We start from the raw sequence: 213,199 nt of genomic DNA on the forward strand, positions 1-213,199 counted from the left end.
CTACAATTCACATCTTCCCCAACCACTGGTCCTGTTAGCTAGGGATCATGGGAGTTGTAGGCCAAAACATCTGGAGGGCCGCAGTTTGGGGATGCCTGACTTAACACTTACAGATTGAACCACATCAGGAGTTGTCAACTTTTTAGGGACAATGGGCGTGTTTGGTATTTTGAGAAAGTGCCACAGGCACCATTCCCAAAATGGCTGCCAGAAGAGCAGAAAAAAGAAACAGGGTCAAATGGTTCCCCCATCCTCCTCCTCCTCCAGCAGGGAAAATGTGCCTATACATATATAGGGTTGCGAAATCGACAAAAATTGGCAGAGAGTGATACTCAAACACACACTTCCTGGTTCCGTTTGCAAAATCCCAGACATCCAAAGTTCCCAGCCGGGTGCTGATTTCACTATTGGAATCCTGGACATGTTTGGGAGGGAAACAGACATATGGCAACCCTTCTAAATTAACCACACTATGCTTGCTCAGAAAGAGAAGCTTTTTATGCCTCTCCTCTTTTCAGAATGGTTGCGTCAGTGTCCAATCTCAGCATCCAGTGAAAAAAGGATGATTGTTCAATGTAGAAGAGGCTGAGCCAGTTGAAACAGGAAGAGCAGACAATTTCTCATTCATGGTGGATATTTGAGAAAGTATCTGCAAAGACCTTTCGCAGGTGCCATACTGGCAGACACCACATTGGCAACCCCTGTACTAGATGGAGAGATGCAACCTCTCTCCAACCCAAAAGTCTCCCATGACAAACGTTTAATATATGTGCCTACTATATTCCTCACCTGAGCTCTAAACAACATACAGTCCCAAGAGGGACAAGATGCACTAAAGTGATGAAAAGAATGAGATTGTGTATAGCTATGAAGAAAAACCATGCTGGAAAAATCTGTTTGATGAAATCACTGTTCTTCATCTGCAGATATAGGCATTTTTGGCTTGGGGTTTGGTTGATAATGCAAAAGAAAACAATCAAATGTTACTAATCCATCAGGGATAAAACTGTCACTTCTAAGGGAGAGAAAACTTAACATTTGGGCAGACTGAGACGGCTCCTAGTGAGGGCCTCTTCATTAATGTGTATTGTGAATTCAGTTCATACCATACCAATGTTTAGAATTAAAGCACAGCTATTTTTAAAACTGATATCCAAGACAAAAAAGGTCTCTCAAATAATTGTCCAGTTCTCTTTATATGCGGCAAATTTGATTGGTGCACATAGTTCACACAACAATGTAATTTTTGAAACTCTGGGAAAGAGGTCTTTATAGGTTTAAAATATGATTGTATAAAAGCCAGAAGTTGATTCTGAATCATATTGTCAGTCTTCTGAGATGCTGCTGGCTTTGCTTCTCAAATGAGCATGACAGCAAGTATATTCTGCACATGGGTACTTTGGGTTTACAGGAGTCTAGTTATTTAATATATTTCTCATAGCGTGTTAGTGTGCCCCAGAACACAGCTTGGAAATTAGGGCTCTGGTTGATAGTCCTCATGCAACCTTCTCCAGTGTATGGCAAGCAGGCTGTTTCTGACTTGGCCATTAGCAAATTGTGCAAACAAAGAAAGCCCTTCTTTGATGGAGTGAGACAACAGCACAAAACAAATTGAATTTCCCTTACAACATATTGTTAGATAATAAGCCCACATGCCATGGGAGCTTTTAGGATGTGATTGATGACTTAATGGTTGTCTGATGTCATAAGGCAAATGGCCCCCCAAAAGACTGCTCTGAAGCTCTCGCCACCATTCAGGGTAGGGCAATACTATGATGGTGAGATCCTAAGCGCTTCCTATTGTAGTAATCTTGTTAGAAACAGGAAAGAAGCTATTCCATAAACCCTCTTTGACCAAGACCTTGATTTCTTCTGCAAAATGTTGCTTCACTTTGCAAACAAATTTGAGCAAACTCATAACATGCCATATGGGTGTGCATGAATATTTATGTGTGGAGATGAGCGCTCTCACTTTTGTTGCTGCCTTATTAGAATTCTGCATAAAGGTTTGACAGCCTAGCTGGCAGCTGAGAGATTAGTCAATCAATTGTATTAATATTAAAGTTTTTATTTGGTGTGGGAGGCAGATTCAGAAACCACATCGTCTCCTCTCCCACATGAAATTCTAGTCACTGGTTTTATTAATGGGAAGATGCCATAGCTTTGACTTGGTTGTTTCTAAAATTTGTTTTCTTCACCTCTCTATTCTAGACTCTCATCTCAAATATCAAGTTCTTTCTCATCTCCATTCTTAAATTTATTTTCTAAGCCCCATGGACGCTATTCCAGAGAAGCATCAGCAGTGGGATGGAAAACTGAGTGAGTCCTACTTAGCCCCACCCCGCCACCCCACCGCACTGCATGCAAAAGTCAACTTCTGTTTCCATTTTTAGCCAGAAGGCACAGAACTAGAATAGGGGTGGCCAATATGCTGCCTTTGATATAATCAACCCTAGCCAACATGTGAGGGATGATGGAAGTTGTAGTCCACAACAACTGGAGAGTATCAAATTAATAGCTATCCCATTGGTAGCCAATGTTATGGCTTCCAGAAGCTATTGGACTGCAACTCCCATCATGCAATGCTAGCTGGAGCTGATGAAAGTTGGAGGGCAACTTGCTGGCTACTCCACAAGTAAGCAATAGACTGGAGAAGCCTGTGGTGTGCATGCATGCACTTCCAAAATGCCTTCATCAGGATTTTGAGGACCATCATGCAAGGCACCCTCAGGGTGGAGCCAACTTCCTGAAACCCATTTCTGCCAGCTACTGTGGTCACTTCTCACCGATGTTGCCCCTTTGCTTGACAGGAAGAGAACTAGAGGGTAGGGGAGTGAGTGTGTGATACCAGCTTCATCTTCTAACTGAATTGCTCATCCTTTTTGAATAAGACAGAAAGAACAGGCGGCGACAGGGATAAACTACAGCAGCAACAGAATAATAGTAACAATAATTTATCACTTACTACTGACTACAACTCTGATAGCCCCAGTCTGGCCAACGGTCAGGGATGGTGGAAGTTGAAGGCCAAAACTAGTAGAGGACACCAGATTGGCAGAGGGTGAACTAAACTAAGGCTTTAAAGACCAACTAAGTTTTTATTTTGGTATGAGCTTTCGTGTGCATGCACACTTCTTCAGATGATGCATGCACACGAAAGCTCATACCAAAATAAAAACTTAGTTGGTCTTTAAGGTGCTACTGAAGGAATTTTTTTATTTTACTTCGACCCAGACCAACACGGCTACCTACCTGTAACCTAAACTAAGGCTGAAATCCTGCACAAAGTTCCCAGAGAGTAGGCATTACTGAACACACTGAGATTTGTTTTTGTGTAAGCATGCATAGGATTGCAAGAATAATGTGCTAATGAAGCATGCTCCAACACATGGTTTGGGAAAGGGGTGTCTGAGGTTGCCATGGTGCCCACGGGCATAATTTTTTCTAAGAATTTACTTTGCTTTATCAAAGTAGGTACAGTACAGCTACAATGTAGTTGGGTCAAATATGCATATTTCCATCTTACACATCATTTAGGGAGTGTTTACAGTTGGTGACTCCCCTACAGATTGGTTTGAGCTAAGGATGTCACCATTCATTCTCTTAGGCTGCCATCCTCAACCCACTTAACCTGGAATTAAGCCCATTGAATTGGATGGGAGACAGACATGTACAGGACTATGCTGTTAATCACTATGCTGTAGACCAGACCTTTAGCTTCCTTAGTTTGTTTTTTGTAAGTTGTAATTTGTCATCAGTGACAAATGTCTCTATCGAAGCGGTCTCGACAGAAGTGCCTTGCCTATGCTAAATGGATCCTATTTAATCACTTGATGATACATATAAATTGACATTACTTGCTACCATTTATCACCAGCTAAAAATATATATGTTTTAATGGTGGCAGCGTCCTTGGGGACAGATGCTTGAAAAGGAACACATCTTGAGATATATAAAAAAGTATTGAAGGCTGTTATACCTCATGGTAAACAGCTGTTCCAGCATATGACAATTCTGGAAGAATGAGCCCACTTCCTGCACCAAACTTCCAACAGTATGTTCCATGCAGCCAGCCCCAGTTAACACTCTGAACTGACTCTAGTTTCCAAGGATGTTTCAAAGGCAATGAGGGCATAACCTGAGGTTTCAGAGTTGGGTGTAAATTACTGGGGCCAAACCATTTCTATCCAGAAAAGCCAAAAACAACAACTGACCATTCAAGAGAATACCATGGTCATACCCAGCCAAGTTTATCCTTGACAAAATCATGGTGCAAATGAATCTCTCAGCCAGTAAGTGTTGCTGTGTGTTTGGCAACTCATTTATAGCAGTTATTTCACTAAAAACCTCTTCCAGTCTGATATGCACTAACCAGAAGAAAGTAAAGGGTGGGGTATTCCATTTGCTACTGCAGAACCAGCAAAATAAATCACTGCTCATTAAAAGTATATTGTCTATTGCATTTTCAACAATGACAAAAATGAGTTTGCTATCTATTGGGTTGGACCAGTGCCAGATTTATGTATAAGCTGAACAAGCTAAAGCTTAGGGCCCCACTCTCTTGGGCCCCCCAATTTTTTAAAAAAGTATTTCACTATTAATATACTACTTCTTAATTGCATTTCAGTTCAACAATTACTTTGATAAAATACATATTTTGTTATGTGCAAATGGCTTTAGATACCAATTAGGTCCATAATTACCATATAGCATACATTCAACACAAAAAACAGCGACAATTTGTTGTTGACAAAGGACAGCTGGACATATAAAGGGTCCCATTACCTTCAGCAGCTTAGGGCCTCATCAAACCTCAATCCGGCCCTGGGTTGGACACAAAGCTTTCCCTCCCCCACAATGCGTCTGGTAGGTGGGTGTGTTTTGAAAGAATCATTGAAACAGCCATCAAAAGATCACATAGTGGATTAGTATGACGCTCAGAACGAAAAAGGCCCTTGCTTATCTGAATGTGCAATTTGTAAAGCTAGTTTCATAATGCCGGTGAACGAATTTCTATGATGGCAGAGCCTTTCATAGCTTTCTTTAGAATATGCTCTCTGGAAATCTGTTTAGCCTTGACAAGTGGCCTCTATGCAGGGCTGTCTTAAACATATCTGGCACCGTGGTTCAAAGATCCCTCAGAGTTGCTCTCCTCCCGTGGAGGCTTGGGAAGGAAGCTGCATGCCCACCAGCCATATGGTTGATGGGGCACAGCTGGCGGGCATGCAGGGAAAGGGGAGGCCACCAGCAAAGCTGTGCAGCTCCCCCACTACTGGGGCGCCCCTGAGAGGCCAGCGCCCTGGCACAATGCACCAAGCCCAATAGGAAATATGGCTCTGCTTCTATGCAAATGTGTTCCTTGATTTACTACACCGGGCACATCTGTTCAATTAAAAAGGGTTCAGGCCATCATGCTGTGGATCTGTATCCAGATATTGCACATCTATGCATCGCCCAACCTCTTTAATAGTTGTGTAGAATATAGAATTTCAGCAGGTGCATGAACCTGTCTTCTTTTTCAACTGGCCACCCTGGGGCCAAGACTAAAAAGGCAGCTGCACCATTCAGAATCAATTCCTGGCTCCATTTAGCTCTCCAGTCCATATATAATTAATTAAATTTATCCCACCTTTTGCATATAACATGCAAAGCAGCTAGCAACAACCCTAAAAATACAACTGAACTTAAAAAATACAGTAAAATAAACTGAAGCAGATTGTTTCATGCACACACACACACACACACACACACACACACCTACCTTGCATGACAGGGTGTGACGAAAGTCCTCTACTTTCCGTCTTTATTGTACAACCTACTTCTCAGATTATGAAAGGATTTAATGGGGATGTCCTGAGGTAAAGTTCACCTCCCACTATCCCAGTTATTCTCCTTATAAACCCCCTTGCAACGCTTGGGGTTTAAAGATAAAGTACTCTTCCAACCCAAAACGTAGCCCGGTATCTTTTTAAGCTCTGAGGTGGATATGAGACTATTCCTAGTGTACACACCAGTAAGGGGTTCTCCTCTCTTGAGCTTTCCCCACTGTAAAGCTTTCCTCCCTCCCGAGGAAACTCTGTGTCACCCTTGAACCAGTCTCCCTCTTCCTCCTCCTCTCGGTGCACTCAAGGGACAACAACCTATCCTTTCTGCCTTAGATAAGGGGTTTTGTCCTTTTAATGAGTATCCCCACCAGATGAGCAATAGATACCTCTGCTGGAAAGATCACACAGACGATAGTACAGATGGAACTTTAATTTAACATTTAATGTCTTAAGATCTTAACAGTTGTATTCAAGGTTCATGTGTACAAGCTTGTGGTTTCAATGGAACTGTTCTTGTTAAACATATAACTTCAAACCTCACCAATTCCTCACCTAACACTACTCTATAAACCTATTCTACCATCACCCAAGCTCACCCTCCCCTGCTTCATCTCCCTCTCTCTCCCAACTGTCAACTGTCACTAACTGCCTTCGTAACCCCGCCCCCACAAGCATGTGATGTAACTCAGGGTAGGAGATGCATTAACCCTTATACATCCAGGCTGTGACCAAACATATCATCCTAGGGTTATTTCGTTACACAGGGCTAGCCCAAGCAACACTGTCTGCAGCTGTGTTGTCTAGTGACAGAAAGTTCTGTCGCATACTGCGACTTAGTAATTTGTGGTCCGGGAGTAGCCATTCTGGGGCTCTCGTTGCACTACAACTCCTATCATTCCTGATCCAAGGGCTACGCTGCCTGGGGTTGATGAGAACTGAAGTCCAACAAAATCTGAAGGGCAGCACACTGCCTACAACTAATCACTCCAAAAAGTAGGATGTTTAAGGTACTGTACAGTTTATTAGCTTTGTGCCTGTTTGGTTAGAAAAATGTGTAAACCCCCCCCCCACCCTTCCAATGTAGTGCTCAGGGGGGCTTGTAATAGTTGAAAGCAATACAATCAAACAGCACTAGTAAGAGCAACATAAACCAACAAAACAAAGTTAGGAAACCCTCCAAGTGTCCCTGTTTTCCAGGGATGTCCCTATTTAGAGAAGCTGTCCTGGTTTCTGATTTGATCCCGGAATGTCCCACTTTTCCTTAGGATGTCCCTATTTTCATTGGAGAAATGTTGGAGGGTTTGGAGTTATCCAACTCCTGAGCTGTCTGAAGGCAATCCTGTATAGGGAAGGTTTTTTTAAATTAAAAAAATGTTTAATGTTTTATTATGTTTTTATATATGTCGGAAGCTTCCCAGAGTGGCTGGGGCAACCCAGTAAGATGTGTGGGGTATAAATAGTAAAATCATCATTATGGAATGGCACGTCCCTATCTTCATCGAAGAAGTGTTGGAGGGTATGAGTCAGGAAAGTTGTAAAATGATCACCGTAAAAGCAGGACAAGTGCCTGCCAGAAAAAGAAAGATTTGTCCATGCAGTGAAAAACAGTAGGAGGGATGGCAAAATGAATCTTTTGAGGTAAAGTATTCCGTAATCTGGGTGGAGTTGAAGAGAGGACCATTCTTCACTTCACCCAGCAGTGCCTCAACTATGGATGGAACTTGGCAAAAGGCATGACCAGGCTAGTTTGAGAAGAGAGAACCCTTAGTTGGAAAGAAGAGCTAAGCATCTATTTAACTCTTATTTATATAAATTAACCTTAAAATTGCTTGACTAAGAATGGACCAGGTCTAAACTTTACTTAAGGTTTAATGTTTGGGGCAGGGAAACAATGGCATTGAGTCAATTCTCATGAAGATGGAATTCTGAAGAACAATTTGCCCAATAACTTAAAATGATTGACTGTGTTGTGTCCTGGTGGGATGAACCAAATTAAAAGCTTCGTACATGATTTGACATTTTGTAGTCTTGTGTGTGGAGAGAGAGAGAGAGAGAGAGAGAGAGGTTTTTCCCTCCCCTTGGTTTTAGACATGGGGAAACCTATTGATTATCTTTTGGCCTTTTTCCTGATAAATGACAGGTTTCTCCCTTAACTAGATTACTAACTAGATTAGTGGCAAAATTTGCAGTGGACAGGGAAAGATCCATAGCCAATTTGTCTTAGCTGATGTTACTGATAGTAAAAAACAAAAACAAAAAAAACATTCCAAATAATTGTACCATAGAAGGCAGTTAGTTAAAAAAAAGTTTAATACAGAACTATGACATTACAGATTTCTTTAAATCAATATAAAATACTTTTTTTAAAAAAAACACCCAACTTTATGTGACAGGTTTTGATAGATATGTGATTGTTGGTTTTGTTTATGTCAGTGATTGCAATTTGATTTTTAGATCTTATTTTCATTATATTTGGGAGTTAACAGCTTGGCCATGTCTAATCATTGGGGATATAATTACACAAATATTACAATGGTCAATTGGCTGGGCAATAAACTTGAACAATGTGAATTACCATTGAAACAAAACGATATGAAATATGTTCATAAAAATAGTGCATCTGGGAACATAAATGTTCTTTGTGAAAAACTAGTAATGAGTCACTCCCCGTTTAACAAGTATCAGATGCTTTTATTAATAGCTGAACTTGCTGTATTAATATGGACCTCACACATCTTACAGTCTGTCTTGAATTTTAGCAAAATACTTCCCTGCCTCGAGATGAAGCTATAGTATGAAATTTGTTGGGCTGAAGACGTTTTCAATTGATTGATTTGCCCCAATGGTTATTTAATCCACAGGACTCTGGAAATTAGTTACAGATGTGTGCAACTCCAGTCCCCCAACTCCACTAGGGTTGTAATGTATACACAAAGCTGAAGTTTTACAACACAATTTCCAATCTGCGTGGGCAAACATGAAGTGACATGGCAAAGAGCAGACACAAGCGAAAGCCTGTGCTCAAGTTTGATAAGGTAGTATCGTAGGAATGCAGGTGCCTTATACAGAGTCAGATCATTGGTCTATTTACCTCACTTTTGTCTACACTGAGTGGCAAGATGTTCTGCAACTGAGCATTAGTAGACTTATTGACAACAGCAGGGCCTTTGCATGTGAAGACCTTAAATAAATTCAGACAAGACTCAAATTTTGGTTTGGTTTTTTGGCAGAATTTAGGCCACAACTCACTTATAGCAAGTGAGTACTTGCATAGGCTCTGGTTCGACTAGTTCCTTGCACCGTTGCAGGGTTCCAGCATAGGGACTCTAATTCTGGGACTGTCCGTGGAAAACCGGGCACTTTGGGGGTATGTGTTTTTTAGCACCTCAGCAAAGGCTTAAAAATAAGTTTTAAAAATGCTTCAGTCAGTTCAATACTCTTGTGTCAAGTTGTATAAATGCTCCAGTCAGGAGCTTTATCAATAATATGCATTCCATTCATATTATAATTCCAGCTTGTGTACAGAAACCTTGACACAGGAGATTTACTTCCATTGTTGTCATGCATATTTCAGAGCCTGCAGATGTTTAGAATACACAAGGTAATTCTCAAAGAGAAATTCCATGACAGGAAGTCAATAGTTACCTGACCGCTTTGCAAAAGGTTATGTGTTCAAGCAGTGCTTTAGGGAATTGTTACAAACTGGGATGACATTATCAATGACTTCTTGCTACAAGGGAGATATTACTTCTGCTTTTCGGTTTGGAAGGAATCTTTCTGGGACTACGCAGTCTCGTAACACTTTCTTGCCCATCACTCATTCATGGATGAAGCAGCAACTTATGGCTTTGCCGCTGATCAAATTCTGTATTTCATATATTTAATAATAATTTTAAAACCTGCAGTTCTAAATACATTATAGTGGTTTATAAAACCAAATAAAGCAATGGAATGGTAATATAAGTAAAACCCAAATATAACCAAATGCACACACACACACAGAGAGAGAGAGACAGAGAGACAGAGAGAGAGAGAGAGAGAGAGAGAGAGAGAGAGAGAGAGAGAGAGAGAGAGAGAGAACGAGAGAGAGAGAGAGAGTCAGCCCAAGACATTTTGCCACCCACCCCAATTCTACATACAGAAATCACCTGGACTTCACCATCCCCCACTGTCCCCGAGGGCATCAGACCAGCTTACGAGGTGCAGATCAAACTTCATGGCACACACAAAATCTCCATTGTCTAACAGAGAAAATTGGGGAGAGCAGGGAAGGAGCATCTGAGGGGAATGTAACTGCTGTCTTCTACACAAACACATCACCAGCTGAGGCAGCCACCTCACTCTGTCTAATGGCAGAGCCACCCTAAGTATTACACAGCAAAATTATTATTATTATTATTATTAGCTGAAGGGCAGGTAAGAACTACTACATATATATGGGGAACACAACTGCCAATGTAGCATATAGTCAGGATCAGAGGAAGCTTTGCTTTCCCCCCCCTCACACTTGCCTGAGATTTTCTCTTCTGAAATCTTCATGGAAAACCAGCGGGACAACTTCGCAGCAAGTCCTCAGTGGCTTTTCAACTCTCCCTTTCAGCAAGGGCGACTGCTGTAGGCACTCTGCCGATGTTCACTATGGTTTCCAACTCTCAAACTTCCCCAGAACTATTTGGAAATGTAAATTAGTTTCTGGACCCAATTCAGAGTGCTGGTTTTGACCTATGAAGCCTTAAATGGCTCAGGACTGCAATCCCTCAAGGGCCGCCTCTCCTCATATGAACCTACCCAGACCCTGAGATCATCCTCTGAGGCCCTTTTCCATGAGAGTCCCAGAGGGCACCAACATGAGAATGGGCCTTTTCTGCAATGGGAATGCTGTCCCCAGGGTGGTTCGCCTGGCACCTTCCCTATAGACATTCTTTAAAACATTCCTCTTCAACCAGGCCTTTGGCTGATTAACGTCCTATATGATTTTCATATATAATTGTAAAGTTGGAAGAGTACCATTGGTCATCTAGTCCAACCCCATGCAATGCAGGAATTTAATTTTTTGTCCTAGGTGGAGCTTGATTGAACCCACAACCCTCTGATTAAGGGTCTCATGCTCTACCAACTGATTTATCCCAGAAACGCAAATGTGCTTGTGTAGAGTGGCAATGGTATTGTATTGTATTGTATTGTATTGTATTGTTTTTATCATATATTTTAATGTTATGAACAGCTCTGAGATCGTATGACAGGCAGTACAGACAACAACTGATTAGCGTGTGTCCGAATGAAGTGCAGTTGCACACAGGTGCGTGACACTGAACCCAGAAGTGACCCGAAAACATCACTAAATGCATCACGAAAAGGGTGGAACGAGGGAGGGGAAATGGGGAGCGGGGCAAAACAAAGCAGGGTGCACTTATACATGCTCTTCCAACACACACAGGACCTGGGAACAGAACCCCCATGAGAAATGGTCATTGAATGTATACAAAATAAATAAATAAATACAAATTAAAAATGAAATAGTGTATTCAGCAAATGTTAGAATTCTTGTGTCTTGGGTGGTTGTCGTCTCATTGCAGAACTCACAAGGGATTCCGAGGTGTACTTACCAGGAGGCAGAGCCAGCATCCAAAGTCAGGTCCAGTCCTAGCGTCAGGCAAACAGCAATCCGTGTGGCGAGATGGTCCAGGGATCAGGAATCCAATCATCTTGGGGTCAAGGGCACAGACAAGCAGGAAGGTTGGGCCAGGAACTACAAGTGTTGTTGCCAGCATCTGACTGCTGCTGGAAGCTCTGCTTAGGAAGGCTGAAGCCAGCTGGTTCTCATCAGTGCCTTCTCCTCTGTGTAATTGTAGGCTGATCAGCTGCAGGTGGAGTCACTCTGCCTTCTCCCCCAAGATTTTGCATTCCCAATGTGATTCTTCCACCCCCTTTAATACCGTTTGCAATGCAGGTAATTGAAAAGGCTGTGGGCATATTCAAGTGTGAGGTAACCTAATTGCACTGCAAAGCAGAACTACTTGTGAAAACACATTTGTGTGAAGTTCCTTGTGAAAACACTCATTGAGCAGTATTTGCATTCCCTTTAAGCTTCTCTTGCATTCCATTTATGTTCATTACTAAGGTGGAGGAGAGGCATTTAGTAATGCTAATAAGTATTACGGTCATTGCTGGTTTTGCATCTGCATTATAAAATGAAACGAGTGGCTGTGTGGTTCATGGATTTAAAAGGCCTTTACTAGGGGGAGGGGGTGACATCATTTAGTACCCTCAGCACCTTTGCCCAATGAGAGCTATCAAATTTTTTTGCTTGTACAACAACAGCCCTAGGTTGGAACAGCAATGCCAGATAAGCCAACCGCTGAGTCTGGCAAAGCGAGAGAGAATCAGAACATCAACTGCAAAAAGAGCCTGAAGAATGATGTGATAATTTTTTTACCGGCCAGGCTCTTTGTTAACTGGCACAGTAACTGCATTTGGCTTGGTGAACAAATAATAATCATTTTGTCCGATGAATGACAGCAACAAAGCAGATAAAGAGCCATGAAAATGCACTGAAAATGCACTACTATGAATGTTTACTCAGGAGTAAGCCTCACTGTATTAAATAGAGGTTACTCCCAGGTTGGTGAACAGGTTGCAACTCTAGATTTTTCTTCCTTGTCTTAACATAAAATGTATAATTCCTAGAACAATTCCAACCATTTATTATCCTTCCTCATTTCCGGAAACCTCAGGGTGGGATTCATGGATGCATCACCCATCCACCCATTTTATCTTCACAAGGTAAGGTAAATTAAGCTGGAAAATGGTGATTGGTCCAGGACCACCTGATAAGGTGGTTTGAAACTGGGTCTGCCCCAGGGTCCCAGACTCCAAACACTACACCACAAATGGAGGACACGTTATGTAGAACATCTACAAGGAATTAATTTTCTCTCCCTTTTAATGCCCCAAAGCTAAAGGTGGGAAGAAATGGGCATAATCCAGTGAAATAGGAAGATTAGATTGGGTTAGCAAATGAATTTGGTTACTTTTTTAAACCTACACATAGCAAAACAAGGCCTCAAAGGAGAACAGAACTAATGATAAATCAGGCATCATAACTCGGTGTAGGTTTCAGTAGGCATCATAAGGTATGAAAAATAGAAAGCAGTGCTATTGGTCAATTCTATGAGAGTGCTTAATGGGGAGTGGAAAAGAGAGAAAAACAAATCACAATGGTCAGTTATTTTAGCGCATAATACATGTTGAGGATTTATTCCACAGAGATAGAGAGGATAAAGGCTTCTTTGGCAAGAGTGAGTTACAGATACATAGAGAAAGGTGTAATGTAAATTGGGCATCATAAGGGGAAATGCAGCTATTATAGTGAGTCAAAAGCAATGGATAAAACCTGGCAATATGACCATTTTCTGGGTTTGCTGGAAGCATTTATCATGCGGAATGGTAGGAAAGCTTCCTTTCGCCTAAGTGAAAATTAAATCTGCCATTCGCCACAATGTAAATGCTGCTTCAGCAGAGCTCATCGGATTGCCATTAATGTGCTATTCAGAATAGCGATATCATTTATGATCACATTTTCTAAATGAGCCTTGCATTCTGCTTTGGGAGACTTTCAGACTCTCATTTTCTTTTTTCAGAGTTTAAACATTTGCAACCCAATTCTAGGCACACCTAATTGGGAAGGAAGGCCTGCTAAGTTCAACAGGACTGGCTCCAAAGCAATGAGTATAGGATGGGAATCCCAGGATATGTATACATGTCACAGTGCATTTTTGTTTAATTTCAACTTTTCTTCCTTGTCCTGGTGCATTAAACTGTGTACACATCACTCCAGCTACAGTGTAATCCTGTAGTTTCTTGGGAAATACTGCTGACTGATGTGCTTTCCATCTAATTTGAAAACATAAGCTGCCACTCCAGCCAGAAAAGCATCTCTAGAGGGTTGAGGCTGTTGTAATACATTGTTACTGACTTACACTTGCATGCAGGAAACAGTTAACCTGATCCCAGAGCTCAGGTTGCAAGTGGGTGTGGCTTAGCAGGCTCTCAGCAGACATTGCTCCCCTCCCCTTCTCAGTCTGCTTTCCCTTCCTGCTGCCTGGAGCAAGTAAGAAGCCATGTTGCCATGGCTCCCTTCAAGTGAACTGGATCTTTCTAAAATGAGATTTTAAAGCCTAAAGGTTGCATTATCCTTATGTAGAGAAACCAAGTAATTTGCCTTTTAAAGCCATTTGGAACTTTTTTCATCTTCATTTTACTGCCAACAAATGGAGATTGTTACAGGTAGGTAGCCGTGTTGGTCTGAGTCGAAGCAAAATAAAAAAATTCCTTCAGTAGCACCTTAAAAACCAACTAAGTTTTTATTTTGGTATGAGCTTTCGTGTGCATGTTTGCTTTTACTTCTGAAACGCTGCAAGTAAAAATCTTCACTTATTACTTTTGCAAAGCTAAGTGTCTGTGATTTACTCTAGCCTAAGTATTTTCATAGGGAATACTTGTTTAACAGTGGATGAGGGCAGATTCAGATCTAACCAAATATTAATATGCAACCATGGTAACTCTGCTACGAGAGAGTAAGAGATCTATTTTCTAACTAACCTCTCTCTCTAAAGGAGCCCTTCCTGGGCAGTGTAGGATGGCACAGGAAGCTTTTTGGGAGAGGGGAGAATTATTCAAAAGTGAACAGACCGCAGCCCAATTTGGGGTGAGTCTCTGTTTCCCTTGCAGCCACCCATGCCCCATCTCACACTGTTCTGGAGAGGCCCTTCCTTCCATGAATTTCCTTCAGTTAACTTATCTTAGATCCAAGGCAATGTCTGATTATTATCATCTGTGGTCTTTGCATGAATGCCAATATTTTATGCTAGAAACAGCTAGTTCTGTTGAACTGCTAGAATATGTAAGAAACATCAACCATTCCCTGTCACACATGCACATCCCCCCCCCTTTCAGGGTTTTCATAAAGTACCGCAAACTCATGTCCGGGAGACATTATTCACACCAGTGTGTCCCACAGAATAATGTCAGGCTGATTTTCATAATGGGTGCATGCAATCTACTGTGCCGCCACCCTCCAAATCGTCTGGAACGCTGTGGGAGTTCTTTTGCCCCCGGCACAGAACTGTGAAATCCAAGTAGAAATAATTGCATTGCCTCCTCATGCCTATAATTTCTAGATGAATTTATGCTTTTAAAAGGGTTTCATTTCACTAAAATAAATGGCAGAATCTGACATCAAGCAAAATTGCTCTTGAAGACATTAAAAAAATATTTTTAGCTTCTCTTGATTTGTGGTTGTGTCTTAGGAAGCACATTACATTTTTCAGATATACGTTTGTCTGCTTAGATCCCTTGATTAGAATAAGGACACCTGAGCAGGGCATGCAGCTCAGCAGGTCAACTGTGTGTTGGTAGGAGAACATCCTTTTTCAGAATGTGTTCTGTTAAATAGCAGTTAAATGTAAAGCTGCTGAAATTTAAGATAGCCAAAAGAATGCATCCTGCTTTTAGCAATATGAAATGCTGGACAGAGTTTCCGAACTGTAGTGATGATGATGATGATGATGACGATGACAATAATAATAGGATCTGCATTTTCTTGTAATGGCAAAATTTCCTGCTTCAGACAATCGCCTGATCCCAATTGACACAGCCAAGGTGAAGAAAAGACTCAAATGTGCAAAGAACTTTCATCAGCCTAGAAATATGAATATCGCTCACGCTGCCATGTATCTGTGGGCTGTTGGTTTTCCCCCAAGGTTTTTTTTAATGCAAATTATAGCTTTAGTGCTTCATGATGAGATAATAAAAGAAAAACACCTTGATAGTATAAAGGAGTCTGGAGATGTTCTGCAACGCAGATGGAGCCTTAAGTTATTAACACCTATCAGTGGGTGGAGAGTTGCCACCTCTGAACCTGAACTCAGCCTTTAAATCTGGGAGCGAGACCTGCTTGAAGCCCCATCAGTATGGACAGAACTGAGTCAGATGAACCAATGGGAGTGACTTGGTATAAAGGCAACTTCCTTGGTTCTTACCTGTTGCCTGAACGTGGGTCAGGGCTACTGGCCCTGGGTGGGAACCATTGTTTGGGGAGTGGTCGTAGCTCAGTGGTAGAGTATCTGCTTTGCATGCAGAAGGTCCCAAGTTTGATCCCTGGCATCTCTAGTTAGAGCTGGGTTTCCTATCTGAAATCCTGGAGAAATCAGCCAGTCAGTGCAGATGTTATTGCAAAAACATTCCTTCAGTAGCACCTTAAAGACCAACTAAGTTTTTATTTTGGTATGAGCTTTTGTGTGCATGCACACTTCTTCAGATACACTTGAAACAGAAATGTCAGACCCTTATATATATATATCTTATATATATATATATATACAGAGGGTGGTGGGGGTGGGTGGGAATGGGTGATGGGCTGATGGGAGTGGTAAACCTGTAGATGGCTGTTAACGACTGCTGATGAATGCAATTAGTCCTGGGGGGAAAAAGCAAGGGCTGAGGCGCTAAAGAAAGCTTGATCATGCATAATGAGATAAGAATCCGATGTCTTTATTCATCCCAGGTGGCTCCATGGTTTTAAGCTTGGTAATGAGTTCCAATTCAGCAACTTCTCTTTCCAGTCTGTTCCTGAAATTTCTCTGTAATAAAACAGCTGCTTTGAGATCTTGTATAGAATGTCCTGGGAGATTGAAGTGTTCTCCTACTGGTTTCTCTGTCTTATGGTTCCTGATGTCAGATTTATGTCCATTTATCCTTTGGCGTAGGGTTTGGCCTGTTTGTCCAATATAGAGAGCTGAAGGGCACTATTGGCATTTGATGGCATACACAATGTTAGAAGATGAGCAATTGAATAGTCCTGAGATGGTATGTTGGATGTTGTTGGGGCCAGTAATGATGTTGTCCGGGTGTATGTGGCAGCAAAGTTGGCATCTGGGTTTATTGCAGGCTCTGGTACCAGTGTCCATGTTAAGTCTGGTGGTTGTATTATTGTGGGTGAGGAGTTGTTTAAGATTGGGTGGCTGTCTGTAGGCAATGAAAGGTATTCCTCCCAGAGCTTGAGAAAGGGAGTTGTCATTGTCCAGGAGAGGCTGTAGATCTCTGATGATGCGTTGTACTGTTTTAACTTGGGAGCTGTATGTGATGACTAGTGGTGTTCTGTTATTTTCTTGGACTAGATAAACCAGGGGACTCTCTCAATATAAGGTGCCTTCCTATTGAAGGGAACAGACAGTAGCCTGTTTTTCTGCTTAAATTGGCTTGCGATACAGTGACCTGTGTCACTGGTCGCAGGTGGCGCTGTGGTCTAAACCACTGAGCCTCTTGGGCTTGCTGATCAGAAGGTCAGCAGTTCAAATCCCCGTGATGGGGTGAGCTCATATTGCTCTGTCCCAGCTCCTGCCAACCTAGCAGTTCGAAAGCACACCAGTGCGAGTAGATAAATAGGTACTGCTGTGGCGGGAAGGTAAACGGCGTTTCCATGTGCTCTGGTTTCCATCACAGTGTTCCATTGTGCCAGAAGCTGTTTAGTCATGCTGGCCACATGACCTGGAAAGCTGTCTGTGGACAAACACCAGCTCCCTCAGCCTGAAAGCGAGATGAGTGCTGCAACCCCATAGTTGCCTTTGACTGGACTTAACCGTCCAGGGGTCCTTTACAATTTACCTTTTATAGTGATATATTCTTACTGCTGTTACTATAATTGTGATTATGTTGCTTATATTTGATGTGGTTTAACATTGTTTTAGTTGTTATGAACCTTGATGGGAGAATATTGTGTTTTGAAGAGAAGGGAATAATGTCAACTATAAGAACAAAGTAACAATGGTTTGAATTCATTAAGTCATTTTCATTTGATTCTAGTACTAACAGATTTATCCAACTTGCATGGTAAGTCAGCTAAAATGCTGTGATAACAGGGTGTTCAAATAAACAGAAGGACTATTTACATAAGATTACACTTTGGGCACTAAGCAACACATTTAAATAATTATTGATATTAGATGAGATTGTCACTCGATCTCAGAAAAGCCCAAATTACTGTGTTGTTAAATGCATGAATGAAGAAATTAAATTTTCCATAAGGCGGTGTGTCAGGATGCTACAGCAAATAACAAGATGAATTAATCATTTTTACTTAATAGCTATTTTCTATCATTTAAAAAAGGAAAGATTTGCTATTTTTGCAACAAAAATATGGTTCTTTGGATGTATTGGTTTTTGTAATTTAAAATATAAAGCTGTAAGATCTGCATAATTACCCATTCAACGTGTGCCTTTTAATTCATGCTATTTAGCTGAATAAATTCTTTGCTGAGACCCAGGAGCAATTATGTGAATCAAAAGAACTTTTAAGCTGTGATCCTAAGCATGTCAAGTGGAAGGAAATTTCCCTGAAAACTATTGGAATTATTTCCTCAGACAGTCTCCCTAAGAAACTGATGAAATTGACATACAGAAGGAGATTTATACACCCATACTGGCTACTCTAGGTATAACCTGCCTGTTTGGAGTCTAATGCATGAAGGGGTTAATGCCATAGAGTAAGCTATCCTGCCAGACTTAGCCTATGCCACTTCCTCTCAGCTTGGGAGGAAATAAGTAACCAAGCCTTTCCTCAATTTACATGTGAACTTTGGTGTGTGAGGAGCTTTGAATTGCTCTCTCCCACCTCAATGAGTTCAACTAGCCTCTTTTGCTATATATGTACAAGAACGAAGTCTGAAACTAATGTTTTCCTATACCAAGTTTAGGAACTTTTACAATTTTGCAACCAAGCTATGTTTTAATGCCTGTGCAACTTTTTCTGACTGCTGTATGGAAAGGCACATGACTCTAACCTTCGGAGAGTTTGTAAGTAAACCATTTTATAACTTATCAAGTATGTGGCCTTTTTCTATGCTAAGAAAAGTGGGAAACTTTCGAAAGAGATGTTAAAGTAGGTTACTTTGGAATTCACTGGAATGGGCATATTATAAACGTTTTACAGTTGTTAGGGGAAGCAGGTCTCTTGTTGTGGGGGGAGAACCCCAGTTAGCTATGTATTTTTATGTATTTTTATTGATTTGGGGGGCAGCTGCCCCTCCTTGGCTACGTCCATGTTCATGAGTGGTTCATGAGTGAGAGTGGTGGCTCTACAACCAGGGAACAGGAGGCAAACAATGGAGAAAGATGGGGCCCACCAACCGTTTCGCTGATAGCTCCTCCTTTGGGCTCCATCTATCCAAACCATAAAGGTAGTCATTGCAATTGCACTGACAGAAAAAGCAACAGCATACCAGGCTTTTAAGATGGGGAGGCAATATTTCAGCAACGATATCGTCTGGAGTTTCCGATCACTGAGTCAATGAATGAATGAATGTCAATTTTGGAAAGAGACAGCTTGTGTGGAATCAGCCAGAGATTTTGCTCCTGCTCCCTCTGACCTTGGTGTTCTGTGCAAAAGTGGCCTTTGGGACTGCAAGGCCCTTTCTTGGACTTGGGATCTTAGCAAATGGCCAACCTCACAACTCATCAGAGCCAGTCCTACTATCTAATAAGTAGATGGGGGAAATGGAAAGTGTTTCGGTGGTGCAGTTGCAGACGTATACCCAAGCGCTGTGGGATAGTTTGAAAAGATGTAGAAACTTCAGCTAAGGGAAAAGTTTTCTTTCCCAGTGTAAGTCAGGCCTGGCCTTCACAGCATAAAACTGATTTGCACACATGGTTATTTGTATATATATATAAAATGCATGTGGGATCACGCCAGTTTTTCCAGCCGGCTGTGTGATTTGCCTGCATCTGAGAGCGCTACCAGTCTGTTGCTATTTTGGGGTGGGACTCAATCACATACTGGCAAATTGTGCAATTGAAGGTTTTTGGGGGGGGGGGCAAAGCAATTTTCACACTTTATTTGCAAGCATGTCCCCATTCTGAAAAGCATTTTTGTCTGTTGCTTTCAACTAATATATTCGCTTTTATGCAGCTTCCCCTAATAAGATTCCCTATTGTTTGGTTGGAGAACCGCGTTGCGAAATTCAGAGAAGGATGGCTGTGTTTTGGTTCTGGTGCTATTTCAGACAGTGCTGACTGAGTAGTTTGCCTTCCAACGAGAACTGAGTCAAATTCCTCCCTCAACCGTAGTGGCAGAGAGATGTGTAGGGCGAGGATAAAATTATGAAGTATCACAGAAAAATATGAAAATGGGCACAGAAAGAGGAAGGGTTGAGCATATTACACCGATCCAGGTCCAACTGGATCCAACTAACTGGCTACCAATTAGTTTCAGGGCCCAATTCAAAGTGCTGGTTTGGACCTATAAAGCCTTAAACAGCCCAGGACCACAATACAGTACGTCAAGAACCGCCTCTTTCCATATGGACCTACCCGGAACTGAGATCATCTTCTGTGGACCTCCTTCGTGTTCCTCTTCCTCGAGAGGCCCGGAGGGTGGCAACATGAAAAACAGGCCTTTGCAGAAGTGGCTCCCCGTCTGTGGAATGCTCTTTCCAGGGAAGTTCTCCTGGTGCCTTCATTATACACCTTTAGGCGCCAGACAATAACGTTCCTTTTTAACCAGGCCTTTGGTTGATCCGGTTTACATCCTATGCCCTTTTAAAATGTGGTTTGGGGGGGGGGCTATTAGGTTGTTGTTTTTATTTTTATTATGTATTTTGTGGTTTTATATGTTGATTTTATTCTGTGAACTGCCCTGAGATTTCCGGGTATAGGGCAGTATATAAATTCTAATAATAATAATAATAATAATAATAATAATAATAATAATAATAATAATAATAAGGAATTGAGAATGAGAATGCAAAGAAACTTGTGAGTAGGGGGAAAGGAATGGTTAACTGAGAGGAAGGTGGAGAGAGAGAGAGAGAGAGAGAGAGAGAGAGAGAGAGAGAGAGAGAGAGAGAGAGAAATGAGGCTTGACTGTTACAAACAAACAAAGGTGGCAGATTTTGATTAACACAAACAGATTTTAAGCAAGTTTGAATTTGCTAAAATGATGTTGTGGTGATGTTTTAAACACCCCACCATGGCTGGCCCAATTCCACCACCACATTATTCTCTAGGTACTGCTACTTGCTCATCCAGCCATTTGCATGATAGCTTGCAAGCATTTTGCTGGCTGAACGAAAGCTTGAGCATGACAGAGTCTCTCATAATGGGATTCTATGAGTTGAAGCCAAATGAATCAAATAATAGCTCTTATAAACAGTGTGCGTGTTGGAACTATCGACCCAAACACTTTTGCTCTTTCCCACCCAGAACTAAGTATCACCACGGTTAGAGGCGGAATTCAAAGTCCGTAAGCACACAGATTCACTTCCAGCAAATGAATGTCAGACTTGCTCAGGGTTACGTGATGTTATTGTGAGGAGGTAGGATGAGTGTTGTAGAGTACTTTAGCTAAAATGCTGGAGATATTTGGGCTTCCCACCCACCCTCTTTTCAGCTACTCAGTCAGTAGATGGATATAAAATTTATACTTGAAAAACTCTACCCATTCATTACCGTGGTCTCAATCTCTTTGCAGGCACTTCAGTGGGCGGAAGGGAACCCTATTTGGGATGCAAAGGTAGTAAAAATGTGTATCTCTTGTTTCAGCTTTGCATTTAAGATGACATTTAAACATTCTCTAAGGACTCATCCACCCTTGTCTTATGCCTAGAAATCACAGGTCCGAGCAATTTTCCATTTGCCCCACCATTTTCCCTGGTAAAGCCCTTTTCTAGTTTAGCACAAACATCAATCTGCTGAAAACCCAGTTGCCATTTGCTCCAATTCAGCAGTAAAGATGAGTTTTCCCCGGGGGGGAAGCAGCAGGACAAACGGAAATCCTAAGAGACATCAATGAGTGTTTCCCAACATACTCCTTGAGATACAACATGAACCGGTCTCATTCCATTCAAAATTTAGGTCCCTGGATGAGAGACCACCAGGGAACCATATCTATATTATATGCTGCTGTGGGCTCCAGTGAGGGTACTCAATGATACGGAGTACTGTACTACCACCTCTTGTTATGCTGCCATTGGTAGCCATTCTGTGCTGGTCCTGCAACACCTTTATCAAGACGGGAGTACCAGCACCTAATTTGTTACCCCTCAGGAAAGCACAGGTTACTGCTTTATATTTGTTAGCTGCTTTCCGAGAAGACATTCCCAAAAGGGAAGTATAAATCCTTAAAACAAAAATAATGAAATCGCCAAAAAATAGATGCCACAGCCAGCAGGTTCAGTGGTTCAGCTGCATCAGAGTGCAGAATGAATAAATGCCTTAAGAGCTATTGACACATCATGGTGCTTTTCTTCCAGATATGCCTCCCTGGTTCATAAAGTACTCTCCTTGTTTGTTTGTTTTTAAATGTTCTTTTGACAGGATTGAGCCTTAATGATTTCCTGCCTCCTCACTTACTAATAATGCCATAAAGTTCTATTGATTTTAATATTTCAACTTCCTTTGTTTTATTGAAAGCCACCCGAATGTTCTAGACTGTTCTAGACAAATGAAATAAAAAGCTTTCCTTGTATCATTTCTGAAAGGAGTGCTACCAACACTTACATCTCCTGACGTTTCAGGCAGCATGGAATCCACATTTGGCTTAGTTGGGTGCCAAGAACTTTGCTGCCACTGAACATGCACACGACGTGCTAGACTTAAGCAGATGGCCCTTATTCCTGACATTCTCTAGAGAGAGCTTGATATTAGCAAAGCCTTTCCTCAACAATCCATTGAACGGATGCAGTTTTGAAAGCCAGAAATTTCAGGATCATTCTCCTCAGTCGTTGCTTTGCAAGCCGCTGCCAATGGGCCCCCACGTCTTTTGGCCACCAGTCATTCTAGTAATCTTCTCTCCCCATTCCCTTCCTGACTTAAAACTCTGCGAAGTTTCCTCAGTGCCACTTTTCTGGTTAGCTGCTTGGGAAGGGCCACACTTTAGTGGCAGAGCCGCTGCGTGGCATGTCAGGTTTAATCCCGAGCATCTCCAGGCAGGGCCGGCCCAAGACATTATGGCTCCTGAGATAAACCGCAAAATGGCGCCCTCCTCCACCAGGGAAGAAGGAGTGAGTGAAGATCTACATTGGGAATGGAGGTGGGGACAAAGCACCTTACCCAACAGGTGAAGTGGGAATCGAAGTCCCTCACAGGGTGCGAAGGGAATGAGTGGGTGCAGAGCCTAGAAGACTCCAGAGGACACCCATTTCCTGGGGTGGGAGAAGACCAGCAGCGCCTCCTATTCCCCGAAAGGCCACTGTGGAGGCGATGGAGATGGAAATACAGCCTCTAAGGAGCAGGCTGCGCCTGCAGCTATCACTGCCACTGTATTCTTTGGAGGCTGCCCCTGTGGATCCTGCCGCCTGAGGTGGTTGCCTCACCTTGCCTCATGAGTGGGCCAGCCCTGTTTCCAGGGAGGGCTGGGAAAGACCTTCCTGGGAGGGTCTGAAACCCTGAAGTTGATGTGTAAGCATTATTGAGACTGACTGAATCCTATATTCCTACACTTGGGTCACCAATGAGACCAACAAACTATGCAAGGATATTTGTACTGGAATAACCGGCGAGGGAGCAGGTGTGTTCCTGTCTGTGGCATTTTGCCTTTTGATTTCTATTTTTTTCTTGAAGTACTGTTTGAGTAGGCAGAAAAGGGGAATGGCTGCACTGTTACAGACCTCATTCTTGCAGCAGGAACCAGCTTGCACGGGACTGTACTGTTGCAATGTAAAGCCATTGGCAGCAGGTGGCAGCCACCATATAAGCTAAGTAACCAACCAGATGGTTTTAATTCCCGTTTAGCAAAAGGGTGTGTGTGTTAGCTGACTTAAAAGAAGAGAGAGGTGTGAATTTCTATTTTGGAGAACAAACCGTTTCGCATATAGGTGACCCATACTGCTTTCTTGGGAGGAAACCACAATGATCTCAAGTAGACTTACTTCTATGGACACATACAGTATGGGATCACACTCTTAGGCTATGAATGGCATATAGTGAGGAAGACAGAGTGAAAAGCGTATCTATAAATAGAGTAGCAGACTTTTGACCAGGCAGCTTATGGATAGTAACAATACAACCAGTCACAATCAGTGTTCAAAACTCCCATTGTTTTAGGCACATTTTGTGACAGGGAATTTCATTAGGGCAATCAGTTTCTGAGTTCTGTGCCTTAGTACTGCACCTCTAAGATTTCGCATTAAAACTGCAGAGTGGAAGGAAAGGAGGACCTTTTTCTACCTCCCCATGTCCAGCTACTCTCTGAAGACTGGAGAAGAGACCCTCTTAAGAATATCAGTGAGGTGGGCAAGGGAAGGACTAGACCAGGGGTTGGCAATGTGCAACACCAGCATATTTTAAGCACTATGATGCTACTTTAAACAGTCATGACTTCCCCCAAAGAATTTTGGGATCTGTAGTTTAAGGGTGCTGAGAGTTGCTCAAAAACCATATTTCTCTCCCAGAGCTCTAATTCCCAGAGTTCCCTGTGAAGAAAGATTGTTAAACCACCCTGGGAATCATAGCTCTGGGGGAGGAATAGGGGTCTCTTAAAAGCAACTCTTAGCATGCTTAACAAACTACAGCTCCTAGGATTCTTTCAGAGAAGCCATAAATGTTTAAAGTAGTACATTAGTGCTTGAGATGTATGGTGTGAATGTGGCCTAAGTTTCATGAAAACTCTGATGGGTGGATCTTAGGTTTAAATGCTCTGATTACTCCACAATACAGAGAAATCGGAGAATTGCATAATATTACGGTGAAGAATGTGAATAAGTTCGATTAAAATTGCAGTTCACCAAGATCTGGAGTGCCAAAGGTCCCCCACACCAGCCATATACTAATTTATTTATTTTTACATTAAAAAGAATGACATCTGTATTTTAAAATCATACAGAAATGTCAGCATATGATGCTAACACCTTTATTTTTAGGGTATTTAACTGACCTGGATGGTGCCAAAATATATTTTTATCAGGTCATCTTGTGTTATGTTACTTCCCAAGGCTGGTTGCCATGGAACGACAATGATTTCTCTGAAACAAAAATAAACCTACAGTAACAGTGTATTATTAAGGAGAGAAATACTGTACCACCAGATCAGTCACAGGCACCGCCCTGTTGCATCCTGCTCTGCTGTGCCAAGCATCTTCAGCCTAGTTGCAGTGCCCACATATTGCACTATCTCTTCCGTTTATTTCACAATAGTAGCCCCAGGAATCTCTCATCCGTGAAGCGGTGGTGGTGAACTCTAATCCAGTTGGGAAGGGTTGGTGGGTTTCAGAGGATTGTTGGGGAGAAGGATGGAGCTGTGTAGATTTCCTACAATAAAAGTTGCTGGCACCAATATTCATGGTGTATTTTGTACGTTTGTGTTAGTAAGGAGGTGTTGTTGTTGTTGTTTAGTCGTTTAGTCATGTCCGACTCTTCGTGACCCCATGAGACCATAGCACGCCAGGCACTCCTGTCTTGCACTGCCTCCCGCAGTTTGGTCAAACTCATGTTCGTAGCTTCGAGAACACTGTCCAACCATCTCGTCCTCTGTTGTCCCCTTCTCCTAGTGCCCTCAATCTTTCCCAACATCAGGGTCTTTTCCAAGGATTCTTCTCTTCTCATGAGGTGGCCAAAGTATTAGAGCCTCAGCTTCAGGATCTGTCCTTCCAGTGAGCACTCAGGGCTGATTTCCTTCAGAATGGATAGGTTTGATCTTCTTGCAGTCCATGGGACTCTCAAGAGTCTCCTCCAGCACCATAATTCCATAAGGAGTTATGGAAATCAGCTAATGCAGCAGCAGTGGAACGAATTATGTGCCTTCACACCTATGTTTCAAGAATTAATCATGGATCTGTTTCAAAATCAGCACTTAACAGACATGGGCAAAGGCTGAGTCATATGATCCTTCAATATTCTTCTGGTAAAATATTGTTGTGAAAGCAACACCCATGTGGTAAAGTTGCAAATGCTGTTGTTCTTTTCCAGGATGTGTCTTGCTCAGGGCTTTTTTTCCCCCATGGGGAACTCACAGGCACTCAGTTCCAGCACCTCTCAGGTGGGGCTCCATTGCCATTGTAAGAGAACAAGGGAGGTGTTCATGGTGAGTTCCGGCACCTCTTTTTCTAGAAAAAATAGCACTGCTTATAGGTAAAGTAGGGGTTCTAGTTTATTTATCTAGCTTATTTAATTACTGTGAGCCTAGAACCCGTGGTTGGTAGTTATTCCAGACTCATTATGCAAAATACAACATGATGATGCTTTATGCTATGTGACAACAGTGAGAACAGGGTGGTCTTCTAATCCATTTTCCAATATTTGTCAGGATGAGAGCACAGGCCTCAGATCAGCACTGCTAAGTTCAAGCAGTTTCGTAGGACTTGAATTTAGCTTACACGCAGGCTACTTTTGGCACCTTAATTTCAGGGACGCAGAAAATAGGCTCAAATGTACAACCTGAAAAACCATCTAGGATACTCATTATTTATATTGCATTGCATCAATCTAAATTTCTGCCCCAGCTCCTTCCAGAAAATTTAGCAATTAATAAATAGTTCCTGGTTTACCGCAGGAGCGTCTCGGGTTCAGCTGCTTTTCCAACAGCAACACTCACCTAATTAACTCACACACCCATTTAAAAATGTTGAGAACATCAAAAGCAGTCCTTGTAGACATATTCAGTTGTGTTTGTGCTTTAAAAACAACTTCCTATCTTTGGAGCTTAAATCGGATTGTCAGCAGTGAACATTGTTTATATTCAGCATGTTCCAGACCCTCCAAGTGTTCCTATTTTCCAAAATCAGTGTACCTAAATCAGGGACACCCCCAATTTAGAGAAGCTGTCTCAGTTTCTGATTTGATCCCAGAATGTCCCGCTTTTCCTTAGGATGTCCCTATTTTCATTGGAGAAATGCAGGAGGGTATGGAGTTATCTGATCCCAAGCCGTCTGAAGGCAATCCTGTATAGATAGGGAAGGTTTTTTTAAAAAAAAGTTTCATGTTTTATCATGTTTTTATAAATGTTGGAAGCCACTCAGAGTCGCTGGGGCAACCCAGTAAGATGTGTGGGGTAAAGGTAAAGGGCCCCCTGACCATCAGGTCCAGTCGTGTCCGACTCTGGGGTTGCGGCGCTCATCTCGCTCTATAGGCCGAGGGAGCCGGTGTTTGTCTGCGGACAGCTTCCAGGTCATGTGGCCAGCATGACAAAGCTGCTTCTGGAGAACCAGAGCAGCGCACGGAAACGCTGTTTACCTTCCCGCTGGAGCGGTCCCTAATTATCTACTTGCACTTTGATGTGCTTTCGAACTGCTAGGTGGGCAGGAACTGGGACCGAGCAATGGGAGCTCACCCCATTGCAGGGATTCGAACTGCCGATCTTCTGATCAGCAAGCCCTAGACTCTGTGGTTTAACCCACAGCGCCACCTGGGTCACCATGTGTGGGCTATAAATACTAAAATTTGAGGGGGTGAGAATTAATTACAGTGAGGGGTGTTGAGGCATAATATGATGTACTGTTTTACTGCAGTTTTGTGCAAATCTGCAAACGTTGTATTTCAAGAATTAAAAAATATATATTAAAAGATGCTTGCCACAGAAACAACTCGCAAGCATGCCTATAATGGTACCCACGATTCCTTGCTGAAGTCTGACTCCAAGACCAACACATGTTATTCTTTCAGAGTTGCTGCCCCAAAATGCCAAAAGGCAAGTGCCTTTATATGCACAGTATGTGATTTACATGCCATCCATATCATCTCTATTCAAAATGCTCCTCTGTCTGGATATGTTCTAAATTTTTAATCACAGAATTGTAATGTGTAAGAATATCCACTCAGAGAAATAATACCCATTGATGTACTCTGAGGCAACGTTCAATGGCATGCCACACAATCTAAGTTTTTGTTTGCTTTTATGAACAGAGTTCAGAAATATAATGCCTCCCCCCGTCCCCCTCTGCCCAATTAATCCCATCTTGATGTTACTTGATCTAGTGACATGCCAGTGAATTAATTTATTTGATATTACAAAGTAAATAGGGGAGAAAGCCTAGAGCACCAGGGAGAATAAGTGTCCATGATTTTGTCTTTGTGCAAAATATGCACAGGGAAGAGAAAAATAAAAATACGCAGAGAGATTCCAGATGGCCTGTTTACGGACGTGAGAGGCGGCCGGCGGGTGCTGCTGCTGCTTGTCTCGCTCTCGCTGCTCCTGCTGGCGGCGCCCGGGGCTTTATCGGCGCGAGGCCGCGGGCCGACAAGCAGAACAGCCTCCGGAGGGCAGCCAGCAGCGTCTACGAGGGAGTGAGCGGCCTCTTCGGCGAGGAGCACGTGCTGGCAGAGAAATCAGCAGCTTGTGAAGCCTTATTACAGGAGATTGCAACCAACACAGCAATTGGCAAGTGTTTCTTACAGTCATAATTCACTGAGATTTAGGACTTACCCCACAAACTAAACTGGGCTCTCTCTCTCTCTCTCTCTCTCTCTCTCTCTCTCTCTCTCTCTCTCTCTCTCTCTCTCTCTCTCTCTCTCTCTCTCTCTTTCTCTCTATGTATATATATATATAGTCAATATAGGCACAGAGTTAAATTTTTTAACTTTTTTAATGGTGGTGTGCCTCGTGATTTTTTTCATGGAACAAGTGTGCCTTGGCCCAAAAAAGGTTGAGAAACACTGGCCTAGGGATATGCAGGCAGAGCAACAGAGCACACCTCATTCCCCAAATAGAAGCGAACACTGAAGAACTCGGCTCTAGTGGAGAATCCCCCTTGTCCCAAGGAAAGGATTGTAAAGGTTTCAGCACTAATGGTTTCTAGTCCTTAAGAAAATATCGCCATTTTCAGTCTCTTTGTGCTTAATGGGACTTACTCCTATGTAAGTGGGTACAGGATTGCAGCCTTGGCAGTGGAGGGTTCTTCTGCCTTTTAACAGCTGTCTGGCAAGATAAAACTTAACAGGTTAAGCCTTTTTCTAGTATGCAGATACAATTATGGGAAAACTTTTACCTTTTTCACATTCTGTCTGTAAGGTGTTCCACTGATCTATTTTTGGGTCCCCTACACCGCCTGCAATACAGGGCAGAAATCTGCACATGTCACAAACAGATGCAAATCTCTTTCCTCTTTTGTGAGCAGGTTGGAAGTCACAGTGCACTGGGCCCAGAAAGTCCTGTTGGCACCCCTGGGAGCAGCAGACCGTGGGAAAGTTGGCAAGTCTATCTCTTGTACAACCAGTTGAACAAGCTGTGGTGCCCTCAAAGAGAAGGGAAAGGGCCTCGCCTCAAGTTTTATCAATGATCTGCAGGAGTGAAGACAGGGGTTTGGTTTAGGAACATCGTAGAGGTAGCATTTGAGGGCTGTCAGTTTCAAATGCCCTTTCTAGAGCTGGAGTTTTAATTCTGGCAGGCACTATACCAAGTGCAGCCTCAGCCAATAGCTAATGTAATTGCTGTGTATTTAAAGATGCCATTGAATTCACTGTTCTCCAGTACAAACACACTTTGGCTCAGTTCTGTCATCCTCATCAGAACTGTCTGTGTATCACTCAGGCAAGGCAAATACTAATAATAATAACGCTATTTAGAAGCTGGGGGAAAGCAGAGCAGAAACATCTGCCTTGGTTATGAAGAGAGTTGCCAAGCCCATGTATTCAGCTTTTAATAGCTGGGTGTTTCGGGCCCTTGAGAACAATATCAAGTGTATCATTAGAGCTACAAAGGCTGGTTTTGTTATGAGGGCTTCATCTGAGTTGCCTAAACGGTTAATGAAAGAACAAGAAAATTCCACGCACGTTAAGAAATCTTGGCAGATTAGCGGAGAAGGAAACTGGGCCAAAGTAGCTGGCTTGCAGTGGACCCGTAATGCAGAGTTGTATCTAACGTTGTGCTACGTGAACGTTCTGTTAGCACAATTGTTTCTGCTTGCGCATTGAAATGTTCTCCCCCTTGCCTTTCCAGGCACGTCCCCTAAATCTGTGCCAGGGGTTCCCCCAATCCTCTGGTGCAGATTTTTTTGGGGGGAGTGCGGTACACACAGGGAGAAGACGGGGTGAAAGTGCCATTCTGCAAGTAGAAATCCTCATGCGGGTCATAGAGTTGTAGAGTTGGGAGGGACCCGAGGGTCATCTAGTCCAACCTCCTGCACTGCAGGAATCTCTTCGCCCAACGTGGGGCTCGAACCCTTGACCCTAAGATTAAGAGTCTCATGCTCTACTGACTGAACAATCAGTCAAGATGGGGTGTGTATGCTGAACACTGCCCATTTCCATGAATCGTGAGGTTCTAGGTACAGGCAATAGCAGCTGTGTTCATTATATGTTTAAACCATCACAAGGCTCCTTGGAGTCAAAACCCATTTATGGATAAGGTTTGGAGCCCTTGCGGCTGTGTCTAAAACCAGAGGCTCCTTGTACCTCTTTGCTGCATTCTTCTGGGCTGGCTGTTTAACCCCACTTGCACTCAGCATTCATTTCTCCTGGAGCTCAGCACTGGGAGATGCTGACCTTGGAAAGGGGTGATGCTGAGAATGCACTTGGTGTTTGCCGGATACTGATGAGCTGGTATATTTTAAATTGCACAGTCTAACTATTTAAACTGTCACCTCCAGTAGTAAAGAACAGCCGGTCGAGCAGGCAGCAATATTAAGGTACACACATAACACACACACACCTCTGACTGGAACAAGACAGGGACTTGCTTCTTATCACATCAGGACCAATTTTACCCCTTTTCATTCCTTATTCTTTGGCAATGACTTGGACTCTAGCTTTGCAGAAGGGAGTGACTCTCGGGGGCAGAGGGAAGAAACATGGGTTTTGCAGTCTCCTACAGTCTCCTGAGAAATCTCTATGTGGGACAAGAAGCTACAGTTAGAACTGGATATGGAACAACTGATTGGTTCAAAATTGGGAAAGGAGTACGACAAGGTTGTATATTGTCTCCCTGCTTATTTAACTTATATGCAGAATTCATCATGCGAAAGGCTGGACTAGATGAATCCCAAGCCGGAATTAAGATTGCCGGAAGAAATATCAACAACCTCAGATATGCAGATGACACAACCTTGATGGCAGAAAGTGAGGTGGAATTAAAGAACCTTTTAATGAGGGTGAAAGAGGAGAGCGCAAAATATGGTCTGAAGCTCAACATCAAAAAAACCAAGATCATGGCCACTGGTCCCATCACCTCCTGGCAAATAGAAGGGGAAGAAATGGAGGCAGTGAGAGATTTTACTTTCTTGGGCTCCTTGATCACTGCAGATGGTGACAGCAGTCACGAAATTAAAAGACGCCTGCTTCTTGGGAGAAAAGCAATGACAAACCTAGACAGCATCTTAAAAAGCAGAGACATCACCTTGCCGACAAAGGTCCGTATAGTTAAAGCTATGGTTTTCCCAGTAGTGATATATGGAAGTGAGAGCTGGACCATAAAGAAGGCTGATCGCCGAAGAATTGATGCTTTTGAATTATGGTGCTGGAGGAGACTCTTGAGAGTCCCATGGACTGCTAGAAGATCAAACCTCTCCATTCTTAAGGAAATCAGCCCTGAGTGCTCCCTGGAAGGACAGATCGTGAAGCTGAGGCTCCAATACTTTGGCCACCTCATGAGAAGAGAAGAATCCTTGGAAAAGACCTTGATGCTGGGAAAGATGGAGGGCACAAGGAGAAGGGGACGACAGAGGACAAGATGGTTGGACAGTGTTCTCGAAGCTACGAACATGAGTTTGACCAAACTGCGGGAGGCAGTGCAAGACAGGAGTGCCTGGCGTGCTATGGTCCATGGGGTCACGAAGAGTCGGACACGACTAAACGACTAAACAACAACAAACAACAACAATGATATTTTTTTTCAATTGTCATATATATATATTCAATGACATCAGAAAAATTCAGACAAAGTTTCAAGGGTAATTCTTCTGAATGGTGTTTATGGCTGTCGAATGCAATGTTAATAACTGAGCTAATAAAGATTGGTAGCCTCCCTGTGTTGTTACAACTAACCTAATTTTCAGCAATATGTGCGTAGACGTGACATTTGTTCTAAAGGTTCTTTTCTGCAACTTGAGGGGCCTCAGATTGTATTACCCAATAAATTGATTATATATTTGAAATCCTCCATCTTTTATGACCCTCATCCAAATACATTCAATTGCCAATAGCTTTTCCACCTCTCCTTTTCTAACCAAACAAGAAACGTTGGTCCTAGCTGGCAGCTGTGTTTTCTAATGCTGTGCATCTTTTGCCACACACAAAAGCTGATCAACTAATCCTATTGCCTCCCCCCTGTTTTAATTTGACAATCGCAAACATCCTTTGGCAGCTGCCTACTGTTCAGGACAGGCAGGGTGTCTTGTCTTTTCTTACACAGACAGTTTTGACACCACGTTGTGTTTGACAGCGCTAAGTAGATCATCCGTTCGGAAGGTGTTTTGTTTTCTGCTGCCGTCACAGAATCAGAAAAGAAAACAAGACAAGTATCTGATCCAATTTATTGGCTTGTCAGGAAGACCACTGATCTCTCACCCAAAACCTTCAGATGAAATAAAAGGAACCTGACTTGCTTGCATTCATGTCACACCAACATGTTCTACCTAAAATTACTTGTTGGGCAGACTGTGGGGGAAACCACTACAAAAATTTGGCACTGGCTACTGAACAAATAATAATAATAAATCCTGTTTGACCAGACCAAGAACCACCAAACCTGGCATCCTCTTACCAGCAGTGACCCGTAAGATGCCTTTGCAGAGTGAGCATGTGAGAAAGCATGACAGTGGCTGATACAGGCGCCTTCCTCTCACTGATCTGATGTAATAGCTGCCACATCTAAAAGAGCAGAAAAAGAGACAAAACCATATTCTGGCTTTGTCTCTTTCTCTGACATATGTGCCAACTCCAAGGGGCCAAGTTCCCTTTGACCCCCACATAAAATATTTGAGCCCCCCCCCAAGTTGATGAGCATTGCCATTCAACTAGTATGCATGTGCTACATCATGTGCTTGATTATGCGGGGTTGGGGTTTACCGTGTTTCTCATATTATAAGACACGTCTTATATTTATTTTTTCCTCAAAAAAACACACTATGGCTTATTTTCAAGGGATGTCTTATTTTTTTTCTCCTCCTGCCGCGGCCGGCATTGCTGCTGCGCCTATCACTATGTCTTATTTTCGGGGTATGGCTTATATTCCTTGAATGCTTAAAAATCCTGCTATGGCTTATTTTATGGGTATGTCTTAAAATATGAGAAACAGGGTACCTGCCCCCCCCCCAATATTTTATTCAAGTTGGCACCCCTGTTCTCTGATATGGCAGCTGTTGTGCCACACCCCCATAGCTGCCAAGTCTCCCGTATTCCCCGGGAAACCCCCGTTTTTCCAGCTGTTCCCAGCCGAAAAAATGGATTTTTTTGTTTTTCCCCGGTTTATTCTGGCACGGCGGCCATTTTGGAACTGGGCGGAACATGCTCAGAAGTGACTTTTGATGCTGCTTTGCCCAGTTCCAAAATGGCTGCAGTGCGACTTCTGGTGCAGAGGGCAGAGCAGCATCAAATGTAGCTTCTGAGCATGCTCCGCCCAGTTCCAAAATGGCGGCAGCGCTACTTCCGGTCTGCTACTTCCGGTCCAGTCCCTTATTTCTCAGGCCGGAACTTGGCAGCTATGCACACCCCCACTGCAGCCATTTTGTGTTTTGCCATGCCCCATGACTGCCATTTTGTGTTTTGCTGCATCTTCATGGCAGCTCACAGATTGACTACTTGAATTCTTCAGTGGCTCTTGAAAAGGTTTTCTTTGAATGAAATCTGCACCATAGCAGTTGCATTTTTTCCTTCTTCCGCAGGTATGCAATAAGAGCAGCCTTTCCCAGACTGGTACCCTACAGGCATTACTGGACCTCAATTCCAATAAGCCTGAGGGTTTCGGGGGACTTACCCAGTTTCAGTTCAGCCAGCTTCAGCTGAGCCAAGATGGAGGATGGACACTGGCATTACCGTATCTTGAGCTGAGCTGAGATGGTGGACTTTCAGCCAACTGAGACCAAGGTCATCTGGAGATCCACCTATTCCAAAGTCCACTCGTTTCAGGAGATCTTTGTTTTGGATTGCTCACTGTCTCCAGATTCACCACCACCACCAATATGCAGAAGCGCCAACATTTGCCTAATTTCAGTAGCCTAGGTCTGAAGTCTGAGAGTATTGGGCAGCAACTAATAGGAGGCCCAAGCAATCCCCAGCTCAGTTCTCACCTATCTCAGTCCAATTATTTCCCCTGAAGACAGGTATCAGAATGAAATTTGGTGTGTATGTTTGTGGCATTGATTTTCCAGCTGAAATTTGAACACCTGCTCTAGCCCTATTCTGATTTCCAGGAGGATGCAAAATAACTTGCATTGTGGTATCCAGTAGGAGGGATTTCCGCCTCAGTGTGTTACTGTTTATTTATTGCGTTTGAATTTGGCTCTCTGCTCAAGTGTTCAAGGACGCGTCCAAGGAGCTGCTCCTTTTCCGCCCCTCCCTTCCTGGTCCTATCATTAGGCAGAGAGACAGGTGACTACCTCAAGCAGCTGCTTAATTTATTGCTCTGTTTTTTACTGCCAGGGCAGGGAAGGGAGAGGTGTTGGATTTTCTGACCCAGGTGCCAAAATAACTGAGTGCGCCTTGGGTACTACTGCGCACCTTGACTTGCGTAGGTGGAGGACATCATTTGAGGATATCCCTTAGGCAGCAAAAACCTCCAAGTTGGCTCTGCCCCCTCCCCATCTTGCAAGGTTTTAGTGGCCAGGGCTGGGCAATGTCTGATTTTCAACACCATCATATATTGCCAGCTAAACATCACAAAATACTGATATATCACAATGTCTGAAATACGTAAGGATGGAGCAACGTAGAGGCATTGGCTGGCTTCATGGTTTCCCCCACATTGTGATTCTTGCATAGCACACACACATATGCATCATGATTCACAATATATGGCAAGGTCAAAAATTATGAAAATTTTCATGATATGGGCTTAAAACCAGTTTTGGACAATAGATCAGCCAGCCCTACACACATCATGATTTGTGATACATTGCCAGGTCAACAACTATGAAACTGATATGGACTTCAAGCTCATTTTGGACAATATATTGCTATATCACCCAGCCCTATTAGTGACTGATTAAAGGTTCCCCAGCAAGCTTGATGACTGAGTGGGGATGTGAACCTAGGTCCTTCCAGTCCAATTCTTAATACATGAGGAAGCTGATATTGTTGCTGTCATCAGACTGGAGGCAGTGTAATAAGAGTATTCCAATAAAACTGTTAGAGCCAGAAACTGGGATAGGAAAGCTGGAGCTAAATGGTACCTTAAACCATGGTTATGGATGCAACAACAGAATGTCTAGATGCACATTTTTATAACAAGAATATAAAGCTGAAAATGAATGAACTGCAGCTAAAATATTACGTTCATTTTCCACATGGTATGGTCCTTCTCCTGCCCACTCCCCTAATATTCTTAAAAGGGTCTCTTCCCCAGTCTTCAGAGGGTAGCTGGAAGTGGGGAGGCAGAAAAAGGTCCTCCTTTCCTTCCACCCTGTAGTTTTAATCTGAAATCTTAGGCGCAGTACTGAGCTCAGAAACTACTCGGGCTAATGAAATTCTGTCACAAAATGCGCCTGGAACAATGGGAGTTTCGAACGCTGGTTAGAGCAGAAGGTAGGAAGAGCAGCAGAAGGTGGAGCTAGAACCCATGACGGGTAGTGTCTCGCTTCTAATTCTAGTTTTCTCCCCATCCTCCTTCCTGCTGAGTTCTATGGGAGCCATACTGAGACAGGGGATGCTGCTGTTGAAAAGCAGTGCCACCTCCGTTGACAAGTTGTTAAGAGAGTAGCCAGGCAGGTTGGGGGCAGACTTTGTGGTGCAGTGCCCCATTAGTCTCCACTGAGTGCTCCCCATGAATACTGAAACTGGAGCTACTTGGCATAAGCTGGTCTTCACAGACCATAGCCTGAAAAGATAACCACTGCTATTTAATAGTAATAATAGGTTTCAGTGAATGAAACGATTATCAGGGTGTGACTATTGAAAATCATTTCCTCCCTCCGTTGATATATTTATCTTGCTCTGAATGACAAGGCACACAGAATGCGCAATGTAGAAATCCAATTATGATTATCTAACATGATTGCTACGGTTCACACCACAGAGCTGGAAGGGGTACCAGCATCACCGGTGGAAAAGATTTAACTACCTGAGGCTGTAGCCGTGCAATGGCTAACACCTCAAGCTTTGCTCACCCCAGAATGATTTGCAGCGGCTTATGCACGCCATGTAGGTCGATGAAAAGAGGGGCATGCTGTTTCTTTTAGAAAGACCATGTAACTAAATTTTCTATTCCCTTTGTCACCAATTGCCAGAAGATAAGGCAAAAGGCCATGTGAATGCAGACTGAGATGGAGAAAGAAGCATTTCAAGGTTTGAATGAGTTTATGTCTGTATTTCTAGCTATCAGTTGCTTCATAATATAGATTCAATAAGTCATTGTAGTTCAAGGGGACAGTCCAGGCAGGCCAAACCACTCAAGGCAGGAACAAGGGAGGACTTCTACTCCTGGGCTTGAGAGTCTCCATCTCTGCTACACAGATAATCAGCTGGTATGGTATCTCCTGTCATTGGCCCTTTCCAAATTTTTTGGCATCCGTCTATCTCAAGAGACATTGGAGTGCGCCTCCAGGGGTGAAGTCAAACTGCTGAGTTAGCAACACCAAAGTGACCTCTCTGGGATGCAAGCCTAGGCAGTGTGTATGGAGGTCCTGGGCTGCCCCAATGACAAGGCCCCCCTCTCGGCCTCACTGATGTGGTGCAAAGGAAAACAGAGCAATACGTTTGGTACCAGCTTGGCTGCAGGAGTTGCTGGAAGGAGGCATTACAACATGTCATCCAACCATCTTAATTCTAATCATCATCATCTTCATCATCATCACCTTAGGGATTCCACTATGGATTTGTGCAGGGTCTACACCTTAGCCTTTTTGTCTCCCAAAAATATTCTACACGGTATCAGAGGTTTAGGATCAGTTTTCCTTCTCCTAGGTGGGCTACCTTCCCAAGGTTGATGAGCCCCTTCTGCCTTTCACTTCCCGCTACAACATGTGCAGGAAATTGTGCCTTCTTGAACACTGGAACAACTGTTGGTCTCAGCCATTCAATCTGCTGGAGCCTGTCATGCAGAGAAAAAGGACTTCTGGTTTTCTGCAATATTTTCCCAGTCTTCAGAACCAAAGAGATTAATTTGTTTTCCTTCATTTTGGTATGCTTTCTGAGTTGGAAACTGTGTTGCAAAATCTGAACAAGTGTGGAAGACAAATGAAAACTGCATTCCAACGCAGGAACTGCAAATCAGGTTCATTTCACATAAAAAATATTGGACCACCCGAAATCCACAAGCATCCTTCCAAGGTTGTATAGTTTGTTCCAATTACACACTGTGGAGTTTTTTTATTGGGGGTGGGGTGGGGTGGCACTCAGGAGAAGAGTGGTTAACTGGATTATTCATTAACTGATAATTAATGAGAGCTATTAAATATTGGTAAAAATTAGCCATTACTTACTTAATCGTTAGTGAACATGCTCAGAACTCCAGGATCCTAGTAGTTAGCAAAAAGGAAATATTAATTATTCTTAATTATCAGAATTTAGGCAAAGCTGAAGAAACAAAAAAGAAAGTTTGGGGACATTTTTACAAGGGGTACAGTGCCATGTAATTAATTAATCCATCTGAAAACATTCTTGCAATTAGATAATATACAAGACAAAACAAGATGAAGCTCAAAAAGAGGCATCAAATATTACTTCTTCAGGGAAAACAATTTGTCTTTTAGTTGCTTTGAGAGTTAGGTTTTGCAGAAGTGCTCTCATTCAAAGGACTTTCAAGATGTACAAAGAATAGTCTTCAGTCTGTGCATTAATTTTTTTAATGAAAAATGTTGACAACATGCTAATTGACCTCTGTTTGCAAGGTTCTAAAATATTTTTTAAATACCTCCTTTGGGTAGCCTCATCAACACTGTGTGTGTTTTTTTGCAGAAGTTACTAAGCACAGGATCCAAAACGCTCTCCCACCAACTGAGTCGCAGCTTCATAAGAGGACAGAGGGGAGGCCATGAGGTCAGCACAGTGCAAATGTGCTGGTGGAGCCAATCTGGCTTTCCTGCTGACATGTTTGCACTGCACCAACCTTGTGTCCTCTTCACCCTTCTTCCTCTGTCCCAGTGCAGTAGTGGCTTAGCTGGTGGGAAGTTGGGCAAGTGGTTGAGCCCCACGATGTTATCCGCTGTTGGATGGACCGCTTGCTTAAAGGAGATAATAAGAAGTGGATGAGGAACCTGGGCTCTCTAGCTCTTGCTGGACTACAGCCCCTCACCATCTCTGACCATGTGAGCTGGAGTTGATGGGAACTGGGGTTCAACGGCATCTAAAGGACCACATGTTCCCCAGTCATTAATCAGACCAAGAACTGATAGTAGCTGATAAATGAACCAGAGGACCTCAGTTAATCAGTGTTGCTGTAAGGCTCTTTAAGATGAGTTGAAAGAAGAATGTCTGGCTGATTTGCCTGGATTAAAATGAAACTTGTTGTTATAACACACCCTGTTTTGGGTGCAGCTGTTAAAAACTCATCAAGCAATAGGACTGGGTTGTCAAAGAGTTTTCTTTGCCTCTTCATGATTTGTGTATGGTTTGTTATGGTCAATCTGAACAGAGAACGAGTTTTTGTCCCAGGTTACATGCAGTCACGGTATCAGATACTGTATTTAGGAAATCTTAATCATATGAATTGGAATTAATCAGTGGATAAATTTGCATGAAATTAAAAGGCGTATTTTAATTTTTTAAAATGTTTTAAAAACATTAAATGTTTTAATTAAAAAATGTTTTTAGGCAATATTTGTTTCCCAGATCCTGTCTTAGAAGAAGCATCTCTCCTGTGTGAGAGAAGGGGGGGGGACTCTTCTAAATCATGTTGCCTGATTATTTGGGGTCGCAATTTTAATATGCTTTCCATGTGAACAGATGCAAATATGCAAATATGCTTTCCATGTGAACAGATATGCTAGAAATGGACTGTGCTTTGGCTTCGGAACAGAGTTTGCAAGTTAAGACTTTGATTTCCCAACTGACACCTTACAAGTGCTCCAACTTGACAAAACAGGTTTCAGGAACATCATTGCTACACAATGTCTTTCTACTTGCGTAACTGGCTAAACAGCACCAGCATAGGCCTGTGTGCCTGTAAAATAACATTAAATATTACTTTTGAGGACGCCTATGTTAAAGCTTCTACGAACAAATCTAGACTTGTGGCTGCTGGTAGCTTCCACGGTTGACCTCAATAACCAGAAGCGTAAAAATCAAAGCAGAGCCCAACCCAATGCACCTCAATTACATTTCCAAGAGCCTTATTTACTCTTCTCCACCCTCCACTCTCCCCCATCCGATTACTATTGGGCAAGGGGAAAAAGTGGGGATGAATCTGCCATCGCATCCCTGTTGCTGTTGCTTCTGCACCCGCCCCCCCCCATCTGCTGGGTGCTGAATGCCTGCAGCAGGGAACCTGCTGGAAGCCGGTAGACAGTCTGCACCATTTAGAACCCTGATTTTCCAGAGTTGTAGATCATGCATGGAAAACACATGCAAGGAGCAAAGGCTTCGTGCTGCAGACGTTCAACCGCCAACAGGTGGAAGTCTTACAAAATGGTGGGGGATAAGGGACCAACTCTCCCACTCGACATTTCAGGGACGGGAGAATGAGTTAATAGCACTTAGGTGGTTCCAGGTACAGTACTGTGATCCACAAGGTTGCAGCATGTCAACTAAGTCCTCACCCTCTCTCTGCAGCCTCAGTCATCAAAATGCACAATGTCAAGGGATAACCTTGGCAAGGCCAGCCCTACCATTAGGCAACTGGTTCAGGCAGCTGAGTTTAGTCATCATGAAAGAGCAGCAAAATCATTCAATTGATTATTATTCTTATTTCCAGAAGGGAGGAGTGCTTGAGGGGATTTTCTGGCCCAGGTGCTGAAATAACTTGAGCGTCTTTGGGTACTTGGGTTTAGAAAAGGCTAACTAAAATTATCTACTTGCATAAGAGGTTACTATCCTGTCACTAGCTTCCGTGTGACTTCTATATGCAAAATGGAGAGAGGGTACCATTTTGCCCGTGGGCCAGCCCTATGCTTGAAAGACCAACACAGCTTGGGTCCAATATTTTCTTTTTAGTTGCAATCTAATTATTTACTTTTGTTTTAGGACTACTTAGGTAGATGGCTTAAAAGGAATGGAAAATCTAATAAAAATCCTAGCATAGAAGCAGAATCCTGAACACAATTGTTTGGATCCAAATCAACACATTATTGCTGGGTGACCTCCACAAGGCAGATGATGTAGGCTAGCACAGTATTCAAGGGATCTTGATAGGGATGAAATGCCATACTGAATACACAAACTAAATGTTAAGGATGTTATTGTTGTGAAAGCATCAATGCAAAAAAACCAAACCAACCACCAGCCCCTCCAAGACACATCCTCCCTAAAACGCAGAACTGTCACATCTTATTTTAGTTTACCTTCTCCTAACTGGAAACAGTCGCCACCCAGGGTTTTGCATTTCCATCTCCAAGATAAAGTGCTTCTCTGACAGTCTCAATGGTAATTTACCTTCAGAGTGGGGCTGTCACCCAATTAGAGAGATAATGAATTAGTTGGTCTTGACTTTTAATCGAACAATTTAAATGTGAACACATTTGCATATGACTAAAACAAGACATTGAATTGAAGAAAGCATACCGTATTTTAGAGAACACACATTTGGCATCACGCTTAGAAGAAATATCTACTGGTACTCCTGAGTGCAAGAAGGTAGAAGCACTCAGTGACGACTGTGCCTGACATTTGAAGTTTTTATTAGAACTGCAAAATCATGAGGGGAGGGAAATAAATGTCTTTAAATTTTTCAGGAGTCTCATTGCTTTTTTCACAGGGTCACCATGCCACATTGCAGAATGCCGCTACCAGGTCATTCCACGTTTGGCAGTAGGAAGTGGCATGTGGCTTTGTCCATAGCTTCCTGCTCCCCACACTTCACGGTGACAACCAGCAAGGTGAGTGGCAACACCCTAAAAAATACAGAAATTTATCCTGTTCGCCAAACAGCAGAAACTTGCCTGCTTTCATAGGAGATATTCAACAAGTAGGAAGGGGAGATTTCAACCCAGCCTTCTGTTTCAGGGCCGGCCCTACATATAGGCTGGGTGGCGCAGGGCACCATGGCGCCGGCCTGCCAGGAGGGCGCCGCAAGCTGTGCCCGCCCGCTGGCCAGCTGGTCCGCCGCACAGCTGCGCGCTGCGCCCACCGCGCTGGGGAACGGGGCGGGAGGGCGCCGGAGAGGTCGTGCTGTGCCTGCCCGCCCGCCGCGCAGCACGCTGCGCCCACCCACCATAGCTGCCAAGTTATCCCTTTTTTTAAGGGAAATTCCCTTATGCTGAATAGGCTTCCTCGTGAGAAAAGGGAAAACTTGGCAGCTATGCCGCCCACCGCGCTGGGAAACGGGGCGGGAGGGCGCCGGAGAGATCCGGCGCACCACGGCGCTTAAGACGGCCCTGTTCTGTTTCATAAGCGTTTAGAAGTTTTGATGACCAGCAGAATATGAATTTAGGGGTATCTGTAAACACACCCCAGCCAACTAAATGCATAAGCCATTGTTTAATTTTTATAATTGTAAAGTTTGCAACACTACAAAAACATAATTAGCAAACAGAGCAAAATTTGGTCCTGATAAGAGAAATAGGTTTTCAGTAACAATGATCACTAAGGAATCTTAAAATCATGGAGTTATAAGGGAACTTAGAAGTCATCCAGCCAACTCCCTGCTCAGTGCAGAATGCAACGTAATTATTTGAATAGGACCATTGTGATGCTCCAAAGCAGCACTCCAACAATTACCATGTGAGTATCGTGATGTAAAATAAGGTAAAGGTAAAGGGACCCCTGACCATTAAGGTCCAGTCATGGACGACTCTGGGGTTGCAGTGCTCATCTCGCTTTACTGACCAAGGGAGCCAGCGTACAGCTTCCGGGTCATGTGGCCAGCATGACTAAGCCGCTTCTGGTGAACCAGAGCAGTGCACGGAAACGCTGTTTACCTTCCCACCGGTATTTATCTAATTGCACTTTGACGTACTTTCGAACTGCTAGGTTGGCAGGAGCAGGGACTGAACAACGGGAGCTCACCCCGTTGCGGGGAATCGAACCGCCGACCTTCTGATTGGCAAGCCCTAGGCTCTGTGGTTTAACCCACAGCGCCACCCACGTCCCTTATGATGTAAAATACCAAACCAATAATTCAGCTTAACACATTGCAACTTACTGATTGTAATTGGAACAACTTTATCAGATAAGAAAGGAAGTCCTATAAGCAAGCAATCCTTTGAGTTCTCTGTAGATGCCTGTGTAATATTTACAGGTGCATCAATTAGAAGGTAACAAATAAGTCATTTGTTGGATTGGTTAATGCACTATGAAGCTTGAAGGGGGGGGTTAAAATTATATTTTCTGGAATACATGGGAAAATATTAAAACCAAATGTCAATAATTCCTTGATTTACAAATCAGTAGAAAATCAAAGTTATAGAGATTTGATTTTGACATTTTTCATTGAAGAAAACAGTTTAACAGTAACATATAGTTTCATTATGCATTGATTGTTATTTTTAATTGCTGTAAACTAACATGTACCGTTTTAAAATTTTGTTGAACAAGCATTCTAAAAGACCAACTTTCTTGGAGACTTTATAAAAATGTTAAACCTCATGGGCAGGGGAAGGATGAGAGGAGACAAGAACTTGTAGTCTGCAGGACCCTATATAGTTACTCTCATTTGCAAAACACACACATATATTGCTAAATGGGTGGAATGCTACCAGAGGCCTCCAAAAGGACTTGGGCCAAAACTGCAGTGGAAATGGGCCTATACTGTAGAATGAATGGGCCAGTTATCAGTAGCAAGACCAGCTGACGGCTGTGTACAATTAGCAGCATTTGTCAATCTCCACAGCCCTAGCCACGGAATACATCCTTCTCACAATGTGTGCCAGCCTCTAGTGTTTGGCACCTGAGCGCCCGCATGGCTTCGAAACAAAAACCACCCAATACTCATTGCTATCTTACACAATGAGGTATTTCATCCATACTGGCATGACTACAATGCAACTGCTAATCAATGTCAGTTGGCTGGAACAATCGTGTTAACATTAGCACTACCACTGTTGAAACTGTGCTACGGTACCAGCTCCAAACTAACTGTATCAATGTGCAGTGCAACAGAAGCTCTCCAAAAGGTAACCATCTAGAAATAGTGGATTTGACGTGCATCGTTTCTTTTTAAATCAAGGCTCGGCTGATGTCAGTATGTGGCCTTTGTGCACTGCTGATATTTTACTTCAACCTTTTGTGCTTTTTGGAAATATGATGCCTTACAAAAGCATTAGCAAAATGATCTACTTTGAATTCCACTCACCAAAAATATAGGGCAAATGTGCTCCTTTCTAGGACAGACGAGAGCTAGCTGCATTCTGATCAAGCAGAGTAGAGTAAAGAATGTCACTCTTTGATTTGTATTTATTTATTTTCGCTAGAAGAGAAGAAAGTGAATGGTGCAAAGAACCCCAACAGACGTTTCATTAAATAAATTTATTTGTTAAAATAATTTAACTCCAAATACAACTGCTGAGTTTGCATTGAGTTCTATGTACAATTTGATTTATTTTGAAACATCATGATTTAAACAACTGACACCTTATAAAACTTGCTGCATTTTTTTTCAGTTATCAGTTGTAACAGAGCTCAACAATCAACTGTTAAATATCTTTATTCAACTCTAGGAAATCCCAAATTGTCAATGGTTAAGCCTAGTTTTCAAAAACACACTGCAATCATTTCTGGAAACCTCGATCAAGAACTGACAGAGGAATAATGCACATTAGAATTCCTGCAGCTGCCAAATTTGCTTTGTCATGGAGTTTTGTAATTACAGTCCAGTTCAACTGCACACTGGTGAAAAATCATGCATCCCTCCACCCTAAGATGACAGTAGGCAGCGTGTGTTACATAGAAAAGTAAATACCAGTACATTTTCCCACAGACATTAATGGCAATTTTAGAATTAGGAGTGTAGGTAAAAGGACTATTCTATTGTTGGTCCTATGAGAAGAAAAAGTCCTGAAAAGCTGCTATGAATATTTGCTGGGGGTGGCGGGGGGGGGGGTACCTTACCTAAAGAAACAAACAAACCACAAAACCTTTAGAACTTATGCTGGTTCGATTTACGTTTGCAAAGGGCAAAAGGGGAATTATTTCCCCCTTCTATTTTCAAAAGAAGTTACAACCATTTATGACAATATAAACTTAAAAATGCCAGCTGCAGAAAAATACAAAGCTCTATAAGAAAAGCTAAAGAATAGCAGGTCTTTGGATTAAATTATAATATTTTAAGGCATGTTATACCCCCCAAAAAAGTTACTACCATTGGAATCTGATTAGGATACAAAAATAAGCAGTCATCCTTAACGAGCTACTCCCAATAAGTATAATGGCACTGATGCATGCCAGTGTGCCCCTAGTGCGCATTTATACATGAGGGAATGCCACCACTGCGATATGTTTCAGGAAGTTACAGGGCCTATACTTGGAAGAGTATGACTAACCCAGTGGCATGGGTCTAGGAATGCCAAGTGGTCTGGGTCAGAGGGGGGTGACAATCACCTGACTTAATTCTAAGCACAACTTCAGTGTCAGCCAGCGGGGTGAGGGGTGGGGAATCTTGATGCAACAGAGACATGTCCAGGAGAAGCCCCTCACTGGAATAGGCTAGAAAGAGGAGAGGGGGAAATCAACACAGGAGCAATGGCACCTCTTGAATTGGCACTAGGTAACTGGTGACACAAGACACCCATTTGACCTGTGACTCACTCTGCTGGCCTAAACACATGACATGGGGGGCGAAATCCCATGTCAATGTAAGTAACTGCAGCTCTCCTGCCAATTTAAAATATTTTAGTCAAATCCATCCTTTAATGTCCCACTATGGCAGATTTCCTCAGCATGGTGTCCTCCAGAAGTTTTGAACAACTTCCATTCTCTCTTACCGTTGGTCATACTGGCGGGGAATCATGGGATCTGTACTCCAAAACATCTGGAGGGCACCAGGTTGGGCATTATAACCATGTAAGCAGAACCCAAGCAGCACACAGTATGCCTCTTTAGAATTACACATCACATAAAACTGTTACAATTTGTGGGAATACACAATGCTTTGTCTCTAAAAAACAGCAATAAGCATTATCAAGGAAGTACTTTTCTGTTCAAATCCACCACATTATGCAATGACTTCCACATTAAAAGCATGCCCATTATTATTATTATTTTTACCAAAAATGCTATTTATGTCTTTCAGTCATCTTACTTATGTCACTGTTATGACTGCATAAACTACTTGGCATGCAAGACAGGAACCATGTTTGGAATAAGCAAAAAATGTAATCAATGTTTAGGTTATATCTGTCCATCTCATTTATTTCAATGGTAAAGCTGGTTATTTTCCTAAGAGACAAAGCAATTCCTTCTGAAACCTTTTAGGGACCATGAACTCATGACAGTTCCCCTCCCCGCATGCAAGCTATCAATGTGATACGCTTTAAGTGCCACAACTCCCATAGGCTGTGCAAGCTGCTTGGGAAGGAGCTACATTTTTTGAGTGGGACCTCATGTTTAGCATTACACTCTTTGCGTTCTTGATTTAAAGAAAAAACCATGCAAGGACTAAGGCAATAGTGGCCTATAATCATCCATCATTTTTCTCAAACTGTTAGAAAGTGAACTAAACTAAACGTGTTCCACAGTGTCAGAAATAAAGTGGCCCAGTGTTGCCAATATTTCTTTTTAAAAAAATGCTTCTCAATTCAGTTTCTTTAGACACACTTTAGATTGCAGGTTGTTTTTCTGCTGATGGAGGCAAACATCTCAGAACTCAAGTTCATTACAGCATTTGTAAAAAGTCACACACTCACCCACCGACACGCACACAAGACACATACAGGCCTCTCCACTCGTCTACACAAGAAACTACACAGCTACTCCACAAGACTGCAAAACCAAACTGTGGGGTGGTATTTGGACCACAGGCTCAGTGATATTGCATTTTAAAGGCCAAAATCATCCGTAAAGGTCCAGCTCAACATGATCACTCCAGCATTTCAAACTTAGACATTCTGATTGGAAACTTCCTTGATTGTAAAACATCAGAATAGATATAACTGGTGCTGTTAAGTCATGCAAATTATAAGTATTCCACTGCTATGAAAATTAAGACCAGAGGCTGAGCACCATTTCAAAACAATGTTTCACTCACTATTTGTCACGGCAATAACCAGGGCAACAGGATCACTGTATGGCAGCACCTGACTAGCATGTTAGGCAACTGAAGACAAGAACCTTTTCCTTGCTCATCTATGGAATTACAACATTGTGTATTCAACTTCTGAGTCTAAGTAACTTGCACAGTTAATTCAATTAACCAGTTGCCAATATTAAAGCTATAAAATAGCAAATTTGAATTCCATAGGTATCACATCAAAGACATAGCCCTTAAAGGCAAGAAATAAACTGGTATCCTTAAACTTAAAAATGCAGGATGCTCAGACAGTCCCCCATGAGGTTTCTGCAAAAGGAACATCTGGATACAACATGGCTTCATTTTCCTTACAAGGTGGTACTTGTTAATGTGCTAAAATTTCCTTGTTAGTAAGGCTAAGCAAATTTTTACCCCCATCACAGTTGCTTCTTTCTGTTTCAGTAAAGAGATGAACACATTTCCCGCTTTGTAAACAGAGGGCTGTTTGGTTTCTTGACTGAACAGCATCCGAAGCAATCCACCATTTCTGAACACCAATGCAGAATATTTAACACATTCCAATGTCCCACTATTCTCTTCACAAGCCGTTGATTTTTCAGAGCTCCTCTCTTCACTTTCAAGTACAGGTGGAGTATTTTCCTTTTCGCATGATGGGATAATAGAAAAGAATCAAATTTAAAGGGGGTGGGGTGGGGGGACCAACTACATCAACTTGCCAATAATCCTACTAACGCTTGTGTCAAGGATGACATTAGCATATTTGACTGAGTAAACTTGGCCACAAGTGACAAGTCCTGATATTCAATATGCAGACACATATACTTTGTTAACCTGTATTCATCAGTGGAGAATATGTAGAGTGCAAAGTGTCTTTGCTGGTGCTCTCCTATTCACCATCAACAACAACTTAAAGCAGCAGCTGTTGTCTGACAAAGCCAACATACACTGTTTGTGCTCACCCTGTAAATCTGTTGGCTGTGTCACAGATCTGCAGGTGCAGGAGATGTGCTGCAGGCAAGTGAACTGAAGAAGCTTATCCCAAATTCTTTCACTAAACTGATCAACTTCAGTGTTCCGCTTGCAGTTAATGCTGCTACTCCACTTTGGATTTATCCCCAGAGACCCAATTTTAAACCACGAAGCGAAGTAGTCAGTTGTATCATCTTACCAAAAATACAGCAAATCAGGTCCAATTCCATCATTTGGAATGCTATTGTATATTACATGCAGAACAGCATGGATCATCTTTATCTGGCTGAGAGGCATAGTTCATCTGTCTGACAATCTCTGCAAAGAGTTCATCCACCATTGTTTTACTTTTGGCAGAAGTCTCCATAAAAGGACAGCCCCATTCTTCAGCCAAGGCTCTGCCTTCATTTGACGAAACTTCCCTCTCACTCTCCAGGTCCACTTTATTTCCAACCAGGATTACAGGCACCTTCTCATACCTGCAATTAGATACAAAAACAAGATTAAAGCCCTTTGCAATCTTAAGGAAAACAATGATGCCTAATATACTAATGCAGAATCTTGGATTTGAAAAATGGTACAATGAAGATTTGGCAATGTGACTCGTTTTGGGGATCTTTAGCCCAGTTTTCTAGCATCTTTCAACGTTGCTTCACATGATGTTTCAAAATGAAGAACAGAATGTTCATCAGTATACAACCATCTACTGAAATCTTAGTACTTTCCCACAACATGTTTGTCTCTAAAAAGCTTCGATAAGGCCGGGGGGGGGGGGGGGGGAGAGAGAGAGAGAGAGAGAGAGAGAGAGAGAGAGAGAGAATAGCTTGGTTCACATGAGGAAAGTGGTTTTGCCATTAATGCCCACACTTTTCTCAATTCCTCCTTGCACCTACTCTCTTGCCTGTTTTCACACATTAATAAGATAAGATAAGATATCTTTATTGTCATTGTCCCCTTGCGGGAACAACGAAATTACTCGGTTGCTACATCCACTCAGATAAAGCATTCCGCATAATCCAAAATTACAAAAGCTAATTAAAAACAGTAAATATACTACAAAATAACAAGTAAAATAAGATGACTTCAAAGTCCAGGCTTTCCATTTAAGGCCAAAATTGCTCTAGAGAAGAAACTGTTCCTGAGACGGCTCGTTCTTGCCTGCATTGTTCTATATCTCCGTCCCGATGGCAGGAGCTGAAAGAAATGGTGACCAGGGTGCGTTGGATCTCTTGATATATCTAGTGCTTTTCTATGGCACCTGGTGGTGTAAATTTGTTCTAAGGTGGTGAGTGAGCAGCCAATAATGCTCTCTGCTGTTTTAATAATTCTACACAGCCCTGCTCTGTCCTGGGAAGTACAGCTTCCGTACCACACACATAAACCGTACGTGAGCATGCTCTGTATGGCACAGTGATAGAAGGCAAGCAGCAGCTTTTGTGGAAGATGGTTTTTCCTTAAAATTCTCAAAAAATACAGTCTCTGCTGCGCATTCTTCACAAGCCCCCTTGTATTAACACTCCAGGACAGATCCTCCTGTAACTCAATGCCTAGAAATCTAAACGTTGTTACCCTCTCCACACAAATTCCGTCAATCAAGAGTGGCTGGACCTCGTTCTTCTGTCTCCTAAAGTCCACCACTAGCAACACATCCTGTGGAATTCTATCTGTTATATTTTAGCTGCCCAATCAGAATTGCAGTAATTTCAGGAACCCCAAAGTTGTATTGAAAAAATGTGACTTTCAAGCCATCTGGCCTCCAAATGGCAACAAATCACCTGTCAGAAATCAGTGAGATCCAGGGTTGGTTCCCACCCCCAATATGTGCACATATTATTTTAAACTGGAAATCTTTGAAGTGAGTAGAGAAAAGAGGCCATTCATGTGTCTTCCAGAATAAAGATACAGTGTGCTGAAATGTACCAAAGTGCATGGTGTTCTTGCAGCATTTCAGAAAGCAGAAGTGTTGGGAGACATTTTACGTCTGTAGTCATCTATGATTCATGCTTCACTAAATATCCTTATTTTAATGTAATGCTGCAATGCAGAAATCAATAGAGCCATGACAAAAGAAGCTGTAACATGAACTTCCTTCTAGCAATACAGTTTTATACAAAGGTTACATGTGTCCACCACAAATGTTGGCATTTTTTTTCTTAATGCACACAAAACAAATGCAATTTGGGGAAATAATAAAACCAGACTTGTTTATGCTCACACTTGTTTGGGATTTGCAGATGTTCAACATGCAGTGGCAAGTGAGTTGCTCATGGAGGGGAGAGGTTTTGTTGTATTTTTAAGAAAGGCTGGTTAACCTCGAAGTACAACCACTTACGGTAAGTGGAACAATGGGTCAGTGTGTCTTGCTGTTAACGAGAAGGTTGGTGGTTCAAGCCCACCCAGGGACAGTTGCAGGTGGGATTCCTGCATTGCAGGGGGTTGGACTAGATAACCCCAGGGGTCCTTTTTGTGCAGATTGTGCAGATAAAATATTACAGATAGAATTCCAAAGGAAGTGTTGTTAGTGCGTGAAAACAGGCAAGATCCAAGGATTCCCAGGCATGCACCTCCAGATGGTGGAGACATTGTCCTGACACCTGGCAATCTTCACTTGGTTGCAAGTGGCCAATATCCAGTTACAAAAAGGCAAATTTTGAACACTGGTTTGTAACATCACCTAAAAACCATCATCTACTGCAATGTGCATAAGGAGGAACAAGCTGCCCTGAACCTTGAGCTTGAGTGCTTCCCACGCAGTCAAATCCAGAAGCTTCCACTTCTTAATTGCAACTTGCTGTGTCATCTAGACTCAGAAATGCAATTCACATTAACAATGGTTACTTTAAATAAGCCCGTTTCAGTAACCATGGTTTAAAAGTTGGCTTGTTCAGACTAATCATAATTAACATTAACCACAATGGCTTGGCCTGCACACAACACTAAACCATGATGTGTTAAACTATGGCTTACTAAACTACGGTTTAGTGTTATGTGTGAACCCAGCACATCAGTTTAATGATAGTTTATCTATGGTTGAAGGTTGCTCATTAATCAAAGTTTATAGTTGGTATATATCTTAGTTAACATTAACCATAGCTTAAGAATTATGGGTGAATCCGGGCCGCCTTCTTAACTATGGTTAAAGAGCAGTCACTGCCCAAAAGCAACAGAGCCACGAGTGAAGAGCATCAAGAATGTCAAGCAGCTCTCAAAGTTTGGCTGCTCCCACTAGTGCTTTTTAACATTTTTTTAATGCAATAAACCAAGGTTTAAGTGATAACTTGCCAGACACCTCAGTGTTAAGCATTATTTGCTACTAAATCTGGTTTAGCACTGTGTGAACCAAGCCCATGCCACTCTGGATGTTAAGATATAAAATATGTTTGACTGTACACTACACAACTCTTTTTTAGAACATCCCCCAAATACGAAGCATTTCTTTCGTGTCACCAGCTTTCTTTGAATCTCTATGTTACATTGGATAGTCACAATATAGTGAATTTCCCATGAATATCTGAGCTTCAATAATCCACTATAAAATCCCTTGATGTGTGTACATGGAGGGTGGGACTACTGGATATTCAACTTCCCTCTTGAATATCTGATCTTAAATCATCTTTGAAGTTCTGGAGTGGGACACCTGCCAGAACTCTTAAGGCAGCTTGAGGATGTTCCTAAATGAGGCTCTGTGCGTGTATATGACCCATGTGTTTGACTGCACAGGTACCAAGAAGAAGAAGCACATTTCCCAAGATGTTTTCGGAGGGGTTTGAAGGCCTGGAGAAGTAATGGAGGTCCTCAGCAATTGTAGACCATGTGCAGGATTTCACATGCAGCACTCTGGATTCTACCCTATAGTGGGGACTCAATAAAGAGTCTGGCACTCCAACTCCAGAAGTGTGAGAAGCACGGAGCTAGAACCTAAACATCCAGAGCAATGGTTCTTTCTAGAAAAGACATTATTTTGCAAAAGAATTACATCATCCTCTGAAAAAAACATCACATACAAAACACCAGCAAACTATCACAAATCAACTGAACAGTGGCTCAAAATGCACTAACATCCGCCTGTGAAAATGTCTCTTATAGAAGATAGGCAGAGGGTTCATTTGATAAAAATCAAATGGCTGAAGGAGAAAAAACAATTCTGAATTGATGCAAGTTTGTTTTTTTATTTTTAAATTTCTATTATAGCAAGACCTCAGTACAAACACCACTGCTGCTGTCTTAAATATTTCTTGGGGAAACAACATCAAGGGGAAGGAAATCCTTTGGATTCCATCCACAGAATACCATAGCCCACAAGGTACATGGGCTGCAATAACAGAAACTCTGGGTCACCCTCCTAGGCGACATAAAAGCTCTGTTCAGTTGTAGGTCAGCTTGCTGTGATGATGCCAATTAGTGTGCACTTTGTTTACAAAATATCCTGAATACATATGGGAAATGTGGTTTAAATTTACCCCCTTCAGGCCTCTGCACACACCCATTCATAGAACAAACCATTTCCCCACCTTTGATCAGGCCGAACAATTTACTCCTTTTCATAATCCTCCTTATCCTTCTCTGATGTATCTCACATCTTAGGCTATGGAACAGGAATGTTTTTCTAGTGTACATCACACATCTTTCTCAATAAATGCCTTGGTTCCCTGAGCAGTTTCTGATATATCAATGACAGAGAGGCCACAAGTGGAAAATATTGCTTGGGCATAATAAAGTTTATAGAGTCTTCTCTACAATCAGCACATGGAAGTCTACTTTTGAACAAACACTGAGATTTCCCAAATAAACACATATTTTATTTCACCTAAGGAAGCCAAGAGGCCCAAAATTTGTATGGCACATACGGTAAATACACGTGTCAGAAGTAAAAAAGCAAAATAGACAGGTAATATTGTTATCCAGAGATGACAAGCATTTTTACAGATTTAATGTCAGGATAATGTATTATGGTGAATTACTTTTTTCAGACTTTAACCAACTGGTGGCATATTATCCCCATTAAATAAGGATGCAGAAATTTAGAATTACAATGTTTTAACGTAACTGGAGCAGAGCTTCTTGGCTGCCAAAGCAAATTTGGCTACCAGACATGTAATTTGTAGATATTCATTGGTTAAGAGTTCAACTATCACTTCCTGGAGGGATTGGCCTTAGAGTGAACTTTTATTTAAAATATAACACTGCCAGGAAAACATTTCAAATTCCTAGGAACTAGAAGCCAATATTTAGGAATCAAGGATTTCCCCATATATCAGGCAGCCATATTATCTGCTCTCCTTCCTCCCTCACCATGCAATTACTGGAAGTGGAATGATCTAGTACATCAACTTGCCCAACTCAAGTTATTTGGTACCTAAAATTCAAGGCTACCAACTATTTTGATTGTGTGTACAATGTACATTATCCACATAGCACCTATGCATACCAAATGAAAGTGTATTTCCATTGGGATGAACTGGAACTAAGTTACATTTCAGATATAATTAAAAGTCTACTGCAGAAATCATTTCGCCCTAAAACCAATGCCTGGATTTCTACTGCAGTAATTATTTTTTCCAGAAGTGCAGCTGTGTTTGGGTTCCATTAATATAGAAAGAAAATTCCAGTTTTAAATGTTCCTATTTGCAATTATTGTACTAATTCTGACTGTGAATAAAATCCATTGATTCACTCCCTGTTCAAACTCTAGAGATGGAGATTTCAGAGTGTGTAGAAGCAAAAACATGGCAGTTGTTGCCCCATAAGTTTCATTTCCAAGAAAACAAAAAACAACCTTTCAAAATCTACATTTTAACTACAATGATTTATGTGTATCAGTTAATGCTCCCAACCCTAACTTTTGCAAGGTGCATGGCTGCCACTTCCGTACGAACAACTTTTAAAGTGATCTTGGGGATGGATACAAGCAGAAGAGTCAGCTGGCTTATCTAGGTATACAAATCTTTTCCAAGGCTAAAACAACAGGTAGGATTCAATGGAAACCTAGGATGCTCTACAACAGGCAAAGCAAACTCGGCCCTCCAGATGTTTTGAGACTGCAATTCCCATCATCCCTGACAACTGGTACTGTTAGCTAGGGATGGTGGGAGCTGTAGCCCCAAAACATCTGGAGGCCAAGTTTTCCCCATGCCTGCTCTATAACCACCATATTATGTGATTAAGCAATGCCACTGCAACCTTCTAATGCAGTAGTTCCTACTGTGGACGCGCTGTTTTTCAAAGCCTTTGAAAATTTTGATATCTCTACCATAGAGATATGGTTTTGGTTATGTGAATGGTGCCACAGACCCTCTAGGAACCATTGTTCTATTACATAAGCTAGCCTTCCCAAACTTGCCTCTATCTAGAATAGATACTTTGGAACGTTCCAGCCCACATAGCACTAAATCAGGCATAAGGAAAGCTGTCATTTACAGTAATACCTCCACGAACGTCCGCCTTGTCTAGCGTCCATTCCGAACGTCTGCGGCAAACCCGGAAGTACCGGGATGGGTTACTTCCAGGTTTGCCACTCGCGCATGCGCAGAAGTGCAAACCGCTCCGTGCACATGCACAGACGCGGCACTTTGTCCTGCGTCCTTTTCGGCTAGCGGCCAAGGCTCCAGAACGGATCCCGGTCACAAAACATGGTACGACTATAGTTGCAACTTCTTACTATAGGTATATATAATTATTCCTGATGTGGAGAAAGTGATTAGAGAGAGATGCTTTTCTACCTCTCAGAAATACTGGAACCTTGGTTTCTCCAACGAATACGAATGGTGGGAAATTCAGGACAGGCAAAAAAGGTGCTAGTTCACACAACACATAATTAAAATTTAAGAAGTCATTGCCAAATTATGGGGTGGTGTCCATCAACTCAGATATCTCTAAAACAGAATTAGGCAGCCCTGTTCAGGGAAGTTTTTTAAAAATAGTTGGATGTTTTATTGTTCTTTTATTTTATTGTTCTTTTATTGTTGGGAGCAGCCCAGTGTGGCTGGGACAACACAAATGGACAGCACATAAATAATAAAATCGTGGTTGTACTATTACTATTATTATTACTGCTATGGTACCTCCAAGACCAGAAGCAGCAGGCTCTAAACAGCATGCCCATGGAACAACTGCAGGAGCAACTTATTGCCCTCATATTATATTTGTGGACTTCCTAGCGATATTTGACTGATCCTTGTGAGAAATGTTAGGTCCTGGGTCTGATCCAGAATACATATAATTACACTGTAGGAGGTCCCCTTTGCCCCACCCTACCCCACATATAAAATGGAATTACAGAGCGCCTGAGAATTCTGATGACGTCTCTGGAACTACAACAATGTATTTACTTATTCCCTAGAAAAATATTTTAGGATATAATGTTTATTTTAGGATATAATGTTTTCCCATACTCAGTCTTTCCCAAACACCTCTCAACGAACCACAAAAATCTTTTCTGGGAAAGTGCAAGCCCGATAACTGTACAAACATTTTAAAACCTAGTTTCACTGCAAATGCTGTTCTAGCATGCAAGTGATGTGTCAAACTCTACCTAGTAATTATAAATGATATCTACCGTATATTCCAGCGTATAAGACGACTGGGCGTATAAGACAACCAACTTTTCCAATTAAAATATAGAGTTTGGGATATACTTGCCGTATAAGAAATACGACCTGGCTTATAAGATGACCCCCAACTTTTGAGAAGATTTTCCTGGGTTAAAAAGTAGTCTTATACGCAGGAATATACAGCTCCCTCTCCTACAAAACATTTCTTAATCTGTGCTTCTGTAAGCAAACTACTTTTAACTTTTGAAAGCTTACAGTGGTATATCCTTTTTAGCCCTTGTTGAAGTAGCCACCTGCTGTTTTATTTTGTTTTTTTAACCCCACAATTTAGAAAGGCTTAACAGTTGAGTCAGGTTCTCTAAAGGTAGAATTATTTAGAAACCTCTCCTCTTAATCTCCTTATGTGCAAGAACTGGCAAAAAACTGTTGACTCATATTTTCATTATGAATTCCATTTATTTCTCAAGACCGTTTCTTGTTGAATGATTGTGTAAAAGTGTCATTATTGTTTCACTGTACCTTTAAGAGTCAGGAAAGATTTAATGACTGGGGCTCTGCAGCTGTGGAGCAGCTCTACAGGTGTTGCTGTGAAGCTGATGATGCAGGGTATATCAGGGGTGTTGTGTGTTGCCTCTGTGCTGGGCGTTTTCCCAGTGTGCTCTTGGTGGGTGGTTTGGTTGTGTGGGTATTTTGTGTAAGCCTAATTTAATTTAATTTTTTGTAATTTTTCCTTTCTCCATTAAACCAAGCATTTGTTTAAGCCTTGGTCTCTAGGTGTAAGTTTCTCAACCAGTTTCTGCTGATTTTGCTTTTAACCCCAACATCTTGGTTATGGGCCCAGTGGTTGAGCGTGGAACTGCACATGTTAGTTTTTGGAGAAAGGTTTAGAAAGGTTTTTTCCTTCTTTTCTGCTGCAACGGTTTTGTGGGCTGGTGGTTGAAAAGTTCCAGCATGGCAGACCGTGTTGCTGAGGCTGAGAAGGCTTTAACATTCCCGCAACTAACGGCCGAGAACTACAGTCTATGGTCCTTTCGCATGGAAGCACTTCTAACTTCCCGTGATGTGTGGAAGTACGTGACCGAGGACCCTCCTGCTCCTGTGACCGATGCCTGGTCGAAAGGTGATGCTAAAGCAAGGGCATTAATTAACTTGTCTGTTAGTGATCAGCAAGTTGTGTATATAAGAAATAAGAAGACTGCCAAAGAAATGTGGGACAGTCTTGCGGCAGTGCACGTTAGAAAGGAGTCAGCGTCTGCCATAGCTAGCCAGATATCTGCTGTACCTCCAGCACAATTAACTGTGGAAGGGGTAACAGCAAGATTGATGGGCGAGCTGGACAGAAGGGAGGCTTGTGGGATTAGCACTCCTATTTCTAAAAATAATGAGGAACGCCGTATGCAAGTCTGTGGTGATTCATCTGCTTTCAAAACTTCCAAGCATTGCTGGTTTTGTAAAAAGCAGGGGCACCTTGCGAGGGACTGCAGATTTAAAAAGCAAAATGCTTCAGGGTCCGTTCCAGTTCGTAAATCACAGACAGCAACCCAGCAGTCGGCAGCACATCGTAAAGATGGACGTGAGCCGCGAGCATTCCATGTTCGTGAATTAGGTCGTAAAGTAATTAAAGATGACACGTGGAAATCGTTTGTAGTAGATTCCGGGGCGTCAATTCATCTTTGTAACGACCGAAGTCTGTTTATTTCTTTCGAAGAGGAAATTGGCACCATTCATCTGGCCAACTCCGACGTTCTACAGTCGCTTGGCAGAGGTACTGTGAAACTTGACTCCTTGAACATCACAATAGCAAATTGCACTTACTGCCCATCAGTGGACAATTTATTATCAGTAAGTTGCTTTGCACGCCAAGGAGTAACTGTGTGCTTCACAAAATCACTATGTGAGTTCTACAAAGGGGGAAAGCGTGTATTGTATGCCAGAGAGTCTGAAGGTTTATATAGACTATATTTTAAAAAGCATTCACAGCCACCTGTGAACTGTAGAGTAACCCAGCCAAGTCAGGGGCTGAGAAATGTAAAGCCTCACTCCGGATGTATTCATGAGGTGCATAGACTTTTGGGACATTTAAATTTCACAGATGTGATAAAGACAAAGAAGATTGTTGATGGACTAAACTTAAAGCCATGTAAATACTATATGCAATGTGCATCTTGTTGTAAGAATAAGATAAAAGTTGCAAGAAAGGGTAAATGCTCAGGCAGGAAAGTAACAGAGCCATTTGAACGTGTGCATTGTGATTTAGTAGGGCCACTCCCTCCTTCTTTAGGAAATTCAAAATATTGGCTTACTCTTATTGATCAGTACAGCAGATATTGTTTTGTTTACACCATTGCTGAAAAGTCACAAGCACTTGAGAAGTACAAGATTTTTTGCAACTGGGTAAAAACCCACTTTAACAAACCTATAAAGCATTTGTTTTCTGACAGGGGGGGAGAATTTGTTTCTGAGGAATTTTCACATTTCCTGGAAGCGCAGGGGACTGTTCACGAGTTGTCCTGCCCTAGAAGTCCTTGGCAGAATGGGATTGTAGAAGTAGTGCAACGTGATTTGCAGGCAGGTGTTAAAACTTACTTGCATGATGCTAATTTGGGGAAAGAATATTGGGCGGAATCTCTTCATGCCTATCTTTTTGTTAAAAACAGATCCTATCATTCTAGTTTAAATGTTACACCCTATGAAATGTTGTTTAAAAAACGCCCTAATTTAAAATACCTGCGAATTTGGGGTTCAGACGTTATTATTCACTACCCTGCTAGACACAAGTTGGATGAGCGTAGTGTTCAAGGAAAGTTTATGGGCTACCAGCAGGGGGCGTACAGAGTTTATGTACCAGCAACTGGCAAATTTCATATTACCAGAAGCATGATTGAAACTGTAAATTGGAATAGAGTTGCTATTTTTCAAGATAGTGCTGGTTTAGATAATGCTGATGAGGAGGAAGTAGAAGTAGAAGAGGAAGAAGCTGGAGCAGGGGATACTAGTGAATTTGAAGACGAAAAGCCTGTTGTGTCTGGTGATTTGTTTGAAAATTTAAAGACACAGACACCTAAAGAAAGGTTAAGTTCTTCTGAGTTTTCTGAGAGTAAGAAAAGCCCACAAGAGTCTCAACAGTCTGATGATAGCAATTTACAGTCTGAAGCTAGAAGTCCAAATAGTTCTACTGATTCTGAAGGGCCTAGCTCTTCTTCAGGACTAAGACGTTCAGACAGAAAGAGACAGGAACCAAGACGGTTTTCAAAAGAGCAGTTATACACTGTGTATGCCAATAAAGTAGTTTTTGAGCCAAAATGCTACAATGATGTTCAAAAATTACCTTTGCATGAAGCTGTAAATTGGTACAAAGCTATGGATGCTGAAATAGCTTCTTTAAAAGAGCATAACACTTGGTCTCTTGTACCACAAACCCCAGACATGAGAGTTATTGATTCAAAATGGGTTTATAAAGTGAAAATGAATGATAAAAACGAAGTTGTAAGGTACAAGGCTAGGTTAGTAGCCAGAGGTTTCCAGCAAATCCCAGGTGAAGACTATGATTTGTGTTACTCACCGAGCGTAAAATATGAATCTGTTAAGCTTTTGTTAAAAGATGCATCCCAGCGTGGACATTCTGTCTATCATGTAGATATAAAAACTGCCTATTTGTTTGCAGATTTAGAAGAACAAATTTTTATGCGTGTCCCTGATGGCGTAATCGCCACTAAAGGAGTAGTGTGCAAACTAAATAAATCTCTTTATGGTTTGCATCAGAGTGGTAAAAACTGGCATCAGACTTTAGTGAAGGAATTGCTGAATTTTGGCTTTACACAAGGCAAGGCAGATAACTGTGTATTTACAAAAGAAAATGGAAATTCTGTGACCAAATTATGTGTGTTTGTAGATGATATATTAATTTCTACAAAAACTAAACATGAATATACACAGATAGTGTCACTGTTACAAGAAAAATTTGATGTGGTAGAATTAGGCAAAGCTAAAAACTATATATCCATGCAAATTGAAGAAGCCAAAAATGGTTCTTATCTGATTCATCAAAATGCAAAAATAGATGATCTTGTTGAAATGTTATGTTTAAAGAATGCAAATGGGAAAGAAACGCCTATGGTATGTGGTTTCACTTTTACAGATGGCAATAACACGTTCTCTGACAAAACTTTGTATCGCTCTGCCATAGGCAAGCTCAATTTTATTCAAAGAGTTTCAAGGCCAGATGTAACTTATGCTTTTCATTTTCTGGCAAAATTTGTAGAAAAACCCACTACCCAATGCTTCAAAGCTCTTAAGAGAGTGGTGATGTACCTCAAACACACAAAACGTTACAGATTGGAATTTACACCATCTATTGACAAAGGTTTTGAAATATATTGTGATGCATCTCATGCTGTAGAGCAAAATAATTACAAAGGTACATCTGGTATGGTTTATTTTTATAATGGGTGTCCTTTTGAATGGAAAGCACAGAATCAAACGATTAATTGTCTTTCTTCAACTGAAAGTGAGTTATATGCCTGTACTCAGGCCATCCGTGATATAGAGTGGTATTTACAAATATTTGAAGACTTAAAGATGCCAGTATCACTCCCAGTAAAAGTTTATCTCGATTCCCAGAGTGGACTTGCTATCCTGTGCTCAGAAACCAACACACAGCGCACTAGAGTGTTGAGATTACGTTTACAATTTGTAAAGAATTTGATTTCTGACAAAACAATTGTTTTTGAATATGTCCCCGGTGACAGACAAGTTGCAGACATCTTTACTAAAGCACTTCCAAAAGTTGCGCATGAAAGACATGTACAAAGTTTGTCTCTGTTTCACAATAATGAACTGCAGGGGATATGTTGAATGATTGTGTAAAAGTGTCATTATTGTTTCACTGTACCTTTAAGAGTCAGGAAAGATTTAATGACTGGGGCTCTGCAGCTGTGGAGCAGCTCTACAGGTGTTGCTGTGAAGCTGATGATGCAGGGTATATCAGGGGTGTTGTGTGTTGCCTCTGTGCTGGGCGTTTTCCCAGTGTGCTCTTGGTGGGTGGTTTGGTTGTGTGGGTATTTTGTGTAAGCCTAATTTAATTTAATTTTTTGTAATTTTTCCTTTCTCCATTAAACCAAGCATTTGTTTAAGCCTTGGTCTCTATGTGTAAGTTTCTCAACCAGTTTCTGCTGATTTTGCTTTTAACCCCAACATTTCTATGGCTTGAACCTGTTAGAATCAACAATATCCCTATTGTTATAACTGAGAAATATTATTTTTGTAAATACAGACATTGAAAATGATTTGAAAATAAAAAAATAGAATTTTGAGGCACTTAGAATGTACATTTCTTTTTAAAATCTGTAGATGGGGAAGAAGAAATTATCCATAATGAGAAAATATTTTGCAAAGAATTCAAGGAAATTTTTAATTAACCAAAATTTGGTTAAAGTTACTAATGACTTAGGACTAAATCAAAGTCTAAGAGTGCACAATAGGACTGACAGAATCTGCTTTCTGTGTCCCTCTCCTTCCCACAGCAGTTGACCCTGCAAAATGCTCTCCTGAAGATGAGGGAACATGCCAAATAGGGTAATCTGTTGTGCAGGAGACAGACAGGTTCCCTGAAAACTGGATGGCTACTGTAGGGAGGAGGGGACAAGAAGTCAGTTTCAAAAAGCTCCTGGATGCACTTTGGATCCAGCCTGGTGTTCCTAGTGAAACCCATCAGAACCAAGTTCAACTTAGTCTGGTCCCAACCCAATATCATTATCTCCAACTTCTGAACCTTTCGGCATTTAAAATAAAGATATGATAGAGGTTTCAGACAATCACTGGGTCAAACATAGGCTGAACATTGAATGTATTCTGAAAGCTACTAGGGCTCTTTCTTTAAAAAAAAATTGTTGAAATGACAGTAGGACCACAAATGAATTAGCACCAGCAAGTCTCCAGCTGCAGGGGGGAAATGAATAGTGAAATCTTCAAAACATCACAATTAGCAGCACTTTCTCCATTCTGTAGAAGGGGAGTACATTAGGTTCCTAAACACTTACTCGATCATGCTGCAACATGAAAATACATCACATGAATATTCTAATATCACTAATTCATAGAACTGTAGAGCTGGAAGGGACTACAAGGGTCATCTAGTGAAATTCCAAGCATTGCAGGAATCTTTTTGCCCAACACGGGGCTCAAATACACAACCCTGAGATTAAGAGTCTCATACTCTGAGCTATCCCTAGTCAGCTCAAAAATAATCTTAAAAATGCCTGCAACCTTGGCATTCTTATGATCTGAGTTATCCAGGCTAAATTTTCTGCCCAAAATTATTTGTTGTGCTTTTTCCTTTAAAAGATTCCAACCCGTGTTACTGTGGCTTGCTATCTTCGGCTTCAGAACTAAGCATGCTCAATTATAGACTACAGGGGTGGATATCTTTCCAAGAAAGGTGGAGGTACAACAATACTACATCTGCAGTTTTAGCAGGACAAGATACAGGTTCAGCAGATGTCTACTTTTTACAACAATTGGTATAGAAGGTGATATTTCAAAGACTGACAATCTTTTTGCAAGTTTCGTGAAAGACAAGGCACAAAGTTATGGAGATTTAGTTGCACAAGAACCAACATTTATGGCTCTTTTCAGGCTGCAGCATGTGGACTGAGTGTACATAACTTGAACTTTCTCCTCTAGGTATACAGTTACGTAATTTTTCACGGTGTGAAAATTACGCAGTGTTTCCAAAACACTAATATCATGGTCACTGGGATGGAAACACATGGTAAAATAGCCTCATGGTCATTTCATAACATGCCTGGAAACAAAAAAGCCAAACACTTCTCAGTCCACATCTTAACATAGAATAATGATTACTTGAATTAGCCTGAAATCAGCACTGAGATTTACAGTAAGGTCTATTCTGTGGTTCATTCTATTATAGTAGTTTGAGCATGATTACTGCTAAAAGATGTGTAGACTGACATGGATGCTGCAGAAGACATTCCACATACGATCTCTGATTCTGCCAAATTGCCAAGTCAGCAAGAGGAACACTTCCCCCAAGGAAGCATGCAAACTGGCAGATCCAGATAGGAACCCCATTATTCTTGTTATGACATCTGTGAGGAAGTAATGGAGGGCAGCTAGAGTTGGTGGCAAACAAAGCACCGTGTAACTAGTAGAACTCACTTTATTGACACACATTATTCTGATGCAACCTGTGTTTCAAAATTTCAAGTAGGGTAACCCCCCCAAAAGCAAGTTCTATACACTTTTCCAAGGACCTGTTTGTAATTGCCTTGCCTAGTGCACGGGCAGAGGGCTTTTTCAGTTATACTAACAAAACCTTTGACTAGTCTCACTGGAGTTCTTAAGTTGATATTGCTTGAAAATGTCCACCCTATTTGGGGAGTGGGGCATATGAGCATACATAGGAGCTGCAATAGCAATCAGTCATCTGGATTCTGACACTGTTCATATACAGTGGTACCTCGGGTTACAGACACTTCAGGTTACAGACTCCACTAACCCAGAAATAGTACCTCAGATTAAGAACTTTGCTTCAGGATGAGAACAGAAATCGCGCAGCGGCGGCAGGCCCCATTAGCTAAAGTGGTACCTCAGGTTAAGAACAGTTTCAGGTTAAGAACGGACCTCCGGAACGAATTAAGTTCTTATCCTGAGGTACCACTGTACAATGATTGGTTAGTTTTAAGGATGATAGATCCTATCAAGTTTTGAGACTTTGTGCTAATTTATATTTTAAAAATAGCATATAATCTAAGTTAAAAAGTAGCCACAGAATTTCCTCAAAAGATTTCAGACAAATTCCACAGATTGATGGCTTTGTGTTCTCTACTGGAACTGTGGAAATGTCAAAAGAAACACAGATCATGTATCTTTAGAACGTTTATCAGATATACGTGGACAAAAATACAGAATGAAAAGGAACCAGGGATCACACACGCAGGAGAGCATAGCATTTTAACCAGAAGCATAGATGGCTTAAGCTTCCTTAGTCTGAAACCACTGTTCATCCCAAGGTCAGTAGCATATTGTAGAAAACACACACAGAAAAATCAGTAACTATATTGGTATTTCACATGTAAATACAGAAAGCCTATGATTAAATTTATTTGTAAGAACAGTGGTACAGATTAGCTCTGTAATTCCCAGGTGGTGGGCCCATTAGTAGACCACACACAGTTTGGGGGGGGGATCCTGGTGCCCAGGAAAATGATGGTGGTGCTTATTCCAGCAGAACCAGGAAGTGAGTTCAGAAGATGGCAAAAGATGTTCTGCATGGTGCACAACCTGGTAAAGTACAGGCTACATTGGTAGGTATTTGGTCATCATTTCTCTGCACACTTCCCTAACAACAGAGGGATAGAGGGATTGTCTTTCCCCCACCATGAACTGCTTGTTCTTCCTTGATACTTGTTTTTATCTGGGTATAAAAAATACGTTTCTAACCATGGGAAAAACAACAACAACAACTAACCCAGTTGTATGTCTTCTACTAGTGAATGTTGAAGACAAAGCTTTAAGGAAAGATATACAGTATTCCATTTCTGGATCTGGGACAGGGGACAGAAGAGTCATTAATAAAATGTCACCAATTGGTCACATTAACAACATAATGCAATAGCATCTTAATAAATTAAGAGAGGCCATCTATTTTGATTGGAACAGTTTGGCGGTTTGAAAAAAACTATGTCCATTGGTACTGCCACCAATGGAATTTCAATAGTAGTAGAAAAATCACAGTAACAACCATTGCTTACAATTCTATTTCCCTCAAGGAATAGATTCCACAACATATCCTGGGAGAGATTAATGAATTCCAGAGATAGCATCACTAGCAGAGTCATAGGACCAAAAAAACACAATTACGTAAAAATAAAATAAATACATTTACAGATGTGGCTTAATAATGGTGTGTTAAGATTAGGAAGGAATTTTATACTGTGATATTTGTGTTTTCCTCTTATGCTGGGCATGTCAATCATATGGTTAAAGGCTATGGGTTAAAGTAGATTAGATGTTGTGCCTAAAACTACTGTTGTTAATATAATAAATGCTATTATTTCTAGGGGAAAGGACCATGCTTTCCCAGTCCCCTGTACTTGTCTGTTCCTGCCACTTTCAAATTATGTAAACAACACTCTTTCTTGTGAGGAGGCTTGGATGGCAGGAAAACTCTTAGGGTTTTGGGGAAATGCTCCTTTAAACTAGATGCAATTCTTTACATGGGGCAGAGAATACAGGTGCCACTGCCTCCCCACTGTATGGCGCACTCTTAACTTCAACAAGACAAGCTATTTCATTCAGTTTCTTTCTTGCCCCAGAGGCATTTTGTCTGCTCAATTGTAACTAGGATCTACTGAGTATGTGGATCATCTGCCTCCCCACTGTGCTCTTCTCCAGAGTTCAGAGTCTATGTGAAATCAGTATTGAGGATGCCCAAAGCAAGACCTTCTCTACAGTTGCACTACAGAATTTGCTCCCCAAGGAGGCCCACCAGGTGCAACTCTTATATACATTCATAAACTTGTCAACATCATTTTTAACGGCTGGGCTTTTGGTAAACTGCAAGGCCTGTTGCCAAGGTATGGTTTGCATTTGGTTACTAAATTTCAAACTTTGCAGTTATTGCAGTATTTTATTGCTTTTTAACAGTTATCTTTCTTGTTCATTTTGAACTGCACTGGGCATAGTACTGTGAAATAGCAGTAGAGAGGCTTAAGAGGGTAATCTTTCAGTATTTAGATATGAGCAGATTCTATCATAATGCAAGAGGTTGGACCTTCAAAACCTTTTCAGCACTTAACGTTTTAGGGCTGATTTTAAAGCAGATTAAGGCATTCATCTAGACGTGTGGACAATGAAATAAGCTGATGCTGACAGGCACATCAATTATGATTTAAAAATTCTGCAGTCTTAACACTAATAATTATCAGGGTTTTTTGAAGAGATGCAGCTTCTGGAAATATATTTTTCATGCTGATTAGGATGTCAAAGATCTTGCCTGAATCACTTCAGTATGAAGAGTCAAAGAGTAAAGCTTTTCTCTAATGCCATCTTATTAAACCTTGCAAGAAAAGTAAATTAACAACCAGAGAATCAAGGAAACACCCCAATTTGACCCAGCCGGATGGAAGACCCCATCAGGACATTGGCTCCAATATTACAAGGAAAGGTAAGTGTTTACTATGGGTAAAATTATTTTGAGTGCTTTTAGGCAGTGTTAAGTTGCTTTCAGAAGTAGAAAGTAAGAAATCCCAAACCACTTGTCTGATGTATAGTTGAAGGGGTGGGCATCTGTTATGCACATAATGTGAATAGGCAACAATACAGGCAGAGAGAATGCTTCTATAAAGTAGAAATCTAGGCAACAAGAACACGTTATGTGAGATGTACTTTATATTCAAGTTGTAGACACATGTACAAAAACATAGGAAAGAGGAAGGTGTATTAAGGAACATGCAAGATAACCAGCATGGTTTATGAATGCTGAAAGCCTAAAGAAAGCTGGAGGTGAATATGCCAATGTTGCGGTCAGGACCTGGAGAAGTTCTGCAGGCTGTTGGGAGATGCAACACAGAGCTCCAGAAGTGGGTGGAATGAAGAACTGAAAGCTCTGTGCATGGGAACAGAATTAAATATAGGCAAGGCAAGGGCACCGAGGACAGATAGATCTGGAAGTAAGACACCATGTGGAGATACATATATATATAGTGGGTGAACAGGAATGACAAGATTTCTCACCAGATTCCCAAGGAAGTATGCAGTGTAGGATACTAACTGGGCATGTAATTACATTCTGGCAGCACACAAAGGGCAGGAAATTGGTTGACATACTGAGCAGGGGATGGAGGTTTGGGTGTTAAGAGGTAGGCAAGTCTCCCTGCAGTTCGGTAGAGAGCGCTACCTGCAGGCAGGGAGGGGGTGAAGCTGAACCAGTCAGGATGTGTGGGATTGGTCTGAGGGATGGTAGGTTTTTTTTGCCAGGGCAGGTAGGTTTTGACACCTTAAGCTAGGGCAGAAGGGCCCATCTGGAGGAATAAGGCACAAGGAAACGGTGCTGGATGAGGGTCCCCGGTCCTGGAAGGCGATCCTCAAGGAGGGTAGAGAGCTCCCTGCAGAGCAGTCAAGAGGAGGAGGGGGAGAACTGCTGGGCAACAGGCAAAGAGGCTAGGTGGGAGCAACGCAGAGGAAACAGGGAAACACAGAGGAGGCAGGAAAACGGGGATTTGGGTGAGGTTTGGGGGGGGGGGGAGAGAGAGAGAAGCGAGGGGTCTCTCCTAGCCAAGGCGGAGGCTCCCACCACCGCCCCCATCCTCACCTCTTGACGCGGATGATCTGATCTCGCATGGGGCGGATGTCCTGGAAGCTCTGCTGGTTGACGAGGCTGTAGACCAGGATGAATCCCTGCCCGTTCTTGATGTACAGGTCCCGCATGGAGGCGAACTGCTCGGTGCCGGCCGTGTCCAGGATCTCCAGCACGGACGGCGAGGCGTCCACCTCGATCTCCTTACGGTAGAAGTCCTCGATGGTGGGGTCGTACTTCTCGATGAAGGTGCCGGTGACGAACTGCACGGTGAGCGCCGACTTCCCCACCCCGCCCGAGCCCAGAACCACCACCTTGTACTCGCGCATCCTCTTCCCGGGCCAGGCTCTCGCCGAATCGCCTCGCCCACCGGCCGCCTCAGACACCGCCGCCGCCTCTTCCTCGGGCGCTCACCCGCCTGCGGCCGCCACCGCCGCCGCGACCTCCGGCGCCGCCATGGCTATGAGGGAGGGCGAAGGGAGGAGGCGCGTGGGCCGCTCCCGCAGCCGTGGCTGCCCCTGGGCGGCGCTACCGGTCGCCGCGGCCGCCGCCTTCACGGGCCGCTGCTAATGCGGCGGCGGCGCTCCCGTTGCTGCTGTCGGCTGCCAGCCGCGGCGGACGCCCCGCCCCCTCATTCCTCGTAACCAGGGGAACCACCAACCGGGCAGCGCCGGGGCGCCGCGTCACGTGCACGGCAGCCGCCCGTCTCCGCCAATCGCCGCTTTCAGGGGAAGTTGAATGACACACGGAGAGAGAGAGAGACACAGACACTCTCTCACACACCCTCCTTTCTTTTTCCTCCCCACCTCGTCCTCCGCCCTCTCCCCACGTGACGAGCTGTCTTCGCCTTCCCTCTGTAGCCTAGGAAACAGGAGGCCCGCCTTGCCCTCGTCGGATTTGGGAGGACACGTGGCTCCGGACCAACCAGAACGCCCCCCAAGTCCCGCGCGCGCCGCGGCGGCGGCCCAATCGGTGGCCGGGGTTCTGTCGCGGCTGGGAGACGCGGTGGGAAAGACGACTCTGACTGGCTGGCGCGCGGGCTCCTTCCCCTCCCCCGCCCAACGGTCACTTTTCCCTTAGGCGGCCTCTGGGCCTGGCGGGATATCGTCGGCCGGCGGAAGGAGAGGGGTTTTCCCTCACGGGGGCTCTCAACCCTTCCCAGCGGTGCTGTTTTCAAAAGTCCAGTCCTCTGTGCTGCGCCGACAAAAAAAGAGAGGGTTTTTTTGTTCGTTTATTTCTTACAAAGTTCCTTATAACTTTAGTTGGTTAGACCTGGTAACAACGAGGTTCAGTCCCTGTGCGTACTCCTGCTTTCACGGGGTTAGGCTGGATGACCCCTGGGGATCCCTTCATACATTATGATTCTGTACCAACTTATTTTAGCATAGGTCTCCAGGAAGGCAGCTCACGATATGAGAATAATAAAGCGCAGTGAGGTAAAACAAATCAGAATTAGCGAAGATGGTAGTTGTCCCTTCAGCTGCGCCCTTACCTGGACAGGGATAACCCAGCTACTGTCTGCTCTGGTCACCTCAAGGTTAGATTACTGCACATAGTGCTGCCTCTGAAGACAGTTCAGAATTCAGCAGCCGGGTTGCTCACCGGAGCAGGACAGTTTGAACATACTGTATTACACTGATCCTGGTCTGACTGCACTGGCTGCAAATTGCCAGACCCAATTCAGAGTGCTGATTTTGACCTATAAAGCCTTGAATGGCACAGGACCGCAATACCTCAAGGACTGCCACTTTCCATATGAACGTACAGACCCTGATATCATCTGAGGCCCTTATTTGTGTTCCTCCCTGAGAGGTCTGGAGGGTGGCAACACAAGAAGAGGCCTCTGCAGTGGCTCCCCATCTGTGGAATGCTCTCCCCAGGGAAGTTGACCTGGCACCTTCATTGATTGACACCCAATGGCCTTTTAAAATGTATTGCGGGGGGGGGGGGTTAATTGGTTATTTTATTTTTATTGTGTATTTTGTGTTATTTTGGTTTAACTTGGAACTGCCCTGAGACCTGCGAGTATAGGGCAGTATACAAATTTAATAAATAGTAATTAGTATTATACAGGGTGATATACAGACTGACACGTATGTATGTTCGTATGCAACCGGCTAAGCAACCTGTTTTACTATTGGAGCTAGAATATTATAGCACAGGCACATCCAACAGGTAGATCGTGATCTACCGGTAGATCACTGGATGCCTGCGGTATATCACTGGCAGATCACTGGCTCCCCCCATAGAAGCTCAACAACTTTGTCTCCCCCCCCCAAAAAAGCTCAACAACATCACCCTGCACCCCTAAAAACAGGGCTTTCCTTCTCCGGAGTTGGCCGCCCCGTTATAGCACATAAGAACAGCAGTGTTTGCTGCATTATTTTTTTCCTTTTCTGCAGGTTTGGTACCTGCTAGAAGACTGAGAATGGAGCACAGAGACAGGATCTAGAGATATCTCCAAGTTTTGGAATTGACCTCTGTTCAACTCCTGCTTAAGCACTGACATAATACAGTATTGCTCTCATTATTGAGAACCATTTCAGGCTGGCTTCAGGCCTGGTTTGGGCAGTGAAATGACACCCTGAATGATGTCTTTTATTGGGAAAGGGACAGTGGAAGTGTGACCTTGTTAATTTTCTTTGGATCTCTCTGCAACATTTGATACAATTGACCATGGTATCCTCCTGAATTGGCTCTGTGGTGTGGGAGCCAAAGGCACAGTGTTTAGGTGGTTCTGGTTCTGCTTAGAGGACTAGTTTCAGAGAGTTGTAGTGGAGGACTTCCTGACCTCATGGTAAGTATGCTGTGGAGGCCCTCAGGGTTTATTCTGTCCCTATACCCTTTATCATGCATATGAAGCTGTTGGAAGCAGTTTGCAGAGAGTTTAGAAGAGTGAGGTGCCATCAGTACCTTGATGATATTCAGCTGCATTTCTCCATATACTGTAATTAGAGTCAGGTGAAGCTGCAGGTTCTTGGTCAGTTCCTGGGGGTGATACTGGTAGGATGAAAGCCAAAAAGCTGATAGGAATATGGCCTTTTCTGGAGATACTCCCCCTGAAGGTTAAGGTATGTAGTCTGGGAATACTTTTCAATTCCACTTTGTTGCTGGAGGCCCAAGGGACCTTGGCACGCAGTGCCCATTTCTAATTATGGTTATCTTGCCAGTTCCGGCTTTCTTGCAGGAGGACAGCCTGGCCAATGTGAGCCAGTAACCTAGTAACCTTCCATTTAAGCTATTGTAATGAATTCTATGTGGGGCTGCCCTTGAAAATAGTTCATAGATTGCAGCTAGTGTGAATGCAGCTACTACAGAGTCCTGATGGTTCTGATGTATTTGAAAGAACCATGTGGTATACTTGTAAGTTCTGTAGTGACTACTTGTTTTTTTTCTGCTGGGCCCAATTCAAGACAATAGTTTTGACATATACAGTAAAGCCTTGATCAATTTAGGACTCAGTTACCTGAAGGAGTTCCTCTTCCTATTCTCTCCTGCCCATTCTTTGAGATTGCCTGGATAGTCCCTCTTAGTAATACTATCAGGTGTGGAGGTCTATGGGTCAGGGACCCAATGGAGAGTTTTCTCAGCAGTAGCACCCCAGTTATGAATCCCCCCCAAGCTTTGGCTGGCTAGCTACCCTATCTGTGTTTCAGTACCAGATAAAAATATTCCTTTTCAGAACAGTACTGTAGAAGTGGCATACGTAGTGCAGCTTTTCCTGAAGTGGATTCTGTTTTATCTTTGATTGCTTTGTGTTTTGTATGTATTATAGTGTTGTAACCTGCTCTGGACTCTTTGATGAAATGTGATATTATTTATTATAAGTTTGTTTATTTATATAATTATTATACTTGTTGTGACCGACTCAAATCATAGGGCACCTTTAAAACTAATTTATCGTGGTATGAGCTTTTAAGTTAGGGACTGGCAGGGTTCCAAAGAGTGTGTGGTGGAGGCAAGGGACCAGAGGTTTATGGGGTGTGATGCCACCCACAAGGCAGGAGCCAGGGGAGGAAGGGAAGTCAGGGTAGTCTGAGGCAGAGGAAAGTACAAAGGAGGGGCGGTTCAGGCGAGGGACCCCACCTTCCACTGCCCTACTGTCTTATAGAACCAGGAATGGCTTGAAAAGGGAAGCCCAGTGAAGTCTCAGGTTGAAGGCACGCAAACCTTCAGAGGAGGGTCATGACATTTCATAGGCAAGAGCCTGTTTGATGCATGAAGTGGACACAATTGGTACATACATGTTACATAGATTTCACGCTGTAATACAGTATTATGTTGCACATTACTGGTATCTACTTATCAAAGATGGAGGCAAGCAAGTAGTCAAGCCAGTGGCTTGGTAGAAGTTAGGCAGTGTTACTAGTGGTTTCTGAGCAGCTCTGACTACGTTAGCTTGATCTTTCTCAAAATGAGGAGCCTGGCCAGAGTTTGCACTTATGTAATAAAAGACCAGATGGGATTCTACTGGTTCCTCGTGTTACCAGTTCCAGGTTGGGCTATTTTGTGCCACAGAACTAAAGCTGGAAAACTAGCCAAGCCCTCTATAGGCTTCCTAGTGGCATGGAGCTCTGTGTCCAGACCTCAGTTTGACATTCCCACACAACTTCTCAAAGTATGAGAAAATTCCAGGGTACTAGTTATCAGGGACAGTTTCTGTTGTGGCAAGAGCACAGTGGAGCGAATTCATTCTGTAATAAAGTGTGTTTACACAAATATACAGGTTGAGAAGATTGCAAGCATGTAGTACTAGCCCCATAGTATCTGTCCCTAAAGTAATGCCACACCATTGCAGTTCCTTATGTATTGAAAAATGTGAATAAAATTGAGTTGTTCCTGGTTGCCTACAAAGTGCTGTTGCCCCTCGAACAGATATTCTCAGGCAGTTGCTTACCTAGACAGTATATATGCTGTCCTTTATTTTTTTAACATAATTTATATACTGTTTAATCACCAAAATATTAAAGAGGCAAATATGACAATATGTCATTTTTGATATATTGTTTCTAGGCCTTTTAAGCAAGACACATTTTACTTTGGTTAACCAGCCTCACTTTTTCTACAACTTCGACCAGTTAACCTTCCAGTTAACTGTATGTATCATTCTCCCATGCCCCATCTATTTTATATAGTAACACAGGCCCTCTGAGAAATGATCATGTCATGCTTGTGTTTTGTGCAGTGCTAATTGCTGGTTGTAAATCAGTGTTAGATGGTAGTAAAGGGAGGAATCCAAACCCAATAACTGAAATAGGCAAATCTCTGGCTGCTGAAGTCTCAGCTCATCCAGAGATACAATGCCGTAAGTCCTCCATTCTAGCTCAGTTGCGGCTCAACAGAAGCCAGAGAGAGTCCTGAAAAGGGGATGAGGCAAGGGGAGACTTACCTCTATTCAAACTCAATTTAGCTGGTTTGCATGACCTAGCAACCCAGTGGAAGCTACACTGGCATAAATGATGGTGGAAGCTGAACTTTATTTTAGAGGCTTGTTTTCTCTCTGCCAAGCCCGAGCTGGTCCTGCCAGCAGTACCCCTGCTTCTGAATGGAGTTTGGAATAGGGGTAAATTACAGAGCATAATTTATCCTAGCCGCTTAAAATGGGCATCTTTGGGACTTCCCTCTAGTTTGAATGCATATGTAATACAAGTAAAGCAGCAGGGAAGCTTGCATTGCCAGTGGGGAATTTTTGTTGTTTCAGACAACCTGTCAGAACAAGTTTTTTGGTTTTTTTAAAGGGTTAGACGTCTCTGCTATCTTCAGATAATTTACTAATAGCTTTCTGCTCCCTTAAGCAAAATGACACATATACTGTATAGGGAAACTTTGAGTCAGTTTGACTCTACTCATGGTAGTCAGTGAGTTGTCTAATTTATAATTAAGGAACTGGTTCATGTCTTTAAGCATACTTTATATTGCACAACTGATCTGAAATTACTTTGGTGGAGATTTTGTATTTATTAGAATTCCATCTGAAAATATATGTGGTTTTAATTAACTGAGGCTGAAGCCACACCCAAAGCATCTGTTTCTTGGCATTTCCTCCAACACCACCCTTAGCTGGTCCCTTTGGTATGTGAAGAATTAGATGGCTTGCCCAAATTATGTAACAAATGACAATACTGCAGCTAGAAAAATACTCAGAAGGAAAAAGGTTTCGCATTCAAAATGTTCAAGGCAATAAGAAGGTATATTGTATAGCACTTGGGATGAAATAAGACGGCATGTTACCATACTCAGTTGAAACAACTACATGCACATTTAATTTCTCTAAAATAACTTATTTCAAAATAGTTTATGGGAAAGACTTTTTTTAATCCAGTTTATTCCCTTTATCAGATTATTCTTACCTAGGTATCATGGGATACTTACTTTAGCTGAGATTGGAAAGAGGAAAAACTAAATTCCACTGAAAACAAATTTGTTTATAACTGAAAGTGTCTAATTTTAAAAGCTTATTACAATACTTGGGGCTGCACCCTTGCTTGCTTTTATTACCCAGTGCCTCTGGGCCACCCCCCACAACCTCCCTGCCATGCTAACCTCTTAGACCAGGTAACCTTTTTGGCCACCGTGCAGGCCAACTTTGACAGTTGGGTGGGACAACCCACCTGTCAGTCATATGATTTACTTATAATTACATTGATGTAATTATACATCTTTCCTCCAAAGAGCTCAAGGTGGCCTGCATAGTTCTCCCTCTCCCCATTTTATCTTCACAACAACCCTGTGAGGTAGATTAGACCAAGACACTGTAACTGCCCAAGGTCCCCTAGTCAGCATCATGGGGGAGGGGGAATTTGAACCCTGGTCTCCCAGCTCAAAGGTCAACATTCTAATTCGCCAACCATTTGGACCTGTGGTGACCACAACCCATTCTGTTGGCTCTGATAGAATGCCTGTTTCAAGCCTTATTTCAGCAGGGGACCCTCTGAGCACAAGAGAAGGCCTGTGTGGGCACATGTGCACCTGAAGCCGCCATATTGGTGACCCATGTTTTAACTACTGAACCACACTGCAGTGAAAGTGCCAGGCCTCTTCATCAAAAGCAGGGGGAGGAAGGTGGTGGCAGCACCTTTTCTCGAGGCTTCAATGTTGCTTTAGGCTTTTAATTCGTTCTCTAGCCCCTTCAATGGCAACTTAATAGATGAGTCGAGAAGCCTTCACCATGAGACAAGGGGGGAAACAGAAGTAAAGAGAAACGATTATTCCTTCAAACAGTATGCCGTTGCTCACCCCAGAGGTCTTCTTGAACCAGAGACATGACACCTCCTTACCCAAATAGCTACTGGTAAATTCTCTCTGGCCTCACAGCCATTCCCAATAATTTCCTCACTCATCAGAGCCAATCTTATCCATATCCAGGGCATTGGGCCAGTAAAAAAAAAAAGGATGCTTATTTTTCCAGTCCAGGGCATCCTCTTTACCCTTTGAACAGCACCGCCAAAAATTGAAATAGGTTGCAGGGTCTTCATCACTGCACTAAACCTGGGACACCTGGGTCCTCCAGGTTTGACAAAAATCTGCCATGAGCAACTTGCAGAAAGTGCGGGAAGGAATTATTAGACCGACTGAGAACATGGCTGTGAAAGGTGTTCATGTTTGACTCAGAAAGAACAGGAGGCAAATAAAAGATTTTGAGGAGTATCACTGAATTGTATGGCTTATGGGAGAAGCAGTGTTAGAAAGTCAGATATATCAGCTAGCTGCCAAATGGCTCTTTAAACCAAGCTTTCAGTCGCCAAAACAGCATGCCTTGGTTCCCTTTTGGGGCCAGAAGGCTCAGAAGTCATATTTTTCAATACAACTCCTTGGTTCCTGAAATTCATTCTGATTGTGCAGATAAAATTTAACAGATAGTATTGTACAGGATGTGCTGCTAGTTTGTGAAAACAGTCAAGATCCATGGATCCCAAGGCAGGCACCACCAGAAGGTGGAGATGCCAGGCACCATCCTGGTGCCAGGGGATCCTCACTTGGTTGATTTGACTGACATCCTATGCCCTTTTAAAATGTTTTGGGTGGGTATTGGGTTGTTGTTTTTATTTTGGTGATGTACTTTGTGGTTTTATATTCTGATTTTATCCTGTGAACCGCCCTGAGACCTGGAGGTTTAGGGTGGTAGATAAATTCAATTATTAATCTATATAAAGATAACCTTGTTACTAATCTATGCTCTCCGAAAGTGCTTGACCGATTGCTTTGAAAATTTGACACAACGTTGCCACCCCGTATACGAGTGTTTTTATATACCTAGATTATATAGATGTATCACCTGTGACCTTCTTTTATAGAAAAACCTTCTTCCAACGTTAGTTGTATTACCATCTGCTGGATGTCAAAGCAGCACAGCTGAGGATGCCTCAGCTGCTGCCATTGGCTACAGAGTATATGTGACATCACAATAACATGGCATTGCCCAGCATTGCCCAGCCAGAGGAACAAGATGCACATGGGGTGTGCGGATGGAAGAGAGAGGGGTCGGGGTGACGAGTGCCATCACACAGGAGGAAGATGACATCACGCAGTGGGGGGGGCGGCAGAGAGAGAGGTGTCATGATGTCTGGGGTGAGGAACGGGGCTGGGGAGAGGAAAGGGGGCGCTGAGTGGAGGAGGGCCGTTCCTTTGGGGAGGATGAATGGGTCGAGGCGGGGTGGGGGGATTTAACAGAATACGTGTTTTTTGGGGGGGAATGATTACCACAGCAACACGTGGCCGGGAGCATCTCACCGCAGGGGGACCATAGAGAGCGGTGTTGTGACGTCTGGAGTAAGGAACGGGGGTGGTGTGAGGAACAGGGGCGGTGTGAGGAACGGGGGCACCGAGTGGGGGAGGGCTGTGCCTTTGGGGAGGATGAATGGGGCGGGGTGGGGGGATTTAACAGAACACACGGTTTGGGGGGGAATGATTGCCACAGCAACGCGTGGCCTGGAACAGCTAGTAATAAGAATAATTCACTTGGTCGCAAGTCATCCAGCAGGGGATTGTGTCACAATGGGGCACATGCCACTGTTACTTAGCAACCTTGCAGAACAATGTGCATTGTTCCCATTAATATTAGGGTTTTGTTTTTGTTTAAAAAATAGCTTTCAATGAATTAAGCTTTTCTTTATTCATATTTATTTGTTAGAATTCTAGACCACCCTTCACCCAGTGGATCCCATTGCAGTGTTCAATCATATATATATATATTATTTAAAAAATGCAATGTAATAATCAAACAAAAAGAAGACTAAGAAGCAACAAAAATACAAAACTATTGAAGCAGAAGAGACGACACACAATCCCAGGGCAAAAAAGCATTTTGTAATCTTATACTGTACACAGATTGTATATCCACCAGAACTGTTAGGTATTCCATATTTGTTTTACTAAATACATGTGTTTCTGCTCCCTGAAGAATTCTGGGAGTTATAGTTTGTCAGAGTGCTGAGGACACTACTGCATGTTTCCATTTTCCCTTCACAGAACTGGATGCTCTGATATGAGGAAATCACTCTTAAATCAGTTAAAATCTGCAGTGATGAGCCCAGGGATCGAAATCTCTGCTCAGATATGTCCTAATAAAAAAGGTGAGAGTAGGCCTACCCCAAATAATTACTTCTTCCCATTCAACATACACATTGTCATTGGGGCCTCCAACCTTCCTTGTTTGTTTTATTTCTTCAAAAGTAGGTTGGCTTTTTATTTTACCAAAAGTAATGTGTGGTGGCTAATATTAGTCATACTCTGAGTGGACTCAGTGTGGGTCTACTCTGAATATGACTACCACTAGGTATCATCTTATTTTCATTTGCTTAGGCCCAGGGGTCAGCAAACTTTTTCAGCAGGGGGCCAATCCACTGTCCCTCAGACCTTGTGGGGGGCCGGACTATATTTTGAAAAAAAATAAGAACTAATTCCTATGCCCCACAAATTAATTCAGAGATGCATTTTAAATGAAAACACACATTCTACTCATGTAAAAACACCAGGCAGGTCCCACAAATAACCCAGAGACGCATTTTAAATAAAAGGACACATTCTACTCATGTAAAAACATGTTGATTCCCGGACTGTCCGCGGGCCGGATTTAGAAGGTGATTGGGCCGCATCCGGACCCCGGGCCTTAGTTTGGGGTCCCCTGGCTTAGGGCAAAGCTCCTAGCTAGGTGATTGTCCTTAGGTATTGCACACTGATAAAAAAGGAAGTCTTATCACCTTGCTTCATTTACTGATTAATGCAAAATATAAAGCAAGCAAGCAGCTATTTTTCCTGTATAAGCTAACTCTCCATTTCACTGCCCTTTCCTAAAATTCTTTTTACCGTGAAAAATGACTGCCAGATTCATGTGTTTTTATACAGGCTGCTGAATGGAAGTCTGTGTTTTGTCAGTGACAGAATCAATATAGATTCTATAGGCATTCAAATCAGCACGAGGCAGACTTTTAAGTGGATTTTTCAGGGTCAGAATCAAAGTCTCAACAATGCTATCACAGCAGCAGAATGTGCTCAAATTGACCACATGACGTTCTTAAGTACTGTAGATTTAAGCACTGCTGCTTACTGTATACTTTCAGTATGCTGAGCGTTTAGTAGTAGCTCCTTAGGATGTCGTGAGTCATCTCCCCTGCTCTTCTTTGGAAACACACATCGAGATTTTGCTGCTTGACAACAGCATAATTTAAAACATTTGGACTGAGAAAATCTATTTTTTTTAAAAAAAGGTCTTTAGAAGCATTGCATAACCATTTTTTGAAAACATTTTAGCTCAAAAGAGCTTATAGCTCAGTTGTTGCTTTTTAAAATAGTTTAATGCAAAGACATTGCTTCATAACAGACCCTCAACCATAACTACATCTGGTGGGGAATCCATTTTCATTCTTCCACACAAAGACAATGCTGTGCAATATTTTAAAACATGCACTGTCACTCATTTCCCATTCTCTATCAGTAGATTGACTGTCACTCGCCGTTCTAGACATAGCTCTGCTTTTTTGGTGTCTCTATCAAAATGGGTTTGGATCATTTGGGAGTTGGGGAATCAATTGATTATGGCCTCAGTTGTTTTTTGTCTTGTATTGGAATGTCTGACAGTGGTACACCGAAATGGATCAAATTACAGTACAATATATAGAAATCTTTGGAATATTTTTACTGCTGCTATTATGAATATATTATACGAAGGACTAAGGCCACCACTTTTTCCTTTGCTTACCAACTCTGCTTACCCTCCCCTTGCAAACCACCACAATCTATTTACACCTCACCAGCCCCTTCCCTTTTGCTCCTTGCATTCAAGGAGGATGGTTGCAGTTTCAGACCCTCCAAGCGGCCCTATTTTCCAGGGACTTCCCTGATTTAGAGAAGCCACCCCAGTTTGATTTGATCCCAAAAGTCCCACTTTTCCTTAGGATGTCCCTATTTTCAATGGAGAAATGTTGGAGGGTAGGGAGTTATCCTACCTCCAAGCCATTTGAAGGCAGTCATGTATAAGAAAGATTTTCTTAATATTAAAGTTTTATTATGTTGTATATACTTTGGAAGCTGCTCAGAGTGGCTGGAGCAACCCAATAAGATGTGTGGGGTATAAATAGTAAAATTATCATTATGGAATGGGATGTCCCTATTTTCATCAGAGAAAAGTTGGAAGGTATGCAGTTTGAGGGAGCTGTAAGAGGGGCGTGAGCTGTAAGAGGGTTTGGCAAGGTTAACGGAAGTCTGGGTTTAGCAGCAGGCTCACCTGGGCCATCCACCATCCGCGCTACTCAGCTGTGCTGCCTGCTCACCAGTCCATATTGACTGCTTGCCTGGACTGCCTGCCTGTTTACCTGGGCCACCTGCTTACCCCTTTCTACATCCCCCCACTCCTCTCCATCCAATGCTGCTTGGGACCTAGGTGGCGCTGTGGTTAAACCACTGAGCCTAGGGCTTGCTGATCAGAAGGTCGGCGGTTCGAATCCCTGTGACGGGGTGAGCTCCCGTTGCTTGGTCCCAGCTCCTGCCAACCTAGCAGTTCGAAAGCACGTCAAAATGCAAGTAGATAAATAGGAACCGCTACAGCGGGAAGGTAAACGGCGTTTCCATGTGCTGCTCTGGTTTGCCAGAAGCAGCTTTGTCATGCTGGCCACATGACCTGGAAGCTATACGCCGGCTCCCTCGGCCAATAATGCGAGATGAGCGCGCAACCCCAGAGTCGGTCACGACTGGACCTAATGGTCAGGGGTCCCTTTACCTTTACCTTTACTATAGTTTGTAGCACCACCTGTTGGCAGCCATGCAAACTGCAGCCTGACAACATCCCTACAGTTTCATTAAATATTGCTTTCTATTTTATATGGATTAGAATGGTTTTTAATGCTGTAAGACACTGTGGGAAGATCATTGTGCTGCGAATAGTGGTTCATACATTTATTAACTAAAGAAAACCATCCATTATACTCTTCATTTGATCCATTAAAAGTGGGTGGGTTTTTATTAAAATTTACAGCCTGCCCTCTCACAAGCTCTCAGTAATAAGTTTGTTTTACTTGGAAGGGTCGAGGGAGCAAAATATGTTAAATGAGAATTCTTGGAAATATATCTAAATCAGTATTTTCAACACTGACTGCCGGCAGCTCTCCAGGGTTTCAAGCATGGGTCCTTTTCACAGTTTGAACGTGGGACAGTTTGCATGTAAAACATGTACTGAACTCAAGCACAGAGCTGCTAAAAACATAGCAGCAGGGAAGTGCTGTTGAGATACTAAGCTTGAATAGGAAATATCCAGCTGTGTAAGAGGCACGGTGCTTTGTGCACTGGTGCTGTCCCCAACACCCCCTTATGTTTCAGCCCTACGTTCTCTGTTCTTAGAATCATAGAATTGTAGAGTTGGAAGGGACCCCAAGAGTCATCTAGTCCAACCCCCTGCAATGTAGGAAATTCAGCTAAAGCTTCCATGACAGATGGCCATCCAACCTCTGCTGAAAAACCTCCAAGGAAGGAGAGTCCACAACCTCCTGAGGGAGACCATTCCACTGTTGAACAGCTCTTACTGTCAGAAAGTTCTTCCTAGTGTTTAGTTGGAATATCCTTTCTTGGAGCTTGAAACCATTGGTTTGAGTCCTAATTTGCAGAGCAGGAGAAAACAAGCTTGCTCCATATTTCATGTGGCAGCCCTTGAGATATATTTGAAGATATCTTTCTTCTTTTCCAGGCTAAACATATCCACCTCCTTCAACCGTTCCTCATAAGGCCTTCTTGTCCTTCCCATGTTGAGTAGGACCCACTGTGCAATTGGAGACCTTGATAAAGTAGCATCTCTAGTTGTGCAGAGGTGTTCAAATGAAAATGGACAGAACCCCCCTTCAGACCTTCCTTGATCAGCAAGGCTAAAGACATGCGGGGGGAGGTATGCTCATGGGCTTGGTGTATGCAGCCATAGCCAGCCTACTTATTCGTAAATCTCTGTCCACACACTATGCTTGAAGAAGACTAGAGCTACCCTGACATTCTAATGCTGGTCTTGCCCCATATTGACTGCAAACAATGCCTTCTGCAATATCTAAGTGAAATTCCAATGGCTTGGCTAAAGGATGAGGGGATACAGATTGGCTTCTCTTCTTAGAAGCTTTGCAATGTATGTCTCCCATCTGTTTTGATATAAAAAAAGCTAGTAAAATAAGTTCCATCTTGATGCTTTCTGATCTCTCAATTGTGCATAAAGTAATTGATTTTAGAACTTTGGCTCCCTTGTTTGGTAAAAAAAAATGAGGCCAATTTTCTAAGACGTCTAGGAGGTGTATGGTATTTAGAAGTAACAGATGAATAGCTCTGCCAGGCTCCTTTATTTAAAGAGCTATAATTATATATGAGCAGAAATTTTGATTTGAAAGCAGCTCAAAATGATGATTAACCTCAAAAAGCATAACATAGTTGCTACCTTGGCCAAACCCTGGAGGCTGGTCAAAATGCTATTACTGTTTTCTTCTGTTATTTGGTCTTCTTCCCAGAACTACGTAGGATAATTTTTATGTTGGCACGTTCTGTTTCCGTGTTGTTCCATCATACTTTCCCTCCTATATTTTCTGTGAATTAGTAACTAAATACTATTGCTGGTGGGTTGTTTGGAGGGGTTTTGCTTTTTGCTCCTGGTGAGTTTGCAAATTATTTTGTGTTCCTTAATCATTATTAATCTCCAGTTAATCAGTAATGGAGAGTATGGATCATGCTAGTATACCCCATGAAATCTAACCCATTTTGAACCATAAAGTTAACAACGTCAGCTTTACCATTGGCATCGGAGTGACAAAGAGCCACAGCCGGGAACTGGGAACCTGGGCTGTATCGCCAACTGCGAGGGATCAGAAGAGACTGGCACAAATACCAACATAAAGTACAATATAAGATGTGTCTTATGGACCATAGGATGCATTTTATATTGTACATTTGTGTGTAGATTAATTGTAAGCTGCATATTGGGAGCCAACCTCAGCTGAAGTGTGGGGGTGGCACCGTGGCATAAATATACTGGTAAGCCACATCATTTTGAGGGGAACAGAATACAGGGGGAGGCAGGAAAAACAGGTGAGCTGAAGGCGGCCTTATCCAGGCTGATCAACCCTTCTGACTGGAAAAGGGGTGCAATCAGGGTGGCTCTCTGTGGAGCTCCTCTGCTCACGCTGGGTGCCTTCGGGATCAAGCTGAGGAGCTGTGGTAGCTGCTCCCAATCAGCTCCCTTGAGTCAGGTTTGGCAATGCCACTGCAAGCTCCTCTTCTCAAGCTGCATGCTTCCCAGCTAAGCGAAGGGGTAGCAGAGGCAATGATTGTTTCCTTGTAGCAACCTCTAAAGAATCTCTAAGGGCCCCTTCTGACTCTGTCCTGCAACATGACATTGATGCAATAATAGTGCCTTAGTGATTGATTTACATTGCTTTATTCCCTTTTTTTTAATTACTGCATTTGTATCACACCCTTTTCTCCAAGGAGCTAGCTCAAGCTGGCATACATGAGTTCCCTCTTCCTCATTTAATTCCCACAAAAACCCTGTGAGCTAGATCATACCCCCTCACCTTGGGAGGAAGCGCTACCAAACCCTTTGTTCTCCCACTTTCCACTATTCTTTTTCACCATGTGACCCCTACCAGTAAGGATATCAAAGCTGGATGCTATCCAAGCTTAGACTGTGTCGCTTTAGCAAGCCACCTTTGTGTTTCTATACATATAATTTAGAAGCATTTACCATTTTGAAACTAAGTTGTACCGCCTGTCTTTTCTTCCTGCTGTATGGAAAAGTACATGAATCTACTCTTTGCAGGTTTGTAAGTAAAACATTTTTAACTTGTCAAACGTGGGGAGCTTTGGAAGCAACATAGAAGGGAATATTTTAAAGGTCCAACAGCCTATGTTTCCACACTTTATTTTGCTATTTTAAATATCTGCTGGGGCTCTCTCACCAAAGAATACTTGCCTCAGATTTGGATCTAGGCACCCAGGACATTCTCCTTTTATTGTATCAAATATTTCCCTTTAACCAAAATATTAAAAAACCAACAATTGCCATCTGGAGGGGGGCACTCTTGTGCTATAGTGCAACAAACGTGAGACAAAAACAAACCCTTAACACTTGCAAAATACGGGATTTCAGCAGGAAATTACACAGGACACAAAACTCATTGGAAACGAAGCAGTAGTATATCTACCATGAAACTTTTGCAGGAGCAAAGTGTTGAAAGTGGGATCATGTGTAACTGCATATGACTGCCCCAATATCATCATGAGCACAAATCATCATGAATACACAATAAACAGAATGTATGGAGGGGCCCAGTGTTGATAGGAGCAAATAGAACGGGTAAAAGGGGGGTCCTCTTTAGTTTGACTTCTTTCTGTGCCACCACAATCCTCCTCCCATAGGACCTCAGTACTATTCAAAATGTAAGCACATTTCTTCAGAAAAGAAAGTGGCTGTGATCAGGATACTGCAAACTTCTGCACTGTTCTGAGACCTTGTGAAAACATTTTAGAAGTGTTTCTCTCCTGCCAGCGGCAAAACATGTTCACTGCCTTACATAACCCTTTGACAAAATAGGGTTTTTTTTGCTTGTGTGAACCGGACCATAGAATTTGTGATGATGAAGTTCAGAAAGCTAATGGCTTAATTTTGATGTGGTTATGTAGGGGCTTGTCATCATCTTATGGCTGAGGGGGGCAGGCAGAATCTCTTAATTCCTCCTATCATGTTTTGCATATAGCAAAAGAGTTGGCTGAGTAGTTTAAATTAATATATGAAAATCAACCCACCTTCACTGCTGCTTCTCACTTCTTGACCTCTTAAGCGTTGCCAGGTAACAGAGCTGCAGTGACTGGAAGCCACAGTTAGCAGGCAAGTACAGCAGCCATGCCATGGTCTGGACAAATTCTGCATCGATCCATCCTAGTTTCATGGTTCATACTGTGCCCCTCCTGATGCTTCATTTGTAGCACTATAGTTCTGTATGTTCCAAGTTGGTCACACTTTCCACACCAGTGGGAGCCAGTGTGGTGTAGTGGTTAAGAGCGGTAGACTCATAATCTAGTGAACCGGGTTTGCGTCTCCGCTCTTCCACATGCAGCTGCTGGGTGACTTTGGGCTAGTCACACTTCTCTGAAGTCTCTCAGCCCCACTCACCTCACTGAGTGTTTGTTGTGGGGGAGGAAGGGAAAGGAGAATGTTAGCCGCTTTGACACTCCTTAGGGTAGTGATAAAGCAGGATATCAAATCCAAACTCCTCCTCCTCCTCTTCTTCTTCTTCAGTGATGGAATGCATTCAGATTGCATTGTCTCCTTCCACCAACCAGTAAATGATCATGTTATGAGCATGCACACAGGACACCGATCACCCTTTTGTGTGTGTATATAACTCCTGGTATTCCAAAATTCTGTTCCTGTGGGAGATTAGGTGGCAGGAACTACTCGAGTTCATTGTGTCTGTGTGAGCTGCCCACACATTTGAGAGACTGCAGTGACAGGCTTCTGTCAAGAGACACACAGAAATGCCATGAAACCGAAGTCACTTAACCTTCCCCACCCCACCCCCGCCACACATAAAAGTGGGAAAGTGTGCAAAACTTGACACACCATGAAAATATTGTGGAACTGTATTTCAGAAATGTTGGGATTTGTGTGTTAGAAGAAAAAGTGATTTGAAGGCAATATTGCAGAATAGCAATGGAATGATAAAAGCTTGTATTGATAGAAGATGTGGATGATTGACAGTGGATTCTCCCACAATAGTACTGGTATATTTCATCTGAGGCATCTAGATATTGCAGGTCACTTGCCTCATACAGAATGATACAGAAGACAAAGAATAGAAGGCAAAGAAATTTAGCAACTCAACCCATTTCAGAGTGTTTTTCTGACACTGCAATAATTTTTAAATAAGTAGCCCTCACCATAATTAAAATGCCTCTTGCTACAGCTTTAGATTTAGCCAAATGGATTAGAGCTGTGACATTTGATTCATTTTAATGAATTTTTCTACATGAGCTGTTAGTTCTGGAGGGCGAAATATTTATTCATTGAGCACCATCCACAGGCAGAGATACACACACACACACACACACACACAGACGGAAGACAGGGAAGTGTGCAGTACTTTCCATTGCTTATACTTAACCTTACAGCATCCTATAATCAAGAGTTATCCCCACGGAGTTAAATGGGGCTTACTGTTCAATAAGTGGCAGCTTTAGACTAGGGCATTGGGGCTGGGATTGTGCAAACAGAATATGGGAAAATATATTTTGAGGAGATATCTGAAATGAGAGGGGTGACTTTAGAGGTATTCTGCAAGACAGCTCCAGCAGCATATGACATTAGGAGAGAAAGGATGGAATTGTTTGAGGGTGCAGAAGTCTCTCTGGGTGGCTGAGTGGTGGAACTAGAAGGTCACAGGCAAGCATGTGCTGGGATAGAAGATAAGGGGCCTACCTGGTCCACTATAAGCAGCTGTCAGTGCCCAATCAGATTCCTACCGGAAGCACACAAGCAGGACATGAGCACTATAGCGCCGCTTCTGTTAATGGAGTATATATTACTGGTGCACTTCCCTCCATCTTTTATGGAACTCCCACAGAACATTTGGTTGTTCTCCCCTTTGGCCACATTTAAGCACATTTAAGGCCTTTGGGATGCAAGCAACTTCTTTTTAAGAGTCTATAATTTTTGCTCTCTACTACTGTTGCCTTGTTCTGTTTTCATGTTCAGGTACGTTTTAGTGTGTGGTGCTGCTTACCTGCAATAAGCCTAGTTCTCGGCTAGGCTGTTCTCAAGGCACAGCAAGCTAGATGCTGTAGGTACATTTGCTGGGTTCTAGAGCTCACCTTTACCAACTGACTACAACAGCAGTTGTTTTTTGTCAGATCATCGAGAGGCCTCAGCACTTGCATGAAGTCAATCTAAGGGGAACTCTGGCTTCCCTTAGTTCAGGCTCCCCGGTACAGAGAAAATCATCGCCTGTAGGATGTTTTGAGATAGCTCATTGTCTGTGCCAAACGGAAAAGGGAAGGAAGTTCTGAATTTGTGAAAGAATGATTGTGCCAGCAGTGTCTGTTCTGACTAAAAAGCATCAGCATAGGTGTAAGGGGGAGGGCTTATAGGGAACAGCCCCCCCTCATCAGGTCGAGTTCCTCTCAGAGCAGCAAGTCCAGTAGCGGATCAGATTACAGGAAGCAGGAAGCAGAGAGGCAGGGAAGAGGCTCAGACAGCATGAGAGAGCCTCAACACATAGTAGAGAAGGAAGCAGCCGGGGAGGAAATGACGGGAGAGCAGTCAGAAGGACGCCCCCCTCGACGCCTGAATCAAGGCGCATGGCACCCCGTAGGGTGAGAGGAAGGCGCTTTGGGGTTCCCAAGCTGTTATGTTGGGCGCGAAACAGAAAGAAGCCATTGCGAGGTTCTGACTTGGACTAAGCAGACATGTTTTCCAGACTCTTTGCACTGTAAATAGGATGCACAGTAAAAACACCTTAAAAGACAAGCAGGTGTGGAGCGTCATTACTCAAGAGTAGCCGCAAGAACCTATGATAATAGGGATTGGTATTGCATGTGGATTGAGAATGCCAGGGGTGCCTGGCATAAATTCCTGTCTGATAAAAGCACCCTAAATTCCAGCATTTCTTCATATATTTATTGCCTATAGCTTTTCTAAACGCAAGGCTCATTGATCCACTTTCCTTTGTTGCAATCATTTTCTCAGTATGTCACAACAATGAAATAACACTGAGGTACCAGAATCATTTTAAAATGCTTCTTTTTATTTCCATGGTTGCACATTGGGTAATTAAATAATATTTCAACAAACTCATAAATGAGTATTTAAATCAGGCTCCTAAATAATTACAGTACATGGAATAAGAGAAGGGCTTTATTTAACTGTTAGCAAAGGATGCAGTGTAAATCTCACCATTGATCATTCTGTATGGGCAAATTAAGGTATTTTGGTGAAGTGCTCTTACAGAAAACACAGAGACATCCCAAGACACTTGAAATTATGTCTCGACTTCAGTACTTGTTGACTATATTGGCCCATTTCATGGTTGCTTCAAATGAGTATTAAAAACAACAACAACAACAAACCAATGTAAGGTCGATTTACCATCGTTAGACATTCTTTCCCAAAATATAAATGAAGTTTTGGCAAATAATATTTATACAGAAAAATAGGTTTCGATCTTTCCAGATTCAATGTACTCTACAAAACTACTCTAAAATAAATAAAAAATTATGTTCTTGTATACTTTTTCTTTTAAATCCTAGTTCTTTCTTTACTATGAGTACAGATTAAAAGCAGGAGGCACTGAGACTAAACAAAGTGCAGTTGAGAATGGGCAGAAGGAAACCAGGCTTGGGTATTATGTCACATTAAATCTCAGCTTAAAACAAGCTGTGGTTTAATGCGAGATAGTGGGTGCTCCTCTGCCACTCCTACCACATTGTGGATCAAACAATGCGTCAGCCTTGTTGTGTTGTCCGAACCTGGGCTCGTTGTCATTGCTCTCCAAACCAGCCAAGATCTGTTTTTAGCTTACCACTAGTGGTTTGTTGGGGGAGAAATGAACCACAAACCTGGGTTTGAATGGCAAGGCAAGGCAGATTCTGCCTATTTTGTCCACAGGGTGGCAGCAGCAGAAAAGCAGCACTGAAAACCTCCTTAGCAGCATGTGCTTGCAAATACACCATAATTTGCTTTAAACTATGGTTTATTGTGATGTACAGACTGGGCCAGTGATTTTGCTGTCCTAGAGACAGGTATCTCTGAATGCATTTGCATGACTTCTGCTCTCCTAAGTAGCCCTTGCTGAAAAGGACAGGGTTAGACTTCCTTTGCAGCTGAAAATTACAAGTTTTGTTCCTAGTTCTGCTGATGGGACACATTCTGGTAGAAATGGAAAACAGTAAAATGAGGCAAGCAACAAACAGTGGGGCAAAGTCATGTGTTTAGATGCCAAATGGCTGAAAGCAAGCATTAAAATGTATATCGCTTTAGGGTTAGAACATCAGGTTGAGGCTGGAATGAACACTATGTGAAAAGCCAGATAAATAAAGGAGGAATCGGTTCTGGAGCGCAGGGCTGACATCAGGGCCAGCACAAGACATTTTGGCAGCTGAGGCCAACCACAAAACGGTGCCCTGCCTGCCCATCAGGGAAGAAGGGGGTGTATGAAGTTGTACATCAGGAGTAAGGAGAGGAATAGCTCGGGAGAGCATGAGACTCTTAATCACGGTCGTGGGTTAAAGCCCCACGTTGGGCAAAAGATTCCTGAATTGCTGGGGGTTGGACTAGATGACCCTTGTGGTCCCTTCCAACTCTACAATTCTACATCAGAAGTAAGGGGTGAGGGAGTGAGTATTTATATTAGGAATGGAGGCGGGGGCGAGCGGTGTCAATTCAAACTTACCTGATGGTTATCATGTGGGGGGGGGGAGAGGGCATGCTTGGAATCACACGGGGTTGGTTCAGAGCCCAAAACACCCCAGAAATGGCAGACCCCGCCATTTCATCCCTAGGGGTGGGAGACTAGCAGAGCCTTCTACTTGATGAGATTACCTCTACAGTGGCATTGGGGTGGGGAGCTGCTCGAGAGGGGTAGATCCTGCCTCCAAAGCATATGTAGCAGCAGAGGCTGGCGATGAATTCCTTGGAGGCTGGATCTTGCCTTGCCTTGCCTCATGGTTGGGCCAGCCCTGGCTGGCACAGTATGCAAGGAGCAGGATTTTTAAAAGTTGCAAGTGAGAACGTGCCAGGGGCGAGTGGATTAATATATGTTGTTACTAATATAATTTTTTTTTATAAATCACTTCAGAGCCAGAGGCTGTTGAAGCAGTGTAGAACGAAGCAAAATGGGGTGATGCAACATACTCGGGAAAACAATGCAGGTTGAAAGCTTAGTCAGGGCTCCTGGAGGGCAGTGTGGACCTCATTCTAGCTGCCGCTGGTTTCTCTGCCTTTGCAACCTCTGTGACTCATGCTCTTAAAACTGTGATTCTCAAACCACTTAGTCCAGCATAGCTCCATTGAGACAACACAGCTATTTTGGAGCCGATGGATTGTGGTTTGACATAAATATTTTTAGAAATGTAGAAACAGAACAAACTTATATGTCAATACAGTGGAACTCTCTTTTTTAAAAATAGGATCTCTCTTTTTCTCTTTGTTCAGGAGGAAATAAAGATAATGATCATTAATGGATAGAAAATAACATTGCAGTGATTCTAAGAAAATAATTGCTTAAACATAATGTTCAATAAAACATTCTTTCTACAGTTTAAATATTTAAACAACATACATAAATTGCCATTTAGTATTGTCCAATAAACTATCAAATGTTTAAATGCATTTTTTTTAAAAGAACCCAAACTACAGATGTAGGTAAACGGCCATATTATCAACCTAGGTTAAACATCTGAGAAAATTTACAAGTAAAGATAAAAGAAATACATATTCCTCACAAATTAAAACTAATCCAAGATTACAAACACTATGTTTACCACCAGATTTTGGGTTCTTTGTCCCCCCCCCCCTTTCTTTTAGGTGATTGAAGCTATTGTTTGAATATAAACAGATATTAGACATTTGAAAAACAAGATTAACACTGAAAAATAATTTCATTAACAAAAAAATCAATTAGTGCTTCTGGTCTTTCTGAGTTGGCAGTGCCGCTAGAGCTAAGTAGCTTAGAATCAATCTGAAAAGTCTAAGTTAAAATACTGCAATCATTTATAATGTTCACATGGAAAAAAACCAGATGTTTCAAACAATTATACATATTTCCATAGAACAGCTGCTTTTTTGTTTTATAAACAATAATTTAAAATCTATGTACTTGTCTGATATATGTGCAACATATAAAATGTGAAATGTGACATATTTGGTACAACAGTGTAGGAAACAAATCTTAAAAACAAACCTCCTACATTAAGAAAATGTATATAATTACCTTGTAAATCAACACAGTTTTTAAAAAAGTAAACATTAAAATCTGTTTTGTCCATATATATGTATGTGTATATATAATATGTATATAGCTGTATTAAAGATATCTTCATAGTTCTGTGACATAAAATAAGCTTTTAAAGAAAAAAAGGTTAAAAGAACTAGTTTCTTTCTCTGTGCTGTAATCCGGTTACAACTTCTTAAACCTGATTTTAAAAATACGGCAACATTAACAATGGATTAAACTGAAGCTCTCTCTACATACATTTTGTTCAGTATTTTCCTAGTCATCTAGATTAAAGTCACTTATTAGTTTTTTTCAATGACTCAGTTTCAATTATTCTGTTTTGAGTTAAATTAGAATATCTTGCTATCTTTTCACCTTTAGACCCATTTCTTTAATTGGGAAGAAGTTATTTCATAACAAGTTCTTGATTTTTGGTAACCTGATTGTAAATCTGAAAGCTTAATCACTTGGTGTAAATTCAATTATGGACATCAGTGTTACATAGTTTCAAGTCTGATGTGGCAAAATTTAGGCACTTTTGCAAAGGCTTTGTTTTAAAAAATATCCTCTCTTTGTAAAATAACATAGTCAAGACTTTGTTTGGGGTATGGAAACCATACTGTGCAAAGGTTTAATTTAGTTCCAGAATGCCACGATTCCAGTACAGCTTCTCCGCACCTGCCCAAAATCAGCTCGTGTGCATCTCCGCAATTTGTGCTTTGCCTTGGAGCTTTTAACGGGTGATGTTCAGGAATACAGGGCTCTGCTTTCACATCACCTCCTTTGCCTTGGCATCAACTGCCTAGTAGAGAAGTGAGCTTTTTAAGAGAGTACAAAGTGGTCAAAGGGTTAAAAGTTAAGTCTGCAGTTGGTGAAGATTGGCCAAGATCCAAAGGGTGACTGGGGTGTGTGGGCACCCAAGGGCTTGCACGTGATTTCCCCCCACTTCCTTTGAGCAGGAGAACCCCCCTTGTCGCTCACCTACAGCTTTGGGAACCCTCCACAATTTCCGAAGCAGTTTGCCCCGCGAAGTGGCCAGGGCCCTCGCCCACATGGAGCTCGTTAGGTGGTTCTCTGGACCTTGGGCTTAGTGGCCAATGTAAATCATTTATTGCTAACATTGAAAGATTCATAAAGTTGTGAACCCTACAATAATATATGAATAGGAACTACTTACATTAGCTATAATCATGGCGGTAAGACGATATTTCTAAGAAGTAAACGGTGCTGTATAAAACCTTTAAAAGTAAAATGTTACCCTTTTTTTTTAAGTCTTGAACCATCACAGCTGGCATCAGATAGTTAACTAGATTAGTTTGGAATATACTAAGCATACCATATTTAATATTCATTTTATGATATAGCAGCACTAGCTCTTTAGTGTTTTTGTGATTTGTCCAGACGAACAAACTCTTTACTCAGCATGCAGTTTGTGGCAATTCTATTGAAGAGACAGGGTAGTATGTACAGTAACAATGCTTTGCTGTCCTCATCGAGGCCTCTTGACATTCCATCCCATTCCTGTTGACTATTTCAGGATTATCTGTTAGAAGAAAAGAAAAAACAGCAACATTGTTGAGTGTGCTATTCAATTCTGATGAAGCAACTATTCCCCACCCCCTTTTGGTTTTATGTTGCCTCAGTATGAAAGCACACAGATGGTGAATTTCCTGTTCTGATGGATTAAACTTGCATAGTATGCGAGCCTTTAAGAATAACGGTGCTCATTTGTTACAATGGTGTGTGTTCCCAATAATTTCCTGGACATGCAATACAGTCACACCTTCAATCCCAAATGCCGCAAACCCGGAAATGAGCGCTCCGGTTTGTGAACGTTCTTTGGAACCCAAATATCTGACGCAACTTCCGATTGGCTGCAGGAGCTTCCTGAAGCCAATCGGAAGCCACGCCTTGGTTTCCGAACGTTTTGGAAGTTGAACGGACTTCCAGAATGGATTCCGTTTGACTTCTGATGTACCACTGTATTAGGAAACTCATCATTGTGCCCTCAGCTGTGCCCTGTGCCTTTGCCCTCGGTCTTGACAGATGTTGCTGAAAGCTGGGAACACTCAGGCTGCCATCTCTCTGAATGGGGCCAGCCCAGCACCACGCTCCCCTGGGGTCCTCCTGTGCCACATCATTATTTATTCCACAGGCATTTCCCCCTATGCTGTTGCCTTTAGAAGCAGAGACTAACCTGGGAAGGGATATGTATCCATGCATATTTGCCCAAAATGTCACCTAGGACGTAGCTATACAGCTGCAAATAAAACATTGTAAGAGTGTTTTAAGTGCAATATACAATTTGACACTAGATGGTGATGGTGAGCCTTATGGAAAACTCAATGTACAGTGGAACCTCGGTTGTCGAACGTAATCCGTTCCGGAAGACCGTTCGACTTCCGAAACGTTCGACAACCGAGGCGCAATGGGCAATCATCAAAGTGCATGGAGAAAATTGAGAAACGCGCCTTGGAAGCCGTTCGACTTCCGAGGTGCATTCAAAAACGGAAGCATTCACTTCCAGGTTTTCAGCGTTCGGGTTCTGAAACATTCGGCTTCTGAGACGCTCAAAAACCGAGGTTCCACTGTATTTTTTTTTAAGCTTAAAAAAACCCCTCATTTTCAGAATTTTTTTTCAATGTGTGTGTAGATTCCACCCTAACCTGCTTAGTAGTAGTAAGAAACAAGAAATCCACAAATACTGAAAAGTAGTCTCCAATTAGGGAATGTACTTCAAGCTTGCAAACATACGCTCTCAGGCTGAATAAAAGGGAAAACTCCTCCAGATAATTGGGCAAGGAAGAATTGGTGGCTTTTTTCTTTCAGGGTCGCAAATTATTAATTTAAGCACTGTAAGGCTAATGAAATGGGCTAGTAATTTTTGTGGACTTATTTACAAGGCTGATTTATTATTAAAACTAAACTGCTTGAAGCAGGAGCTGCTTGCCTGGTGGGGTGGAGCTGCAGCAATAGCCTTCAGGCAACAGTGTTGCTGCCATTCAGCAACCGCTGAATGGGCACCTCAGCAGGATCGCTGCATTGGCTCTGCCAGTGCACCGATGCAGCCACAACCATGCAGCTGCCCTTCTTGAAAAGTAGCAAAGATGCTGCTGCCGCTGCCAGAAGACTCTTGCCGCAGCTCCGACCCACCAAGTGAGCTGCTTGAAAGTAAATTTCTCTTGGTAGATGCTTGAGGCCTCAACTCCCAAATTCTAGCACAGGCTCCCACTTACACAGAGGTTAGTATCAGTGAAATGCACGTTAAGTGGGGAACACCCTGAAGAGTCCTAGCAGCTTGCAAGGAGACACTTCCCGGAGCCTGAAAAGGATGTCCTCTTTGGGCTCTGGGGAGGGTCTCCTTGCAAGCCAGAGGCGGAGCGGGACTTTGTTGAGGTTGCCCAGTCTCCCCGCCTAACAGCTGACATGTGGGGTAGAGCAGCAGCTGCTTCTCCGCACATCAGATGAGCATCTCAGCAAAGCCCCACTGTCCCTCCAGCTCACGAGGAGACCCTCCCAGGAGACCAAAGAGGACATCTTCTCTCTGGGGAGGATTCTCCAGGGTGCTCCCCACGTCCTGGCACCAGATGTGTGCACGGTTGCGTGCAAGCCTGTACACGGTTTTCCAGTTAAAGTAGAAGATGTAAAATTTATATGCATGTGCACACTATAATTTAGCATGACTTGAACAAGTTGCAGCAAGCTTCGGGCTTGTGCACTACTTCTCCCCGCATGGCCAGATATTCAAAAGCTTCTACTTCCGCTTTTGATTAGCAACAGCTTGCCATGTAGTTTGGACCCACAATTATAGGAAGCATTAACTATGGTTTGTTTGAACAAGCCAGCGTCGGTTAACTATGGTTTGAAGGTAAATATGATCATAGTTAATATTAAACCAGTTTGTCAGTCAGAATGACACAATTATGATTAAGAAAAAGTGACAACTTCCAAATTACTTCTCCCTGATTCAGCAGCACCTGGGGACCCAATGTTGAAGAAAACTGCTATGGGAAATGCAACCATTATGAAGATCTAATTGGGGACACTTTAGGATGTTCCTGGTTGATTTTTAAAGTTCACTGTACAGTCGTACCTTGGAAGTCGAACGGAACCTATTCCAGATGTCCACTTGACTTCCAAAACATTCGAAAACCAAAGCGTGGCTTCTGGTTGGCTGCTGGAAGCTCAAAAACCAAGGTACGACTGTATAAGGTTTGAATCCTATATCATCACCTGAGGACCATGAGACACTACACTAGCATGGAGCCTACAGTTCTAAAATATGCAGCTGCTACATTTTTCTACATAACTTTCAGAACATATTTCTGATAAAAGGTGGCAGTCTTCATCAGAATGATGGGTGTATTTCATGTTCTCAGGACAAATGGATATATTCTGTATGATATACATGAACAATTAACTACAGTGAAATATTACCTCTGCCCTACAGTCTAAAATTAAAATTACTAAAAACTAATACAAAAAGCTAAAATACATTAGCCATTAGGACGCTTATTTCAGCCACATAAAGAACCAGCTCCTTTATCAATAAATAGTTCCTGGAGCCAGATATGAGAATATAAAAGACTAGTGAGAGACCAAGCTTAAACCACAGGATGGACGATTCATAAAATAAGCAAGTAATATTTTCAAGCTATTTTATCCAGCTTCCTGCAGATAGCTCTACAGAGTTTCATTTATTTATGGGGTGCTTTTCAGAAACATATTTTTCAATCACAACACTATAATAATAATAATAATAATAATAATAATAATAATAATAATAATAATAATAATATAATAATAGAGAGTACAAGAATCTGAGGCCTTACACTAATCCACAGATGTTCCCTGCCATAGCTTCCTCCTTGCTGTAGCTGCTTCTATCATTTACTTATTCAAAGATTTGTTGTTGTTTTTAATTCTGTTTTTAAGACCAAGAAAAAGGCTCACAAATCACTAAAAACTGACAGTCCCTGTCAGCAGCCTTACAATCTAAACAGACATGACGCAAAAGGGAAATGGATTGGGGGAAGGAATAAATGAACTCGGGTTCAAGTTCATAGTTAAAAGTTGTTCTAATGACTAGCTGGAAATGGAGCAGTGCAGGAGAGGGGACAACCCCCCCCCAAACTCTTCCTTTCCTCTGCTGCAACTACCATAGGGGAGCAATAGGGAAGCCAGATCCAAACCCCACTCAGCAGTGGGGCTGCTGCTGGAAGAGGGAAAACAGGCCTTAAAAATGATGTTCTCTGCTGAGTTGTCCGGTCCTGTGACCAAGCAGAACAGGCATAGGATCTGGCCTAAGTCCCGCCGCCATGCCCCTGGAACTCCCATTTTGTGGGATTTGTAGCAGCCTCGGCTCAGCCCTGACTGAGCCAGGATGACCACATTACACTGGCTGAGCTGGAGTTGGGGACTCTGACTGCGTGGGACATCAACCAGCTAAGCCAGAGATCCCCTGCATCCTGAGCTGCTCACCCCAGCAGATCTTGCCATGGGATTGCTTCCTGCCACTGCTGTCATGTTATGACCCATACCATTATTTAGAACAAATACCTTTGGTGTTTGGCCATGGTAGAGCAAGGGTGAGGTGACGCTGTACTCTTCTGTATACTGCAACACAAGCTAATTCTCACAACTGAATGCAACAAAGATGATGACCTGCTTATCTCATTTAAATCAAAGGGCCGAAATAAAAAGGGGGGTGCATTTGGGGTCATTCCAGGACAGAGATGTTCTTTCCAAAGCTATATCTGGCCCAGTGAGATCTATTTTGAGACTGCACACCATATTTGGGAATGACAATCTAGGCACCTCTTTCACAATCAACAGTTCACCTCTACCTGAGGTTACCTGCCCAAGGATCAAAGTGCATTACCTTAAGGGTTCGTTTGCAAGAGATTATGAAACTTCAATCAATCAGTGTCACAAAGTACTTTTCAGTGCTAGAGAATTTTTGCCTCTGGGAGAAGTACCTGAATGCTATACCACAGTACAGGCATGCAAAACCCTTTTGGCTACACAGGCCAGATCCTTAACAGGCCGAATTTGAGAGGGTTTAAATCCTACTCAGGAAGGGGTCTGCATTGGAACCGCAGCTAAAAGGAAGGGGGAAACCCAAAGTTATAGCAAGGGGTTTCATCTGGCTTAGCACTGGGTTTGGCTGCAGCAGCTGCAGGAGACAACCCCCGTGTCTCCTCCATGGCCTCACAGCCAGCAAGCACAGGCAGGCATCAAAACAAGTCGGTCAGATCACTCAGGCTCTGCTTCTATTTTACTAAAACCCCAAGTCCCACCAGTCAGAATTAGGTGCAAAACAGCGACTTCACACCCTAGTTAACTCCTGGTTTCCCCTACATTTTATTCATTTCAGCAGCGTACTTAAGGAAAGAAATAAAGTGCACTTTTGTTGCTATTGTTAAACCTTCAGAAAACTTTATTGATCTACTGCAAATCTTGCAAAGATCCACCACTAGAGCTCCTGATCTATAAAGGTGTCTGTTCCTCCTGCTGCTACAGTGTGTGGGTTTCCATGATTAAAAAACACACACAACTGAAATATGCTGGCTGGCCGCGACTGGCGCAGTGGCTGCCTCAATCAGCTGAATACAATGAACAAGGCAGCTGCTCTACTAATTTAAATCGACCAGAGGAACAAGATGGTATAACTTAAATCAACTTAAGAAAAGGTATAGTTTGAAATGGTAGCAAATTCTGGTTTGGAAGCATATGCTGACTTATTCATCTGGCTATTATTTTTGATTGAATTAATAGAAACTAGAAGTGACATCTCCCCATTATCATACCGCATAGCCAACTTCAATTTGTGTTTGCAAATGTCGATCTCATGATAAGGAAGCTGGCACTGTTTTTTGTTTTTTTTTATTTTGTTAGGTTGCAAAGCAGAGGAAGAGCAGGCGGTCCATTGCTCTGGCTCTTCCAATGCACTTTAGATTCCACCTCTTGTCCAACTGTTTCCATCTCAAAAAGTTCTTATAAGAACTCTGAGACTTTAAGAGTAGGTTCCTGAGTCTGCTTGGGTCCCCTTTCCCCCTTAATTTATTCTTTCATTTGTGCCATGCCTCTTAGATTAAGGTACGGACTGTCCTCCTTTTATTATTGATCAGTAAGCTACTCTGGGAACATTTCTAGCAGAATAGCAGGGCAAAATATATTGCATTAAAAAGTAATAAATATGTATTTATGCATTTACTGTACTGTAGTTCTCAAGCCCGGCAAACAAATTTCCTTCTCACTTTCATAATTAGCACAAAAGGAGTGGGAATAGAGAACATTTTCGGGAGGAGCCATAACTCACTAACAGAGCATCCTGTTCTCACAGTGGCCAAGCAGGCGCCTATGGGAAGCCTGTAAACGGGACCTGACGCAACAGCGCTCTCATTCCTTATCCCAAGCAACTGATGTTCAGAGCCAATACTGGAGGCAGGCTGTAGTCATAATAGTAGCCATTGATAGCCTTATCTTCTATGAATCTGTCCAATTCCCTTTTAAAGTTGGTGTCCATTACTGCCTCTTGTTAGAACATATCCCATAGTTTCCGGCTATGCGCTGTATGAAGTACTGCCTTTTGTCTGTCCCGAATCCTCCAACATTCAGCTTCAGCGACTGACCCCAGTTCAAGTCCTATGAAAGAGAAACTCCACCCACTTTCTCCACCCCATGAATAATTCCATGCGCCTCTATGATGTTTCCACTAACATGCCTTTTCCCTAAACTGAAAAGCCCCAAATGCTATAAGGCTTTCCTTACAGAGAAGCTGCTCCAGCCCACTGACCCCATTGCTTGCCCCTTTCTGAACTTTCCCCAGCTGAACAGAGTCTTCCAAGTACAAAATATATTTGTATATTGGCAGTTTTACATGCCAAAGGTCCCAGGTTCTATCCTTAGCACAGTCTTTTCCCATGGAGGATGCTGTGCTGGCAAAGGAGAGCTGCTGCTGGTCACAGTGGCCTGAATAAGGCAGGTTCACCTGCTAATATTTCTCCTGCCACCAATCTAAGTGTTTTTAAGAAGTCTTGTGATGACAATCCTGGTACAGTATAGCTCAGAAATCCCTCCATAAATTAGTTTCATTTCCACCATTAGTTTCATTTTCAACATTAACCAGGAGAAAACGTCCAGATTTTTAAAGCAACAAATTGCTCCTCAAACATTTTCTTGATCGTAAAATATGATTTTTATTAAAGGTACTAAAACAGCTTTCTGTTGAACTGATAGGATACTGTATCCCAAAAAGTTAATGGTTTGAGGAAAGCATTATTTTGACTTCCTGATATACCCATCCATCCCCATGTCCAACCTTCCCACCCTACATTTTGGAGCCATCAACTTTCGGCTTCTTTCTGGCGTCGTGCAATAAATGAACAAATATCACCTGCACAGAAGTGGTGTGAATGGAAGGAGCAAAGTGTCACAAGGTGTAGCGGTTGGCAAGAAGCTGTTCAGCTCATTGTTGCTACAGGTGGAATTGGCAAGTGGGACTGAACAGCTGACATGCTCAGATTTCAGGACACTGGCTTGATGACAGCATATGATACAAATAGCACAACTGTGTGTGTGGTTAGGTCTTCTACCTTCCACTTCAGATAATTCTGACTACTTAGGCTCATGGGAAGGTGCCTTAAGGCTATTGGTCCATCGGGTCAGTATGGTCACTGGCAGCAGCTCTCCATTCGAGGATCTTGAGCGGGAGTCTTCCAGCAGAAGCTGGAGATGCGAGGGACTGAACTTGGGACCTTCTGCTAAACATGTGCTACATTGTGGAGTTATTGCTGTTTCCCTAATATTTAACATTTGGCATAGCAACCAAAGAGTTCAGAGCCTTCACCTGCATTACTGCACTGTAACCCTTACCACAACCCTGTAAGGTAGGTAGGTCAGCAGTATTATCCCCCAAACTGCTGATAGGGGACGGGTGGTCCTGATGAAAAGTGCATGGTATTCATTGAGAGGTTCCAATCGTTGCATGATTTTGCATCAACAAACAACAGAAATAAGAACAAATTTTGGCCACTTGTGAAAGGTTTTTTATTAGTCCTGAGATTTACAACTCACTATTTACTAAAGAAGGCTGATCGCCGAAGAATTGATGCTTTTGAATTATGGTGCTGGAGGGGACTCTTGAGAGTCCCATGGACTGCAAGAAGATCAAACCTATCCATTCTGAAGGAAATCAGCCCTGAGTGCTCACTGGAAGGACAGATTGTGAAGCTGAGGCTCCAATACTTTGGCCACCTCATGAGAAGAGAAGAATCCTTGGAAAAGACCCTGATGTTGGGAAAGATTGAGGGCACTAGGAGAAGGGGACGACAGAGGACGAGATGGTTGGACAGTGTTCTCGAAGCTACGAACATGAGTTTGACCAAACTGCGGGAGGCAGTGCAAGACAGGAGTGCCTGGCGTGCTCTGGTCCATCAGGTCATGAAGAGTAAGACATGACTAAACAACAATTTACTAATTTTCTAGACATTTATCATAACTGTGTATGTGTGTGTGTGTGTGTTTCTGTTATGGACTGTTGAGGGGGCAGTCTTTGGGAAACAAGGTGTTTTAAGGAGGATTTATAGTCTTTAGTTTTAATGTACAGCAATTCACATACAGTAGTTGCCCAGAGTGGCATACACTGTGAGCCTATACAGACAACAGTTTTGCCACACGGAGTACCACATTGGCTGCTGTTGTGTGGCAGTGTTGATACAGATTGAAAGATACCCTGGGCTGCTCTACATAAACTCAGTGATGTTTAGATGCACGCATCCTGCTTTGCAGAGGGTGGGAATAGATTACGCTCAGGGTCCCTTCCAACTCTACGATTCTATATATAATTGTGATCTATTAAGTCTCTCTTGAATTTTGGGTTGTTGTTTTTTTTACTTTTTTCTTAAGAGGCTATGAAGATGCCTTTTCAGAGTTCATATATTAAATGCTGAATACGTCGCAGTCTGCAAGTTGCAGAAAACTGAAATGGAAATTACGTTTAGTGGCTGAAAGTGCTGTGAATAGGATGCTAAACACTGATATTTGCAGGCAACAGAGCTTCCTTTTAATGAAATTGCTTTTTAAAGCAATCCTTTGCATGTGAGTGGCATAGCAGGTAAATATGATGATAAAGCACATGCTAGAATCTAGATATCTTACAGAAACTCACAAGATTGCACTTACTGGAAGCAATGTTATTTTTTCCCTACAAGTTACATAAAAAATTGAACTGAACAATTCTTATGTGCATGTGGTGCATTCTGGACAGTTTGCTCATAAAAGCCATCACTGTGTTCTTCAGAAGGCATTTACATGCTCAAAGTTATAATGTTTAACCCTTAACTCTACTACTACTACTTGCTGAATTTATGTTTACATTTGCAAACTAAAAAAAGTATCCAGAGGAAATTCAGGGAGTGAGACACTCCATCCAAAATTAGTGAAATTAAAAATCAGCCATGCTAGCACTCCCTTATTAGGTTACACAAATTTCCTATAACTTAAAACATGACCTGTACCTGAGAAAATTTTAATCAAAATACTGCTTCACTAACTTATTCCCAAACCTGAAACTGAAGAATACAAATTCTGGCATTTCATGAAAGTTCGCTTTCAGATAGGCAATGGTATTTCACACTTCTTAAAGTAGTGCTATCACATATTGGAAGGCAAATATTAACTTTGAAATTGTGGCTGCAGCTGATGCAAAGCACCTCTACCGAAAAACAACCTACTTTTCAAAGCTCTGTCTTGAGACAAGTTTTAAGTGCTGGAAAGCAATGTGGCATGTGGAAAATTAAGAATAAAAAGGGCATGTGAAATACGCATTAATGGGTCTACTGACTGTGTGCTGCAAAACTAACGAACAGCCATGTAAAATGACATCTTTAACAAGAAGGAAATAAGAAGTCCTAAATTGTTCTGGGCAGCCTAGTAGGTGGATGCTTTTTCTATCGCTGACAAAATCAACATCCTACAGAGAACATAGCTTTTTACCTTTGTGGACAATCTGTAGGATGGGTTCTTCAAACAGGGGTTTATGTTGCATCTGATCAGGAGGTGGGGGGCTCAGAGCTAAGACATGGTGCCTGATTTAGTCTGGCCTGCCTGTTGTGCTGCCTGCTTTCTGGCTCTGAATGCTAGAGTCCTCACCCCCGCCTGCAAAAACACTTCACAGCAGAGCACATTAGAGTGGCAGAGTCTTCTGTAGCTTGGACTTGACTTGTGATGCACTGACCACAATGCTTGGCTACTGTTGCGCTGTACGAGATAGTTTTGATTTTAATAATGGTCTGCCAGCTTTTGCGACATGATCCTGTCGGCTGCCGTAGTTCTAAGTGCTTTCCCATTAAGACATTTGTGGCTATGCATGTACTATTTATTTTAAACTGTGTTTAACGCTGCATTTTAAATGACTGAATCCTGGCCTGGGACCTCATGGCGGGTCGTTGTTTGTTGTTGTTATATTGGTAGCACCTTTCCAAGTATTGGATTTGTGCTCATAATGTGCCATACTATAACCTCCATGCCATTACGTTCCCAAGTATAGCCTAGATCATCAAGGCCTGTGGCAGATATATGAACCAACCCCAGGTATGCAGAAGCAAGCATAAGCGATGTTCAAGATAGGAAAGTGTGTCAGAGGCAGCTTAGATATCAGGGCCAGGGCTTAAAGAAAGAGATAAATGGCTGTGCCTTTGAGATTGGTGCTAGTGGACTGGAGTAGTTTCTGAGTAAAAGGGCTAGTAAATAATACTAAATAATACTGTGTGTATGTGTATGTGTATTATCTATCAGCATTTTAGATTGCTTTTACTCTTGTTTTTATATTTGGTTTACTGTTCGCTTTGTAAGTCACTTCAAGTCACTTTTGTAAAAACAAAGCAACTAATGCAATCCAAATCAGGGTGTTCACTGCAGAAAGATGCCTTAAAAACAAAGAGCTCCAGGTGATATGAACAAATAAATTAAGCTCCAAGGAAAAGATGAGAGTGATCCCTTTGAGAGTACCACTATCTGACCTGGGATGGTGAGGGAGGGTGTATTTCTTCATTCTCTCAAATATGGTGATCAATCAGATTCTGAGTGTAAGCAAAAATCCATATCCATGCATGTATGTGAATCCATATCCATGCATGTGTGAAACGGCTATCATAAATCAAACACTGCAATGGAGCTTTCCTGTCAACGCGCATGCTTTTAAAAGAGAACCACTGTTCGTAGTCAGTTGGTCAAGCCAGCTGTGCATGTCTTTGCTTTGCTAAACAAACAAACCATGCTTGCTTGTTTTGCTATAGGGGGTGGTGAAGTCTACTTTTTTCACTAAATGAAGCGTACAGGCCTATTTTTACCCCTCCACACTCCAAACAAAAAAAAGAGAGAAGCACTAAATACAAAGGATTTAGGATAGTACAGAAAAATAGTGGGACGTTTTTAAAAAAAGAGTAAGTTGCCCAATATAGATTGGGAGACTCGTGTGTTTTAGGATTTTTCTTTCCTGTTTCGAAAACATTTAGGGAAGGCAGGGAGGTGAATATACCATATATACGTAGGTGAGCTCCACACCTCTGTGCTGTATGGAGTCAGTCTTAAACTGTTGCTTTCATCTATTCTCTTACTGCTTCCGCTTTCCCCATCTGCTCTATACACTAGGCAGATTTGAAGGACCGTGTACAAAGATAGCAATAATATGGGGCACACTGTACAGAGCTTTCCAAACTCTGTAGCGACACATTAGTGTGTCGGCTGCAGTGTGTAGGTGTGTCACTCCTTCTGGGGGCTGGAAAGGGGTTAGTTTAACCTTCGGTTTGCTAGTAAAACTGAACTACTGTACCGCAAAAGGATGCATGTCTAAAAAGTGTGCCAATAACATGAGAAGTTTGGAAAGCTCTGACATAGTGCCTGAAGGCTTGAGCAGACTCGCTCACTTAATATTTTGGTTGAAATCTGGCCATTTTACCAAAAGCAAAATAATAATAATATAATGAGTCTGTCTAACATCTGCCACATCTGTTTTGGTTTAGACAAATTGTGCTTAGGCAGCTCTGAAGTTCACTATTAGCACTTAACTGATGTGCACATTTTGCCCGTGAATGTGAATATACAAACATGCATACAGATAAATTAGAGAAGCACAATTAGAACAGTACAATGGTACCTCAGTTTAAGATCAGCCCTGTTTACGAACGATTCGGTTTACAAACTCCGCAAAACCGGAAGTAGTGTCCCGATTTGCGAACTTTACCTCGGTCTAAGAACAGAATCCGAATGGTGGAAGGGCACTGGCAGTGGGAGGCCTCATTAGGGAAAGCGCGCCTCGGTTTAAGAACGGTTTCAATTTAAGAATGGACTTCCAGAACGGATTAAGTTCACAAACTGAGGTACCACTGTAGATGTAAAATTCCGGGGGGGGGGGAGTGAGGCAGCACTCCCTGAGTAAGGTGGCAAGCCAGCTGCAGGTGTACATGCAGGAGGCAGATTATATCGTCCTATTTTGATCAGCCTTCAAGCCTGGTCTTAGCACTGAAATAACCTTAGTTGCCCTGACTGATGAGAGAGACTGCAGTGTGACCCTGTTGGCTCTCTTAGTGGCTTTCAACACGATTGACCATGCTGCCCTTCTGGAATGACTCAAGAGTGGAAGTGAAGAGCACTGCATTACCCCTTCTACTTGCAAGGTTGCAATCAGAAAGCAGCACTAAGTGACTGTGGCTTCTGAGCTGGGGGGCGGGCGGGTCCTGCAAAGGTCTATTCTGTCTCCTTTGCTATTTGACATGCAGCTGCTGAAAGTTGTCATCAGGATTCGGAACACGGTGTCACCAATATCCTGATGACACAGAGCACTCTCTCTCTCCATTCCATCCAAATCAGAAAGTTCTATGTTGAACCAGTGCCCAGAAGCAGTGATGGGCTGCATTAAGGGCCAATAACCTGAGGCAGAAACCTGGTAAGATGGAAATGCAGTGCGTGGCTAGGTGTTGTGTCTAGGAACCTGCTGTAGAAGGAGCTGCTCTACCTTTGAAGGAACAGGTTCGTAGCCTAGGGGTACTCCTGGATTCCTGTCAATGGAGCCCCCAGTTGCTAGGAGAGCTTATGGCCAGCTTAGGCTTTTTGGCAGCTGTGGCCGTTCTTGGACTTGGGATAGCCTGGCCTCAGTAGCTATCCCCAGCTTGGGCCACTGCAATGTGCTTTATGGCGGGTTGCCCTTGAAGGCGGCATCGGAGCTTCAGCTAGTGCAGAAAGTGGCTTTCAGGTTGGTGCGAGTACTGCACCGACTCTCTGTGAATTACCGGGGCCAATTCAAGGTGATGTACTGATGCACACAGCTCTAAATGGCTTGGGATCCAAGGGCCTACACGATACCCCCCCCCAACACACACACAAATCAACCATCTTGGGCTTTATGGTGGACAAGAGAGGCCCTGTTACTGATGCTGCTACTGTTGTCTGGCTGCTGCTTTGACACAGGGCTTTCTTGGTAGTTGTTCTCCGATGATGGAATACCCTTTCAGACGTATGTTTCCTCCCTTATTAACATTTAGGCAGAACTTAAAATCATTTCTCTACACCCAGCATTTGATGGATACTTGGTTCTCTTTTTTATGTATTCCTTTTTCTGTTTTGTTGTTTGGTACCCTGGGTGACTTTGGGAGGAAGGGCAGGAAAAGATAGATAGTAGATAGATAGATAGATAGATAGATAGATAGATAGATAGATAGATAGATAGATAGATCATCCAACTGTTATTGCAGCTGACTTTGTCCTTTTGGAGTTTGTTTCAGCCTTAAGAAAAAGACTAGTTATTTATACTTACTGTGTGGAGAAAAGGTAGTTAGCATTTGAATACTGATTTAACACATTACACCCCGCCCCACAATTCCAAAAGTTAATTGGATCATTCCAATAGATCACCACTAAAATGAATGTATATGAGTTGGGTTAATTACACAGTGTTAGAAACAAAAAAACAAACAGTGCAACATTAGACATAGCTATACCATTATTTGCAATAAATGTTAACTCTAAATAAGTGCAACCTGTCCACAAATACTTGCTAAAGGACTACTTCAAAATAAAGTTTGATGGGTAAAAAACATGAAGAAAAAAATTCTCCAGGAGAATTTTTTTTTAATAAGTACCAGCACTCATTTAGAGTTTGGGATTTGTGAAAGAAAGCTTTAAAAGGAGCAAACCTGATTGGCTGTGGCTGTTGCGGCGAAGGGGACACTTGTTGCAGGAGTTGTTGCTGCAGAGACAGTGGCGGACGTAGCGCTGTGCATCATGGGTACTTTCAGGAGGGGAGCCATGGAAGCAATGAACAGGAGTGTGTAGCATTATGGCAATGGCAGTGGAATTTTGGCATGGTGAATATCAGAGCAGCAGCAAGCCATCATGGGTTAAACCAGCAGATGGCATGCAATCACAATGCAAAGCAAGGAAGCGTGGCAGAGAAATAAAACAAAAGGGAAAATAGCTTATTACAGGTACAATTTAAAGGAAGTATGTCACAGTTATCAACGATTCCCAGAAAAGAAAAGAATTATTAATTCGTTACTTTTGGTATTTTTTTATTTAATGATGCGTTCATGAAAATGGCCAGTTCGTTTATGGAAAAGCTGGCATCCCCCCTAAAATAACAAAGGTATCCCAGTGATGTCAGCCCCCAGACTTCCCCTTCCTACCCTCTTCTCTTCAGTGCCTGCCCCCCCTCCAGTGCTCCCCAAATCTGCTCTGGAAGGTTATGGATCCTCAAGAGCAGATAGAGGGCACAGGGGTGTGGCAGGGAGTGGGGCCCAGGAGAAGATGGGAAAGTCCCGTCACATTCATTAGGTATCACCCCAAATACGACAGAACTACTGGTATTTGGAATTCATTAAAAAAACCAAACCCAACCAACCTAGTTTTCTAAAAAATCACAATTGCCTGACTCTGAAGGTGCTCCTGCAGAAGGAAGGTTATTCCCCAGTTTCCCCTTCCTGACTAAGGCTGTTCCAGAAGAGTCCCTAACCCTCCAGAGGGACTTTTCTGGAGTACAGGAGGGATGCATGAAGAACGAGGGTGCGGAAAAGCTCCGTTTCCTCACATTTCTCAAACCCTCTGGCTAGCAAACTTTCCTGTCACTGTCCTAGAAATTTCAATCCCAGAAACTTAATTTTGGGCCGATCTGCTCTCACCTTCTGCCTGCCTGCACACATGTGATAATGTTCTGACACCTGCTTCTTGTCATCTTTACCCAAACCTGCTCTTATATTTGAGCAGCTGGTACTAAAATCCTTAGGCAAGCCTGTGATCATATTACTCTTAAACTACTGGATTCACCTCCGTGTCCATTTTTGTCACCTCTTTCCACTTTGGAAAAAGAGAAATCTTCCAAAATAAGTGCTCCTCCCAGGTGTTATGACCACATCATTACTGTTTTAGGCTAAAAAACCCATACACACTTGAGAGGAAGCCCCACAGAATATAGTGGAACATATTACCCCCCAACTCCATATAGGATTGTGGTCCCTGAAATAACCCTCTGTCATTTTCTATTGCCACCTCTGTCCCCCAATATCTGGCTCAGGAGCAATCCTGGTCATGTGGGTCTTGCTCAACTTCTGTTCCCATCCATTTTGTCCTGCAGCCTTTTCTGCTTGCAGCTCTCAGCTGCAATGTTTCTTTAGGGTACTGCAAAAATGCACGCACAATGTGCAAAGCCTTGCTTTCCGGGGCTTCCAAACACCTATTTCTACTTCGGGTCCTGGCAGGATCCTCTAGCTGCCTTATTCTCTCACTCTTCAAACCTTCTTCCCCTCCCCTCTTTTAAGTCCCTCAAAACACCTTACTTGCACTTAACTACAGCCTTCCATCCATCTATCTACGTATATAAAGTCAGGGTTTGGATGATTTAATCTTATTATAGAGACAGACAATTTAGCTACATGAAAGATGCAGCACTGTAATCCACTAGCACCATATGCATGGACAGCTGCTTATGGAGAAAACTGGCAATCACTGGCCATAGATTGAGACTAATATAAAACTTGAGGTTTAGCAAACGGAATGAGTTTATACCAGGCATCCCCAACCTTTGGCCCTCCAGATGCTTTGGACTACAATTCCCATCTTCCCCGACCACTGGTCCTGTTAGCTAGGGATCATGGGAGTTGTAGGCCAAAACATCTGGAGGGCCGCAGTTTGGGGGTGCCTGGTTTATGCTATCACACCGAAATAGGAGCGCAACGTGCTTTATTTCCATCTGAAATGGGAAAGGTACGATTATGAAAATGAAATAAACTTAATTCTGGTTTCTTATGTTCTTATATCAAGCTTACATGTTTTGTCTTTTGATACTGATTCACTCCTTTGGATGTATCATTTTGCTTTTTATGACTCTTGGACGAAATCTGATTTATTTCACTGTCTTGTAACCATTTTCTTAGGGAGCTATCCTACACGAGAAGCTGGCATAAAGAAAGCGGGTGGGAGTTAAGCTGTTCAGCAGCTGAGCCAACCTTACCTGGGCAGAGGGAAAACAGGCCTTTAAAATGGGGTTTGAGATACATCACCTTTTTTGTTAGCTTAATTTATGTTGGGTTGTCCAGTCCCATGAATGAGCTGAGCAGAGCTTAGGATTCAGTCTAATTTCCCCCTCCCTGGTCCTGCCCCCAGAACCCTTCTTGTTCAAAGCTTTCACCAGCTTCAGATCCAGCTGAGACCTGGATGAGTCAAGGATGAGGGAATTAGGCTGGCACAGCTCAGCTGGAGATCCACTGGATCCCAACCCACTCATCCTGGAAGATCCTGCTATAGGCTTTAGTTAGTATACTATTTGATCCTAATTTTATTTTTTTAAAACCAGAAAGTGAAAACTTTTCAAATGTTTCAACTCTTAAGTCAGATTTATTTTCAATCAAAGGAAAATATTCTTCAGGTCTAAATACTTTTCTATACTTTTTATTGCAAGTATTAAAATTAGGATTTCTGGGAAACATTGATAAAAACTTTCTCACAACACAGCAAAAAGAAGAAACAGGCACACCACTATGAAACTTTAGAACACTAATGAAATTAGACTGCTTTTTCAATATCTTATGGTTTAATAATGCTAGCAATATAAAATATAGAAAAGTTTTTTTTTCTTTTGAAAACAGAAAAGCAGCTTGGAATTCATGGTGTTTGTGCTTTTTGCAGTGGGATTGTTATAGCAAGTGATGTTGCATCTAAGCAGCAGGGTTTTTTGTTTCATTTATTTAAACAATTAAGTTGAAAAATTTAACCGTTGAAGCAGAAGTCCAAATGGGTCATCAGATTTGAGTCAATTGTCTAAATTATGTTTCAGTTCCTCAAAACAAAGGAAACTACAGAATACGATAAAAAGAGATCAATAAAGAAGTTTGAAACCTACCAATACTGGTAGCGGGTGTCATGCACAAAACTGACCCTGGGTGTCATGCAATGATAGGTGGGAAAAGTGAATAAAGGGAAGAAACAGGTTAGCTGTTTAGAGTTAACATTCAAAGTGAGATCCAAGCATCCCCAAGATAAGCCAAAGTTAGTTAAATACAATTTCAAAGAGATAATTCATAGCTTCTTTGCTATTTTAAAACAGTTCTTCTTATAGATACTCAACACATTGTGCACATTAATCAAAATCCATGTGGCAAAGCTTTTCTTTAGCATTTCCTTTCAGCAACGGGAACTAACTCTTTAACAAGCAATCACTTTGAATAGTCTAGGTTATCCAACAATGGTCTGTAACACGATCTACAACTCGCAGCTCTGTTTTAAGCCCCCAAAATGTACTAAGATAAACAAGATTACTTCAGAGCCAATATAGTTAATACTGCAGCCATGACAGACAGGAAATCTGTGCAGACAACACTTGGGAGCAAGTCCCATTGGACTCAAAGGGACTTCCTTCCAAATATTTATAGCACTGAGCTGCCCTCCATCATTTAAACAATTTGGTTAAACAATTTGGTGGGTTTTTTTTCTGCGTTTCATGTTCAAAGATAGTTTTTAGCTTGCAATGCCATGCCAACCATGCCTACTCAGAAGGAAGCCCTATTGAATTTAATGGGACTTACTCCCACTTAAATGGGGTTAGGACTGCAGCATAACAGTGCAACTGTATAAATGTCTTCTCAAAACAAGATTGCACTGAGTTCAGCAGGACTTACTCCCGGCTATAGGATTGCAACCTAAAAGCATTAATACTCTACATTAACAAGGCTACTAAGTCTGCTTCAAATTATACTCCTAAATACACTTACTAGAGAGTAAGTCCCACTGAACACAACGGAATACACTTCCAAGTAAACATGCATAGGGCTGTGCTGTTTAGTATGGGTGGGTTTCATTTCTGACCTGATGCAGTGCCTGGCATACCATTATATTTTTTGTATATTCTTTTGCATCTTTGCAATAATGCATTGTTCCCTGGGGCCCTCATAGTTAGGAGAAAATAGGCAGATAGGAAGAAAAAAAGGATCTGTATATGTAAAATATTTTGAACTCCCAGCACGTCCTGCAGTTCCATATACATTACCTACAGCTAGCTATCTATGAAGGGCCTTGTCTTGAAGCAACAACCTCCAGTGAATAATTCAATATTTCTATTATCATGCTCAATTAAAAAAACCCAAAGAAACTAATATTTGAAGAAAAATGCTGCTGTTCCTTTGGAGATCATAAAGCAAACCAGGCACCGAGTTACCAAATGACTATGCTAAAGGCATAATAACTTTGCCTATAGCCCACAATCCATTTACTTTACTTCTTCTTACTGTGGAAGAATCAATGAGATGACTCTAGCATTTGTGGGAAGTGAATGGCAGCAGTAGTGGATCGTGCAATATATATGAAATATGGAAAAGTGAGCTACTCTGTATTTTTCACATGGCTTGGTTCAAAAAACAACCACAACCACATACCGTGTTTCTCATATTATAAGACATGTCTTATATTCATTTTTTCCTCAAAAAAACACACTATGGCTTATTTTCAAGGGATGTCTTATTTTTTTTCCTCCTCCTGCCGCGGCCGGCATTGCTGCTGCACCTATCACTATGTCTTATTTTCGGGGTATGGCTTATATTCCTTGAATGCTTAAAAATCCTGCTATGGCTTATTTTATGGGTATGTCTTAAAATATGAGAAACAGGGTATGCATTTTCCCATATTCCCCCAATTAGAGGTTTTAGGAATAATAATTCCCATTTTCACATGGGACTGATATACTGTACAAATGTTAACTGGTGTTGTGTTCCTCTAGGTGCCCCTGGAGCCAAGCTCCTTTACATTATCATTTAGATCAGGGCAGTCCATTGTGCAGCCTAAGGGCTGCATGCGGCCCTCCAGGCCTTTTTTGGTGGGTCCTCAGCAATATTTCATGCCTTCCTGCTGTCTTTCCAAAGGCAGGTAAGTGGGGTGCTGGACTTCAGGAAGGATGCGAGAGGGCTCTGGTGGGGTCCTAGAGTCCTCCTGTCTCCTTCCCAAATCCTAGTTAGTGTTTTCCCAGCTTTGGGAAGGAGCTGGAAGGCTCTAGGGCCCGACCAGAGCCTCACACCTCCTTCCCAAAGCTTGATGCCTTGCTCAGCCAGCTTTGAGAAAGCTGAGGACTGTCAAATTTGGGCCTCACTCCCACCTCCCCTGCAACAAGGCAGTGAGCAGCCCGCAGATTCATTGTTGAAGTACCCCATTTGGTATGAAACTTTGGACCACCCAGATTTAGATCACTGTAAAGGAGGCATACTTGGCTCAATAAATGAGAGGTATAGAAAGGTAAACCATAGAATTTAAGGAAGCCCCTGTCAGATTCAACAGAAAAGTGGCTGCCTATCGGGGGGGGGGGGGTATTGTTGAGGTGTGTGAGCCCCAATCACAGCTTGATGGGCGTGAAGTAGGCCAAGCTGAAGCTGTTCATCGCCTCTTCAGAGAAGAAAACCTCAGGCAACCTCTTCTCCCCTCTCGGCATCAGTGCTCACCTGCTACCTACAACCCACTCCTTGCAGGAGCAGCAATGTTCTACTGATCAGAGTCTTGCTGCTTTCCCCAGGGATGAACAACACATGCACAGATAATGCCAGGATTGCATAAAGTTAACATCCACTTAGTGGGAGCATGTGAATGAGCACTGAAGAAAGCTGACAATGGTTTCTGTGTCTTCTTAAATTTTGTTTGCAAATGCAGAAAGCCACTTCTCTGTACTCCCCTCACTGAAAGGCTGCTCAAATGAATCTGTGCAAGGGATACATATATTTTATTACGCTCCCATTTTCCTTGTGTTAGTAGCAGCAGACTTGCAGCCTTCTTACACCATGTGAGTATCAACTCCCTCATGGCACCCAACCCCTCTTTTCCCTCTCTTTAGCACATCACAAGATTGGCTCCAGGTTGTACCAGACACAAGCACTTCTCTCAATTGACACTTACACTGACAGGCAATGACTGGTGATTCCCCTTAGCTGGGAACGAAATACGGGCCACATCTATATCTGAATTTCCAAGTCACTACATATTGGAGTTAAGTTGTGCCAAAAGGGGTAAAGTTCAGCAGAGACATATTAAAAGATATTCCAGTCCAATTGTCTTTACGGACATCATCACTAGTGTTTCAGGTTGCTGTTTTTTGTTAGATGTCACTACATTTTCCTACCTCTTCTCATAATGGAAACAAATGGCAAAATCATTTGTTACTGATCCTTTGTGGAAAGCTGCAGAAAATGGGTGCTTTCAAAGTTCATATAGTTTACTGGGCAAGATACCTCTGCATTGCAAACAAACTCAAATACAAAAAATTGCTGTAATGCAGCTGGATGCTATTCATGCAACTACTCTTTAGATCTGTGCCATTTTGTAAATGCAGCTGTTGGAAACACCAGGTAAAGGAGAACATATTTAGCTCCTTCACAGATTTAATTCTTATTCCTGACTGCCCTCTAAGTAAAATAACATAAGGCAACTAAATAATTTCAAAATGTAGAAAGAAACCTTTTCCAACAAAGAAGAATGAATAATCCTGAAAATGTTTTAGCAATAAATTGGTACTGTAGCTGCCTGGGCTGTAACACTGGGAAGTAACACTGAACCATAGTTTAGTGCTAGATTCAGCAGCAGAAGCAGAAGCAGCAGTAAGCCTCGGGTTCTACACTTTCCCCTTCTCTAGTGAAACTGTGAGGAGAAGACTGGAAGCGTTGCCTTCTCTTTACAGTCAAAACTGGGAGGGAACGCTGATTGGCTTAACCTGTAGTTTGTTCCAACAAGCCAGGATCAAACTGTGGTTTGTGCTCCTATCTTGCTTGAACAAACCATAGTTTGATCTAACCAAAGTCCCCAAAGCTCGGATGCAATCAAAAGCTCTGGTTTAAAACAGAAAGCAAAAGCTTCCAATCTACTCTCCTCTTTGGGCTTGCAGGAAGAACAAAGGGAAGGGAGGACTCCTTTCTAACCCAAGCTGTTCACCCACATAGTCATACTGTTTGGGGCTCTGACGGACCAAAGGTTCCTCATGCCTCGTTTAGCATTATGTCTGAACTAGGCCAAAGCTGGAGATCTCATAAGCATTGTTTTCTTTATAACAGCTTCTTCTAATGTTAAAAGGTATGTTTCGGAGGCATGCACACGCAAATCATAGCAGTAACAAAATTCATGATATTCAAAAGAGTGATAAGCATACCCAACACAGGTATGTTAAGCTGCATCTGGCATGCTCAGCCTCATTTACTTACACTGAATTACAAAAATACATGGAATATATGTCCTCACTTTACAGTTTTCGTTGTGAGAGTCAAATGCAACAATAATGTAGCTTTAAGGAACATAAAAATTAACAGAGCTTGTATGTGCACAACAGCATCGCACCCAAGCTGACACAGATTTTTCACTTTTTGTTTTTAATTATAGTTTGTAAAATATTGGCCCATTTCAGACTTAACACTAAACCATAGTGTCACAGTGGCCGGAGTGGACTACTTCAGAGTAACGACGCTACGCAGCTCTGCATTTTATTCTTTTATTGGTGCTGCGTATTTACAGTGCTCAAGTCATTGCTATTTACACGGAGTGATGTGGTCAGTCGGTTTCAGAACCTCCTAATGGCTTTTGGCGCGTCTTTCTCCAACACAAAAGCTTTGGCAGACCCATCCTCTTTCCCCTCCTCTTTCTGCGTAATTCCGGAGTTGGGGGGATGGGTCTCCCGCCCTTATTCGCCCCTTCCTGTCCCACCTGGGACCCTGGCTCCTCTACCTTGCCTGAGCCTCGGACACGACTTCCTGCTTCCCCACTGGAATCGGAACTCTCTCTGCTTCCCCCTGTGCTCGGGGATTGGCTTGAACTTAGGAGGGGAGGGACTTCGCGATATCCCCTGTCCCTCACATCCACCCCCCTCCCAAGCTCTCCTTCACCCCTCCCCAGGTCCCCCCCAGGTGTCGGTGACGACTGGAAGCCTAAGAACTCAGTGCTTTCCGAGCCCGTTGGTGTGAACACCTCCCCCCAGTCCTGCAAGCCCCCCCCTTCCGCCTGGGAGGACGGGAATCCCAAAAAGTCTGTGGCGTCAGAGCTGGTGGGGGTAAAAATGTTCTGCCAATCTGCTCCTTCCTCTGACTGGGTGGATCTCGGTGACACCCATACCTCATGCTCTGGTTCCTCAAACTCCGCTTCCCAGCGCCATGGTGAACTGCTCTCCCGTGCTTCCTCCCCCTCCCTTTCCATGTGCCAGGGCTTGGGTCTATGGGGAAAGAGGGCGTGAAATTCTTCTACCAGGAATTCCTCCTGTATCTGAGTGGCTGGGACCCATTCATTCTGGGACGGTGGAGCATCCTCCCATGCCATGAGGTACTCCAGGCCCCCCACCCCCCACCTTGAATCCAGGATGGCTGTGGCCTCATTGAGTTGCTCCCTGCCTTCCCTCTCCCCCCCTCCCTCAGGGGTTTGTTCGCTGTCTCGGAGCCTGCTGCTTTCCCTGTACGGCGACAGCAGCGATCTATGAAACACTGGGTGCACCCTCATGTCCTCTGGCAGTGCCAGCCTGTATGCCACCGGGTTGACCTGTTGCGTGACCGTGAAGGGGCCCAACCTTCTGGGCGCCAGCTTTTTGCATCGCCCTCTGATGGGAAGGCCCTCCGAGGACAACCAAACTTTGTCCCCCACCCTAATGACCTCCCCCGGTCGCCTGTGGCGATCTGCCCCCCTCTTGTACGCTTCCTTGGCTCTCTCCAAGTGTTCTCTGAGCTGCTGGTGCACCGTCTCCAGTTCCTCTGCCCAATCCTCAGCCTGTGGGCCCTCCTCCTCCTCCTCCCCCTCCCTCTCTGGGAAAGATCTGAGGTCGCGCCCGTAATTGGCCTTAAAGGGCGACACCCCTGTGGAGACGTGCACCGCATTGTTGTAGGCAAATTCTGCCAGTGGCAGGCGATCCACCCAGTCCGTTTGCCTCTGGCTGACGTAGCATCTCAGGTACTGCTGCAGAATGGCGTTGACCCTCTCCGCCTGTCCATTGGTCTGCGGGTGTCTAGCCGTCGACAAGCTGACCTCCACCTGCAGGAGGTTCATGAGCCGCCGCCAGAACCTGGAAACAAATTGGCGGCCACGATCCGAAATAACCCTTAAGGGTAATCCATGCAGTCTGAATACGTGATCCACAAACAGTTTGGCTGTCTCTTCTGCCGAGACCGCCCTGGCACACGGTATAAAGTGGCACATTTTGGACATGAGGTCCACCACCACCAACACTGCGGTCTTGCCCCTGGAAGAAGGCAGATCTGTGATGAAGTCCATGGACACCACTTCCCACGGCCTGTGTGGCGTGGCTAAGGGCTCCAGCAATCCCGGTGGCGCTGCTCTGACCACCTTTGCCCGCTGGCAGGTGTCACAGCCCCGTACATAGTCTCGAACATCTTCCCGCACCCCTGGCCACCAGAAGTGTCTCATGACTAGGTGAGTGGTTTTGTCCCTCCCAAAATGACCCGCCGTTGGGTTGTCGTGCATCTGCTTGAGGACCGTACGTCTAAGCTGGGTGGTGGGCAGGTACAGTGCACCCTTGTAGAAAAGCAGCCCCCTGCGTTCTGCAAAGTCTTTTGCCTGCTCCCCCCCCTCTCAGTTCTCTGAAGATGCGGTTGGCAAATTCATCCGCTGCCGTCAGTGCTGTGAGTTCTGCCTCGCTCACCACTGCTGCTCCGCAGGACCATGCTGACGGGGGGAAAATGTGCCTGGGTGCCGGTGGCGCCTCCTCCTCCATGTACTCTGGCTTGCGGGAGAGGGCATCCGCCCTGACATTCTGCTCTCCCGGGATGTAGTGTATGGAGAAGTTGAAGTTCGAGAAGAACTCTGCCCACCGTATCTGCCGCTGGTTGAGCACCCTGGCAGTTCTCCAGAACTCCAGGTTCTTGTGGTCTGTGCACACCTGGATGGGGTGCTTGGCGCCCACCAGGAAGTGTCTCCAGTGCTGGAACGCAGCGTGGATCGCCAGAAGTTCCCGATCAAACACTGTGTAGTTTCGCTCTGGCTGAGTCAATTTCCTGGAGAAGAAGGCACAGGGTCTCCACTCTCTGTTGGCGTCCAGTTGCAACAAAATGGCGCCCACAGCTCTATCAGAAGCATCTGTTTCCACGCGTAGGGGCGCGTCCTGAACCACGTGGAACAGGTTCTGGTCTGAGGCGAACACCCTCTTGAGGCTTTCGAACGCTGCTTGCGCCTCTGGTGTCCACCTGAACTTCTGCTTGCCTCTCAGGCAGTCAGTGATGGGAGCCGTAACGCGAGAGAAGTTCTTGATGAACTTCCTGTAGAAGTTGGCGAAGCCTAGTAGGCGTTGGGCATCTTTGCGAGTCCTGGGGCTGTGCCAGTCCAGGATGGCCTGCACCTTGTCCTTGTCCATCGCCAGCCCCTTGTCTGACAGCTTGTAGCCCAGGAAGTCCACCTCCTTGGTGTGAAACTTGCACTTCTCCAGCTTCACATACAGGTGGTTCTCCTTCAGGCGCTGCAACACCTCCCTGACATCTTTCACGTGCTGCACTGGGTCGTTGGAGTAAATAAGGATGTCATCCAGGAAGACCAAGCATTTCCTGAAGAGGAGGGACCCCAGGACGTGGTGCATGAAGGCCTGGAAGCATGCTGAGCCCCCTTGCAACCCGAAGGGCATCACCAGATATTCAAAAGAGCCCAGAGGCGTGAACATCGTGGTTTTCCATTCATCGCCTTCCCGGATCCTGATCAAGTTGTACGCCCCCCTCAGGTCTAGCTTGGTGAAAATCTTGCCCCTGCGTGCCGCTGTCAGGAGATCATCCACTCTGGGCATGGGGAAAGCCACTGGCTCTGTCACTGAATTCAGGCGTCTAAAATCCACCACAAGACGGCGCTGTTGCGTGTCTTTCTTGTCCACCCAGAAGACCGGGCTGCCCCCTGCTGCCTTGCTTTCTCTGATGAACCCCCGCTTGAGGTTCTTGTCGATGAAAGCGCGCAGATCTTCCAGTTCCTGGTCTGACATGGCGTACAGCTTGGCTGGGGGTATAGTTGCCCCTGGCACCAGGTTGATCTGGCAGTCAAAAGGCCTGTGTGGGGGTAGGTGGTCGGACTCCGCTTCGCTGAAGACCTCCTGCAGGTCCCAGTACGGCTTGGGTATCGCTTCACCCCCTTTGACGTGCATGGTGGCCACCGTGGCTATCGGAGGCCCCTCCCCTGGTTGGTGCTGCATGCAATGTTCCAGGCAAAAGTCCGATCCAAAAGTGATGCATCTCTGGTGCCAACTTATGGAGGGGTCATGGCGCGCCAGCCAGCTCATGCCCAAAACGATGGGGGGGTCTGAGATGGTGGTGACGTTGAATGCCAGTGTCTCTGAGTGCCTTCCAACCGTCATTCTCATGGGGGGGGTTTGATGAGTGATGGCCCCTCCCAGCAGCTCTCTGCCGTCAATGGTTGCCACGTGCAGAGGAAAATCCAGCTGCAGAAGCTGGATCTGGTGCTCTTCTGCAAAGTTTCTCGAGAAGAAGTTCGCTGACGCCCCACTGTCAATTAGGGCGAGGACTGTCAGGGGATAGCCATTTGGAAGCGTGAGCGTCACTTCTAGAACCACTCCTGCTCTGGGAGGGGTGGGCTGGCTCTGCTCCTCTCTGTGCGGGTGGGTGGGCTGGGGCTGTTGTCTGCTGACTGTGCCTGGCTGCCGCCCCTTGTCTCCTGCAGCCAGGCTTTCCCGTTTCCCTGCTGTGGTGCTGCGTCAGTGGGGGAGGGCACAACCGTTCCCGCCTTTCCTTGCCACTCCCTGCGATGTGGGCAGTCTCTGACGAGATGCTGGGGGGAGTTGCAGAGAAAGCAATTCCCACCCCTTCCCTCCTTGCGTCTTGGCGCCGCTGGGGTTTGAAAAGCCCGCGCGCGCTATCAATCTGCATGGGTTCCTGGTCCTGACTGGCCCCAGGCGTGGCTTGAAAGGGTTGTTGGGGGAGTGGCTTCTCCTGCGACCGTGGGAACCAAGCCCGCTTTGCGCGCGTTGCTTGCTTGTCGCTCCACCGGGATTCCTGTCTCACCCCCACCGCCAGAGCCGCTTTGCTCAGCTGATCCATATTACTGGGCTTGGGACCTCTCGAGAGCTCATCCTTCACCTCCTCATGCAACCCCAAGTAGAACGCCGCTTGCATTGGGGGGGACTCTAGTTCCCACCCCAATCTGTGCACCAGCATGGTGAATTTCGCCCAATACGCGCGAACTGTCATATTTCCTTGGCGTAAATTATGAAGTTCCTCCTTAGTCTGGTCCATATGACTATCGGACGAATACATCGTTTTCAAACCTTCTAGAAATAGTTTGACATTCTTCATGCAAGGATTCCTTGTTGCAATTAACGGTCTTAGCCACTCCCTGGCTGCCCCGGTAAGGTGCTCCACAATAAACGCTACCCTGTGCTCATCATCAGGGAACTCATCGTGGTGCAGCTCAAGAGCATACACAATCTCAGTCTCAAAGCCCTGAAATTCCCTCGGGTCTCCATTGAACTTGCTTACTAGGGTCCCGGCTCTCCTTCCTGGCAGCACTTGGACTTGGGGTGCCCCTCCCGCCTTGTTTTTCTCTGCATCCAGCTTGTTTTGGAGGTCTACCGCCACCGCCCTTAATTGCTGCTCTTTTTCCTGAAGCGCTCTCACCTGTTCCGCAAGTTGTAGCCGGTCGTCCTGGACCTTCTTAGTCTCCTCTTTAGCTGCCTTCAATTCCCCCTGCGCCTGCAGCGACAGCTGCTGCAGTTCTTGCTGGGCTTGCTCCGCGATCTGCCGCCATTTCTCCGCCTCTGACACGCTCATCCCGGCAACTCCAAAGTAGCCCAAAAAGGATTAGGAGGTTGCTGTCACAGTGGCCGGAGTGGACTACTTCAGAGTAACGACGCTACGCAGCTCTGCATTTTATTCTTTTATTGGTGCTGCGTATTTACAGTGCTCAAGTCATTGCTATTTACACGGAGTGATGTGGTCAGTCGGTTTCAGAACCTCCTAATGGCTTTTGGCGCGTCTTTCTCCAACACAAAAGCTTTGGCAGACCCATCCTCTTTCCCCTCCTCTTTCTGCGTAATTCCGGAGTTGGGGGGATGGGTCTCCCGCCCTTATTCGCCCCTTCCTGTCCCACCTGGGACCCTGGCTCCTCTACCTTGCCTGAGCCTCGGACACGACTTCCTGCTTCCCCACTGGAATCGGAACTCTCTCTGCTTCCCCCTGTGCTCGGGGATTGGCTTGAACTTAGGAGGGGAGGGACTTCGCGATATCCCCTGTCCCTCACACATAGTTTAGCATGCTGTGGTTGAGCAGAGGTGAACTTCACCCTCGCATGCTCCTCCTCCCTTCCTTTGTGAGGAAATGATTGGGAGTTTGCGAGTCCCATTTGAAACTAACTGGAGTTTATCATTACATCAGAACTGGGGTTGTCCAAATTCTGTATCGTTAATAAGGCAGGACCATAAACTTTACTTTTCTATAGTCAAAGCTTGCATTTCTTTTGAACTCTTTAATGTATGTGCATTTATTTAACTGCACAGCAGAAACTTTCCAAAATTATATCCGGTGTCATACTGCTCATGTGAGTAGTCCACTCATGTGAGCAGTTAATTACAGTAATCTACCAGCTGCAATAACATGTGCATTGGCTTCAGTCTTCAAAGTGGCAATGAAACTCTTCTCTTACTAGGATTCCATTACCGATTAACATAGCCCTGTTGAAGCTTTCACACCATACCACTAACTATTGTTTAAGGGCGTAGAGCAGAGCTGCACTCATGGGTCCTGCCTTCCCACGAGCACTCCCTGTCGATGTGCTGAGGAGGGAACACCTTGGGAGGATAGCCTGCTGTACATGCATAGGCTCCCCCTGCAATCTGGAACCCTAATGGGGCACTATTCCAGATTGCAGAGGGAGCCTAGGAACATACAGCAGGTTGCCCTCTCCAACAGGTGTCCACCAAAGCATGGCCAGCAGGGAAAGTAGAAAATTTTCAGGAAGCCCTGTTCTCTGCCACTGCCTGATCCCACCTGTTGCCTTTGGGTAACTGTGCAGAACACATGCTCTCCTTGCCCATGTGAATTAGCTGCAGAAAGGTATTGTCACTTTGGTTCTTTATAGCAATAGCGGAAGGAGTCTGACTATTAGCAAGCAGGTTGATGTTAAGTAGGAATTTCATTCTGCTTGAGAAATGTACAGATAAGCCATGCAAGATATACTTGAAGGACAGAGGAAGTTAATTGCAAGTACTTAACATACTCCTAGTGAAACTGAATGCCTACTTTGTCCCTCAAGGCTCTTCTCATTAGTTCCCAAAACACCTATGCAAAGAGGTGTAATTGCAAAACATGCTTCAAGCTGACAGAAAACAATGGAGACAAGAACAGACTGTGTTCCGTCCCAATGGGTTGTTGTGACACATATGAAGAAAGACCAAAAATAAGCAGTCCTGCAGATTGTTCACATTCAATGTATTGGGTCCAGGCCTAGTCACCCTTAGATCAGACCCACTAAAATCTCCATGGGACTTGCTGATTTCAATGGGTCTATTCTAAGAATGAGTGGGTCTGGATCCAACCCAAAGCCTTTTCACCACACTGACATGTTTCCGAAATCCTAATGTTCTTCAGAAGTAAAATATAATCCCACGTAACATTTTTTTTGGTCACAAAAAAGGTTAGAATATGACGGATTTGTCCAAGCACAATGAATGTGATCACACATAGAGTGATCTCTGCTGTGGAGATTTAAAGAAACAAAACTCTCAAAATGACGTACCTGTTGGAATAAATGCTGCATGTTGTTGCAACTGTGCACTAGCAAGAGCCTGTTGGTAGTGCAAGAAACTGGGATTAAAAACAGCACTGGCCCCATTGCTTTTCTCAAGTGCTTGCCTCTTTGGTAAAGTGTGAAGAACACCAGGAGGAAAGGCCTGTAAATGAAATAATAAGAGTAGCAGTAGTAAGGGCGACAGAAGCTGTAATGGGTTGTTCTACTCTTAAAATATTACATTTGGTTGAAGATGCCTTGCCATGCACATTAGTTCAAAACAGGAACAATGTCAAATGGATGGCATTTTTTTTGTTATTGATAGTAAATGCACAATTAAACTAAAGTTATAGCACCACAACAATTAAACTGAAACAGAAACAACAAAAAAAGCCTTTCAAGACTGAAGGGATTTTTAAAGAAATCCAAAGATCTTTCTTTAAATATGGCTAAAAATAGTAGAAGAAAAACAGCACTTGTCTTTCATAACATTTTTTAAAAGTTAAATATCTTTGTATCGCTAACTATATTAATTAGCATAGAAGAAGCATCTTCAATTACAAAAGCAGGATTTTTAAAAAGCTTTTAAGGGAATATATTTGAAGATGAAACTGTGTTAGGAAAGGCGGAAAGTTGCTTTGCAATCACTACATGTGAAAATGAAATGGCTAAAATACTGAAATTATTTTTGTAAAATTAATAATACAAGAAAATTCAGTTAACATTAAAAATTATTTTGCATCTCGGAAAAGCTACATGCAAAGCAAAAGGTGAAAGGTCAAAGTACCAGGTCTACAGTTGTTTCGAGAGGTCGCTTCATTGCTTTGGCAGTCGACTGAGTCTTTTAATAACAGGCAGCGAGCACATGATGGCAGTGGGCCAATGGGATTCAAGCGAATTAACATACAGGTAAACAGCAAGCAGAGGTGCATCATGGGAACGGCATTGCATTGTGGATAGGTGAGAAGGAAAAAAATATTCTGAATGCAATATACAACATACAAAACACTAGGCATGCACAACAACAAAAATGTTTTGTTTTCTAAAGAAATGAATATTACATCTTGAATTAGTACTGAAGCAAAAAAATGCATCTACTGTACCTTAGTTAAAAGCATATAAGAGAGTAAAATATAGATGTTTGAAATTTAGGAAAGTTGATTAAAACAGCAGCTTGCAGACACCCTTAAGCATTTATAAGCACCAGCTACATAGGAAAGCATTATTTTAGGGGGGGAGGTGTTCCTAAAAGAATTTTTGATAAGTTAGTTATGCCATGTTAAAAAGCACAAGTTAATCTCCAAATGCTAACATTCAAATCTAAACAACTGAAAACGTTTTTTAAAACGATTTAATGGAATGAGCACATAAGAGGTTTACCATGTTATTAGGAACAGATCTATTAGCGAAGTATAAAATTTTAAATCTGTTTTAATTTTAAAATCTATTTCCTTTTTTTGGTGTATTTAGTAAATGTTATTTAGGATAATTAACTTATCAGCAAATTCAGCACGGGCCTTTTTCTTTTTCTATGCTGGGAACAACAGCTTAAAGTTTTTTCCAATGAACTTATCGCACAAAGCAGAGAAAAACTGCACATTATTTTGAATTAGCACTTTCTATGTTTTTTCCACCTTTAGTCAAATAATCTATATACCAAGTTTTAATAAAACGTAGTAATGGAAAACACAGCTCATTGCGAGTCAGAAGTTTTATTTTATGATCAAAGCAGAAATGGCAACACTGCATTGTATAATATTTTAAATGTGCAAGGACAAAAAACATATGAAACTGCCTTCCACAAAGCCATATCATTTATCCATCTACTCTGCTATTTTTTACCCTGTGTAGCAGTGGCTTTCCAGAGTCTCCTTTACCAACCTTACTAATGCTGAACGGGAGGTTTGATCCTGGGACCTCCTGCATGCAAGTTTGGACCGTCAAAATTTCTAACAAACAAAGAGGGGTGGGCTTGACTACACTTCCAAAAAAATGTCTGTGAAGTTTTTCTTCTAAGCTAAAAATTTAATACATTTGAACTCTCATTTACACTCTCAGCACAATAGGTTTCTCCTCTGGAGACAACGGTATCCGGGGGTCATATTTTCATGTCGTGGTGCCATACTTGGAACAGGAAGAAAGCCTGATCTTTGCAGCATTGCCAGCACATAACCCTCTAAAGAGAATGGAGTCACCCAAAGATCATACTTATATACAAACAAAAAAAGGAGGAGGCTCTGTAAGTACCAGATTTGAGTCTGTGGGTGCTTGGAAAGAGTTGTTGCTGCATTTGTACCACTGCGTGTGTTTATTCTTAGTACTTAAGAATGTTTTGAATGACATTTTAAGCAGCAATCAAAAAAGTTGTGTGTGCATGTTTTGGAAAACTTCCGACCTTGCTTCTTAAGACAGCTGTCCCAGCAAGGGAGATCTATGAGCAGAAACAGGCTAAGATGTAATTAGTCAATGCACATGTTGATGTACACCTGAATTTGTATTCTCGTGCTCATCTGAGTCCCACTGAAATGGATGCGTCTCTTCACAGAGGTGAGAATGCATAGTCATACCACTAGCTGTTGTGTACGATTGGTTGCACATGACAAGATGTGGATCAAGGGCAATGATGGCCACAGAAGCTAAGAAACAAGTCTGGGCCAGTGAGTGGGTTCTAATCAAAGATAGAATTATGTTCTTGACCCTAAGAAGTAAAAGATATAACTGCTAGGCCGATGATTCTGCATTCCTATCGTCATCAATGGAACACACCACCCTCTTCAAATGTTCAGTTTGAACACTGGCTTATGTAAATTTAAAAGGAGGTGTAGTTCCTATGTGCTTCAGAGGCATTTTCGCTCTGAGACACATTCACGCCCAAATCCTAAACTGCTTTTTAAATTAAACAAACATTAGAATAACTCTGATGCTTTAAGATGATTCTGGTGTGCTGGGAACATACACTGAAGTGGGAGACATCCTCCTTTCTCCCTCTAAAACAAGCGTATTCTTTGACCTTGAAATATTTCTGTTCCCTTGGTAAGCATATCAAGTCTTTGCAGAAGGTTGGCTTTCATTAAGTAAATTCTGTAGTGTGTTGTGTTTCTTATATTGCATACAGCAGAAGTCTTAACTATTTGCCCAGTGCCAGGAATGAGGACAATGCCTCTTTGACCTGTGTGTGGAGTCAGCTTATCTTCCAGACAGAAAAATTCTGCTTCTACTGATACTAACTTGCTACCAATATAAAAGTTTTCAGGATGACAGGTACCCACATTCCAGAAGTAGTGAGAAAAATCTGAGGGCAAAACCAGCTCTTTCAACACTTCTTTTGAACCAAAAGAAGCCACTTCTGGAAAGATACTTTCTCTAGCCATTAGTATGACATTCCTGGCAGTCTTAAAAACAGCAGCAGAGAGAGTCATGTGGTTAATTCTGTATGCACCTGAGCACTTTCAGTGTACGGCGGGTACTTTCAGCATTCCTTTTTAAAAATTCAGTACAGTGCAATGAGCTTTAGCAGAAGCCTGGGTGTGCCAGCACAAACCCTTCTATGCACTTAAGAGTTGTTCTTGGAACAGTGCAAAAATGTCGTGCAAGTCAGTGTATTAAGGTATTCATCAACCTCGTGAGATAACAGCGTGTTCTTTTAAATTTTTTACTTTTAAGAAAAATGAGGAGTCAGTTCAAACAATCGTGGTGGTAAGTGATGGGATGCCAAGGGCATTGAAGTCTACCATGTCCAAGTTCAATCCCCATTTGGAAATTTTCTGTAGGAGATCTCAACGCAATTCACAAGATGCTACACTAGTTTGTGCATGTTCACCATGTTACCTCCACATCAAACTAGTCAGGTGAATAGACCCTAAATGCACATAAATTTAGGATTCTATTCCCTCCAGTCCTCAACTTAACACCTGCCTATATAAAGCATTTCTCCCTCTTCTTTCTTGCTAGCCTTCATTTATTTAACAGGTTTTATATACTGCTTAATCAAAAAGCAACGCTTCCAGTCACTATGAAAACAGCAATCAACTTATCAGAGACTCCTACATCCAGACTCTGGGTCCCAGAAACCACTATGCAAATGTTAACTGTATGTTGCTGTTAGACCAGCCTATCCAAATTTCTGAACATCCAAATACAGTAGACTCCTCACCCAGCCATTCCTAAAATTGTGGGGGGGGGGGGGGTTGGAGACACCCTGTCCTAAACAATGGCAAATAGGGCATTAAGTACGCTGCTCTCCAAAAAGATGCCTATTGTGCCAAAAGTACAAAGTGAAAAAGGACCTTGGATTATTTTGTTTGATCAGCATTTGTAAATTAACAGAAGACCATATTCTGGTAAAGGATTTAAGCTAAATTACACTCTTAAAAGCAATGCTGGCTTCACAAAAGCAGTAATTAGGGATCCTGCATTCTTGCACTTACCATCACTGTAGCAGCCGCAGCAGCTGCCTGAGCAGCCACCGCAGCCTGGCTGGCTTGGTGCTGAGCAGCTTTGATTTTGGCCTGCAAGTGAGCAGGAGGGTGAAAATATTTGCATTTCTCCCTCATGCAGCGCCCCTTTATGTAATCCATACAAACAGTTACGGTGTTGTCATTTGTATCAATCATTGTGCTGTCTGCAGGATGTGCAAAGCGGCAGTCAGTTTCGCCCCGTGCACAGTTTCCTCGCTGGAACTCCCTGCAAACCTGGTGCGCAAAACAATACTCATTATGCATACTAGATCAAGAGGGGTGGGGGTGGGGTAGTTGCATATACTGAACAAGAGAAGACATTCAAAAAGGTAACTTCCGAAGGCTCAAGACCAAATGACCTCCAGTGCTTTTCAAACCAAACGTCCACCTTAACCTGCAACCGTTCTGCAACTTATGTATCTTCAGGCACAAAGGTCTGGATCATAAGATAACTTAAGGCAAGGAAGTTCACTGAGGGAATGCTTCCTGTCCCCTTCTTCCCCCTTCAGCCACCTGTTTCCCCTGAAAAGCTGTCCTTCTCTAGAAGCTTGTATAAATAATGTGACCTGGCGGCTCCTGGAGAAGAGAGGAATGGGCTAAAACTGGATTGAATGCTAGGGTAAGTTATCAGAAGGAAGTTCATAGAAGGAAAATGTCTCATTCCTTGTTTTCACACCCCCCCCAGCCCCTGCCACAGTAGGCCCCCATGCCCCATCTCACATTATTCAGGAGGAGCACCTGACCTGTCAGAGTAGAAGCCCAGGGGGCTCCAAGAGGGCCAGGTAACTTTCCTTCACTGAACTTTTAAGTTAACTTATCTCAGGATCCAAGCCATGCCCTCTCGCTTCAGATTAGCCCTTTCCCCATTTCCCATCTCTGTTACGTTGCCCTTTCCTCCTCCATTGCAATATAGTTTTCCTGCCATTGGCTCACCCCAACTTAGCGGAACTCACAACCCACAAGATGAAGACCAGCAGCCTAGTTTTTCCTTGTACTTGCCTGCGATCACCTTTGAGGCATTAGGAGAAACAGATATTTTAACCCAGGCATCCCCAAACTCGGCCCTCCAGATGTTTTGGGACTACAACTCCCATCATCCCTAGCTAACAGGACCAATGGTCAGGGATGATGGGAATTGTAGTCCCAAAACATCTGGAGGGCCGAGTTTGGGGGTGCCTGTTTTAACCCTTAATGCTTCCTCACAAATCTATAAAGTCGCCTAAGTGTGGTTCGATAGGTACATGCACCTTCAAAGACACAAGCAAATCTTGCTCTTCTGCCCCTTGTTTATAGTGTCAGCAGAGTTGGTTAGTGGTAGTGGTCACACAGCAGCCATATTGTCTGCCATCAGGAAGAGAGCAAAATGATGGAACCCTCCCTTCCTACTTAGCATAGAGCACTCCTGCCATTCTTCTGGCCCATTTTGTGCTAGTTTTCACATGTTACAAGGTTGGGATAGTAGCTCAGCTTTCCCAAAATACATTGTTTTCTTTCCATTCAAACTGGTAGGTAACTTAGGGAAAGCAAACAATTGTGCATGGTGCTGTGGTCTAAACCACTGAGCCTAGGGCTTGCCAATCAGAAAGTCGGCAGTTAGAATCCCCGTGATGGGGTGAGCTCCCGTTGCTGAGTCCCAGCTCCTGCCAACCTAGCAGTTCAAAAGCACGTCAAAGTGCAAGTAGATAAATAGGTACCGCTCCGGCGGGAAGGTAAACGGCGTTTCCGTGCACTGCTCTGATTTGCCAGAAGCGGCTTAGTCATGCTGGCCACACGACTTGGAAGCTGTCTGCAGACAAACGCCGGCTCCCGCAGCCTATAGAGCGAGATGAGTGCTGTAACCCCAGAGTCGTCCGCGACTGGACCTAACGGTCAGGGGTACCCTTATCTTTACCTTTACTTGGTAACAGACCTATAAATAGCTGGTGCTCAGAGTCTCTCCCTGGGTTTATTTTCTGGATTTTTTAGGTCCTTTCCATGTAAAACTGCTAACAGCCTCAAACCCAAGCCATATAAAAACACAGCAGCAGTAATATAATGATGTAATTACTTCTGTACTCCTGTTACTCTGAGCTGATCTCTGCTCTAGTAGTTACCTTAGCGGTACCTAAGGTTAGGGAACTGCTTCACTGCACTAACTCCCCCCCCCCCATTTTTCCAGAATCCTAACATACCAAGTACGCATCAGCATAATGGTGTTCGCCATACCTCTAGCTTATCAGTCCTGAGGAGTTTCTGTGTCGTGGTTGAACCAGGGACTGAGACAGGGGGGCTTCCAGGAACAATGACAGGCTGTGTGGGGACAATTTCAGTAGGAACTAATCCAACCCCAGGAGTGACGGGTGTTAAATATGGTGCAAAGCTAAGTGCTGTGTTGGATCCTATTGTTGGCCCTACAGGAAATGAGTGCTGAGAAAGCGGGGGGGGGGGGGAGAGAGAGAGAGAGAGAGAGAGAGAGAGAGAGAGAGAGAGAGAGAGAGAGAGAGAGAGAGAGAGAGAGAGGAAAAACAAACATGTAAAACCTATAGGCAAACATGGTTCTGTATTCAAAACAATAAGGGTCAAAATTGGCTGCAATTTCCAGCCAGATGCATCACTTTTTAGGAGAACCACAACTACACTGGCCAGCCTCCAGAACGCTGCTCCAGACTTTGCAGGGAACTTTGAAAAAAAGAATTTCTCGTTAAGATATAAACCGAGTCAACGTTCATATGTCCAGAGCCTACAGTGATGGATAACTCACAGTCCAGAGAAACACTGCAGCAATAAACAGGTTCATATCAGGGAAGCAGCTTGCCTGCAGAGAATTATGACAAAAGTCAATATGGTTCTACCCTGCATGGACTGTTTACAGCCTCCTCAGCACCTGAATCTGGAGTTAGGCAATTTGCAAGGGGTGTGTGAGTGCAGGTGGGTGGATTTTAATTATTTCATTAAAAAGAAATAATAAAATACAAGCAAGCAAGTCCTAGGGGCCAGCTTAGCCTAGCGGTTACTTCGGAACAATCTTTTGCAGATTCTCCAATTGCTTAACGGCAGTTCGATACCCCGTGGGTGCTGTCTGGCTTAAAAAAAAAAACAAAACACCCCAAGCAAGTCCTAAAAGTCAGTGTTCACTACAGAGTCAAACGCTTGCCAGGGTGAAAAGTCTATGCTGTTGAATTTGGTCAAAACATGGGAGAACAAGGAAGTTTCCAGACATTTGAGCAGTTTCTTGAAGCGGGGGAATGATTTAACCATGTGAGATTGAAATATGTAGTTGTAGTTTGAAATTATAGACTTGAGGCTGCTTCAAAGAAAACACAGGATAGTATGTGTAATGTATGAGATCTCACAATGCGAGTAGATGGGTGTTTCCAAACACATATCATTTCATTGTTTTTAAGTGACTCACCAGTCTGAAAAGCATCTGTGATTGTGTCTAGAATATATTATGTGCTGCTGAGGTAGCTTCCGCTACAGGCTTCAGCCTCAAAGGAAAAACATGGCTTAGCCTCCATAAATTAGACCAAAAGGGATAACCAAAACAGACATTAAGAAGCAGAAAAAAATTGAAGTTCACATTTGATAACTGACTCAATATGAGGAGTTCTTAAGTCATTTTTGTGTGGGAGGATATATGAGTACTGCACATAAACACGTAAGATAAAGATGAAAAAAGGCAGCACAATCAACCGGTCAATGGCTGGGTGATTTTACATCAGTAAAATTAACTAAACTATAAACCTGCAAATCCAATTGAAGGCATACATTTGGCATGATCCTTCTGGAAAACAGTGAGGGGTACGCAATACTGTTTCAGGAAAAGGAAACCTGTGGTTGTCCAAATAATGTTAAACTCAAAACCCAAAAAGTCTCAGCCAGCATGACTTGCTCCCAAGCGTGACTGCAGAGCACAACCCTTCTGAAGTCCAAAAAAACAAATCTGAACCACAGTTTGTTATACATTCTGGTATGGCCTACTTCTACTCGGACTAAAGAAGGGTAAGTAGAAACTGTCAGTTACAGATTAGGAAATTCATAGGTATTATCTGATCCTATAAAGGAATAACATGCACCTGAAATTTTGATGACAAAAATGCTAAAGGACAATCATCAAGAATGTTAAACACAAAGCTACAAGTTCGTAATATGATTTCCACATTATAGGTTAAACTTTCAGAACAAAGCCATTCTAGAATAACACCCCCCCCAAATAGCCCAGCCTTTAATGAAGAATGCATACAAAATATGTTACCGGTATATAAAAATAATTTTATAACCTATCCAAAGATAGCTCTACAGCTCAGACTTTCACTTATTGGCCTAATATAGATATAGATACATATGAATTTAATTTACAAAACTGATCTAGGCATTTTATTTCAGAACTTCATAAGGTGGAAATTTTAAAGTGCTTGAAATGCATTTGTCAGTTTATCTGGAAATGGCTTGTAAAGGTAATACAGACAACTCTTTTGTTAAAGGTACTTACCATTGGCTGAAGAGGCGTTCCTGGAAACATAAATTGCATCTGCTGTGCAAGCATTGCTGCGGCAGTTTTCTGTTGGATCAGGTTGTTCCTGCCATTAATTTCTAGCTGAGTTTTCAAATGTGTTGGTGGATGGAGATATTTGCAGTTCTCCCTTGTGCAACGGCTCTGAAAAATGTGAAAATATTACTCAGTTCTGGAAATTTAACTATAGTCTGGTGTTATCACAAAAGCATCTGCAATGGTTGGCCTTTCTCCAAGGCATATTACATCCCTATCCTAATCATATTGAGCATTCCATTGAAATCAATGGGAAGTATTTGTAGCATATTTAGTATTATGGTCTGATCATTAACGGCCTTGCAAAATAATACTTCGGCAGTTAGGTGGAGCCTTGGTGCTGCCCTCTATGGAGGGAATGAAGGGAGAAGTTGAAGGTTTAGGAGAAGCATATCCTACGCAAAGAGGCACATAGGCATGCCCTGCTCTACTTCCAAAAACACCCCATGACATATGCCATGAGACTGGAGGTAGTGCTCACAGAACTGCATTTTTCAGTCACAATCCAAGAGCTTCAATGGGGGAGATTCTAGAGTCTAGCTTAGAGATGTGAAATTTCGAAGCTCGGAAGAAAAACCGTTTTTTTCTGGGGTTGTATTTTTTTAAACGGAAATTTTCTGAAAAATTGAAAAAAATGCTACATTAGCACTTCTTTTTTCTTTTCCAGATTGAAAGTCATCTGTTACTTTAGAAACAAAATATAACTATGGACAATTCTAATGGGTATAAAATTATCACAACTAGCATATTAAAAATATAGTGTATCCTAAAAGGAACTGAATTTTAACTTGTCATTCATCACTGTTTGCTATGCAACATGCTTATTCCACCTCCCATGTTTTGCCCATGAGACCTTATGTATTTCCTCACACTGATGATGTGGGTCTGTTAACCATGCTTATGCTTATGCTTATATGCTTAAATTAGTTTATTTCACTTTTTAAAGACTGTTTTACAGCATTTAATGTTTAAAATATTTTCATTTCTTTTTTTCTTTCATAACACTTCTCTGATTGCCACGACTACACATATACTTTCAGGCCCTTTTTGTTGCTCTATATTTTCTTCCAGTGCTTTGAGGCCTAGTGAAGAGGAACAGAACCAATGCATACCACACGCATGCAAAAACAAAACTGAAACCTTTTTCTTTTCTGGTGACAACAGCACTTCCTAAAGGAAGAAATGTATCTTGTTCTTGCATTGGAAAGTTCAGTTTGTAACCTAGGACTTGCTTGTCCTCACATAAATTAGAATAATCTGATACCATACCAAATTTTTAAAAAATGATTTATAAAATATCTGAACCCCTTATCTTAAAAGATTTTATTCATCATGTTAAAATAAAACATTCCATAATCAATTTTTTCAGTTTTCCCAATTTTTCGGAAAAACCCCCACAAAAAAAGGCTCCAGGGAAAAAACGTGGGGGGAAGGGACGGTTCCCCCCTCCGAACTTTTCCGGTTTTTCCCTGGGCCTTCACATCTCTAGTCTAGCTCCAGGCTCAATCCCACCCCAGGACACATCTCAGGGTGGGCTAATTACATTTTAAATTGCCAAGAGAGAGAAAAAGGCCAATATAGAAAATGGGGACCACTTTTTATATTAGGCAGTAACTTGGCCATACAGAAGTGAGAAGGATGGGTTGTTAAGGCCTCTTAAAGACCCTTGAGTGCCCTGCAATTGAGAAGGGTCAAGAGTCATACTCTCAGGACCAACCTTTGCTTGACACCATTCTCTTTCCAGCAGATGTGATAGAACTACCATTATTACAGTCTTCCATTCACCCACCTGTTTGGATATTCAATAAAGCTCCCGCCTACTTCATGAGATAAACCATAAATGTCCATACTATCTTAATTGACAGAAATTCACAGTTCAAAAAGTAACAACGCACACATGACATAATAGGTTGGATCCAAAGGTACAAAGCAGAACTCTCTCCACTCTTTCAGAAGCCAGTGTGATGTTGTGGTTAGCGAAACGGAGGTTCAAATTCCCACCTAACCCAGAAGCTCCTTAGGTGATCTTGGGCAAATCACTCTCTCTCTTTGTCTATATTATTTTATAGGGTTGTTGTGAGGACGAAACGGAGACTGCCCTGAGCTCATTGGAAGAAAGGTAGGATAGCAATGTAGTAAATAAAATGAGTAGTAAAAATCTGCAGAGACCGCTGCTAAATTACAGCCCCCTCTGAAAACTTTAGAGCTCCTTCAGTTTACAAAAAGGCCACCTGGGATGTAACTCATTATGCCACATTTGAAATGTTTGATCTCAAAAGGAGAATATTTTTGACAGCCCTTTGTTTTGATTTGTTCAGCAATAAGAAACAGGCTTCATTTTAATGGCTGTGTTCAGTGAATCCTATCTCAGCTTAATAAGCTTAATATAAATGAGATATAAATGAGCTTTTTGTCTGTGCATGCAGACCCTTCACAGCTTGGGGAATCAAACCAGGAAGTCTTTAATGAACCATGTTTTCTGTTTTGTGCAAACAGGGAAGCTATGGTTACCAGCTTTGGGCCAAGACAGGATGTTAAACCAAATTCAAACAGTGAATTAACATCCTGGCTGGTTCTGAAGTCAGGTTTCCCAGTTTGGGCAAAATGAGAAACAATGGTTACTTAGAGACTTAGTGGTTTGAATGCCTGCACTTGAAAGAGAGGAGTGAAGGGACTGTGTGCACAACTAAAAAGGACAAGATACTGTTGTTGGAACTGAGCCATTCTATTTGATAAGAGAGTAAAGGATTCAATCTTTTGTATGTAACTTCCATTTGTTTTGTTACATTAGTCTCCTATTTCAATTTAAGTTATTTTACATTTGATCAAGTTAAATAATAATAAATAGCATCCCTTCTTACATCCAAAAAGAAAACCTGTTTGTTTTTTGTTTTGTAAATAGGGAGATTTTATACTACTGAGTAACGGGGTGACATTTCCCCTAGAGATCACAAACATACAAAGTGTCTCAAGTATCCTTTCCCCGATATTCCCCTCCCTGTCTCTAGAACTACCCAGTGCAGTTCTAACCTTACAAAATATTTGCTATTTTTACTTAAATCCATATATAATTGTTTATTACATCCTACAAGCCTTAGCATAGCACATTATTGACGCTAAATAAATGTTTAGAAGCTGGAGCCCAATTTACTTTGTAAACTGCAAAGAAATCCTGTCTTTCAATAGGTACGGTTGTTGAATTCCAAAAGCCCATTCAGCTTCCGAAACGTTTGACAACCGAGGCGCGGCTTACAATTGGTTGCAAGAGCTTCTTGCACTCAAGCGGAAGCTGCGTCGCACGTTCGGGTTCTGAAAAAACGTTCAAATACTGGAACATTTACTTCCGGGTTTTTGGCATTTGGGAGCCGAAACATATAGTAACGGAGGCATTCAGGAACCGAGGTTTGACTGTTTTGTGTAACTTAGCGTGTTTATCTGTACTGTAATGTCTGCTGCATGATTTTTTTATTTTTTAAGAATAAATATTAAAGATTTTCTTGGTTTACAAAAGCACGTGCATTGTCTTTTTTCAGGTTGTTTTTTCTACAGATCAGTTACATTTGTTGTGAGACCTTAGTGTTGAATAAAGTTGGGAAGAAAGGGGGGGGGAGAGACACATACACTAAGTAGAAGAATATAAGCTTTCCCACCCCTGTATAATGTTTGTGATTGAGGAAGTCTTCTATCTGGTCAGGTGAAAGTCAGTTTATAACAGTCACTAAGGAACGCTAACTGACAGCTGGGGAGGGGCTGGAAACAGAACTCTCAGTATGCAAAATAGAAGGTACGCAAATTCTGGTTGGTGGGTGGCAGGTTTAGAATTCTTAGTTGGACAGTGTGATTGGCTGGAGCTGGACATGGGGTGGAGTCAGAAGAAATGCATATATGGCTAGGTGTTAGGAAAAATCAATGTAGGTTAGTGCTTGATCCTTGTGGTGGACAGCCAAAGAAGACGAAAAACAGGTCCTATGCTAAAATACATGACTCAGGGTTCAAACGGGGGCTTTTTTACCAAAGTCCTCAGTTACACTGTTAGTAAGGCTTAACTGGAGTGGAGTCAAATACCAAGGCAACTGGACAGAAGAGTTTTAATACGGTAACAGATTACATCCTCGAAGTTGTATTGGTTAGTATTTCAAGTTTCAGCAACAAGTTAGAAAAGTGTATAAGCATTTAAGGAGACAGAACTATATTAAAATAACCACATAAGCATGCGAACCACATAATCTTGTAAGAAATAAACATTAGTATCATAGCTAAGTATAGTAACTATACCAGATTGAAGCATGCCTACAGGTGAAACTCGGAAAATTAGAATATCATCAAAAAGTGCATTTATTTCAGTAATGCAACTTAAAAGGTGAAACCAATATATGAGATAGATGCATGACATGCAAAGCAAGATATGTCAAGCCTTTATTTGTTGTAATTGTAATTATTTGTCGTTAGGCAGGTCACTTATAAATGGAATGTAATTAATGAAATGTAGCAGTGATGTTTATTTTTGTATTATTGTAACTATTTGTTTTATTACTGTGGAATTTCCAAAAGAAAGCATTTGTAAAAATTGAAAGAAAAATAAAAAAAAATAAGTTGCATTACTGAAATAAATGCACTTTTTGAAGATATTCTAATTTTCCAAGTTTCACCTGTATATCCTACTGGGCTATTAAGGGCACAAGTGGAATTAAATGGTGGCAGAAGTATGGATTTAAGAAAACCATTGGAATAGAAGTTGGGTTTTGTTAATAAAATAAGGAAATATCCCCCCTTTCCTCCACACAACACTATAATAAAGCCATCTGCTTACTATAGCAAACATAAATCATAATTAATAAATTATCTGTTTCTGTTACATATGTTAATCCCATCCTTTTGCACTAATTAGGTAAATGGAAACTCAATTACTAAAGGGTAGGTATAGCAGAGGAAATTAAAAGGATCTAACTTCTATTATTCTGACCATCTAACTTATCCATAAAATCTGCCTGCTTGAGACAATGGCCTCTCCTTTGCTGGAGAACAGGTCGAATTCTTCGGGTCTAGGAACTACCGTATTTCTCCGTCTGTAAGACACCACATATTTGGGGGCCCCCAAAATTTAGAAAATAGGGGGATTGAGTTTTTGGGGAGGATTATTTGGGGGGAATACCAAAAATTGCTCACCCGCCAGAACGCAGCACACAACCCCTCACACCGCTTACAATCTCGGGCTTGGGTGAGTGATTTTCAGGATCCTCCCCCCCCCCCAAAAAAATCAAGCGGCCAATGCTGAAAATCGCTCACCCGCCAGAACGAAGCGTGAGCCTAAGTTTTTAAGTGGTGAATGGCAGCTTGATTGTTGGGGGGGTGCCCCCCCTCAGCACTACTCATGTCTAAGACGAGCCTAAAATTTGAACCCCATTTTTGGGTCAAAAAAGCTCGTCTTATACGCAGAAAAATACGGTAACTAGATGACACTGCTAATTGGAGAAATAGAAATAGGAGATTATTAAGCAACTGGCCTGCAGAACAAGATGTGTTAAAGTATCAAGAAGGTCACCCAGGGCAGGATCCAGCCAAAGTTAAGTATTATTTTAAGCACTGTTGATTTCAACAGGAATTAAATATGCTAAACTCTGGCTGGAAAGTCAATACCAATGGCTTACATATTACATTCTCTCTGAGGCAAGGTCTACATTTTTACTACAGTATATATGCCCCAAGTGCCTGGCACAATGTGAGTCTGATATCACCAACCGTCTCTAAGCTTTACTGTATTATGAACAATATACAGAGGCTTTATTTTATTAGTAGGCTTCATCCTTCATTGTCCAACCAGAAAAGTGGTTTTCCTAGAAAAGGGCAAAAAGCAACAATCTTGCAAGGCATTCAAGTAGATGGATGAAAATTCCACAACTATACAAAGGCACATTCTCTTATCTCTGTGTGAGGCTGGCTGGCTGGGTTTCATTGCTTAATGATGCTGCCAGAACTGCAACTGTGCCATTAACAATGCATGTGTTGGGGGGGGGCAAGATTTCCCAATGAGAGGACAGTATGATAAAAAAAACACTTCCAGTTCCTTGGGAAGGTGACAAAAAATTATGGGGAGCAAATTAAAAAAAAAACCAAAGAATTTCATTTGCCAAGTCATTCATTAATCTTGATAAAGCAGAGCTTGAGGGGATTAAAGAAAACAAAAGACAGTCCAGGTTCCAGTCACATTTATAGCTGAAATGAAGACCTCACATCCCAAGGCAGCATTTGCATGCATCCTGTATTATTCCTGCAAAAAACACATTAAAGCAGGGTCTGTCGGTGTAAACATTGCTTATTGGGAATGACCCTAGAGCAGGAATCCCCAAACTTCGACCCTCCAGATGTTTTGGACTACAATTCCCATCATCCTTGACCACTGGTCCTGTTAGCTAGGGATCATGGGAGTTGTAGGCCAAAACATCTGGAGGGCCGAAGTTTGGGGATGCCTGCCCTAGAGGCTGTGGGGAGGGGGAATTTGTCTTCTTCTGCCAGGATGCGCCTTTTCCTCCTTTGAGGCTGCAAGTACTCAACCTGCCATAGGGTAAGCAACCACAATACTTTCCACCTCTCTCACCTTTACAAGATCTAACCTGCAGTCTAGCATAACAATGGAGGTTGGTCTGTTTGGTGGATCGGGTGCTGCTGCTCCTCCAGCCTCAGTCAGTCCTTCCTTGTGTGCCTTCCAACCTCTCCAAGGGATGGGGCTGCCTGCCAGCTTCCTCCTTCTCAGTCTCATTGTTGCTGTTATAGAAATCATTGCTGAGGAGGATGGGGTGGGGTGGGGGACTGGAATGAGCTGGCTCTGACTCTCATCAAGTAATCTTCTTGGTTACTTGCGTTCTACAACTTTTGTGCATCCTCCCCTTAGGAGAGCCTGCACAACTATAGCCTCATCATCAGATGAGCCGCCCAGAGTGGATGGAGAAACCCAGCCAGATGAGCGGGGTATAAATAAATTAACAACAACAACAACAACAAGGTACTATGCAGATCAAACACCACCACCACCACAACAAGGTGCTATGCAGATCAAACACACCAAGAGTGGTAAGGGAAGCAGGGAAGGTAGTCAAAATATGATTAGCAAAATTAATCTGTCTCTGGCAATATCTGCAAAGCTGCCTAGCAGAAAAGTCAGAGTACGATTAAGGACATAGGTGGCAATTATTCTGAACAGACAACCCAAAGCAAATCCGAGCTTAGTTCAGAAATCTGATTTCACTTGAACGAATTCTGGCAGTCAAGATGGATATTTTTACATTCAAGATGACCACAGCATTGTAATACACATCAAATGCATATTTCTAATTATCTCCATGCCACAGTCCCAACCACTTATAACAAAGATGGCTGAGTTACTTGTTTCAAGCTTCTCTTTCTGACATGTACCTCATACCATGATTAAAATCACCATGGCACTTCAGATCTGATTTGATCTGAAAGATATTAAGGTTAAAAATATAACAGAGCTTAAACTGTGCTCTATCATTAGTCCTTTTCAAGTTTAAGATTTTTCCGTAATGCTTTTCAAATGACATGTATTCTAAAAATAACTGATTTACTTCAGTGAAGTCTTTTTCTTTCTCTGTCTTATATCAGTGTGTGACAGTAAAATTATGATGGATAAATAGCATTTTGTCTGAAGAAAATTCACACAGCCAGATCACTAGGCAACATCTGAGCTGGGGGGCAGAAAGAACCCTACTTTGGCAAGGATTTCAAGTTTACTTTATTAAAAGAAATTAATAATTGTACGTGGATGTTCCTTTAGGAAAGGGGATGAACAGCTCTCATCAACATGTCACTGCAAATGATTGCTACAGATTATTCCTATCAACAGAGATGTCAAAAATTAATTTTATACATACATACAGAGATCTACAAATTAGAACTGGACTTGCAAATCTGGTAGCCAGCTGTGAAGTCAAATACTGTCAGAATTTTAGTGATCCTCACTTCTAAGCCAGGATGTTAAGAATCACATCTTAAATAGCAGCTAGTTTATTTGGGACTTTATTAAGTAATTGCTGCTTTCAAAATTTAGGTTGTAATCCTACCTCCCTATGTTGACAACAACAAGGTAGTAACAATGCAGCAGTCATCTCGCCACTGGCAGAGGTGAGAACTGATATGAAGCTCTCTTCTGCCAACAGTAGTCAGCATCCCACTGGAAATCTCAAGAGATGTGGTATAACAACATATGGAATATACAGTATAGTTCTCAGAACATCTAACTTACCACCATTAAGTTATTCAAGGGGGGACTGAACTTGATTTGTCTGATAAAGAATAGTATCCCTTTTAAAGTGTCTTGAAGAAGGGGGCAGGTTTAGACAGCCTCCAGCAATTATTGACAGGAGAATTTGAAAATTCCATTGATCCCGAAACCAGGTTCGGATGGATTAGATGTGAAAAATTATAGGCCAATATCGTTACTGAATAATGATTACAAGCTTGTTGCAGACATTATGGCGAAGAGACTGAAAGAGATTTTAAAGGAGATAATACATAAAGATCAAGCAGGATTTCTTCCAGGTCGACAATTAAAAGACAATGTCAGACATATGATAAATGTAATAGAATATTTGGAGACCAGGATTGATAAACCTGCGGTGTTAATGTTTATAGATGCAGAAAAAGCTTTTGACAACATCTCTTGGCAGTTTATGAATAAAAATCTGGAAGCGATGAGAGTAGGAGGATCTTTCCTGAATGGAACAGAAGCAATATATTCGGAGCAAAAAGCGAAATTGATAATAAATAATGCGCTGACGGAGTATTTTGAGATTACAAAAGGCACTAGATAAGGGTGTCCATTATCACCATTATTGTTCATCATGGTCCTGGAAGTATTATTGAACTGATTAAGAGAAGTTTCAGCGATTAAATGTGTTAAAGTAGGTGCAAAAGTTTAAATTGAAGGCCTTTGCGGATGATCTAGTTTTAACTTTGGAAAACCCCAGTGACAGTGTTGCAGAAGCTTTAGAGGAAATTGAGAGATTTGGACAGTTGGCAGGCTTTAAATTAAATAGACAGAAAACAAAAATGGTGGTTAAAGATGGAAGATAAGAGGAATTTCAACAGAAACATGGAATCGTAGTGGCAAAAAAGTACAATATCTGGGAATATGGATGACAGCAAAAATATTAATTTATTTAATGACAATTATGAACCAATTTCAACCTAGCAGTTCGAAAGCATGTCAGAATGCAAGAGGATAAATAGGAACCGCTACAGCGGGAAGGTAAACAGCGTTTCCATGTGCTGCTCTGGTTTTCCAGAAGCGGCTTTGTCATGCTGGCCACATGACCTGGAAGCTGTACGCCGGCTCCCTCGGCCAATAATGCGAGATGAGCGCGCAACCCCAGAGTCTGTCACGACTGGACCTAATGGTCAGGGGTCCCTTTACCTTTTCCTTATGAACCAGTGTGGAAGGAGATAAAGAAAGACTTAGAAACATGGAATAGAATGAAGTTGTCGTTCCTTGGAAGAATAGCAGCAGTTCCTAAGATGTTATTCCTATTTCAAACGATACCAATAATTAAAGGGACAGGAGAATTCAGAGATTGGCAGAAAATTTTGTCGAGATTTGTCTGGCAGGGGAAAAAGCCAAGAATAAAATATAAAATTTTGGTTGATAGAAAAGAAGAGGTGGATTCTCCATGCCAGACTTGAGGATATATTATGAAGCATCCTGCCTCTGTTGGCTAAGAGAAGGGATAACACTGGGAAATTCTGATTTACTAGATTTAGAAGGTTACGACAACAGATTTGGTTGGCATGCATATCTTTGGTATGATAAAAGAGTCCATAAAGGATTTACAAATCATGTGATAAGAAGGTCTTTATATGAGGTGTGGGAAATAAATAAATTGCTGTTAGAGACAAAAACCCCATGGTGGATTTCACCAGTGGAGGTGCTGACGGTTAAAAAAAAAATATGGAAGGGGGGAGGGCCACCTACGAGGAGATTTTGACGAAATCAGATAGAGGTTGGAGGTTGAAACCATATGAGGAGATAAAAGAGGTGCTGACTGGATGGCTGCAGTACCACCAAGTTAATGATGTCTTAACAAACGATTAAAAAATAGGTTTTGGAGATAAAAGGTCCAAATTTCAAATAGAATTGTTGGAAGGCAGAGTGAAATTGTTATCCAAAATGTATAATTTGTTGTTAGAATGGTATACGAAGGATGAATTGACAAAAGAGGTAATGATAAAATGGGCAAGAGACTTTGGGCACAATACTGAATATGATGCGTGGTTGAAACCGTGGAATCAAACACTGAAATTCACAGCATGTACCACTTTGAAAGAAAATGTAATGAAGATGATGTATAGATGGTATTTAACACCAGTAAAATTAGCTAAGATGTATAGAATGAGTAATAAGATATGCTTGAAATGTAAAGATAAAGAAGGTGAATTTTATTATATGTGCTGGACATGCAAAAAAGTAAAAAGATTTTGGGAAATGATATATAATGAATTGAAAAAGATTTTTAGATACACCTTTCCCACTGAGGCGTTTCTATTGGGACTAATAGGAGAGGAGATTGCAAAGGGAGATCAAAAATTATTTATGTATGCTACAACCGCGGCTAGGACTTTATTAGCCCAAAAATGGAAAACACAAGAGTTACCAACGATTGAGGAGTGGCAGACGAAAATGATTGACTATGCAGAGTTAGCAAAATTGACCTGCGGGATCCGAAATCAGGGAGAGACAAGGTTCCAAAAGGAATGGAGTAAATTTGTGGACTATATGGAAAAGAACTGTAAAATTTGAAGACACTTGCAGGTTTGAAATAAATCCTACGAACTGACTTTAAGTAGGCGGACTAAATGGAACTGCGAGATAAGAGTGGGAAAGAAAACCGAAGGTTGGGAGGGAGGGAAGTCAAAGCTCGGCAGAACTAAATTAGAATAGTTGATAAGAGGGTAAATCGAGAAATTTTTGTTTGTTGTTATTTGTTGTTGTGTTTGTTGTTTATGTTTTGTTGTTTTTAATTGATGTTTATTTGGAAAATTTAATAAAAATCAGTTTGGGGGGGGAGACAGGAGAATTTGAAAATTCAGCAATGTTGCTTGGGCTCTTAGGCGTATCTGTACAGCAGACTTAACATCTTATGTAATTGTGTTGTACTCCATTGCACCTAAGTTGTTCTTGATTTTTGTGTTTTGTTACTGTTAAAGAGATTCATAATAATAATAATAATCTAAAATAATATTAAAGTTTTTAGCCCACTTGGAAAGTAAGCTATGGAGCAAAATGTGCATATACCTTCTGATTTCTGCAAAATGAGAGTGGTGTGACTACCTCGTATATTTTTCCTGGTACTGATGAACGCTCCCTGTTGTTAATAGACAGCACCAGCATTCATGTTTGTAGGTGTGATCTCCATTATCAGGACCAGCAGGACATAGCAGACTTACCACGGGAAGCATAAAGAAGGGGACGGTTGCCCCTCTCTAATTTTGTATTATGCCCACCACCAACAACACAACACAGCAGCCATTTTGTGACTGGCACCCCATCACTTGCTCAAAATTTGAAATTTCCACACTAGTTCTCGAAAGCTGGCAACTTCTACTATACAGGTTTACTCAAAATACACACTTTCAATGGGGTTTACTGTAAAGGAGGATGCATGGGATGGTTTTTAAATATTTAACCTGCAATGATATGCACTGTCAGCCAAAAACAAAATTTTACTCCTGGGGGTCTTCCCTTTGTAATCATGAATAGATCAGTAGTTCAAAACTAGAAATTCCTGGCTCATAATATTTCTAGCATTCCCAGATAAATCAACAAGTCTCATATCTTATTGTTTATATACGAGGACATCACACATTTTCCCCAGCATTTTTATTCCCCATTTCTACTCTCTCTGTTTCCCACTAGTTCAAGGTGGGGGGGGGCACTAAATCTTGATCCTTTAAAGATATGCTCCTTAACACACTTACTAGAGGGGGAAATCCCCAATAAACACAGTGGTGCTTACTTCCAAGTAAGCATGAACAGGATTGTGCTGTAAATCAATTACTGTCTAATAATTAGGAAACTGCGCTCTATGGATTATATAATTTCTCTTAATGAACATTCAGCTTTTTAAAATGTACAATCCCAAACTTAAAAAGGAGAAGCAAACAAACATATTGTATTCTGTGGTTCTCTTTAAACAACCAAATATATTACAAGTTGTACACACTTAATTGCTCATTTCAATGTTAGATGACAGGCTCTTCTGTTAGTGGAAGGCTACAATTTGAAACAAATCTATAATTACTAAGACAAGCTATTACAAGCCTGTGAATATGTCTTTATATCTTGATGTTTCTACTTCAAGAGATGCTACAGCTGCAAAAAACAAAACAAAACCCCGAAAACCTGAAATACAAAACCCAGTCCTACTAAATATGTTGGTAAATATCATTGGTTGACCTATTCTTCCACTTTTAGGGCTGAGTGGGGTTTTTTGGGGGGGGGCGGAGGCTGATTTAAAAGGAGGTCTGAATACAATACAAACATGCAAAATTCAAACATCTTAAAGCAAAGTCATTTACAACTGACTCCATGACCCTCATTCAAACATAATGAGGAGATCTCTCTATCTATATATAGAAGTAGTGCATTATTATGGAACTAGAGAAAGAACAGGGACTAGAAAATCATCAAAAGTATTGTGATCCAGCCTCTAGGTCCAAGAAGCCAATCTCTATTCATTCAGAGTAATCCATGAACAGAATCCAGTTTTATACCCTCCAGCTACCTCAGCAGTCAGCTCAGATCTAAAAAAATAAAATAAAATACATTATTCTCTGCAAAGAATGTGAACTCTTCTTCTGGGATTGACATGTGTCTAACAATCAACAAGCATAAGTCCGTGCTTTGACATTAAAAATCAAAACAAATCACAGTGCAATCCCATAGAGGCATACTCAAAAGTAATGTCATTAAGTTCAGTGAGGCTTACTCTCAGAGCATGTACCGTGTTTTCCCCAAAATAAGACAGTGTCTTATATTTATTTTTCCTCAAGAAGACACACTATGGCTTATTTTCGGGGGATGTCTTATTCCAGCGGGAAGGGCTCCATGCGGTGCGGCATGGCAGAGGGCAGCGAGCTGTAGAAATCCTGCTACGGCTTATTTTATGGGTATGTCCTATTTTCGGGGAAACACGGTAAGTATAGAGAACTGTGTGAGTTTGTGGAGGCAGTTAGAGGATGGATTAACAGATTGAGATTGAATCTCGACAAGACAGAAGTACTGGGGACAGCAAGTGGGCAGGTGTGGAGGACTCCCTGGAACTATGCCCCTAGGACCAGGTGTGCAGCCTGGAGTCATTTTGGACTCACAGCTGTCCATGGAGGCGCAGGCCAATTATGTGTCCAGGGCGGTTGTCTAGCAGCTCCATCCGGTACACCAGCTGAGACCCTACTTGTCTGCGTCCTGTCTCACCAGAGCGGTATATGCTTTGGTTATCTCCTGCTTAGACTATTGCAATGCGCTCTATGTGGGGCTACCTTTGAAGGTTGCCCTGAAACTACAATTAATCCAGAATGCAGTAGCTAGACTGGTGACTGGGAGTGGCTGCCGAGACCATATAACACTGGTCCTGAAAGACCTACATTGGCTCCCAGTAGGTTTCTGAGCACAATTCAAAGTATTGGTGCTGACCTTTATAGCCCTAAATGGCACTGGTCCTGTATACCTGAAGGAGCATCTCTACCGACCCCCATTGTTCAACCCGGCTGGAAACAGAGGTCCAGTTTTCAGAGCCTTCTGGTGGTTTCTTCATTGTAAGAAATGAAATTACAGGGAACCAGGCAGAGGGTCTTCCTGGTACCGTAGTAGCGCCTGCTCTGTGGAATGCCCTCCCCTCAGATCTCAAAGAGAGACACAATTATGCAACTTTCTGTAGTCATCAGGATGTTTTTAATGCCTGTTTCATTATGTTCTATTAGATTTTGTTGGAAACTGCCCAGAGTGGCTTGGGCAACTCAGTCTGATGGGTGTGGTACAAGTAATAAATGTTGTTGTTGTTCTGATGTACAACCAACTTTAGAAAAGATCTGACTAGTAAAAATGATTTCCTTCCAGTACTGTAGTACCTTAGAGACCAACTAAGTTTGTCATTGGTATGAAATTTTGTGTGCATGCACACTTCTTCAGATACGACCTACCCACCTGTAAGTAAAAATGAAGTTTGATTTAAATAATTAAAAGCAGGATTTTTCTTATTTATATACCCTGTTTCCCCTTTTTTAATACGTAGTCAGAAAGTAAGCCATGGCAGGGTTTTTAAGCATTTGAGAAATATAAGACATACCCCCAAAATAAGACATACTTCCGCTCCGCGGAAACCAACCCCCACAGGCACCTCCACTCACAGAGTCACTCCATGCAGCTGGCACTGCAGGAGCGCGATCAGCTCTGAAGTGGCGCTCCAAGAGCTCCGCTTAACAGCTGATCGCGCTCCCGCCTTGCTGGCTGCATCCCCGCGCTCCGCCTTCTCGTCCATCGCCGCCCTGCCGCTTCTGTGCTTGTCGCCACCGCTGGGCTCACTGCTTCTTCCTTGCCTGGCCTGGCCAAGGAGCTTGGAGCGCCCTGCAGCGGCAGGCGGAGCGCCTGAGCCAGCGGCCTCTGCCTGGCCCGGCCTAGGATGCCTGCTGCCCCGCCACCCGGAACCAGTGGCTGCTGCAGCGCCGAGCACTCAAGAGAACCGAGCAGCGCCCTGAGCCAGCGCCCTGAGCTGTAAAAACTGTACCGGTAATAAAAAAAATAAGACATCCCACCGAAAGTAAGCCACCCTGTGTTTTTTTGAGGAAAAAAAGTTATAAGACGGTGTCTTAAAAAAGGGGAAAGACGGTAGTATGAAAGTCTTAAAAAGAGGGGGTTATTAGATTTTAAGAATCTAAGGGAAGCTGCACTTGCTTAAATCCTTTTTATGTGATTATTAAATTCAAAAAATTCTAACTTTATATATACATTAATGGGGTCTGAACTGGCGATGACTGGCCAGGAAAGAGATACTGGGGTTGCGGTCACTGTGTGTCAGCTCCATATTAGGGAGTATTAGGAAAGGAGTTGGGGTATGTGTGCTAATATGGTAATGCCATTATACGAATGTATGATGTAATTGCACTTGGAGTGCTGGTTCAAATCTTACCCCTGCCATGAATCTACTATGTGTCCTTAGGCATGACATTCTCTTTCAGCAACAGTCCACTCATCTGAAATATGGGGATAATAATGCCTGCACACCTTGCAGAGTCAGAAGGATTACAACCACAGAAAGCACGTGAAGCACTCTGAAGAAGTGAAAATGCTTTACATCAATTAAGTATTGTTATACTATGGCCTGATTTAAACGGTACCTTTTAAAATTACAACCAAGGTTTTTGCCATCTCCCTTAGTAAAAATGAATATTGGGGCGGGGGGGGGGTTGTTTGATGCAACTTTTTCATCATTTACTTAAAGGTATCTGGACAGCCTGCATTAAATTAGCAATCTGTTTCAGCAGCAAAGAGATAATATCAGATCCAGTATCAACTTTAAACATTAACAGGCCATGCACCTCAGATATGCTCTATTAGAGGGCTGGCAACGTGGTGGTGTTCCTTATTGGAACTGAGATATGTATCTGCTAAGTTTAGTATTAGTACCTTGCTCTCAGGCAGAGAATCACTCCACCATAGGACTAGATATTGGTGCCACTTGCGCTTCTAGGTAACAATTATTAAGGAACATGTTGCATTGAAGTCCCAAACTATTAAGTCTCAAACATTCTGGGCCCATTTTACGCGTATGGAATGGAAAAATTAGCATGCATGTTTTCTTCAAATATTTATCTCATTATAATCCATGTGATTACTCCAGTATTGATCTGGATTAAATGGCTGAAGAGTGGAGGGCCACAATTTTAGATCTGGGATTAGTTACTGTTGAACTCCTGTCACCCCTAGGTAAGATATAAACATTATGTATGTATTATTCATATTCTGGCACAGAAAACAGATGTCTTGAAAAAAGACAAGGTGCTTATTTCAGGGATCGGATGCATTCAGATCCTCACAGTTCCCATGTCCCAGGAGCATCAGCCTATAAAATAGGTTGATGACATCTAGTTCTCTTTTTTGCATCTCAGACAAGTGAGGTGCTCAGACTGTTGAATCACTGTCTGGGATGGACAATGGGATGGATGAAAGCTACTAAACAGAAACTCAATCCTGACAAGATGGAAGTTCTACTATTTTAAGGCATTCATGTCCCACTTTTCACCATATGTCCCTTTATTGTTGTTGTTGTTGTTTTATTTGCTCTGCTGCAGCCCCTCTGGGGTTATTTTTCTTGTAAATATGAACTAGAAGTAGAGCAGATCTTGAGCAGCAGGCAAGAAGTTTTCATCCCCTAATCATTTTACAGTTCCCCACCTTGTTCATTCATTCAGCTTGGAGGGTGGTGCCTAATCTTTTATTGAGACTGAGAACAGAGACTGAGAAATTGTGACTTGCCCCAAATCACCAAGTGAGTTAATGACAGAGTGGTTTTGGGCAGCTGCGCTTGCTGTTCCCATATCTGTCCAATCAGACAAAAAGCAACGGATAGGTGGGTCAAATTTTTGACAAAAAAAGAAGGGTGCTGGCGGGGGCTGAACTTTCCACACCATCATTAAGATGTGAGAAGTGACAGGTGTCGTCCTCCCCCCTTCCTTCCTTCCTTCCTTCCTTCCTTCCTTCCTTCCTTCCTTCCTTCCTTCCTTCCTTCACCTTCACTGCTCACACTACCTGTGAATAAGGGCAGATCCATGAAGAAACAAATGTCTTTGCTTCCATTATGCTGAGTTTGTCCCTGTGCTGTGACTTACGAACAAGCCTCCCAGCCTGCAGGGTCACCATGCAAACTTGCTTACATAAAAATTTAAGCAAAGATAACTCTGCATGTATCAAAAAAGCATGGCAATGGTGACCCTCATGCACGTTCAGTCATTTGGACTGCTCTTTCTGCTGCTAAATATTTAATTGCACATAGTGCCAAGTCTTCCTTGGTATTATACAAATTCACAAAAGTGGGAAACAGTTGACAACGGACACACAAGACAGTGAAGGAGGAGAGGTCAGGGATTGACAGTGAATAATGGGGATGAGCAAGTTAACACAGGAGTGGGTTACGGTAGCAAGGCAAGTCGCATTGGACAGAAAATGGTTTATATGCAGCTAATATAGACTAAGAGAGCACAGGGTGTGCATGTAACAATAAAACATGCATGCTTCCACTGTCCTAAATGAGCTAGAACATCTCTTAAGAAGCTATTAAAACACAATATGATAATCCACGGATTAGGGACATTAATAGTGCACAAAGACAATTGTTTGTGTGAAGGACTTGCATGATATAAAGCCAACAGATTTTCCTGAAGGGGCCTTTCTTTTTTCTGCAATTACTTCTCCCCCCGCTCCACCTTTAACATATATATCTCTCCAGACCAGACACACACCAGAAATATCCTAAAGGAAGGTTATCGTGTGAATGTGTTTACTGCCAAGATGTAGATTTGTAGACTAACTTCCAGAGTTTTGCTGGACCTTCATCTTGGTGGTGATGCAAATACTTCCGCTTCTTAAAGAGTATGCATACATCCAAATGTCTTAGATTTAAGATGTGCAAAGTTGAAAAAAAATTATAGAAGGGAGCTCTAAGCCAAAGAGAGAATGGGCATGACAGACAAGTACTTACCATTCCGAGAAATGGAGCATAAAAGTCTACACACTAGCCAAGTACCACAACTAAGCCAAAAATAGTCTTAATCATTTAACCACATCAACGTTTTAAAACTAAACAGGTCTTTTGATTCTCAGAACTAAGCACTTGACTCTAATAAGCCTGTACTGTATAAACAACCAAATCAATTACAATAAAAAATGCAATTATTGTTACTCTCATGCTTTATAAAAACAAAAAGTTTCAAGAACCAGGACAGACTTTCTCAGGCTGATCCCACAGCTTGACTGTGAGGAGGAGGGCTGAAAAGCCATGGGGCTCCCAGAAACCCTCCTGCCCTTGGCCTATGAAGGTAGTGGCTAAAGAAAGAAGACGCTCACCTTGTAGCATCAACTGACTATCAAACAGCTTTGGTGAAGCTCTACAGCTTCTGGGATGCTGAGTATGCTAAATGGAAATGTTGGGGTTTATAAGAGTGAACTTAGGGATGCAGGCAAGAGATATTGGGCTCTGACTCTCATACACCTGGCCAGTTGACTTGGGTAGGACAGAATAAGCAAGGGAAGCAGTGCTCAGTACATCATCTAAAGATGTCATTTACAGGAATCTGTGGCTAAAGGGGCTTGGGATGCTTTCAGACATATGACAATATTAAACACTTTTGAATCTCGATTTTTTTAAAAATCGCACCATCAGTTTTAATTGAGTAAAGTTGAGTGCGCATCCAGCCCATCTAGTTTGTACATTCACATTAGAAGTTTTCAAAACATAGCCATTTAAGACTCAAATGAGAAAGTGGCCTTATAGACAAGTTGTTCACAATGTGTAAGAATTACCTCCACATTCTGGAGGCTGACAGGAGGGAGGTAAGGCCAGAGCAATGAAAGCTGCAGGAACAGTGGGCAGCCTCCTCTTTTGGTAGTACTTTGGGAACACAGGAACTTATAATTATGTAAATCAATTTATTACTCATAGCACACCAGGTGACACCACAGACTTTGAGATTCACAGCTACAAGGAAAATATGCAGTCTCCCCCCCTTCCCCCCAAATAAGATAAAACACAGGCTGAATTCAGCCAACACCTCAAATAAAAGGAATGATGATCTAGTTTGGATGTAATGGAAAACCCATGTTTGGCTTTCATTAATAGTTTCAGGCTCATGCGTTCCCCTTCACCTGCTTCAATTCTCCTATTCCCTCCTTGACTTCCTAGTCCAGGCATAGGCAAACTCGCCCCCCCCATGTTTTGGGACTACAACTCCCATCATCCCTAGCTAACAGGACCAGTGGTCAGGGATGGTGGGAATTGTAATCCCAAAACATCTGGAGGGCCGAGTTTGCCTATGCCTGTCCTAGTCTGTGGAACACCATAATCTGCTGTTCTATCCAGACCAGACTTTTGAAACACAGAGAGCAGTGAATTTAATTAAGCAGGGTATAGAGAGGTTGGGAAACAAAAAGAGGCAAGCAGTTCCAATTCATGGTTTGCCTGCTGTATGTTTGGATGCTCACATTGTAGTCTGTTGTTGATACAAACCATAATTTGTATTTAATTTACACTGCAACTATTAACAGCAGCAGTATTTTTAAAATTACTTAATAAACCATTATTTCTTGCCATAAACAAGACACATAATGTTTAGTTCTTACCTTTAGAGAATCGAAGCAGGCAATAACTCTTCCGTTTTCAACCTGGCAGCTTTTGGGTGGATGTGCAAATTTACATTCCTCATCCGAGCGTGAACAAGTTCCTCTCTGAAACTGCCTGCACACTTCTAATGTCAGCCATTTTGTATCTCTGACAGGAGCAACATTCAAAGCCATGATGTACAATTGATTTAGATTTTGAGAGTTGCTGTTAATGAAATCACCTCGAGTTATGAATTCCAACAACTCAGCGAAACCCTTTCAATGTAGATAGCTCCTAGCAGCAATGATGTAATAAATGCTTCAGAGAGTCCAATGAGCACGAATCTGAATGAGACAACTATTTATCAGCAAGCATGTCAATCATCAATCAATATGTGCCACTTGTAGACTTTTGGCTGGAAAATATTCATGCTCGGTAGCATTTCTGGCTGTAGAAAATGTGAGTCCCTCGATGGTTCTGTTGACACTGTTTTGTTAAAGTTTTATTTTCATGCAATGGCATTCCTCAACAACATTTTAGCCCACTGTGTCCTCTTTGTTGGCATTGATTACACGGAAAGAGCTACACATTCAGCAGTTTTCATGCTCTGTAAATGCAGGAGTCAGTTTTGCATCAAGTGGCTGGCAAACTGCTGCAGATGACACATAAGGTAAGAGCTGGCAGACAAATCGTTTTGAAAAAAAGCAGATGAATTGTTTCTTGTACGAGTGACTTCAGAAAGGCACTTACAATGCATGGACCTGTGAAAATAAAGCAGAAATCTTATTAAAACAACTTTCAAATTACCTGTGTTTCTCCCCCACCCCCAATCTAAGTAGCTTTATGGCATTAGCTGCTTCTTACAATGCGCCACAGATTTTTAAAGCCAGGGATATGTAAAGGAAATAAAGCACAACACAATGAGCTAATCTCTTCACCCTTAAATGACAAACACAGGTTTTGCAGGAAACACTCGTTCTTTTTTATTAACTAGTCATTTTCACTATCAGTATCACTTGTAAGGTTTTTTCACTTCAGACCTGCTAACACAAATGAGCATTTTCCACTGTTACGGTACTTGATATTTATCTGTCTGGGCTGACTTTGAGAGGGAAGGATTAAGTTGGGAGAAGACTAAGTTCTTAATGTTTTAACACATTTGACACCCAGTGTTGGGGGGGTCAAATGTTTTCAAATTAAAAATATAAAACAAATTACTGATCATTCTAGTCCTAGCATAATGCAGACATGCTAGCAACATGCTTACTATTCAGAAGGCTCTATAACTGTTTCCAGTTCATCATTTTGCCACTCACAAGGCAATCCTATGCATGCTCAATGTTTAGGGCTGCAGTCCTAGTTTGCATTATTTAGCAGCTATCTCCAAGCAGTCTGTCCTCATTTCCTCAGGAAGTAAAGGCCTTCTCTGAATGTGCCATCTTCCAGGAAAAAAAAAAGCGTTTCTCATCTCTTAGCAGAGACAAAGTCTGTAACCCTAAATAAATTTCATTGCAAAACATCGTGATTGGCCCCACAGAATTAAATGTAAAAAGGAGCAAAAAAAATGTACTAGAAATCAAATGGATGAAATTATTTTGCAAGGCTGATCAAGCTTTGTTTATCTGTTTTCTTATTTATAATGTTCACCTACAAGTAACAATTTCATTAAAATGAACCACATCTTTCTTGCCAGGATTACTTAATCTGATCCACTGATCCACTAGCCACTATAAGGTAGGCTGGGGTTTTTTTTTAATGTGCCTCATGCTATTTACAGGATAGCAATGAGCTTATTAAGAAAATCTACTGGGTTTACTTCAAAGCTGGCTTTATATTATAATAGCACTGGTGGTGTTTAGGCCATGTGGGAAAGCAGGAGGAAAAATCGACCACCAGCTGCAAAGGAAGCAGGGCCCATGTTGCTAGAATGGCAAAACCTCTCCAGAAAAGAATTCCTTTATGCAAGGCTGGATAATTGTGATATTGGGTCAGCTTAGTTAATGTATTTTGAAATCTGTTGTGACAAGAGCAGGCACCCCTTGTGCCCCAATAATGGCAGTGAGGATTCACCACAGGTGGTTGTTCTCCCAACATCCATCTCCCTTCCCATCATGGTTAAATCCATGAACTGGTCCTTAAGCAACAGGACAGGGCAGCTGTACCTCTCCCTACAACGCTGGGTCTGGTGGGTTATCCTGCTGCAGATCATAGGCTGCAGCAGACCCTTCAAAGGGTCTGAAGGATTCAAGACTCCGCAGACTCTCACATCAGCTGCAATGTTCTACCAGGTGAGCTGGGAAGAGCTAGTCTGAGGGTCTTCGGACTTTGGGGAGTGGCCAGGGCTTAGCAACAGAGCACATCCATTAGTCTGACACAGTATCAGCCAGCTTCCTAAAGCCACTTCCGTGGCTACTCCACCCTCTCAGGGGCAGACAGTACAGCACCATAGTGGTTCTTCTCCCTACCTGGGACAGTCATTTGCAAAACAGTTGTGCTGGGGGCCGGTTGCTCTCCTCTGTGGCAATTATGCCATAGGGATCCTAAAGGCTCCATTTTATCCCCCATGTTTTCAATACAGTACTGTATCCACACAAAACTGCTTGGAGATCCCTGTGGGAGTCCAGCAACAGCTTTTCCTTCTTACCCAATTCTTAGCATCATTACTTAGTCTATTCCTTTTTCTTATGATTTTCTCTGTTTCATTCAAAAATGATCTAAAACTAGTCAACCCCATCAAATGCACATAAAATAAACTTCTGTACGCAGCACTTGTTGGGGCTACACTAGCACTACACCAGTGTCTTCGCTAACACACATTAAGTGTGAACAGCAGATTTACACCAACAGCTCTCTGCACATGCTAAGAGGTCCCCCTTCAGGTGTGCATTCAGCATTACAAATCCACAAATTACGGTATACCTGCTTGATAAATTAGCAGCAAACACAGGTATTGCATGAAGTGTGAGGCTGTTCTAAACAACTCATCAGAAACAAATCACAAAGAATCTGTAGTGTATCTAATGTTAAGAACAGAAGACGCGATCATAGAATCAAAGAGTTGGGAGGGACCGTGAGGATCATGTAGTCCAAACCTCTGCAATGCAGGAATCTTTCGCTCAATGTAGGGCTCGAACCCATGACCCTGAGATGAACAGTCTCATGCTCTACCTAGCTGAGATTCCTGTATTGCAGGGGGTTGGACGAGATTACCTTTGGTGTCCCCTCCAATTCTTTGATTCTAAGATAACTTGCCTAAGAATAGGCCGAAATAAGAATACACACATATTAAGGTAAAACTTAAAGAACTTCAAAGTCACTACAATGTGTATAGGGGCTTGCTTGTACACTGAATTCACTGCAGAGAGAAACCCATTCTTTGTCGGGATGCGCTTTGAAAAGCCAACAGGTTATGGCCAATGACGTTTCGCTTACCATACTGGTTCACATGTCATGCTCACCTAATCGACAAATGATTGGGAATGTTCCACAAGTTTGTGCAGTCCTTGTTCTGCCCCATCTCCCTCATGCGCAGCAGCTTCACCCCTCCCTTCTGTGATTTGCAATATCCAAAGCTTGCCAATGCCATGCAACTTAAGGCTAGCCCTAACCAGGACCGCTTCCAAACCTACATCAAACAAGGATTTCAATTTCAAACAAGGATTTGGAAGCAGTTTGCGAAATCTTTAATAAAATCTGCTGCCTTAGGTCTACTCTGCCTGTGGGTTTGTCGGTCAAGCCCAGGCAAGATGTAATGGATAACAACTCTTGCAAGTGGAAAGTGATCAGGCCAGTCAGGTTAGTTTCAAAGCCATTAGTAACTTGCTGCAAAAAGGCACATTGCTTAAATGAGGGTGTCTTTCCTGATGCCACAAAAGCAAGTTAAAAGAGTAAGTACGTGTATGCTATGTTAGCAAATGCAAACTTGCAACAGCTCTGAGTGAAAAGATTCTATAGGACACCTTTACGCTGAGGTCTGATTTAAAGGTTACCTTTGCTGGGTGGGAGCTGCCTCTCTGGCTGTGTACACACCATGTTTAATGCACATTGAAAGCACATGACCTCCCCCAAAGAAGTCTAGGAACTAAATGCTGGAAATTGTAGCTCTGCAATGGTTAAACTACCGTTTCCAGGATTCAATGAGGTAAGTCATGTGCTTTAAATATACAGCGTGTGTGTGCAGTCTCCAGATCTCAACTCCCCTGAGCCCTGTTTATTCATCCCAATCACGTGGGAGAGTTCAAACTGCTTAGCTACTATCTAGTAAGTCCCCACAGAATCTGGTTTCTGCTGTTTAATGTCAGCAGTACTTCATCCTTCTCATAGGATTTGGACATACGGAGTTTTTTGGTGGTTTGAAATCCCATTGTGATGAATTGGCTCAACCATCAAGAAGGTAATGTTTCAACTGAACCAGAGATAAATAAAAACCGAAGACTACAGTATAAACACACTTCCTAGGAAGTAAGGCCTGCCAAAATTATTGGAATTTATTTTCCGTGTACAGTAATCACAGTTAGGATTAGGATCAGAGTGTAAAGTATCCACAAATTCTCCAAGCCAATAAACCCAAATGAAATCAATGGGATTTGATATACTGGGGTTTTAATATGTATGGCTATTAAATTACAAAATGTATATAATGATCTGCATCCCTTGTCAACTATATAAACATGTTTTGAACTGGTACATATGTAATGTTAATTTGTGCTTCACTCCAGGTAGTAGGAAGGAGTAAAGGGAACACAGGACAGAATTTACCATCAGAAGCTAAAATTAAATTAGCAAAAGAATGGCAATTAAGATCAATACACTCAAGGGAGCAGCAGCAGAGCACACTATATCAAAGAGATGGATATGTGGATATTAATTAATTCATGCAGGAACTCAAATTATAGATATGCTTACAGGTAGGTAGCCGTGTTGGTCTGACGTAGTCGAAACAAAACCAAAAATTTCCTTCCAGTAGCACCTTAGAGACCAACTAAGTTTGTCATTGGTATGAGCTTTTGTGTGCATGCACACTTCTTCAGTGAGAGGGTGGGGAGGGGTATTACTCAGAAGGGTGGTGAGAGTGGGTGATTGGCTGATAGGTGTGGTAAACCTGTTGACGACTGCTAACGACTGCAATTGGTCTTACAGGAAAAAGATATGCTGTTATTTACCAATAACCAGATGGAAGTTTGTGGAATTCTAGGACATAAGGCAAATTTCAAATCATATTTTTGCACGAGACTGTCCTCTCTGCTTAATAGTAGTTTTATTATATCAATGTCATTCTTAGGTATCCATACATTGAATTCTAAATTCAAATATAACATCAGTAAATATCACCTAACAACAACTACTACAACTAGTATATTTATATTAAATGTATTTTTGTGTTTTTATACTGTAAACCGCCCAGTGATCCTTGGGCTGAAGGGCTGTTAATTAATTAATTAATTGAATGATTGATTGGATTGATTGATTAAATGTAGGTGCACATAAGCCCCATTAAATTCAGTAGGGCATATACACAAGTTATGTTTGTTAAGCATTACCTCTTCTTTGTTTTCCAAAAAGGCTAATGCAACTATGAGATATAAATCAAAAGGCCAAAGTCTGGCCAGACCAAAGATTCTAAGCATCAATTGATTTTCAGTGCAAGTTATTTAAACACATGGTTAATATTCCCATTAAAATCAATGGAACCGGATCGTGCCCCAAGAGTCAACACGATAACATGCAATAGCAGCCGTACCAATTTCCACATCACTCCCTCTAAGAATCAGTGCATAAATGAAACCTTCATGGTTGCCAACGAATTCTTCTTATACCTGCAGGTGAATACGGCACCTGGCATTTGGAGTACCCTTCCCTATTCCAAACATAATGTATTCTGCTAGCGGCCTCAGGCAACATCCATCACAAGTAAAAGCCAGAAGAAGTGTGCATGCACACGAAAGCTCATACCAATGACAAACTTAGTTGGTCTCTAAGGTGCTACTGGAAGAATTTTTTTTATTTTGTTTCGGGTAAAAGCAAAGAGTGTTAAATACTTCTGGGACAGTTTTTTCAGGCTAGCATGCCTTACCTCAGTGTTCACATATGTTAGAGATGTATATACTTCACATTTCCCTCACAGTACGTATTACTACGTACTTGAAGTTAAAAATATACTGCCAAGTTCTCTTGAGCTGTGCTTTCTACAAGGAGAGCATTCAGTGCCCACCCAATGAAGGGCACATACCTTCGTAATCAGACTTTTTGCCACACGTATTCTAGCACAATTTCCTGCCTAACAGCAGGACTATCCATTCACATGTCTTGGCAGTCCAGAGCACAATGGGCTACAAGCAGAGAGAGCTGACGCACTGCACAAAACAACTTAGAAAACAAATAGGTGTTGATGTCTCAAGCAAAAGGACAGAGGCGCAAGCTATTCCTGCTCAGTGGTGGCCAGCCTATATGTACAGTACAGACAATTCCTTTCCAAACTAGTCAGATCCCCAGAGGATCATGCAAAAAGGAAATTATGCATAACGCAACTCCATCGCATCCCAAGTACTGTGGCATAGGGCCAATTCACAGAGTACCATCATCCTGATAAAGGTTGTCTCGACCCAAAGCTGTCACTAGAAGAATGAAAAAAAGCTTGCGTTTTAGGTAGCTAGTACTGCAAACGTATGATTCAGGTGCACTGTACAGTGGTGCCTCGCTAGACGAATTTAATTCGTTCCACGGGTCTTTTCTTATAACGAAAAATTCGTCTAGCGAATCCCATAGGAATGCATTGATTTTTTTTTTTGCCCATAGGAACGCATTAATTGAATTTCAATGCATTCCTATGGGAAACCGCGATTCGCTAGATGAATTTTTCGTAAAAACGAATTCGTCTAGCGAGGCAACCTCCGCTCAAAAAATCCTTTCGTTAAGCGGAAATTTCGTTAAGCAGGGCATTCGTTAAGCGAGGCACCACTGTATCTTGCCTTGCCTTGCCCTTTGTCCTTTGCAAGGGGAATGCCCCAGCTACTATTGTTACAATGCATTCCCACGCTTCATGCTCAATTTCCTTCCCATTTGCTATCACAGTGGTTGCTTTCCTCTAAGTCTGCTTTCCGTTATTACTGTTGTTGCTGCTGCTGCTGCTGCTGCTGTTGTTACTCGCATCCGTCTCAAGAGACAATGGAGTGCACCTCTGGGGGTGAACATTAGTAGCACTGGTGACCTACCCAGGGTGCAAACCTGAGCATTGTGTATGGAGGTCCTGGATTGCCCAGACAACAAGATCTCTCTGATGTGGGCCAAAGGAAAGCAGAGCAACACGTTTGGCAACAGCTTGGTTGCAGGATTTTCCGGAAGGAGGCATGTAAGTCCCCATCCAACTGTCTTAGGGACACCACTCTGAATTTGTGTAGGGTTTACTCCTTAGCTTTTTCTTCTCCCAAAGATATCCTGCAAGGCGGTGGAGGTTTAGGACCAGAATTTTCCTTCTCTTATATGGGCTGCCTTCTCAGGTTGATGAGCTCAATCTGCCCCTCACTTCCCTCTACGGCATGTGCCAAAACCTTCTTGATCATTGGACCCACTATTGCTTTTTTCCACTCCATCTGCTGGAGCCTATCTTTGCATGTGGGGGAAATCCCTAACTCACTGAGGGTTTGAGACCCATCAGCTACCCACACCTGGTTTAGCCAGCCAGTTGAAGCCTTTCCTGGTGTGTGGCCGCTGTCACATACTGACAGCTTCTAGGAGTCACAGGTGGGAGCTGAGTGCAAAGTGGGGATCAGAAGTGCTACTCCTCCCCTAACACCCCATACATCATTATTAATCATCATCATCATATCCCTCCCCCAAGGTCCCAGAGCAGGTTACAACATTAAAAAAACAGTATTAAAAACATTTTAAAACAACTTACAATAAAAAAACAAGGTGGGTCCTAAAAATATACACCCCGAGTGTCAAAAGCCAGTTAATGAAGTTCGTCTTCAGAATTGGCCGCAAGCTGTAAAATGAGCATTCCAGACCTACCTCTGTAAGTAGAGAGTTCCACAACTCAGCGACTGTCACAGAGAATGCCCTCTCTTCCAGCCACTACTACACCAAACCTCTGCAGGCAGAGGAACTCCCCTCTGTTGATCTTAGTCCCCAAGAGGGTATGTAGAGAAGGAAGTGTTCTTTCATATATTTGGGGCCTAAGTTGTTTATGGTTTAAAACACTAACATGAGAACCATGAATTGAGCCCAAAACCGAGCTGGCAATCTAGCCCCAAAGTACTAGCGCTACGTGCTTGCTCTTATATCTGCTGAAAGTGGTATTTGCCACGATGCCATGCAAGATGCTGAAACACTCCAAACCAGCCTTCCACAACCTTTAGACCAGGGGTCCCCAGACTTACCGGCGTTTGGGCCGGTTCCCACCGCGCCGATCGCGCAGCGGGCCGGAGGACGTGGGAGCGCGCGCCTGTGCGGGCCGGCGGGCGGGGGAGTGCGCACCTGTGCGCATGGGCACTTACTGGCGTGGCGGCGCGCTTCCAGGGTGGAAAAAGCTCCGAAAATCCATTGTGCGCATGCGTACCAGAAATGACCTCTTCCGGGTCGGGAGAGGCCCATACGCATGCGCACAAAGGATTTTCGGTGGTTTTTTCCCGACCCGGAAGAGCACTGCCGCGCTGCGCGCCATAAGAGCGGGCGGCAGGGGTCGTCGCGGGCCGGATTGGCAGGCCAATTGGGCTGCATCCGGCCCCCGGGCCGTAGTTTGGGGACCCCTGCTTTAGACGTTTTGAACTGCAGTTTCCATCATCCATGACTACTGACCACACTGGCAAAGGTTGGTGGAGGCTATAGAATCCAAAACATCTCGAGGTCACCAGGTTGTGGCTAAGGAAAGTTATTTAAATTATATATTAGATATATGTGAGATATCTTACTTATAGATAATACTAATAAAATTCAAATAAAAACTTAGGTCTTGTTTATTGTTAGGGTGGCACCTTATCTTCATCTTGGACTCGTAGATTTGGTGTTTCAATTTATCTAACAGAGCTTGCATATAACCTCAGCCAGCAAGTTGCACAGTAGTGTCCTCCCTTTACATTCTATCTGAAGTTGGAAGAATTACTGTAAAAAACAATGTCATCCAAGGAGCTACAATTACAGGGGAAATGATAAAGTGATCCACTGGGATGAGTGGGTTAGGATCCAGCAGATCTCTGGCTGAGCAGGGAGATTCTTGGAACAGCTGAGCTACACAGTCTTAACTCCCTCAACCTCGGCTCAGCCAGAGATATGCCAGTGTATCTCCTCCATCCCAGCTTACCTGAGATCCAGTGAATCTTAAACTGGAAAAAGCCCTGAAAATGGGGTGTTCTGGGGTGTGGTGGGACTTTCGTCTGGATTCTAAGCCCTTTCAGCTCAGTCATGTGAACTGGCAACCCGGAATAAATCAAACCAGGAAAAAGGGAAATGTAATTAAAACACTGAAGCTCAACATCAAAAAACCAAGATCACGCCCACTGGTCCCGTCACCTCCTGGCAAACAGAAGGGGAAGAAATGGAGGCAGTGAGAGATTTTACTTTCTTGGGTTCCATGATCACTGCAGATGGTGACAGCAGTCACGAAATTAAAAGACGACTGCTTCTTGGGAGAAAAGCAATGACAAACCTAGACAGCATCTTAAAAAGCAGAGACATCACCTTGCCGACAAAGGTCCGTATGGTTAAAGCTATGGTTTTCCCAGTAGTGATGTATGGAAGTGAGAGCTGGACCATAAAGAAGGCTGATCGCCGAAGGATTGATGCTTTTGAATTATGGTGCTGGAGAAGACTCTTGAGAGTCCCATGGACTGCAAGATCAAACCTATCCATTCTGAAGGAAATCAGCCCTGAGTGCTCACTGGAAGGACACATCTGGAAGCTGAGGCTCCAATACTTTGGCCACCACATGAGAAGACTCCCTGGAAAAGACCCTGATGTTGAGAAAGATTGAGGGCACAAGAGAAGGGGACGACAGAGGACGAGATGGTTGGACAGTGTTCTCGAAGCTACGAACATGAGTTTGACCAAACTGTGGGAGGCAGTGGAAGACAGGAGTACCTGGCGTGCTCTAGTCCATGGGGTAACGAAGAGTCGGACACGACTAAACGACTGAACAACAACAACAACTAAAACACTATTTAAAGGCTTGTTTTTGCTCTACCAGGCTTAGGCCTGGTAGCAACAACCCCACTGCTTAACATAGTTTGGATCTGGTGTAACTCTAAAACTGGCTTATTTTATGGCAAGCTTGCTTTATGCTGGTGTACAATTACTCCTTAAGTATTCCTAAAGGGTTTGTTTTGTTGTTAGTAATTTCAAAAAGGCAGCATTCTAAAATAGAAAAGCAGCCTTTATCAATATCAACCTTCCAGCAGCCTCTCTGAACAAATGAAGGCAATCACAGAGCAACCCTACACATATCTACCCAAAAGTCTCATTGGGTTCAATAACGTTTACTCCCAGAAAACTGGATATATAATTGCAGCTATATTGCACCTAGGAGCCCATTCCGATCAACACTCTGCCATACTAGGAAGTAAATGATAGGACAAATGAGAAGTTAAGCGACTCCTCACTTAACAGATACAAGAAAAATCCCTTGCACGTTTGGAATAACTAAAAATTATGTGCAACGTTGTACAGATGAGCACAACATTTTTCAGTGAAACAAAATTGGAACATTTCTTAAAATTACAGAGATGTTGCACTGCATGGAAGCAACTTGATAAATCTTTAAGTACATGCCCTAAAAACCAGACAAACAGTTACTATTCTGCTTTTGCAATACCGGTTTGTTTGGTAGCCACTAAATACGATATTATAGTTCAACTCTGAAAGCATGCTCAGTCTGAACTCCTTTAATTGAGAAATTAATTTTTTTCTTGAACACAGTGGGTATAGAAGAAAGTGAAATTAACCATAAACTCTGCCTTTCCAAACCCAACTTTCTATTCAGAAGAATCAGAGATTTCCATCCCAACTGCAGCTTTCCCCAATCTCGTAAGTGAGAGTATTCAACATAAATCTTCTCTGTTGCTGCTTGTAGCTAGTTCTTATCAAGTAAACTGACATGTCTCAGCTTTAAAAGCCAGACCTCCTCATTAAATTATTCTGCTGGCTGTGTGTTCTCATTAAAAATGTATATAGATAAGATATCTGCAGTAACTATTACCGTACTAGCCTGGCCATTTCTGTTTTATATAAGGGTTCTACAGTACTGGCAACTTTGAAAATAAAATGACAAGTTTGAAAATAACACTCCAAATCAATCACTGTTATCAAATCATGGAGACGTTCATTTCAATGGGCTACGATTTCCACTGTTCTTTTGTAAAGAAACCGTTGCCTTTTAGAAATTATGGCCATTGCCAAATTTTGGCAGGTAGCTTAATTAAAACAATCACAGGCTTACCTGGGAGTAAGCCCCATTGAACATAGTGGGGCTTATTTCTGATGAAACTGGCACAGGGTTGGGCTGTGAGTTTAAGCTGACATCCGCCCGCCCCCCCCCCTCCCAGGACAGAATGTTTTATTCCATGAACTCCTTTCAAATCTGTCTGTTGCAAAGTTCATTAATCCCCTTCCCAGATACATGGTTCTTGGGATTCATTTAGACATGCAATACTTTTCAGAAACATTGACTGCTTGTTTCCCCACCAAAAAAAATAAAATGTGTCATTTTTCAATATATCTGTCCCATCCCCTATAGAGAGACAGGATCACTTGAATTGCTTCACACTGAATTCTCTTAATAAAACACAAACATCCTACAGAGACTCTTTGTCCAGGGGGGGGGTCCTCTTTTTCTGCCCCTCTAAGCAACACATATGGTATGCAGCATACTGCAGCAAACTATTTAAACATTCAGTAAAAGAAAAGGAGCCTCCTACGTACCTTGTGTTGCTCTGTCTATCTGACACTTAAATCACGCAAACAAAACACTCTAATGCAACAGCGGACCTATCTTTTCGATTGCATCATGACGATGAACAAGTCTCCGGTGAAATAATTACCGCTGCTTATTTTCTCCCGCCTCTCTGGAAGCCGTACGCTTTATCTGGGGATTTTCCTTTTCGATGATGAAGCAAAGGCAGCCCGAACTCTGTTGGTGAACAACTGCAGCCCTTCCTTCCAGCAAAATCCCTCCCAGTCTACTGTAGCCAATCACACAGAAGTTCAGCAGCTCTATTGGTCTTAAACTGGTTGGAATGCATTGACTGACAAGGCAGCGCAGCTTGCTAATGTGCAAAAACAATGCGTCCACGCCAATGAAAAAGGAATCTCCCTGGAAAATGGTGTTTCTTGAGAAGGTAAAATGACACCTCTACAAGAAAACAGAAATGCAAGAAGGCGGTAGGGGAGGAACACCACCAGATGCTAAGGCTGATTTGAGAATGCTTTGAAAGAAAACACATGAGAACATGCACACAAATCCTGAAAGAAATAATTTCATTTTAAAATCAGACTAAAGCGTCAACACCACCAGCTTTTTTTCTCAGAAGCAGTAATGCTGGCATGTACAGGGTTATGGGTAACAGGCTGCCATCTGTTGGTACTGAGATTTGTTCGTGCATATTAATCCAAGTAATGTAACCTTCACTTAAAAAAAGGTTGCCAAAATAAAAGCTGATGAATTTAGACAAGCGGTTTATAATCTCCACATTCAATGTGGAAATTGCATTTTTTCTTAGAATGAGGTTTGCCACAAACAACATACCATAGCATTACCTCATTAATTTAGCTTCTAGATTTGAAAGAGTCCGATGTTATATTTTTTTCAAGTTACATTTTGCGCACTAGAGGCAGGAAAAGACCTGAGAGACTATCTCCATCCCTACAGAATTATTTTTTTGGGGGGCGGGGTGTGTGTTAAGATCAGCAGAGGCCTCCCTCTTGGTGGTTCTGCCACCTTCAAAAGTTCAGGAAGTGGCAGCCCAGCCACAGAGAGGGCACACCTGTGGAACTAGCTCCCCACCGAAGTACAGCTGGCACCTTTGCTGCATAGTTTCCTTTGCATGCTGAGGACGCATCGCTTTACCCTGATGTTTGATAGTTGAGATCCAGAGTTGTATCCAACTAAATTTTACTCAGAGTAGGTCCACTGAAATCAATGGATCTAAGTTAGTCATGCTCATTAATTTCTATTGATGCACTCTGAATTAAAACTACACTGCTGAGCACCTGAATGATGCCTGTGGACATTTTTGTTCCATGGACCAGTTTGTTAACACATGGTCTAGAGCAGGGGTGTCAAACTCAAATTCATCGGGGGCCGCATCAGCAGTTTGGTCACCCTCAAAGGGCCGGTTGTATCTGTAGGATTATGTGTCCACTCTTTATTATCATAAATTATTGTCACTGCATTCAATTATTACTGTTTTTTGTAATAATGTAAGTAATAACTAGCTCTGAAAGCAGAAACCTAGTCAGAATAATGGCAAGTAGATATTCAAATGTACAATTATTGTACAATTTATTGAAAAATGATTTTTGGTAACTGCACTAGGTGGTGGAGGCTCGCTAGGGTTTCATGCAGGAGCTTTGCAGAGCTACTAGTACCTGGAGATGCTGGGGTCCTTCTGCATGCAGGACAGATGTTCTGCCAGTGAGCCACCACCCTTCACCAAAGGGACTGGCTGAGGTTGACTCACTGAAACTGCTCTCCTGGTTCCAGGGTTTAAGTATAAAGCAGAATCCTATGTTTCTGAGGAGAGGGAGAGGGAGAGGGAGAGGGAGAGGGAGAGGGAGAGGGAGAGGGAGAGGGAGAGGGAGAGGGAGAGGGAGAGGAGGGGAGGAAGGAAGGAAGGAAGGAAGGAAGGAAGGAAGGAAGGAAGGAAGGAAGGAAGGAGGGAGTGGGAGGGAGAGAGGAAGGAAGGAAAGAGGGGAGAGAAAGAAGAGTAGGAAATAAGGAAGAGAATAAAGAAGGAAAGAAAAAGAAAGAGGGAGAGAAGACGGAAAGGGAGAAAGAAGGAAGGAAGTAGAGGGAAAGAAAGAATAAGAATGAGGGAGAGGAAGAAAGTTGGGAAGGACGGAAGAAAGGAAGGAAGTAAGAAAGAAAGAAAGAAAGAAAGAAAGAAAAGAGGGAGCAGGAGGGAGAGAGGAAGGAAAGAGGTGAGAGAAAGAAGAGTAGGAAAGAAGGAATAAAGAAGGAAAGAAAAAGAAAGAGGGAGAGAAGACAGAGATAAAGAAGGAAGGAAGGAGAGGGAAAGAAAGAATAAGAACGAGAGAGAGGAAGAAAGAAAGGGAAGGGGGGGGGTCGCCGCCTTGATTCAGCGCCAGAAAAGAGCGCGAAGGGACCCAGGGGCAAAAAGCATTTCCCCGGCCCCAGCTGTTTGTCGGCGCTTTGTTGGCGCGGCGCTTCAGCAGCAAGGTCCCACTGCTGGGTCCCGCTGGCTGGGGCGCTCGGCGGGCCACATGACGAGGTCTGGCGGGCCGGATTTGGCCCCCGGGCCTTGTGTTTGACACCCGTGGTCTAGAGCATCCCTAGTACATTCAGTCACCGAAGTGTAAGCACAAATGTGATTTATTCTAATGGGAACAAAAGGGAAGTCTAACTGAACACATGCAAAGGAGCCATAACTGATGAGGCAAACTTATCTCCTCACTGGGTTCTGTCAAATGGGACTCCCCAGGAGTTGATACTATTGCACATTGCTCAACACACACACACACACACACACAGCCATAAGGCAAGATAGTATGGAGCTGTGCAGTTGGGTATCATCATCGTGGTGATGAAACCCAGTTCTATACTTCATTAACTAAACAGCTAGGTGCTAAAGCAAGTGTTTGGAATTGATGATGAAATGGATGAGGTTGATTAGGCTGAGACTGAATGCAGGCATCATCTGACTGATGCTGATGCTCAAGGGGCATTTTGCTCTATCCCATCAAAGTAGACTTACAGGCCAATGTTGCTTCTGGACCCAATACTGCACCTCGCAGGTGTGCCTTCTGTCACTTACACCCACAATATAGGCTACACACCTTCTTGCTGTCCTCAGATAAGATTCTGCCAACCTACTGAGAACTTAGAGGGAAGCTCTGCTCCACATCCTGTTCAGCTGGTGAAGACGGCCTTCATAGATGAAGCATCCAGACTCTGAAACTCTCTCCTTCAAGAGGCATAGCTAGTGCCTTCTCTCTTAATGTTTAGGAAGATTGTGAAAAGCATCCCATTTTTACGTGTTTTAGTACTACCAGATAGATGATACATTCCCCCAAAGCTAAGTATGATTTGATCTGATTATGACTTGTGTGTTTTGTTTTTAAATTTCAAGTGCAACGCTTTGAGGGTGTTTTGACAAAAAAGGGAGCTTATATATTTTATAAATAAATAAAAAGAGGCACAGCACTCAATCAATCCTTATAATTTATGGTAGGTAGGAGAGTATGAAAGCAGCTCAGTCCATAAAAGGCTTTTAAAGGTTAAAACCAGAACTTTGAATTCAGTCCAGAAGTGAACCAACTGCAAGTGAAACGGTTGCAGAATGGACTGGATATGCTCCCAGCCCCAGTGTTTTGCCCTAGGTTGGGGTTCCCAAACTGTGGCCTGAAAACCTCATTCATTTGGTCCGTGGCATTTCTGTGGATGCATGGTGGAAGATGGAAGGCAACAATCCATCAGTTTAAATATTAAAATTGCATTTTTATTGCTTTTATTTCTTATATTTGATTGCATTAAAATCTGGAACCTATAGAATGCAATATATAAGTAACAAATAAGTAAAAAGACAACAAAATCATACAGCATCTAGCACAGCACATTAAAACGCCTGTGCTCCTGCCAGTGTGTTTGCACTGCACCAACCTCACAGCTGCCTTACCACTCTCTTTCCCATTATGCACCAGCAACTCAGCCAGAGGCAGCCCTGCCATGCTGCCTGCTACAGTCAATATGAATTCCCCAAACACTTATGACATATAGGTCAAGGCCAGGACATAGAATTAGAATTGGGGAGTCCATTCTGATTATAAAGCACAAACAAGCAGGGTCAACGTCAGGTTTAAATCAGTCTTTTCATGCTACTAATGGGCCCCATCCGGTTCTGCCACCTGAGTTCCCATACGGCACATCTCCTTTGTACACTCACTTTGGCTTCCTTATCTCCACAGACATGCCACCTGGCAGCAGGCAGTTATTGCTCAGTGTGTGATCTGAGCCAACAGAAGGCAACCACCAGGTTACATTCCCCAAGAACATCAGGCATTGCCTCTACCATGATGGCCACCTGCTGCATAAGAGAGCCAAGTATCAGCTAAGCTCCCGTAATAAGTACTGCTTCTGGATAAGCATCATGAAAAGAAAGAGGGCACAAAGGCAAGGGAAGTGACTGAAGAATGTAACAGCGGTGGTGGCAGCAGTGTCATGCCACAACTCTGGTGGCATGTGGAATTGGCAATGAGCCCGTCTGAGCTCCCGGTGCTTAGGCAGGTGCCCAACAATGTTGACACTTGACCCATGTCATGTGCTTTGCCAGTGATGACCTAATCCAGCAAGCAGATTGACTCCTGCTGTACTCTGCACCAGCTGAAGCCTCGAAACCAACTTCAAGAGTAATCTTGCATTATGTGCTTTAGTGATACAGCCTTCAGAATCTGACACAAAAGCATTCCAGCCTATCCTGAAGTGCCAAGACCTACAGTAGTTTATGCAAGCCCCCGAGGTTTTAGACCTGAGTGACAAGAGGAGACTGATCCCTATCTGTTATGGGTGTCCCTATCATTTCCACTGAGGTCACAATATCTGTCAATCTTCATTAATTCAATTTAATCTGGACACAGCTTTGGTAAGTAGACATGCATGGAGTCCTTCACTGTGGTCAGCTACACAGTGAGCACTTCACACCACAAGATCTGAAGACTCTTTTAGCCTTTACTGGTTTCAAGGTAAGCCAAAAATGTTTTCTGTGTACAGCCAATAACATCCGGGGGGAGGCACAGCTTCTCCATCCCTGGCTGCAATTTGTTTCTATAATTTTACCTGGCAGATGCCTATGTTGGAGAAGATGGAAGCAGCTCTTCTTTTTTTAAAAAAACAAAAACTTTATTGTAAATTGCAATCAATACAGTTAAAAATAAACTATACATTCATAACTTTGTACAGTTGTCTTTTTTGTTTCCCACATATTTCATCCCTCATATATGCCCCCCACCCCTCCCCTCCCCATGACTTCACAGCCGTGTCTAAACTTATCCCATTCTTCCCTTTTGCTATTCTGCACATCTTAATTCTTATATTTCCAATAGATTCTTAAATACCCGATATTTCCTATTTTCCCTTATTTCATCATTACAATACATGCATTCCCAATGCTATTTTTTTTACAAAATAAAGCCTTTTATATATTGGAGATAACTTGGTTTCTCTATTTTACTTTGTAAATAATTTATAAATGTCTTCCAATTATTTTGCGAATCCTCATTTTTTATATTATTGATTTCGTCATTTTTTTGCCAGGATATAATAATTGAAGAGTTTTTCTTGCCAATCTTCTTTACTCGGGGCGTTTGTGGCCTTCCAATTTTTTGCGATTAAGATCCTCGCGGCAGTTACCGCGTAACTGATGCAGCATCTATCCCTGGGTTTGATATCATCTGGGAGCATACCCAGAAGGAACAGTTTCAGGGATTTCTTAAATGAATATTTCAATATTTTTTTTAATTCTTTATAAATCATGTCCCAATATTCCCTGATTATCTTACAATTCCACCATATGTGTATGTTAGTTCCCACCTCCAACATATATTACTCAGGCCTGAGTACATTTTGGCCAGTTTGACTGGGGTCAAGTGCCATCTATTTTGCATTTTTAGTAGGTTCTCTTTTAAATCATAATTCGGCGTAAAATATTGGTCTCTCTTCCATAAATTTTCCCATTCTTTCATTAATATTGGTTTACCTAATTCTTGGCTCCATTTAATCATATAGTCCTTAGTCATTTCTCCTTCTGTTTTCCATTTTACTATAATTTGATACAGATTTTTTTATAAATTTGTCTTTGTTTATCAATAATATTTCTTCTAATTTAGATCTTTCTCTATTGAATCCTAATTGTTTATCAATTTGTAGCCTTTGATTTACTTGAAAATATTGTAACCAAGTGTTTAAGAGACCCTTTATTTCTGGGTATTCTTTTAATTGCCACTTCCCCTCTTTTTCTATTAATAAATCTTTTCTATGTTGGCCAGAGTGTTTCCATGTTTTTCCTTTTCACCGCAACTAACTCTACCGGTGAGAGCCACCAGGGTGTCTTAGGTTCGAAATATTTCCTGTATTTTTGCCATGTGAAGTACAGGGATTTTCGAATGATGTTATACATAAAAATGTTTCTTTTATCTATTTTTCTTTCATCAAATAATGATGCCATCAAATAATGGAAGCAGCTTTTCTAAGGACAACTCCCAGGGCATAATGAGTGTCACCGTTTGGCAGGTGATGCCCTGACAAATGCCCTGGCCAGAACACCAGGAAGGAAAACAGTCCTCCCCCCTATGAAAAAAAGAGCTCCCAAACAGATCCATTTTTTAAATAACTCTTAAAAGAATGGGAGGATAAGGAGACAGCTGCCTCCTCTCACAAGATGCACATTCTCACCATTTACAGTAATAGGCAAAATGCACAGAAACAGCAAACTCTATGAAAAGAATGTTGTAAACAGGTATATTTGTATGAAAATTAACTACTCTGGATTAACTACTTTCCTGAGGCTAGGCTGATAAGAGAACATCAAGAGGATTCCTTTCAGGAATGCTCAACTATAAATTACCTTCATTTTATTGTTATTTTATTTTGCTTTTTCTTCATTGCCCCATCATCTGCTTTGCGCAATAGTTGCCCGATGAAGAGGAAGTTTGCCACTATTTTGTGACATTTTGGTTGGTCATAATTAGAGGGGTTTTGTCATTATAAGCCACAGAAATTCCATGGCTTATAATGATTGCGCCTTGACATGGAGTTTGGGGGCCACAAGGGATTCTAAATTTGGGCTGTTCCAGAAATATGATCCACTTATTTTTAAGTACCCTAACTTATTTTTTACTCAACCCAATGTGAGCTTGGGTGGGCAGTCAACAATATCTATCTTGCCATTGATAAAATTTCAAAAATGGACAAGCATTTTCCATCAGAGACTGTGCTCAACCCACACCCCAAAATTTAAAAAGTGATCTCTCTCCTTAATGCAGGACTATTTTTGTAGAAGAGCTAGCCTCAGTTCATTTACACTTATGCATGTAGTGCTAGCTAGACCATGGTTCCGCAATATGTACAAGTGCCTTCATTGTAAACAGGCAGAAGCCCATTTTCTTTGAACATCTGGCATTCCGTGTGATTCACTGATAGCCTCTTGAGATACCAGCTTTAAGGATCAGGTTTAGACATGTGGAAAGAAGTAAAAGATGCTGCCTGGCAATGGTTGCATCTTCCTTTGGGTAGGGTGTGTTTGTAGAGTTAAACATTAAATGAGAAAACTATGAGTGTGCAACAAGTTGCAGCTTGGATGAGAATAGGAGAACAAAAGAAAGGAGTTTATGACACATCAGTTCTTCCACAACTTGAAGAATCGCTCTCTTATTTTTCCACATGGCCCTATTAACATATTTAATTAAACAAAGTATTCATTATATCTGAGTTGGGACCTTTCCCCCATGACATACAGCATCTACAACCCCACTACTTTTATGACATATTAAATTAGGAGGCAACCAGGCAGTATAATTATCAGATGCTACAGTGATACTAAATTCACTTATTTCATTTGGAGCTAAGTTAAATTACGATCCACATATTGTTTTCTCCCACTGAATTCAATGGGACTTAGCCTAAGAATATCCAAGGCAAGTCATTTCGGTATGGCTGTTCAGTATTCTCACAACTAGTCAGGAAAAACAACAACAACCCCACATTTCTATAAGAAATGAAGCAATGTGCAGCAGAATCCTTTTCCATGTTTACTCTAAAGTAAGTTCAATTGTGTCCACTTCCTAGTTACTAACTCCCTATGCAGGGACAATATAGCCTTAGTTTTATAGATTTAAGCAACCACTGCAATTCAAAGTTCATTTACTTTGTATGGTCTACCCAAGTCGATGGAACACTGTTAAGTGCCCACCAACATCTCACCACCATATGTTGGTTTTATACATCCTAAAAGTGGCTCCAAGGCACTCATATAGTGCTAATTTTATCCTTTAATATAACATTGCATTTAAGTGTTTATAAAATTATTATAATTAGTTCTGAACTACAAAGGCAAGCTGCAAGTCTAAATGCCACAGCTCAGCAGCTTGAAATACACGGTAATATTTTTCATGGGAATCACAATTCAGTTCAGGTTTTTTAAGGTTCAAAAGTTTTCATATACTTAAAATGTTCTCAAGCTGCCTGTTAAGACAAACGAAACGCATTGAGACAACTGAATCAAAAAAATAATGCTAAAGCAGCAGCTTAAAAGCAACAAGGCAGCACTAGCCAGATACAAAACAAACAAATGTCAGTTTTGCTGCCACTTTTTCCTACATGTTGACAATTGTGCAAAACGTTTAATGCCATTTTTAAAGCATGTTACAATAATTTTAATTTGCAAACTCTCCCTAGGCAACAATCTCCCCTCACTAAATGGGAAGTTTTAATATGAGTTCAGTAGGGGTCAGGCTACACCTTTTTGTTCCAACCCACCAAGATACACCCAGGAAGCAGAGTCCACCATGACCAGTGGTGGATTGGGAGACTGGATAGGGGTGCACATCTTAATAATTGTACAGTACAGCATCTCCTATGACCCCCTTCTACCATGCATGGTTTGAATGGAGTGTGCCACCTTCCCATCCATCTTATAATACACATGAGAATGTAGAATGGCATCCACTGTTTCACATCACTGGTATGTAGCCTTTGGTGCACAATTGTGTCAGGTGTGGGAGCTGCTCCACTAAAACCTACGTGGCTCTCTTCACTGAGTCCAGTGGAGGAGGAGGAGACTGCACCCACAGCACAAATCTAAGCATGTATGCTCAGAAGTAAATCTCAAGTGATTTCAGTGGGATGTAGTCTGAAATTCCATGCAGGCTTTACTGGAAGACTGAAATCCTAAACATAGTTACTTAGGGAGCAAGCACCACTAAACTTACTTCTGAGTAAAAACACACAGGATTGCACTTTAAGTATCAGTGAGCACATGGGACTTGCTTCTGAGTAGGCATAGGACTGCAGCATCTTCACAAATGTAATATTTTCTTGCATTCAAAATACATTATACTGCATAAAATGGGTTTTTTTGAATTGCAAGCCTGCAGAAAAAAGATACAATCCTAATGCAGCCTCAGTGTCTGAAGCCTTGTTTTTATATAAAATTCCTCTGCCTCTGGTGTTGCATTTTCTTTCATCTTTCCCCCTTACAAAGTTGTCCTGGTCACAGATCCTTAACATCCGAGAGAACAACCTATTTTACTGTCTCGGCTTGCGCCAGATCACTTCTGTAAATGCGATGTCCCTACGAATGTTACTTCTTGCACCAATCTCACCAACAGCTACAACTACAGAACCAGGAAACAAAACGTTTAGAAAACACCACCCCACAAAGCACCTTGCAGTCAAGCTCTCTTCCTTGCTTGAAACAACTCAGCCAAACGCAAACATGAACTGCTCGCTGCTGCTGCTACCACCAAAAGCACCAGGGGTTGCCAAATGCTGAGTTAACAAAACTGTGAATCTGCACTGAACCAAAAGTAATAGGGAGTGCGTGGCTTTCTTTCCACACGTTCTCAGTAGCCTGACACTGTTGTACCCTGGACAGATAGGCACGTAACTTTCTTCTTTCCGCAAGAGCAGACGCAGATGCGTCAGATCTTTTAAAAAACTGTTGAAAACCAACGCATTTGTGCCTCATTCAAGCGGATCCCAAGTTACATATGCTACTCATTACTCGGGGAGAGGAGGGGAGGGGAAAGATTTGAAAAAGGCCTGAGTCAGCGGCAGGAGACCTTGGCGTCGTCATTACTGTATTATTATTATTATTATTATTATTATTATTATTATTACTATTATTATTATTATTAGGGGGGAGGGGATTGAAGGAGTAGACCAAGTTGGCACACCCTAAGGGAAAGGGATCTGGCTCCCACCATGGCTTTTAATCTTATCTAAGTCAGAACTACTCCTCCCTCCTCCCTGAGCAGAGAGAGGGAGAGGCGTTCTGCTCCTTTACACGCGCGTCCCCTTGCAAATAACATCTCTCCAACAGCCACGGCGCCTCCTCGGCGCGGGGGAAGCCGGCTAGCCAGGGGTTAAACCCGGCAGCACCTCGGGAGCGAACTGCTTGTGTGAGTGCGCGAGCGTCGGATCCCCGGGAAAAGAGCACGCCAAACGCGTAAAAAAACCCGGGTCTAGAGGGTAAACAGGGCGCCTGGCAACGCCGCGGCTCCTCTTTACGCAGCGAACCTGCGCTCATCTCCATAGCACCCGCTGCGCGCGCGGGCGGTTGGAGAGGCGACGCCGCCGCCTCACTGCGACCCACAGCCCAGCCCTTGTTCCCTACGTGCGTCCCCGCCGCCCCCGAGAGAGAGGCCGGCGTCCTGCCCTCAGCCCGCCGCCCACACCTGGCCACCCACCGCGCGCTCTTGGGAGGAGCCGGCGCGCCTCGCCAAGGTTCCCCTCGCCCTCGCCGCCTCCGCTTCTCCCCTCACCTGCAGCGGAGAGACCGAGCCGCGTCCGCGCGTCTGGGGCTGGGCGCGAAAGGCAGGAACTTGCCAGCTCTGCCGGCGCGGCAGGGGCGGCCGCTGGGGACGGGCTGGCCCGGGCCCACCCCGAAGGGCCGGGCCAAAGCCGGCGCGGCACCGCCTCTTCTCCTCCTCACAGAGCCGCAGCCCCCGCCAGGAGGCAGCGCGCGAGGAGACGCGGGGCGGCGGCGGGAGACGCGGGCGGCTTCCCTGAGCTCGTTGCTCCCCCAGCACCTCTCCGGCCCATGCCCGGGGGTCGCCGCGCGTCCCTGGGAGGCGCACCCGCCTCGGAGCTTTATGGAGCGGCGTCGGGCGGCCTCGGCTTTCAGCTCGCCGGCCCTCCTCTCGCAGCCATGCGCTCCGTCTCAGGGAGGCAGACGCGGGCGAAGCGTGACGTGGGGCGGAAATCGACAGTCCCTCTCGCGGCGCTTCAGGCCTCGCCGCCGCCTCAGTCCTGCGGCTCCGCCAAGGTGAAAGCGGAGGGACTGGGCTGGCTCCCTCTTCGCCTTGCCTTAGGGGGTCCTCGATCCTCGCGAATTGTGGAAAAACTGACGAATCACAACCATAATATTTCTTAGTTATTTTTTCATTCCCCATCCTATTGATAAAGCAAGACAAACGGGCATTATTTGCCCTTGAAATGGGGTTGCTTTCAAAACATGCACACCATGATAGAAACCAGGCGTCATAGGACATGAGAATCAACAGCCGTATAAGCCTGGCTTTCCCCCACTTGCACCGTTTGAGTGAAAGGCACAAAACAAATCTCTGAATTGAGCTCTTGGCTTGGTTGTCGCTAGTCTTGCTTCTCTTCCCCAGTCCATTAGGTAGGATATCATTTGAGGAGTGGGAATTAAAAGTCCTCTGGGCTAGCCTTACCATTAGTATGGCAGCTGATTATGGGTGTCGTGAAAGGACAGTGAATTGTTGGTAATTTGATTTGTTGTTGTATTTTTACTACCAGAGAGGAGGAAAGGCACCTGTGGGATTTTCCACCTGAGCTGCCAAATAACTTTAAAGGCCTTGGCTAAGATGCATTTTTAACTGAGTGGTAGAGGCGAGGCACCATTTGCTGTTCCACTTCAGGCAGTAGAGTATCTTGGGCTGGCATTTGCAGATTGCATATTTCTCCATTACATATCTCACTTTATACTGTACAGTACACAGTTTTCAAAGGAGAAAACTGTTCCTGAAATGTGGGGGGGGGGGTGAGCTGAGGAGCATCTTAGCAATATGAACACCAGTCCCTCAGCATCACCCAGAGCTAGTTTCTGCTGCAAATGGGCCCCACCGGCACTTGAGATTTAAACTTTTAAAGCAATGTAACACTACTTTAAGCACCCATGTCTCCCCCAAAGAATCCTGGGAACTGTAGTTTGTTAAGTGTGCTAAGAGTTGCTAGGGGTACCCCTGCTCCCCTCACAGAGTGACATTTTCTCAAGTGCATTAACAATGGCTCTTCCTAGGGAACTCTGGGAATTGTAGCTTTGCTAGGAGAAATCTAACAACTCTCAGCACCCTTAACAAACTACATTTCCCAAGATTCTTGGTATGGTGTGGGAAGAGCTGTGATTCAAAGTGGTATGATACTGCTTTCAGTATATTGTGCAGATAGGACATTCATGATAGCCTTAAGTTATCACACCTGCTTTGGTGTCTTGTGCACCATTGCAACTCTTTGCAAACAGAGGGGCAGGATTGTGACACACCTGCAGGGGCGTAGGAAGATAGGGGCGGTGGGGGTGGTGTGCCCTGAGCGACGCGATCCCAGGGGCGCCATCGCCACTGCCCGCCCCGCCCCCAAAATGTGCGACGCACCCAGCCCCAAAACGTACGCCACGTGACTGCGCACGGCGCGCCCCGTCCCACAACGTGCACGTCACTGCGCACAGCGCGCCCTGCCACTGTGCACGGTGCGCCCCGCCCCCAGAACGCGTGCCACATCAGTGGGGGCAGCGCACCTGCTCTCCGCCACCGCACACCTGTTAAGAATTGGAAATACAGTAGTAACAAGCAAAATGGGAGGAGAGATGGGGAGAAGAGGCAAACAATTAATTCTTCTTACTAACCTCTTAAATCTGGGTTCCACTTTCTCATTAACCAAAAGTGAAAAACCGACTAGCATAATTAGACCCAAGACAATATTCCCTATTATTTTGTAATCATTACTTGCACAGCAGAAATCTTTATTGATAATCACTGCCTTGATCAATGCTGTGTACCTCTCTGAAGATATATTTTGCTTTAGATACATCTAGTTACAACGCAGTATATTGCTCCAGCTTGTCAATGATGAATTAATGGGTATATTTCATTAATGAAATACTATCATTGTACAAAGTGTGTGTGTTCTGCCTTTTGTTATGAAGTACTGTCACAGAGCGCACGTTTTGCATAACAAATGCCTCCCTATCTCCAGGTAGGACTAGGGCAATTCTGTGCCTGAAACCCTGGAGACTTGATGCCAGTTCATGATGGATCAAAGGTCTGACCTGGTATAAAGTAGATTCCTGTGTATCTGAGGCGATTGCTCCCTGGCTGCTCGTAAGGCCTGGGACCCAGCGGCCATCCACTATGGCTCCTTTCTCTTCCTTCTTGGGAATATTGCTGTCTTTCAGGCTGGGTTCTCCATGCAGAATTTAAGGAGATATTGCTAAGTTGCTCCTGATCACCAGCTGATATTCAAACAAAGGGCCGGAAAGATGTTCCTTTCACAATCCTCTGCTTCCCTGCTCTTAGTCCCAAGAAATATTTGTTGGAAATGGCCATTTGTCAAGTGGGCGGGAACTGAAGGAGCACCCCCTGGAGCATGAGAAAATGTGTGCCTTAGGCATCCCAGGAGGTGGAAGATGAGTTCCGCAGAGTGGTGGAAATAAAATGCCACATCAATCTTCTAATGTGAATTCCCATCGTGTGCCAAATAATCACGCACCTAGTGGGTGGGTACTGAAAGAGCAATCTCAGGAACGTTACAAACTGCACCTCATTTATTGCCCTTTGCACTGCTACATCAGCTCACTTCTTTCTTTGAAAGAGATGCATATTTCAAGTTGTTCATTTGTTTCAGGTGGCTAAAGAGGCCAGTACTGTTAAAAATGGATAACTCCCATGAAGCAGCAGCCTTCCTTTCATAGCTGCATTACACTTGGGGTTGCCTTTGAAGACAGAAACTGCAGCTGGTAGAGGATTTGGCAGCCAGCTTGGGGCAAGTCGCTGGGGCAAGATGGTCTGAGCACATAATGGCAATCCTGGACCGACTGCACTAGCTACCAGTCATTGGCTGGGCCCAATTCAAAGTGATATTTTTGACCTATACAGTATTATGTGGCTCAGGACCCCAATACACCAAGGACTGTTTCTCCCCATATGAACTAACCCAGACGCTGCAGTCGTCATCTGAGAGCCTTCACCATATTCCCCTTCCAAGGGAGGTCTGCTTGTGGCATGCTCTCCCCATGGATGGCACCCCCTGGTGCCATCATTGCATGTCTTTAAGTGCCAGGCAAAAACATTTCTTTTTCATCAAGCCTTTGGCTTTTAAATAATTTTGGCCTTTTCTGTGGGTAGGATGTTTTGATCCAGTTTTCTAAAAAATAGAATTTTCTTTTAGATTTTTTTAAACACTGGTTTTAATACTTTTTTTTAGCACGTGCGTGCGCACACACACAGTTTGTGCTTGTAAAGGAGCATATATATTCTTTTGATCCCTCAGATTTGCACAAAACCAGAAAATGCAAAGTATGTGTTCAGAATTTACAGTTGTGTGACTGTGTGCTTTTGCACACTTCCTGGACGGGGAAATTTAAAAAACAACAACAAGGTGCACACACAGCTATCTGCACATGTGCCCTGTTGGTAGTTAATCTGTCTGGTTGGTTGTTAATCTGTATAACAGAATTTTAAAAAATTGAAGGTGGGGATAAATACAAAAGGGACAAATATAAAACAGGAAGAAACAAAGCTGCTCCTCATACAAATTCAATATGTGTGGGTGTAGACTACTTTTGTTTAATCCGAATGTGGCGGGGTGTGGTTTAACAGATAATTAATGCTCAAATGTGGACAAACCCAGAACTTCCCTCTGTGACTTTGAAGGCTCAGGAAAGTCCTGAATTATGTGGCATTATTATAATTCTTGTAGCTTTTTAAAGATACGTTTATAGCCTTACTTTCTGCCCCTTGTCTCACTTTTAACAGGGCAAAAAATTCAGAAATATTCTTGTGAGGGACGAGGGATACAGGGAAGTCCCTCCCATCTTAAGTTCCAGCCCATCCCCAAGCGCGGGAGAGAGTAAGGAGAGCTCTGCCTCCAGCGGAGAGTCAGGAAGTGGTGTCCGAGGCTCAGGCAAGGTTGTGGAGCCCAGGCCGCAGGTGGGACAGGAAGTAGGACGCACAGGGGGGAGGCCAATTCCCCCAACTCCCGAATTGCGACGCAAACGTAGGGGGAAGAGGTTGGGTCTGCCAAAGCTGTGGTGCTGGAAGAAAATGCGCCAATCGCCATTCGGGAGTTCAGACACCTCACCTTAAGGATGCATTTTTACTGCTCTGAACACTGTAAATAATCAGCACTTAATAAAAACCTTAAAAGACCATGCTGGAGTCGTTACTCTAGAGTAGCCATACCAGGCCCTCTGACAGCAACTCCCGAATCATTTTTTTGGCTACTTTGGAGTGCAGCGATGAGCGCTCAAGAGGCTGAGCATTGGAGGCTGGAGGCAGAAGCAGCGAAGCAGGAGCTGCAGAACCTCACAGCGCACGCACAGCAGCAATTGCATGCCGCTCAGTAGGAAGCGTACAAGAAGGGGGCAGATCGCCACAGGCGACCGGGAGAGGTCATCAGGGTGGGGGACAAGGTTTGGTTATCCTCGGAAGGTCTTCCCACCAGGGGGCGATGCAAGAAGTTAGCACCCAGGAGGCTGGGCCCCTTCACGGTCACGCAACAGGTCAACCCGGTAGCCTTCAGGCTAGCACTGCCGGAGGACATGAGAGTGCACCCAGTGTTTCATAGATCGCTGCTGTCGCCGTACAGGGAAAGTACCAGGTTCAGGGACAGCGATCAGCCTCCAGAGGGAGGGGGGGAGACGGGAGACGCCCGACAGCTCAATGAGGCAACTGAGATTTTAGACTCAAGGAGAGGGGTGAGAGGACTGGAGTACCTGATAGCATGGGAGGACACTCCGCCGTCCCACAATGAGTGGATACCGGCCACAGAAGTACCTGAGGAATTTTTAGTGGAAGAGTTCCACGCCCTGTTCCCCCACAGGCCCAAGCCCTGGCACATGGAAAGGGAGGGAGAGGGGGAGGGGCAGGAGGAAGGGATAGCAGGCAGTAGCTCTCCATGGAGATGGGAAGCGGAATTTGAGGACACGGAAGAAGAGGTGTGGGTTTCACCGAGGTCAACGACGTCAGAGGCAGGAGAGGACTGGCAGAACATTTTTACTCCCACCAGCTCTGGCGCCACTGACTTCTTGGGATTCCCGTCTTCTCAGGGGGAAGGAGAAAGATCGCAGGATTGGGGGGAAATTTTTACACCCACAGGCTCGGATGCCACAGACTTCTTGGGGTTTCACTCGTCCCCAGCAAGCGGAGAGCCACTAGGAAGGGGGGGAGAGGAGCCTGGGAGGGGGATGGATGTGAGGGACGAGGGATACAGGGAAGTCCCTCCCATCTTAAGTTCCAGCCCATCCCCAAGCGCGGGAGAGAGTAAGGAGAGCTCTGCCTCCAGCGGAGAGTCAGGAAGTGGTGTCCGAGGCTCAGGCAAGGTTGTGGAGCCCAGGCCGCAGGTGGGACAGGAAGTAGGACGCACAGGGGGGAGGCCAATTCCCCCAACTCCCGAATTGCGACGCAAACGTAGGGGGAAGAGGTTGGGTCTGCCAAAGCTGTGGTGCTGGAAGAAAACGCGCCAATCGCCATTCGGGAGTTCAGACACCTCACCTTAAGGATGCATTTTTACTGCTCTGAACACTGTAAATAATCAGCACTTAATAAAAACCTTAAAAGACCATGCTGGAGTCGTTACTCTAGAGTAGCCATACCAGGCCCTCTGACAATTCTCTTGCAGGGGGAGAGTCATTTATGCAGTGTTTGGAATAAATGCATGGAAAAATGCAAATAAAAACAACAACAGTACCAATGAAAATGGAAGCCGATCAGAGGGTCGGCGGTTCGAATCCCCGCAACGGGGTGAGCTCCTATTGCTCGGTCCCTGCTCCTGCCTACCTAGAAGTTCAAAAGCATGAAGTGCTAGTAGATAAATAGGTACTGCTCTGGCGGGAAGGTAAACAGCATTTCTGTGCGCTGCTCTGGTTCGCCAGAAGCAGCTTAGTCATGCTAGCCACATGACCCGGAGGCTGTATGCCAGCTCTCTCGGCCAGTAAAGCGAGATGAGCGCCGCAACTCCAGAGTCGTCCGTGACTGGACCTAATGGTCAGGGGTACCTTTACAGCTACTAAGCAAATTGAGGTAAGAAGCGAGACCAAGGATAATATATAGGTTTGTTTACATAACAGAAATATTATTTATATTAAAATACACCGGGCTAGAGTTTCCCAAGTGATGTATGAGTGTGTATGGAGGATGAAATTGCCTGGAAAACTGCATGCCTTCCTCTTAAGGGCTGTTGAGGGAATTCCTGCATTGCATTGTCAGGAGTTCTCAGATGTTATTAAACCATTGATTTTTCAACTGTAGTTGTGAAGTTTTCTCATTTGACCCTGACTTCATCTAGCTCAAATGTACCTGAATGGATCCTCTGAGGTATCGTAGGCCCATGGCTCTCTGCATAGCTGCTCTGTGCAATGAGCCACCGGGGCTACAGGTTAGAGAACCTTCCCTGCACAGTAAAGGAGTCGCAAATATTAGAATGACTCCACTCAGCCAGACATGCCTCAACAGGACAGGCTGTTCAAAACCAGAATTTGCCAGTCATCCAAGCCTGTTGGTTTATTCCGACATTTCAGCTTGCTCCCTGGCTCTGACCTGATGGCTTAACAGCTATTGCTCTGCCCTGACAGCTGCCTGAAGCTCAACTTTGACAATGCATCTTAACCCTGGTGTTTGCTGCTCAAAAAATTAGGGGAGTTAGAAATGAATAACTGTGAGGGGCGGGCAAGCGTTGCAAAGCTACAGTTGCACTGGATTTTCTCCTGTACATTCCTTGCGTTCTCTTTGCTCCCAGCTAAGTCACCGCCTCCAAGACTTCAGATAGCAATGTAGTTCTGAAGTGGGAACCGTCAGCCTCACAGGCTGAACGTGTCCCTCCAGGCTTCTCCATCTGACCCACATAATCCTCACTAGGCACACAACTCACCCTGCTTCTCACCTGAGTTCCCTTGCATCCCTGGATGGAAGATAAAAGAGACTGTGCACGTCTTATCAGTTGCTCCACCCACTCTTGTTTCGGCTCTATCCTCCCCCGACATGTGGTCCTTGGATGGTTGCCCAGAAGGAAATGCGCATCTTGGCACAGAAAGTTTCTCCACCTTTGACGTAGATGAACAGGTATGGATTTGGTCCGAGGAGAAGATGGATGAATGATGGCTGGTCTCTGCTACTCTCTAAGATGTTGAAATAAGCCAGCTAGAGAGTAACTTTACCCGATTATTCCTTGTAAACACTCAGCAGCATTTTTTATTGTGATTGCACAGCCCCAGTCATTTCAGGCGCAGACTCGGTTTCTCCTGGTGGAACCCCCACCCCCACCCCACCCGGTGCATTAAATAATTAATAAACCTCTTATCTGCTTGTTTGTTCCCCCCATTCATGTGTTTTAAGTGCATTTAAGTGCTCAGACAATGGCCATGTGGATAGGTTGTCAAGAATAGAATGTTCCCGTTCTCAATTCCATCTCTTTCATTCAGCAAAGGAAAGAGGCAGAAGGCAGCAAAGAAAAGACCGGGGCGGGGGGGGGGGAGTGTTTGTGTGTTTCACTTGATGGAAAAGCATCAACATGTCTGCCACATCCAGCAATCTTGGTTTAAAACAAAACACAAAAAAGCCAGCGCTCTGGCGGTTTTCAAATGTTTCATTTGTGCTTCTGTTTCAGCAATAACATAATTTGCATCTGCGTACCTCATGCTACATTCTAAATAACCCATTGGAGGCAGAAAAAACACCCCTCGTTTCATCGTGAAAGCTGCCTTCAACAGTCTCTTAGCAAGGGAGGAAAAATACATTGCCTGTTACTAAAACGAATTCTGTTGGATCTTGCTGCCCTAGAATAATTAGAAAACAAGCTAATGAATTGGTAATTTATTTGCTTGCGCATAACTAATATATGCATAACTTTGGCCAGGTCGTGCTCTGCGCTTCCACCTTGCTATTCTATTACTATTACAGAGGGTTTTTTTGGGGGGGTTAACAGGCATGGCCAAATTTGGCCCTCCAGCCGTTTTGGGTCTACAACTCCCATCATCCCTAGCTAACGACCAGTGGTCAGGGATGATGGGAGTTGTAGTCCCAAAACAGCTGGAGGGCCAAGTTTGGCCGTGCCTGGGTTACTATATTGGTATAATATACAGCGGTGTAGCAACCCCACCAGCGCCTGGGGTGGAGCTTTTTTTGCCCCTCCCACCCCTGCCTTTCTACACTACTGATAATACACCTATATTGTGAAATAAACAACATACAGGATCAAAAGCAAAATTCATATTCATTCATTCAAGGTTTGTTCTCTCTCTCTCTCTCTCTCTCTCTCTCTCTCTCTCTCTCTCTCTCTCTCTCTTCAAAGGGTAGCCACGTTAGCCTGTTGCAGAAAAAAGAACTGTAAAATCTTCTGTCTCCTTAAAGACTCACAAAGTGGATTCTAGTCTATGCATGCTATACCCATGGCAAACATTTGTTAATCTTTAAGGTTCCACAAGCCTCTTTGCTGTTCTATTTTGTTCTATTTGCCTTTCTCTTCAGCAGAACTGTGCTTGGGGGTAGAGGGTTGATTATGAGTAACAAATTTCATGAAACATTCCTGATCACCGTGTGACAAAACAGATATTCTGTACCTTCTAACATCTACCTATAGTTACCATATGTAAATGACTGCTTAATACTCCTGCACGATGGATGTAATATCCCTATACGATGGTTTGGAGAAACGCTTGATACTATAATGCTGGATCCAGTTTACCTGCCAAAATGACCCAGCTTCTCCATTTCAGAGTAGCTGTTTGGTCAAGTTTCAAGCATCTTCCACATGGGTAGGCAAACTAAGGCCCAGGGGCCGGATCCAGCCCAATTGCCTTCTAAATCCGGCCCACGGACGGTCCAGGAATCAGCATGTTTTTACATTAGTAGAATGTGTCCTTTGATTTAAAATGCATCTCTGGGGTATTTGTGGGGCATAGGAATTCATTCATATACATTTTTTTCAAAATATAGTCCGGACCCCAACAAGGTCTGAGGGACAGTGGACCAGCCCCCTGCTGACCCCTGATATTCCAGGTAGAAAGGCTGGAATTTCATTCCTGTTCCGTCCCCTCCCATTCCACCCCCCTCCTCATAATATTGTTCATCAGGTGTATGTAGGAGATTTCTCCCCTTCCACACATTCCCTTTCCCTTTCCCTGGGTTGGAGAAGCATTCATGACCCATCTTCTGAAATGTTCCTTGCTTATACAGTATATTGCATACATCAAACCAACCTTCCTGCCCCAAGCAATCAGACTCCATGATAAAAACAGTCAGGCTGTATGTAGGTGATGTTTCCTCTCTAGCATGGGCACAAACTGCAAGGGACCTGTTCCTTTTTCCTCTGTCATGCAACAAACCAAAGACAGAGGAGACTTGCCAGAATGACTGATCTGCAATTCCAGAGACCTGTGTCTGCCCTTCAGGAAGCACCCCAATAAAACACCGTTATCTTGCCCAGATTCCCAGTGGAAAGGGTTGTTGGTTTTTCAAATCATCAGAACTATGGCTAATGCCAACTGCGGTTCTTCAACTCATTTTACCAGACTTTCCCCCTCTAGACTATTCTATTTTCTAAATAGTTCTTAGTAACAGTTTCTGAATTTTGATAATGGCCTTTAATAATGGGGCTGTGGGAATAAGAGGTGTGTTAAGAAAGATAAAACTCATTTTATCGGTGCATTCTGCTGTAGCTCTTTATGTTGTTTCAGCTGCACATATCTATAGGATCAAGGTGATAAGCTCCTTTGAGGGGGGAAGGGAGAACATTCAGGTTTATATTTAGAAACTGGAACAGGATGTCTACATTTCATCTTCACTTTTCCCCCCCTTTGGCCATGAACTTTGATTGCACAATGTGAGGAGCACAACCCCGTTTACTTAAATCTGCCCCACTGAACTTGAGGTGTAAAATATTTAATTTTATCCAGACAGAGCCCATGGCTTGGTGACTCCCTCTTCTGCCTGACTGTATCCTAGTGTTGCCTCTTGGTATTTGGAAGTACAGGGAAATGGAAATAAGAAATCCGTGACTGAGAAGAGTAAATGTATGAGGGGGAAAGTCTTATTTTGCATTATCACAGCTCTTGACTCACTAAAAACCTTTCTAAATGCATGAGCTATTTCCTAATGGGTGGAACAGATGTTGCTGATAACATTTTAATGGCTATTATGTCAAGTCACTCAAACTGCACTTCTACTCCCCTTAGCAGAGCAACTAAGGAGGCCTTTTACCAAAAGACAAAATGGCAGCATTGCCAGGCCAGCCTATAATGATGAGCTACTGCCTGCCAGTCAGTGTAGTAGACAATACTGTATCAGGCACCTTCCTATGTTCAAAGGAGGTAACCCTAAAGGGAGTTTCAGCACATTAAACAAATCCACATTCTAGTGAGGCCAATGGAAAACCTTCCCTATTTATTTTAATGAATCTGGATTACATACCCTCCAACATTTCTCCAACAAAAATCAGGACGTCCTATTCAATTGTCATCGTCATCATCATCATCATATTATTATTAATATTAATACCCCACCCATCTGATTGGGTTGCCCCAGCCACTCTGGTTGGCTTCCTATATAAAAGCATAGTAAAACATTTAACATTTTTTTAAAAAAAGGAAACTTCCCTATTCAGGGCTGCCTTCAGATGTCTTCTAAAGGTTGTATTGTTACTTATCTCCTTGGCTTTGGGGTGTGTGTGTCGCAGAACTCTATATGCTCCAACATTTCTCCAATGAAAATAGGGATACCCTAAGGAAAACCGGGATATTCCAGGATCAAATCGGAAACCAGGACTGTCCCTGGAAAATAGGGACACTTGGAGGGTCTGGGATTACACTGGGATGGGGCCTGAAATTCCTCCTCAGAGGACAAAAGACAGCCATCCTTGGGACCCAGTCCCAACTATGGGAGGAAGGAGGTCCAGACTACAATTTTATGCTTCCACAACCCAGGCCTCACATACCCTGCAACATTTCTCCAGTGAAAATGTCCCATTCCATAATGATTATTTTACTATTTATAACCCTCATATCTTACTGGGTTGCCCCAGCCACTCTGGGCAGCTTCCAACATATATAAAACCATGATAAAACATTAAACATTAAAAAAAATTATCTATACAAGATTGCCTTCAGATGGCTTGGGGGTTGGATAACTCCATATCCTCCAACATTTCTCTGATGAAAATAGGGACATTCTAAGGAAAAGTGGGACATTCCAGGATCAAATCAGAAACCGGGATGGCTTTTCTAAATCAGGGAAGTCCCTGGAAACTAGGGACACTTGGAGGGTATGGACCTCAGTGAAGCACGGTGCATAAATCAGTGTTTCCCATTCTCTGGATAACTTTCTTTCTGCCTAAAAATCGTAGGCCCACTTGGTTCATTGCTGCAGGTGTGAGAGGAAGAACTGCTCCCGGCAGAGGTGTTTCTGTGCACAAGTTGTTGGAAGGAGGGCAGAGCCCCGGCCAAGGGCTCACACAGAGATGCAACAGGCAGCCTCCTTCCGAGGGCAAGTAATCTTGCTGCGTCTCTGCCTACCAGAAGAGATTGAATCTTCCAGTCACATCCGATGCACAAATCACAGCAGTGCCATCCCCCCGCCCCCCAGGCAACAGAGGCTGCAAAGAAAGGAACAAGGCCAGAGCACTAGGCCTCTTTTGTGAACAGCCTTCTTTGTGGGTGGGCACAGGGGCTCACAAAACCCTGTAGCTATTAATGAGTTTCTCAAAGCACATTAGCAGTTCTCTTGGGGCACAGCAGCGTGCCTGAGCACAAGGCTTGGGAATAGCGTGCATGATGCAGAAACCCTCAGTATTGCAAGAGCCATTGCCAACTCCCAGCAAATCCTGGTCCTACTGTTGTTGCTCCTCCTGCTTGCAGTCGCTGCCTGTTCAGCAGTCCTCTCTGAGCATGCAAGCAAGCAGAGACCCTCCAACTGTCCCTATTTTCCAGGGACAGTCCCGGATTTACAGAAACCGGTTTCTGATTTGATCCCGGAATTTCCCACTTTTCCTTATTTTATTTTATTTTAAAAGGTGCTGGTACTGTTACCCTTAAGTACCCTCAGAAAAAAGCACTGGTTTAATGTTTTATTATGTTTTTATATATATTGCAAGCCGTCCAGAGTAGCTGGGGCAACCCAGTCAGATGGACAAGGTATAAAGTAAAATCATCATCGTCATCATGGAATAGGACGCCTCTATTTTCATCAGATAAATGTTTTAGGGTATGCAAGCAGAGACCACTGTGAGGAGCCAGAGCAGGATCCTGTAGTTGGAAAGTGGGAAATTGAATGGGCAGCAGTGCGAGAAACAAGGAAGGGGGGGGGGTGGACACAAGGCATCTTGGCCAAGGATACCTATATATATATGTAAAGGTAAAGGGACCCCTGACCATTAGGTCCAGTCGTGACCGACTCTGGGGTCTTGCATTATTGGCCGAGGGAGCCGGTGTATAGCTTCCAGGTCATGTGGCCAGCATGACAAAGCCACTTCTGGCAAACCAGAGCAGCACATGGAAACACCGTTTACCTTCCCGCTATAGCAGTTCCTATTTATCTACTTGCACTTTGACATGCTTTCGAACTGCTAGGTTAGCAGGAGCTGGGACCAAGCAATGGGAGCTCACCCCGTCACAGGGATTCGAACCGCCGACCTTCTGATCAGCAAGCCCTAGGCTCAGTGGTTTAGCCCACAGCGCCACCTGGCAAACCTGGAATCAACACTGCTTGGTCCAGTCACTCCCTGTTTTCCAGGTCTCTGTGTTGCTTGCATCTTATCTAGTTACTTCTCACTTGCCTTTCATCATGATGTCCTAGGGTGGGTGACATAACCATATAATTGTACAATTAAAATCACGTAAAACAAGTATACATTATAAAAACAAGTACAGTAAAGCCTTTCCCAGACAGAAGGAGTGGAGGTTAAACAAAGCAAGAAAGGTGTACCCCACAATGATATCTGTCAAAGGCCAGGGTAATGAGGCGCATATTTGGCAGAAGGAAGAAGCTATATCATGTTTTATTGTGTTTTTAATATTCTCTTGGGAGCCGCCCAGAGTGGCTGGAGAAACCCATCCAGATGAGCAGGGTATAAATAATAAAAAATTATCATCATCATCATCATGAACGTCGTCGTCGTCGTCATCATAGTTCAGTTGGTTGGAGCATGGTGCTGATAACACCAAGGTTGTAGGTTCGATCCCCATATGAGACAGCTGCATATTCCCTGGATGATCTTCAGGGTCCCTTCCAACTCTATGATTCTATGAAGACACCAGGCATAGGAGATGTCCCACAATTTATGGGTTGCCTCAGAGGAAGTCCCCACCACCACCACATTTCCCTGCACTTCTGAGATGCTGGAACTAAAAGCATAAGAACAGCCTACCGGACCTAGCCCAGCATCCTGGCCTCACAGGAGCCATCTGGATGCCCAGAGAAGGCCATAAAAAGGACCTGAACGCAGCAGCATTTTTGCCGCCTGCGATTCTCAGCAGCTGGTATTGGTATTCAAAAGCATACAGCCTCTGAGAGCAGAGGCAGAACACAGCCATCATAGCTGGTAGTCCTGGATAGCCTGATCATCCACGAATTTTAAAACTGTCCAAGTTTGTAGCCACCACCGCTTACTAGCAAGAGGGCCTCTCTCTGCCAATTTTAACACCTGAAAGGGTTGGAAGCGGTCTTTTAGATATTCGCTACCTACGTCGCTTAGGGCTTTAAACACCAGCGTGAGCCAGTTTTGTCGCCCTTTATCTTGGCAACAACAACAACAAAGCAAGCAGAAATAAAGATATAAAGATGATTGCTTGTAATTTTCCATGGCACAAATTCATGTCGGTGACGATGAAGCGTTCGGAAATGAGTCATTCCAAGCCCCTAGAAAGTTTGCCCTCTTCTTCAGCTTAATCGTGTCTCTCTGACATAAAGATTTAAATGAGCCCAGCAAGAAGTGTTCTGGGGGAGAAAAAAATAATGTTCTCCCTGATGTTATAAAGAGCAAACTGTATTGTGGCACACGGTGCTCTTAACAAAAACATTTGTCAAGCTGCTGCCTTTGTAGGTAGGAGGAAAGAGCAATCGCACCTTTCCAACTCATGTGGTAAACATGTGTGTCTCTTTCTCTCTCTGTGCGTAGTGTATGGCACACAGCTAGAGAATGAATCAAATGCAGGAGCTCAGCTCTGAATAAACACACTCCGCCCTGGATTATAGTGAGCTGCTAGAACTTGGATCTGTGTTACTTCACAATCAATCAAACTTCACAAATACAACTGCAGCTCAGTCCTTAAATTGCTCTGCCCACATCTACTTCTTATTAAATGTCTCTGGAGAAAGTCTGGCGGGCTTGCCAACTTCCTCTCCTTTAAGCTCCCACTCTTGACTCTCAACTCTGCCCCTTTCTTTTCTAATCAGCTTACTGGCTATCTCCTGTCAACTTCCCCTACATTCAGTTTCTTCCTTAAGCTCCTCTCCCCAGTCTTCCTCTTTGTCCTTTCTCGAGGAGATTATCCAAAAAGAAAAAGAAAAGTAACATCACCTCCTAAACAGCCATCTTTTCCTTCATCTGTACAAGAAAACTGTCTTGTGGGCTTCCTTTCTCATGCAGCAGCTCAGTCCCATTTGAATTGTTCATTTGGAAGAAAGTCCTACTGAGTCCAGTGGAGTTTACCCCAAAGGAAGTGCCTACAGGGCTGCTGACTTAGGATGTGCACACACTGCCTAATAACGCACATTCAGTGCTGGATGCAGGCATTTTTATTGGGGGGGGGAGCGCTGTACACATGACATCATCCATGTGTACAGCGGGTGGCGCTGTGGTCTAAACCACTGAGCCGCTTGCCAATCGGAAAGTCAGCGGTTCAAATCCCCGAGACGGAGTGAGCTCCCATTGCTCTGTCCCAGCTCCTGCCAACCTAGCAGTTCGAAAGCACATCAAAGTGCAAGTAGATAAACAGGTAGCGCTGCAGCAGGAAGGTAAACACCTTTTCTGGGCACTCTAGCACTCGTCGCGGTATTCCATTGCACCAGAAGCAGTTCAGTCGTGCTGGCCTGGAAAGCTGTCTGCAGACAAACGCCGGCTCACCTTGACCAGAAGCAAGATAACCATCCGGGGTCCTTTACCTTTTAGCATCCCCATGCCCTCCCTGCCCTACACTATTTGTAAATCTAAAGTGCATTCTGCTGGAACAATTATAATCCACTTTGTGCCAGGAATGCGTTTCTCAAGCACAGTGCTGTGATTTCCAGATTAAGCAGGGGTATATAAATTTAATTAAGAAAACTAGTAATAAATAACGAAGCAGAGATGGCAACCACCACGGGGACATGTGAACAGTAGCATGAAATGCCAAATAAGCCACCAAGGCTTACACATGTGTTCTGAAGTAAGATCTAGGCATGCAACACAATCAAACAGCCGAACTGTGACGGGGAATCTGCAACGAAATGCAGTGAAACTGCAAAAATGTCACCCCTTAGTTACAGACCTTGCAGGAGATCTTAGCTGGGATTCCTGCATTGCAGGGTGTTGGAATAGATTGCCCTCTGGGTCTTTTCCAACTCTACGGTTCTATGATTCTAACATTATAAAGAATCAGTCAGATTGAGAGCTATTTTAATTTTCATCTTCTGTGATCTTTTCAAAATGAGGGATATGCTGTAACTTTTAAAGTAGCAGATTTAAGCACAGAGCACTGTAGCACAACCGGGAAATGTCCATGGGGAGAGGCAGGTACCATTTGTCCTTGGGAGTCTGCCACGTTAATAGTTGGATGCCTCCTCCTATGCCAATTCTACAGCCTGGCATGTATAGATTAAAACCTCACATACAGTCAGATGCTCTACCGTTGCATGTTCAGTCCATGCATAAATGTAACTGTGTGCAGATGTGCCCCCTAAGGGCAAGCTGACCAGTCAGTTGTGACTCAAGGATCCTATTTGATTATTTTCATTTCATAAAATGTATACACCACTTGATTATTAAAAACAACAACCTAAAAGCAAATTACAAAAAGATAAAACCATAAAACAGGGGGGGGGGGATCACAACACATACAAGAAGTTAACATACTGAACTTTTACCAGTGAAAAAGAAGACATCTCCTTGATGGACTATGTGGAGATGGCCAAACTGACCTGGAGGATCCGAGATCAGGACAATCAGAAATTCCAAAGAGACTGGAGTAAATTCATTGCATATTTAAAAGGCAATTGCAAAAAATTTGAAGACACTAGCAGGATTGAAATAAATCCTACAATGTGGACTACTGATAAAGATTTAAATTGCGCAATTGGAGGCAAAATCAAAAGCTCGGCGGAATGGAAAGGTTTGATTGTTTGTTATTGTATGGTTGTAAGTTGTGAAAGTAAGAAAGTAATAAAAAATATTATAAAAAAGAAAAAGAAAACATGTCCTTGGAAAAAGGACACATGGCAACCCTACGCCTATACCAATAGTAGTAAACAGAATGAAAGAACAATATCTCCATCTCCCCGCCCCCGCCCCCGCCCCGTTTCCTTTCCGCCAACTGCAAGATGTCTATGATGAAAGTGTCTCTCACCAAACATAAACAAACTGTGAAAAAGACCATGAATTTAAAGTGGAGACAATAGATGTACCCTTTTCTGCATATCTGTTTGCTTTGTAACACAAAAAACACAAAACACAAAAAACCCTTAATAAAAACTTTTTAAAAAACAACAACAAGAAGTTAAAATACTGAAACAGACTAAAATTCGCATCAGCATTTCTCAGCATCTGGATAGGCTGACCCAACCAAGAAAGTTGTCAGCAGCTGCCAAACATAATACAGCGAAGGCACGTGCTTGACCTCAATAGGCAAGGATGTCTCTGAAGTTCCACTTTTAACAGGAAGTGAGAGAAGACCATGAACAGTGAGAACTGTTAAGTATTCCATACCCTTCCTTCACTTTGAGACCAGCATTTAAGCAATCAGAACATAAATTCATTTAAAAAAGAAAGAAAGGTGACATGGCTGTAATTTGAATTTTGCACACATGGACATTATTCATTTATTAAAGAGTAAAAAGGTAATCGAATCCCCACAATGGGGTGAGCTCCCGTTGTTTGGTCCCAGCTCCTGCCAACCTAGCCGTTCGAAAGTACTCCAAAAGCGCAAGTAGATAAATAGGTACCGCTCCGGCGGGAAGATAAACGGCGTTTCCGTGCGCTGCTCTGGTTTGCCAGAAGTGGCTTAGTCATGCCGGCCACATGACCTGGAAGCTGTCTGCGGACAAACGCCGGCTCCCTCGGCCAGAGTACCAGGGCTTTTTTAAAAAAGTGGGGGGAGGGACAGGTGCAATCTGGAAACCAACAAAAACAGTGGCAGACTTGGGGGTCTCAAATTTCAGCAGCGTCCTGTGCGATGCTAAAATTTGCCCCCACGCACACCTCAATAGCATGGTTGGGGCGCCCCCTGTGACATGGTACCTTGTGTGGCCGAACCGGTTGTGCTATCCTAAAACCATCTCTGACAAAAATCTGGAGCCAGATTATTACCCTCCAAAGTGTTGTGACCTGTAAATCTAAAATTATTTAACTGTAACACTAACACAGGGATTCAAAGTATAGTGGTATATCGGGTCAAGAACTTAATTCATTCTGGAGGTCCGTTCTTAACCTGAAACTGTTCTTAACCTGAAGCACTACTTTAGCTAATGGGGCCTCCTGCTGCCACCGTGCCACCGTCGTGCAATTTCTGTTCTCACCCTGAAGCAAAGTTCTTAACCCGAGGTACTATTTCTGGGTTAGTGGAGTCTGTAACCTGAAGCATCTGTAACCTGAAGTGTCTGTAACGCGAGGTACCACTGTATTAAACAAGTGCAATTAAACCAAGGGGATGCCAACAGGATGCCTTTGGGATGTTGCCGGACTCCCATTAGCCTCTGCCAGCATGGGATTATGGTAGTTGTAGTCCACAGCTTCTGGAGGGCACCATCTTGGGGTCCCCTGATTTAAACTCTCTGATCTGAGCTTGCTTTTTCTCAGCAAGTCTCTCGTATGTGTGGGTTTGGAACTGAGCCATACATCTACCCAAGTACCACGCTGCTCTTAGATCTTAGACACCAAAATGTCCTCATCACTGATAACAATTGTTGACGTTTTTGAATGATCCAGCCTTTGCTGAAAGAAATGAAATGTTTCCTATTGACCTCAGTACCACTGGACTAAGCTCTCAGTTTGGAAACAAAATGCTAGATCATCCTGCATTTTGCACAACTGCAGTTTGTGTGCTAGCTAAGCCTCAGCACTTCCTGTACACAAAGAAAGTCATACGGTAAAAACTGCGCAGGCAGAGAAAATATAAATTAACTCATAATTAAACTCAGTTTGAATTACAGAAATGTGAAAGGATGTTGGAATGAAGCCAGGGCTCGCTATGCATTCAGGGATTGTGAACCTAACAGATTTGATATATGAATCGAGCAATTCTGAGGTGAGGTAGCAGCATGAAATGAGACAGAATGGTAGGGTGCCTTGGATGGGGAGTGGGGGGCAATTTGCCATGGCAGCTTGGAAAATAAGTCTAAGACAGGAGGCTCTTACACAATCCTTGGACTGCAGAGGGGAAGAATTTCCAGTAGCAAAGATAATGTATAATATGTGTTTGGAACATTTGTGGGTCAAGTCCACAATGTCCTCTAGGAACCCACATGGAGTTTTAGGTACATATCTAGGGACATACCTATAATGGTAGAATTGCAAGTTGTTTTCTGTGGTCAGCAGAAGCTTTTTTTTTTCAAATGGATGTTCTGTTCTACCCAAGAATTCCCCAAAGGTCTTGAAGATCCATGCTAATTCCATTAAATGGATTAATGGCAATTTCAGGCAATTCACTCTCAGCCTTTGGCACTAAAACACAGAATGCAAATATACAAGCTGAGAGGGACTTAAACAAAGAAGAAAACAATCTGAGATGAAATAAAGGGATGTATCGCTTAAACATCAACACTTTTCATTTCCTTTTCCGTACCTTCTTTTTCTGTTTTGATCTGCACTGCTGAGGACATAGGTAGATATCTCAGTAATCTTAAAAGCATCAAAGAGAGGGATCTGGATGCTGAATGTTATTGACTGGGGCAAACAGAATATAGAAGCCTTGCCCTCTGTGCCCTTATCTTCTGGCATGCTTCAAGCCAAGTGAAAAATCAGACTCACAGTCAACTTGGGGGAATACATCTTTGGAGTTTGTGTCAAGAATTTAGGGCAGCATTTCCCAAAATTAAAATTGGAGTCACACTTTGCTCTTAGGTTTTTTAAAAAAAGGAAAGATACCTGTGTGTCAACTTGTTTTTAAACATTGGATTTTACTGATATTTTAAAGGAATATAAAAACCGCTTAGAGTTTTTTTGTGTGTGTGATTAAGGGGTTTATGCTATCAACTGCCCTGTGATACTCGGAAGGGGGATGGTATATACTTTTAAATATGTATTTAATTATCCAGTTAAATTAAAGGAAGGATGGAAGCTGGTAACTCTTAAATAAAAGGATGGCTCAGTTACCCAGTTATTATTAGTTGTTTTCTTTATTTCATAAAATTTATAAAACAACAACAACAACAACCTCATTGTGGGGTGGGTGGGTGTGTACATGTAAATTCCACCTTTCCTCCAGGGAGCTCACCTGTTGCATATTATTCTCCCTTTCTCTCATTTTATCTTCACAACAAACCTGTGAGGTGGAATGAGGTAGGAGACAGTGACTGGCTCAAGGTCACCCTGTGAGCTTCATGGCCCAGTGAGAATTTGAACCCTTACCTTCCAGGCTGTAGTCCCAAACTCCCCTTTGCTCAGGACTGAGGAATGGAAATGAACTTCCTCAGAGACTGTAATAATACTTCTAGGACCATCACTTCTCCTCTAGATGATCTCCCTGTCTTTATACCAGTAGAGGAGGAGACCTACATGGGTTTCCTGGTCATAGAGTGATGGTGTCATTCAACCTCATGGCTTAATTTTTCGAGGTATACTTCAGCCCTTCTTATAACCAGAGAAGCGCTGACATAGAATGTAATGCCAGCTTCTCAGGCTGGCCCAAGACATTTTGCTGCCTGAGATGAGGGAAAAACAGGTGCCCTTCCCATATTCCATGTAAAGAAGCTGACTGGATGGGCAGTCAAATACTACTTCAACACTGGCAAAGGAGAGCTATCCTCCACTGTACCTGAGGACAGCAGTCTACTTTAGCTGGCGCACAACAGGCTGTGAAGTACAGCACAATGGTCTGTCCTCCAGTACCTTGTTGTTGCTCCCTGAGCTCCCCAGCATTTGCTGCCTGAGAAAACCTCCTCACTCTGTCTAACAGTAGGACTGGCCCTGAAACCGTTCTTCTCTGTATGAGGATGTAAAAAGAAGAAGAAAAGAAAGCTGAGATTTTCAAAAATTTTGAATGATCTCCCCTTTTCAGTCATTCACCGCCAATTTCAGTGTTTCTGCATTATAACGATTACAGTCACAGCTAGCATGTTTTTTTTGTAGCTACATGAAAGCATCTATTACCACATTAGTTGCTATATATATGCTCCAATTATCCCCATTTGTTCTTGTGGTTTTGAGAATGCTATTATTTCTCTCCCCAGGAAATGCATCACAAAACAAAGTTACAAAAGCAAGTTTTCTTCCATGCGGATATATATATGCACTATTTTGAAACTATATTAACATATAGACACTTATTTAGATGGGTGGATCACAGGGATATAGATCAGTGCAGTTTCATTTCTAGAGACAGCACAATCAACTGTAAAGCAGGAAAATGCAGATAAACAAAACGAGCCTTGCATCTCTGTGGGACAGATGGATCAACAAGTGATATCAAATAGCATCTCCATATGGCAACGGAAACTGCTTATGAATAGAGTGAAGGGAGTATGACGCAATGAGTTCAAAATGCACTTGTAATGCACAGCTAGGAAAGGACCTTAATAGGCTCATGCTTTGCCAACTGCAGGGGCCTGCTCTCAGTCCATTTCCAGGCTCAGTTGAAAATGCTGATTTTGAAGTCCTTCACATCTTGAAACCAGGGAGCCCAAAGGACTGCTTATCTCTACATATTCCTGTCCAAACACTAAGGCAATAGTTCTCAAACTTTCTATTAGGGGAAAAGCCCCTAGTCACTGCTTTATCTGTTCCTTAAGTATTGCTGCTTTTAGGCCACAACATATTTATTGATCATTCATCCTGATTGGCTTGCATAAAGGTTTTTTACTGAGCATTCATTCTGGTTTGTTCACAGGGTGGCTATATAGCAATGAGCATTCATCTGGAATATTTATGTGTCTCCTTTAGTAATTTGCCACACTTTTAATTGCATTTCCATGTCACTTTCCAAACCAATTTGTAACAAGTGGATTGATAGCAAGGGTATGGTATCCACAATATACAAAATACTGCTCAAAAATCCCACAAACCCCCTCTACGTAATAAAAAAACCCAATGTGAGTACAACATAGGCTATGAATTAAACCCTACCCAATGGACTAGAGTGTGGTCTAAACTCTAAACCTCCCTTTAAATCCATCTCAGCCTAAAGAAAAGAACTAACTCTGAAACTCACTTACAAGTGGTACCTAACTGGCGCTGATACACCCGAAACCTCACCAAAATGCTGGAGAGGCTGCAGCTCTGCAGGTACATATCTCCACATGAGGTGGGAATGCCTCAAAATCCAACCCTTTTGGACAGCCGTCCTAATATGCAAAATAACTAAACAGGTATTAGAAGTCACCCCAGAACTGGTCCTACTGCACATTTTCCAAGATAATAATGCCCTCTCACAGTATAAAGAGCTCATAACCGGCCTACTCTCAGCAGCCAGAAGCATCATAGCCAGACACTGGAGAGACCTGCCAGCTGTAAGGTAAAAGGTAAGGACCCCTGGACAGTGAGGTCCAGTCAAAGGCAACTATGGGGTGCAGTGCTCATCTTGCTTTCAGGCCGAGGGAGCTGGCATTTATCCACAGAAAGCTTTCCGGGTCATGGGCCAGCATGACTAAACCGCTTCTGGCACAACGGGACACCGTGACGGAAACCAGAGCACACAGAAATGCCGTTTACCTTCCCGCTGCAGTGGTAGCTATTTATCTACTTGCACTGGCGTGCTTTTGAACTGCTAGGTTGGCAGGAGCTGGGACAGAGCAACGGGAGCTCACCCCGTCGCGGGGATTTGAACCGCTGTCCTTCTGATCAGCAAGCCCAAGAGGCTCAGTGGTTTAGGCTGTAGCGCCACCCATGTCCCGCCTTGTCAGGAGTGAACACGGACCACTGGCACCAAATCGTATGGGAAACAGCCTTACCAGAAAAGCTAACCAACAGACTGAAACTGACATGGGGACAAATAGAATAGGACGCCTTCACTCCAGTATGGCTCTGCTTTATCATATACACAGCCCAACAAGACAAGAAGAACCCACTGACAGCATAAAAAGTCAATATGGCTTATTTAACCCAACAATCCCTCCCCCCCCCTCTCTTCTTCCCTGACCTTATACTGAATGCAACATTGATGTCTCGTATCAAATGTAACTGATCTGCAGAAAAGACTTCACAACCTGAAAAAAGAGACAACACACGTACGTTTGGGCCTCTATTAGGATCAAACTAGACTTGGACTGTGTATGCATTTAAAGCACGCACCCCACCCCAAGAAATCTCGGAACCTTCGTTTGCCCCTCACAGAATATTGTCAGCATTCATAACTAACTACAGTTCCAGGATTCTTGCAGGGGAGTGAATGTTGCGCTGGTGTAAAGTTACACCAGATCCAGTCTTCATTCATTCAGGAGTGGGGCACTTGTTGAACCATCCTAAGCCTGAGCAGAGAGAAAATATGCCTTTAAAATAGCATTTGAGTCATACCACCCTTTCTGCTGGCTAAATTTACACTGTCAGGTCATGTGATCGAGTTGAATGAGTTCCCCTCTCTGCCCCTACCTTGCTCCCATAATGCCCCTCTTTCAATGCTTATGCAGGTTTAAGATCCACCAAGCTCTACCCAGCCAGCAGGGCAGATATGCTGGTTCAGCCGGAGGCCCACTGGATCCTACCCCACTCATCCCTGCTCCCCTTGCTATAGCATTATTCCCTAAAGCTGGGAAATGTTGCCTCTTAAATAGTGTCATCTGCATAGCTGAAGCTGGTCAAAAAAATATTGCCTGCTAAGGAAGGGTTCCAGATAGATTTGATCCAAAGGAAACAGACTATATCTTGGGCATATGGGACTCATGGACTCTAGACATGCCTATTCTTACACTGGGAAGGCAAAGGCAGCACTTATCAAGGACAAAAGGGAAAGAAAGCAGAGGCTAGCCAAGAGACGCAAGACTCAGGGTAATGCTTAGTAAATTGGCCAGCAGCCCAGACCTTAGGTACTCCTTCAAATAGGCTGATGTTCAGAGATTGATTAAAGGGCAAATGAGGACACCGGGCAAAAATCCACCAAGCATGCAGCCGGTCAACCTTCATTCACTTAAGAAAACTGATATCAAATTGTGTAGCAGAGCCTGATGAAACATAAACCTAGAAAACAGGGTGGTAGTCTGTGTTGGTCCCTCCTCTCTCGAGCGTCAATGAAATCTATGCTGGACAATAAGCAGCCATGCTTGGTGAAGTATTACTGCACCTAAAAGCGTCAGACTGTATATTTTAAAATGGCAGCGTGGCTCCCCCCCCCCGACAATGCCTCATTTCTAGAATTGTTGAAGTGCCTCCAGCAATCCTGCTGAGGTCCCAGGAGGCAGCCTCCAGAATGGACAGGTGCTTTCTTCAGCTCACAGGAAAATTCCACCGCAAGTCTTGTTTGCAAATGGTCGAGAGTTAAAGGTGAGCAATGAGGTGGCCCAATTTGCTGGTGCTATTGAGCTGTTCAGGGTCACTGAAACAAAACAATCACCTCGGGGCAGTTGTGGCTGGTGCTCTATGGGATTGGTAGGGAGGAAGCAGGGCTGCAGAGGCGTCATTCCCATAGGGGCTAGGGGCCTGTTGTGCCAGGGCTCTGGCCTCTCAGGGGCACCCCAGCATTGGCGGGGCGCAACAAGCCACTAAGCCCTATGGCTCCGCTGCCACCACCTATCCAATGGCTGCAGGAATCCCCTCAGCCTCTGGAGCCACTGTCATCTGAGGGAGCAGTGGGAGCGGCGGTGGCGGGAGCCGTTCCCAAGGGGCCTCCTCCGCGTCACCGGTGCCCGCCGTCCCACCACCACCCCGCCTCCTGCTCCTTGGGCCGCTGGGCAGCAGCAAGAGTGCCGGCAGTGGGCTGTCGTCAGGCAGCGGAGGAGAAGGAGGCGCCCCGGAGTCTCGCAAGTGAGCACGGGGTTCCGGTGGTCTGGCCAGCCGTGCCGCGGCCACCACATCTGTGGCGTCTTCTGTGGGCAGCGGCTCCCAGGGCTGCGAGGTGGTCTGCAAGTTGGGCCCCAAGCTCTAAATTTTGGGAAAGGGAGGGGGGTGCCGGAGGGATCTGCGCCATGGTGCTGGATGTGCTAAAGACGGCCCTGCAGGGCAGGCCCACCCATGAGGCAAGGTGAGGCAACTGCCTCAGGTGGCAAGATCCCTTGCTGCTGCTGTGGTGCATTCCTCGGAGGTCAGATCTGCCTCCTCCTCAGCAGCCACCCAAATCCCACTTCTACAGCAGCCTCTTAGAGAATAGGAGGCACTGCTGGTCTCCTCTCACCCTTGTTCCCAGTGTAGATAATTATTTTCCCCTTGTTCCCGATGTAGATCTTCACTCACCCCTTCTTCCCTGTCAAGGAGCAGCACCCATTTGTGGTTTGCCTCATGGGCCAAAATGTTTTGGGCCACCACCAACAGTAGGTGGTGTCAAAGTCAGGAAGAGACAACTGATTCTAGTTTTGTCCTCCAGGACAACATTGGAGGAGGAGGAAGTAGGAAGGTTCAGGGCCGGCTCTAGGTAGACCCCCGGTGGTGCGGTGTGTTAGGGCGCCGGGCCGGTAAGCAGGGCGCCGCGCGGCAAAGCCGCACGAAAACCATGCTGCGCCCTGCAAGGGCGGGGGTGCCGGAACGATCTCTGTCCCTCAGCACCAGGGCGCGCGACCTGCTCGAGACTGCCCTGGGAAGGTTGTGGTTGAGGGGTGGCTAGCTGGCTGAGAGTAGATTGAGGATGGTGAAGCAGTGACCCACTCCTTTTAATGGACCTGTCTCTCAGCTGCTTCTTCCTCATCCCTCCACACTTACCTCAGGTTCCTCTCAACCCAGTCTCTTTGCAGCTGCCTAGCCACTGGGTTCTCTTGTCTCACAAAGTCCCAATAACTCTTTCTACTCCTGTCCTCTCTCTCAAAACTTCTCCCTAGGACCTCTGTCGGGTTTTAATCCCAGCCAGAATGATAGCTTTCCCTGCAGAGACTTTTGATAGCTCTATTTCCCAAGTTTATCCTATCATACCAGCTTATCAACATCAAACGCTTCGTCATATCAAGCATGATACATACAGATTGGATGGGAGTGGACTTATTTTAACAACAACAAAAAACCCCTCGAGATGCGCTTTAGGTTGTTAAAGGCTTCTAGAAAGCAAAGCAGAGGTTTTTTGATATTGGTTTGCTTATTTATTTATTTGTGAAAGGGATATCCCAGCTTTCCATCAAAAGATGCCCACAGCAGCTAACAATGATAAAAACTGGACACAGAATATAATAATAATAATAATAATAATAATAATAATAATAATAATAATAAAGTATAAAATGCAGCTAACACATTTTAAAAATCAATAAAATAACAAAAACATTCCTATTATAATTGTTAATAAACATTTTTTTAGGATACACAGTGGCTATTTATATTTATGATTATCTTTCCAAATTAACAGCACAATCCTATTCATGTCTACAGGGAAGTAAGTTCCTGGGGAAGTCTATTGAGAGGACGCTGTGGTTTGCAAGGAGCTGGTAGGGCTAATAGGCTGCATCACACTTTGCATCAAACCCCTAGGCTGCATCACACTTTGATGCAGATTTTTCTTCTCACTAAGCCAATTGGCAAGAGCTTCCTTGTCTTTAATACTTCTTTTATTTTTTCTTTAAACAAGCCCACCGGAGGATCTGAAGACCTAATGTTTCTCTGTCACAGGCTCATTGTATTGTCTTGGGTACTCTGGTAGCCTTTCTATCCAAGGGGTAGCCATCTTAGTCATGACTTACAACTGAAACGAAGCAATAGACAAGTAGCACTTCAAACATGGGCAAATGTCTTATTGAACAAGCTTGAACAAGCAAGAATGATGCATCTGATGAAGTCGACTTTAGCCCAAAAAGGGGGGGGGAGCTTAAGCATAATACATTTGTTTGTCCTTAAGGGACCCAGGTGGCGCTGTGGTTAAACCACTGAGCCTAGGGCTTGCTGATCAGAAGGTCGGCGGTTCGAATCCCTGTGACGGGGTGAGCTCCCGTTGCTTGGTCCCAGCTCCTGCCAACCTAGCAGTTCGAAAGCACGTCAAAGTGCAAGTAGATAAATAGGAACCGCTACAGTGGGAAGGTAAACGGCGTTTCCATGTGCTGCTCTGGTTTGCCAGAAGCGGCTTTGTCATGCTGGCCACTGACCTGGAAGCTATACGCTGGCTCCCTCGGCCAATAATGCGAGATGAGCGCGCAACCCCAGAGTCGGTCACGACTGGACCTAATGGTCAGGGGTCCCTTTACCTTTACCTTTAAGGTGCTAGTAGTGTTCCTTTTGTCATTGTGCTCCAACATTAAACAACGTGTGGTAGATAGATAATGACAGGTAGACCTAGCCAGGTCCTCCAAATTTTTAATTAGTGAAACTAGAAGATACTTGACTTCCCAAATGCCATACATAGCTAATCTTGAAATACCAAAACAACAAAGGGCTTTCACTTTAACCAGTTGTCAGGCCCTCCCTTCAGCAACTCAGGAAGGTCGTTATCGGGAGATACCTTACGAGGAGAGGAAATGCCCACGTGGCTCTGGGCAGCAGGAAACAACGGAGGATGCCCTTCTTCATTGCCAGTATTATATAGACATTCAAACTAGGTTTTTCCAACCCATCTTATATAAGTTTCCTGGGCGTTCAGAACAACTCAACATCTCCCTATTACTACAGGATGAGAGCCCAGAAGTCACATTTTCCGTCGCCAGATTTTGCGCTGCCATGATAGATATTCGCCAAAGAATGGTCTAAACTCTATGCTATAATTCAGTCCTAAACTGAAGGCCCATATTGTTAAATCTGCACTTCTGAAGCCCACCCCACATAGCTGTGTTAACCGATCGTTTATTTTTTCTTATACATTTTTACTCACCCATTTTCTATGCTTAATTAAGTATTCTATGTATATGTTTAAATCTACGTTTGGTTCTTGCTCCTAATTATTTAATAATTATTCAGTTAGATTCATACTGTTATGCTATTTATTTAGATGTTTTGCTTATGCTGGTCTATGACCGTAATAAAGTACTTGACTGTCATTATGCTCACATTGCATGGTGGTCCATTTTACAGGGCTGTTGAGAGGATGAAAATACCATAAAACACTTTGGCAAATTCAAAATACTGTTACAAAAAGCAGGGTGGTGCAGAGAAAGGTTCAGATGAAACTCAGTGAGCAGCACCTATGTGTCGTATGGGAGCACGGATTGCACCCAGCCTGCACATCCCATCACAACCTCTTTGGCCACGCCTCCTTGACCTCTTTGGTTACCAAGCAACCCCATCAGGTTGAATGTCCACCAGTGTGCAAATTCAGTGGGTCTTCTTGTTGTTGTTGTTGTTGTTGTTTAGTCGTTTAGTCGTGTCCGACTCTTCGTGACCCCATGAACCAAAGCACGCCAGGCACTCCTGTCTTCCACTGCCTCCCGCAGTTTGGTCAAACGCATGTTCGTAGCTTCAAGAACACTGTCCAACCATCTCGTCCTCTGTCGTCCCCTTCTCTTGTGCCCTCAATCTTTCCCAACATCAGGGTCTTTTCCAAGGATTCTTCTTTTCTCATGAGGTGGCCAAAGTATTGGAGCCTCAGCTTCACGATCTGTCCTTCCAGTGAGCACTCAGGGCTGATTTCCTTCAGAATGGATAGGTTTGATCTTCTTGCATTCCATGGGACTCTCAAGAGTCTCCTCCAGCACCATAATTCAAAAGCATCAATTCTTCGGCGATCAGCCTTCTTTATGGTCCAGCTCTCACTTCCATACATCACTACTGGGAAAACCATAGCTTTAACTATACGGACCTTTGTAGGCAAGGTGATGTCTCTGCTTTTTAAGATGCTGTCTAGGTTTGTCATTGCTTTTCTCCCAAGAAGCAGGCGTCTTTTAATTTCGTGACTGCTGTCACCATCTGCAGGAGCCCAAGAAAGTAAAATCTCTCACTGCCTCCATTTCTTCCCCTTCTGTTTGCCAGGAGGTGATGGGACCAGTGGCCATGATCTTGGTTTTTTTTGATGTTGAGCTTCAGACCATATTTTGCGCTCTCCTCTTTCACCCTCATTAAAAGGTTCTTTAATTCCTCCTCACTTTCTGCCATCAAGGTTGTGTCATCTGCATATCTGAGGTTGTTGACCCACAACCTCAGTGGGTCTCACTTCTGGGTAAATGTGCATGGGATGTCTAAGATTATCGGTTGGGGTGCAATCTTAGGACTGTAGTGTTGCACATTCTTTTAGGAGAGTATTGGTGCAATCCTACACAGATCTACTCACAAGTAAGTCCCACTGACTTGAGTAGTGCTCGCTCACAAGGAATGCAGTCTTGGGGGTCACACTAAACTCATCACAACTTACTTCTGAGAAAACATGCTTAGGATCCAGTTGCAATCTGAACGACTGGGAGAAACGTCCAATGAACTCACTGGGATGTAACGTCTAAGTAAACCTGTTTAAGATCAGGCTGAATAAAGGTGTAACATAATGACACATAGTGGGTTAATTTTTTGAAAAATGGGAGAAAATTACTGCGCTACTGAGAGGCAGAACGGAACAGTACACCACGTAGCCCACATTATTCTAGCTGAAGGCAAAAGGAGGCAAATGAAAATGCTTCGAAATGTTTATTTGCCTCTCTAGCTCTAATTTTTAATGAGTAATGCCCACTCTTTGTAATTTGATAGTTCTGGCAGACAGCACTATGGCAACCAGGCTGGGGGGGCGGAATGGGTGGAGGAGAGAGGTCGCTTAGCAACACAGAAGCTTTAGCCAGGCAAATGCTGGCTTAAATCACATCCTCCGCCTTTTCTTCCCCCACCCCCACCTGTTTTAATCTGTCACTTTCCAACATCTGAAAACGATTATGTGTTTTATTTTTTTAAGTGACGTTTATTTAAAAAAAATCACTGGTCTTTTGGGAAAGGATGGAGAAAAGGAAACAGAGAAGAGCACTAGGTAAATTTGCATGGCTTTTTAGACGGTTTTTCCTGCATATGCACCTTCAGGATCAAGAGCAAGAACTAAATTTATTTTATTTTTTAACCAACTGATAGAAACTGAGATGTCGCTGTGCAATACTTCTATCTGTGATACCTTATAATCACTTTTGGCAGCCCTCCAGATGCTGTTAAATCTATCAATGGCCAGCGATGAGAAAGAGTGCTGCTGGTCCAGCAATATCTAGTTGCCCGCAGGATTCCTACCCCTGGTCTAAGGTTTGGGCTGCGATGAAAACAGTGCTGTGACCCTGCAGCCAAAGATTATGCAATGTACACAATTAATACGTTTACCAAATGGTCTTTGCCATAAGCTTCTGGTAACATCAGTCCCCTGGGAGGTGCTTGCATTTAATCTCCCCCCACCAACAGATCGTTAGAGCTTTTAAAACAGCTCGTGATGAGTATCTGCTGGAAACATACAGACACAGAGACTCCTGGGTGCTGGATAAGATTACTCCGCCCTACCTTTTCGCATAGAGTCATGTGTGCGTTGCATCTGGAGTGTGATCCCACCCAAGGAAGCCTGTGCAGATCAGGGCCCCAAGGAAGGAGCTTTCTCAAGAGAGGGGCAGGGAAGGACAACCCTGTTGCTTCTGCTCAATCTCTCCATGATGTTTGACCACGGCATCCAGCCCTCTGGGAGCTGGGAAAACTGGGCCAAAGTGCTCCTGCTTATGGGAGTGTTTCCAGAGAGTAGCATTAGGTGACTGCTTTTCAGCCCCTTGGCAAGCATGCTATGGGGTGTCACAGGACACCGTATTGTCCCCAGTGTTGCTTTGGATCTGCTGGGAATGGACTGGAGGATTGGAGGCTCAATGACATCAGTGCATTGAGTATACATAGCTCTGTTTCTCTGTAACAGCTGAGAGATCTAGGTGTATTCAAGTCCTTAGTCAAGCAGAGAGGCACTTTTAAATTCCTGTTTCAGAGGCCCAATGAGAACGTGCCTATCCCCATTGTTGGTTTTGCCCAGTGCTTTTTTTTCTTAAAAAAATATTTAGGGGTATTCTTATTTTCCTATTCATATTGAAATACTGCCCCCCAATGAGGCCAAACTTAGATTCACAAAATGTTTAGGGGTATGCGTACCCCTGCATACCCCCAGAAAAAAAGCACTCGTTTTGCCTCTGGCAGGCCCTGTTACATGGAGGTATTTTTGATTTTTTTTTAAAAAATGTGCTTGTTATGTATTTGCATCTGGAGAGCCAAGGTTGCCTATGCCTGGTTTAGAACATTAAAGGCCACTACCAACACCTCAAACAGGTAGTCAATACAACTGGCACAATACAGGTGTTATATAATCCAGTGCCCAGCCACCCCATCACCCATGGCTGTGTTCTGTACCAGCTGAAGTTTCCAAAACCATCTTTCAAGGCAGTCCCACTTACAGCACGTTACAACAGTCTGGTCTGGTTGTAGCTAGGGAATGTGTAACTAAGGCTAATAAAACTAATAGGGACGCGGGTGGCACTGTGGGTTAAACCACAGAGCCTAGGGCTTGCCGATCAAAAGGTCGGCGGTATGAACCCCCGCCACGGGGTGAGCTCCCGTTGCTCGGTCCCAGCTCCTGCCAACCTAGCAGTTCGAAAGCACGTCAAAGTGCAAGTAGATTAATAGGTACCGCTACAGCGGGAAGGTAAACGGCATTTCCGTGTGCTGCTCTGGTTCGCCAGAAGCGGCTTTGTCATGCTGGCCACATGATCTGGAAGCTGTATGCCGACTCCCTTGGCCAATAACGTGAGTTGAGCGCCGCAACCCCAGAGTCGGTCACGACTGGACCTAATGGTCAGGGGTCCCTTTCCCTTTTTAACTAAGGCAATGCACACTTTCTCTAGATAGGGTCACATCTGGCAAGCAAGTCTAAGCTGGTAAAAGGTGCTCATAACCACTGATCAATCCATACACAGATAGCATCTGTGAGGACTTCCAAGCAGCAGACTTGGGAGCATGCAACCCCATACTGAAATGACTGCAAACCTCTGGCCTGATCAGCAGCTTTGCCAACACTGTCTTATCTGGAATAAAATTATTGCAAGCCAGGAATCACCAGCAGCCAATGAAAAGCTGCAGGTGGACCCAGGAATATTACATGTGTGTGAGAAAACATCACCAAATGTACGGAAGCAGAAGAGAAGCTGGAACAAATGCTGGAGGAAGACCCTTCTTTTGAAATAATGAAAACACCTGGTTCCTAAGCGTATGCCCATTTTGTGGAAGGGTATCTCTTCCAAGACTGTTGTTGCAGGGATAGTGAGACAGCAGCAGCTGGAAGACAATAGGGAGGAGACACCATAAAATCCATGGTAATCACAAAACCAAACATAGCCTGCCTTGTCATAGCAGGCTCTTATTTAGGCAACCTCTTGCCACAATTATTATTATTATTATTATTATTATTAATACCCCGCCCATCTGGCTGGGTTTCCCCCGCCACTCTGGGCAGTTTCCAACAAATACCAAAATACATTAAAATATCACAGATTAAAAACTTCCCTAAACAGGGCTGCCTTTAGGTGTTTTCTAAATGTCAGGTAGTTGTTTATCTCCTTGACCTCCGATGGGAGGGTGTTCCACTGGGCGGGCGCCACTACCGAGAAGGCCCTCTGCCTGGTTCCCTGTAGCTTTGCTTCTCGCAGTGAGGGAACCACCAGAAGGCCCTCGGCGCTGGATCTCAGTGTCCGGGCTGAAAAATGGGGGTGGAGACGCTCCTTCAGGTATATAGGACCGATGCCGTTTAGGGCTTTAAAGGTCAGCACCAACACTTTGAATTGTGCTCGGAAACGTACTAGGAGCCAATGTAGATCTTTCAAGACCGGTGTTATGTGGTCTTGGTGGCCGCTCCCAGTCACCAGTCTAGCTGCCGCATCCTGGATTAATTGCAGTTTCCGGGTCACCTTCAAAGGTAGCCCCACGTAGAGTGCATTGCAGTAGTCCAAGCGGGAGATAACTAGAGCATGCACCACTCTGGAGAGACAATAACATGCCACAATAATATTTTTGAAGTGACATAGGAGCAGTGGCCTAGCGGGGGTTGCCCATGCCCAGGCTGCACAGAGGGGTGGCTTGGAGAGAGAGAAACATTGAGTACGCATATGCATTCAACTGCCTAATGGCATCTGCGTCACCCAGGAGCTCATAGCCACAGAGATAAGAAACGTAGAGTCGTTCTGTTGTCTGGAGATGTCACTTCCTGGTTCGCATGAAGAATCCGTTTTCAATGGAGCCCAGCAATGGAAGTGTATTGAGGCAGCACCAGGTGTTGGAATTTTGTGCCCCTAACAATATTGAACCCGGGGAAACCACATCTGTGGTCTGCCCACGCTATGTCACTGCATAGGCGCTCTGTTCCTCCTGCGTAGGGAATGAGGATGTGCCTGCTGGTCCATACCTGCCAAGTTCCTCTTTGAAATATAAGGGACCGGACCGGAAGTAGCATACCGGAAGTAGCGCTGCCGCCATTTTGGAACTGGGCGGAGCATGCTCAGAAGTGACTTTTGATGCTGCTGTGCCCAGTTTCAAAATGGCTGCCGCACCAGAAGTCACGCGGCAGCCATTTTGGAACTGGGCACAGCAGCATCAAAAGTCACTTCTGAGCATGCTCCGCCCAGTTCCAAAATGGCCGGGGGAAAACAAAAAAATCTGTTTTTTCGGCTGGGGACAGCTGGAAAAACGGGGGTTTCCCGGGGAATACGGGAGACTTGGCAGCTATGTGCTGGTCTTGAGCCTGACTGCCAAGCATTCATCGGAGCCTGCATGTCTTGACCCAACCATGCATCAGCTCCCATAGTCACAATCCACAACCTTGGTTTTAATCCAGCATTAATAGGTAACTGAACAAGACCCTTTCTGCTGTCAGTGTAAACGGTATGCATTAGAAAGATGACAAGCGAAATATCTGTGAATTGTTAGTCATCTGGGACAGTAATGACAAGGTTTTCCTTTTCCAGCATTCTGTGATAGCTCCAGCTCAGATTTTTCTGCAGTAATGAGGAATGCAGAGGACATCACCTCATGGTGCTCTCAAGGGAAGAAGAAGAAACTAGCAGCCATCAGTGAGCGAATGATGCCACCTGCTGATTTTTTCATTTGGGGGCCGGTATAATGAGAACAAGCAATCTCGCTCCTCTACAACCAAGAATTAAATAGTCCAAAATAGTCCAGTCTACGTTACAGCTCAGGATTTCAGTAGGTCTGTCCTGAGCATGACTAGCAGTGGATAAAACTCAGTGAGTTTCATGCTGAAAGAAAGCCAGGGCATATAGGTAATAAGGAAATAGCTGCTTCAGAAAGAGGCTCATATAGAGAAGATCTCATCCTCATAGGCATCTGGTTGGCCTCTGTGAAAACAAGATGCACTTGTGGTTTGACCTGACCGTATGCAAGTGGTAACCAGGACACTTGTATTAGAATGAAACATCAGAATTGCCCCTTATATGCTTCCAGGAAACATTGTTAAGACCTGTTTTCACTATATTTGCTAAATGTACATTACAGTATTGAATGGATTGCATTGTGCCAAGTGTTGTTAGCTGTCTTCATTTTTAATAAACAACCAAGAAAAGGCAATAAAATGTATTATCAATCTGATTTTTTAAAATAATAAATGTTATTAACTTTTCAATTATAATCCAATGATAGCCTCATTATAACAATGACAATTTAAAATACAATGACTAATACAGTGGTACCTCGGGTTACAAACACTTTGGGTTACAAACTCCACTAACCCGGAAGTAGTACCTCAGGTTGAGAACTTTGCCCCAGGATGAGAACAGAAATTGCATGGCGGTGCTGTGGTGGTGGCGCGGCGGCAGCAGGAGGCCCCATTAATGAAAGTGCGCCTCAGGTTAAGAACGAGTTAAGAACGGACCTCCGGAACGAATTAAGTTCGTAACCCGAGGTACCATTGTATTCGACTGGGAGCCACCCAGAGTGGGGAGACTCAGCCAGATGGGTGGGGTATAAATAATAAATTATTATTATATTATTATTTTTATTAATCATTCAAATACCAAATTATATAATTTAGATAAGGTGCCCCCCACATGCTATAATTATTTTGATGATTTTCTTTTTTTTCTGCGTCCCAAAATCTGATTGATTTCAATTACACTCTAGTCATCATCATAATCCCTTATACAAAAGCTGCAATATTTATAACTTCTAATCCTGTTGACACATTAAATGATTTATAAGCCTACAAGTGAAGATCTCATATATCAATCTGATTTTTAAAACGCTACCTTTAACTATGTCAGACCCTCCAAGCGCCCCTACTTTCCAGGGACAGTCCCAGATTACAGAAGCTGCCCCAGTTTCTGATTTGATCCTGGAATGCCCTGCTTTTCCTTAAGATGCCCCTATTTTACTCTGAGAAATGTCGAAGGGTATGGTAGGACATCCCTATTTTCATCAAAGAAATGTTGGAGGCTACGGAGTTATCCGACCCTCAAGCCATCTGAAGGCAGCCCTGTATAAGGAAGTTAAAAAAAAAGTTTAATGTTTTATTGTGTTTTTATATACCATGTTTGAACTCGCCAAGAGTGGCTGGGGCAACCCAGTCAGATGGGTGGGATATAAATTTATGAAACAGAACGTCCCTATTTTCATCGGAGAAATGTTGGGGTGTGTGTGTGCTGTGTGCATATTTAAACTACTGTATCAGCATAAAATGGACACACTTTGGAATGTTCTAAGGCACTAGATAAATAGCAACATCTGTTTCGTAAAGGGAAACTAATACAGGGTTGTTGTTGTTTTTTGTTTGGGGAATTTCTTTGCTTTTTTAATTAGCAGCAAAGTGTAAAGGGGAATGGCTATCAACAGCAAAGGGCACCCTTATCTATGGGACCGAGCAACCTTTAAAGGGTCACTTCCCTCTCCTTTCCGGATTGAAAAAGGCTTCTCTTAATTCATCTCTTTCTGCTGCAAGGGCTCCCATTAAGGAGCACTTTACTGGCCATTTTGTTATTGCTTCAACTTGGGCTTTATGCAAAGGCATCCTGCTGGGCACTGTAAGCTGACAGAAAAGAGGTGCACTGCTGTGCAGGAAGCTCTCCCTGTAAATAATGTTCCAATTAATAAGATAATTATACAGCCAGGGAAGACTTTATTGATGGTCTCCGCAAGTGAAGTGCTATTCTTAACCCACTTGTGAAGGTTGCATTGACCTTCTCTCCTTGTCTTCAGAAGAGAGGGTTTAGAAATACATTACAGGCTGAAAGCAGGCTTCATGGTGAGCTATGAAACAAACGTTCGCTGCAAATGTGAGGGGCAAGGAATGTCTTTCATTGGACCCACTTGCTGCCAGGCACCGGTGGAGGGGGGGGGACGGGACACAGCTTTTAAATGCACATACTTTATTGGACTAGATTGGAATGACTGTTGCAAGCAAGCAAACAAAAAGGGAGGCAATGCAGTTTTAGGCTAAACAGCAAGCGGCTTCTTTTGCATCATAGAATATTGAGTTCTGTCATTTTAAGATCAGTCACGCAGGGCTGGTAAATGGTATACTGTACTTCCTCAAGCTGAAGGGAAAGTTCTCAGGGAAGAGAGGCGGTAGACATGACCGGTTTGCCTAGGCCCATGGTTCCCAACGTGGGGCACATGCCCCACAGGGGGGCAATTTGATCTTTAAGGGGGGGAATTTGAGAAAATTGGGTTTTGAATTTGTTAAGTACCTTTATTTTATTGTATAGTAATTAAAATGAGCAAAGTATTACAGAAAAAGCTTCCATTAAAATATTTTATATTTATGCATTTCAGTTCTCTATTAGAAAAATGGCTGCCGGCAGGAGCGGATTTACGGGAGATTTACGGGAGAGGAGCTCAAACGGGAGACCGCCGGGAAATGGTAAGGAAAAACGGGGGTTTCCTGGGGAATACAGGGTACTTGGCAGCTATGCGCAGAAGCACTAAATCGTGCTTTGCGCAGACGCAGAAGTGCCGAAACGCAACCCACCATAGCTGCCAATTACCCCCTTTTCCCCGGGAAAACCCCGTTTTTACTTACCTTTTCCCGGTGGTCCCCCGTATCACTTCGTCTCCCATTTTTCTACGTTATTTTCTCCTGCCGGTGGCCATTTTTTTTCTTTCCGATTTGCCCTTCTATGGGCACCAAAAATGGCCGCCGCCGGCTTCAAAAGGCGCATCTACGCATGTCCGGAAGTGCATAGACGCGACTTCCGGTGTCGGCGGCGGCCATTTTTGGTCCCCATAGATGGGCGGAGCGACACCGGAAGTTGCGCTGACGCACTTCCGGACATGCGTACAAGCCACTTGCGAAGCCGGCAGCGGCCATTTTGGGTGCCCATAGAAGGGCAAAGCGACACCGGAAGTTACGTCGACGAAACTTCCGGTGTCACACGGCTGCCGGTCCTGGATCCTGCAGTCCAGGACTTGGAAGGTAAACAACCCACGTGTGTGCAGATGCGGTGCTGTGGGTTGCGAATGTGCCTCCCGCATGGATCACATTTGCCACCCAAGTGTCCACTGTACTTGTTTATTTCCTTGACATCTAATAGGAGGGCATTTCACAGGGCGGGCACCACTACCGAGAAGGCCGTCTGCCTGGTTCCCTGCAATCTCACTTCCTGCAATGAGGAACCACCAGAATTCCTTCAGAGATGGACCTCAGTGTCCCGGCGAATAATGGGGGTGGAGATGCTCTTTCAGGTATACTGGGCCAAGGCCGTTTAGGGCTTTAAAGGTCAGCACAAACACTTTGAATTGTGCTGGGAAATGTACTGGGAGCCAGTGAAGATCCTTTAGGATATGTATTACAAAGAGGCAGTGAAACGGGTATAAAACAAATCGAAGTGTCTTGTGTAGTGCTGGATTTACATACTGTATAAGCTAAACAAGCTAGAGCTTAGGGTCCCACTCTCTTGGGGGCCCCCCAAAAAATCACAGGGGAAAAAACCATGGATGTACATTTCCAATACAGCAATCGAGAAATTTCATTGTTCCCACAAGGGGACAATGACAACAAAGATCTATTCTATTCTAAAATATAAGATAAAAAACAAATAAAATAAAACCTGCATACAGCAATAGTGTTTTGTGTTGTGTAGGCTCCTATTTGTTATGTGCAAGTGGCTTTAGATATCTATTAGGTATATAAATTACCATATAGCATATATTCAACACAAAAAAACAGTGACAATTTGTTGTTGACAAAGGACAGCTGGACATATAAAGGGCCCCATTACCTTCAGTAGCTTTGTTGTTGTTTGGTCGTTTAGTCGTGTCCGACTCTTCGTGACCCCATGGACCAGAGCACGCCAGGCACTCCTGTCTTCCACTGCCTCCCGCAGTTTGGTCAAACTCATGTTCATAGCTTCGAGAACACTGTCCAGCCATCTCGTCCTCTGTCGTCCCCTTCTCCTAGTGCCCTCCATCTTTCCCAACATCAGGATCTTTTCCAGGAGTCTTCTCTTCTCATGAGGTGGCCAAAGTATTGGAGCCTCAGCTACACGATCTGTCCTTCCAGTGAGCACTCAGTAGCTTAGGGCCTCATCAAACCTAAATCCAGCCCTAGTCTTGTGTCATTATGCTCAGTCATGGGCAGGGCCTAGGCTGTGTGCCCACATGCTGAATGCATACCTTCCAACATTTCTCCAATGAAAATAGGGACGTCCTAAGGAAAAGTGGGACATTCCAGGATCAAATCAGAAACTGGGGCAGCTTCACTAAATCAGGGATGTCCCTGGAAAATAGGGACACTTGGAGGGTCTGTGAATGCAAGTAGCAGGCAGAGGGCTTGAAGCCTGAAAAAGCAACTCTGCTCTACTCCCTACCCTTCTTTTGCTGCCATTGCCCCCCTCATAATGTATGTTCGGGGGCAGGGGACAGCAAAACCAGTTTAAGTCTGTGGTGTGGCTAGGCCCATTGTGTCAACATCTTCCTTCCCATAATAGCAACTTCTCTCTCTGCCCCTCAGATCAGCCTGTCCACCACAAGGTTCCCAGAGCAGTATCCTCCGCCTCAGATACCCTTGACACAACCTTGCTTAATTTTCATTTGTGAAATAAAGGAGGGAAAGGCAGAGACATACAGCTTCTTAAATGAGGGCCGACACTACCACCTAGTGTCAAAGTTTAATAGTCACAGATTAGCCTGCTGTCCCAGTGCTCATAAATTAATACCATAGGTGATATCGAATGTCATCCGCGCTTATACTATATCTGCTCCTCACGGGAACTATTTTGGAAGATGGTTCTGGCAAGTCATGTCGAAAGAAAGAAAGAAAGAAAGAAAGAAAGAAAGAAAGAAAGAAAGAAAGAAAGAAAGAAAGAAAGAAAATGCTCATTCTCTATCTTCCGGCTATCTTCATGTTATCATATATTTTTACTGTTTTTCCTTGTTATAGGTTAAGAACATTATTAGGAATAAACAGATCTCATTCATCCTCTTCACTAAAATCAAGTTTAGCTCCACATTTTCCTTGAGCTGGCAAGGTGAAAGTCTGCTTAAAAAGAGATTTGCAAGGGTCTAAATTGGGAATTGTGACTCCATGCGGAGTGAACTTCAATGCCCATAATTCTTTGCAGGGAGGAATCTGCTTTGAATACTGTATGTCCAAGGAGAAGGAGCCATGCTAGTCTAGTTTTCTGCATAGAAATAAATGAACCCAAAGCACAGCCTGAAGTGGCACAGAGCCCACACACCTTGGTGAAAATTAGGCCTCTGTTGGCCACAGAGATCCTCAAGAAACAAAGCCAAAGTTTGTGGCCATCTATAGAGAATCATAAATATAAATATATTTATCGTTGGATCCAATAAATACTGGGTGGTGTGGGCACAGGAGAGGCTAAACACATTTAAAGTGTCCCAGAGCCAGGTATGTGAACGATACACACCTAGGAAAGAATGTTAAAGAAGGAAGATAAGAAAACATCTAGGAAGTGTGCAATATAAACAAGGTTTTCATACCACCAAGGGCACGTTTAAAGAAGGTCAGAACAGTCAAAGCAAGGGAAAATTGTAGGGTAAAGATGTACTTGCTTGGTGCCAATGCTGAGGTCATCTGTACATATCAATCTAAACTCCCCACAAATCAGTCCCCGCTTTACCAAGTTGTACAGGGTTGCTTGCAAAGTTTGCACTATGCGTGTCTGCCTCCCCAACTGGAAACTGTTGTGCTTTCCAATGCCTGAAGTACACAGCAACAACCTACCACTGATATCACCGATGGAAGTAGAAAGGGAGAGTAAACCTATGCACAAGAAGCTGGCGTAAAGCAAGCCAGTGTATGGCTGGATCCAAGATGCGTTTCAGTTTAAAGCATAAATTTAAACAGGGAAAACAGGTAGAGGAAAATGAGACTCTATGTCACCATCTGCTGGCACAACGTTATATTGCACATACAAACACATACACAGTAAATCGCTTTTTATTTACAGGTCTAGCTGAGTCCTAAGTTAAGTCAGTGTAAAGTTACACTAGGTCCAAATGCTGCTGCTGCTGTACTGTTGAAGCCTGGCAGAGGAAAAGCAAGCCTTTAAAACAGTAACAGTCAAGTCATTTAAAAACAAATAAATAAATAAATAAATAAAACAGTCAAGTCATGTGACTGAGCTGAATGGGCTTAGGATCCAGCCTAGGTCCCTCTGCTCTGGCCCCGCTTCTGCCATGCCTCTGCCAAGTCACTTTCTGGGGACCTTGCACCAGCCTTGGCTAAGCCATGGCCTAGCTGAGCCAAGCCAGTAACACTGGTGTATCTTTGGCTAAGCCAGGGTTGGGGGCTTAATGCCATCTGAGGCAGGAGGAATCAGCTGGCTGTGCTGAAGAGCCAGTACAGTAGTACCTCTACTTACAAATAACTCTATTTACAAATTTTTCTACTTACAAATGGAGCTCCGTCCGCCATCTTGGATGCGGTTTAGATAGGATTGTTTCTACTTACGAATTTTTAGATAGGGTTGCTTCGACTTACGAATTTTTTCTCCCAATGCATTCCTATGGGATTCGACTTACATTTTTTTTTCGACTTACAAATGTGTGTTTGGAACGCATTAAATTCGTAAGTAGAGGTACCACTGTACGTTCTAAGCTGCTCACCCCCTTGGATCTTGCCATAGAATTGCCCCCAAATTGCCCCACAAAAATCTAGGCTGGCTAGATATATGTGGCAAGGCATGCAACTTTGTACACAGCAGAGTCAACAGCTAAGCCTGCTAGAAGAAACTATAAGAATAGATTGGATGCAGCCAGAATACAGGATGGGGAAGCTGTGGATGTTGTTGGACTCCAAATGAATCAGTCACAGCCAGCATGAGCAATAGTCCGGACTGATGAGAGTTGGGAGTCCGATAACTTTAATTTAGGCATGATGTATGTCAGATGTTATTTATGTTAAACCAGGAATATTCTGTCTGTTGAGTGGCCATATTCTTGGGTGGAGAATAGTGTGTTTAATTAATTCAACATTTTCTAAAACCATTCTTTTTTCTTTAAAATGAAACTCCAGATAGTATTTTATATACAATAATTTCGTTTTCTTTTATGCTGAATTGCAGGCATTGGAGAATGTTACAAGCCTGGAATTTGTGTTTCTACACTTGCAAAAATAAGTGGATAAATAAATATGCCAAGCAAGTTATAAAATTTGTCTTTGCATGTGAGCAGGAGAAGGAAATGCTTAGAATTGGCCTTGGAAGAAATCTGAAGTATGTGGCAACTCATCTTGCCCTCAGCTTGTGTAAACTGAAGGGGAGTGTGTACAGGCACCATGATGGAGGATATATGAAACTGTTTTGGAAACATCAGCCGAGCTGACCTTTCGAGAGGGGAAAACAGATTAATCTGAGATACAGTGAGATCTTGGTGCATCAAAAATTGCCAGTGGATTATTGGGAAGCCTGCACTATTAAGAAATTCGGTACCATTCACAATGTGTCATCCATTTTATGGTTTAATTCAGAGATCTTTGTGAGAGTACAGTGTTGTTGCTTCCCCACAATGTTAAATGCGTTTTATGGGTGCAATTAACATGCATGCTTTAAAGAAATGCAAATAGCAGCTACTGGGGGACCCACAAGGAATGGAACTGCAAGAGATGGGAATTAACCCTTTTCTCCCATGCTACAATGCTGATGACACCCCTCATTCCCAACACTGCTATTCGCAATGGGGAGGAAGCTTCCATTGACATTAATGGGAACTTTCCCACTAATACAAAGAGCAGATTTGGAAGATCAGTTTTCATTATGAGCACAGCTAAAGCAGTTATTGTCAATTCGTTGAGATAATGCAATTGCCGCTGCAACACATTCTTCATGGCTTTAAGGCTATTTAGTTACTACAGTTGGGGCAGAATACAGTGGCTGGACTGATGGGCAGGGGTCTCCGGAAATAAAGTGCACCAGGTCAGGTATCTGTTGCCTTCTTCCTAACTCCCTGCTACAATTTCTGAAAGCAATGAAATATGGATTTTTTTTATTAGGTATATCAGCCATCTCAGCTAATATATTGCAGGAGTGGATTCTTTTATAAATTATTTTAAGACATGCTGATCCTGTGGGGTAGGTCAAAAATTCATTTTAAGGCACAACTAAGGTGGAATCTAGACATATACAATAAACACTGTGAAAATGCTTTAAAAACATTTTGAAAAATATATTGAATGTTATAATAATAATAATAATAATAATAATAATAATAATAATAATAATAATAATATATTATTTATACCCCACCCATCTGGCTGGGTTTCCCCAGCCACTCTGGGCGGCTTCCAACAGAAGTATTAAACTACAATAATTTATTAAACATTAAAAGCTTCCCTAAACAGGGCTGCCTTCAGATGTCCTCTAAAAGTCTGGTAGTTGTTTTTCTCTTTGACATCTGGTGGGAGGGCATTCCACAGGGCGGGTGCCACTGCCGAGAAGGCCCTTTGCCTGGTTCCCTGTAACTTGGCTTCTCACAGCAAGGGAACCGCCAGAAGGCCCTCGGCACTGGACCTCAGGGTCTGGGCAGAATGATGGACCGAGGCTGTTTGGGGCTTTAAAGGTCAGCACCAACACTTTGAATTGTGCTCAGAAATGTACTGGCAGCCAATATAATGCACTTAAAATGTTATATTTGCAGGTGTATAGCTGGGTCCAAGTTAGAAGACAAATTGATTCATAAAAGGGTATAGCATGACGTCTACATTTACACATTACCATAAAATAGCATTAATTATTTTCATAAATGTTTCCCTACATTGTCCTTATTCTGAAACCTCTCTTTTCTGATGTCCTCATGTAGCTTCCAAGTCTATCAACGTGGAAATGTCATTGTGATAAAAATGTTTATAATTAGTTGAGCACAACTCTCCCAAATGGGTCAGTCTCCACTGCATGGGCAAGACTGAGATGTCTGCTCATCCTTTCGGCACAAGGTTTATGATCAACACTGTAAACCTCTTAGACTTTTAAAAAATGTTTAATGGCATGTAAACTGATGAAATAATAAAATAAAACTGAGAGGAGGGAGAAACCGAGCAGAATTACCGGTATGTGGAGGGGAGAGCCAAGAGAAGGGAGGATATCGCAAAACAGAAGCAGATCGTGACA

At 43.2% G+C, this 213,199-nt stretch overlaps 2 protein-coding genes across 15 annotated transcripts; both read right to left on the reverse strand.

The window, feature by feature from the left end:
• Positions 1–43,499: 43,499 nt before the first annotated feature.
• On the reverse strand, positions 43,500–66,983 carry RAP2A (RAP2A, member of RAS oncogene family). The gene is made up of 2 exons (XM_035115453.3): positions 66,085–66,983; positions 43,500–47,681 (listed from the first exon to the last, which is right to left on the reverse strand). The coding sequence occupies exons 1-2, from the start codon at positions 66,396–66,398 to the stop codon at positions 47,444–47,446; spliced, it is 552 nt and encodes a 183-aa protein (XP_034971344.1). The 5' UTR covers positions 66,399–66,983; the 3' UTR covers positions 43,500–47,443.
• Positions 66,984–85,304: 18,321 nt separating this feature from the next.
• MBNL2 (muscleblind like splicing regulator 2) lies at positions 85,305–170,198 on the reverse strand. Of its 14 annotated transcripts, none has more exons than XM_035114348.3 (10): positions 169,793–170,198; positions 147,112–147,852; positions 127,656–127,820; positions 125,390–125,590; positions 123,155–123,418; positions 119,515–119,568; positions 118,737–118,890; positions 106,903–106,938; positions 103,706–103,800; positions 85,305–90,054 (listed from the first exon to the last, which is right to left on the reverse strand). In XM_035114348.3, exons 2-10 carry the CDS (start codon positions 147,283–147,285, stop codon positions 90,040–90,042), a joined length of 1,158 nt encoding a protein of 385 aa, XP_034970239.1. In that variant the 5' UTR covers positions 147,286–147,852; positions 169,793–170,198; the 3' UTR covers positions 85,305–90,039. The 14 variants fall into 14 exon arrangements, with proteins under 14 accessions (XP_034970239.1, XP_034970241.1, XP_034970240.1 ...); XM_035114350.3 differs by lacking the exon at positions 169,793–170,198 and adding an exon at positions 159,121–159,260; XM_035114349.3 differs by lacking the exon at positions 169,793–170,198 and adding an exon at positions 159,002–159,188.
• Between the last annotated feature and the right edge of the window lie 43,001 nt (positions 170,199–213,199).

The sequence above is a fragment of the Zootoca vivipara genome, chromosome 4, assembly GCF_965207765.1.
Source record: "Zootoca vivipara chromosome 4, rZooViv2.hap1.1, whole genome shotgun sequence".
Classification (NCBI taxonomy): Eukaryota; Metazoa; Chordata; class Lepidosauria; order Squamata; family Lacertidae; genus Zootoca; species Zootoca vivipara.

What these genes read in the sequence shown, in the direction of transcription:
- RAP2A (XM_035115453.3), bottom strand. Translation starts at nt 66,398, where the DNA reads ATGCGCGAGTACAAGGTGGTGGTTCTGGGCTCGGGCGGGGTGGGGAAG. An exon ending in CAGATCATCCGCGTCAAGAG is followed by an intron (nt 47,682 to 66,084) that starts GTGAGGATGGGG and finishes ATCTAATTGCAG; the next exon opens with GTATGAGAAGGTGCCTGTAA.
- MBNL2 (XM_088667514.1), bottom strand. Translation starts at nt 147,285, where the DNA reads ATGGCTTTGAATGTTGCTCCTGTCAGAGATACAAAATGGCTGACATTA. An exon ending in GAACGCCTCTTCAGCCAATG is followed by an intron (nt 125,591 to 127,655) that starts GTAAGTACCTTT and finishes CCGCTTTCTCAG; the next exon opens with CACTCATTTCCTGTAGGGCC. An exon ending in TCAGGACTGATAAGCTAGAG is followed by an intron (nt 123,419 to 125,389) that starts GTATGGCGAACA and finishes TTTGCGCACCAG; the next exon opens with GTTTGCAGGGAGTTCCAGCG.